The sequence below is a fragment of the Periplaneta americana genome, chromosome 6 (genome assembly GCF_040183065.1).
Source record: "Periplaneta americana isolate PAMFEO1 chromosome 6, P.americana_PAMFEO1_priV1, whole genome shotgun sequence".
NCBI lineage: Eukaryota > Metazoa > Arthropoda > Insecta > Blattodea > Blattidae > Periplaneta > Periplaneta americana.
Window position 1 is genome coordinate 124,033,147 of NC_091122.1, and position 288,358 is coordinate 124,321,504.

At 35.8% G+C, this 288,358-nt stretch overlaps 1 long non-coding RNA gene across 5 annotated transcripts; it reads right to left on the bottom strand.

Annotated features, from left to right (window-relative positions):
• Positions 1–58,537: 58,537 nt before the first annotated feature.
• LOC138701702 (uncharacterized) lies at positions 58,538–229,148 on the bottom strand. 5 transcript variants are annotated; one of them, XR_011332673.1, is made up of 8 exons: positions 229,030–229,148; positions 170,584–170,737; positions 96,344–96,420; positions 93,450–93,550; positions 90,181–90,270; positions 68,786–68,928; positions 68,312–68,475; positions 58,538–63,341 (listed from the first exon to the last, which is right to left on the bottom strand). It is a non-coding gene; the product is annotated as an uncharacterized lncRNA (long non-coding RNA). The 5 variants fall into 5 exon arrangements; XR_011332671.1 differs by lacking the exon at positions 93,450–93,550; XR_011332674.1 differs by lacking the exons at positions 90,181–90,270; positions 93,450–93,550.
• Positions 229,149–288,358: the final 59,210 nt, after the last annotated feature.

The following is a 288,358-nucleotide window of genomic DNA, read 5'->3' on the forward strand; positions in this document are numbered from 1 at the left end:
ACGCATTTCACTGACACTTTAGGACACATTTCACTGACACTATAGAACACATTTCATTGACGCTATAAATTATCACTGATCGGAACTATTCACTGCACTATAAAACCATAACTCCACTGACTCACCTCGCTTCACTGATACAACAGTTCAAATAAGTCAAATAATTACACCCTTATGCATACTGTACTTATAAACAGAACTACATTTAAACTAAACATTTCTAGTCTAAGGCCCTCTTACACGCTATTTTTAAATAATTTACAATTCAAACCAAGGAAGTAATTCGTCAGGCTAAATAAATACATGTCACCTTAAAAAATTAAATGTTAAATGTCACCTTAATTTTAATTTGCACTTGATACACAACTTTTTAAATTATTCTTGAAACTCCTTAAGGAAGGACAGCCCTCAAAGACCGCTGCAGGTAGGTCATTCCAATCATTTATAGTTCTATTTAAAAATGAGAATTTACCTACATCCGTTTTCTGTTTCCTACATTTGATTTTAAAATCATGATTGTTCCTACCATAGTACGTTGGCTTTTCTAACCGAGCCGTTATGTCTACCCATGCTTTCTGACCTAGATGTGCTCTATACAATGATGTTATTCTAGTTTTCCAAAGTTTCCCATTTAATTTCTTTTATCGTATCGTTTCCATCTTCTCTTTTACCTTTAACAAATTTAGCTGCCCTATAATGGATTCTTTCTAAGGAATTTATCTGATATATTCTATAGGGATCCCAACATGTAGTTCCGTATTCCATTAACGGTCGCACTAACGTTAGATATGCTATTTCCCTCGATTTGGGGCTAGCCTTTCTCAAGATTCTCATAATAAAGTGAAGTGCCCTCCATGCTTTACCCGTAACATTATCAACATGCTCTCCCCAAGAAAGTTTGGAGTTTAAATACACTCCTAGGTATTTACAACATTGTACTTGCGGAATTACAACACCACTGAATTCGTAATTAAGACTAGTTTCCTCTCGGGTTTTACAAAATGTTATAGATTTACTTTTAGAACCATTTATTTTCATCCTATGCATTATCGCCCAGTTATAAATTTTATTCAAGTCTGTTTGAATAGCATCTACATCTGAATTATTTCTATTCTTTCTATAGATAATGCAGTCATCTGCAAATAGCCTCACATTTGATGTAATATTCTGGCATAGGTCATTTACGTATATTATAAAGACTAATGGACCCAGAACGCTGCCCTGTGGCACCCCTGAACTTATATTTCCAATTTCCGATATTTCATGACCTACTCTAACTTTCTGGGTTCTACCTTTTAAGAATTCTTGGATCCATAGCACCACTCTTTTATCTATTCCTAGCCTACTTAACTTATCTATTAATATGTCACGTGGCACAAAATCAAATGCTTTCGAAAAATCAATCATAAGTGCATCGATTCTTCCGCCTCTATCTACCTCTTCAGCTAGATCCTGAACCAGCGACGTAATTTGACTATCACATGAGAAGCCTTCCCTAAAACCATGCTGGCGGTAGTAAAACCAGTCTTTCGCACTTTCTACTGTTATTTTATGTTATTTCAGTTAATCCGGACTTCCATTAAACCGGTCAACATTATTCCCCCAATTAGTCCGGTTTAACGAGGTTTTACTTATCTATTACAATTTCAAACAGTTCATTGGCCTCATATTGATATTTGAATCGTTTCGACTATAAATATTGCATTGTTGTTTCGAGACTAGGCATCATGGATCAATTATGAAGTAATCAACGAGATGGCTCTGCCTTGTTTAATTTAAATTCGGATTATATGAAGCCGGAAATGAAAAGAAATATCAACATTTCATTTTAAATACCAAACATTCTTGCGATGCCAACCATGCGTATAACAACAATCACGAACAACATAAAGAATTATAAGAATTCGATGAATTCCCTGTTGCTTTTTCAGTCATTATGTATAAATTTCCCGGATTGTTTGTTTTTATCCATCTATAACTCAAATCTGTTTTCAAATATTACCCCTGCATTCTATCCATATGCTTCAGCCATTACATTCTGCGCAATTGAATTCTTGAAATTACGTCTTGCAGTCCTTATACATTTCTTTCTTCTGTGGGCCATTATATTCTATTCTGGCACCAATCGAATGCATAAGTAAATAAATAAACTGGAAATATTATGTGAATGAACCTAAGAACTGTGTTGACGAAACACAAGCCTGAATCCATCACGGACAAGGACATTACGACTATCTATACGTTACACGGACAAGTTGTCAACATATTTATCAGTCTTCCTGTTACGATAAGTTTCCTATCTTGAATGAACACATATGCCACTTCGTTTATTTAATAAAATAAACATCTTCAGCGGTACATGTAAGGAATTTCCCAACTCACGAAATGTGGAGACAAAGTTATGCTATATGAAGAAAACACAAATTTTGAAGTAAAATTTTCAGCTTGCTTAGCAATAAAGAGTGAATTTTATATAATCTAAAGTAGGCCTATTTGTCTGTAAGTTTCTCTACTCTCTTTTTTCTGTGTATCAGTCAATCTGAACTTGCTTTCACTGTGTTTCGGTGAATCTATACTTTTTTTTTGTCTGTGTAACAGTCAATCTGAACTTGCTTTCACCGTGTGTCCGTCAATCTGTACTTTCTTTGTGTATCAGTCAATCTGAACTTGCTTTTACTGTGAATCAGTCAATTTGTACTCTCTTTTTTTCTGTTTATCAGTCAATCTGAACTTGCTTTCACTCTATATCAGTCAATCTGTACTCACTTTGTCAATGTGTCAGTTAATCTGGTTTCACTGTGAGTCGGTCAATCTATACTTTCTTTGCCTGTGTATCAACCAGTCTGTACTTGCTTTCACTGTGTGTCGGTCAATATGTACTTTCTTTGCCTGAGTGTCAGTCAATCTATACTCTCTTTATAACTTTACTCTCTTTGTCTGTGTGTCAGTCAACCTGAACTTGCATTCACTCAGTGTCAGTCAATCTGAACTTGCATTCACTAAGTGTTAATCAATCTGAACTTGCATTCACTAAGTGTCAGTCAATCTGAACTTGCATTCACTAAGTGTTAATCAATCTGAACTTGCATTCACTAAGTGTCAGTCAATCTGAACTTGCATTCACTAAGTGTCAGTCAATCTGAACTTGCATTCACTAAGTGTGAGTCAATCTGAACTTGCATTCACTAAGTGTCAATCAATCTGAACTTGCATTCACTGTGTGCCAGTCAATCTGAACTTGCATTCACTAAGTGTTAATCAATCTGAACTTGCATTCACTAAGTGTCAGTCAATCTGAACTTGCATTCACTAAGTGTCAGTCAATCTGAACTTGCATTCACTAAGTGTCAATCAATCTGAACTTGCATTCACTAAGTGTCAGTCAATCTGAACTTACATTCACTAAGTGTCAGTCAATCTGAACTTGCATTCACTAAGTGTCAGTCAATCTGAACTTGCATTCACTGTCAGTCAATCTGAACTTGCATTCACTAAGTGTCAGTCAATCTGAACTTGCATTCACTAAGTGTCAGTCAATCTGAACTTGCATTCACTATGTGTCAGTCAACCTGAACTTACATTCACTAAGTGTCAGTCAATCTGAACTTGCATTCACTATGTGTCAGTCAATCTGTACTCTCTTTGTCTGTATGTTAGTTAATCTGAACTTGCTTTGATTGTGTGTCAGTCAATCTGTACTTTATTTGTCCGTGTGTCAATCAATGTAAACTTGTTTTGACTGTGTGTCTGTCAATCTGTGAATCTGAATTTTCTTTGTGACACAGTAATGTATTTTTATTTGATTTTCATTGTTATTGTTTTAGGCAAACTTTTTCATTGGAAGTCAAACATAGATCGACTAATTTGTATCAGATAAACTAAACTGTCTTTCTCATCAGCAATAGAAATATGTAGAAATACTGTAGTCATACAGCTTCTACAAAACGGCAATATCGTGTCTTATAATAATAATAATAATAATAATAATAATAATAATAATAATAATAATGATGATGATGATGATGATGATGATGATGAAATGGTGATGATAATATTAGTAGTAATGGTGGTGGTGGTGGTGGTGGTGGTGGTGGTGGTGGTGGTGGTGGTAGTAGTAGTGGTGGTGGTACTGGTACTGCTGATGATGGTAGTGGTAGTGGTACTAGTAGTGGTGGTGGTAGCAGTAGTGGTGGTGGTAGCAGTAGTGGTAGTAGTAGTAGTAGCAGCAGCAGCAGCAGGAGTAGCAGTTGCAGCAAACGTCTCTTACTTTTCAACTGCAGTTTTCAATTAGCTAAAATTCGTCAGTAGAATACCAATATTTTTAAACCTACCGGTAATATATTTTTATTACTTTTACTGTACGTTATCTGCCTTTATTGTTTCCTTACACATTCATGACATGGAGCTAAGTATTTGAACAAGTTGTGAATAGTTTTCATAGGCACCCGTTGTTCTTTAACTGTAGGACTGAGATAATTTACAATTTAGAAGACAGACTGCCTGTCAGTCATAAATCATTGTTTTCCGAGAGGATCCTCGTCTCCATGGTTACGCCTGTTGAAGTTTTAGAGACAACAGCAACTTGGGAACAGAGAAAAGTTTTTAATAAAACAGGGCTTACCATTCCTCCAGTCCCCGTTTCCAAGGATACGAAGTTACAACATCAGTCTGTTCTGTTTCCCTTTCATTATAGGGACACCATGCTAGAGTCCAACGCTCTGCGATTTCAAGATACAATTTCTGATTAACAGAGAAGGTTTTGGGACGTGTGTGGGGGAAGGAATATAAATCTCTCATTATTTCACTAATTCTCATAACCCAGTCGTTTGCGGTTTCTCACTTATATATCCATCTGTTGTTTATTTATTTATTTATTCATTTGTTTGCAAAATTATTCTTGTTTGTATGCAATAAATTATTTTTTTCATATATCTACCCATTTGTTCATGCTTGTGTGTTTTATTAATTAATTTAAGTATTAAATTCACTGATTTTATGTTTTTATTTTACCATGTAGACCTATCAGTGTCCGCCGGTTAAATTGAATGAATTAATAGTTAATGAATGAAATGAATGGAATGAATGAATAATGAATGAATGAAGATAAAAATCAGAGAATCAAATCAAGAATGGAATAAGTTTGTTTGAATGAATGAATATATTGATACATTTATTATTCATAGTGTTCTGTCCTAATAAAATACAGGAAATGCCATTTATTCCTACTAAGTTCGATACATGCATGTACATGTCAAGACCCCCTGGGCAATGGCTACATTTTGTGTACAGGACAACGTCGATTAGTGTAACCACCGGTTAAAATTGTCACCTAATCTCTAGTCAAGCATTTTTACGGTGCATCGACCTCGGTTAGGACTTAAATACGAGGTTAACCATAATAATCTCTAACCGGCCATATTCGAGTAGTTAAAGAAGGTAACCAGTGATTAGTAGAGCAAGTAAAACAAAATGACGGCCAGAACCACAGCTTTATTTCGAAGACGATTATTATTGTACAGTACTTGAATTACTTGGATAGAGGTTATGATGAGCGTGAAGTTTCTTTAGTGGAAAGAGATAATTCTTACGAGGAATTAGGTGACAAAATTTCAGGAGGGATTTCGTTTATCAAAATCTACAGTTTCATTTCTGCTGCAACAAATGGGCCACTTGAAATAACACAGAAACAGTCGTATTTATCCTATGGATCGGCTGCTTATTTCACAATTCTATGCAACTGTTATTTTCTGTATTTTAAGAGGGAAAGCTCGAATATCCCTTGATCTGTGTCATTGGCTGAACAAAGTGAGGTTATGGATAGATCTTAGGAAAATGCACAGTTCCCTGGTGTAAATGGGATCCTGGATCTTACACACATTCCTAATCTTCTGCATCCTTTTCCTTTATGGATATTCCATCCTTTTTATATAATATATTTAAATATAGTAATTAACCTTACACTGGGATATAATCATTTTTTCATTCAATTTTCCGTTCTGTACGATTTTAACCTAACCACTGAAAAACAAAGAAATGCAACTCGCAAATATAATAGCGCCCAAAGGCAAACAAATGCAACACGAAAATGTAGAACACGTTCATTTCGATGTAGAGCGGAGTAATCGCAGTCGTTTTTAGACGTTGACTATCTCTGCAGAGGTATGGATGCTTTCCTTCAGTCATTTTGTAGAAACAGTGTACCATCATAGACTTTACTCTGGTTAAATGAGGTGTCAGCTAACCACGTTTAAGTAATCGGTGATTATTTTCAATGGTGCACAGAAATTACATTTTAACCACGGTTACTGTTTAACCGTCGTTTCATAATATATTATTAGTGCGTTGTTAACCGAGGTTGATGCACTTCGCCATAAGGCATGTAAAGGAAAAAAAGCGAGTTCCTGATGCTTTAAAATTGGGACCTATCAACTAAGGGAGACAACTCTGACAGAAAACATCCAGGATTGCTGAAGATTGGCGTTGGGTTGAGAACCCAACCTGTAAAGAATATTATTACAAATTCTGAAGGAGAACTAAATAGGGTGGCCCGGGTTCGATTCCCAGTCAGGGCATGTTACCTGGTTGAGGTTTTTCCGGGGGTTTCCCTCAACCCATTACGAGCAAATGCTGGGTAACTATCGGTGCTGGACCCCGGACTCATTTCACCGGTATTAACACGTTCATCTCATTCAGACGCTAAATAACCTAAGCTGTTGATAAAGCGTCGTAAAATAACCTATTAAAAAAACTAAATTGGGAAGAATGGGGAAAACTTCAGAAGCCCAAGGCCACAGAGGGTTATCGTGCCGATGATTATGATGATGATGATGATGATGATGGTGATGAGTTCTGTACAAAGGCAGGTCTTTCACTGCCAACTCAGCATCCTCTAATCTTCCCTATTTATCACTTTTCTCTTAGTCTTCACATATAATCCATGTATCTTAATGTTGTATATCATCTTCTTCTAGCCCGAACCTTTCTTCCCTACAATATTCCTTCCAGTGTATCCTTCGGTAGGCTGTTCCTTCTCAGTCAGTGACACAGCCAATTTCTTTTTCTGATCAGTTTCAGCATTATTCTTTTTTCATCCACTTTTTTTAGAATAGCTTCGTTTCTTCTTCTGTCTGTCCATTTCATGAGCTTGGTAGTAAGAAAAATAGAAAAGAATACATGAAATTTTGTTTGTTATTAGGTCCTTTATCAATTCTCCAAAACTTCCCCGTATTAGTTAACACTCTTATTTACGGCACGTAAAAGAACTCTAATACAGAGGGTTGCAGACAAAATCTATCATTTCTCGCTTACGATGCATCGTTGAATCTGCAGTTGAAAACATCCTTCAGTAATATTATACTACTACTACTACTGCTACTACTACTACTACTACTACTACTACTGCTACTACTACTACTACTACTACTACTACCGCTACCGCTACCACCACCACCACCACCACCACCACCACTTTTCTGTGGTAGATGAAAACGATGTTGGACAATTTTGGAGCGAGTCACGTTCTCTCTATCATTCCATTGTTTCTTCATAGTTCATATCAATGTTTATCATAAGTGTTGAAAGCAGTGGAAAACTACCGTCCTATGTCATCTTTCCAATAGACCGATTACAGAGGTTCGTCCTAGGGTTACCATGAGAAGAAATTCTACAGGAGGACATGGATCTAAAATAAGAGGACATTGCTGAAAAAAGGAGGACTTTTTAAAAATTGGTATGAACAAAATTAAAGATAAAAACAATGGCTCACTTTAGCCAGTTTTCTCAGTAGTTGCTGGATCAGTATTACATCTGTACCCTACTTATCGGTGGAGCCCACTTTGTGCACAAGAGCCTGAAGAGACAAACTTATATCTTGTAACAAGTAACTTTGGAACTGTTCACAGGACATGTCGTTGAAATTATATTTCAACATGATGATACCTCTGACTGTCTCCGTTAGCAAGTGATTTCGTTCTTTTGTTCATTGAGCAGATATTAGGGAAAATACTCTCTCAGCACTTCCATTGTGACTTGGGATAAATAAATAAAATAAACATATTTTTAAGAGTTCTGAGAAAGTTTCAGTCCTCGCAGAACTACTGGAATTGAAGAATTTGCACCATTTGTTATCTAAACTTAAGTCTTTGTCAAAATTAACTTGATTGGCATATCTTTGTACACTGCAGAATAAAATTGATAAAATAGCTTAGAATCATGAATAGTGACATTTTTAGAGTGTAAGAATTCAATGCATGTCAATAAGTCATCAAATTTAATGTTATTTTATGTGCTCCAGCTTCAACCATTGAAGGCAGCTAAATTCTTTCATAGGTTTTCATAATATCGCACATTATTCAATATTCATACTAATTCTAGTTGAAATGCGAAATGTCTGACATTTCAAATTTCTTTAAAATGCCTGCAGGACAGGATAAAACGGTTAAAAAAAAAGAACATGTCTTCCTTTTGCCGGACAGATAACCCTGGTTCGTCCACGCTTATTAGATACGATAGTAGGCATGGGATGGAAATCCCTGCAATTAGTACTATTATCCGAGCTGAGAAATGGCACAGACTGATAATGCATCTTCAGATTTTAGTTTGAAAATGAAGGGGTGCCATTGGAAATTTCACAGTGAGGAGGGGGAGGTGTGGGGGTGAAACCTAAACTGCAATTAACACTGGTTTTAAACTTCCCCTCAATACCGAAATTGACGTGTTTTTGTTTCAATTAATTTTAATTGAAGTAAATAGTTATTTAGACTAGGAAGTTTTGTAATACAGCCCTGTTTATGAACTTTATTCCATTAGTAATTATTTTACGTATTTTATTCGTATATTCACATATAATTTATTTATTCACTTACGAATTTACTTATTTCTGCATCATTCACTCATATTATCCACTGTGTGTCGAAGAGTAGGAATTAATCCCTCTCTCTTTCTCTCTCGTACAGAGTGTGTTTGCTCCTTGTCTTGTTTTCATCATCTGTTGCCACAGGGGATGACCTTGACATCACGCTGAACTCCTAACCAGTGAACATCACATCAAGAATTGTAACGTAATCGCTAAGGACATTAAACCGACCAACATATGTTGATGGGGATGATGATGATGATGATGATGATGATGATGATGATAATGATGATGATTTTTTATTTTTATTTTAGTCGGTTTTTTCACGGCGCTGTTCCAGTTACGAATTTATTTAGCGTCAGTGGAATTGTCGATAGGCCCATAGGTTTACTCTACTACATGAATATATCTACGCAGAACTACGTCTGGGTGCGATCACCTGTCGATAGACGCATAGGTTTACTATGCCACATGTATATCTTTACGTAGAACTACGTGTGGGTGCGATCACCTGTCGACAGGCGCATAGGTTTACTATGCTACATGTATATCTTTACGTAGAACTACGTGTGGGTGCGATCACCTGTCGATAGGCGCATAGGTTTACTATGCCACATGTATATCTTTACGTAGAACTACGTGTGGGTGCGATCACCTGTCGATAGGTGCATAGGTTTGCTATACTACATGCATATCTTTACGTAGAACTACGTCTGGGTGCGATCACCTGTACATAGACGCATAGGTTTACTATGCCACATGTATATCTTTACGTACAACTACGTGTGGGTGCGATCACCTGTCGATAGGCGCATAGTTTTACTATACTACATGCATTTATTTACGTAGAACTACGTGTGGGTGCGATCACCTGTCGATAGGTGCATAGGTTTGCTATACTACATGCATATCTTTACGTAGAACTACGTCTGGGTGCGATCATCTGTCCATTGGCGCATATTTTTGCTATACTACATGCATATCTTTACGTAAAACTACGTGTGGGTGCGATCACCTGTTCATAGGCGCATAGTTTTACTATACTTCAGGCATATCTTTACGTAGAACTACGTCTGTGTGCGATCACCTGTTCATAGACGCATAGTTTTACTATACTGCATGCATATCTTTACGTAGAACTACGTCTGTGTGCGATCACCTGTTCATAGACGCATAGTTTTACTATATGACATGCACATCTTTACGTAGAACTACGTGTGGGTGCGATCACGTGTCGATAGGTGCATAGGTTTGCTATACTACATGTATATCTTTACGTAGAACTACGTCTGGGTGCGATCATCTGTCCATTGGCGCATAGTTTTACTATACTACATGCATATCTTTACGTAAAACTACGTCTGGGTGCGATCTCCTGTTCATAGGCGCATAGTTTTACTATACTTCAGGCATATCTTTACGTAGAACTACGTCTGTGTGCGATCACCTGTTCATAGACGCATAGTTTTACTATACTGCATGCATATCTTTACCTAGAACTACGTCTGTGTGCGATCACCTGTTCATAGACGCATAGTTTTATTATACTGCATGCATATCTTTACGTAGAACTACGTCTGGGTGCGATCACCTGTTCATAGACGCATAGTTTTACTATACGACATGCACATCTTTACGTAGAACTACGTCTGGGTGCGATCACCTATTCATAGGCGCATAGTTTTACTACACTACATGCATATCTTTACGTAGAACTACGTCTGGGTGCGATCACCTGTTCATAGGCGCATAGTTTTACTATACTACATGCATATCTTTACGTAGAACTACGTCTGGGTGCGATCACCTGTTCATAGGCGCATAGTTTTACTATACTACATGCATATCTTTACGTAGAACTACGTCTGGGTGCGATCACCTGTTCATAGGCGCATAGTTGTATTATACTACATGCATATCTTTACGTAGAACTACGTCTGGGTGCGATCACCTGTTCATAGGCGCATAGTTGTATTATACTACATGCATATCTTTACGTAGAACTACGTCTGGGTGCGATCACCTGTTCATAGGCGCATAGTTGTATTATACTACATGCATATCTTTGTGTAGAACTACGTCTGGGTGCGATCACCTGTTCATAGGCGCATAGTTGTATTATACTACATGCATATCTTTGTGTAGAACTACGTGTGGGTGCTATCACCTGTCGATGGGCGCATAGCGTTACTATACTGCATGCGTATCTTTACGTAGAGTGTACGTATGGGTATGATCATCTATCGACAGTAGCATCTCTTGACTACGCTGACATAATTTTACCATACTTAGAACTATATCTTCTTCTTCTTCTTCTTCTTCTTCTTCTTCTTCTTCTTCTGCGTCATGAAATTAGGCCTTTTGACCTGTTTTCACATCAAGCGAAATTTAATGAGTCCTCCCATCTAGTGATTGGGCGTCCAACACTTCTACGTCCTCTTGGTTTGTATTGTAGTAACTGTTGGGGAATTCTGTCTGTAGGCATTCTTCGAACGTGCTCATACCAGCCATTTCTCATGCTTTCGATTCTATTTGTTAAATTAAAAATATTTAAGTCTTTTCTAATATCTTCATTTCGTTTCCTGTCTAATATTGTCACACCTGCTATTGAACGCAAGAACTTCATTTCTGCAGTTTCTATTTTTCTTCTGTCTGCACGATTAAGAGTCCAGTTCTCACTTGCATATGTTAAGGTAGGTACCGCCATCACTTTATAACATTTTAATTGTGTACTCTGTAGTGTTTTATTTTTCAGTGTTCTTTTTATAGTGCCGCACATTCTGTAGAATTTATTTAATTTAATATTAATATCTTCTTTCTGGCAGTATGATACGTTGCATCCCAAATAATTAAAATTGTTCACCTGTTCTATTATGTTGTCATTAATGCTGATTTTACATCTCATATGATCTTTTCCGTTGAATGCCATTACTTTCGATTTGCGTTCAGAGATTGTCATATTGAATTTCTTTGCTATTTCATTTAGTTTGTAAACTGCTAATTGTAAATCATTTTCAGAGTCGCTAAAAAATGTCTGATCGTCTGCGAACAGTATAGTGTTTAAAAATGTATTGTTAATTTTAAAATCCGTACTTAGTACTGATTGCCATTGTACAATTACTTCGTCAATGTATATGCTAAATAGTGCAGGAGATAACGGGCAGCCCTGTCTGACTCCTTGATTGATTTCTAATATATTGTCGCTTATTGGATCTCCTTTGTCAATAATTATGTTTGATTTAAAATATAAGCTTTGTACAACTTTGATTATATGTTCTGGGAATCCTTTATCATACATTATTTTCCAGAGTTTATTTCTTGACAATCTATCGAATGCTTTTTCGTAATCGATGAAAAGTATGCAAGTTGGTAAGTTGAACTCTCTTCTCTTCTGGATAAGTTGTTCTATTGTAAATATGGCATCTGAGCATGATCTTCCTTTTCGAAAGCCACATTGTTCTTCTCTTAGCATATGCTCGTTGATTATATTTAGTCGTCTAGTGATAATCTTAGCATATATCTTGTAAGCTATACTTAGTAAGCAAATTCCTCTGTAACTTGTACACTCGTGTCTATTTCCTTTCTTAAATATAGGGCATATAAGTCCTTTTTTCCATTCATCCGGAATTATGCACATTCTCCAACATACATTTATTATATCTAAGAATCTCTCTTTAACTTCTTTTGGAGCATATTTTAGAAGTTCAATATTTAAACAATCTATGCCTGGAGTTTTCTTATTTTTGAATGTTGTAAGAGCGTTCTCTAATTCTTCTATTTCAATAAGGTCTACATTCGCCAGTTCCTTTAATGTGGGGTCAGTGTTTACTTCGGACGTATTTGTCCATAAAGTTTCATAGTATTTAAGCCATTCTTTTCCTGTTATGTTATTTATTTTAGCCGTATCTTTTTCAGTTGAGTTTAGGTGTTTCAGAATTTTATAGGCTATATCCTGTGATCCATGGCAATCATATTCTATGTTTGAGATATAGTTATCCCAGCTAAGCCTTTTTAATTTCCTCACTTTTTTTTTAGCAATGGCGCTTCTGTATTTATATGCTTAGAACTATATGTGGGTGCAATCACCTGTCGACACTGGCATAGCTTTACTATGCTGAATATCTTTAAGTATAACTACGTGTGAGTGCGAGCACAAGCGCACATCTTTACTACGTTTCATATCTTTACCTAAAACTGCTGAGAATGGTGCAAGGCATGAAACAAAGAGAATACAGGGAGAACAGGGAGCTATAAAGATAACGGGAAGACAAAGAGATCAACAGGGAGATAAGAATGCCAGTGGGAAAACAAGGTGAACATGGGGAATGCATAAAAATAGGAGTATAAGGAGAACAAGGCAAAGACGAGGAGAAGAAGGTAACATAATTCGCATGCTAATGAAGACAGTCAGAGGTATCATCATGGTGAAATATAATTTCAAGGACATGTCCTGTGAACAGTTCCATAGTTATTTGTTACAAGATAGAAGTTTGTCTCTTCAGGCTCTTGTGCACAAAGTGGGCTCCACCGATAAGTAGGGTACAGATGTAATACTGATCCAGCAAGTAGTGAGAAAACTAAGTTGAGCCATTGTTTTTATCTTTAATTTTGTTCATAACAATTTTTAAAAAGTTATCCTTTTTTCAGTAATGTCTTCTTATTTTAGATCCCATGTCTTCCTATAGAATTTCTTCTCATGGGAACCCTAACAATGACTATATTGATAATAATGAGGTACCTGGGGTGCGCCCGCCACTTTATACTCGCACATGCACCTCCCCGCTTCACTGCAGTGTTTATTGATCCACGCTTGTCTAACTCCTTGATCCATCCTCTCTTGCGTACTGTTCCGTTTCAAGTCTTCCTGGTGTCTCCATGACAATCGCAATGTAGGTTTCTTCCCCATCCCCTATAAGGAACTCGATTACTCTTTAAATTTTTACCTTACCGTTTTCCTTATTATTTATTTACTCTAGTCCTTTTACTGTTCGTGTTTATTTTCAACATATTTGTGGACGATCCTGATTGTAGTTTGTAGTTCTTCGATTTCACATTAGACATGAGTTAGCACAAATGTCAGGTTCCTACTTTGACACAATATAGGATTCCTTATTCAAAGCACACAATCATTCGTGATTACGCGAAATTTAAACTCTCAACTTGACACTAGTTGAATACAAGTACAAACTTTCGTGTTGTACATGACCTTCTCTTACATATAACATTGTGAATATACAAAAATTCTGGCCCAAGAAGGATGTCACATGTAGGGTAAAGGTTGGTAATATTGCGATAGTTCTTTTTGAGAATTTATTACAATTTTGTTGAGAGAGAGGAAGATCAGTTTTTTTTGCGTCAACGTATTAAGGAAATGTTCGTGGAGAAGTTGCTACACAAAACCGGCCCTTCCCTCGCTCAGTAAAATTGTAATACAGTGAATTCTCAAAAATAACTATCACAATTTTACTCGTATCACAATTTACCAACCTTTACCCTATATTCATGATCTAGGAGGATTTTGAGCACATGTGCATCCCTAAGTGATGTTCAAATACATATTTATTCCTTAAGAGAAGTTCAAACACAAATTAAGGGCTAAAGAGGCGTTCAAATACATATACATGCTCTAGGAGGAATTCAAAGACATATGCATGCCCTAGGAGGAGTTTAAATATATATGCATGCCCTGGGAGGAATTCAAAGACATATGCATGTCCTAGGAGGAGTTTACATACATATGCATGCCCTAGGAGGAGTTTAAATACATATGCATGCCCTACGAGGAGTTTAAATATATAAGCATGCCCTAAGAGAAGTTCAAATACATATGCATGCCCAGGAGGAATTCAAAGACATATGCATGCCCAGGAGGAATTCAAAGACATATGCATGCCCAGGAGGAATTCAAAGACATATGCATGCCCAGGAGGAATTCAAAGACATATGCATGCCCTAGGAGGAATTCAAAGACATATGCATGCCCTAAGAGAAGTTTAAGTACATATGCATGCCTTAGGAGGAATTAAAAGATATATGCATGCCCTAGGTGGAGTTTAAATACATACCGTAGCTCAGCCGGCAGACTCGCTAGCCTTTTGATTCGGAGTTGCGCTCGGGCTTGGGTTAGATCCCCGTTTGGTTTGATTACCTGGTTGGGAATTTTTTCCAGGTTTTCCCCATCCATAAGGCAAATGCCAAGTAATCTATGGCGAATACTCGGCCTTACCTCAATTTATCTCGTCAAAAATTGTAATCATTTAAAATTTTGACTTGTGTTACTCTTGAAGCTTCAATGCTAATGTAAGATCTATGGAATAGGGTAATTCCGGGTTAGATGGCCATAGTTTTTTAAATCACTTAGAACAGGGTAACCGATTGGAAAAGAAATCCGAAACAAATCAAATACGTTCCTTCTAAGTTATATTTCTCCACTACACTGCCTCAAGGCGCATAGAATTCACTGATGTAATAAAAAAATACGTTTGAAATATAATAGGCCACTGGCCATCTCACCCAACATATATGGGTGAGACGGCCATAGGATATAGGGATAGATGGCCACCATTATTTTTAAGTAAATTCATAACAATTTTTTGTAAAACAATTAGGTTATATGCACTGGACACATAAATATAGTGTCTAAGTGCATCATTATGATTGTTTGAAATTTTTCAACAACTTTATTTTTTGTTCTTTTCCTCTTTTAGTGAATTTTCCTTAAAACAACACAGAAATAAATTGAAACGCTTATGAACACATTATAATAAGAATCCGAGGCACGACAGCCCATGAAGGATCATGATCGACCAGCCAGCTGCTGGCCTCACGTCCACATGTCGAAGCAGAGGTGGACGATCATCCAACCAAATGGCGGTATCGTGTGATTAGCCCGATGATCCCCCCAGCCGTTACAGCAGGCTTTCTTAACCGGATTTCGCTACCTATTGTAGTTACCCAAGTGCATCACGATGCTGGGTGGGCACCGGTACCATACACTGGCTCAAATTTCATGAGATAATTTCTTCCCCCATGAGGACTCGAACCAGCGCGAATTCCGTAACGCGAGTCCTAGGCAGGATGTCTTAGGCCACGACGCGGAACCTTATGAACATGTTAATGAAACAAAATCCTGAAAGGTCAAAGTAACAGTATCTTTTCCAGTTGGTTTCCGGGATAGGAAGTGTTGTCTCACAAGCAAACATTCTGATGGGAGCAGATAAAAAAGTTATTTTTTTTCTTCCGCCATATTAATAATGTCAAAAGAAGTGCTTATACAAATTTTTGCCACTCGACCGTAATTACCAGGCCAGCCAGAAAGTGATTTTCCCTGGGGCCGTTTACAGAAAAAACACAATTATTGAAACAGATACAGCAATTGTTGCGCTAATTGTCAACGTATCTCCCACTGGAATTGAGACATTTGTCATACCATGGGATCAATTTTTGTACCATTGTGTCGTAGAAGTCAGCTTCCTGGGATCGAAACCAGCGTTGGACAGCCGCCTGCACCTCTCTACCGATCCCATGATGTGACAGATGTCTCATTCCGGTGTGGAATGTGTTGAAAAAAATAGCTCAACAATTGCTGTGTCTGTGCCAATTAATTTTTTGAATTAAATTGTGTTTTCTTTCTGTTAACGACCCCTGGCGAACTTTTTTTACGGCCCTCGTAATTGCGGTCAAGTGGCCAAAATTTTTATAAGCACTTCTTTTGATATTATTAACATGGTGAAAAAAATATAACTTTTTTATCTGCTCCCATCAGAATGCTTGCTTGTCAGCCAGTCAGAGAATATTGACAAGTTCTTCAGCAAAAATGTAAGCGAGACTATAGACATCGATCCCTGTAAGGGAAAATCCATGTTCCTGCATATTTAATATGACGAACAATCCTACATCCATTGTCATTGCCTATGTGTCACTTGGTCCCATTGCACCCTTTGTAGAATTGTCTGTTTTAACTCTATTTTCTAGGGCTTTTATTGGAATATGAAATGTAATGAAGGCTTGACGTACAGAATTGCCATATTTAATGACTTCAAAAGCACGGTGTAAGTCATCTTCATTCCAAAGACGCGGTTGCTGCCGGGCTTTGCTTTATATTTTATCGGAATCTAGAAATAACGATACTTTTAACATAATAATATTCCTCAATTGTAGGCCATCTATCCCGGAAAAATGCTGGCCATCTCTCCTTTTTTACGGGAGAGATGGCCATACCGCGTAATAAAAACTGGCAACAGTGAAGAGAAGAAATACAGTTAAGATAGAATGTTTAAAGATGCCTTACCTCTTTAATAAAGTTTCCAGCAAATTTCCTCACAAAATGCAGTATTTTTCTATTGTTATTTCAGAAGGTGAAAAATTATTGCTTGCTCACAGACTCACGAACGGCTACAAAACGCGGAAATAATAACCTTACGTTTTCGCAGGTGCAACAATCACTTCGTTTAATTAACATCTGGCGGCAAACCGATTTTCATTGGAAACAGATGATTAGAATAAAAATAAGAGCGGTTGGTCGTCTCACCCGCATGGCTATCTCCCCCGGAATTACCCTACAATAAATGAAATGAAATGCATGTCCTAGGAGGAATTGAAAGATATATACGTTCCCTAGGAGGAATTCAATTACATATGCATGTCCTAGGACGAATTCAAATACTGTATATATATATATATATATATATATATATATATATATATATATATATATATATATATATATATGAATGCCCTAGGAGCAATTGAAATACATATGCATGCATATACTTCGAAATTTTATTGCTAAGGAGGCATTGAGAATATTTTTAGTTTTGGTACATCATTAATACAATATGGTATAATAAATTGGGGTGGAGTAGTATCATCTGTATTTAATCCATTAATTTTATTACACACAAGATTAATAAAAATTTATCTGACAAAAAATATGGATTACCCAACAAATATAATTTATACAGATTTTAATGTATTGCCTATTGAAATTTATAAATATAGTTTACTAACTTACTACCACAGAAATCAAATAAAACATAAATCTAATCGACATGAATATCGTACTCGAAGACAAAAGTCTACTTTCCCATTAATTGAGCCTAAATGTCATACAAGTGCAGCTCTTAAACATGGTGCTAGTTTCGGCCCAAGACATTATAATAAAATTGCAAACCATTTTCCAAATTTGAAAATTTTAAAATTGAAACTTTTAAAAAAGAAATTTGTAAAATTATCCATGATATATTATATTAACAAATGTATTTTTTTACCTTTTATTTCTGTCGACTATATTCATGTTTTTATTGAATATTACTGGCTTCTGTCGGATTGTCAATTTATATTAAATGTGTATTTTTCTCTCTTTTTCTCTTTCTTTTTTATTCTTGCTCTTGTGTTGTATTTATTGGTTTGAATTAAGTTACTTACTGTATTTAGTAAACTGTCCTTGTAAATTTTATGTTATATTATTGACTAAGACCACACCGTACACGAGCCTAGCTCTTACGGTAGTGGCTAGAAACATTTTTGTTTTTATAAATGTAATTTGTACTCGCTAGCTAGTTAAATAAATAAATAAAAATAAATATGCATGCCCTAGGAGAAGTTTAAATACATATGCATGCCCTAGGAGGAATTCAAATACATATGCACGACCCAGGAGGAATTTAAAGACATATGCATGCTCTAAGACAGCGATGTCAAACAGGGACTAAACGGAGCGGAGCGCTCCACTAGACTGGTTGCGTGCTCCGGTGTTTCCACAGACATAAGCAAGTTCAAGCTCCGATCTAGCTCCACAACCGGTATTGAAGCTTAAAACTCTGACACTACTGCTCTAAGAGGAGTTTAAATACATATGCATGTCCTAGAATAGTTTAAATACATATGCATGCACTAGGAAGAGTTCAAATATATATGCATGCCCTAGGAGGAATTCAAAGACATGCATGCCCTCGGAGGAATTAAAAATAATTCATGTCCTAGAAAAAACTGAAAACACGTATGTCCTAGGAGGAGTTCAAACACACATACATGCTTTAGAAGCTTAGAATGAGTTCAAACAAAATTCATGCCCTAAGAGAAGTTGAAACACGTGCATGTTATAGGAGGAGGGTAAAACATATACATGCCCTACGATTTCAAACACATATTATGCCCTAGGAGAAGTTCAAACTTATATTCATGCCCTAAGAAACACAATTCATGCCCTACTAAGTGTTCAGAAACGTGTGCATGGTGTAGGAGCGGTTCAAATACATAGGCATGCTCTAGGAGAAAGTTAAACAGTTTTCATGTCATAGAAATTGTTCAATTACACATGCATATAACCACGGGAGGAGTTCAAACATGTGCATATCTTGGAGGAGCTCAAAAACAATTCTTACACTGGGAAGAATTGAAACACATACGCGTGTTTTAGGAAGAATTCAAACACAATTCATGATCTAGGAGTATTTGAAACACAATTCATAATATAGTAGTTGAAAAAGATATGCATTCCGTGATAGGAGTTCAAACATAATTCGTAACCTGGGAAGAATTCAAACACAACTCATGCCCTGGGAGTTCAAACACAAAAATGCTTCTCTAAGAGGAGTTCAGATACAGTCCAGACGGAGTTACATCCATGCTCTAGGAGAAATATAAGCACAAATTCATGCCTCAAAAGAGTTTAAGCAAACATCCATGTCTTAGGAAGAGTTCAAGCGCATACCTATTCATATCTTACGAGGGTTTCAGCATACATGCCGGCCATTGGAGGAATTAAGCACACATTCATATCTTAGGAGAAATCCAAACACAATCCATGATCTAGATGGAGTTTAAGTATACATACGATGTCTAGGAGAAACTTATGTACCTACTTCTCTCTCTTAGGAGGAGTTCAAATACATGAGAGTGCTAACTAGCGTTGAAGCGTCGTCTTTACCGTTTAGCTCGCTATTAAGCGTACTAAGGATCAGCTTTCCACGTCCGCACTGTTTTACAGTAATGTGATGTACTAAATCTTCAATAATGATTTTCAGTGTTTACTGTGTGCCGTATCTTGTCGACATCCAGTTTCATTAGAAATCAAAGGTAATGCTTTAAACTTAATAAAATCGTATCTCAACGACAGAATTCAAATAACGAAAATTGACTATTATTAAGTGAACCTTCAATTATTAATATAGGTGTTCCACAAAGGACAGTTCTAGGCCCTATTATATTTTTAATATATACAGTATTAATGACTTATTAAAAATTGACTTACAACAATACTATGGTGTTCATTATTCATATGCAGATGACAGAATTTTACTTTTTGGTGAAAAAAACCTGATATGATGCATATAATGATTCAAATAATGGACTTAAATTAATAAAAAAAATGGTTTGACATAAATTATCTTTCTATCAACAAAATTAAAACCATAATTATTCCATTCTCATTATCTGAAAAATGTAATAAACCTCCTACATCTATATTAAGTATTAATTTACATAACTCTAATTGTTGCCTTATACAGTGTAAATGTCCGATTATTAAGGAGTCCTCTGAAGTTAAGTATTTAGCCATAATTTTCGACAATAATTTAAAATGGAATCAACACATCAATTACCTTTGTAATAAATTACGTAAAATAATATATCATTTTGTTTTATTGAGGAATTGCTTGTCAATAAGTTCATTACGCACAATATACTTAACTTTATTTCAATAAGTAATTATGTATAGAATTATAGGATGAGGTAGCTTATTTATTATTATTATTATTATTATTATTATTATTATTATTATTATTATTTTTAATCCACTTTATTTATAAACAGAAGAAAATAATTAAAATTTTCTTAATAAACCTATTGATTTTCCATCTCAAAAATTGTTTTTAGACTTTAATGTTCTTAAAATAAGACAAATTTATTATATTGTATTAATAAAATTCATACATAAAAATCGAAATAATTTTGAATAGTATTCTCATAGTTATGAAACAAAAGGTATGAAATCTTTAAGATTGTTTGAACCAAAATGCAACACTGGTACAGTATTTAATCATAGTAGTAATTTAGGCTCAAGAATATTTAACAAATTTATATTTAAATATCCTAATCTTGTCAATTCTAATAGTTATAGTATTAAATTAAAAAAATATGTAGGAATTTCATAAAAATTGAAAAATTGTAAATTTAAATTTATATATTTTTATTGCGTACTAGACATAAGACAAATTGTATTACCGGTATATACTTCTTAATTTAAATTCAGGAATCCGCCCCTGAGCACGAGTTCTGCTCTTTCAGGGGCGAGCTAAAGTTTTATCTGTTTGTAATATATTTTATGTTACAATTATTAGCAAAATAAATAAATAAATAAATAAATAAATAAATAAATAAATAAATAAATTTTACTCTTGTCTCTATAAAGCTTATACAACAATTGAGATATAAAACGTTTGTCGGGAGAGTTTTCACAAAAAATCATGCTCTTTTGTTTGTACATTTTCAATATTTCTTGTAGGCTACCTGTATTTTTTAACTATAAGACCAAGACAATGGTCATCGTAAGAAAACTAAAGAAGAAGAACTTGCGAATTCGAAATGAGGCAGTGGAACAAGAGAACAGCTTGTGTGTGTTATAAAGTAGTAACATGAGTTGCTGCTAGGAAGTCAAAAGAAGAATATCAATGACAAAGAAAGCTTTTAATAGAAAAAGTAACATCATCTGCGGATGTCTGGAAAAATAACTATGGAAAGAGAATAGTGAAGTCTTTGTATGGAATGTGGCACTGTATGGGGCACAAACCTGGACATTACGACGAAATGAAGAGAAACGAATAGAAGCATTTGAAATGTGGATATGGAGAAGAATGGAGCGTGTGAACTGGACAGATAGAATAATGATAATGATAATAATAATAATAATAATAATAATAATAATAATAATGGCTTTATTTAACCTGGCAGAGCTAAGGCCGTAAGGCCTTCTCTTACACTCAACCAGGATTAAAACTTGCTTACACAGTTGAAGATAAAACAGGATCGGAATTAAGTAATTACATACTGATACAATTTAGGTACATAATGAGATCAAAAGAGCTAGTTACATAAAAATAAGAAATTAAGTTGCGTTGGAAAGAGTGGGTGAAGAAAGAATGATGCTGAAACTGATCAGAAAGGGAAAAAGGAATTGGCTGAGTCATTGGCTGAGAAGAAACTGCCTACTAAATGATGCACAGGAAGGAATGGTGAACGGGAGAAGAGTTCGGGGCAGAATAAGATATCAGATGATAGACGACATTAAGGTGTGTGGATCATATGCGGAGACTATGAGGAAGGCAGAAATTAGGAAAGATTGGAGAAAGCTGGGTTTGCAGTGAAATATCTGCTCATGGACAGAACGCGTATGTATGTATGTATGTATGATTGTTTGTTTTTTTGTTGAAGTATTTTACGTAGTGTGCTGTGACGTCATCCACATCGGTGTGAAATTGTATGAGATTTTCTCCGTGACGTAAGTTTTTGTGTTTGTTTGAGAGCTGTATTGATTACTTTCAATACTTCTTAGGAAAATATTAATGTAATTACTTCCTCGTATCTGAGTAGGAATACTTAAGTAGTATCTAGAATCCTGCTCGTAGTTCTTCCTCAATCTTATTAATATTTGTTCATATCTTCCTTGATCTTGAGGACAGCAGTGCGTGAATTCGCTCATTTGTATTTCCTCCTAGCTGCAGTGACACAGTATGTAAAATGCTCTAGCACACACTGAAATTTATTTCGAATAGGCTACGCTATTGGAATCACATTTAGTTACAACATAGTCTGCAGATCATACAGAAATTCCCTATCAGAACAACAGCCAGTCAGTGTAGCTGTAGAACATTTAACCCTTAAATTGACAATGTATCCTGTAGGATACAACAGGTTAATAGATTTTATGCTATAATTTTAATAGAACAATAGAAAAAAATTAGTAGGAAAATTAAAATTTCACAATACTATAATATCCTACAACATATAAAATTATGGACATTGATATAGTTGTTTAATTTACGGTCCAACAAGGTTTAATAAACTGGTGTGAGAAATGAAGCTTTGCCAAATTGAGGGTTAAGGAAATATTTGCACACACTCCTTTACCTCGCTCGGTATAAAATTGAAGTTATAATGCAAGAACTAGGTAACTTGATTTTTCATATTTTGTGACATCGCCTATTTACTTATTTATTGCACTAAGGAATATATCTCGTTTTCTTTTACCTATTTGTTATATTGGAAAATAGATGTCGCTGGTATCGTTCGATCAGTTACCTAGATCCTGGATTACATTTTGTGCGATTTTTGCTATGCTATAGAAGAGGTAACTAAAAAACGCAAATTTAGAGTTACCTAGTTCTTGCATTCAGGCGACGATATGAACATTAAGTATAAAATATTGCTAATAACTTCTTAAATTTTAATTTAAAACAAATTTTATACAAAAGCTGTTGAAGGTAAACCATATACTATGATACCAGTTTCGAAAAAAGTTATTCAGGCATACAGTATGAGACGGTAAACTTTATCTTTTTAAATGGCAATTAAAATTTACATATTCCGAATCTCCATTAAATTTTACGTATGAATGTGTAGAAATTTTACTCATTCACCCTTTTCATGCCTTTTAGCTATTTATTAAACTTGTTTCGTGCACTTCAAACTTGAGACAAAAAACTACAGTTTGTAAATTCATGTGGAGTAGTCCATAAAACTATACAAAATACCGGGCTAAGTCATTAAGACTGTTTAGATTTTGCGGTGTACGATATCAGTAGGAAACAAATAAACCCGAACCTTGTAAGTTCGGCGATGATCAATTTGCACTGAAATCAACATGGTTGTAAAGAATGATCGTGGGTTTGTTATTGTAGGCTACTTAATTTATTCTTTTAAACTACTGTACTTATTGTTTATTTAAATGCGTATCTTAGAATAGTAATATGCATTACAAGAGCGGTATGTTGAAGTTTTCATGTTCGAGGAAAAGTTTGAAAAAGCGAAACGTAGTTGAGCTTTTTTAATTTCCGAGAATTGAAAGAAAACATACCGCTCGTGTATCGTACATTATTTTGTGGGAAGATCGTTTATTACATACCTGAAAGAGGAATTTCTAATTAGTTGCAATGAAATCTCCATCTTGGTTTCTGTTCAATGACGGCAAATTTGCAAAACAAGAATATCTATCTTCAACATTGTTGCTTTAAAATGTTTTCTGTGTTTACTATACTCCAGCAGGCCGTGATATACGTCTGTCTTTTTTTCCCCCCCAGTCTATGATGAGTCTGGAATCTTGTTGATTTTTAATCACGGCTTCCTTAATGTTACTTGCATCACGAATGCAGTAATTTTAGTGGAGTTGTAGAGTTTACTTAATTTTTGCAAATATTTAAAAACAATAATTAACAGTACAATTTAGGTGAAATTGCAGTGATAAGTTTCCAATTTATAATTATTACTATATTGAACGTCTCTAAAAATAATATGTTAAAAGCCTAAAGCAGTAAAATCAATATGTCACTTAAGCGGTAAGAAGAGGGAAATTGTTATGCGTGTTAGGTTGGGAATACTGAATGTGGAATTTTAGACTTTCCGCGGATTGGTTTTGTGCGGAAACCAAGCAAATACGCACGATCTCGCACAAATGTTTTTATATTATTATAGCTGTAAATCAGTATAAATAAATAGCATTTGTACTGTTAATTCACTTTGGGTAAATTCACTCGTAGCTGTACTATTCCTAAATTTATTATCTTTGACTACTACACGTTTACTAAGTCATACCACTTTTGACAAATACAATGGTACAAAAGGACGTTTTTCAACCAGTCATGGCTGTTTATCGCTACAATTTTATCTCTTCCCTAGCATTTGTTTGTTTTTATCACTTCCTTAGCATTTTTTTTTGTTTGCCAACATTTAAAACAGCAAATTCTTCACGGTACTATAAAACATGCTTTGCGATCCCACTTGCTCTTAATTTGGTTTCTTTCTTTTCATTCTAGATATTATGCTTCAGGATTGAATTTTAGATTGTTAAACACATTACATACAAATTGAAGTAATACCACTTACCCTTACGCCCTCACTTAGTACAGTGAGTAAATTCATCACTAACGGTGTCTTTATATTCTTCAGCATGAGACACAAAGTAATGCCGCTTTAAATTATATTTTCTGCACCTGACATGTTTTTACAAATAAGACACCGTAGGCTACATTTCCCAACTTTGATTCTTAAAAAAAATAGAATAACAATTTCCAGGTCATTGTTAAACTCGGTTCTAGGTTTCCGCTTGCGACATCCATAGAGATACGTAGTATAGTGAGGATCACGTAAGAGTAATTCCTGAAAGGTTAATTTGACTGTCTCTTCAGTGTTGCCAACTAATACCAGATATCACCAAAGAGGTTAGAATCACAATGCTATTTGAAATAATAATAATAATAATAATAATAATAATAATAATAATAATAATAATAATAATAATAACAATGTCTTACTTATTAACCACACCTCATCTTTATGTTGCGAGACGTTTCTTAAATGGTTCAATATAATTTATTTATGAAATATTATATTTTCTTCCTGGACTTCTCGCATATTATGTTGGTAATTAGGATTAGTATGATCTAATATTACAATTAATTTTGTCAGACAACATGAATTTTATTGCTTTGACTAAAGAGCTTACGATTCATGAGACTTAACCTACAAATGCATTTACTTACTCGCATTTTCATCAGTTTGCTTTACTGTAAACCGAAATCATTGCTGCCAACATAACAGAAAATTACTGCCAGTTGTAATATTTGTCAGTACCCGAAATTCGAAACGAAGTTGGTAAAAGAAAATTCAACCTGAGAGCTAGAAAATCACTATAATCCACTGGCATATTTAGTAATAGTGGAAAAATGGTTAGGTTTCACTCTTAGGGTATTAAGTAAGCTGATCCAGACTAGGCATAGTTCACCTCAGATCTGTACGAAACGAACTGCCTACTTCCCCCTTCTCCGCTACCCTAGAGAGGGGTAGTAGTCCTGCCCGCAAGGGAACAAAAATGATTTCATTTGCCCGTACGGGTAAAACGCTCATACGGGAAGCTAATTGTCAGCCCTGATCTAAACTATCCACACAGTGGAATTTATTGCAAAGCAGTTGGAATACAACTTACTTATGGCTATTAAGGAACACGGAGGTTCATTTCCGCCCTCACATAAGCCCGCCATCGGTCCCTATCCTGAGCAATAGTTGAAATACAGAGTGCGAATACATATGAACGATCCATTTTTTGGAAAAAGAACATTTATTTCAGTCTTTATATCACTGTATGGTACACCATTGTATACAATGTATCATGAACATAGGCTAAACCACCTCAGAAATGTTTATGCACTGCTCCCAATCACCTCAGAACAGATATCAGTACAGTTCCACATGCCCTCCTGCAATGTTTATGCACTTCTCCCAACGTATAATCGTGGAACGAAACACGTACGCAACATACGCGGAGTGATAAGGTCCACAGCATCACTCCTTTGTCTCAGGTCCTGGAGATCACGCACTCTTGTGCAGTAAACCTCATTCTTAATGTACCCCCAGGCAAAGAAATCTAGGGGTGCGAGGTCAGGGGATCGTGGAGCCCACAAACGTGGTGATCCGCGCCCGATCCACCGACCCGGAAATATGTCGTCAAGGTACGAACGTACGATTAATGAAAAATGTGGTGGGGCACCATCCTGCTGATACAGGATTGTAACGGTAATTCCATCCTCCTCCAACTGAGGCTGCAGGAATTTCTGTAACATGTCTAGGTACGTCACACCCGTTACAGTTGACTCAGCAAAAAAGAAGGGTCCGTAACAGTTGTTCTAGGTTAACCCCAACCAAACATTAACACAGGGGTATTTCTTTTCCATTGCATGGTAACGTTGGGCTGTTCACCAGTTCACAAACATGAAATCTAGCCTCGTCGCTAAACAAAATGTTTCCCATGAGATTGTGATTGTTGACAGCTTCAATAAGGTCCATGCACATTGCTTGGCTGCATGCATGATCTTTGTCATCAAGTTTATGGACCACTTGGATGTGGTAGGCGCGTTTTTAAGGGAAAACAGTAGAATTTTCCAAACTGTGCTACGAGGAATATCCAGTTCCCTGCTCAGACGATGTGTCGATGCCTATGGGCTCCTGGTGATCGCATTGTTCACGCGTCCTACGGTTCATCAACACGTGGTTTCCTTGGATGTTGTTCATCACTCACTGCTCCTGTGCGATTAAATTTGTTCAGCAGGACATGCGTCTAAATTTCTCTTGTGTGTCTTTGTAACTTAACCCACGTAAGCGTGAGCGAACAATGGCTGTTCTCTCTTCAGTACTGAACCTCATCGTCTACAGATTATGAATCTGAAGGCAAAAAATATGTTTATTAATTTTTTCCCAAAGATGGATCGTTCATATATGCGCACACTGTACAACATAAAAGATAATTTAAAACGATAATATTGCAGTGATGGGCGGCTATAATTGTTTGAAGTAGTCATAGTCGTACACCTCATCATCATCATCATCATCATCATCATCCTCTGTGTAGAAATAAATTGCCCAGAAGGAAGGTGGATTGTTCAATCTCTAGTTACTTGTTACATGGACCATTTTCTGCTTTATTATAGATTTAAATACTGTTTACTTCATTTTTTTTAGTTGGTTATTTAACGACGCAGTATCAACTACTAGGTTATTTAGCGTCGATGAGACTGGTGACAGCGAGATGGTATTTCGCGACATGAGGCCGAGGATTCGCCATAGATTACCTGGCATCCACCTTACGGTTGGGGAAAACCTCGGAAAAAACCCAACCAGGTAATCATCCCAAGCGAGGAACTTTAGTATTAATTGAGAATTGTGCAGTGAAATAAATTTTTTAACGCAAAATTAAAGTCAACCGGAAAAGACATAAGATATAAAAAAGGAGTAGAATGTTTTGACTTGCAGAATACAACCAATGCACGAGTAGTTACGGTACTTGAGTATGTAGCAACCGACTGTATAATGTTCGTTAACGAAATCACATGACTGTGCGCAGAAGCATCGTGAACTGATCTGCCATCGTACCTGACGGTCACTGTAACAAGGAGTGAAATTCTTATATGTTGTTCAGTGGCGGCTCGTAGTCAAATGTCCAGGGTAGGCAAAATTTACAGAACATTTTTATGTAATTCCCGCGATTCAATGACAGCTCGCTTTCATCATCCCCCCCGAAAATTTAACTCTTGCTTACATAACAATACTGTTACATCAATGAGCCGTCTCATAATTTGTCGGTTTTTTCTAGTTTATTGTAATACTGTTGTCTTGCAACCCTTGTTGTTCAGACAACATTTCCGAAATTGGATTCAAATTCTTTTCAAGTCTCTTTAGACTTACCGAGTTACAAATATGATCTGATTCCAAGTACCTTCTTTAGATTACAATAACAAACGTGACCACCTACAGCTTAGCTTTAACTTCACTTCCTGTTAGCCATTTATGTGTTTCATACCATACTTACTTACTTACAAATGGCTTTTAAAGAATCCGCAGGTTCATTGCCGCCCTCACGTAAGCCCGCCATCGGTCCCTACATTGTGCAAGATTAATCCAGTCTCTATCATCATATCCCACCTCCCTAAAATCCATTTTAATATATCCTCCCATCTACATCTCGACCTCCCCAAATGTATTTTTTCCTCCGGCCTCCCAACTAACACACTATATGCATTTCTGGATTCGCCCATACGTGCTGCATGCCCTGCCCATTTCAAACGTCTGGATTTAATGTTCCTAATTATGTCAGGTGAAGAATACAATGCGTGCAGTTCTGCGTTATGTAACTTTCTCCATTCTCCTGTAACTTCATCCCTCTTAGCCCCAAATATTTTCCTAAGAACCTTATTCTCAAACACCCTTAACCTATGTTCCTCTCTCAAAGTGAGAGTCCAAGTTTCACTATCATACAGAACAACCGGTAATATAACTGTTTTATAAATTCTAAATTTCAGATTTTTTGACAGCCGACTGGATGACAAAAGCTTCTCAATCGAATAATAACAGGCATTTCCCATATTTATTCTGTGTTTAATTTCCTCCCGAGTATCATTTATATATGTTACTGTTGCTCCAAGATATTTGAATTTTTCCACCTTATCGAAAGATAAACCTCCAATTTTTATATTTCCATTTCATAGTGTTTCATACCATGAAGGATTAAATTTTCTTACACCTTTAGCACTGACTTTATGAACAATAGAGCTTAATGCAAGAGTGGGTCGTCCATTGTCCAAAATACTTCTCTTTTCAATGTCATTACGACGCGAAAACGGACAACGTAACAGTTTACTTATTATATCAGTCATAATATAATATTATTGTTATCACTTACATTAACTATAAATCACCAAATATACGTAACATTAATATACAGTACGTACTTGCAAAAATCACATTTTCTAAAATACACTGTTAAAAAAAACATTTTTTAAAACACACTGTTTAAAAACTGTTATACTACTCGTAACAATCTACGTTCCAACTCGTGAAACTTTCAAACAGAAATTTCGCAAATCGTAGGTGTTCGATAATGCTCGTGGGTTCTCGTTAGGGCAGGCAGATTTCTAGCGCGCTGGCTTCAGCATAGAACGCATGCGCTAAGAAAGTATTTAGAATAGCGATCTATTTTAATGCTTACTCCAGGGCCAGCTTTGAAGTTACGTGGAAGGTCGGCTAACTTCGCTTCTGCCTACCTTCTGACAGTTCTGACGCATCGTGATCTGTCCAGTGTATTCTTGTCGCATAAATCGAACTGCCAGTAGTAAGCAACGTCCAACTAACCCTAAAAAATCCCATTCATAGTTAATTGAAGAATTTCTAAGCACCTAGACAAGAGTATATAATTATATAAGGTTTTCCAAATGTGTTGGGGTAGTTAATAAATATCCACTTTTAGGTTTTTCTAAATGTGTTGAGGTAGGCTTAGCCTACCCTGCCTGCCCTGAGGAGCCGCCTCTGATGTTGTTTCTTTTAGGAGAAAAAACCGACGGTTCCTACAGTTCAAAGAATTGTTCACTCCTTATATCATATGAAGTGCATACTTCCTTTGTTCACTGAGCGGAGAAAGAATTTAGTTCTAAGTTTGTGCCAACAACGTCTCTTGTCGTACTACTCGTAGATTCTTTTAAAAAGTTTGAAGACTGGCACAGAATGAGGGACGTAAAAACTTTCACTCTTGGCGAGAAACAAGCTTGTTTTAGCTAAAATCTTTCGGTCGACAGACGTGGCTACACGGTCCGTTAACTTGCGTGTTCAGTGACGCGAATATTCTTTATAAAGAGCAAATGGATCTGAATATTGTTTCATTTCATCTTGGTCTTTAAATAGTAGAAGAATATTACGAGTAAATGATACGTTTATTTATAATTTAAAACTCTAATTTTATTAGTGATACTCATGCACGAGTATATGGGCCTATAGATGATAAAGATGACAATGTTTTACAATAAAGTTAAAAGACACGTTACAATACAAAAGCTGAGTGTCTCGAAATTGACACACCTTCCTTCTTATTGTGCATTTTACGCGTTTTACAGCAATTTAGTTGCTTTGCCATGTTGCGAATATTAATTACTCTTTGTAGTTCATTTCACGGATCCATTATTTATGATCTGTCCCAGGAATCTGTGGAGTAACTTCGCGTATATGGGGGCGGAGTCTACCAGTGCCGGAGTGTATTGCGGGTAGCATCAGGTCGAGTCCGCTAAGGGGTAAGATGCTCGTGGTAGAAGGTAGAGTAGAGTTCACATAGAAATTATCCCTCCTGCAAGTGATTGCTCGCTTCGTTCAAGCATTGCCTTCCCCAGAGCAGTCATTGGCCCTGTTCTTCCCACATACTACTTGCGTAGAGGTCTTGTTTCGTCTTTTTACTCCACAGATTTCTGGAACGGACCATAGAAGACATAAATGGTATTTAATTGGAAAATCTCTGGAAAACTAACATTGAAAAGAATTATTCCTACATAGGCCTATAACTTTAACATCATGAAATAAAGATAGGCTAATTGCAGTAAGATCTTAAAAAATCTAAAGTTAACACGTGTTTGTTTATTATTATTATTATTATTATTATTATTATTATTATCATCATCATCATCATCATCATCATCATCATCGTTTACTCGAAGCAAGTAAAGCGATTGGTTTGGAAGTAAATCCCGAATGTCTCGTGACCAGAATATTGTACGAAGTGCAAATATAGAAATTGGAGATTTACCCTTCGAAGAGGAGGAAAAATTCAAATATCTTGGAGCAACAGTAACAAATATAAATGACATTCGACAGAAAATTAAACGCAGAATATATATGGGAAATGCCTGTCATGATTCGGTTGACAAGCTTTTGTCATCCAGTCTGCTGTCAAAAAATCTGAAAGTTAGAATTCATAAAACAGTTATATTACTGATGTTCTGTGTGGTTATGAAACTTGGACTCTTACTTTGAGAGAGGAACAGAGATTAAGGGGTTTGAGAATAAGGTTCTTAGGAAAATATTTGAGATAAAAAAGGAATGAGGTTACAGGAGAATGAAGTTACACAACGCAGAACTGCACGCATTGTACCTATTCTTCACCTGACATAATTAGGAACATTAAATTCAGACGTTTGAGATGGGCAGGGCATGTAGCACGTATGGGCGAATCCAGAAATACATATAGAGTGTCAGTTGGGAGGCCGGAGGGAAAGATACCTTTGGGGAGGTCGAGACGTAGATAGGAGGATAATATTAAAATGGATTTGAGGAGGTGGGATATGATGGTAGAGACTGGATTAATCTTTCTCAGAATAGGGACCGATGGCGGGCTTATGTGAGAGCGGCAATGAACCTGCGGGTTCCTTAAAAGCCATTTTAAGTAAGTATTATTATTATTATTATTATTATTATTATTATTATTATTATTATTATTATTATTATTACTTGTTCTTTGCGCTAGAATGTGACAGCAGTGAGGTGCCAGTGAATGACGAAGAAATGTTATAATTTTATTTCATATGAATAACGAGCTCGCTTCGCCTTTTCGGGGAAGTAAAGTTTAATAATAAATAATTGCATAATGTTAATTCCAGTGGATTTAAAAAATTTCATTGCATTCATATGGAAAATCGCGACCGAAATCCTGAACGTATACATGTCTATGGTGTAAAACTCCGTAAAGAAGTGTGTATTCCGTGAATCACGAATGTACCAAACCATCATAATGATACTCATGTTGACCTGTTTATGCTGTTTTAGTATGAGATTAATGAAGTAGACTAAGTTTTCACCCACTTTACGTAATTCGAGTGGAAGTTATAATCCGTGCTACAATGCCCCCACGACTTTGATAAACTCGTTAAGAGCGTTGAAAGTTCTGCCTCATTTGTGTTTCCTGTGGAAACATTTAAACATGAACTGAACCAAGACACATTCATATTTCCTGTAGGGAGAAGTGCTTTGGGTCACTGAACTTCAAACAGGACAGATAGTTTAGTTCACAATCCGCCTGAATACCTGAGCGAAGTTAGCTTTGCCTCTGTTTTACACCTTGGGGTACTGTGATCGTCTCTAAGCTAGCACAGTTTCTTAAACATCAGGGGCCGTATTCATAGACATTCTTAGCGCGGGCTTTCGGTGGATGATCAGCGAACTAAATTTTTTCGTGTTCATAAACCAGTGTCAGCAATATGATATGATATGAATCCTATTTAGCACGCTCGTAGCCCGGGCTAGCGAAATGTCTATGAATAGCACCCCAGAGGTCGTTTGGCGTCCATGAAGTTGCAAAGAATAAAATAATTATCTTATAAAATTAGGATAATTTCCACAATATAACTGTCTCGTTACCATTTACATACTTTAGTTTTCCATATCGAAGTAAAATCTCTCTTCGTTTTAAAAGTAGAAATTTAGACAATAATATTGCTTTTAATATTTTGATGCAATATTGATTAAACCTCAAAGGACCACCGTATTCATTATTTTATTGCTATTTAATAAGTCTATGTGTAAGAATTATTTTGGGAGAGAAAATTGAGATTGTGGAACATTGAAGCCTGTGCTAAAGTCACCCCGGAAATGCTATGAAAGTTCTTTCCACATTCTCAAATTTTCCTTCATATACAAAGATCTTTATGTAATCCAAAAAGAAAAAACTCAAGTGGTGTTAAATCTGGAGACCTGGCCGGCCATTATACTGGTCCACGCCGATCAATCCAATGTGCAGGGAACTGTTCGTCCAGTCTGCAACAACATATCTGTGGCTTAACCCACCAGAATGAAGAATGATATCAATTCATTCCTCTTTCGATAATGCCATCACGAAAATCGAGAAATCTGTTATAGGAAAGCTTCAAATAATCACAACAATGCATTGAAACTGTCACAGTTGAATCAAACAGCAAAGCAGGGAAAGTTAATTACCATAATTGCATAAAAATATATTTTCCAAAGCCTCCTTAGCACTGTACCATGCTACAAAATATCTGTATGCAGTAACTAATATTTATGTCATTATGACATTTATCTTTAAATAAATTGAAAACGATTAGAGATATCTCAAATCTGATTGTATCATTGTTTTTTTTCAGACAATTTCACATGATTTTGAGTACCGTACCTACATGACCCCCTTTCCATTTAAAATTTCAAAGTTGCTTCCAAAATGGCGGCTTTTGAGATAGCTGAGAGCTAGAATCGAATGTGTCACTGGTAGAACATTTGGTCTTACAAATACTGGTAACACCTACAATAATCGAAAATCAAGCATATGGAAGATAGGCCTACATATTTATATGTTTGCAGACTTTTGATTCAGCCTGTAGAACGGAATATAACGTAACTTATTTCTCAACATGGAAATAACACGATGAATAATGATGTATATGATGATGATGATGATAATAATAATAATAATAATAATAATAATAATAATAATAATCATAAGTGCCACTGCATAATATAATTATGTAGGGACCTTGGACACCACCAATTACTATATTGTTTGAAGTAGGAGAAGAATTAATTAAATTTAGCAGAGCGAAATGGTTGAAGAAGTCCTTTCAACTGTCTGAGTTGACGTTTTAGTATATTGTAGACCTACTTTTATTTGTTCATATTTAAATACGCTGTAACAACAATGCAAATTTTGTTGGTCTTCGAAATTCTACGTATGTTCAGTTCAGAAATGTTTGCAAAACAAATAACGTATTCATTCGCGAAAAATGAAGTAGTTATTATTTCGTAAAGTTTGCATTTTGCAGAGTTTTTCTGTGGAATTCATTAGCAAAATCACACAAAGTATTCAACATTGTACATTTTGATACACCTATTATCAGGTTTTTGAAAATTGATTATTCAGTACTACCTCAATTCGATAAGTGTATTAAAAATAACTTTTAACTTGGAAACGCAGTGAAGGAAAAAAAAAGGAACTTACGCAACAGCGCAACGTAATCCCTGACATCACAGCTTAATTCGTTACGACAGGACACAGAAACGGAATAAGGGTGGATTCCTGGACAGTCTAAGCTGCCATGTCGATGTAGGTAATGATTTTGAAGTTCTGCGAAGCCATGCAAGCTAATCTCGTGAAGGCTGCTTTTTGTGTCTCATTTTAATCTTCAGGATAATGCCCGTAAAATTAATTAATGGACAGAATTTTCATAATGAAATTTAAGGATACAGAACAAATTAACACTGCCAGTTTTCTAAATGTGACAAATAGATGTTTAATAAGAAGCCTTTGATAAAGTTAATAGAAATAGATTATGGAATATCATGAAACAGAAAAGTGTACCTCAACATTTAATAACTGTAACAAGAAGTTTATGCGTAGAAAGCAAGATATTGGTAGAAACTGGAACGAAAAATAGAACGGATATAACGGCAAGCATATGCCTAAATAGAGGTTTAAAACAGAGACATCCGCTTACGCCTTCTCTTTTTAATATCTATACTGACGATGCTATTTATAACTGTCAGACAAACTTAGAATAACATTTTAAAATAAAAAATAAATATTTAGATACATTATTTTTGCATATGATCAGGTTCTTATATCTGGCTCAGAAGATGATTTTCAGCAGGCTATATTCAACTAAGTAATATTTAAAAAAATTATGATCTTAATATATCAATAAAGAAAACTAAAGTTTTAGCTTTTAAAGGACCAGATATAGCTCGCGCAAGGAACGATTACTGAAAAACAATGGTAGCGTTGCTGTCTGTTTTGACGTATGTATGTAGGCACGCCAAGAAGGCGAGAGGTGCGAGCCGATGGAAGTACTGTCTCTTCCAAGAAGATGAACAGATGAGGACATCGCTGTGGAAATAAAAAACGTAGCAAGAGAAAAATTCGAAGCTAATTAAACGCGCAACATATGTTTACAAATTAAATAATAATACCGTGCGATACAAGACACGTATTCACATGCAATGGAACAAACTAAAGTCGTAATGCAGGCATGTCAAAACCCTGCACATTGTGCAGTCGCGCACATTGTGCAACTGTCTCTGTGCGATGTGCACTCTCTATTCCCCTACCTGGAGGGAGTGAATCGCTTTGGAGGGGAACGCGACAGGGCTATACAATACCTGCAGGAGCTTTTGTTTCAGTAACACAGTTTCAGTACGAGTGCCGATTTGGCTGTGTCTGTGAATGAGTTATGTATGATAAATAAAGTGAGGAGTTCACAGATAACGAAGAAGAGAAATTACGAATAATATAACATAATTGTTATAATGTTTTCCTCAGCCAACAATAATTATTTTGAAATGAAAGGCTTTCATCAGCCTATGTCGAGGTAATAGTGTTGTAAGGTGACAATTTAGATCAGATTAGTAAAGTTCTCAAAATATGATATTGCCAGCGCTTATTTCTTAATCAGTACTCTCACGGCAAAAGTACTTGACAATGGCATTGTTTTGGAGTCTGTACTAACACAGCCATCAAAGGTTAGACGACTTACGACTTTCATTTCATAAACTGGTAAGTGATGAGAATATAGTGAGGAATACATGTGAGGCTCTTGAAATCGTAAGGAAGGAAGAAAACAACTATTTGCAAGGCGGAAAAATTTTCTGGAAAAAATATATAATGGCAAATTTTCCACCTCACGTTACAATATTAATTCAATATACTGATATTAATAAATCTTTAAATCTGACATAAATAGAATATCGTCGCTTCACAGATTGTGAACTACACTTTTAATTTCTTTGAGTAACGCTCCCAACTTTTCGATACTTGCTCTCAACGTTTTCAAATAAACTATATGTGAATTTAAATTCTAAACTTAATTTATTTGTTAATATTAATATTAATATTAATATTAATTTATATTGACATACAGCAAAGAAATAATTTCAGTGTAAAAACTTCACAATGTCCTACTGCATGTAATTAATTGGGAGTATAATATTTTCTTCAACATTTGTGCACCAATGGTCACAGTAAATAATAATGCTTGACCAACAATGAAAGAGTAGGGTCTATTACTTTAAAATAATTAGTACATACTACGTAAAACGAAATATTTGTTCGTTTCTTGTTGTTTCGAAATTACCGCAATTTTTTTCTTCAAATATGTACTATATAAAAATCATATTAATAAATTATGCTTTACAAACCACTACTTTGTGAAGTATAACTGAGTAAGCCTAAAGTTTCTTGTGTTACAATTGTCAAATATAGACACTGATAATAACTGTGTTTTTTCGTTCTGCTAACTATGTTTATAATGTCCAAATGTCTATTTAATCCAACCCTAGGAGCGCAGAATTTATTATTGTACATCCCTCCAGCTAAGAACGGGTAAGAGCAACGCTTGATTGATGCAACCTGCACAGACTGGCGATCCGCGCACATAACTGCACATTTAGAGTCTGATTTCTGACATGCCTGTCGTAATGTAACTATCACAACGCAAGACTGATTCTATCGATGTCGTTTCTCTTCCGACTGTACTCTTGAATATCATTCAAGCTATCTCGTGACCTTCCCTGTCGCCCGCTCTTCCTTCTCGCATTGTTTGATTCGTATTCCTTCCGTCGGTATTCCGTGCTTGCGAGACCTATACCTTACAATACAAATTATTTTAGATGGGAAACTTATTGAACAAGTGAATAGCTTTAAATATACAGACTGTGATATTTCTTATTTTAAGAAAGAAGACCTCTTTAATAATGAAGGATGAAGGGTGGGTGGAGCGGAGAAAACTCCCCTTCAAAACAGTCCCCTTGGGCAGCTATACACTGATCCCAGCGCGTATGCCAGTTTTGGAATGCCTCCTGAAAGTAGCGTTCTTGAAGCCTGTCAAGCACCTTCTGCAATTCGTGTTGGATCTCCTCCAGCGTGCCAAAACGGCGACCCTTTAGCTTCAATTTCATCTTCTAAAACAAAAAAAGTCGAAGGGGGCCAAATCTTGTGAATACGGGCGTGAGGAACGACGATCATCTTGTTACGGGTGCAAAACTGGGATGTTGCGAGAGCTTTGTGAGCTGGTACATTGTCGTCATGGAACATCCATTCTCTGTCCAGAGTTGTGGTCGTTCATGTTCAAAATAGACGTGAGGATCATTTGAACTTCTCCAAATGATATGTTGACTATGTCAGCAGTTTCTCTGATAGTGATGCATCGATCATCATGCACAATTTGTCAATTTTTTCCGACATTTTCTGCATTGTTGCACATGTGTGGTTGACCTGGCCTTTCGTTGTCCTCCAGCGATGTTCTGCCATTTCTGAAATGCGAATGCCCTCAAAATACCTCGACCGACTCACAGCTTCATTCCCGTAGGTTTTCTTCAAAATTCCATGGGTTTCGTTTGCCAATTTCCCGAAGAATTTGTTGTTGGCTGTCTGCTCCAGTTTCGAGTCCATCGTGATTTCGCAAATGCCTATATCATTAATTTTTTTTCGGTATTAAAATGTATCTATTATTGATTTATGTGAATTAATTTAAGTAAAACTAATAGAATATTCTAACTTCTTTCTTATGCTTTTCTCGTTCCACTATTACTCCATTATTATATTAATACCTCAACTCACGTTACCGTTTACAAATATTTTAATACGTATTAAGCCTATCCTATAAGAAAGTAAGAATAGTACTGAGGTGTTGCCCAAATATTTCACTCAATAAAAAGTAAAATGTTGGAAGCGTGGTTCTGGAAGGGTTTTGGCTGGGCATGACGTTACATAACGAACTAGTGATGTCACAGCTGGGTTAAGCCAGGATTATGTAGAGACAGAATGCCAGAGGTGAGAGCAAGCGTTCCCTCCGAGGTCCGCACCAAATCTCTTCCATAATAGATTCTCATTCCCATGCCGGAAGATAGCGGAGTCGAGGGAGGAATTATATTGCATGCAGGGGGACTGCATGTTTCCAACCGCATTTCTTTAACCCCTTCATTGGCAGAATATAGCCAGGTACATTAACCAAGATTATTTGAACTAATTGCCCAGTTTTATAGCAAAAGAGAAGAGAGTTGGTCCAGTCGTAGCTCAGCTCATGCTCTCATAAAGAGGAGCCTTGGTTCGATTTGGTCATGTGAGATATCTAATACTCGAAACTACTATCGGGGGAGTTCTTTTTCGGTACTTAATCTGACTGTTACATTCCGCAATTGTTGAAATATTTGAGCATTTGAGATTCCCTTGGTTTTAAATTAAAAATAATTCGTAAAATCCGTTTCTACCTGACAAAAACCCTCTGAATACTGCTTGCATTGCCCCAGGGTACTCTATTATAAGACAATACAGACTGAGCATTTACAAAATATATATTAAACAAATTTGTACGATTAAGAATTCTTTTTCAGTACTTAATCTGACTGTTAAATTCCGCAATTGTTTGAATATTGTTGGTTTTTTTTTTGTACTATCAAGAGTTCTTTTTCGGTACTTAATCTGACTGTTAAATTCCGCATTTGTTAGAATATTAATATGTAATGAATAAAGAAGTACTGGTCAAAAATCGTAAAATTTCTAAAAATGTCTCATAAGAGATTCCCTTGGTTTTAAATTAAAAATAATTCGTAAAATCCGTTTCTGCCTGCTAAGAACACTCTGAATACTGCTTGCATTGCCCCAGAGTATTATAGGCCCTATTATAAGACAATACATATTGAGAATTGCAAAATATATATTAAACAAGTTTGTACGATCAAGAGTTCTTTTTCGGTACTTAATCTGACTGTTAAATTCCGCATTGTTGGAATATTGTTGGTTTTTTGTACGATCAGGAATTCTTTTTCGGTACTTAATCTGACTGTTAAATTCCGCAATTGTTGGAATATTGTTGGTTCTTTGTACGATCAGGAGTTCTTTTTCGGTACTTAATCTGACTGTTAAATTCCGCAATTGTTGGAATATTGTTGGTTTTTTGTACGATCAGGAGTTCTTTTTCGGTACTTAATCTGACTGTTAAATTCCGCAATTGTTGGAATATTGTTGGTTTTTTGTACGATCAGGAGTTCTTTTTCGGTACTTAATCTGACTGTTAAATTCCGCAATTGTTGGAATATTGTTGGTTTTTTGTACGATCAGGAGTTATTTTTCGGTACTTAATCTGACTGTTAAATTCCGCAATTGTTGGAATATTGTTGGTTCTTTGTACGATCAGGAGTTATTTTTCGGTACTTAATCTGACTGTTAAATTCCGCAATTGTTGGTTGGAATATTGTTGGTTATTTGTACGATCAAGAGTTCTTTTTCGGTACTTAATCTGACTGTTAAATTCCGCAATTGTTGGAATATTGTTGGTTTTTTGTACGATCAGGAGTTCTTTTTCGGTACTTAATCTGACTGTTAAATTCCGCAATTGTTAGAATATTACCACCGATATTGGGGTTCTACTCTTCTTCTGTAGGCAATAGCTTTTAACGACGCTGTTTGAACTACGCGATTATCTAGCGTCGGTGAAATCGGTGATAGTGAAGTGGTATTTGGCGAGAGTATTCTTCCTGGTTTACCTGATATTCGTCTATTTCGCCCTATGCTTGCGGGAATAGTTTGAAAAAAAAAGTGAATACTTATTGTTGTTTGAAAAGTTTATATTGTTCGTGATTCTTGTTGTGAGCATGGTTGGGATTGTAAGGATGTTTGGGATTAAAATTTTGATATTTTCTTTATTTTCTATCTTCACATTCCCTGCATTTAAATTTAATAAGGCGAAGTCTTCTCGTTAATTACTTCAAAATTGCTTCCTGTTTCCACGGGGCTCAGTGTCAAAACAAGAATGTAATGTTGTTGATAGTCGAAACTAGAGATGAACATCGATCGAGAAAGCAAGACTAACAACGCCCGCTAAGCCGAAAACCCGCACGACAATGTTGTATACGTCGCGTCGTTGACGTAAAGACTGCTTGTGAGTGTTTTGAGACGTCGAGATTGATCACTCCAGCAGTCCCGAACGTCAAGCAGCCTTGAATCGCCACAGTTGTTTATACCTGACTGAACTTTTATCTACTTTGGCAACTGTTATATATGTATAAACATTCAAGTAGCCTATTTGAAATATCATCTCTACCATTCAGTGTATAATAATCCGTTCCCCAGTCTTTATTTAATTACTAGATCCTTATTAAAAGCTAGGAATTTTCTTTTCATACATTTGAGATCAAGTGTACAATCTCAAGTACAAAAATATTAACGTTATGTTTTATGTTTCTTAGAAATGCAAATTTATTTGAGAATATCTTTTCTTCCTATTTATATAACCATAGGTAATATAATATAATAGAACCAGAACATTTTGATAACTAAGGTAATGTTCTGTTTTGTATTTTTGTCTCATTGAAACATTTATAATGTCATTTATTTCAATGATGTATGTTATTCAAAGATACGAAATCTTTCCACGCCGACCAAATGCTATTTCGAGAATGATGAGCGAGACTCGAAGCGCACGAGAATGACGAAACGAGACTCGAAAGACAAATGCAGCGAACACAGCGAGCGAGAGCGGCGGTTAGTTTTGTTCATCTCTAGTCGAAACGATTCACACAACAGTATGACTACAATGATATTTTGAAACGTAATAAACAATATTACTACAGTTAAGTCTTTTACTTAGGCTTACTCTAATAAATTAATGTTTCCTATCCTTACATTCCCCGCATTTATTAATCACTCCATTTGTGTACGAATAATAATTTTTTTATTGAATTAAAAATTAAGTTCAATATTTCGTTAAGCTTTTACGTTTACTTAAAAAAATGAATTCATTATGATGTCACATTCATTTGTTTTCGTTTACGTTTTTTCATAGTTGTCTGGCTTCGAAACTGTTATGTTTTAAACACATAATAATTTCAGTCTTCAAAGGCCTATCGTAATTAATGGCATTACCTTATTAACAGAAAGTTATTTAATCACCTTACCTAATGGAAAATTAATATGTTGTAGCTGTACAGTTTTTGTACCTATCTGTTATGATTTATCTCTATGCTCGTATTTTTTTTTATTTTTTTGCTTCAGATATTTATTTATTTTATTTATTTATATATATATTTATTTACTTACCTATTTATTTATAGTTGACATATTTTTATATTTAATTTACACAGTATTGATAAGCAATATTAAAATATTACACGAAATGTTGAAAAGTGTAACCATATTTCTGGAATGTCAAGCCCATGAACGTTTTATGTTAAAAATTCAGCCTCAGTCGTCCCAAGCGGAGTTCGAACCGATGTCCGAGCTCAACCTCGTACCAGGAAGCAACTCCGTTCACTCCGACACTACGCCCGAAGAATTGCAGATCTCTTCGAACCCTAAAATTTTGCTGGAAAAGTTGTTGATTAGAGACAGAATTTTGTACATACGTTACGAAAAGTTGTTTGTGAAATAAAGTCATTTAATTTTAGGTCCCGTCCTACTTAGAAAAATAACAAAAAGAATAGAAAGGTTTGAAGTATGATTTTATTAAGAAATTCTCAGTAAGAATTTCTTGTGCATCATTCTTTAGGACGTTTGACTTGCAGAAACTGAAAACATGAAACAAAAGTCTACTAATTTAGCAGAAATCTCTTCATCCAGACAGATGCCATGCCAGAAGTTCCTTTCTTAGTATGATGGCTGCATACGTAACACATACTTTTGTGAAAATTTCGAATACGATTTTGTAGCGTTGGAAAACATTCCCTTTATATTTCAATTAACGAGAAAGTTAAAAAAGGAATAAAGGAAATGAACGTCAACAATGAACCACACATCCCTTTCTCCTCCCACCTCTTTCACAAGTATGTTAATTTTAGAACTCACCTGCACACGCGTGATGACTGTTGTTTGTTTCTTTAACTAGCCGTGACGTCACAATCACTTCCTGCAGTTGCCATGGCAGCTTCTGAATGGAATCCAAGCCGAAATCTCACAGTTCTTATTTATTTCTGTCCTAGGAAATGACGTTGGAGGTTACAGGAGACTCCAAATATACGAAACATTCTCCGAACTAGTTCGAATTATAGATATAAGAACGTTCTTGAAAGTTTTATCACTCCTTTTATATAAGCGTTCACCAACACATACGAATTAAATGACATGCAGAAGCGGATGTTTAAAAATGGAACACACTGTCTAAATTAACATATCAAATGTGTGTCTATTTGCATTGAATGGTGAACTAGCAGAAATGTTTCGAATTATTTTAGTTGGAAATGTAAGGCTTTTGTGCCTTGTAGGTACAGAAAATATTTTGTGCGAGATCGTGCATATTTGCTAGGTTTCCGCCCAAAACCAATCCGCGGAAAGTCTAAAATTACACATTCAGTATTCCCAACCTAACACACATAACAATTTCCCTCTTCTTACCGCTTAAGTGGCATATTCATTTTACTGCTTTAGGCTTTTAACATATTACTTTTAGAGACGTTCAATATAGTAATAATTATAAATTGGAAACTTACCACTCCAATTTCACCTAAATTGCACTGTTGATTATTGTTTTTAAATATTTGCAAATATTAAGTAAACTCTACAACTCCACTAAAGTTACTGCATTCGTGATGCAAGTAACATTAAGGAAGCCGTGATAAAAAATCAACAAGATTCCAGACTCATCATAGACTGGGGGGGAAAAAAAGACAGACGTATATCACGGCCTGCTGGATTATAGTAAACACAGAAAACATTTTAAAGCAACAATGTTGAAGATAGATATTTTTGTTTTGCAAATTTGCCGTCATTGAACAGAAACCAAGATGGAGATTTCATTGCAACTAATTAGAAATTCCTCTTTCAGGTATGTAATAAACGATCTTCCCACAAAATAATGTACGATACACGTGCGGTATGTTTTCTTTCAATTCTCGGAAATTAAAAAAGCTCAACTACGTTTCGCTTTTTCAAACTTTTCCTCGAACATCAAAACTTCAACATACCGCTCTTGTAACGCATATTACTATTATGTAGGAGAACCACTATTCTTTTTCTTATTTTGTAAGAACACCTATGAGGAATTTTAAGCTACATAAACTATTAAACTGCTATTTGTATACTTTCCTATGTCGTTGCTTACATATTTTCGCAAAATATTTTGAGTTAATTTATTAAAAATCCACTTTTTTTCTCTCTCTGTACGGAGGAGGGGCCCGAAGCCTTGCATCGCAGCCTGAGGCTTATTGTGCTTGCCACTCCTGTTCTTGTGAATGATTGGGTAGCCGAACGGCCACGCTCTTGTACAAGTACAGCACGCTGCACCGTGAACATAACCCGGGCTATTGTATGGAGGATGTTGATATGTGAATTAATGGCGAAATGAGTCCGAGATCCAACGCCGAAAACATAGGCGTAGTTATGGGGGAGAGCATGGGGGGGGGCACTGCCCCCCCCCCAAACTTGTCTCAACTCTTTTTTTTTCTATTAATGTTAGAAAATATTGAAGTCAAAAGATCTTTTTTGCTTTTGTTTCTGATTAAGTTTCTGTGCTTAAATTGACGAATTAATGTCTTTAGATCATGTGTCTGGACTATAATATTTATTTTAAATTTCTGAATGTACTGTATAAGAATTTCTGTACCTCATTTGAAGAATGGAAACATAGTGTTTCTTTTGTAACAGCCTGTACTCATGTGTTAGATGTCTGCAGGTGTTCAGGCAGCGGCTTGGAGAAATATGAATAGCAATGCACAACAATACAGAAAAATAAAAGTGATCCCAGTATAATGTGTAAACTTAAAGACGAGATTGAATAAAATAATTAGAGTTTTCATTTCATAATATATCTTCAGGAAGGAAACTTCATATAAAAATGTTTCTGTTAGCACTGTTACGTAGTTTTATTGATGTATACATGTGTTTCTGTACGAGAAAGAAAAAGAGGAGACTATCGGTGCTGGACTCTGAACTCATTTCACCGGCATTAACACCTTCATCTCATTCAGATGCTAATAAATTAAGGATGTTGATAAAGCGTCGTAAAATAACCTACTAAAAAAAAGAGGGAGATTGTTTTAAGTTATACTCTATTATAATTTGTAGTAGACCTACAGTTCAAGACCTATAGACTACAATTCGGTCCGAAACATCGCGGATATGGATGTAACACTGTAAGAAACATGCTGCATGTCATTAAAGTACACCTACTCATTAAAGTTCAGGTGTTTTCAGCCAATGACAACTCAGCTTACAGGTGTTCAGCCAATAACGAGTCAGCTTTGTACCGTTATAACACCGCAAGTATCGATTATTCTCGGATATATAATCGAAAGAGAATTAGCGAAAAGTCACGAAGGCAATACTGTCGCAGAAGGTTATGTTCTGTTACTATAATAATTAACGTTAATTGTAAATAATATTCAAATAAATTCAATTTGTCATCTTGTTTTTAATGTCGAATTCAATAATCAGAGTTATACCAACTTTAACGGGATTACACAAGGTCAATGACATTATTGTTCCTCGGAAAAAATCAATACTTTCGCGTCTGCGCACATCTCACAATTCACGACCTAGAACAAAGTCACTTCCGATCTTGTCAGATACAAATAAAATGTATCTGAATAATTTCAAGTTAGAAATATGGTTGAGCATAAAAAGTCGTATGAAACTCGCCTATAATGATAATTAAGAAGCTGGTATGAAAATTATGAAACTCGCTTGCGCTCGTTTCATAAACATCCATACTCGCTTCTTAATTACTATCATTATAGGCTCGTTGCATAATGTACTATTAGTAAATGATCATATGAGCCGTTCAGAGCAAAAGTGGTGTAAGTCAGAATTGGGCAATGAGGTTTAAAGTAAAAATTCTGTAAAATACAGCGCAGAGTAGCAATTAATATGTCCTTCTTGCTATCCACTGACTACTAATAGTTTAAATAAACTGAATATTAATTGCTGCTTTGCGCTGTATTTTACAGAATGTTTACTTTAACTCTCAATACCAATTTTTGACTTACACCACTTCTGCTTTGAACGCCTCATAATCCGATATACTGTACCACGATCAAGCTGTAACGGGGGAAGAAGGTAAATGATGTTCCCCATAATCCCGTTCTATGAGGATTCTATGGTTTCGCTTCCCCCCCCCCCCACAAAGGAAACGGCCGAAAATTACTCAGAAATTCTGCTTCAATTGGTTGAGGGAAAACCCCGAAAACTCCCAACTAGGTAATTTGTCCCAACTAGGATTTGAACCCGGACCCGCTCGTTTCATACGCAGACGTGCTGACCATTACTTCACAACGGTGGACCAAAATAATCCCCTTACTCTAAAATGGAAGATTCGTAAAGCATTGCTAAAAAAATTCTATTATTGCTTTTACATTGCAGCAGTGTTGTCAACCCTAGGGATTTATCTCTAGTTCTAGGGAATTTGAGTGCCATTTAGGGATGTAGGGATAATTTATCCTAAATTCATTGTTTCTAGAATATTTTTTTCATTTTCTCTCTAAAACTAAATCTTTTCTTTCAATTAATCTTCTATTTTAATTTTATATATTGAAAGTCTGAGTTAATTATTTTCTTAGAATTATAATTTAATTCTTAACAAGAATAGAATTGCGGCTTTCCATTTTTATCATATTTCTCGTTGCTATAAGAGTAGAACAACGTCACATTTCCACAATTTCTTAATTCGCAACTTTTTCTTGTAGAAAGGTGATTGGATAAGTATAAGAGTGTATTATTTTGTTAAGTGGGATCTTCCCCTTTTCTCTACTGAACGGGGAAACTGTATTGGTGGAGTTTATTACTACTCAGACTGTCAGGCGAAGCGGTTTGATATTACAGTGAAGTGATTTTGTGATTTATGACTTAAGTAAAAAAAAATGTAGATTTTTGTAAATGAGTAGGTCTACTGGGAATCTGCTAACAATTATATTAATCTTCTCTCTAAAACTAAAGCAAGTAAACCTTTATATGAAAAGTGTTCTTTGTATGAGAAGATGTTAAAGTTTCATCATTCTAAAAAGGGAGATTAGAGGTACTCATAAAATGAAAACTTGCAAGTTTCCCTCGATTGATAGTACTTTACGAGGGCTAATGAGTGCAAAAATATATCATTAAGCGCTTATATTGGCCAATTAATTGAGTTCTATTTGTTATTAAAAGTTATGTTACTACTATTCTACTATTCAATCTTAAGTTGGAATTATATTATGAAATTAGGGATTTTTATTGGAATCTAAGGATAAAATATGAGGCATTTTAGGGATTTTTAGTCTAAACAGGTTCGCAAAACTGCATTGCAGCCTGCCTAATTACTTCGAAAATCGCTGTTGGTCTGCGAACCATATTTTTAGTAACATGTAACATTGCTATATTCGAAATTCTGTTTTATTGCATTTTAGCGCTGAAATATGGCACTATATGATATTTTTAGATTTGAAGTTTTCTTTTCTTTTCAAGATACGGGATTATAATCCGCAAGACGACCATTCTTTATTAAATGCCAAGATAAAAGTTGAATAAGCTTTTATTTCTTCCTATACACTAGGTTGCATAGAAACTTGAAAGATATCCTTGACACCAAAACACAGTTTACCTTGGGATGTACACCGAGTTTAAAAAAGCACAACTAGGAAGCCGTTCCAAAGAACGCTGAATAAACATTGCTGAAGTAGGCAGGACTAACTTTTTAAAATTCAAGTAACATTATAATTTTCTTCTATAGTAAGATACACATTTTTAATTCACGTATAAATACTATATTGCGAATTTCGCGGAAAAAAATAAAACGTGTGTGTCACAGTTTCATTTACAGTAACTATACTTTCAGGAACAGAAAGAGGTTAAGATTCACTAAAAATAGCTACACATTGACCTATTTCCTTCATATCGTCTGTACTCTATAAACATTTAATGTGCCGCAGGAAGTGTACTGTACAACATTTATTTTCCAGATCTACTTAAACCGAGTGATGAACGGCATTTAAGTATAATTGATATCATTAAATTACGTAGTAAGGTATTACTCCTTGAAAATGTGTCAGAATGTTTAGGAAGACCGATATAATAAAAGCACTTGGAAGTAATACTGTAGATTATTTTATTGTTAGTAACTGTGTCAGGCAAGTTCAGAAAACCAACATCACGCAAGCGTTATGTCCATCAATATGGAGTGTGTTTTGTTATTCTTTTTTTATTATTATTTCGGTCGTGCTCCGCACCGTTCGCCTCTCGCAGAACAACTGACAGACGGCGTCGGCCGGCGAGAGGTCTGTCGCTTCGTCGTGCAGTGATGAAGCGAGTTTGCAACTCTCGTACTACGAGTATAGTGTTACATTCATGCTTTTCTGCATTCTATTGTTTCTGTTTCAACAGTGACCATAGCCAACTCTGATTCCGTCGTCACATTTGGAAGTCTAGGTTGTATTTTTAAAACTGTGCATTTACTTTTTTAAGCTTATCGTATTATATGAACTACATTTTTTTATTGCATATTGCAATTTTATTGTAATACAGTAAAAGCACGCCTGAAAATGCAATTTGCTTATGGAATAGCGATATATCGATAATCGTTCGATATATCGATATATTTTCTGCGATATATATCGTTTATCGAAATTAGATTTGCAATATATTGCAATATCAATATATCGGTATTTAATTTATTTCCTCCATCACTAGTTGAATGATCGTTCATCTCTGCCGAGACATATGGACGTGAGGCCAGAAGTCGGCTTTGGCCCTTCATGGGCTTTCGCGCCATGGATTAGAATATTTTTACTACATCCGCAATTCTCATGAAGGTGAATCTTCCTTTTGGTATTGCCAGTATATAGAATTAAAAAGAAACACTGAAAATACCTTAGTTTTGTAGTATGGAGTAGTAGAAACTCGATGTGATCACAGGGAGAGCTGTGGTCCCATCCAACCCGCCCTAAATAGGTTCCTTACTTATATAGGAAAATCGTCCTGCTTGAATGAAGAAGGCGGCCATATTTCGTCGTTGTGATGTAATTTGAGGTGGAGTGAGAGAATGATTGCAGTGTCGCCAACTGTAGTAACCATTCATATAATCTTACTCACCTAATCTAACCAAACCTAACCTAACGTAACTTAACGTACTACACACCTATTGTAACATTCCTCACGTTTAGCAAACCTGTTGTAACATTCCTCACATTAGTTTCATTTCGTTTGCCGATATTAGCATCCCTGCTACACCTATAGCCTATCGTCTGCTGGAAGTCAGAGTCATCTAGTGGCAGTGAAGTGAAAGTATGCGACTCTGTTAATTACGTTTCCTAACTTGATTCTGTGTTATCTGCAAGAATTATTGTGTCAATGTAGTGATAATTGCATATATATTGTACAATAAAAATTGAAATGTGTCGCGGCTGTGATAAAAGTGTTCTAAATTGATTTCCAGCGCCACAATCCCAGTGATAAACGTGTGAATATTCGTTAGGAGCCCGTTGGAAGTGGCCGTAGGAAAATGCAGATTGACCCTCATGATTATAATTAGATATAGTGCCGCTCTTGGCCTAATCTACAGTCACCGTACTTTCTAATTCTCTGCTCTCCGCTAATGGAGTACCTAATGGCCCTAACTACTCTTGCTAACATCTTTTTAAATACTGTTAATTTTGTTTCGTCTTTTTCTGTCGAGGTTATCGTCTCTGTCGTGCGAGAGAAGACACAGTAATTGATTTGCAAACATACTATTTTGAATTCCTGGAAAATAATTATAATTTTTTAATGTATTCTGTATACCATAATACGATGTATTTGCAGAGCGTATTCTTTTGTTAATTTCTTCTATAAATCGTCTTTTGTGTTACACTTCCCAAGACAAAACATTCGATCCAAAATAGTTTCTCTTTATATTGCTCGTCCTTTCTCCTAAAGTAGAATTCATTCTTTCAGAAAACGATCTTTTGTTTGAGTGGTGAGTGAAAGCTTCTCAACTCTGTTGCAGAAGAGAATGGGAGGAGGGGTTGAATGAAAGAAATATGGAGAGACACAGAGAGAGAGAGAGAGAGAGAGAGAGAGACAGACCAATAATGCCATAGCCGTCGTTGGTACTTGTACACACACCGAGTCGGCTGTGTGGTTTCTTCTACTGCAGTATACAGCAAGCAAATGGTTTAGCTTTCCCAGAATTCCAAACGAGTTTTCCATCAAGAAGTTCCTTGGAAACCACCACCACCACTACCATCAGAACCTCCTCCTCCTCCCCCCGCCGTCGCATCCTCGTCTTCATCGTATCGCAAGCGCACTGGTCTGTTATTGCCCTTCTCTGCCCCCTCCGCGCGCTCCGTCTTTGTCTGTGATTCTCTCTATAGCTGGGAGCAACACTGGACCAACGATTTCTACTCCGGGCTCGTTGATAACAATGAGGGTCACCTGCACAAACAACGCATCCACAGGCGATGCGGTGTTCTCCTGTCGTTCGTTGTAATGATAATGAGCACAGTCGTGGTTCTTTCTGGTGAAGTTTTCTCTTCAAAAGGGGCCACAGTTCGAGGCCTCAAAGACTCGAAGGCAAGGTTCTCAAATTGTGGTACGCGGAAGTTTGGTAGGTTGAACGCCTTTGAATTTGTAAAAATAAACAATAGCTTCATTTAGAAGTGTGCCACAAGTACTTGCTAGTAGTATGCAATTAGACCAACTGTCAGTTTCTCAGTATTTCTAGTGTTGGTGACAGTAACGACGATTTTTTTTCGGCTTCTGCGTTTTCATTATCCTTAAAAACTGACAGTGGAACCTTGGATCCGAAGACGTAAATTTTTTTTCCGCTTCTGCATTTTCATTATCCTCAAAAACTGACAGTGGAACCTTGAATCCGAAGACGTAAATTCTATTAAAATAGCTGCTTCTTAGGAGTAATGATTAGAGAACGACGTCTGGACACCAAAACATTGCCTGGAGGCGACTTCATTATTATAATTCATAGCAATAATTGTACAAATACTTACTTACTTACTTACTTACTTACTTACTTACTTACTTACTTACTTACTTACTTACTGGCTTTTAAGGAACCCGAAGGTTCATTACCGCCCTCACATAAGCCCGCCATTGGTCCCTATCCTGAGCAAGATTAATCCAGTCTCTATCATCATAATCCACCTCCCTCAAATTCATTTTAATATTATCTTCCCATCTACGTCTCGGCCTCCCCAAAGGTCTTTTTCCCTCCGGCCTCCCAACTAAAACTCTATATGCATTTCTGGATTCGCCCATACGTGCTACATGCTCTGCTCATCTCAAACATCTGGATTTAATGTTCTGAATTATGTACAAATATCTATAATAATTGCAATTGTCCTAAATTACGTCCATCAACCCTCGTGAAATATTTAGGTAGGCCTACTGTATCTTCATCGATAAAAAATTAAAATGGAATTTTCATATTAACTATTTATGTCTTAAATTACGTAAAACTCTGAACAAATTTGTTCAACTGCGTCGCTTTATGCAAGTAAAACTATTGAGAACAATATATTTAGCCCTAGTTCAGTCTATAATACAATATGGAATTATAGGATGGGGTGGATTATCACAGGGTACCATTCGGCCATTAATATTACTACTTTAAAGGAATTATTAAAATATGTTTAAGAACAAAACTTGATCATCCAACTCATCTCATATATAAAGAATTTAATGTTTTCAATGTCAAGCAAATTTATATGTATACTATTTTAAATAACTACCATAAATATCAAGCTAAATTCATATCATCCGATCATGGCCACATCACAAGAAGATACAATATTTCCCTCCCCCTCATTGAACCAAAATGTAAGACTGAAGCAGGTCTAAGGCACAGTTCTAATTACGGTCCAAGATTGTATAATGATTTTATAAAGAAGAATCCTAAACTAAAATTATTAAACAATACATTATTCAAAAAACAAGTGCTTGAACTGTTTTTAAAATTATAATCAAGTAAATTCTTATCCTTTATTTTTTTGTCACTTTAACAATGTTGTATTGTTAACTTAGTATGTTAATCTATAGGCTATGTACAGTTTGATTGTTTGTTTTCTTATTCTTTTTAAATTGTATGTGTAATTACAGTTAACAGTTTAATCATAATTGTGATTATTATTGTGAATTTTATTAGTAACAACAATGTAATTTATTCGTCACAACAATAATTCCTTTCTACAATTCACCTTAAACGCTCTCGTCAACAATTGGATCTTCACTCAACACAGTATTCGTTATAGCACTCCACCAACGACAATGACAATTTACTTGGACTATTACGCACAACAATGAACTGTTAATCTTAACTAATATTTACAAAGCACTATTTACAAATCAGAACTACCAGTTCTCAGTTCACAGTTCTTCTATCTCAGTCACTCGAGTTCACAGTATCTCGAACCACAGACCTTCAGAGACAGTTCACTGTACTCGAACTCGGGTCCCTCCAACTGCGGTCCACTGCACTCGAACTCAGGTCCCTCCAACTGCGGTCCACTGCACTCGAACTCAGGCCTTCGGATGCTGACGCAGATGCGTCGAGTCGAACTCCGGTTTGCTTGACTGGCTTGCTTGCTCTGGCTTACTCACAGACTGAATAACTGAAAAACTGCTGTCGTTCCTTCGCGTCCGTAATTTATAACCACAGCGACGTAGCCTCGAAAGTTCCACGCGTCTCTAGAGATGGCACTCCAGAAAAATCCAGAGCCCTCTCCTCTCTACCAGCACCAGATGCGCGCGCACTCTCTCTCCACTCTCTCGCCGCGTTGGCCCTTTCCCCTCTCCGCCGCGCGCCATCCCAAAGTGCTCCGCGCGATCTTCTCTCTTGCGGGACGCTGGTCGTGAGTTCGAATCTCACGTCGCTGTCACATTATTTTTTGTTTCTTCTAACCAGTTTTCATTATTGGTCACACCCGATCTCAAGTATCTTGCTTTTTTCGGGTGTGACCCAGTTACAATTATTGTATTTATACAAGAACTAGTGGCTTGTGCAGCAAATGCTGCTGCAAACTAAGTTCGTTGGACGTTCAAATAAAAATTTTTCAGATTTATTTCCAATGAAGAATACTTGTCTTTTTGATAGTTATTTGCTTCCATAATAATGAAACATACTCCCTCTGAATGGATTTTTTTAGGCCAAATGCTTTTTCTTGAACCTATCCATTTGAGTTTCAACGCGAAAACGCAAGTATCAATGTCAGGACGATAGCAGTAGCTGTTTCAGGTCATTGTGGATTGTAGGCGAAAGTTAAAAAAGTGTCAGGTTTGCTAAGCTTCCGAACAATAGCATTTTCGTATAGCTGCTGCATGTAGAACTTGAAATGTACAGCGTAAAATCATTTTATCCTACTAAGAGATCCTGCTGAAATTATATGGAGACTACAAAATTTTCTAGACCTCTTATTTTATCAGTAAGTAATACCTTTTGATCTTTCCTTAGGAACTGTAATTTTTGCGCTCTCTCGAGCCAATACTGAAGACAATGACATATATCAATATTTACACTACACCGCCATTAAGTATATGAAAATGACCCAACCCCACTGGGTTAATAAGTATAAACATATTTGATTTTTAATAACAATATTATTATCTTACTTAAGTTTTGTAGTTATATATAGCAGCCACTCAGTAATAGAAATGAACATCTAAATTAAGATATTCTCTACATTTACTTACATAACCACAAAACGTTTCACTTTCATGTCATCAATATAGCATCAATATTATGTACAATTAATGAAAAAATAGATGCTTCATGATATTAACTATAATAATATTTAATTTCTAATGGTAACAATGTCATCAAACCACCTGAAGTTTCGTAGATTTGAATATCCAATAGACAGCTGTACTCAGAAAATTATACACTGCAGAATCAGTTTTTAATAACAAATTGAATTGAGCTCTAAATATGTAGGCAATCCTACAGGTCATGGCCTTCGTGTAATAGCCTATTGTTTGTTGTAGTGTGTGTTTTGTTCTGAAATTCAATCAAGTCGGCCGTGATTGAATAAAATAATTCTCAAAACTGACAACAGATCGATTTTGGAAAATAGGAAAATTATGTACGAAAATTTACATTTCACTGAAAACTACTACTTTTCCGAAAAACTTTGGATGCCAGGCATGACAATTAGGGGGTCACTCATTAAAATCCGTTCAGCCGTTTTCCCGTAATTTCCATTACCAGTTCAAATTATATATATATATAGATTTGTAATATGTATTTGAATATGAGATTGGTAATCAATTTCGAATTTTGAAGAATATTCATATACGAGTATTACAATAGTTTTGCAAAACCTTTGTTAATGTATGTAATTTTTGCTTGCAGTAATAATAACGATAATAATCTCTGTACAAGCTTCTGGTTTTAAAGTATGTGCTTTCGTCAGTGACATGGGTCCTCAAAACCAGAAACTACGGAAAGACATAGAAATTAATGTGTCAGACACACATTTCAAATGATGTGACATCTGGGCGTATAATCTGAGGTTTGTGTGATATATCGCACGCGCTGAAACTAATGAGGAACCATTTGCTATACACTGGATCTGTTTCGGAAACTGGAGATAGTGTTAGGCCAGCAGTACATTGGAAGATTTAAAACATACGGGCGGAGTTAACAATGGCAGTTAAGTCCAAGTTTTAAGGTAAATATAATTATGAAAAAAGTGAATTGATTGAAATGTTAGCCGGTTATCTTTCGTACCGAGTGAAGAAGAAATATCTCTGTATATGTATATACTGCAAACAAACTCTTCTATAGTGAAGAAAAAAAACTGTGAAAGTAAGAAATCCGATTGGTGAACGTGTATTTCACGGAGAAATATTCGTCCTTCTGTTGATTGGCTTAGTGTGGTTTACAAATTTGAAAAATGTTTTGAGGAGTAGCATGGAATTACATTGAATATATTCAAGAAAGTAGCGCCAACATATTATGCTAATATACTGAACGAAAAGATCCCTAGTAGGCCTATACAGCCTTCGTTATTGAATGATACTCCAGAACTCTATCATCATGAAAGCTTTCAACAAAAGCCGACAAGGGCAGAAAACTAAATCGTCTACAACTGGCCGTAAAACAGTGAAGAAAATTAAAAAAATCGCTCCTTACTCTGATTATGCAGTCAAGTTCTTTTCGTTTCTGGCCCAAAGAGATTGACTCTGGGTTTTCTTCACCTGCTACAATTCCTGACAAAAACTCTCCCTTGAGCTTCAAAACGTGCTAATAATTCAGAAGAAATGTTTTTTCTCCGAGACTTGTGTTCGACTGTGATACTTCGCGGAATCCATCTCGCACACACCTTTGAATATCCGATGTTGTTATGTTTTATTTAACGACGCTCGCAACTGCAGAGGTTATATCAGCGTCGCCGGATGTGCCGGAATTTTGTCCCGCAGGAGTTCTTTTACATGCCAGTAAATCTACTGACATGAGCCTGTTGCATTTAAGCACACTTAAATGCCATCGACCTGGCCCGGGATCGAACCCGCAATCTTGGGCATAGAAGGCCAGCGCTATACCAACTCGCCAACAGGTCGACTTGAATATCCGAGAGCATGGATAATTGCATCCACACTTCCTTTGCTGACTGAAAGCTTCAGCCTCAGGTGTCGATCCTCAACGAATCTCTTCCTAAAGCCTTCATTCTTTTTACCCAGCGACCAAAGGTACTCCTGTCAACTTCAGACCTTCCATAGACTTCACACAAACAATTGTGAATATTCATATTCGTCAAGTTTCTTCTTTCGCAACAAGGAATGCTGTTACAGCAAATTCCTTACTATAGGGGAGAGTTGGGTAGTATAGGACATCGGGTAATATCGGACAATGCGTTTCTTTCATCTAACATCAGATGGTAGAACCTGTATAACATGTAATTTCATTTTGTTGAGGTTTTGACCGATAAGCAGAGTACAAAAGGTTTTGGATTGAATGAGGCGGTATGATGCTTATCTTAAGTAGATAAGCATCAGACGGCCCCGTTCAATCCAAAACCTCTTGTATAACATGGTTAGGTTTCTGTATGCGACATAACAGAAACGTAACCATGTCATTTAGGTGGTAAATGAAAGAAACTCACTGTCCGATATTACCGATGTCCGATACTACCCAACTCTCCCCTAATAATACCGGACAGCTGTATACTAGCAGCATTGACGTGAGTGCGAAATGTCACGGAGCTGACATCTAGCGGAGAGGTGTGGTATTACGACCAGAAATACAATTATTAACATAGCTGGAATCGGACTATTGTTTACAACGTGAGGTACTAATGTGGAGTAATAATACGAGAAATTTAAGAAATGTTGAATATTATTTAATATAACATTAGGCTTACTATTTTATATCAAAGATGCGTATTGTCAGAAATATTGCATTTTTTTCTTTGCTTTAGTGAGACAAAATTAATTCTGTCATAAAGAATTAATTTACAATAACGCTTCATATACCCATTGCTGACAACTCCAAAGATAAAATTGGTAGTAATCTGTTGCTTATAATAATTAGTAAAGGTATGTGGACAACAATAAAACTTAATTTGATAAAAACTTAAAATTTCCAATGCATTTTAACTTTTCTTCATTTATTAGGTCTAAACAAAAAATTTGAAAGGCATGATGAGGGCCGATAAGCTAATACAATAACGATAGGAGTTTTGTCAGGATCCGTCTGTGCTTATCTATTTAATAAATAGGCCTATTATTAGTTTACAATATTTGTCACATTTATTTAGTTTTTAACGTTTTCGGCTTAATTAAGCCATATTCAGAAAAGTTTATGCCTATATACATGAAAGTAGTACATGTGTATGTGATACAAATAAATAAACCAATTAAAACAAATCTCTGTAGAAGTAAATGAATTAAAGCATTACTGTATTAAAAACAGGGCTATGTGAGCCATAATCAAAGTTATCGAAAGTTATTAAATACTAAAATTAAATTAAAACATGTGCGATGCAGTTTCAATTGAAACAGGTTGGTTCATCTGTAGTGATGTCCAGATCTGACTAAATATGGTGAATCAATATCATAAGTTCTGTGGAGACATCCCTGTAGACACTGAAGGTGGAGACAACTGTAAACTTTTCTGAAGATGGCTTAATTAAGCCGAAAACGTTAAAAACTAAATAAATGTGACAAATATTGTAAACTAATAATATTTGTTAAATAGATAAGCACAGACGGATCCTGACAAAACTCCTATTGTTATACTAAATAAAAAAGCTATTTTTTCTTGTTTTATCAACACAGAGGCGAAGGCATTAGGCCTATTAAAGAATGTTGTTGACTCACGTTTTATGATCCCTCGGAAATCGAAAGTACTATTTGAAGTAGTTTGTAATGCGGTAAATGTAGCGTTATAAACAGCACATATACACCCTGACACTTTAACACAGCAATAATTAATAAAACTATTTACTAGCGCAACAACAATCTACAGTGTAGTAGATTACAGCTTGCTTAGCGGGTTTCAGCACATCCTGCCGCCTAGATAGCAGCACCTGCGCCGTTCGCACTCAGAACTGCTAGCTGTCCGATATTATTATAGTAAGGTATTTGGTTACAGCACGTTGTTCGTAATGATTATCGCTGTTAGGTTCTATTTTGCATTGTTGCAGCAGCTGCGCTATCCCTCAGAACATGCTGAAACTTTGCGCACATACGTAAGAAACTTCAAAATAATTTTATTAGTACCGACAAATTTTGTATTCCTAATGTCACTGTTCTGGCCGAGAAAAAATCTGTGGGGTATTAATTTCTGGGCACGTAGCATAGGCCTGTACTTTTTCATTCCATTGTTCTGACGCTTTGCCAGTCGAATTAATTTATTTCCTTGTCAAATCTTTCAGGCGCCATATTGTTATTGTTTGAATCTAGCGCTTGTTTTCACTGCACACATGTTTGTTATACTTGATCGATAGCGAACATGAACTGCTGATCGATATTGTAGTATGATCCACAGTTATTATCGATGTAGAGGTTGATATCTAACATTTTGTTGCATATGATTGATATGTATCAAATGACTAATGTAGCCTATAAGTGGCATAGTTGCGTGGTAGCTGGTGACCCAGCAGCGGAACCCACTCCCCTCCCGACGGGAGAGGGGCTTTACACCTCAGACCGTTGACGAGACGAGAGGGGTGGTTTACACCTCAGACCGCTTGAGGGAGCGGGATGTGGGGTGGCTGTCGGGGTGGAATAGTAAACGGACTTGGAGGGATGGCGGGACTGGTCGTCAGAGTGTTAGCGGTGAAGTCGGTTCGACCCACATCCCAGGGGCGCACAAAAGACCTCAGGTCGCGGTGCACAGACATGTTCCCTTTCCAGCCTCACAGAGAGAGGAAAAAAAAGTGGTATAATTAATCTCGAAAATAGCAACACCGACACCAATGCCAAAATCATCATTATAATCATGATTGTAGAACAGTACTACCACCGTTACCGCTAACACAAACACTAGTGTTGTCTTCGTCTTTATCACCACCATCATTATTATCATGATCATGATTATCATCATCATCATCATCATCAACTTTAGAGACGATGGGATGAGAATTTCGGGAAACTCTACCAGCGATCATTTTGACAAATAAAATTTCACAACATAGGCCTAGGTTTGAGCTCTGATTCTTGACTGTCTATGAGAAAACCTTAGCTCTATGATCATTATTCGAGACACCTAAATAAGTTTTTAATGCATCGAAAGACTGGTGAGGCTGACGGAACCTCAACGGTCTCGAACTCTGTAATGTAAGTAGGTAGAGTTAAGACACTCGAACCCCTATACTCAAGTACTACTCGAATGTCCTACTAATGGAAGCACATTCACTTCATTTACTGTGATTGCAAACTAGAAGTTTGTACTCATGTCCATTAAAACAGTGTGCAATTAGACTTGACTACTTATTCGTGAATGTTGATACTCAAGTTGTAAAATATGCTGATGATTAGGCCTGAGAAATATATGCCGTTACACTACAAGTGCGCTTCATGCACCTCTGACTTTGAGTACGTCAACTGCAGTTATTTCATTCATTTGAACTTGTGCTTATTTATCATCATGGTAAGTTAATCCTCAGCATTTGAGTGGTTGAAAGCCACTCCATTGATTTCGAAACATAACTATCTGCTAAAGAAAAATTTAAAGATATAGCTTTCTTTGTTAAATAAAAATTGCACTATTTTAAAGACATTTTATTTTCCTTCTGTAGAAAATACACCTAATATAATATTGACAAGTATCAGCCTTCAATTTCACTATGTTAATATAATGGTGTATTACGTTTTTGTTTTACATAATTTTTAATTTAATATATTGTTGCAGTGAATAACAAACTACATTTTCAAATTTTCAAAGGAGAATGATTACTTGTTGCTAGAAAACACAGCCTTACATCTAGAAAAACTTCGTTCCACTTCTGCAGAAACAATAAGGACATATTTGAAATATTTTACATAAGCATTATCTATTTCAAAATCTGTATCATTATTAATATATAAAGTATGGTTTGGTTTATTATATATAATAGATCACAGACACATTACATACAACAATTTTACACAAAGATATATTATTATTTAAATACAATTTCTACGTTTTACCTATTAACATATTTGTTTTGTCTTGCACTAGCTTTCAGTTATTGAGCAAGACTCAACTCATTCTAGAATATTGGTACCATCAGTATTGGTTTACCTTCCTAAGATGTACTTCCCTCTTCACTCTGCAATGTGCAGCTAGCGTCTCTAAATCATCTCTAATTCTAGTTTCTTCCATACCTCTTTCCTTACAAAAATATTTATACAGTTCATACAAGCTCTCTCTCGTAGGTAAGCCTTCAGTCCTTAATTTTATTTCATAATATTCTTTTGACGTACCTTCAAAACTATTAAATTTAGAAATAAAAAAGATAGCCAAATAATTTCTAACTAAGTCAAATATGTTATTATCTGTGAGTCTAGACAAAGCGTACCTTCCAAAGTATCATTATTAATAAATTCCCTCATTTGAAATTAAGTCACAAATTTTACATACAGCTAAATATTCATAATGTTTATCCAATATTTGTTTCATCTTGTTTGTTATATTTTTTCCTATTTCGTGTTCCAACTATTCAGTTTCATTACAATACAATTGACTACATGTTATTTTCTGTCTGTAGAATATACACCTAATATAACATCGATAAATATCAGCCTTATTATTTCACTATGTTAATATGATAGTGTATTACGTTTTTCTTTCACATAATTTTTCGTTTCAAATATTGTTGCAGTGAATAACAAACCACATTTTAAAATTTTCCCATCCACCTGCTCCTTCAAGAACGCTGAGTTACTGGCGTACTCTCTCCTCTTATTCGACAAGGACCATACTCCCCTCGCAGGGATCCTCTCGTGAAATTTGGACAGACTATTCTCAAGCCTATCTTTACCTTTTGCAGACGATAGATGAAATCAGGGTAAAGTATAGTGTTTTGCTGGAATGGTAGAGGGAACAGGAGTACTCCGAGAAAAAACCTCTACAATCTCTGCTCTGTACATCACAAATTCCATTGCGAATAGATAGTGGATCGAATCGAGTCATTTGGATGGAAGATATAGCCCCGGTTAAGTTTAAGAACCGGTCGCAGAAGTCATCTTGACAAGATAAACAAGAAACTCAATCAATCAGATATGCGTAAAGCCAGTATGATTTGTAATGGCAGCCAGAGTAATTATCTCATGCCACCATGTCAATTATACTATCAACGCACTCATTAGAACCAGGTATCTAGCTTTGAAGCCGTTAGTCCTGTGAACTAGCAGTTTATTTCCTCCCTTAAACATTCACGTTTTACTATAAAGGAATTTTCAATATTCTAGGTTAGGCTATTTTGAGTTGAGCATGGGCAGAGCAGTCCAATTCAAAATGTACAGCAATAGAATACCTACACAATTAGTTCGCCGAGTTAGCTCTGTGGTAGCGCGTTTGCCCCGGGTTCGATTCCCGGTGGGACCAGAAAATTTCATGTAAAATTTCCACCTCGGGACTAGGAGAGATAGCGGTGCACAACTTCTAATCACTAAATTGTGAACCAATATGCCTGGGTTAAATACCAAATCTCTCTGCTGTGCATATGAAGAGAAAGCACATGTCACAGTTGATAGTGATTCGTTCGTCGGACGGGGACGTTAAGCCTGGCGGACCCTTGGTGCTATTCTACGGGAGTAGGCTACGTGGAGGCACCGGGTTTTCCCTTCTCTCTTCCTCATCTTCACCCATTCTCTACACTACAGTTACACTCACCCTAGTACACGACGTAACTCTTCACAGATACACATCATGCATAACGCATGAAATGGTGTGCAACTCGAAAATGGGTCACAGTCTTGCCATCTATCCGAAATATGCGGAACCCGAATCACACAAGTGAAGTGGGTAGGCATTAGATACACACACAGAATACATAATTATTAATATTATAATAAATAGGAGCAACTCAAAAGTCCGGAGAAACAAAGCTGCTTGGCTGGTTTCAGTGTCGAAGACGAAGCTTATTCCCGTAGTAGGCAACCACAAAGATGACGTGGATGTCAGTAATTTAGAAAAATAAGCCAAGAAAAAAACTATTTGGATGCTTATCCTAGTGATAAAATTGCAAGTCATGAATCGTCGACACAATCTCTCAATAAGGTAGAATGTTTCTGGAAACTGTAGGAGTGTAGGTTTTGTAATTGCTACTCACGTCAGAGCCGGGTGATGTTAATGCGCAGTGCTTGTAAGAAATGCGAACTATTAGGAAAATATTAATCTATGAAAGTGGAGACCAGGTATAACAGATGTGCTCAATGGCTACGGCCGACCACGCCCGCCTGACTGCAAGTGATACTTCCAAGTTCATACAGGGTGTTAAAATAAGTATCCAATATTTTGGGAAGTGATAGTATGCATCAAAACAAGGAAAAAATGTCTAATAACATGGGTCCTACAACACATACTTTCTGAGATCTGAACACTTGTATATAGGAGGTGCTCAATGTGACGTCCATTCATGGCAATGCATTTTTCTGCCCTACATTACAGCAGACTACCAGATAATCATACCGTAGTTGACACCCCTGGCATGAAATAATGATACGTCGCAAGATATACTAAAAACAAAAGTTTGGTTGTTGATATGAGCGGGGTTCAGCAGAGTTGGTGTTGTGAATTTTCGTAATCAGCATGTGTGGGCTGATGAAAATTCCCATGCAGTTGAAGAAACAAGGCATCAACACCGATTCTCAATCAACGTATGGGCAGGCGTTCTTGGCGATAGATTAAGGGCCATACGTGCTACCACAGAGATTAACTGGGGCTCGTTATCAGGACTTTCTTATTAACGTATTGCCTACCTTGCCATGTCGGCAAAGACTACAGATGCGGTTCATGTATGATGACACACCAGCACATTTTTCCGCAATGAGCGTGAACACTTGACGCTGACACTTCAGGATCACTGGATTGATCGGGGAGGCCCCACATTTTGGCCTGCTCGTTCCCCAAACCTAAATCCCCTAGATTTTTGGTTATCAATAACAACCAGGTCAATTTCAAAGAGTGCGTGATCCCTTATGTCGAAGGGCAGAGGAACTGTCATAAATAGACGTCACACTTAGCACCTCCTATGAACAAGTGTTCAGATCTCAGAAAGTATGTGTTGTAGGACCCATGTTTATTCGACATTTTTTTCTTATTTTGATGCATACTAGCACCTCCTAAAATATTGGATACTTTTTTAAACATCCTATATATGGGGACATTTGTATGTTGAAGGAGGAAATAGCCTACCATAGCTACAAATTCTGCCCCTGCAATACGACATATGAATATATTCAACATGTAACATCTGACTGCAAGATATTAACACCGTATGAATGACTGAAAAGACAGAATTCTGGAATCTTTATGGATAATGATCTTAACTGGAACACTCAAACCAATACATACAAGAAAATATTGTCGCTGCTGCACCATTTGAAGCACGTAAAAATTTTCTACCATTTACATTAAAAAAGAATCTTATACAGACACTCGTGATGCCCCATCTCGATTACTGTGATTCCTTGTTAACACACTTAAGTTCTAACTTAAATGAGAGATTGCAACGTGTTCATAATGCATGTATAATATTCGGAAATTTGACCATGTAACACTGTCTCTTGAGCTGCTCTCGTGGGCTCGTCTAAAGGAACGAAGAATCATACACGCTCTTTCACTTCTATACAAAATTTGACATAATTCTTCTCCCGCTTTCAGTTCCTAACTACTTCAAGAAATCAGCATCAGTCTCTCCTCTCTATCCTATTCCGCGTCACAGAACTTCCCTATACTCATCCTCCTATACTGTATCATTGCCTCGCCTCTGGAATTCGTTAGCCACGTTCGTTACCTAGTGACGTCAAGGATTGCCGGACACTGTCACAGTTTAAAAGTAAACTAAAAAAGTATGTTTTAGCTCACGAAATCCGTTTCTGAGAAGTTGCTAGATTTATGCCGAAGTTTTTATCTTTAATATTTCGGCAATAATTTTCTTTCTGTTGTCTTTGTGCCAGGATACTAGAACAGCTTATTCTCGGTTAATAACAGTGATGCTGAGTGTCATAGTTATTTTGTGCCTATATTTGTTCTATATGTTTTTACTTTTTGTTTTTTTTTTCTTTTTTATTGCATCATTTAATATGATAGACTAATTTTCATTATTTTCAGTTTCTACTTGTATGTTTAGTTGTTCTTTTTGTGTCATATTCATTCTCTCACTCTTTGTCTTTACTCTTTCGAATTCTGCACACCTCAACACCAAATTACCTTTCGTCTCGTTTCTCTTATCTATACTCTAACCACGACGTAAATACCAGATCACTTATCTGTGGCACGCTAAATATACCTCTTCATAGAACATCTTGTTATTCCTCATCTTTTACAATATCCACCTCGCGTCAATGGAATTCCTTGTCACAAAGTATTAGGGGCTGCAAGACAACAAACACCTTTAAGAACAGCTTAAAAGATAACCTTATTAGCATTTCACTCCAATCATACTGATTTAAAATATTACTGACTACACTGTTGCTTTTTTTCTTTAGACATCATCCTGATTGTGCTGCATTTTCAAAATTGTCTCATAATAATCTCTTTCTATTATCTAATATAATTTGAAATATATTAACATTCTATGTATTTTAGTTTAATTCTGCTACCCAGTTTATTTCAGTGTTTAATTAATAGTTCATAGTATTTTGTTGTTTAATTCGTAAATAACTCTTGTATACATGTAACTCTCATCTAAATCAAATTGTTGAATTCTTTGTAAGTTCATGCATATGTATATACACTTTTTGCTGGTTGTGTGGAAGAGAAGGCCTTACGGCCTTAACTCTGCCAGCTAAAATAAATCATTATTATTATTATTATTATTATTATTATTATTATTATTATTTTAGTAGATTAATTGCATCATGAAGTATAATTTTGCTTTTAGTTTCATTGCATTTCTGGTGGTGTGGAAGAGAAGGCCTGATGGCCTTAACCCTACCGGAGTAAGCAAATAAATAAATGGATGAATGAATGAATGAATGAATGAATGAATGAATGAATGAATGAATGAATACTTTGCAGAAATTATTCACGCCCTCAATATTAAACGTGGTCTGATATAAGTACGAATAGCATAGACTTCAAATTCTATAGTCACAAATTTTCAAATACTTTACTGACAAATTTTTACGTAGTACAGGCATTAAGATATACAGCAAAGAAACTACCGTAACAGAAAGAAAACCTACAGTTTAGCTTGAGGATTTGGAGCTGGTCGTGGTTTCTTATTCCGTTTGGGCTGACTACTTGGAAGGGATTTTCGAGGTTTTCTCCAACTATAAGGTGAATGTCAGGAAAAACGTGGCGAATTCTCTATTTTATTTCACAAAAATACCATTTCGCTATCACCAATTCCCCTAAGGCTAAATTTTCTCGCAGTTGATACAGAATCGTAAAATAACCGATTATAGAAGCAAATGCACACGAATATCCACCTCTAATTTAGAGAGGTACTTATGCTCTAATTCAAACCTTATATTAGGTCTGTATGTTTCGTGATCTAACAATAAGTTTCGTTTGTTCTTTTCCAGAATTCTTTGTTTGAGATTGTATCAAGCCAGCTGATTTAGGTCTTTTGTAATTTGTTCTTTATTTCCTGAATCACTTTCCAGATCTCATATCCATATACAAGGATATACAGTGTGATCCGCTCGAGAAGGCATAAAATAAAATCAACATAAATTATATCAGGAGTGACACAGAAGTTATTTCATTTTCATTTAATGTATTGTATTCCATAGATCTTACATTAGCATTGAAACATTAAGATGTGGAACAAGTCAAAATGTTAAAAGATTACAGTTTTTTGGCAAGATGAAGTGAGGTGAGGCCGAGGATTCGGCGTAGATTACCTGACATTTGCTTTATGGTTGAAAAAACCTCGGAAAAAACCCAACGGGGCACGACCCACGCCGCCTTTTATTGTACACAGTAAAGGGACTCTAGAACACACTTAACTTGAAACCACTTGCTTCTCTCCTATCGGTCACTAAGTTTCGCTCCATCTTTTATTACTATTTTACTTCTAAGTCAATCTCTTCCTTTAAAAGTCATTGTTTTTGTTTAACTGCTACAGATATTCAAACCGTATTGGGCTGTAATTAATTTCTGTTTGTGAACAGATTTTTGTAAACTGTCTTCTGAGTCTGCCACTATAGGGACATCATTTTATTTTTACATCAATTTTTATTGTACCTGAGTTTTTTAATGTACTTCATTCCCACCCCTTCTACTAACGAAGTCCAACCGTCTTCCACACAGAACCAAGGCCGCATATGCAGTCAAAGTCGCCTTACGATCATAGTAAACATTACTGAGTTAGTGAGTGTAGTACGTTCCAGAAAGACAGCTTTCAATATTGAATCATATTTTCGCACAGGTACTGTCGTCCGTTTACCTACGTCACATCCCGGTTTCCCCCACCCACTTATGCTCGCTCCTCTGTAAAGGCTAGTGGCTGGGCTGTCTTAGCTCTTTTCTGAGAACATTAATTTCTTTAGGAATTGGACGTCTGTGTAATATTATACAACTGCTTAAAATGACTTAAATAAAATGACCTCGTTAAGTAATTAACTGTCACGTGATTTCCCCCCTTTCTACCATCTTCGACATAACCTCTTGGACGGAAAGTAAATAGCATGTCTGAGTAATTCTATCTTTTCGGATCGGGCAGAAGTGAAGATTGAATTTACAGTACGTAAGGTACTCTTTTATAGAGTATGTACAGAATTATTTCAACATGAGTTACTGGCTCCGTCTAGAAGATCGTAAGAAAATCCACTGTCTTTCCCTTCTCTTTCACATATTGCATTTCTCCACTCCTGTCTATCTTGCGTCTCGTTTTCAAAATTTATCCACCCATCATAACCTAGACACACGATCACAACACTCCTCAATATTATCCATTCCCTCCCACCGAACATCCTCATATTCATCTTCTTTCACTGTGGCTGTTCCTCGACTTTGGAATTCCCTACCGAGTAATGTCAGGGACTGTCAGACATCAAATCAGTTTAAGAATAGGTTAACGAGATATTTTTCTAACAATTATTGTCAACAATAATAGCTGTTTCAGGTTTCTCAATGTTTAATGGTTATATATATCACAGATAAATATCTAAATTATCTCATTATTATTATTATTATTATTATTATTATTACTATTATTATTATTACCATTATTATTATTATTATTATTATCATAACTATTTCTTATCAGTGTTTATTATTGTCACACTAACATTAGTTATCCAATTTTCATTATTTACTTTCATGTTGTTTTATGATCTAGATGTTAATGTAATAACTATGTAAGCAAAAGTATTTAATTAGAATTAGAGTCTGGCTGGGCGGAAGAAAAGGCCTACTGGCCTTAGCTCTGCCAGATTAAATAAATAAATAAATTATTATTATTATTATTATTAGTACGAAAGACGAAACTGGTAATTGGAATTAGGTACAGTAGTCTGTATTGCGATAATATGCACAAAAGAATGAAGCCTATATCGAAATGAACGGCCACCATTTTCAAAAATGTGTTTAAATATCCATATTATGATTATTTTTCAATTTAACTTCATTCTCTATAGTGTACGCTAATGTGCTGTAGACAGTATAATATACACTGCATAATGAATACGTCCGAATGGATAGCTCAGTCCGTGAGTAAAAACACTTATTGTTAATACTGTACTGTATTTTGATTAAACAAAAATCTAATGAAAATTATCAAACTCAAAATCGCGATATTTCTTACTTTACGTAAATGGATGAACTACTTTTCTTCCCTCCTATACCTAGTAAAGTGATTTGTCTGTGTATTACGCCAGTATCATAGAACTCCAGTCATGGAAGGGAGTAGCAAACGGATTTTCCGGTTCTCAACCGTTGATCCAAAGGTATAGCCAGGTTAATATTAGAAATGTTAGTAAAAATAAAATGATGTCCTTTTATAACTTGATCATCTGCAAAAAGAATTTTCTGAATTTCATTCTTTTCTGAGATCTTTATTCCTTTTATATAGTTTTCTTACTTCCATTTTGATATGATTTCATTGACAAATATGTTAAATAATATAGGAGACAAGGGACATCCTTGTCTAACGCCTTTGTCGGTGATGATTATTATTGTTAATAATATAATAATAATAATAATAATAATAATAATAATAATAATTGCTATTACTGTTATTATCTCTCTCTTTTTTCCCTATATTATTTTATAAGTATTCTGTAATGTTATCTTTTGATCCTGTTTATTTACTCTAGTAGACTTTAACGTAATTTGCATTACTTAATGTCATTGTTTATACTTGCATTTGCAGGCCCTATGGTTTTATTCCTGTTAGAATAAATAAATAAGCAAATAAATAAATTCATATGGCGTAAAATAGAAGTCTTAAGAGTTACTATGTGGATAGTGTACAGAGGAAGTATGTCATTGACATGGCACGGATCTTTTATTTTCTCATACGACGCGCCACGACACTTATTCCACTCTTGCGCTGAGCCGTGCGCCGTCTCTGTCTCCACACAGCTGCACCCAATAGCGCCGTCTCTGTCGTGGAGGGTTCGACCCGCCCGCCTGCCAGAGCTATTCCCGGACGCCCCTTCCTCCCCTTGCCATGTAATATCCACCAAGACCCTAATCTGGGACTTCGCGGAAGGTGGTGGCGTTCGTGTGTAGACACAGTAATGTTTTGGAGGCCGACGCTCTGTCCGGGGGGCATCTCCCCTCATCATGATCATAGCGTAACGTGGACATTAAATTCAGGAAAAAGATGCTACGAGATAGCAGGAACCTGTAATACTTTATAGGCCAAATACTTCTCAAGGGCTATGACCGGTGATGGCAAATCTTTTGGGCAAAATTTTCCTTTTCCTTCACCGAAATTAGCCACCGGCGTGGCTCAGTCGGTTAAGGCGCTTGCCTGCCGGTCTGAAGTTGCGTTCGGGCGCGGGTTCGATCCCCGCTTGGGCTGATTACCTGGTTGGGGTTTTTCCGAGGTTTTCCCCAACCGTAAGGCGAATGCCAGGTAATCTATGGCGAATTCTCGGCCTCATCTCGCCAAATATTATCTCGCTATCACCAATCTCATCGACGCTAAATAACCTAGTAGTTGATACAACGTCGTTAAATAACCAACTAAAAAAATCACCGACATTTATCTATTCAAGCTCGAATTTCACTCAATTTAAATTGGCCCCGACCTTATACAGTTCTCTTATTGTGAAACGTTTATGCTCGAGTCAAATGGATAAAACGTTACAAAAATTTCAACTTCCGATTCACTTGCTTACGTTACACGTTCTCACGTCACTTGCTTATCAACAGAACAGACTCTTACATTATGCAAATCTAGCTTTCAGATGAAGCTCCTTCGTTGCTCGGATTCTTGTCGCTGCCGATCACTTACAACATCAACATGGAGTATTTCAACGTATGAGAGACGCATTATCACGTCGTTGTACATCATGTATTGAAGCAGGAGGCCGCACGTTTGAACAATACCTGTAAACAAAATGTCACCAAAACCATTTTAAATGGTTACCACACTTACGATCTTATTAGTCTATACTTGTTTTTTTTTTTTTTTTTTTTTTTTTTTTAAGATGGAACATGACACTTACTCCAAAAGCAACTGAATGTCACATAGCGTGGTAGGCCTGTTGCTATGGTAACAACGGTTGAGTTGCCAAACTTACCGTTCCCATGTGATGAGTGCTTAATAGTTCTCTTGGCGACATTTATTGTGCACACAATGTTAGCATTGGTACGTTTCATGTTTGCTTTTCTGTCGATTTTTGTGTTGTTTTCTTACCTTCACGTCAATTGTCAATGAATGTTTTAACGTCAGCCATCTTAACATCAATTGCTAGCTTCCATCAGCTGGCAGCATGATAGTCCATACTGGCAACATAGCACTGTAGTTCCAAGCTCGGCCGCTTAACTGTCATGTCCCATCTTTAAAAAAAACAGGTAGGCCTATAATAAAACGTGTATAGTTTTTATGCGAGACATGTAGAATTGAGATAGAAAACGTTACTAATAAACCATGCATAAGCGATGGATGTATACTGTAAGCAGTCTGTATCTATACAATGGGGAATTGCTTTGCAGTAGTTATATACACGATACCCCTTGTTTAAGCGTTGTATATAGAGAAAAAATGGCCGCCCCTCTAACAGCTGTACGTATCGACTGTCATTTTATGATGGTGGTTGCCTGGTAACCACAGAAGAACAAATAAAAGAGCACACAATAATTAGAATAATATTGCTGTAGCTTGTACTCTTTGACCAAAATATAGTGTGGTAATCAACGAGCTAGAAGTAAGAATATAGAGTGGCGATCGCGCCGCCATCTTTGAAACTTTTGAACCTACATCCGCCATGTATTAACTGGTCAACAAGTGGGCGTGATTCCTATAGGATAATACGGAAAATAACTGCATAGAATATGTTGCAGCTTGTAAATCTTATTTTATATCGCATTAACCCATATATTCCAATTTACTAACATTTCTTTATTTTAACAGCTGTCAGAAAACCATGCAGCAACAGTTTATCCCATACATCTTACGTTAACATCGAAACTTAAAGATGTGGATACAAGTGGGCGTGATTCCTATAGGATGAGGCTGAAAGGATTGTATATAACGTGTTGCATCTTGTGAATTTTATTTTATATTGCAACAACTCGTATATCCCATTTTTACCAGTGGGAAGGAAACCCACGCAACATTTATTCTATACATCTTACATTGACATTGAAACTTTAAGATGTGGAACAAGTACAGAAGTGGGCGTAGTTCCTATAAGATGAGACGGAAAGGGTAGTGCAGGATAGTTGTATCTTGTGAATCTTATTTTATATCGCAATAACTTGTATATCCCATTTTTACTAACACTTCTTTATTTTTAATAGTCGTCAGTAAACTCGTGCAGCAACATTTTATTCCATACATCTTAGCTAACTGGAGTTGACATGTTTTCTTCTTTTCGAATGCAATGAATCGTCGATAGAGTGAAACGTAAGTAATGAGCATATTCAAATGTCTAAATACACATTATTTTTTGTGCGAGATCGTGCGTATTTGCTTGTTTTCCGCACAGAACCAATACGCGGTAAGTGTGAAATACCACATTCAGTATTCCCAACGTAACACACATAACAATTTCCCTCTTCTTACCGCTTAAGCGCCACATTCATTTTACTGCTTTAGGCTTTTAACATATTATTTTTAGACACGTTTAACATAGTAATAATTATAAATTGGAAACTTACCACTGCAATTTCACCTAAATTGCAATGTTAATTATTATTTTTAAATATTTGCAAAAATTAAGTAAAGTCTACTACTTCACGAAACTTATTGCATTCCTGATACAAGTAACATTAAGGAAGCCGTGAAAAAATCAACAAGATTCCAGATGCCGATGTTATTACTGCAATATGTTATTTAAATAATATTGTTAAAATATTAAAATTAAAAATAAATCATTACATAACCTTACCGTTTGTTTTAAGTTCGCATTTATAGACTGGGAAAAAAAAAAAGACAGACGTATATCACGGCCTGCTGGAGTATAGTAAACACAGAAAACATTTAATAGCAACAATGTTGAAGAAAGATATTTTAGTTTTCCGAAGTTGCCGTCATTGAACAGAAACCAACATGGAGATTTCATTGCAACGAATTAGAAACTCGGCTTTCAGGTATGTAATAAACGATCTTCTCACAAAATAATGTACGATACACGAGCGGTATGTTTGTTTTCATGTTCTCGGAAATTAAAAAAGCTCAACTACGTTTCGCTTTTTCAATCTTTTCCTCGACCATGAAAACGTCAACATACCGCTCTTGTAACGTATATTACTATTTTGTAAATTAGTCATTTTGACACTATGAAAATGCAGGCGAGATCGAACACGCTTTCAGTGGAAGACACGTAGGCTAAGCTTCAGTTTCGTTGGACGGACATAGGCTACTTGAAGTCTTATTCATGCCAGTATGTTATACAGACCTGAATTCTGGTGGTGGTGGTCTACTGAATTTTCCTCTGACGCAGAAGAGAAAGTTTCTTCGGTGGAGGCCTAGAAGTATCTTTTCTTTTTAAATGAGATGGAAAATCGAATATGGTTGGTATTACAATGGGCAACAAACGTCCCCTCTCGTTTACAAAATACATGTATCTAGAATCGAAATGTGCGGAACACAAAACACTATGTATTGTGGGAAACCATTTCTCTCTCTTCATTTGTGAAACCAACTGCTTAGGTAACAAATCATTTTTCAGTGGGAATCTGTAAAAACAATGAACACGTTACAGGATCTTTCTATCAATAACTGTTATTTTATGTATAGTAATACCAAATTATGACAGACTACTTACTTTAAATGTGACATATTCTTTGTTTTATCACTTCGGTTGCTACAGTTATAACCAGAGCACACTAGAGGCATATTAATTACGAGATTTAAAAATCTCCGCGTGCTTATACTGTTCTCCAACCAGGAGATCAACCGTGAAAGGAATTTGCTTACTATTGCGTCATCTATTGGAGCGAAGTAGATAGATAATATTACCGTTATAACGTCAGTTTAAAAACCATGCGCTCTCCTGCATATGTTATTTCCTGTATGGAGAGATTAAAAGACCAGGAGATTAACAGTGATCTAATTTTGTAACTAGGGTAGTATCAATATGTGTGTGTATCAATGTTATTGTTTGTGCTGTGAGAGCTAACCAATACAGATACGAGTACCCACGTGTGTGACCTTAAGACATCTTATGACATCAACATTCATTCACAGCATTACCCCGCTTCGTCTCAGTCCCCAAAGACTTTCTCGTGGTTGGAGTACAGTACGTATCCTTCTGCTAAAGCGAGCTAACCAGTTAAAACATGGCGACCGGTAGTTCAAGCTAGTACCACTAAGAGCGCTGATACATACGTGAACGCCACTCTATATTCTTATTTCTAGCTCGTTGGTGGCAATCGATCAGACCCAGTCGTACTATCGATACTTAACACAGCACACTAGAGCACTCTACCGGATGCAATAGAAAATTTCATATATTCTATTATCTTTCGTAACAAAGTAATGACGGAACTATGACGTAGCTGTATAACAGTTATACTGTTACACACGACGTATGCAGTGATTATTAGTAAGGAATTTACACACGACTTATAAACGAGCTACTTATTGTATAAGACAGTTAAAGGTCTGTATATAGAGTTTTTATTAGTAAGACCGTTAGAATGTCTGCGTTCGAAGGAAACGACTGACGTAACTATTGGTTATATAACAAAAAATCTTTGTTTTGGGCTCCTCTACCATCCCTAGAAGTTTGAGTATGGAGATTTCCGACACTCTGTAGATCACAAATATGGTCCTGATCTCATCTTCTTGCCCAAATCTCGCCTGCTTCCGGGTCGATACTGAAAAGCGAAGATGGGGAGGCGATCTGGATACATTAGGTTGATGTGCTTTCATTTTCCTAATTTCTTTGAGATTTTGGTCCAACTCAAGATATGCACAAGTGGTTGTACTTATCTGTCAAGTGACGAAAATAATGAAGTTACCGCGTAAAACAAAGCAAATTGCGAGACACTTGTGTGCATACTCGAGTAATAGCACCAGAGTGCTTATTTCACACCAATTCGTTTCACAAAGAAGTCATTATTATCACAAATTAGCCACAGATTAAGAAATCACAAGGAAGAAAATTTCGTTTACCGCTCCAAAGAGCTTCATTACTCTTTATGAATTGTGAGAAACGAGTACACGGTGGCGACTGTTCTAGTTCAATCTGCAGCGTTTAATGGGCGGGAAATGGAGGTAAATTTCACCCGTTTTACAACTTCCCTGACGTATCTCACGGGTAATAAAATTTTCTTACATTATTGCACGTGCAGTTATTACCGCCATTACAAGAGGCACTTCCATTCACATTTCCTGGAACATGAAGTATTTCCAATCTCTGACCTCTCATTTTCGTGATATAATGTAATAACTAATTTTCTGCATTAATGTCGATTTTACGGTTTGAAACTTTAAGCCCGGAAATGTAATGCCCCTGTGCAGTCTGCTTATCGAGGTACCAGCGAGAAGTTATGTTGTAAAATGAGAAACAGTTTAGGTCAAGGACCTGCTACGTGAAGGAGAAGAGCAAGAATTGCAATATGCAGAAGACGTGAGAAAGGAGATTAAGGTGGCAAAGAGGATTATGCAGTAGAAGCGAGTGAAGACGCTAGATAATTTATGTAGAACATGAAGACTAGGTAGAAGAAGAAAATATGGTCGGAAACGAAAATTAAATTAGGCTATAAAGGAGAATAAGTGTGTGGGTGAAGAGATTGGTAGTAAAATGGAACATAGCAAGCATGATATAGAATATCATTTAGGAAAAGAATGATAAGAAGAGTATTTGATATACCTAGAAAGGAAGTAGAGTAGAATTTTTACGAAATGAAGAAGAAGAGAAGAAATAATTAGTATGCAAGATGAAAAGTCGGAAGAAATTCTATGATAAGAGTTAAAAGAAAGATTGGTGTTAGAAGATGTAAATGAAGAATTAGTAAATGATGAAAAGAAGAAAATAAAGGAGAATAAAATGAGAAGACGTAGAAGAAGAAAAAGAAGAAATATCTTGCAAGATTCCTTGTATCTGTTGCATAATCATTTATATCCTACTTAGAGTTTTTAAGTATTTTATATCCTTCAAATCTTATAACCTAGATATTATGTTTTTTTTTTCTTTAGAGTAGAAGTTTTTCAGTTATATTTTTCTGAACGATTTATAGTCATCTGGGATGTCAGATAGACAATTTTAATTAATAAAGTGTTTCTGTCCATGAGAAAATGTATAAGAAGAATAAGTACGAGATATTGTAGAGGAGGAATTAATGAGGAAATGTAGGACAAAAATAAGTATGACAAGATGTAAAATAGGAATTAATGGGAAATTGTAACAGAAAAAGAATTAGTTAGAAAATGTGGAGGAATAAGTATTTTGTATTTATTGTTACTTACTACGAGCGAAGTACGAAATTAATACATATCTTAAGCATAATGCACATCCGTCTGAGGAAGCTGGTGGTCGAGGGCAATTCCTGTAAATAACAGTTTTGTACTAAAATACGATATAATAAAAATTCAATAAAATTACAAAAAGGTATGACAAGATATAGGAAAAAAATATACGCGAGAAGATCTAAAGGAAGAAGAATAAGTATGAGAAGACGTAGAAAAAGAATTAATATGAGATTATGTAGGAGAGAGATAATTATAAGAATATGTGGAAGAGAAAAAAGTATAATAAAATGTAAAGGGATGATTACAAGTATGAGAAGACGTAGAAGAGAAATTAATATTAGACTATGAAGAACAAGAATAAGTATAATAAGATGTGAAGGAATACGAATACGTATGAGAAGACGCAGAAAAAGAATTAATATGAGAATGAATATGAGAAGATGTGAAGGAATGAGAAGACGCAAAAGAAGAATTAATATGAGATCATGAAGAACAAGAATAAGTATGAGAAGATGTGAAGGAATGAGAATACGTATGAGAAGACGCAGAAGAAAAAATAATATGAGAATGAGTATGAGAAGATGTGAAGAAATGAGAAGAAGCAAAAGAAGAATTAATATGAGAATAAGTATGAGAAGATGTGAAGGAATGACAATACGTATGAGAAGACGCAGAAGAAGAGTTAATATGAGAATGAGTATGAGGAGATGTGAAGAAATGAGAAGACGCAAAAGAAGAATTAAGATGAGAATAAGTATGAGAAGATGTGAAGGAATGAGAATACGTATGAGAAGACGCAGAAGAAGAATTAATATGAGAATGAGTATGAGAAGATGTGAAGGAATGAGAAGACGCAAAAGAAGAATTAATGAGACTATGAAGAACAAGAATAAGTATGAGAAAATGTGAAGGGATGAGAATACGTATGAGAAGACACAGAAGAAGAATTAATATGAGAAGATGTGAAAGAATGAGAAGACGCAAAAGAAGAATTAATATGAGAATAAGTATGAGAAGATGTGAAGGAATGAGAAGACGCAAAAGAAGAATTAATATGAGACTATGAAGAACAAGAATAAATGTGAGAAGATGTGAAGGAATGGGAATACGTATAAGAAGACTCAGAAGAAGAATTAATGTGAGAATGATCATGAGAAGATATGAAGCAATAACAATACATATGAGAAGACGCAGAAAAGGAATTGATGTAAGAATATGTAGAAGAGGAGAAGATATGAAAAGATGTAGAAAAAGAATTAATGAGAAAATGTAGGAGGACAATTCATTAGAAAATGTAGATGGAGAAGAAGTTTAGCATAAGAAGATGTTGAAGTAGAATACGTACTAGAATATGTAAAGAAGAAGAATAAGAGAAGACGTAAGAGAAGAATTAATGTGAAGGAAGTGTAAGAATATGTAGAAGAGGACTAGGTATGAGAATATGTGAAGGAAGAAGAATTATTATGATAGTTGTAGAAGAAGAATAAATTAATTAGATTGTATAAAATAATACATATGGAGGACGTAATGGAAAAGAAATAATTAACAGAATATCAATAAGAATTAATATGATACTAAGTAGAAGAAGAATAAGTATAAGATGTAGAAGAGAATTGAGTATGAGATGTAGAAGAAATATAAGATTGAGATATAGAAGAAGAATAAGTATAAGATGATGTATAAGGGGAAGTATGAGAAGATATAAAAGAAGACCAATTAATGAGATTATGTAGAGGAATAAGTATGAGAAAAAATAAATGAAGAAGAATAGGTATAATATGATAGGCCTATATAAAAAGACTAAGACAATGAATAAGAAGAATAAGTATGAGAAGATGAATAATAATAAATATGAGATGATGCAGAAGAAGCATGCGTGTGAGGAGATTTAAAAAAAGGTTATTGAAAGATGCAGAAGAAGAACTGTAAGAGGATGTAGAAGAGGAATAAATATGAGAATATGTAGAAGAATAAATATGAGGTGTAGAAGAAAAGAAACAGATTTAGTATGAGAAGATGTTGGAGAAGGAGAATAAGTATGAGATTTAATAGGAGAAGAATAATTTAATATAAAGAATGTAATATAGAAGAATAAGAAAAATAATTAGTGCACGATGCAGAAAAATGAGAATTAGTACGGGAAGGCGTGAAATAAGAATTAATGAAAAGATGTAGAAGAAATAGAACTAGTATGACAAGATATAGAGTCAGGGTGCGAATTAAGATTTATGTTGGGGGGGGGGGTAGAATTCTAGCTAGAGAATATCATACCGGTACATAAAATTATTATTATCCCCATTCTATACGGCTTAACGCTTGATCGCACTGAGTTGCTTGTCTTGCATCCTGTTTATAATAATAATTACAGTATATCCATGAGCAGGAGGCTTAAGATAAAATGTGTAATTCCTAAGTTACTGATTGTTGTCAGCTTGCCGGTGATGATATTATTCTCTTTGCTTACTTTATACTGTACTTTATAAAGTATGCTCGAACTACAACGATTATATTTTATAAGGGGGATAGAAGTTATCCTTGGCAGGGATGTTAATGTGAATTTATGAGAGGAGGATAACTTTCCAATAGGGGGGAAATCCCCCCCCCCTTTAGTTCGCACTCTGTGTAGAGCAAGAAGTAATACGAGAAGATGTAATAGAAAGTGATTTGCAAAAGATTAGAGAGAAGAGTTGAAGAATGTGATTCCAAAATCCGTTCAGTACATAAAAGGAGTGGGCTAGTGTTTTTTATCCACAGGTATACGGACTGAGAAAGTTTTCAAGTGACATTCACAATAACGCAAACTTTTATACAGGGATTGGCGTTGTTTCAGAAGAAAAGAAGCTTAAAATATAATGGTAGAGGTTTGAAAAATTATATGTACAAATTATAAAAATGGCCAAATAGACTGAGCGAGTTCTGGGATTTCGTGCTTCAATTAGTCTGAGAATATGTAGGTCTAGTAAAATAACAAATGAAGTAGAACTAGTATGAGATGTAGAGGAAGAAGATGAATAAGATCAAGATAAAAATGAGGATGTGAAAGAAGACGAGAAATAAGAATCACAAAGAAAAGATATGATAGAATACGACTTTGAAATGAAATAAAACTGTACTTTATACTTTGAGAATGAGGTTTTCTATTTGGAGCGGGGCCCAGCGGCTGAAACTGCTCTCTGCTGGTATGTGCAGGAAGCTTAACATCGATTTCAGTTCTGTGAATGGGGGATTTCGATTGCGCGCGTTTCATTCCTTTCGTATCGTTTTGTTCTCCGAAACGAGATGTGAATTGCATTCTGCTTTCAGTTACGTATATCTATTTTTACTGATGGAGACGTTTCTACCCGCGTATATCTATATTTTCTACGTACCAATGCTTAGATCGCAGTGAAAAAACAAAATTGTTTCAATAGTATTAAACTGTAAAATTGATAGGGTACCTATTTATATTTCGTCCTTCCGTGAAGTGTACAGTAAGTGTTCAGTACTGAAAAGTCATTTAGAGAATTGTATGGAAATAAATGTTTTCACTATCCCTCACGCTATAAGAAACTATTTTTGACATGCCGACATCTGTCAGACAGCCTTGTATTAAATACTTGACGGATATACACAATTCCATTCCTTCTCCTTCGTATTTGTACTGTATTTTTAATGTCCTTACCACTTATGCTCTTTCTTCTACACCTCTTCACCTTCGTCTTTGGATTAAACGCTTTATACTCTTAATATCCTTTCCACTTTTGTTCTTACTTCTATTCAATTCCGCCTCTTCTTCTTTGTGTTTGGCTTAAACTCTTTCACTCATAATCTGCTCATTCTTACTCTTTCTTCTACTGATTTCCATGCCTTCTTCGTCTTTAGACTAAATTGTCTCTACATTTTTTCTTTCTCATTTTTATCCTGCCTTCTCTTCCTTTCATTCTCTGTGTTATATCTGCATTCTTTTCCTTAACCTTCCTCTTTGCATTTAATTCTTTCTGCTCTTTATTTTCTCTTTATTTTACAATTCTTTTAATATTCCTCTTCCTACTTATTATTGTCTTTTGCATGTTAATATCATGGCCGTTTTACTTTATTTTATCCTCATGCTTGCTGTTTGTTTATCTTCTCCTCTTTTTATCATTCTATTTCCTATATCTTTAACATCCTTTTCACCCTTTCCTATGGATCGAACACTTTGTTCTCTTTAACTTCTACTTTCTCTTTCCTCGCTTCCGTTAGGGTACGTACACGTTGGAGCGACGATAAACGATAAAAGAAGCAGCGATGCTATATCAGAGAGAACTGAAGCATGCATTGTCATTGAGGTGTGCATATTGGAGTAACGATAAAAGCGACGAAAAAGCAAAGTTCCATTTTTTTCGCTCTTGTCGTTCAAATGATCTCTGATTAAGATAATATTAATCTGTATAATGACCGGTGGCTATCAATATATCCGAATATTAATCTATTTATTATTATTTCGGCTTATTAAATTAATTATTGTAGATATTGACAAATTGATCAGTTGTATATTTATTCGTCTTATGTCATGTGATCACAAGAACCAATCAAAACATAACGAATTCATACTATCTTTGCGACGAGAAACGGGTTTAATTTTGTACGTATTTAAGTTATATTAACCTTGAACTTGGCAGCTGATACTTTCTATATACCTTCTCTCATTAAGTGGATGCATAGAATATCTTCTACTGATAAATCAAAATGTTCGCTTCCCGCGTCCTCGTTGCTCCGATATGAACACTTGATTCTTTGATAATACCGAAGCGTCGCTAGATCATTTCTCTTATCGTTTATCGTTGCTCCAACGTGTACGTGCCCTTAGAAGCAACCTCTCTACACCCGTGCGTCTCTCATTTAACTGCCCAGATGAGTTTCGCGGACAATACTTCAACGTCGACTCAACACTTTGGATGAAGCTGTACGGTCCGTTACGGCCATGCGGATAAGATGGCGTTCATCCCGTGCTGTGGTCACATGACGTGGTCCAGTGCCCCCTCGTCTCTGCGTACGACCCTCTTCTATCCACTGGTTCTACACACGCATCACTGTCGTAGCAGCATGCCCTGTACGAGCCGAAATGTCACGGTATGACTAACCTGCTTCCCGGAGACTAACCATTCTGCCCCTTTCGAATTGACTCACGTGCTGATATTGCGCCCTTCCACGTCGACGAGGCACAACTGCATTATCTTTCATGTTTCCACTTTGTTTGGAAGCTCTGTACTGACTGAGCAAGGCATAACACTGACCTTGCTGGTGACACAAGAGACGTCACTGTTGGGCCTATGTGTACGCCATCTCTCTGAAAATGTAATCAATTATTGGTGGTACACTGTTCTACACATCTCCCGAGTTTGGAATCGTTCGGGCCATTCTTTCTGGGTGTTGCAATTTTCACAAACAGTAGAGCATTTTTATTTCCATTATCTCTTTCTTCAATTTCTGTTTTCCTTGTTCTTCCTTCGCCGTTCTCTTTGCTTAGAACCCTTTTTTTTCTATTGTTCATTTTTATAAATGATCACGAAGGGAAAATGAAATGGGTCACTGGCTGAGAAGAAACTGCCTACTGAAGGCTGCACTGGAAGGAATGCTGAAAGGGAGAAAAGTTCCTGGCAGAAGAAGATATTAGATAATATAATTAAGGTATACGAATCATATGCGGAGACTAAGAGGAAGACAGAAAATAGGAAATATTGGAGAATGCTGGATTTGCAGTGAAAGACCTGCCCTTGGGCAGAAAACCATGAATGAATGAAAATAAATATTAATTCTTCTTTTTCATTTTCTTTCTGTTTTATTTTCTGTTTACCATTTCTGTTTAATTCCTTTGTCCTTTCCTCATTATTTTTGCATTCACTTTTTATACGCGCTAAAATTACTTTCTTTTCTCCGTCTCAGATTTCCTTCCTTTCCAATTGCCACCCACCAATGTCTCTTTTCTCAGTTCAACTTCCTGTTCTATCGATCTCCTTCGTCTCTCCATTCAACTTATTCATCCGATTGTCCTTCATTTTCTCCTTATTTTTTTACTTGGATATTCAAGACGCTGTAGCAACTACTAGGTTATTTAGCGTCGATGGCAATGGTATATGGAGAGATGAGGCCGAGAATTCGCCATAGATTACCTGATATTCGCCTTACGGTTGGGAAAAACCTTGGAAAAAACCCAACCAGGTAATGGGTTCAGTTCCGCGCCGTGGCGTCGTGGTCTAAGGCATCCTGCCTAGGCCTCGAGTTACGGAATGCGCGCTGGTTCGAATCCTCATGGGGGAAGAAATGTTCTCATAAAATTTCGGCCAGTGTATGGGACCGGTTCCCACCCAGATCGTGATGCACTTGGGAAGCTACGATAGGTAGCGAAAATCCGGTTTCACAAACCAGCTATAACGGTTGGGGGGATTATCGTGTTAACCACACGATACCTCCATACTGGTTGGATGATCGTCCACCTCTGCTTCGGCATGTGGACTTGAGGCCAGCAGCCGGCTGGTCGGTCTTGGCCCTTTATGGGCTGTAGCGTCAAGGATTTTTTTATGTAATGAGTTCAAGCTGGAATTGAACCCGCGCCCGAGCGCAACTCCGGATCGCCAGACAAGCACCTTAGCCGACTGAGCTACCCCGGTGGCTTTCTCTCTTTCCATCTCTCCTCGCCTCTCTCTGTTTCTCTCCACATCGATAACGTTTACTCTTTCATGTTCTCTTTTTCTTTTTGTCTTGTTTCTCACCTCCTATTTCTTTCATCCAATTTTTTCTTCCTTTCTTCCAATTTTTGTCTTCCCTCCTCTTCTTTTTCTCTACTCATTAGCATTACTTCCTTTCCTAAGGCCACCTCTTTCTCTTCAACATCCCTTTCTCTTCCACTCTTGTACCACTTTCATGCTTCTTTGTCCTATTTGTCTTCCAAATGAAGGTATGCTAAGAGTTAGCTAGCTGTTCAGTAGGTCGACATCTTCTCTCGAGTCGCTCTCCTTGCCTGTCCTTGGAAGAGATGGAAAGCTTTTATGGCTCGTTGCAGAATCGGACTAGCGCCCCAGGGGGTTACCTGGATGCTTAGAAATCTATAGAGAATTTGATACATAGTCACAGCGATGGAGTGAATGGAAACAATCCAATCTCCTTTCACTTATATTGTATGTGATTTAATCACTTCTTTCTATCCGAATTTCAGCAATGTAATTGCCATGCAGGGAAAGTTAAGACCCCTTTGTAGAGTAGCCTTTAAAATTACATTCACTTTAATAATTCTGTAGTATATTGCGATACAAGTGTGGTAAGAGCGTTATTAAAGAATAGAGATAAGGTTTTTAAAAAATGAGACGAAGTCGAGATTTTATATTCCCGAGATTCCCTATCGCATTTACCACGTATATTTCATAATATGTTTTTGACGATCGTGCGTTTTTTGTTACTTTTCGTTAGTGTTGCCATGACACGGAACTTCAAACTCCCACATGACTGCCTGCAACTGTATATCGTAACAAAGAAAAGCAATATTGTTATGACATTTTCCCGCACGCCTTGCATTTTATTGTTCACCTGACATAATTAGGAACATTAAATCCAGACGTTTGTGTTTGGCAGGACATGTAGCACGTATGAGCGAATTCAGAAATGCATAATGTAGTATTAGTTGGGAGGCTGGAGGAAATAAGACCTTTGGGGAGATCGAGACGTAGATGGAAGGATAATATTAAAATAAGTTTGAGGGAGATGAGATGTGATGGTAGGGACTGAATTAATCTTTCGCATGATAAGGACCGATGGCGGGCTTATGTGAGGGCGGCAATGAACCTCCGGATTACTTAAAAGACATAAGTAAGTAAGTATTGTTATTATCATATTTCTTCTCTCCTCCTTTCATTCTACTCCTGTTATTATTTTCATACTCCTCTCCTACTTTTCGTACCACTCCTATCATACTTTTTATAGTACTCTCCTACTTTTCATGCTACTCCTGTTGTATTTCATATTTCTTCTCTCCTCCTTTCATTCTACTCCTGTTATTATTTTCATACTCCTCTCCTACTTTTGGTACTACTCCTATCATACTTTTTATAGTACTCTCCTACTTTTCATGCTACTCCTGTTGTATTTCATATTTCTTCTCTCCTCCTTTCATTCCACTCCTGTTATTATTTTCATACTCCTCTCCTACTTTTCGTACTACTCCTATCATACTTTTTATAGTACTCTCCTACTTTTCATGCTACTCCTGTTGTATTTCATATTTCTTCTCTCCTCCTTTCATTCTACTCCTGTTATTATTTTCATACTCCTCTCCTACTTTTCGTACTACTCCTATCATACTTTTTATAGTACTCTCCTACTTTTCATGCTACTCCTGTTGTATTTCATATTTCTTCTCTCCTCCTTTCATTCTACTCCTGTTATTATTTTCATACTCCTCTCCTACTTTTCGTACTACTCCTATCATACTTTTTATAGTACTCTCCTACTTTTCATGCTACTCCTGTTGTATTTCATATTTCTTCTCTCCTCCTTTCATTCTACTCCTGTTATTATTTTCATACTCCTCTCCTACTTTTCGTACTACTCCTATCATACTTTTTATAGTACTCTCCTACTTTTCATGCTACTCCTGTTGTATTTCATATTTCTTCTCTCCTCCTTTCATTCTACTCCTGTTATTATTTTCATACTCCTCTCCTACTTTTCGTACTACTCCTATCATACTTTTTATAGTACTCTCCTACTTTTCATGCTACTCCTGTTGTATTTCATATTTCTTCTCTCCTCCTTTCATACCACTCCTGTTATTCTTTTCATATTTCCACTCTCCTACTTGTATACTATTCCTGTTATTCTCTTCATATTTCTCCTCTCTTTTCATATTACTTCTGTTATTATTTGAATACTTCTCCCTTCTCCATTTCATACTACCCATGTTTAATATTTTCATATTTCTTCTCTATTCCTTTCATACTACTTCTGCTATTCTTTTCATATTTCTCGTCTCCTCCTTTCATATAACTCCTATAATTATTGAAGACCTTCCTCGAATAAGCTTGTAACCAACAAACCAATAATACACGTTTCGCGAAAAAAGAATGTAATTTCAGGGGCATATTTCGTATTGTTATAAATAAATGCTTCAAAATTACTTTTTCCTCCGAAGTCACGTGTTTCATTAATTTGATGTTACGCCCTTTTTCGGGGGAGGTCTTCAATTATTTTCATATTTCTCTTCTCGTCCCTTTACTAATACTGTGGTTATTTATCTTCATATTTCTCCTCTCGTTTTCTCATTACTTCTGTTATTGTTTTCATACTTCTGCACCCCTTAATTTCATACTACTTGTGTTATAATTTTCATACATTTATCTCCTCTTTTCATACTTTACACTACTGCTGTTATTATTTTAATATTTCACGCCGCGTCGTTTTCATTGTACTCCTGTCATTATTCTCATACTTCTCCTTTAATACTATCCTTGTTATTATTTTCAGATCCTTTTCTTGCTACTCCTGTTATTCTTTTTAAATACGTCCTCTTCTTTCATACTACTCTTATTATTATTATTATTATTATTATTATTATTATTATTATTTTCATATTTCTCCTCTCCTGCTTTTCATAATATTCGTATTATTCTTTTTTATACTTGTGCTCTCTTCCTTTTCATATTACTCCTGTTATTTTTTCTTAATTCTCTCCTTTCCTACTACCCATGTTGTTATTGTCATAATTCTGCTCTCTTCCTTTTCATACTATTCTTGTTATTATTTTCATATTTCTCTTCTCCTTCTTTTCATAATATTCGTATTATACTTTTTATACTTCTGCTCTCCCCCTTGTCATACTACTGTTTTTTTTTACATTTCTCCTCTCCTTTCATACTACTCTTGTTATTATTTTCATATTTCTCTTCTCCTTCTTTTCATAATATTCGTATTATTCTTTTTATACTTCTGCTCTCCTCCTTTTCATACTACTCCTGTTGTTTTTACATTTCTCCTCTCCTTTCATACTACTATTGTTATTATTTTCATATTTCTCTTCTCCTTCTTTTCATAATATTCGTACTATACTTTTTATACTTCTGCTCTCCTGCTTTTCATACTACTCCTGTTGTTTTTACATTTCTCCTCTCCTTTCATACTACTCTTGTTATTATTTTCATATTTCTCTTCTCCTTCTTTTCATAATATTCGTACTATTCTTTTTATACTTCTGCTCTCCTCCTTTTCATACTACTCCTGTTGTTTTTACATTTCTCCTCTCCTTTCATACTACTATTGTTATTATTTTCATATTTCTCTTCTCCTTCTTTTCATAATATTCGTACTATTCTTTTTATACTTCTGCTCTCCTGCTTTTCATACTACTCCTGTTGTTTTTACATTTCTCCTCTCCTTTCATACTACTATTGTTATTATTTTCATATTTCTCTTCTCCTTCTTTTCATAATATTCGTACTATTCTTTTTATACTTCTGCTCTCCTGCTTTTCATACTACTCCTGTTGTTTTTACATTTCTCCTCTCCTTTCATACTACTCTTGTCATTATTTTCATATTTCTCTTCTCCTTCTTTTCCTAATATTTGTACTATTCTTTTTATACTTCTGCTCTCCTGCTTTTCATACTACTCCTGTTGTTTTTACATTTCTCCTCTCCTTTCATACTACTCTTGTTATTATTTTCATATTTCTCTTCTCCTTCTTTTCATAATATTCGTACTATTCTTTTTATACTTCTGCTCTCCTGCTTTTCATACTACTCCTGTTGTTTTTACATTTCTCCTCTCCTTTCATACTACTCCTGTTATTATTTTCATATTTCTCTTCTCCTTTTTTTCATAATATTCGTACTATTCTTTTTATACTTCTGCTCTCCTCCTTTTCATACTACTCCTGTTGTTTTTACATTTCTCCTCTCCTTTCATACTACTCTTGTCATTATTTTCATATTTCTCTTCTCCTTCTTTTCATAATATTCGTACTATTCTTTTTATACTTCTGCTCTCCTGCTTTTCATACTACTCCTGTTGTTTTTACATTTCTCCTCTCCTTTCATACTACTCTTGTCATTATTTTCATATTTCTCTTCTCCTTCTTTTCCTAATATTTGTACTATTCTTTTTATACTTCTGCTCTCCTGCTTTTCATACTACTCCTGTTGTTTTTACATTTCTCCTCTCCTTTCATACTACTCTTGTTATTATTTTCATATTTCTCTTCTCCTTCTTTTCATAATATTCGTACTATTCTTTTTATACTTCTGCTCTCTTCCTTTTCATACTACTCCTGTTGTTTTTACATTTCTCCTCTCCTTTCATACTACTCTTGTTATTATTTTCATATTTCTCTTCCCCTTCTTTTCATAATATTCGTATTATTCTTTTTATACTTCTGCTCTCCTGCTTTTCATACTACTCCTGTTGTTTTTACTTTTCTCCTCTCCTTTCATACTACTCTTGTTATTATTTTCATACTTCTCTTCTCCTGCTCTTCATAATATTCGTATTATTCTTTTTTTTACTCCTGCTCTCTTGCTTTTCATACTGCTCATGTTATTTTTATACTAATATCTTTTCATATTTATCCTGTTATTATTTTTATATTTCTAATCTCCTGCTTTTCATACTCTCCTGTTATTATTGTCATATTTCTGTTCTCCTACTTTCTTACTACTCCTGTTATTGTTTTCATGTTTTTGCTCTCGATGTTATACGTCTGTTATTCTTCGCGTAATTCTTCTCTCCTCCTTTCAAATGACTCTCATTATTATTTTATTTTATCCTCTCCTCCTTTTGATACCAGTCCTGTTTATCTTTCCATAATAATTATCTTATCCTTTTCATATAACCTTGGTTCCCTTTTAATACTTAGCTCTGTTCTCTTCACCCTTTCAGTCTTCTCTTTTTCGTTTTTTCTTACACCTCTTCTTTTTTTCATACCTGAATTGCGTACCCTAGAATATTTATCCTCTCCTCCTTTTTATTCTTCCTCTGAACTTTTCATTTCATCTCTTTTCGTTTAGACAGTTCTCTTTCCTTCATTTTCTTTTCTCTCTCCTCATATTCTTATTTCTTCGTTCTTCCTGCTTAACTCAATTTCTCTTCCCATTTTCTTCACTTCTCATTGCCCTGAGTTTTTCTTATTTATTTTTCCTCTCTAATCGTGTTTCTTATTTGTCGTTCTTATATAGGCCTATATTGTACTTCACTTTTATTCTCCTGTTTACAGTACTTTTTTCCCCTTGCCCTTCATTTTCCCTTGTTTACCTATTTCTCCTTTGCTTCGACATCACTGCTGCGCCCCTATACTTTTATCTTTCTTTTCATCCTTTTTCTTTTTCCCTTGTTTATTTCTCCTTACTTTTCTTCTTCACTTCTCTACTCTCCTCTTATTTCTCTGTTGTATTTCTTTATTAAGTATTATCGTTCTGTCACTAGTCATTTTATACTTCTTCTTGCTCCTGCCAGTGATCGAGTTCCCGTACCTTTACTTATAAACGTTCTGAGTTTCGACATGAACACATTATTACTAGAGATGAACAACGATCGAGAAAGCAAGATTAACAGCGCCCGCAAAGCCGAAAACCCGCAAGACAATGTTGTATACGTTGCATTATTGACGTAAAGACTGCTTGTGAGTTTTTCGAGACGCCGAGATTGATCACTCCCGAAGTCAAGCAGCCTTGAATCGCCACAGTTGTTTATACCTGACTGAACTTTTATCTACTTTGGCAACTGTTATATATATATAACCATGTATAAACAATCAAGTAGGTTATTTGAAACATCATCTCTACCTTTCAGTGTATAATAATCAGGGAAAGGAAGTTCATGCTCTAAAAACGTGAAGAATATGTATGCATTTATGCCGTAAAAATAGATAAATAGGCCTATGCTACAAAATATGCATTATCAGTTTGAGATTATTTTAACAGAATAATAAGGTATAGGTAACTTAAGTTTAGTCTATGAATTTTGAAGTGTTTGCCTCATTGCTGAATGCTCCATTTATGCTGTTGCAGTTCACAACTAAGCAGTGATATATGTTTTCTGATGTCATTCTTCGCCTGTTGTCCCTCAGCATAGCTTGTAGCGCGAAAAACTTCGTTCTACGTCACAAGAAGTAAGAGGGGCTTGCACAAAAGCTGTGAGCTGTTCTGTAGAAAATTTTATTGGTTTTTGGGGTGTTTTTCCTTCGAAAATATCTTGAATTTCTTTAAGTTGGTAATAGCTAGGGTTTTTGGAAAGAATATTTGCTGTTTTCTCGTTCACTTTATCTCCTACATTTCCTGGAACTTGGATATTGTTATATCAAAATGTGCTAAAGAATGAAGTAAAGGAATACCAATTGCTAACTTGAGAGGCTCCCTATGAGGGCGTCATCGTTACGTTCAAAATTCATAAACATAAATTAGTCGTGTTTACGAGGTTACACACTTTTAAAAATGAGGGAAAGACGAATAAACATACATAATATGCAGTTTCCCTGCAAAAATGTTAAAATATGACGCTTTTATAAATAAAGGCAAAATATGCACTTTTATGCACAATAAAAGTAATATCATTGTATTCAGAAATTTGTGATTCATGTAGATAATCTTTCAGCATATTCACACAACGATATAGAACAAATATGCAAATGCATGAACTTCCTTTCCCTAATAATAATCCGTTCCCCAATCTTTATTTAATTACTAGGCCCTTATTAAAAGGCTAGGAATTTTCTTTTCATGTATTTGTGTTCAAGTGTGCAATCTCAAATAAAAAGATATTAACATTGTTTTATGTTTCTTAGGAATGCAAATTTATTTCAGAATTGTTTTTTTTTATATTTATATAACCATAGGTAATATAATAGACTATAATAGAACTAGAACATTTTGATAACTAAGATACTGTTCTGTTTTGCCTTTTTGTCTCATTTAAACATTTATAATGTTATTTATTTCAATGATCTGTGTTATTCAAAGTTACGAAATCTTTCCACGCCGACCAAATGCTATTTCGAGAATGATAAGCGAGACTCGAAGCGCATGAGAATGACGAGACGAGACTCGAAAGACAAATGCAACGAACTGCAGCGAGAGCTGCAGTTAGTTTTGTTCATCTCTAATTATTACTGTCGAATTGTGTTGAGTGGTACAGTACCTTCTCGATTCCACACAAAGCGATAGAATCGGTTTTAAGAAAGTCTTCTCAACAGGATGTACAAACCTGTATGTAAATCGTGACAAGTTTAAATTTATGTCGATAAGAGTCTCTCGTTTTAACGACGAAAATGCATTAACACGTTTATGTCCCTCTAGGTGAGCGTAACTATGGCAACATATCTCTGCTGCCAACTCTTAACGACGTAGTATTCACTTGTTAAGGGTTTTAAATTAAACTCCGGGTCTTTGGACCCAACTGATACAAGATGGAGATAAAACGATGAAGGAATTTGTATCATGATTTTTCCGCGAATACAGGCTGGCAATCGGGCATCGAACTAGAAGCGATCACCTCCAGCACTTGGCACAGAACATAGGGATTTTCTAGGAACTCATGAGGAAATGTGAACCGACCGCGTAGGTCGAGAGACGGCTGAGCTCCCTGGATGGTTTTCCTGCTCGTTTGGAATTCCATTAATACCAATCAGTAACTCAAAATTGACGTATGAGTGTAATTAAATGACACTTACTGTATCATATGTATTACGAATTACAATAATTTCAGTGAAGTTTTTGTCATTAACTACTACAACACTCTTACAGACCATTTTATTTGGCCATTGGAGGGAGGCGGACAACCGAAGGGGAAGTGAAGGAACTGTCTGACTTATTAACGGATTTTCATTTTCCTTACGTCAAACACTTAAATATAATTTTATACAGTATAAGGTTAGAAACTAATGTTTAGTACGTGTAACGAAGAAAGAAGTGAATAAGAAAACATAGGACACATTATCACAACCTAAAATTAACTGACAAAGTTTCAAAATCAGGAATTGTGTCACTTACTGCCAGTCGTAGTTGATCACGAAGGTATTGTCTGCCAGTCGTGATCTAAATTTGGTTTTTACTATTTTCATTGCTGAAAATAATTTTTCACAAACGTAAGTTGTAGCGAACATGGTTTCAACAGAGCAAGCGAAAGAACGAAGCTTCGGATATATATATATATATTTTTTTTTTGGCAAGAGTTTGAAAAGTTCAACATTTGTCAAGTCCTTACATGTAGCTTTCATTTAACATCACATTGTAAATTTGTGAGTTTCAATTGAAGATCTAACCGCATTATTCGTACATCTGCCGAAAAAGGATCGACGTACAGAGGTGATAATAATAATAATAATAATAATAATAATAATAATAATAATAATAATAATAATAATTAACCTTTTAATGTTTTGTGAGTAACATGTAGTATAATGGCGTTTTATGTTATACAGCCGTTTTCCTCGTAATACTTGTGAACAAATCATACATTTAATATTCTCACAATATTGACAGCAAAAAAAAAAAAAAAAAATGCGTCCTCCCATCCTACTTGAAACTTTCGTTTTTGTACAGGTACATGGTTTCGAGAGAGACATTGCGACGATACGCCACTCGCAGGTCAGAGACAAATACAAATGGAACGGAGTTTGACTTGAGTGAGTGAGAGGGTGGGGGTTGGAGGAGGTAGGAAGCAAGAGAAATGCATAGCTATCACTGCGAGCCGCAATGTGCTCGCGAGTCACATTTTCGCCACGGCTGGTCTAAATCCCTAACCACAATCCCAACCCAACCCTCAACTATACCAGTAAACTTGCAACAGAGTTAAAATAGGGAAAATAAATATGATGATGATGATGATGATGATGATGATGATGATGATGATGATGATGATGATGGTGACGACGACGACGATCATGATGAAATGGATAACATGAATGATAGTAATTTTAATCTGTTCAAACTGCTAGTTGATGACTGGATGAATTAACTAATTAATGAATGTCGTAAATGAATACGAAGAATGAATGGATAAATGAATGACTACGATAAGTCATTTTAATATCCCGAAGACAGGAAGACGATGGCACGTGTCATAAATTTGAACACGTCGTAACCTTATCAGTATAGAAAGATCTATCACTTAGTAATATCAATTCAGAGATCCCTGACACAAATTCTGTGGGGCACGGCCCTTTAGATACACACAGATGGGCGTAGTCCTATGACTTGAAGCCTGATTTGAAGGTTCCTTGAACTCCCTCCGTCAATCAGAGCCATTCTTCATTCAAACTGTTCCTGGAACACAGGACATAGCGTTATCAACTTTCTAAAACGAGAAGAAAATGCTCACATTCGATTTCTAAGAAATATCCGTCTTACTTTAATATTCTACCTATAGTCACATCTTCTCTAAAATTACATTTAAAATAACCATTATCAACATGTTTACTACCCCAGAATCAAGAACATTAATACCAAAACCATCATTATTCATCATTAAAACAACCACCACCATCACACCACTTCTACCATATCTTGACATCACTACTAAGATACCAACTACCACTACTACCATGTCTGAATGATAGCGTCAACGAATTTATAAATATGTGGATGTGCAGAGCAGTGGCGACTCGTGATATTTTTTGTATGTAGGATATGACATTGACAACTGATGAGCAAGACAGAAACTAATATTAATAATGATATAATATTAGTAGTAATAATAATAATAATAACAATAATAATAATAATAATAATAATAATAATAATAATAATAGAGCATGCAAAATCAATACAAGTAGGCCTATGTTAGTCTTTGACTCACTATTCTGGAACTGGCAATTTATTAGTAGTGAAGTTCGATTCTCCTCCGCTTTTTAGTTGCGAATATAGCTCCCAAGCCATTGTATTGCCCGATATTTACCGATGTTCCCTCGTACGTTTGCACAATTAATTTCTTGCTACAGTTAAATTCTTCTAAATGATCAAATACAACTTCAGATATTCTTTCGGCTGTCCTGTCATCTGAAAGTCCTGTTAATTCTTGTGTTTTATTATTAATAATGATATAGTAGTAGTAGTAGTAGTAGTGGTAGTGGTAGTGGTAGTGGTAGTGGTAGTGGTAGTGGTAGTAGTAGTGGTAATAATAATAGTAATAATAATAATAGAGCATGCAAAATCAATAGAAGTAGGCCTATGTTAGTCTTTGACTCACCATACTGGAACTGGCAATTTATTAGTAGTGAAGTTCGATTCACCTCTCCTTTTTAGTTGCGAAGATGGCTCCTAAGCCATTGTACTGCCCGATATTTACCGATGCTCCGTCGTACGTTTGCGCAATTAATTTCTTCCTACAGTTAAATTCTTCCAAATGATAAAATACAACTTTAGATATTCTTTCGGCTGTCCTGTCATCTGAAATTCCTGTTAATTCTTGTATTTATTATAGCTCATTTTATTTATTTTTATGTAATTTTGTTTTTCATTCATTTTATTTTTTATTTTATATCATTTTAAATTATTTATTATTTCGTTTATTCTATTCTTTTAAAATGGCCAATGACTGCATTTAAGGAGGCTATAAGGATACTTGAAAATTCTTATTGTAGTCTCTGACAGGGTCTCCACCACCCAGAAAGAAGGGTCGTAGTATTAGGATACGCGGTCATATCCTCAAACGCGGCTAAACTCAAGCCGTATTCCGCCTTCCGCACCCTCCCCTGATTTGAATTGAATTGAAAGAGGAGAATTGGGAGGACAAATTTAAAAGGTACGCAAAATGCGTCCTTGCAAGGGGTTCGGGGCTGTAAGAAACTAAATATGTGAGCTCCAAGCCTGTTGGCCACTTGTCTCACTCCGGGTTACGCTGCTCCACTGAAGAAGCTCTAGAAAATTTTGAAGGGGAAAAACCGAAAATGGACGTAACCTCTTAGGTACTACATACGCGAGGGGACGGAAATGTGATCAAAGTGATCACGGAAGGGACGGGACGAGGAAGAAATGGCTGGTGTAAATCTGCACATTGAAAGGAACTGTGTCATTTCGCAGTGCAGAAGGAGTTGAGAAGACTCGTTTGTTTGCCGTTAGGATGGCAGGTGTAATCTTGCACATTGAAAGGGGCTTTGCCATTTCGCAGTGCAAGTGGAGTCGAGAAGACTCTGTCGTCTGTTGTTCGATGACAAGGCAGGTGAAGACCGTCAGAAGAAACGCCGTGAATTCTGAATCTGCAAATTGAAAGGTTCCCTGTCCTTTCGCATTGCGACTAGATGAGTGGCCTCACACATGTAACAGGCAATTTTGTAGATTCTGAACTAGGGCATTACGTCGTTTGTTAGAAAAGGGGGAATTTATGGGGAATATCTGGGTCTCCTAAGATATATAAAAGTGGTAGTTTTGCATTAATTTTTTTGGCTGAGATGCTAGTATTTTATGGGCCAAGTACCATTTACTAAAACCGTAGAAAACAAAGGTTAAAATTAAGTTATTACCATAATTCAATGGAAACATGTAGTAAGTAATATAAAGTATGCACATTAAAACTAAGTTATATATCACTATTCATTAAACTATGCTTTCTCCGTTTTTAATAAATTGGCGCTTGGTCCACTATGGCTCTGAATCCTTCAATTATAAATGTCGTTAGATAAATAACGTGAATTCTTGTATTGCAAATCTCGGAAGACGGATGAGATTCTGCATGAGCCATCAAGTCATATCGGCATCGGCCCAGTTTCAAGAAGGCAAGCCTCTTACTGACAACTGGATGATGACGGACATACTGTACGTAGCCCTGACGCAGAAATAGCTTGCGTATGTACGAGGAAATGAATGTATCGAGTCGAGACGTGGGCGTTATTCAAGGAAAAGAGCTATTTTTAGAATTGACTGCAATATCTCTTTCAGTTTCTTCTCGCTATGTGTACAAAAGATAGTAATCATAAAAAAAAGGAACCGATTTCGACATTTCCACTGAAATACTTCACAGTCCAGATGTGTGGAAACTAAATCAAACAAATAAAAATGGGGACATATGGAAAGGTTATTGAAAGTATTTCGAAATTCATATTTTTAGGAAATGTGGCTACATGGTCACGCAAGTGGTCCAAGTTCGAGTCCCGCTCAATTCTGGGATTTAAGGAATGTTCCTACACCGCCAATAATCAACGAGTGCAATAGATGATCAACAGCTAGTGTCAGTGATTTAGAATTAAACCGTAGTTCAACATCTAAAGATTTTAAAAGACATCTAAGTGCTCATAATAGTGCATTATGCAACGAGCCATTATGCAATGGTAGTAATTAAGACGCAAGTATGATTGTTTATGAAACGAGCGCAAGCGAGTTTCATAATTTTCATACGAGCGTCTTAATTACCATTATAGGCAAGTTTCATACGACTTTTTATGCTCGACCATATTTCTAACTTGAAATTATTTAAAATGAGGTCTTCTTATGGTTATGTGTGAACTGACCTGAATTGTGAGATGTGCGCAGACGCGAAAGATTGATTTTTTCCGAGGCCGAATGTCATTGTCCTTGGCAGAGAATAAGATGAAGATTACTCTGATATAACCTGGAAATTGATTTAGAATTGAAAAACAAGATGACAAATTGAATTTATTTGAATATTATTTATAATTAACGCTAATTATTATAGTAACAGAACATAACCTTCTGCGACAGTATTGGATTTCCAGCTTCCGTGACTTTTCGCTAATTGTCTTTCGATTGCATATCCGAGAATAATCGATATAACGGTACAAAGCTGACTTGTCATTGGCTGAACACCTGAACTTTAATGAGTAGGTGTACTTTAATGACATGCATTAAAGGACTGCTACCAGGTGTATAATTACTACATTTCGGCATGGTCGAGCATAACATATTTTAAAAGCAATTTATTATAAATTAATTATACAGAGTGGAAAGTAACTTTTACAATCCTTCTGGGATATTATATCTCGAATTATGACAAACAAGAAAATCTAATAATATTTTGTTCCCAGAAGGGCGGTTTTCGAAAAAAATGGTCTTTTGTAACTTGAAATTATGATTAAGTTTTTCATGAAACTGCTCAAAATTGGATTTTATCTCATGTAGGATGAGAGAGTAAGCTATGTATGTGTATGGAAAATGACACAGATTTCGAATAAATCGCGTTAATAGTCGTGTATACATTGCATGGGAACAGGGCTGTGATACGCTGGCAACACTGTTTCTTACGTACGCAAACCATGTGGCCGAGTTAGGTGTACGGAGCGGACGATACGCTTACATTCACTTCGTCATTAGTTGTAGGCTACGTGCAGTTCGTAGCCGTTGAAACATAACGAGATGCCACAGTTTTATAATCGTGAGTATCTGGACATGTTATTAATTTATGGCGAAACTGGTTACAATGCCGCTGCAGCTGTTCGCTTATACCGTGACAGATAACTGGATCAGGAGTGTGAAAGTTGTAGACACGCAACTGATGGACACTTTGAACAATACCTTTAAAAGGCACTGTAGAGAATGGTGTATAAAATTTAACAGTGTACCTCACATTAATGTGTATCATTTTCATTTAGTTTCAAAGTTGTTTATTTCTTCCAAACATTGTATTGTAGTTGAGTTGGAGTGACATCAACTGTCTGATCCTCAATGTAAAATAGTACTGTATTTAAAGGATTCATTTTTTGTGCGTAATTTTTCATTCTACTGTATTATTGATGAAATTGCCTTAAAATGTAACGGAAACTACGTGTTTCTTCGTACTAAATTTAGTGCTGAAACGATACAATAACGAACGTTTCATCATAGATAACGAATAACATAGTTCATGTAATTAACATGTTACGATTACATAAATTTTGATTTGATGCATTCTCAACAGATGTTTTTGTTTACAAAACGGTATGTGTGTACACCCTCTCAAAACCCCTGCCAAGTAGATAATTGGAGCGGTATTCAGTATGCTGGGGTGCAAAGATCTCTGGCACTTTATTTTTATTGTTTTAAGAGAATTTTTTATTTACTGGTTTTATATTTATACTTTGTAATGAATTTCTATATTATTTGTTGGTAATTCGATTTTTTTATTAATATAAGATATTATATTATTATATATACATTATATATAAATTAATTATATTCGTCTCTCGAAATATCAGAAAAACAATTGGTCGTATGAAAAAATATTATTTGACAAAACGTTCCCAAATGACATGATCTGTTATGTGTGTGAAGGATTGTAAAAGGTTACCTTCCACTCTGTATATGCGTTACCATATGATGAAGGATGGATAGAACAGAGAAAACGGTGCAGGAGAGAATTTTTCTCTGTTCTATCCATCCTTCATCATATGGTAACGCAGAATGCCTGCACGGAAATATCATATGTACTTCTGTACATCATAATAATATGATATGCGTAAGTAATCACTTAGTGATTCAAAATGGCGCCCATTCCGTCGGATCCCGGCCACTTAGTCACTCGTAATGAGTGCACCTCTGTACATTGTGCGTTGGACATTGTGCCACTGTCACATATTTTGTGACAAGGTACATGAGGGTAGGCCACCAAAGGAAAACTGAAAGGTAGAACTTAAACTGAGGGGATTCGATCCGGCATCGAAACTGGAATCCGGTGTGGCTTAGTGGATAAAGCGTCAGTACGTAGAGCTGAAAACCCGGGTTCGAGTCCCGATACCGGAGAGAATTTTTCTCTGTTCTATTTATCTTTCACCATTAACGGATTTTGTCTATGTCGCCAGAATTTTGAATCATTCTGTATAACGTGACAGTTGATAATGTTCGTTAATTGAGCTCACTATCAGCTCGTTTCTGAATATCATCCCATGTTGTGAAGGAAGACTTTAGTAAAGTATCGCCAGTCTGCAATATATCCTGTCTTCACACATGTCCCTGGCGTCTCATATTTTTCTCTTAGCGATGTTTATCAATTACGTCATGACAGTGCAGGCTTTATTTCATTTCCGCTTCAGAGATTCTCATACTTCCGTGAGAGGAGAAATCCTTTTCAGACTTCTTTCCTCAATAACATCTGCATGTAAAATGTTCTTTCTCTTGCTTGATGTCTCCGAGTTGAATTTCATTTCCTGGTACTGTGCATACACTTTTCAAATGCTTTGAAATATCCTTTTTGTATTTGTGATTGCAACGACTCACGTACAATATTTCCTTTTACCGTATTGGTATGCGTATACACAGAGTTGAAGTGAGATAGCTGTGCAGATTGAAGGGGGCAATAGAATACATTAAAGTAAATAAAAACCTATTATTCGTTTTGTAATTAAGTGCAAGATTAATTAGAAAATTAGGCTGAAAATCTGCATTGCTTGACAGCAGCGCATCGCCGACTCACCTAAGGATACACACACGAACTCGGTCTGAATAGCAGCATTCCGTCTTTTAGTCACTGTAGTAGGGTTTCCAGACTCCCTAAAGGCAGGAAATAAAAATACATGTTAATATTTTTATTTAATTTTCAAGAAAAACTGCAAAGGGATAAATCATTTCTTATCAGTTTCTCTAATGATGAGAGTGAAAATCAGAATATACGGATAGTAGTTATGGGAAATTTCGACGGGCTTTTCAGAACAAGCGATGCGTGTTGCTTAGTGCCGGTGTGGTTTGTTGCACGTTAACTCTCGGCCACATACGGCACTGCGCACAACAGATCTTCTGCAGGTGTTTTTTTTATTTTTAGTAGGTTATTTTACGACGCTTTATCAACAGCTTAGGTTATTTAGCGTCTGAATGAGGTGAAGGTGATAATGCCGGTGAAATGAGTCCGGGGTCCAGCACCGAAAGTTACCCAGCATTTGCTCTTCTTGGGTTGAGGGAAAACCCCGGAAAAACCTCAACCAGGTAACTTGCCCCGACCGGGAATCGAACCCGGGCCACCTGGTTTCACGGCCAGACGCGCTGACCGTTACTCCACAGGTGTGGACTGCAGGGGTTCTAGTGGGAGTTGTTTCATCGTCCACCCTACAGCCCGGATCTCGCTCCCAGAGATTATCATCTTTTCTTACACCCCAAGAAATTCCTGCCCGGTCAGCATTTTCACAGTGACAGATGCCTGTCACACATTGATTCCGATCGCAGGCGGTAGACTTCTACGACACAGGAATACAAAAGTTCATCCCACGGTATGACCAATGTCTGAAATTCGGTGGGAAATATGTTGAAAAATAACTCAACAATTGCTTTATTTTTTCCAATAAATCTAGGGTTACCATGAGAAGAAATTCTATAGGAGAACATGGGATCTAAAATAAAGGAGGAATTTTTAAAAATTGGTATGAACAAAATTAAAGATAAAAACAATGGCTTACCTTAGTTAGTTTTCTCATTAGTTGCTGGATCAGTATTACATCTGTACCCTACTTATCGGTGGAGCCCACTTTGTGCACAAGAGCCTGAAGAGACAAACTTATAATCTTGTAACAAATAACTATGGAACTGTTCACAGGACATGTCCTTGAAATTATATTTCACCATGATGATACCTCTGACCGTCTCCGTTAGCATACGATTTCGTTCTTTTGTCCAATGAGCAGCTATTAGGGAATATACTCTCTCAGCACTTCCATTGTGACTTGGGATAGAAAAATAGAAGTGATATATTTTTAAGAGTTCTGAGAAAGGTTCAGTGCTCGCATCTTTGTCAAAGTTAACTCGATTGGCATGTATTTGTACATTGCAGAATAAAATTGATAAAATAACTTAGAATCATGAATAGTGATGTTTTTAAAGTGTAAGAATTCAATGCATGTAAATAGGTCATCATATTTTATGTTTTTTAATGTGCTCCAGCTTCAACCATTGAAAGTAGTTAAATTCTTTCATAGGTTTTCACCGTTCGTTTAGATATTCTATGCATAATATCGCACATTATTCAATATTCATATTAATTCTATTTGAAATGCGAAATGCCGGACATTTCAATTTTTTTAAATGCTTGCCGGACAGGATAAAATTATTAAAAAAGAGGACATGTCCTCCTTTTGCCGGACGGATGGTAACCCTAAATAAATCTTTCCATAAAATTGTGTCTTCTTTCTATAAACGGCCCCAAGGAAACTTACTTTTTGGAGACGACTCGTATTATCACTTGTCACATGAAGAAAAATGTTGAAAAAATATCTAAGGTGCATAACTTTACTATACTGCATGTATTTACGTATGCAAGAGAAATATAAGGAGAACAAGTGAATACGTAATGGCGTGTAAGAGGGATAACTTTACTCTAATTTCTTACACATCTTTGAAGTAAAGCTACATCAATTGTAACAAGAGATAATATAACATAAATATCTAGGCGCAGATGCTACTTGCAACACATAATGATAATGTTCCAGTGTGCGATTTAGTAAATAACAAGTAACCTTCAATTTATGGACTGTCCACGAAAACAGATTACGAGAACAATATCCATGTTTTTTTTTTTAATTGCAGATAAATCTTGGTTCCCAACCTACTATTGAATAAAGTTATGTGATATATTATTTGTGAATAAGCAGTCGCGGACAGCCGGTAAGCGATGGTCCTCCAGCTTGGATGTCAGGCCTCGGAATGGAACTCATTCTTTGGCGCGACTACAGCAGAGGAATAAGTTTATGAGATTTGGTACTTGGAATGTTACGATTCTACATTGAACAGCAGAGGTAAAATTAGTAGCAAAAAAAAAAAAAAAACAGCTACATATAGAATAAACTTTGTGGGAATACAGGAAGTTAGGTTAGATGGGAATGGCATATCGCCAATGGAAGATTACTTATTGTATTATGGAGAAGAAAACAATAATCACCAATTAGAAACATAATTCTTTATTAATAAAAGAATATAATCAGCAGTAAAAAAGATCGAATTTATCAGTGACAGGTTATCGTATTTAGTACTTAAAGAGCAGATGTGCGATATCATAGTTATAAATGCACACGCCCCTACAAAAGAGGAAGATGGTCATGTATGGGTGAATCCAGAAATGCTTTACAGAGTGTTAGATGGAAGACCTAAGGAAAAAAGATCTTTGGGGAGGACGAGACGTAGATAGGAGGATAATTTTAAAATGGATTTGAGGTAGATGAGATATGACCTTCCTGAATTCATTAAAGCTATAACAATTATGTATGCTGATGACACTACATTCTTATGTTCTAGCTCTGCTCTGAATTCTGTAAGCAACGATATTCTATCACAGATGGCTCTATGGTTTGAGTCTAATAGTTTTTTGCTTAATCAAGAAAAGACTACAAACATGACGTTTAGCCTAAATCATGTAATAAAAAAGAACAACATACAAAACTATACCAAATTTCTAGAACTTTTTATAGATTCCAGTTTAACATGGGAAAAACATATCGAATATATATGCACAAAGTTATCAAGAGTTATATATTTATTAAATAAATGAGCGACTTACGTTTTTTAAAATTATTTAAGATGTGCCTACTTTTAGTTCTTTCAGTCTATAATTCAGTATGCCTTAATTTTCTGGGGAAATGGTACCAAAATTGGGAGTGTCTTGGTTTTGCAAAAGAAAACCATTAGAATTCTATGTCAATCAAACTATCTTGAAAATTGTCGACCACTTTTCAAACAATCACAGATATTAACTATCGTAAATATACGATCTAGTCCTTTACACTCGACAAAATATAGACAGTTACTCATTAGTAGCCAATATAAATGATCATGAAATTAGAAATAGTGAACAAATTAATATTCCATACTGTAGATTACATAAAACTAGTACACATTTTTCTGTCATGGGAATGAGCTTATATAATAAGTTTTCCAGTCAATATTATAAATTACCAACCAATAGTTTCAGAACTAGATTTTATAATTGGCTTTTAATTAATCCTTTCTACTCTGTAGATGAGTTTCTTAACATAAATTGATACGAAATTGTTTTTTAGTAAATAAAGTTATTTACATTTAGTTACAAATAATACATTAAGAGTGAAGTGTTTTCATTAAATTTTAGAGTTTCAAAATGCTTTGTGCTTTCATTCTAATTAAACTTTACTATTTTCAATTGTATGTGTATTTTCAAATGTATGTTTCCCCCCCCCCTTCTATATTTGTGACGAAGTCTATCACTGTAGGTTTAATGGCTTATTGAATTTAATTGAAATAATGCTAGGGACTGGACTAATCTTGCTCAGAATAGGAAGCGATGGCGGGCTTATGTGAGGACGCCAATGAACCTCTGGGTTCTTTAAATGTCATTTGTAAGTAAATGTATTTTATATATATATATTTTTTATTAAATATTACTGTAAAAATATATATTTGTAGTAATATAAGTTACCATATACAATACCTTTACAACACTCACACATTTATTAAATAACTTCACTGAGTTTGACATTCTGAGTTACATATGGTAACCTATGCTAACAAACAAGATACGCAGTAGTTCATACAAGAAAACTTGTTTACATTTGTGGCAAATAAGCCTACTATGTTTATGCATAAGTATGATAGAGCGTATTTCTCAAAACGACTACTGGTACTTTCACTAGAGACAAACTGACAAAGAAATCACAGACAAGTGACAATTTGAGTCAATTATGTTTCCTACAATCTTTTGACAAGCTTTGTCTTAAACACTTCGGTGGGTGAACGTGTTTGTGACATGATGCCTTACCAGTATGCAGGAGATTGGATTCTCTTCACAACAAACCACGTTGTACTGTTTTCCTGATTTTTTTTAGACATAAACGCATTCTACTAAATCGGCGGAGCAGTGTACTGCCATTGGACGAAATATCCTCGCACCTTTTGACAAGCTTACCAGTTGACTATCAATTTGTGGGCGACAAGTTTGACAAATGATATGACAACTCTCAATTTAGCATTGCGTCATAAAATCATAGAAGAAAAGGAGATTTATTTTGTGGCATTTTCACAAAAAAAAAAAAAAGATAACAAAAGATGAATAAACTCAAAAATGAAAAGAAATTCTCTGTATTGTATTGTATTTATTAACATTCCATGGTATTCGTACATTGCTTCACAGCTAGAATATGGAACAAGCCAAAAAACTTAATACTACTATAAAGTCTTAATTTATAGTCACAGTCTAATTGAAATATATACAGAAGAGGTTTACAATATAGTCTACTAGAGTCGACGGCAATTCGGAAGGCGGTAGTCTGCTAGCGTTTGTGTCGAGAGAGACAGATAGAGAGAGCAAGGCAGCGTACAACATTGCCACATCGTACTTCACGCGCACGTGCAATACAAATAGCGCAGGAGAGAATTTAAATTATCAAACGACAATAATGACCTCAGCCGTTGATTACTGTAAGCATGACACCAAACAAACCCTCTTTCCTTCACTAACAATATTTTTTGCACGGTTCTCAATCCCACATCAGATGCTTCTGCAGTCGTTTCTTGCGCGTTGGCAACGTTGCAGCCAGCATCAAGATGGCCGACAGCGTTCTGCTCGTTATCGTTTTTAAAATAATTATACATCTTAAACACTATTTTCCGCACCTGCCTGTGCAATATTTGTCTTTTTACAGTCTCTTTTTTCATTTATTTATCTTACACACACAGTAAATGTTAGTTTTACTTATTCAGTGTATTGAAACACTCATACTTGAACAAACGAACTCGGGAAGTACTTCTTATAGACTGATTCCGATTGGTTCTATTGTACAAGTTTGTGACGTCACATACCAGAAATGCTACGGCGCATATAGCAGCTGATCGCCTTCCGAAATGCCGTCTAGTTCTAGTACTTACAACATAAAGTTTTGGTATCAATTTCATGAAGCGTTGTTGAATGTCATGAATTCACCTACAGAATAGAAGAGCGTGAGAAATGATGTACTTCTTTAATTTGACCCTAAGTAATCTTATGTTTTGAGTTTCATTTTTTTATATCGATAGGGAGCCTATTAAAAATTTTACTGCCATATAAGCACTCCTTTTTGATAGGACGATAGACTTGCCGAAATTTATTTATTAACAAACCATGGCACGTTGGGTGATTATTATTATTATTATTATTATTATTATTATTATTATTATTATTATTATTATTATTATTATTATTATTATTCACCTCCAGTTACAGTTAAAAGCTGTTCGAGGTTTATTTATTTATTTTTTTTTACTGCTATAAAACGTATCTTCATTCCATAGTCTTAAACGTATTTGTACACTCCTGGTGACATAGACATCACTCTCGCGTTCCTGACTTTATCACATTACTTTCCTTCGGAATATGGACTTTGCAAAAAAACAAGTATTTTCTATTTATAAATTTACAACGTGTCTCCTGTATTTAGAAATATATCGGGCCATAAATGAAAGTATTTTAAAATAGCTTTTACCTTCAGTATCTCGTCCTGGTGAGTCATAAACCATTAATATTATCCAGACTTCCTCCAGCCACATTTAAACAAACGTAGAATTACACCTGAGTTGATTCAAGCTTAGGTTCTTCCCATTTCCGCTTCTATTTATACTCGTTGCGTCACTTTATAAACGTCGTAAGAACATCACTGTGCAGAAGGAATTTTATTATTCTTCGAAATGAAAAAATCACCGAGTTATCATAGAAAGATAATAACTATGAAGACGAGCTCTGTTGTTTGTTTCGATTTCCAAACCATTATGTTAACCCACTAAGATCATTAGAACGACTACTAAAATTATTTTTTCTTTCTCATTGTGAGAAGTATACAGTGTGTTTCATAAGTTCCGCATATTGCTTTTTACATTTAAACGGATAATTGTTTTCGAAAAACTCTCGGACACGTAAAATTTTGTATTTTGAAGGGAACTTTCTTACACACAGGGCTGGGCAAAATACTGACATTCAAGTATTTGAAATACAAATACAAAATACTTCAAAAAATTGTATTTGAAATACAAGTACAAAATACTTTTAAAAATTAACCAAAATACATTTGTATTTCAAATACTCAAAATACATTTGTATTTGAAATACTCGATACAATATATACGCCTAAAGAAATAAGAATAGCCTATTACTGAAAATCTAAAATATTATATTAACATTAAAAGCATTTTACCTCGAAATTTGATATAAACACTGTAACTGAACATTCTTCCTTTTCCCAGTCAGAAATGAAATTATGCTACATATGAATAAATTGCTGCTCCCTTAAAAAAAAAAAAACAGTGTCTCAAGAAGTTTATCAGATAAGGATCCCCTTGCTTGTGAATGAATAAATCCTGCAAAACAGAACAGTCTTTCTACAGGTGCAGAGGTACACAAACTTGTATTATACTTTATAAAAGCTTGTTTCACTGTTGGGTAATTCTCTAGAGTGGACAGGGTTGTCCCTTTGGCATTGAAGATGAGACGGCTCTCTGACACTGCCTCACCAAATGGTAAGAAGAGGACACAGAATATGTGTGTGAAACCAGCTGAGCAGTTCTCGTTACACCTGTTTATATCATGTTTGAATTGCAATATTTGAGAGACTGAGTCATGAAGAGAATTCCATCGAGTTCGGCAAGGAAACTTTGATGAATATTTCAAGACATATGATATAATTTCTGAGGATTTGGGACTCCTAGACGCATTCCATAATGCTGACCATTTAGCAAGTGTTGGGTGATGGATCCTTGATGTTGTTGGAGATTTCGTTATGGCATTAAGAGAATCAGTTGTGGCAAGAAAACTAGCAGATCTGAAATGGATAGGCAAATAACACAAAAGTTCATTCGTCAAATCCAAATCCAAAACTTGAAGGACAAGAAGAAAAAAAAGTATTTTAAGTAGGCCTATTTGAAATACAAAATACATCAATTTTATATATTTAAATACAAAGCACTTTCGAAAATCCTTACAAATTACAAAATACAAAATACAAATGTATTTCAAATACTTATTTCAAATACTGCCCAGCCAGCTTACACAAAGGAAACATTTTTATGGACATTGTTATGAGAGTTGTGATGTCATCAGAAACTTTTTAAAATGACATCATATATTTTTATTTTTCTCATCTTCTGAAAGATTTTCTTTTTTCTTTTTTTTTTTCCGTATCGCTTGGCCACGTACTGGGGGTTCTGTAAGAAGGGAGAGCTACTGCGTAGCAACAGACACCATCGTGCCCGTACAGAAATTGCCAACCTGCTAAGAAACAGAGGATGGGAAGTACATGAGGAGATTCATTGCGTGTCTGAAGATGATTCTCATAGAAGAGTCGATATAATTGCCATCAATAGAAGAACCCAGAAAGCGATGGTCTTAGACCCTACGATTTGCTTTGAACGAGACACAAATCAAGCACTGCAGATTAATGATGACAAGCGAGCTAAATATGTACCTTGTCTTCCACACCTCAGTGAAAAATATGGCATTTCGCTTTACAACTGGGATGTTGCAGGCTTACTATTTGGAGCGAGGGGTTGTTTACCAAAATTTACATGTAATATTCTTAAATCCTTTAAAATTCCCTTTTATGAGGTTCAGAAGATTGTAATGGAAATTCTGAAGGCCTCTCTTCAAATTTTACACTATCATCTATATATTAACACGTAAATTTTTGTTTTAATGTACAAATCTAATCCATATTTTGCCCGTTTCATTTCCCTTTATCTTTTATGTTTGTTAATTCCGGATCCCAGCGGTCAACCTCACTTGAGGACGGATGATTTTAAATCTTAGTAGTTGTTTTTAGACTAAACGTTGCTATGGTAACCAAATTAATAGTTGGGTTTCTTGATGTTTTGGAAGAAATTTACTTGTTGGAATTAATAGAAAATAAAGATGTTCTTAAGTGAAAATGAGAGAATTTAGTTTTTAATGGTGATTGGAGAAATACCACCAACATTAATTGAAAAAGAAAATGTGTTGCGGCTTTATCATTTCCTGATAGTAAATGTGAAACATTTTGAACATTTAATTAATTGAACATTTGCTGTGTTGACTCAGAGAAATTAATTTATTCGTTTTAGAGAAATTACTAACAATTTATTTTATTCTCAATTATGAGTGCCACATATTTTTAAGTAGGTTATTTTACGACGATTTATCAATATCTTAGGTTATTTGCCGTCTGAATGAGATGAAGGTGATAATACCGGTGAAATGAGTCCGGGGTCCAACACCGAAAGTTACCCAGCATTTGCTCATATTGGGTTGAGGGAAAACCCCTGAAAATATATCAACCAGGTAACTTGCCCCGACCAGGAATCGAATCCGAGCCACCTGGTTTCGCGGCCAGACGCGCTAACCGGTACTCCACAGGTGTGGACGCCACATATTGAAGCTATACAATTCAATTTGTGACAAAATTGTGTTACGAGATGTGTATTGTTTGTAAATTCAACAAGTTCTACTAACCTCAAATTCAATTAAAAGACTAGGATCTTCGGTTGACATACATGAAGACTCTCTTTCAGATGGTATATAGAAAAATACAGGGCGCCATTTAAAAATGTTTGTGGTGACATCGCAACTCGTACAGCAGTGATATTAAAAATGGTTTGTTTCTGTGAAAAAGTGTCTTTATTTGTAAGGTTTGACGTGTTCGAAAAGATTATCCGTTTAAATGTAAAAGACAATATGATGAACTTATGAAACACACCTTAGATAGAAAATATTATGCTAAGAAAAGTCGATTCCGAGATCTTCACAGAAATATAAGTTATCACTGTCATCAGCATCCATGGCATTGAAAAATGCCGTTTTCGGCATCCCCTCAGTCTGTCCGCATGTCTTCTTATACAGGGTCTTTGGAAAGTAACGCATCATTGCATTAAACATGAATGAGCTTATTTCTTACAAAAATCACAGATATGTCAAATCTTATCTTTACAGAGAAATATTTTTAGGGAAACAAAATATTTTTGTGACTATTGTTGTGACAGTTATGACGTCATAGACGTCATAGAGAATATTTTTAAATTACACTCTGTAGTTTTTTAACGTTATCTGAAAGATTTTTTTCAGTCGTCATGCAATACTTCATTTATTTTATACAGGAGCACTGTGGTTGTGGTTACTATGGTGGAATGTGTTGGTGTAATGATAGAGGGAAATGGGAGTACCCCGAGAAAAACCCTCTGCTACGTCTGTTTGTCCACCACAAATTCCATCGCGACCTGGCCAGGGGATCGAGTGTTTAAAGTGACGGCCGCCAACTTCGTTACATAGAATGCAACGACGAACCATATTTTTTTCCCTTACTCTCCGGAAGAATTCCACTCTCCCTCTTATGGTATCGAACTCTGTAAATATACGCACAGTAAGCTAATTTATTGTTCCTACCGGTGTTGCATACACAATAGCTTTCTTGTACCCACATAGGAAAAAGTCAGGAGTGAGGACAGGAGAGCGCTCAGGACAAGGGACTGGGCATCCTCTTTCAATTACTCTCTGCCTGAAGATATAACTGTGAGATATGCCCGGCTGGTACCACAGTCTAGTATCTAGTATATACAGTCACGAAGCTTGAGTTGTGAGGGTACTAGGAACAATAGACTGTGCCAGTACTATTTCGCATTGTTTGTGATGAGGCGATAGTAGCGATCCTAATGGTTAGCAACTATCTATGGATGCATATTCCCTACGTATTGAGCTTCGTGACTGTATATAGACTACTAGACTGTGCTGATATCACATACTAGCTCGGAATTGCAAGGGAACGTACGAACGTCACTTTGAACAATTATTGGAAATGTGAAAGTCATTAAAGTTCTTCAAACCACTTTGATGTTTTATTTAGCCTACTGAATGCATTTTATGCCTAGAAAGTTCGCCATCACAAGAACAGGCAAAGTAACATCTCACAGTGCTGTAGATACTACAATTCTCATTTACTTTAATGGGTTCCTTGGTGAAAAATCTTTATCATAGCACCCTATACATCCCTCTAAAGCTTGGAATAGTAATATACGTTACAAGAGCGGTATGTCGACGTTTTCATGGTCGAGGAAAAGATTGAAAAAGCGAAACGTAGTTGAGCTTTTTTAATTTCCTAGAACATGAGAACAAACATACCGCTCGTGTATCGTACATTATTTTGTGCGAAGATCGTTTATTACATACCTGAAAGACGAATTTCTAATTAGTTGCAATGAAATCTCCATATTGGTTTCTGTTTAATGACGGCAACTTCGGAAAACCAAAATATCTTTCTTCAACATTGTTGCTATTAAATGTTTTCTGTGTTTACTATACTCCAGCAGGCCGTGATATACGTCTGTCTTTTTTTTCCCCCAGTCTATAAATACGAACTTAAAACAAACGGTAAGGTTATGTAATGATTTATTTTTCATTTTAATATTTTAACAATATTATTTATATAACATATTGCAGTAATAACATTGGCATCTGGAATCTTGTTGATTTTTTCACGGCTTCCTTAATGTTACTTGTATCAGGAATGCAATAAGTTTCGTGGAGTAGTAGACTTTACTTAATTTTTGCAAATATTTAAAAACAATAATTAACATTGCAATTTAGGTGAAATTGCAGTGGTAAGTTTCCAATTTATAATTATTACTATGTTAAACGTCTCTAAAAATAATATGTTAAAAGCCTAAAGCAGTAAAATGAATGTGGCGCTTAAGCGGTAAGAAGAGGGACATTGTTATGTGTGTTACGTTGGGAATACTGAATGTGGTATTTCACACTTACCGCGTATTGGTTCTGTGCGGAAAACAAGCAAATACGCACGATCTCGTACAAAAGTTATTCAGATTGAGGAACTGGGAATTCTGAATTACTAACGCATGCGCAAATGATTTAATCTGAAATTATGGTTAAAATGCTTCGAGACTAGGCAGGTTAAAAGAAAAAAATAGTCTATCGTGAGTCATTTGAAAGGTGATAACGATATATTTTACGAAGAATTAAGTTCAGAAGATGAATATAATTTTAACATGAAAAGAAACTCCAAATGCCGTGAAAGAAGAGTTAACGAAACGTTCCAACTACGTAAAATCCCGACACAGTATACAGCTGGCGCATGCGCCGAAAGAAGTTCGGTATTTGTTCGGAACGAGTTCTGAATTTTAAAGGCATGTTGGGTCCGATAAGTATAGTATAAGTATCAAATATATGTAAGTTTATTACAGTCGAATTACTTATCAATAGTACACACCATTTCATGTAATATAATAATGGTTCATTGTGTGTACTATTGATAAGTAATTCGACTGTAATAAACTTACATATATTTGAGTTCTGAATTGTTTGCTAGAACAAACTTATAGGTAACTGACTTCTGAAGTCAAATGAAATATATTGGAAAACATGGACATAATATTATAATACATGGTACGGACTGTAAATAATTTATTCTCGATTAATAAACTAATTAATAATAAGTATTATTAGCACAGATGAGAAAAAATCTGAGCATTATGGTACAAAAGTGTAGTTAATGTGATCGGTGTAGTATTTCCCATGATTCAATGAGTAGCCAATATGGCGTGTGGTATAAGAATTGTAGTGATGTGATTGAGAGAATTAAGATTCAGAAGTGTGGTTACGCTGAGTGCTTATATAATAAGATATTAGTGAGTTATTGCGCGTAAGTTATTATTTGCAATATACATAAGTTATATTCAATTTATCCTCCTCCGAGCAAAGATAATACTTCATTACTGTTTACAGAAGAACGCGTTGAACCACTACTGTGCGGAATGTTACTTGTCCATGTCACTTTTCAAATGACGTCATAGAAACCTGTTTTCAGACGGTCACCAGTTTGTACACAAAGTCTACATTAATTGAGGTTTGCATCATAGGATCCCACTCTTTGTTTCGTCTCAACCAATGTTCTTCTTTACTACGTAAAATAACTTAAAACTTTCCGCAGGTTAGCTGTGACTTCAACGTAAATAAATGCCATCAAAGTAAAATGATCTCATACCATATTTCTGTCGAGTGTTCCGTAATAGATGACTGTAGATACTGGGAACTAATTACCTAAGATTGCAATTTAACTCTTCAGATGTTGCCGCTACTCACGTTTTTAGGAATAAGAACAATTCAGTCAAATGACTTCATGGTTTACATTCATTCATTGTGATGCTGAAATGAATAATTTATTGTTAAATTGTTCTACTATAGGTTGCAGAATCACGCAGTTCTTACCGTATACAAACAAGCATTAGAAAATATAAATGTGTCTGAGATTTCATAAACGTGAAATATTTAGATAGATTCGTGACTGTAGTGTAAGACAATTTTTTTATTTTCTTTAAACATTTACAGTAAAACCTGAGTTGTACATAATTGAAAGGGAATGATTTAAATTACGTAGGCCTACAACTCAACTACGTATGAATAAGGTTTGATTATAAGATAATGTTCCAATGACTAGGAATCGGTTTAATAGAATATAAAGCAAATAGCTGGGAGAATTTACGAATTATTATTTTTAATGTAATAATTATATGTTATTACAAAACCTTCTGCAATTTCAGTTTTTGGTTCGCTGGGATTTAGCTCAACTTCTTTTATAAACATAATTTTGTCTTTTAGCAAGCACCTCTTCTTTTTTACTGCTCACATGATTGCTATATAGACAGAAACTGAGTAACCTGCAGCTGTTTTTTTGCTGTATGAGTGCCGTAACCTTGAAATCACTCATATAAAACAGCAGCGGTCTTCACTGTCACATGTTATATGTTTCCCATATCTCGTAGCTGACATTGAGAATTTTGGGGAAGTGATTAAAATGTACCGGTGTTCAAACTTATAAGACAAATCTTGTGAAGTTAAAATGAAACTTCATTATTACATATCAACGCGAAAAAAAAAAACATGCAATTGTAACTCGATTTAAAAAAAATAAATACTACTTACAAAAGCGATTTGGGTACAAATCAGTTACGTAAAGCTCATAATTAATTTATATTTAATTAACTGTAATTTTACTAGAACCTGAATATAGTTACTTACAAACAATAACTACATATAACTGGATTACGTAGGCCTATAACCCAGGTTCTAGTGTAAGTTATATAATATTAGGTTGTGGGATATTTGTAGGAGAATGTATTTTAAATATCCGTAATATTATGTTATTGACATCTGGATTCAGATTTATTTTCTGTCTGTATGTATGTTTGAACTATCGAATAATGCGAAAGTCCCATTCTACCATTACCACTTAATCTATACATACATAGGCTATAAAAATGTAAGAATTATGGTTGATGGATGTGAACATGATTTTCTTTTGAGATAACTTCCTGAAAAGCTAAATAATTCTGAAGAAGAACCTTTGTCGTCATGTTACAATGGTTATCTAATTAACTAGCGAACGTCTAAAATTTTGTAAGCTCAACATAAAGTAACAGTGGATTTTTTAAATCTCATTACATGACTGTAATTTATCTGTATTTTGTTGGGTTAATATTTTATTAAGTTTATATTATATTTAATTTTAATGAAAAGATGAATATTAAGTTCAGCAATACCACAGTCTAGTAGGCCTATATACAGTAACGAAGCTCAATACGTAGGGAATATGCATCCATAGATAGTTACTAACCACTAGGATCTCTACTATCGCTTCATCACATACAATGTGAAACAGTACCGGCACAGTCTATTGTTCCTAGTACCCTCATCAACTCAAGCTTCGCGACTGTGTATACTAGACTGTGGTAATATTAATAATATAATACCCCGTTGTAGATTATTTATTGATACTATGTTACAAATGTACATATTACGTTAATGCGGGAACTATGCCAGATTAATTTATATTTTCGTTACTGAGCAACTTGAGCCTTTTCCCCTCGTATAAGATGGACTTTCATTTATTATTGACAACTATACCTTTGTTAAGTAGGCTATAAGACGACTGTGGCTAATGAGAAAGAGAGGCTACGGAGCGAATCGAAGTCACATGCTTATCTTGATCTAGTCATGACTATCGTGACATTCGCCAAATATGAATAGATGCTCAAAGTTCTAACAAACAAAAGAATTGCTATATTAAACTCATGTTAAACGTATATTAATATAAAAAAATTGTTCAATGTTGGTCATGTTGGGTGCTATTCATAGACATTTCGCTAGCCCGCGCTACGAGCGTGCTAAACTAGCCCCGGCTATCGACTGATTACTTGTACAGGATCCATATCATATCATATCATATCATATGATATCATATCATATCATATCATATCATATCATATCATATCATATCATATCAATCATATCATATCATATCATATCATATCATATCGCTAAGACTGGTTTATGAATACGAAAAACGTTAGTTCGCTGATCATCCACCGGAAGCCCGCGCTAAGAATGTCTATGAATGTGGCCCGTTATACCTAAGAATGTGATGTTGCGCTGTAGTCTGTCTTTCTCGTTAGCCACGATGACGACACTGTCTTCTGCTACATATTCAGACAGCAATACTATTTATTGCGGAAGCCCTGTTACCTTATCCCTGCATTATGTCACTGATTCCTGTTACACATAAAATGTGACTTTTTTTTTTTTTTTTCGTTTCTACGTCCAATAGACATAGTCATATCAGAAGGGTCATCTAAGTACTTAATAAATAATGTATTAGTATAAGAGGTAATGAAATTGTAGGCAACACATCGACACTAGTTTTTTTTTTGCATATATATATTTAATACACGCTTGAACATCTATGGTCATAGCTCGTATTTGGATATGTGGGTATACCAGTAGGCCGTTTTTACTATTGTTGAGTACCCGTTTCTATTGTGCGTTGTATATGGCTTGTGTTCATGTTACTGATTTCGATTTTGATTAATGTTTATGATAATGGTGGTTGAGACGGTGTTAAATAAGCTTGCTCACATGGCACCACTGAAATTTAAATTAGAGGAAAGGATTTTCAATGGTAGAGACTTACCTGAAAAAGAGTGACTACGGAAAGGTAAAAAGACGATTTGCAAGAAAATTTTCTAATGTTACCGTTCCACATAGCAACAGCAGCAAAGGACCACATCTTAATCTAAATCTAAGCACTTCTCTAACACAATCGGACGAATAACATGCAATTTAACGTAAACACAACCACTGGTAGGGAGAGACTGAATTGGACTGCGGAGCGTGTGCGAGACGGTTTACCGCGTGTTTCATGGCCTTCGTGCCAGTCGCCCGCCGCCCTGTCGATCTACATTATGTAAGCAAATGCTGTATATTGACGTTGTTTGTCTTAAATGAATATTTTAATGTATTTTTAATATTTAATAGTATATACTGTGCATTTTCGTCATTCGATTTATTTTTTTTTATTTTTTTAGTAGTTTATTTTACGACGCTTTATCAACATATTAGGTTATTTAGCGTCTGAATGAGTTGAAGGTGATAATGCCGGTGAAATGAGGCCAGGGTCCAGCACCGAAAGTTACCCAGCATTTGCTCATATTGGGTTGAGGGAAAACCCCTGAAACAACCTCAACAAGGTAACTTGCCCCGACCAGGAATCGAACCCGGACCACCTGGTTTCGCGGCCAGACGCGCTAACCGTCACTCCACAGATGTGGACGATTTTTTAAAATAATTTCGAGGGAAAAATTGTTCCGGAGCCGGGTATCGAACCCGGGACCTTTGGTTTAACGTACCAACGCTCTACCACTGAGCTACCCGGGAACTCTAACCGACACCGATCCAATTTTTCCCTCTATATCCATATATATCCATATATATATATATTTTTTTTTTTTTTTCCCTCTTCGAAATTAATTTCGTCGGGTGTTGGAAGGTAACCCTGGGTTAGGGAAATTGCGATCAATGTAAAGACATTTTAAATGTAAGCTCTAATTCATTGAACAACAAGAATTTTGCTCCGATTTAAAACAATGTGTCTCTTATGATATGGTGTGCGCTGGATCGGTGTCGGTTAGAGTTTCCGGGTAGCTCAGTGGTAGAGCGTTGGTACGTTAAACCAAAGGTCCCGGGTTCGATACCCGGCTCCGGAACAATTTTTCCCTCGAAATTATTCAAATCAACTTTACCGGGAGTTATACCTGAAATCTTGATTTGCGATTTTTTTTTTTACTTTTTCCTTCTGAAAACTCATATGGTGAAAACTTAATTAATTTTTTTTTTAATTATCATTACTTAAAGAACAGACAAAGAAACTGAATTGATTTGATAGTAATTGGTGATTCCAGCTATCTACGAATATTCATAAAGCTTAGTGGCTAAAAAGAGAATTTGTCTCCATAGAGACCTCGATCAGCTGATTCATTTCACTTTCACTCTGTTTTCATTAGTGTTGAATTGATGTAGTAATAAGTGATGAGTGAAATAAATTTAAAATATCTGAAGTTGAATGAAATCGCAAGTATTTGCAGGGAAAATAGATAAGTGAAGGATATGATAAGTTTGATACCGATGGTGCTGTTTTGTGTATATAAAAAAACACAAAGTTGTGGAGAACAAGATGCTGGAAAATATTTTTGCACATTTTTCATTAATGCTGAAAAGCACTACCCAGTACCCAACTAGAATCTTCAAGTATTCCGTTGAAGAATTCTTGGAGTTAGTACCAGGAAGGCAAGGCAAGGAAGTTGCTGCGAAATTAATTTCGTCGGGTGTTGGAAGGTAACCCTGGGTTAGGGAAATTGCGATCAATGTAAATACATTTTAAATGTAAGCTCTAATTCATTGAACAACAAGAATTTTGCTCCGATTTAAAACAATGTGTCTCTTATGATATGGTGTGCGCTGAATCCGAAAATGCATCTCTTTTCTTCGTATCACGTAAGATTTTAAAGATTATAGTTTGATTTCACTTTTCGATAAGCGTCCCCCAGAAAACATCTGGCTTGGGTTGGGGGTTGTAAACCAAAACAAAAGTTAATGCATTTTATGACTTAATGACCAATTTCTTATGGTTGTTAGCATGTTCTTTTGTATTTCTAATAAATAAACAGATATTGGTCTCATCTATTCAGTAAATTTCATAACAGTTCGAAATGGGGTCTACGCAATGAACAAACAAGGGTGTGGTTTTCAGTATTTAAAAGAAAAGTTTACCAGTTTGAGTGAAGGCAAATTAAAAGAGGGCATTTTCATCGGTCCACAAATTCATAAAGTTATGGCTGATTCTTTGTTTGAGGAAAAACTTTTCGTTACAGAAAAAATGGCATGGCGCGCTTTCAAAGTTGTTTGCTCAAATTTCCTTGGAAATTCTAGGGCAGACAACTACATCGAACTTCTGGAAATCATGTGAAGTGCATATGAGAAAATAGAGCGTAATATGTCTCTCATAATAGACTTTTCATTTCTCGTTAAGATTTCTTTCCTCCTAACTTGGAGCGGTAAGCGGCGGGCAAAGGGAAAGATTTCATCAAGAAATATCTGAAATGGAAAGGCGATATAAAGGAAGATCATCATCCAGCGTACTTGTAGACTATTGTTGGTTCCTTGTAAAAGACAGTCTCGGCTCTAGTTATAAACGGAAATCATACAGAAAATTCTTTTAAATGGTACGTTCAAATTCAGAGGTTTTTCTCATTATACGCATGAAATATTTTATTGCTGCTGTGTTTTTTTGTGTTTTAAACTATGAAACGTAATTTTTGTATCCAGTAGGCCTATACATTTTTCAAGTATTATGAGGCATTTTGAATCCCTAGTGTGTTGTAATTTTATCAGTGGCAGTGAAAAAAAAATAATTTTTTCATAAAAGAATTCAATTCACTTTCCCTCGAAAATGGTACGTGATGGGACAATTTGGATTTTTAAATTCAGATTTAGGGCACACATATTAGTAATATTCACCTATTTTTATTTCGGAGCGAGACAGAAAGTAAACATTTGTTGTTCAGTGTGTCAGTTCATACAGAAATGCTCCAGTCACTCGTGAATTATTGAAAGAACCTTCTCAGCATATAAATTGGCATTTACTGGCAAACGGCCGCACTTCACAAAGTAAACTCTAGAAAAGACATTAATTGTATACTGATACAACAACAGTTCAAAACTTCACTCGTATTAACTAAATAACATTAATCTAATAACTTTAATATAACGATATTATTATATAATATTTTTATTTTTAATGCATATTTTTTAATTTTCAATGCATATTTCAACAAATTTAAGCGGATAAATCCCTATATATTTTCTCCATATTTTTAGTGCACAAATATTCAAATGGCCATAAGTGTTCATTGACATTTTATTGAATCACTTCAACTAGTTCAACATACACTTCTTTCCTAGTGTTGGAAGTCTAGGAAACGATATGGCTATCAACTGAGGAGGGTACTTGGAAATGGGATGGGTTACAACTTAAGTTATACGCAGGTGCCGAACTTCATATCTGCAGCTCGTGGCACACATTCCTGGGCGTACTAGGCCAATGTCCTGTATGATCTCACCCCTTTACCGGGATGGACAGCCATGCCGGCCGGCGATCCCACAGCAGAGGCATCTCGCGGCACATATTTGAAACACACTCACTGGTGAATACGAAATTTCATGAAGTTTTTCTTGAAAATGAATTTTGTAAACGACAGAGGCTATAAATAGTGAATTATAAATACTTACAGACCTCTACAACGACATTCGCGAAATGCGCATGACATAAAACCGCAGTCATTGGAGAAAATCTGCTTTACAGCAGTTTCTTCTCTGTATTATTGTTCTTTAGTCAACTGTCCGAAGACAGGTCTGAACCACACACACATGCCACGACTTAAGAGGCAACTAGGCCAGGAGATAATGGGGTAGGGTGGACAGTTCCTTTCCTCCCCTCCATTGCATACATCGCCGATTAGCTACATATTACACTAATCAGACTTCAGATGCATACCAAAAATTGTTTTTCCTCTGACACATCTTTTTCGTATGCAATCACGAATTTGATATGATGCATGTTTCGTTCTTGAAAGAGGCTCTACTTTTAAGGGGACGTCCGATGCTCTACTATCTACATCAGGCCTGCACAAGGTTTGCGCTCTCTGAGCCGGCTCACAGCTCATGAGCGGAATGCAGGTATTAGCTGCGCTCTGTATAAGGGTGGACTGGAAGAAGGGGTGGATCTCGTACAAAATATACTCAAAAGGAAGTACTATTACGAGTGCTTACGAAATGAATTCCCGTTCAGTGTTTGCAAAACTATCTTGGACTATTATTAATTAATAAAGAAATATTTATTTTACAGAAATAATAGAAATTCTATAGCTACTTAAATGTACAATATCATTTTGTTATATTTTTATTTATCAGTACATCAAAACGAGGTTTTATGCTGTTGGCAGCTGAAAAGAACAGTAGCCTACTGATCGTAATGAAACATCAGTTACAGATGTTCGATGTCTGCCTTTATTAAAGTTGATTATAGAAATTAATATAAATTACACAATTAATATAAATGTTGAACCAAACATAGCAATCATTTTCACAGCCAGCCTGTGTAGTCGTGGATATTATTGCTAATGTTTAGTCTTGTAAAACTCAACCAGGCTAATAGTATTATTCAAACGATCTTTAGCCCTTAGGTCACATTGAAGATCAATAAGTTCGAGCTGTAAATCGTTAAATGTTATGTTCCGTCTTTTAGATTCCTCAATACTATGCTGTAGCAGTAGGTAAGCAACGTGAAACAGTTACTGAGAATAGGCCTACACACTGCACTCCATTAGATAATTGAGTGGTCGTTTCCCTCTTCTCTACCTATAGCAAGTCTATATCATTATGACGTATATTCCTCTCCGTTTCGGCGAGCGGTAAACACAGCTCTCCCGCTCCGAAGAAGCGCGCGCACTCGTTGAGCGCTGGTTGTGCAGGCCTGATCTACATAATCTCTGACTGAATAACCCGAACTATGGCGCGCAGGCCATATCCTTATTCATATAGTTAATACACAATCTAGTATATACAGACACGAAGCTTGAATTGTGAGGTTGCTAGGAACAATAGACTGTGCCGGTACTATTTTGCATTGTCTGTAATGAGGCGATGTTAGCGATCCTAGTGGTTAGCAACTATCTATGGATACATATTTACTACGTATTGAGCTTCGTGACTGTATAGCCTATACTAGACTGTGGTTAATACGTACAATTAAAATTATCGGTAGTATACTAGGTTGTGGGCGATATGCTACACAAAGGTGTTCCCTTAGAAATAATAGTTGTTGTTTAGTCAACTGTGGGCTACCCATATCCAACCTTGCCAGAGTGAATGAACATACTCGCGAAGCAAGTGAAATGAGTCTATTGACTTCTTCTTCTTCTTCTTCTTCTTCTTCTTCTCTCTCTTTCTCTTTCACCTTGTCTCTTTCTCCTCCCCTCTCTTCCGTCATATGAAACAGCAACAAAATATTTTGTATAGTCTAGGCCAGCGGTGACCAAAACTGAAACTGCAGTGATTACATGCGACAGACAGCCTATGAAGTAAGGAGACGGAGGAAAGGTACTTGGCATGAAAACTACAACCAGTGGTGGTTCCTGTACTAACATCTTGATCAATCCCGCGGATAAAAATCTCAAGCTTTGCTGTATCAGTAATTTCCCTGCTGTAGTCAACAGCCAGTAAATAATAATCGATTTTTTTGCTTCTTTTTTAACCGTCCTCTTGAATATAATCAGGAATTTTCTAAATTCTTCTCTGGATACATGGTCCAGAAATTCGTAGTTTTTCAAAATTAAAAACTTTTTATGGACAAGTTATTTAAGCTATTTTAATCATTACTCTTTTGAGAAATTCTGTTCTATTAAAAGGCTTTAGAGCACGAGATATTTCAAACCCCATTAGGTAGCTGAATTCCTTATATTTATTTACGCCATCTTTCTCTTCCTGGCTATGATTTAAGACATGTCAATTCCTGGCGTTTAACAGTTCGTTGGCACATAATATTGAATCAGTTATTATTATTAAATGAATAACTAATAAATAGTTACCCTCATGTAAAGATTAAGAAGATTAAAATTGAGATAAAACCTAATACTGTAATTTTATACTTCTAGGGAGAAGATCTAAAAACGTCACTATTCATGCACGTACAGAAGAATTATAGAAACACATACTTAGTGGTCAGTAGTAGTAGTAGTAGTAGTAGTAGCAGTAATAATAATAATAATAATAATAATAATAATAATAATAATAATAATAATAATAATAATAATGCATTATTCAGCGTGGCAATTAATGTTTCTATATACTCCTAATTGAACCGTTGAGCAAAGTAAACATATTACATTTTGTCCGACAGAACAACAAAAAAATTCTCCTTTTCATTCTTTACGAAACCAGGTTTTACTCCTTGTAGAGTCAGAGTTTGTAGAGCGACATGATAACGCCACTGCTTGTCTTCAGTACGTGAATGAAACACACAGCAATGTAGTATAGGAAACTCCTCGTATCCGTTTCAATGTCTGTGATTACACGATATAATCACGACACCCTCTTTGGTCACCGCTGCTCGGCCTACCTATATGTTATTTTTCTGTTCGCTATGTGACTTCTGATATGATAGGAACTATATAGGCTACGAGCCGAAAACTGAAATAAATCTTGTCGGCCCACTTGATTCTAGAAACGCGACGGCAGTCACAACTTAATACTGTAATTTATGTAACTGCTACGCGCTCAAATTTCTGTGAAGTTTGCGAAGTTGTGCGGTAGTTCAGTTAGCTAAATTCTGTGGAAGTGAGAGATGTCTTGTAGGCTTCGTGGGTAAGGAGGAGGCAGAATTGGAAACGTTTCCTCGTAGGGAAATGACTACAGCAGCGCCGTTGTGCAAGCCAAGCATACGATTCAGTGGGCCGTGAATTTGTCACGTGCTTACGTAGAAAGCTGACCCTACGAGAACATTGCGATTCCGTTGCCATGACGATACAGTTAGAGCAATCTGAATTGCAACCAAGCGTTGCCAATTTTCATTCCCTCGCGTGCTCTCTTTGTTAGGGTTGGTAGTTCTTTACATAATGGCGTTTTGAAACTAGAGAGAGCTGACGACTTCGCAACAAACGGTACAATAGTTCGATTACAGGCAGATCGTTTCAGAGTTAAGGCTAGTCCACAATAAACCGGGAACGAAAACGACATCGGAAACGGGAAGGAAAATATTGTTAAAATAAATGTATTTAAATGGAAGCATTCACAATTAACGAGAAGCTTGCCGGAGCCTGGGAACGGGAACATCAAAGTTAATTGTGAATGCTCACATTTAAATACATTATTATTTTAACAATATTTTCGTTCTCGTTCTCGTTGTGTTTCCATTTCCGGTTTATTGTGAACCAGCCTTTATGGTGTTAAGATTACCAGACTTCCCGTTTTTCGAGGACTGTTCCCTAATTTTGCCTATTGCCCTTGGACAAAATTCGTTCCCAAAATGTGCCCGGATTTAATAATTCGTCCCTAGATATTCCCGGATATTCTGTGTTAATTATTGATATGGTTTAATTATCCTTGCACATTGCTATAGTGAGAGTCACGTAAAAACAGTTCCTAAACAGCAAATATTGCCGTCTTGTCAGTGTTGCCAACTGTTACAAGATATCACCATATGAAGTAAAATCACGATCCTACGTTCTGAATGACTTATTTACTTACTAGGCCTATACTTTACCTTTAAGTTGAAAGGTTATTCTAAATAATTCAATAATTTGTAACATATTTTCGTAGGCAAACTATACGAGAAAGTGATCAACATGTTAGGTATTTTGTCTGGCAATATGGAATTCATTGGTTTGACTAGACAATTGATTCACGAAACCTAACCTAAAAATGTGGGCCTATTTTGTTTGACCATATGAAATTATTAGGACTAACTCCGAAACCCGAATATCACCATGAAATATATGCTTAAGAATACTTACTCCTAATAATTTTGCTATCCTAGTTATAATTGCTGTCTCAGTGAACATATTATTTTCGTTCGGTTAAATCTGAAAGAGCAGAACGCCAGTAGGGAAAGTTATCCCCACTCTTACATCACGCTTTACGCTGACTTGGTGGAGTCGCTGCCATGCTTTTTCCTCTTTTTTGACAATATTGCAATAAAAATCTAATCACGAAATAAATTCATTAAAATGTGAAATAGTATTTCTATCGATCACCCAACTGCATTATCACACCCAAGTATGTTATATTTATTAACACTTAGGCCTACCTGACTATAGTCTTGAATTGTAACCACAACGCAACACATAAAATAACAATTTTAAATTTACAATTTTTTTAACAATGTTGTATTGTTACTGTCCGATTTTCAGAATAGCCTGGCATACTGTAAAATTGGCAGATGAAGAAAACAACATTCAGATATTATAACAATTAATTACTGGGATTCACATTACGCAAATATCTTACACGCCATGTTCAACTTCTCCAAGTGCAATTAGTGAACTTCACCCATTAAGAGACGTACCTTATGGCTCACCTTCTACTTGTCATACCTATATCATAGTGCAACCAAGTAATTATTTGATACTTAAAAAACTGGTTTATTCTATTTGACATAGTCACCACAGAAAGCTTTTACTTATTCACAAAGTTTAACAATCAACTATGTATACTATATTATTAAGGGATAATGTTTTAATTAACTGTTTTTAAGTTTTTACTTAGTATCTTAGGTCAAAATCATTTTAACCGATAATGGGTATATAGCTATAAGCTTTTTATGCACACATATAATGGTTATGTCAACATTACGTGTATCCATTTTGGCAGTGTTAACATGCAGTATCTTTTCTAACATCTGAAGATGGCACACACTAGTGCCGAAAACGTTCATGTAATAAATTTATAAATTATAATACTTTATATAATACAGATAAGCATTGACGGCCCATTCAAATTTTATTATATTGTAACTTGCTTATCGGAAAATCCCGTAACAAAATGATAAAACGTTAAAGCTTTTGACGCGACTTAGTACACACGTCTCATCTTCTTCGTGGCTGCATTACTTTATCTGAGTGCGTGCAATATTTAATTTACCATATCTAACAGCGACTGGGTCTTAACATTACAACTATAGACAATGTTGCTTAAGTGCGAATGGCTCGTGGTGTTCTGGGTGGTTAAAAAACCGCGAGCTCCATGAACGTGTTCAGTACGACGGACGTTTCGAACGACAAATATCCATTCCCTAGGCAATATTCAAACCAATAGCTAGTCCTCTACACAGCATTAATGATAGGGTTTAATAATAATAATAATAATAATAATAATAATAATAATAATAATAATACTAATAATAATAATACTTACTTGCTTTTAAGGACCCCGGAGGTTCATTGCCGCCCTCACATAAGCCTGCCATTGGTCCCATCCTGTGCAAGATGAATCCATTCTCTATCATCATATCCCACCTCCCTCAAATCCATTTTAATATTATCTTCCCATCTACATCTCGGCCTCCCTAAAGGTCTTTTTCTCTCCGGCCTCCCAAATAACACTCTATATGCATTTCTGGAGTCGCCCATATGTGCTACATGCCCTGCCCATCTCAAACGTCTGGATTTAATGTTCCTAATTATGTCAGGTGAAGAATACAATGCGTGCAGTTCTGTGTTGTGTAACTTTCTCCATTCTCCTGTAACTTCATCCCTCTTAGCCCCAAATATTTTTCTAAGCACCTTCTTCTCAAACACCCTTAATCTCTGTTCCTCTCTCAATGTGAGAGTCTAAGTTCCACAACCATACAGAACAACCGGTAATATAATTGTTTTATAAATTCTAACTTTCAGATTTTTCGACAGCAGACTGGATGATAAAAGTTTCTCAACCGAATAATAACAGGCATTTCCCATATTTATTCTGTGTTTAATTTCCTCCCGAGTATCATTTATATTTGTTACTGTTGCTCCCAGATATTTTAACTTCTCCACCTCTTCAAAAGATAAATTTCCAATTTTTATATTTCCAGTTCGTACAGTATTCTCGTCACGAGACATAATCATATACTTTGTCTTTTCGGAATTTACTTCCAAACCTATCTCTTTACTTGCTTCCAGTAAAATTCCCGTGCTTTCCCTAATCGTTTGTGGATTTTCTCCTAACATATTCACGTCATCCGCATAGACAAACAGCTGATGTAACCCGTTCAATTCCAAATCCTCTCTGTTAATAATAATAATAATAATAATAATAATAATAGTAATAATAATAATAATAATAATAATAATAATAATAATAATAATAATTCTTTATTTATACTAGCAGAGTTAAGGCCATAGGGCCTTCTCTTACACTCTACCAGGTCATAAAGTATACAAGCAGTTGAAATTTAACAGAAAGTTAAAGAACAGAATACTATCGTTTAACGTTTGCGTGTATCACTACATGCACATATTAATGTAACTTGATAATTCTCAAATACTGTAACATGTTTCGTTACTTTGCACACGAGATTTATTTCCATTCGTGTTATGTCTATATTTCCCTGTAGTGCATGAGGACGTAATTTTCGAGATATATCTTTCGAAGAAGACAACGGTTTATGTTCTGTAAAGTTTCCAGTGGCTGTTCTCTGAATAGAAAGGAGATACATAGAAGAGAATCGCGGAAAAGTGTCAGCAGTGAAATACGACCCTACATAAATGTACAACAAAGTTTCCAGAATACATACATAGTACCATCCCTTCACAATGGCTGGAAGGTACAACGGATACAAACATGAAAAAGTGAAGTTCCCCAGTCACTCAAATATATCATTTTTTTTTCACAAGAACCAAAATGTTGTTTTGCATTAGCATAATATCGTCTGTAGACCGTCTTTTATTATCCATTTCCATAGAACTTAGACTTAGTCTACTTATAGAGCTTTCATTACGTACACAAAGAAATAGCTTCGGAAAATTTATGAAGGTTTGAACATGGTAATGTCTTTCGAAGGTAGAAACGAAGGAAAAACTGCATTTTAAAAGAAAGTCACAAATTCGTGCAAAAAGCTTGAGTTGAGAAAAGGTGCCTTTTACAATTTTGAGACTGTACTTTATAATATGTAAGATGTATCTTAACACTTGGTTTCACTCCGATTCTTCCATATATTGAGGGCCGGGTATTTATGGAGATCGCGAAAATCACGACTTAATAGATATACAATAGATTTTTACTAACCTTTACGAATTAAGTGATTGTGATTAATAATATGCGAATAAAACAATCGCGAGAAATCGCGAAATAGATTTCTAGTAGCGAAATACTACTGTTGCGTCGTTTTATAGCGAATTTCATATTCTGAGTTTTTCTTTTCGGATTTTTTTTTCACTTGAATTTATTATATATCCAAGTATGCTACATTCCATGGTATTCCAGGTGTTCTGATTACATTAGTGAACTCAAAAGACGGAGAATTCAACATTTCACTAATAATTTGAACGTGTTAATTTGAGGGCTGCAAGTTTTTTTTTCGTTTTTAATGAATGTGTGTTAAATACAGTCTCAGTCCAGCAAATATTGTCTATTGGCCATACCGCACCTTTACCAGAATCCGACGAACCTTTAACGTTAATTATTTGGAAAGTAATATTCATACGAGTTAATACTTCAATTCCAAAATAATTGTATTTTCCAAAATTTTGCATTAATCTCCACCAAGGGTACAAATCAATCTCCAACAATCTCCGCCGACACCAATATTAAAAAACACAATTATAAAATTAATCTCTATAAACACCTGCCCTTGCATATACGTATGTTAAATTCACTGTTGGCAATCATTCCACTGCGAGAGGTTTGTAGTAAAAGCTTCGTAGCGACGTGCGATGGTCTCGCCCACAGGCAGCGGCACTTGCAATCTTGAGAAGGGGGTATCGATTCCCTACGACTCAGTAACAGGACGGGGGCTAGCCCCAACCGCGAAATAATACACCGCGCTATGTTCGTGTTCTGTGAATGCGCTGCATTGTTGAGTTTAGTTTAATTAAAAGTGCATGCATATGTGTTACAGTACATACTAATTTTGTGTAAAATGGCTCATATTGAGAGAACATTGAGAATTAGAGAAGTAGAATTAAAAGAGAAACCGTTTTCAATTTAGGCGTATGAAACAAAATAAGCTTACAAAGATAGGAGATCTACACTGTATTTACATATTAAAATAGCGGATGGAAGAAGACAAAATAGGAAATTTCAATTGCCATGGTATAAGAAATATCTTTGGCTAACTGGGTGCTCTGAGACAATTAACTTATTTGGTTATAGCTACTCTATGTTTGGGGGTGAAAATGAGTGGTCATTTTCTTATGGGATCTTTGTCACAAAAAATGTAATTAGAAAAGCCAAGAAACATCTGTTGTAAAAAAAGATATAGGCTAATAATAATCCGTGGCGCTACAACTGTTGAAGGGCCCAGATCGACTAGCCGGCTGTTGGCCTCACGTTCACATGCCGAAGCAGAGGTGGACGATCATCCAACCATAATGGAGGTATCGTGTGGTTAGCCCGATGATCTCCCAGCCGTTATAGCTGGCTTTCGCAACCGGATTTCGCTACCTATCGTAGTTCCCCAAGTGCATCACGATGCTGGGCGGGCAATGGTCCGATACACTGACCGAAATTTCATGAGAAAATTTCTTCTCCCATAGGACTGGAACCAGCGCGCAATCCGTAACGTGAGTTCTAGACAGGATGCCTTAGACCACAACGCCACGGCGCGGGACTATAAATATATAAGGTAAGCAGATTTTTTCAGCCTACCCAAGTATTTACACCTCAGCTTCGCCACTGGAAACGTTATTGCTGAAACTCTTATTTTAGTAGCGAAAAATCTCTATTTAAATCTGCCTCTTCCGCAAGAGACTTTATGTCGTGCCATTATCAAGGAAACAATGTTCTTCTGCTATAATAAGTGACATCTGCGTCGCGTTACACCAGATTAATTTGCCGTACTATTAAGAAATGAAACTGGAAAGGCATGAAGAAGGTGCATTTGGTGCGCATTCTGGCGGCAGAATGTGACTCTGACATGGTTCTAGAAAACTTTTATTTTTTATGGGAGTTCTGAAAATTGCTCCACGCCAACTGGCTTCTTGAAATTAGACCCAGGGTGGAAGTTCAGGTCTTTATCATAAAGTCGCACGGCATCCAGACTTTTATAGGTCCCGTGTGATAAATATATAGCCCCTACTTTTGACGTAAGATCATAATTCCCTTTATGGAGGAGTTATCATAAGTTCTCTTGAAGTTGAGACTTAAGCTGTGGAAGGACTGTTACGTCACACTGAAGATTGTGTCTGCACTAGTTACCACAAAGATTTATAATTCCCATATTCTGATTTTTAGCCTTTTTTGTTTTTTACAACATAACATAAATGTAAATTGCTATATCGAGCTTTTCACGTCTGGAGAAGAGCATTGCTCTCATAGGACTCATCTTTCAAGTGTTCATGCTCGTTTTATACGACTGTCCTTTTATTAGTATGGGGGAACTTTATTTTGGAATAATATAACTATATAACATGCAAATATCATATACTAACATAACATAATATAATTATAAATATAGGTGTTATATCTATCTCTGTTACTATAACAGTGAGTCCATTAATCTTAGAGTTATCAGATACTCTTGAGTGAAAAACAGAACACCTGGTTCATGAAGCAGGAGAAAAAAATTTGTAGATGTCATATTACTTAGGGCTTCTTATGTTCAAAAGACAAATTTAAGCTGAAAAATTAATATTACAAGCGAAATAGCGGAAACGGCGGTTTTTCTTTCTTCTTGTGCTGCCATCTGTTGTTTCGGTCAACAATTATCAATTACGCATTTCCTGAAATTCTTTGAGCTGTTCTTTCTAATGATACCGGCATGAATTTCGTAAAACACATAGCGACAGAATTATAGCAGTTTATAACCCCGGAATGTTTCTGCGGACACACTGTATAGGGCCATTCCATGTCAAATCAACACAAAAAAGTGGACTTTTCAACCCGACCACTTCAGATTTTCATTAAATTTGGTGGGATGGTAAAGAACCTTATGTTAATTAATTATGTAAAGTTTTAGAATGCACGATATCCATACAGCAATTCTGTCAATACGAGAAAAAATGTAAAAATGTCGCATAATATGTCAAAAAAAAAAATCATAACTTCTCTTCTAATTGAGGTAGAACCTTAAACTTGGGCTTATTTTAAAGCTAAGGGCTCATACTTTTCAATAAAAGTAGGTTTGCATCAAAGTAATGAATTCTTTATTGAACGGTCAAGTGAAACACATTTTAACATTGAATATCTATAAATGCGGGACACAAATTATTTCGCGAAAAATGTATGTTATAGTGGTAAGAGCATTCTCCCCTTGGTGTAAGTTTGATTTTGGAAACGTTTCAGGAATATCAGTAAAAAAATATATCAATGTATTGGTTTGTAGCACTTAAACCCATCTTACACCAACACTGCATGCGCGCGAGTTCGTACTTGTCTTATCTGCGTCGCCGATCAGCCAGGCCGTCATGAGTGGCAGTTTATACAGTCTTCAATTTATACAAACTTGCGATCTGTTTCAAGTGCAGTGTGGTTAGTTTTTGTAGTATGTGGTAGTTTTGTGCGATGTAATGGAGTCGCGTTTTTAGTTATAGGCCTATGTTTGCTGCAATCCCTTCGAGAAATCAGGGCATTGTAATTAGACGAAAACTTTAAGAAGTGTTATATCGTGGATACTTAATGTATTTCCTGATTTAAAACAAGAACAAAATGTGTGCGCTATGTGTCGCAAAGGAATAAAAATATAATATGATGCTATTACGCAGAATGACACTAGTAATGAAGAATACGTCTATTCTACAGCAAATGTAAGTTCATTAAATACAAGTCTTTTTGACCAAGGTGTGTGCCTTATTAAACAGAAAAGGCTACAACAAGAGACAGAAATTTGAAAATATTGTAAAAGATAAAATCTTCGATATTAAAGACTCCGAGGAACCAGGACCTTCCTGATTCTGAAATGTTGTCTCAGTTGCAGGAAGATTTTCAAAATTCAGGTAAAAGTGAGAAAATCACCATTTTAACACTACTACCTAAAAGCTGGAGCGTAAATAATATAAAAAAGAGTTTCTTTCAGCTTTCGAATACATAATTCGGAAAGCCAAAGTCCTGGCAAAGGGAAAGGGAATTTTGTGTTCAGCAAATCCGAAACCTGGAAAATCCTTGCTCGCGGCTGTTGCCGGTAAAATTAAAGAATTCTGTTGTTGTAACGAGATAAGCAGAATGATGCCTGGTAAGAAATATTTGTTGTGATTAAAGAATCAGGGAGTAAATCACATGAGCAGAAATTAATTATAAGCAGTGTTTAAAAATTCTAACCCTGAAATGAAGGTAATATTTTCCAAAATTTTCAGCTCTTAGACCAAGAAATTGTATTCTAGCTGGAGTTAGTGGAACTATACTGTCTGTGTTTGTGTCCTTATCAGAATGTAAAACTTATGCCGGAAGCAATTTATTAAAGTTTCAGGTCTACGTGGATTTCTAGAAAATTTTTCTTCATACCTTCCAACTTATCAACATTTCTTGGCTACTATGGTGTGCAATCCTCCTCATATAAATTGCTTGTTCAGGAAATGTACAGAATGTCCTGAACCATTCAAAATAAGAGAGGGTTTAGAGAAATGTTTCGAATAAAACTTCAGTGAATCAGTGACCTACAAGCAGTGGATGACGACTGACCGATCAGCGCTTGAGACCATAATGAATCCCATAGACAAATTTTTCGACTGTCTCTTGGAGAAACTTGGTGATTTACTGACTCACTCATTTATATCATCTGAACAAAGTAAGTTTCTACGTGATATGAAATCATTTCTACAACCATGCCAGCTTGTCGTGTTATGCGACTTCGCTGAAAACTATTATTTCGTAATCCAAGATGAAAGTCAGTTATATCACAGGACTAATGTGCAGACAACCATTCATACTTTCGTAGTATATTATAACGAATCGTCATCCGATACAGTCTCTATTAAAAATCTGGTAATAATTTCACACTGCCCGAAATATGACACTACAGCTGTACAGTTGTTTCAAAAATATCTAATGGAGTCATTAAAAGAAACATCTGTAATTCACCACAAAAATTATGTATTTCTCCGAAGAATTCTCTGCTCAGTATAAAAATAGGAAAAAAATTCCTGAACCTCACATTACATGAAGAAGATTTTGGATTTCCAACAGAATTGCATTATTTTTGCATAGGCCTATCGCATGGTAAAAGAGCATGCGGCGTTGTAGATGGGACACTTAAAAGGTTTGCGGCTTGTGCTAGTTTCCAGAGACCATCCGATAAACAAATAACTACACCTAGGGAATTGCACGACTGGACAAGGGGTCATCTCCCAAACATTAATACCGTTTATGTGATTGAAAAATGCTATACTGAAGAGGAAAAAATGCTTGCCTTCGATTTGCAAAATCCACCGCAGTGTCTGGAACACAAGTCCTGCTGTTTAGGATTGGTATTATACTTGCTAAGCAGTTTTAAAATGCAGCTGAAACAACGCAGCATCCTGTCTGGAAAGATGAGCAGGCTATTTCATCTCAGCAATGAAAGGTAAGCATTTCTTACATAATTTCAGGTTTAACAAAATCCATGTGACAATTTATTTGAGGTAATAATTAAAAAAATCGAATTAAGTATTACAAGTTAAATTACATAGCGACAATCAAGAATATGATCAAATATAATTAAATACAACGAATGTGTGGGACATAATTATCGCGACTTATACGGTTAGCTTACGCTTGGAGTGACATAATAATTTTTATCTTTGTAACCTATGATGATTCCAAGTTGAAACTTATCAGTTCATTATATCACTAATTGAGGCGTACTATATATTTTTTTCCTTAAAATAGAACCCCCGCATTTTTAAATATGAATATATGAAACTTGTTTCACCATGTTTTTTTAGTGTAATTGAATATATGCAGAAAACAATATAAGCAATAAAAACTATCATATATTAAGAACGTATCACCCAATTTTTGTAAATTTATCTGGAGACGTTGTTGAGATATATAATTTTAATTGAAGCGGCGTGCTTACAAAAACGTGATTTTTCTTCATGTTTGAAACGCCACTGACAGAAAACGAAAAGCACAGGGCATATGAAACTCGGCAGTTTTAGTTAGCTCGGCAGGTAAAACAAACCCTCAAATTTTGAAAGAAATCGGAGTTGGTCGGGTTGAGCGCCTTGTTGATTTGATATGGAATGACCCTATGTTAAGATACAAGTTGGAAAGTGCATTTTACAAAATCGAGAAAGAGTTTTACACTTTTTTTTTTATGCTCGACCATGCCGAAATGTAGTAATTATACACCTGGTAGCAGCCCTTTAATGGACTTCATTAAAGTACACCTATTCATTAAAGTTCAGGTGTTCCACCAATCAGAAAACACCATTGTAGCAATATGAAAGCACAAGTATCGATTATTCTCGGATATGCAATCGAAAGACAACTAGCGAAACGTAACGGAGGCTGGAAATCCAGTACTGTCGCAGAAGGTTATGTTCTGTTACTATAATAATTAGCGTTAATTGTAAATAATATTCAAATAAATTCAATTTGTCATCTCGTTTTTCAATGTGTAAATCAATTTCAAGGTTACATCAAGATTAATGTTCATTTTACTCTCTAGATTATATCAAGGTCAATGTGGACATCTGTTCCTCGGAAAAAATCAATACTTTCGCGTCTGCGCACATCTCACAACTTACGAGCTATGCACAAGGTCACTTCCGCTCTTCAGTCACATAAGAATATAATGAATACTTCTGAATAACTTCAAGTTAGGAATATAGTCGAGCATAAAAAGTCGTATGAAACTTGACTATAATGGTAATTAAGACACTCGTATGAAAATTATGAAACTCGCTTGCGCTTGTTTCATAAATATACTCGCGACTTAATTACTACCATTATAGGCTCGTTGCATAATGTACTATTTTAAATAATGACCTTTGTTTTCTTTACATTTACTCTTAATTTCCATTCATTGCAATATTCTTCTGTAGCATTTAGTGATTTTTGTAATCCCATTACTGTTATCGCACTACATATCAAATAATCAGTATACAATAATCCCGGTACATTTACGTTACTAATTACTGGTACATGCGCATTACTTTTGCTAATGATCTCTGATTATAGACTATACGAAATTATAAATCTTCATTGTACGTATATCATTGCTAATACTCGTATCACTACGGAGAACGGTATTAATTGCTACTATGTTGCTATTATTATTGTAACTACTCCTAGTATTGCTGCTACAATAATCACCACCACCACCACCACATACTATCCCCACCACGTACCACTACCACAACCACCACCACGTACTACCACAATCACCACATACCACCACACCACCACCATGTACCACCACCACCACCTCCAACATCCATCACCACCACGTACCACCACCACCATGTACCACCTTCACCACCACCACAACGTACTATCCCCACCACGTACCACTACCACAACCACCACCACGTACCATCACCACGTACTACCACAACCACCACGTACCACCACCACAATCACCACCACCATGTACCACCACCATCCAACACCACGTACCACCACCACCACCATGTACCACCTCCACCACCACCACAACGTACTATCTCCACCACGTACCACTACCACAACCACCACCACGTACCAACACCACTTACTACGACAACCACCACGTACCACCACCACAATCACCACCGCCATGTACCACCACCATCCACCACCACCATGTACCATCACCACCATGTACCATCCCACCACCACCACAACGTACTATCCCCACCACGTACCACTACCACAACCACCACTACGTACCATCACTACCATGTACCACCTCCACCACCACCACAACGTACTATCCCCACCACGTACCACTACCGCAACCACCACCACGTACTACCACAACCACCACGTACCACCACCACAATCACCACCACCATGTACCAACACCACCACCATCCACCACCACCACGTACCACCACCACCATGTACCACCTCCACCACCACCACAACGTACTATCCCCACCACGTACCACTACCACAACCACCACCACGTACCATCACCACGTACTACCACAACCACCACGTACCACCACCACAATTACCACCACTACCACCACGTAACACCACCACAAGCTAGCTACATTATCGGCTTCTTCGGACTCCCGCAATAAATTGGTCATTCATTGCCTTTTAGCCCATCCTGCATTAACATAAGTACATTTGCGGTTAAATAAGGGCATGAATGCGTAATAAATAAAATATAAAACACTTATCTACATAAAGTCTGTCGTGTCGAACAGCTGACAGCTTCAATAATTGGAACAGTATACTCAACTACAGCACACCCGGTGTGACAGGTTCCTAATCCCCGACACGAGAGTTTTACTTCCGTCCGGTTGTTTGTGACGTCACGAATTTCATTTCTGGAATAGTAAACACGGCTCACAGCTGCTGTCTGGAGGAGATGTTACTGACCCTTCATCCACATAGCAACCTGTGCTTCGCGATACCGAGTGTATTCATACATAATAAAAATGAGCAGAAATATTCTGTCTGAAGGCTTTGTTGCGAGATATAGTAGGTATCCACATTGCCTCTGCTGTGGCTGGCACACGGCGATCCAGGTTCGAGCCCTGCTCCGACCTGGAATTTTTCGTTAAAAATTCAGTGATATTAGTGGCGGAGAAGGTCTTAATTGGGGTTTTACTCGCGGTTTGACTATGATGGACTTTAATATGATTCTGGTATATCTATATTGACGTGTATTGGAAAGAGAGGAGGCTGTTCAGTAACCTTTATATCGTCGTTGTTCCTGCAATAACTCCTATGTGACATGTTTATCGATTTTCAGGTTTTTGCTCTATTAAATAACTTAAATAGTGATACCGCACATAATAAAATCTCCTTTATGTAATTATATTTCTTTCTTTCGAAAATGTAAGAATTCACAATCTCCTACCTATTACTGCCATAGAAGAATAAATGTGTTTTTTCTTCCTACTGAAAAAAGTTATATTTTGGACATAGGAGTTATTGCAGGAACAACGACGATATGAAACAATGAGTGGAAAGTCTGGATAGGAGAAGAAATGTCAGAAGAAAGTGAAATAGGGAGAGGAGTACGACAAGGATGCCCTTTATCACCTCCCTGTTCAATATCTACTTGGAGGATTTAGTGAAGAACTGTTTTCAGAACATGGGGGGAGGGGGAATGATAGTAGGAGGAAGAAGAATAAAGTGCATAAGATTTGCTGATGATACGGCGTTGTTAACAGAAGAGAGATATGATACTAAAGCATATGCTATGTAGGTACTAAAGCTAAATGACGGCTGTGAGCAGTATGGAATGAAGATAAATGCCAAGACGAAGACCATGGTCAGAGGAAGGAAAGTAAAGAAGGTAAACTTGTGAATTTTAAATGAGGCAATAGAGCAAGTGAACAGCTTCAAATACTTGGGGTGTACTATAAGCAGTAGGCTAATATAAGCTGCTGCCAGGAAGTCAAAAGGAGAATATAAAAGACAAGGAAGCTTTTAATAGAAGAAGGAGCATCTTCTGCGGACCTATGGAGAAATAACTAAGAAAGAGACTAGTGAAGTGCTTTGTGTGAAGTGTAGCATTGTATGGGGCAGAAACATGGACATTACGATGAAGTGGTCGCCCTCGGTAGTGCAGTTGGTATAGCGTTGGCCTTCTATGCTCGAGGTTGCGGGTTCGATCCCGGCCGAGGTCGATGGCATTTAAGTGTGTTTAAATGCGACAGGCTTATGTCAGTAGATTTACTGGCATGTAAAAGAACTCCTGCGTGACAAAATTCCGGCACACCGGCGACGCTGATATAACCTCTGCACTTGTGAACGTCGTTAAATAAACCATAATTTAAACGACGAAGTGAAGAGAAACGACTAGAAGCATTTGAAATGTGGACATGGAGAAGGATGGAACGTGTGAAATGGACAGACAGAATAAGAAACGAAGCTTTGTTGGAAAGAGTGGGTGAAGAAAGAATGATGCTGAAACTGATCAGAAAGAGGAAAAGGAATTGCCTGGTTCACTGGTTGAGAGAAACTGCCTTCTGAAGGATGCACTGGAAGGAATGGTGAATAGGAGAAGAGTTCGGGGCAGAAGAAGATATCAGATGATAGACGACATTAAAAGATATATGGACCATATGAGGAGACAAAGAGGAAGGCACAAAATAGGAAAGATTGGCGGAAGCTGGGTTTATAGTGACCTGCCCTTGAGCAGAACACTATGAATGAATGAATTCATTCCATTGTCATATCCAAAACACTTTCTCATCTGTGGTTGGTGAAGTGCGGAGTAGGTTAGTGTAGAGGCAAGCCTTAGTACAGTCAACTGGTGTGGTAGAGAATGTGCCTAACCGTTATCTATTAGTCCCCCTTCAGGGGAAGGCACAGACTGAGACTCTTCGCACGCGGGCCGCTCTGATGGGCCCAATATATTACCCGGGATGGAATGGTCTGCATTACCTAAGCCCCCCCCCTCCGCGCTATAGAGCCCCTTCCTCGCCGCCTCCGAACTCTCCTACAGTAACCGGGGGTTAGTATAATAGTTCACTATGAGGACTCTAAGAGTAGAGGCTCATCCTGTTCTCAAAAAAAAAAAAAAAAAAAAAAAAAAAAAAAAAAAAAAAAAAAAAAAAAAAAAAAACTTAATTGCGTAGTTAAATACATTTGTAGGAATAGGTTCCACAAAGATGTAGATAGGAATATTAAAATCAGTGAATTAAACCAGTTGAGGAGTAAATATTCAAAAGAGACTTCGTCCTTCAAATAGAATTTTAGAGTATGAACAAAAAACGCATTTTATTATCTTCTAAATGTTGCAATATTGTGTACGACTACTTAATAATTATTAATATAATTTTGTTCAGAATATAGTAAAACTAACTATTCAAATCAATTTAAATTGTCATTGTAGAAATTTAATACAAATGTTTGGATAGAGTTGCTTTTTTGATTGAACGGGTTGGACATTGTTGGTATTTGTTTGTCACAATGAATGTGGTAGTACCTTTTGATTTGAGATACACGCCAAAAGTTTATTGCAGTCATTCTATGAAGCAGTTGGCCTAAGTCAAAGACGACTTACAAAAAGTAACAAACAAAATTTCATCTCAAGAAAACATCCAACTGTATTAAGCAAAAATGCCTTCATAGGCCTTTTTTTAAACGTGGAAATCAAAATCGTTTTCTAAACATCACACATTGGATTTCCCTCTACATCTGGGACATTAGAAACAAGTACATTGCTGAAGAGTTTTCGGACTACTACAGATATGCCTCGTTGTGCTAATTCTCACCAAACAGTTTGACCAGAATTTTCTTCACACATTCTGTCTTCTCAACTTCTATGTTAAACTTCTATGTTGTGCACCTACAATTAGTTAAAATAGAAATAGCCAGAGTGTTTTTTGTGGTTCCTGTTATTTTGTATTATTTACACGCGTATAGGAGACTGTTACACAAATATTATTTTCTCTATACAACACGTAAGTGTCGATAGAAAGTTTTGTTAAAATGTACAGAGATCCTTAAAGTTCCCTTGATGATACAGACTACCAGTCTGTGTAGTTATATTCAGTAAATATATTTTGCATGACGAGAATAAAAAATATACATTTTTAATGCCAAATAACACCGACTTTTTTTTTCCGAAGTAACACTGAAATTAACAATTTTATATCGAAATTTAAGCTTTTATTCATCACAAAATAGGATCCCAACTTCTTATTATTCTTTCACCCATTACTTGCTTCCCTTTGAGCTCCTTTCTTCCATTCCTCCATCCTTTATATTGCTATTATTTGTTTATTTAATTATCCTTTTCCTTTCTTTTATTTCTTTCTTTCCTACCCTTTTTCTTTCTTTCTTTCTTCTTTCTTTCTTTCTTCTTTCTTTCTTTCTTTCTTTCTCTTTATTTCTTTCTTTCTTTCCTACCCTTTCTTTTTCTTTCTTTCCTAACCTTTCTTTCTTCTTTTTCTTTCTTTCTTACCCTTTCTTTCTTTTTCTTTCTTTCTTTCCTACCCTTTCTTTCTTTTCTATTCTTTCTTTCTTTCTTTCCTACCCTTTCTTTCTTTTCTATTCTTTCTTTCTTTCTTTCTTTCCTACCCTTTCTTTATTTTTCTTTCTTTCTCTCTCTCTCTCTTTCTTTCCTACCCTTTCTTTCTTTCTTTCCCTTTCTTTCTTTTTCTTTATTTCTTTCTTTCTTTCCTACCCTTTTTTTCTTTTTCTTTCCTATCCTTTTTTTCTTTCTTTCCTACTCTTTCTTTCTTTCTTTCTTTCTTTCCTTTCTTTCTCTTTCTTTCTTTCCTACCCTTTCTTTCTTTCTTTCTTTTCTACTCTTTCTTTTTCTTTCTTTCTTTCCCTTCCTTTCTTTCTTTTTCTTTCTTTCTTTTGTACCCTTTCTTTCTCTCTTTCTTTCTTTCCTACCCTTTCTTTCTTTCTTTCTTTTTCTTTGTTTTCTTTCTTTCCTACCCTTTCTTTCTTTCTTTCGCTCTTTCCTACCTACCCTTTCTTTTTTTCTTTCTTTATTACTTTCTTTCTTTCCCTTTCTTTTTCTTTCTTTCTATCTTCCCTTCCTACCCTTTCTTTCTTTCTCTTTCTTTCTTTCTTTCTTTCTTTCCTACCCTTTCTTTTTTTCTTTCTTTATTACTTTCTTTCTTTCCCTTTCTTTTTCTTTCTTTCTATCTTCCCTTCCTACCCTTTCTTTCTTTCTTTCTTTCTTTCTTTCTTTCCTACCCTTTCTTTCTTTCTTTCTTTATTACTTTCTTTCTTTCCCTTTCTTTTTCTTTCTCTCTATCTTCCCTTCCTACCCTTTCTTTCTTTCTCTTTCTTTCTTTCTTTCTTTCTTTCTTTCCTACCCTTTCTTTTTTTCTTTCTTTATTACTTTCTTTCTTTCCCTTTCTTTTTCTTTCTTTCTATCTTCCCTTCCTACCCTTTCTTTCTTTCTTTCTTTCTTTCTTTCTTTCTTTCCTACCCTTTCTTTCTTTCTTTCTTTCTTTCTTTCTTTCTTTCTTTCTTTCTTTCTTTCTTTCTTTCCTACCATTTCTCTTCCATATCTTCATTCTGCGCTTTTCAGTTCCTAGGCCTCAGTACTCTCCAAAGCGCAATCTCTTCTATACTCTACCTCTCTCACGCAAACTGTGACTTGACTGACTGATCTACAAAGCTTGCATTGCGTGCTGCATTGTGAGAGTTCCGTTACTGATCCTTAACGCAGGCATGAGCGCAGCTTACCCCTACCCTACACACTGTTAAGTAACACACCCACGATACGCCGAGTGAAGTAGGACGCCCAAACTTCGCTCCCGTAATGTATTTCATCTTCTAGGAATTCTTAAATATATTGTACTGGTATCCAATGTGGAATATGATGTACTATATTGTCTGTTATACAGCATGATCCGTTTGAGAATACATAAAATAAAATCGCTATAAAATTTTATGAAAAAGTTATTTTAGTTCCCGTGGCTAATGAGAAAGACAGGCTTCGGCACGAATCGGAGTCACGTGATTATCATGGTCTAGTCATGGCCATCTTGACAATCGCCTAATATAAATACATGTTCAAAGTTCTCAAAAACAAAGGAATTGCTATATTGAACTCATGTTAAACGTGCATTTATATATAAACTTGTTCAATGTTGGCCATGTTATGACTACGAATGTGACGTCGCACCGTAGCCTGTCTTTCTCGTTAGCCACGTTTAGTTCCAGCATGACGTTAAAACATAAGAATTTTGCATCATTGTTTTTACGAACAAAAGAAGTCGTATTATCACTTAGCAACTACTGAATAAACAAAATGCCCTTTACTGCAAGGCAACTAGCCAATTGTGTGTAGTGGTTTATAAAATGTGTAAGAGTAACATCAGTTAAACGTCATTTTAAGGTTAGATCAGAGGTAAAATTTTGAAAGAAAAACATTTTTTGCTCAAATAGTTATTTTGATTTTTTTTGCGTAATTTGATATATAATTTATTAATTATTGTAAGTGCTTTTAATTACATAATACCTTTATGTGTCAAACGACATTTTTTTTTATAATTCCGCACTACTCCATACAAATATAAATAAGAAAATAACTCTGAAAACTGTTTAGTAAAAAAACAGTAGTTTGTCTTGTTTGTAGCTGGTTGTTTCATAAATTGGCGGCATTGTTGAAGACTAACTTTGTTTGAGAATTTTCAAAACAAGTTTAGATTTCTTTTTTTTCTTTTTTAATGCAGGTTTTTCTACTGTTTAATTTGTCACTCATTTTCTCGGAAGTTAAAAATTCAGAACATATGTGTACAGTTACCCTTAAAAGGAATGAGACGACTCTTGGTCGTCGGAAGTTAAAGTTCTACAGCGCGGTTCACTCGATATCGACGTAACAATAAGTACCATGACATATACAACAAGAATTGTTACAAGGACCACAACAAGCACAAGGACCAGAATAAGGAGCACGAAGAAGATAGCCATTTAAGGCCACGATTTCACAACATAGCTCGAGTCACAAAATATCATTGCATCTCTGTACCGAATGGCAAATGCCTGCTATGGGATCTACATTCTGGACTGCTGCTGTCACTGTCTGGTGTCGGTAGCTCATATAGTAGCTTGTCGGTTCCACTATACAGGATGTTTCAAAAATACGGGGCATAATTTCAGGTATGTATTTCCCACATGTAGACAATCAAAATAGTTCATTACAACATGTGTCCGGAAATGCTTCATTTCCGAGTTATGGCCTTCACAACATTGAAATTCACCGGAACTTAACATTAAATATTTTGCAAAAGATACTGCAATTGGTTACTTAACAGATGCATTTAATAATTAGTATTAATATATGTAATTAGTCAATAACTGCAACAGTGCTTTTTCATTCAATCATAACATGAATAAAATTGAATGCACATTAAATTAAACACTATTGGAAACACGTAGATAAAATAGTTAAAATCAACTGAAGGGGTGAGAATGAAATAATCCAAAGCCACACTTCTAACAAAAATTGTTTTGTGCGAGTGGATTTCTTACACATATGGGAAAGCTACTAATAAAATATTGTAATAATTACTCAGCAAATTACATAGCCTAAGGACTCTAAACCTTTGTAAAAATTTGTCAGTGTGGCTTAGGAATATTCTTTAATTTCATTTTAATTGTTAATTATTTTAATATAGCCTATATATATGCATTTACAATATATATATGTGTGTGTGTGTGTGTGTGTGTGTGTGTGTGTGTGTGTGTGTATATAAATGCATTCATTAGATTAACGTTTATAATATTATAACTTGTAATTTTGTATTGTCTGTGATCATTAACACTTAATCTGAGGACTTTGTAAAACTCTATTTCAACGTTACTTAGCTCTTTCAACGTTATTTAGACAAAAAAAAATCGTTGATGTAGACTAAGAATCGAACTCGCTCTCTTCTACACAACATGCAGAAGTCTTAGCGTCAGAGCTATTGAAACGACACAAAAGCTTTCCTTTCTGTGCGGAGTGTCGATCTAGTCATGAAGATCCATTGTAGATTTAACTACACGATTTACGTATATATTTATCTTTTATTTACGTAATATTATCACATTCTTTGCAGTTTCTGAAGTGAATTTCGGAACGATGCTAGTAACAAACCAAACAGCCTGAATTTAAGTAACTCAATATTCGTTATCTTGTGTATCAGTGCTCTGGTCTCCGTTCATGCGCAGTGTCTTACATCTGAAACTTAGAAATATTCAATCGTCTCATTCTTTTCCAGGGAAACTGTACCTTTTTCTCAGAAACTATGAGAGCTGAAAGCGTGACATTTTTACAGCTTATGTGCAGTGTTATATATATATATATATATATATATATATATATATATATATATATATATATATATATAGCTGAGTTCTAGTTTCAGGTTATTTGGATAAAAACTTTTTTGTGCATGAATATTAAAGTAATAATCATTTTTCTCAAAAAGTAGTCTGTTACGAAGACAATCATAACTTACTATTTTCACAAACTACACTTACTAAACAAGAACTCAGTACTTTTAAGATAATAAAGAATCAGCAGTAAAATTATCATATACAGAGCGATCCATATAAACCTTTACAATTTTAATGACTTACTGTATAATTTCCCTCTAGAAGCTGGTATAAACTTGAAATTGAGTTTAACGATCTCAGTGGCTCTGGAAGAATCTATATTGGTACTCTACTGTCATTTTTGCTTCACAGTACATTTCATTATCACCATATTGTCATTTAAATGTCTGCTAAATATTTGTATGGTCTACAAGAAACTTTAAGCAAAAATAAAAAAAAAAAAACTTTGAAAATGTTTGTCTGTTTGAATTTCTCGAAATCCAATAGAATATGGAATGCATTGATGTCACCGTCGACCAATTCACGTGAACGGGAAACAATGAACGGTCGCTTCCTAGTAAACGGTATTCAAGTCGGTTTTGTAACCACTTCCATATAAATAAGTTCTGAGTCATTGTTTTGACTCGAGGAATTTTGTTTGTCACATTTACAGAATAATATCGTGCTGGGGATGACTTGTTTTCGCAAACTAATGCTGCTGCAGTTTTATTACAGTGCAAACTTACATAAACTGACTTCACCGTGCAAGCAGGGGTGGACAAATAATTTTAATCTAACCCTGATATTAATTTTTTTTAAATGTGTGTTAGTTATAGGCTATTAACTATTAAAACAATAAAACATAGAATAAAATGGAAGGAACGGCAGTAAATATCGTCAGAATATATTTCCAGTAGCTTATGTAGCGAAGGGATGGAGATTGGAGAAACCTGGGACGCCCGAAATCAAAATAATGGCAACAATCTTTTGAAGCAGGAAGAAGCACAAATGAAAAATAGTTGTATGAAGATGATGTTCAGAAATTTATATTTTTCCTTTTATTACTTTCCAGTTCTTTGTTTACATAAAATTACACCGATATCTGATTTTTTTCATACCTCTATTTCAGAGGTACCTGAGCTTTTGAATGTACTTCTCTCCCACCCCTTCTACTAATGAAGTTCAACCGTCCTCCACACAGATCCAGGACCGCATATACAGTCATAGTAGCCTTACGGTCATAGTAAACAGTACATTCCAAAAATATGTTCGCGTTTTCCAGTGACTAAAGAGCTTTCAATATTGAATCATTTTCGCACAGGTACTGTCGTCCATTTGCCTACGTCGTATTCCGGTTTCTCCCACCAGCTTTTATTCGCCAGCTAGTGGCTGGGCTGTCTTAGCTCCTTTCTCAGAACATTAATTTCTGTTAGGAATTGGACGTCTACGTAATATTATACAACTGTTTAAAATAACTTAAATAAAAGGGCCTTGTTAATTAACTGTCACGTGATTTCCTCCATTTCTACGACCCTACGACATAACCACTTGGACGGACAGTAGATAGCATGTCTGAGTAATTTTATGTTTCGGATCTGGCAGAAGTGAAGATTGAACTTACAGTACGTAAGGTACTCTTTTATAGAGTAGGTACAGAATTATTTTAACATGAGTTACTAGTACGAAGGACGAAAGTGGTAATTGAAATTAGGTACAATAGTCTATAGTGCGATAATATGCACAAAAGAACTGAAGCCTGTATCGAAGTCAACGGCCACCATTTTGAAAAATGTGTTTAAATATCCATATTATGATTATTTTTCAATTTAACTTCATTCTCTATATTGTACGCTAATGTGCTGTAGACAGTATAATATACACTGCATAATGAATACGTCCGAATGGATAGCTCAGTTCGTGAGTAAAAACACTTATTGTTAATACAGTACTGTATTTTGATTAAACAAAATCCTAATGAAAATTATCAAACTCAAAATTGCGATATTTCCTAGTTTACGTAAACGGATGAACTACTTTTATTCCCTCCTACACCTAGTAAAGTGATTTTGTTTGTATTTTACGTCAGTATCATCGAACTCCAGTCGTGGAAGGGGGTAGCAAACGGTGTTGAACCATAGGTATAGGCAAGTTGATATTAAAAATTTTAGTAAAAATAAAATGATGTCCCTGTATTATGTTGTATTGTATCAGGAGTTCTTAACATTTTTTTGGTCAAAACCTAACATGAACTACAGAGGCACTCATCTTACGCGGACCATGGGTCAACGAGTATTTGACGTGCTAATGTAATAATATCGTGTAAATAAGTGCAGGCATTTATTATTATTATTATTATTATTATTATTATTATTATTATTATTATTATTATTATTATTATTATTATTATATAGAGGCTGTATGTATTTGTTTATTTAACGACACTGTATCTACTACGAGGTTATTTAGCGTCGATGGATTTGGTGATAGCGAGATGGTATTTGGCGAGCTGAGGCCGAGGATTCGCTATATATTACTTGATATTTGCCTTACGGTTGGGGAAAACCTTGGAAAAACCTAATCAGGTAATCAGGTCGAGCGGGAATCGAACCCGCGCCCGAGCGCAACTCCGGATACAGGCTGTACCTTAAAATATGTGTCAGACGAGGATGTCCAAGAAATAAATATAGCCACATTTCAACATATCTGCGGGACCATGAGAAGAACTGGAGGTAATAAAACTAGGGAAGATACCCAAATCAAATTGTATAAAATTATGGCAATCCCAACGTTATTATATAGAGCAGAGGCGTGGACTATGAAGAAATTTCACATAAGTACAGAAAATACCTTTTTTTGGAAAATAAATTTTTAAGCGCAATAGAGGCTACAGATTTTTAAAACATACATGACATAGAAACTAAACGTAAAAATCAAACATAGAAAGCAATGGACAAAGCATGTATTACGAATGAACAACACAGGTTACTATGGGGAATTGTACACTATTCACTTAATGGCAGGAGACATTTTGGGAAGACCATTGGAAAGATGGACGTACCAATAAATTATAGATACAAGTTTGGACTCGGAACTGATCCAGAAGAAATCAGTCACATGATGATGATGATGATGATGATGATGATGATGATGATGATGATGATGATGATGATGATGTGGAGACAGACATAATCATGTTTTTATTGTTGTTCGTAAGAACGTAATTCTGAAAATAAAGATTTTTAACATTAAATGAAGTACTTAAATTAATATATATAGCCTATATATTTCTTAAATTCTTCTTTCCGGAAAGGTACGGCGACCATTCCGAAAGCCATTTTCCTTTGAAAACTAATGTCTTCTATTCTTCTGCAATGTATTCTAGTTTTCTATAGTATAATTTCATCAATTCTCCTTTAATTTATCTTCTTCTCTTCTGTATTTCTGTATGTTTTTTGTTCTTCATTAAATGTTTGTATAATTTTATGCAACACAGTAATACTATTCTTCTCCTTTCACTTACGTTGTATTCTTACGTTATTCATTCTGTTATGCTCTTCTGAAATTCAATGTTACGTTCTGCCTTCATTTCCATTCTTCTGTAATCAGTTCTATGAACAAAACTATCTGCCTCTTTCGCTCGCTGTGTTCGTTGCATTTGTCTTTCGAGTCTCGTCTCGTCATTCTCGAAATAGCATTTGGTCGGCGTGGAAAGATTTCGTAACTTTGAACAACATACATCATTGAAATAAGTAACAGTATAAATGTTTAAATGAGACAAAAAGACAAAACAGAACAGTATCAAAATGTTCTGGTTCTATTATATGATATTACTTATGGTGTTATATAAATAGAAAAAGAACAATTCTCAAATAAATTTGCATTTCTAAGAAACATAAAACATAAGTTAATATCTTTTTACTTGAGATTGCACACTTGATCTCAAACATTTGAAAAGAAAATTCCTAGCCTTTTAATAAGGGTCTAGTAATTAAATAAAGACTGGGGAACGAATTATTATACACTGAAAGGTAGAGATGATGTTTTAAATAGGCTACTTGATTGTTTATACATATATAACAGTTGCCAAAGTAGATAAAAGTTCAGTCAGGTATAAACAACTGTGGAGATTCAAGGCTGCTTGACGTTCGGGACTTCGGTAGTGATCAGTCTCGACGTCTCGAAACACTCACAAGCAGTCTTTACGTCAACGACGCGAAGTATAGAACACTGTCGTGCGGGTTTTCGGCTTTGCGGGCGCTGTTAGTCTTGCTTTCTCGATCGTTGTTCATCTCTAGCTCTGTCCTATTCTTTATTACACTTTTTTTCTCATAAATTTGTATTAGGCTGATGTGTTGTTCTATCATGATATAATCATCGATTTATTATGTTCATAGTGTTTATTTTGCTCTAGTGTAACCATATACGCTACATTATATTAAGTCGCAGTTTGTTTCCTGATGCTACGCTATATTGTCATATTCTGTCCTAGCTGTACCTCAGTTAACTTTTCACAAAAAAGAAAAAAAACTAGGGTCTACTGAGGACACATTCTTTGTGTTTTGTAGTAGAAAACTGCTTTGTTCGGGTTGATTCTAAGCACATTAAAATCATACTCATTTCAGTATGGTTACCTTATCATCATATCATCACGTCATCGTCACTCAATAGTAACCTTTGTTGCTTGAAAATTATATTTTATAATCGCAAGCTCATGATATTGTCTTTCATAAGTGCAGATACAATTCGAAGTCATGCATACGTGAGTGGTATTCCCCTCTCGTTGCTGGGATACCACATCCGCGTTGAGGCGAGGTTACTGGTAATGCAGAAGGTTTATTTCCTTACCGCGAAAATGTAGGCTTGTATGGGATCCTCTCTCATTCTTCCTACATGTCAGGACTGCCTATCAATGCTGCCACCTTTTATTCGAAAAAGAAATACAGTACCAATTCGTTACCTGCTAGCATCAGGGACTGTCGAAATAAAATTGAATTCAAACGCAAACTTACTAGGCAATTGGTCAGTAATTGAGACTCGTTCAGACATGGTTTCTTGTAAATAGTTCTCTTAATCTATCACAAAATATTTCAATATCCGGTAATTTCATCACTATAGAATTTTGTTATTGAAGGTTTAATTTGTAATTCAGTAAATACAAAAATATTCTTTGTTATTAACTTCTATGATAAAATGTCTAGCTTTCATTAATCAGGTAATCTTGTCGTACTTAAATTTTTATTGTAATTGTAATTGTAAATTTAATATTAATTGTAATTTTATTGTTCATATTATAGTTGTAATCCCCTGGTAGAGGGGCAGAGAAGGCCTGACGGCCTTATCTCTACCAGGTTAAATAAATAAATACTAACAAAATACTAAAATATTTATTGACAACAGCTATTAACATCTGTCTATATGTAATGACGACCCTCATATTTCTATATATATGGCGCCATCATCACATTTATTTCCATTTACATTACTATCATTTTAACACTTCATTTGTATTTCTCCTATTACATTCATATCCTCTTACAGTTTCTCAGCTTTAACTCCTACTATACCCCTTAACGCTTAACCTCTAAACCTTATCTACACTCTACTCTCTCATCTTTGTTCTAATATTATTCCATACTTTCTCCTCTATTTGTCATTTGCTATCAAATTTATTTCTATTTCTTATTAATCTTGTCTGGACATGGCGGATTTGATGTATTCAGTTCAAATTCGTCATTCCCATATAAAATACAAAGTAAGTATAACGTAATAGTTTCACCTGTACTAGCCTATGAACTACTTCTTAAATTTCCAGCTCTGCTAATAACAGTATAGCACTATTTCATATTGTATATCTACCATAATATACTATACAACACAATACAACACGAATGCATTATTGATAATAATAATAATAATAATAATAATAATAATAATAATAATAATAATAATAATGTCACAAGAGGCCTGAGATTTGCCGAGAAATCCACGAGCGAAGCGAGTGGATTTATTTGGGAAATATCAGCCCGCGAATGACATTTATTAAGATTATTTCGCAAAAAAATAAAAATGTAAATAATATATCCCTAAAATTAGTCCACAACATGTTAATAATTGTATATTTATGAATAGTTAACCTAATCAGACATTGTGAAGTCGAAATAGATGAATAACGATTACTGCAATAAAGAAATTGAATGTTATTTAGTAATGCCAATTGAGAAAAGCGAAATACAGGTTTAAAATGTTAATTACATCCTAGATCATATATACCCGCATTGCTCGGCGTTATAGGTTTTGACAGTAACAACTTTTGTCAGGTTTACTATGCTGCCATCTAGTTGTTATATAAGGAGTCACGTCATAACTCCCATTTGAATTGCATTAGCTACTGTACTGTCATATCGTGTTCGTTTACGGCGGACGGGTGGCGATCCTAGCGGTTGTTCTCTTCAAAGTGCAACCGATTTTAACACAGGAATGAGCAATCTATATGTGATCTGGGATTACATGTACTGCGCTTTTCTCTTGTTATTATAACAGAAGTACGTTTTCATTATCTGCTGAAATCATAATTTAATTTAAACATAATCCCGGTCGGGGCAAGTTATCTGGTTGAGGTTTTTTCCGGGGTTTTCCCTCAACCCAATGCGAGCAAATGCTGGGTAACTTTCGGTGCTGAACCCCGGACTCATTTTACCGGCATTATCACCTTCATATCATTCAGACGCTAAATAATCTAGATGTTGATACAGCGTCGTAAAATAACCCAATAAAATAAAATTTAAACATTTTATAGTATAATTACAAATAACCTAATTAATACATTAATTAAATGAACAATTGTTACGAAGGAGTGTCATTTTCTTTAGATAAAATGGACATGGATTAGAAGATGTAGATGTGGAAATAGGATTTCACAATGGATTTAGTACAATGGATTCATGCTCATCGATTTACGTGGAAACAGATGGCGACACTGACTAAACAAAAGAATGACCATGCGATAAATTGATAGTGATAAATCGAGCTGCAGAAATTATTGCGATGTATGACTGTGATTGGTTGGAATTCAAAATTTCATTACACTTCATTGGCCGAAAATGGAATGACGGAATGACGTCATGTAAACGAAATAGTCATAGTAAACTCACTTCACTATATTTACTATTCCTAAATGTTTTGCTATTATTATTCTGTTTCATCTTTTCACTTGTTTACTAAACTGTTAACAAATTACTAATCTGATAACTCCTTTACTAATAGCTTTTGTAGAGTGAAGAATTCTCTCACATTATAATCTCTCTTCACGTAGTTCTTTTATCTTTTCTTCCCATTTAATTTTGACTCTGAAAGAAATTTACCTAAGTTATTAAGCTTGTTAGTGTTTAACGGCTCACTTAGTTTGTGAAGGTTATTTTCTCGTTTATCTTCAAAATTTTATTATCTATTCCGCTAATTCTGAGGCCAGTGGTCGCTGTGCATTTTAATAGTATATGTATTGCGTCTTCCAAACAGCTGCATAGGGGACAAATATTCTTACCCACATTACCTCTTCTAATCTTCAGTCTCCACCAGGCTAATCCTACTCTCACTTCTCTTGTGTTTAATCTAACATTCTCTTCCTGTTCCCAGAAAGTTTTCATTTCTCTATAATACCTTTACAATTCAAGTTCGTTATATTACTAAAAAACCTCCTGTCTTGAGATTTCGTATTCTCTATCTTTCATAGTTTTACCAATAATCTTGACATTTAACCAATTTAGACCAAATATGTTTACTTCTGATTGTAATTCTTTTAACCAGTTCGATTTTAGATCAGTTTTATTTAGAAATGTAATACATTTTTTCAAAGATCGATGTACTATCCCTTAGTATAATGTTGCCTAAATATTTTATTTTCCTTTCCAGGATTATTCCTAGGGTGACCAGACGTCCTCTTTTGTCCGGACATGTCCTCCTTTTTAGGGCTTTGTCCGGGGTCCGGGCAGATTTAAAAAAAATCAAGAAATGCCCTCCTTTTTGTAACTTGTATGTCTGATATTTTGAAATTATCTGATTTGACGCCTTTTTCAAGTAATTTTCCTGTAGGTGGCAGTAGCATCGACAGAATATACTCTTTGCCAACGAACATAACTCTCTTTGCATACAAAATAATATTGAATTCACATTTTCTTCGGTCTTTTTACGTATTTTGATAATAATTATAGTTCCCTTGACTTTCATAATATGTAGTTAACTGTAAAATCATTTTATATTATTACGTTTTATCATAAGTATACTGTAATAAAATAGATATTGACATAATTTTAAGTATGATATAGGCCTAAGCCTAAATCTAAATACGGTAGATATTTTCTGTACTCTTTAATGATTACAGGTCCCTTGACTTTTATATGTAGCTAACTGTAAAAGCATTATTATTAAATTTTATCATAATTACTTTTGTAATACTAAATATAATATAAGCCTAAATCTGTACTGTAAATATTTTGTAAGAAAATAGATATTGACGTAATTTATAGTATACATATTTTCTGTCCTCTTTTTTTTAGCAATGTCCTCCTTTTTCAAGCTTTGTGTTCTCTTTTATATTGATGGGAATCTGGTCACCCTAATTATTCCTAGACTACTATCAACCCCCATCTCCAGTCTCGCTGCCGAATTTGACGCGTTCCATGGTACACCTAGAAATTTTTTGCACGGTTTAGCTCTTGACTACTTATATTTATGTTCATACTAGTAATACAGGTAGTAGTGGAAGCAGAAGTGGTGGTGGTGGTGGTGGTGGTGGTGGTGGTGGTGGTGGTGGTGGTGCTGGAAGAAGTAGTAGTAATGTAGGTAGTAGTCTATAGTAAAAGTAGTAGTTCTATAGTACCGGTAGTTAAATCAGTTGACGATTGTTAGCAATAAATTAGATCTCAGAGTATACTTTGAAATTTATGGTAGAGAAAGAATTTCTTGGAGTGAGTACTTTGTTCCCTGTCTTTTCTAGTTTTATCATCTCTTCTGAATAATGTCTTCAGTTGAAAAGTTGGTCTACCAACGCGGTGTGAAAGTTAGCGATTGTGGCTCGTGCTGGGACTCACGTTTGTTGATTACCTGATTGGTTTTTCTCCGAGGGTTTCGCCAACTGTACTGCGAATATCAGGTAATGTGTGGCTGATTTTTGGACTCGTCACGCTGTCAGAACTTCCATCGAAGCTAGATGATGGCGCAATGACACATTACAAAATAAATACTTCTGACTCGGAGTCATTCAAATTCTTGTACATTCCTTGTTATATTACCACAGTCTAGTACATACAGTCACGAAACTCAATATGTAGTAAATATGCATCCATAGATACTGTTCTGCAACCAGGAGATTAACCGTGAAAGGAATGTGCTTACTATTGCATCATCTATTGGAGCGAAGTAGATAGATAATATTACCGTTATAACGTCAGTTTAAAAACCATGCGCTCTCCTGCATATGTTATTTCCTGTATGAAGGGATTAAAAGACCAGGAGATAACCGTGATCTAATTTTGTAACTAGGGTAGTATAAATATGTGTGTATCAGTGTTATCGTTTGTGCTTTGAGAGTTAGCCAATGGAGATGCGTGTACCCACGTGTATGACTTTATGATATCTTATGACATCAACATTCATTCACAGCATAACCCCGCTGCGTCTCATTCCCCTGAGACTTTCTCCTGGTTGGAGTACAGTAGTTGCTAACCACTAGGATCGCTAATATCGCCTCATTACAGACAATGCCAAATAGTACCGGCACAGTTTATTGTTCCTAGCACCCTCACAACTCAAGCTTCGTGACTGTGTATACTAGACTGTGATATTACTATGGCTGAGCGGAAAACGTTTTACTGAAATATTATTAGTTTTCCGTGCTATTGGTAACATTGCTGTGGGTCCTGTCACCAGAGATCACGGAAGCCCTCCACGCCCTTTCCCACGCCACTGTGTGACTGACTCTATTGCCTCGTCGGCGCCTTTTAATGAATTCCACAAAATTATGCCGTCGTAGGTTTTTATGTGGTTTTCCTTCCGGTTTACCAGTGTTTCATTTTCCAGAATTTTCATGTTGACGACAATTCCAATGCCACGTACAACGCCAGCCTTTGATACTTCCTTGTCAACTGCGTTGTATCAGCGATAAATATTTGTTTATTTTGTGGTTTGCTTGTTACCCGGTTTTGATTTTGTGAAAGGTTCTGTGAAACGTAAAATTGCTGTTATAATTCTCCCGAGATATTAAACTGTCATTAATTAAAATGTTGTGAACAAAGAGAAGTTAGTCTATCAACGGATTCCATGTTGATTGGCTGATATTTATACAGGATGAATGGGGAATAGGTGATAAAACATTAGTTACATATTCTATTAATGTAAACAAAAAGCAGAACATAAATAATGGTCCTAAAATCCTTACATAGGTTCCGGCGGAGGTACGGTCGATTATGAATACAGTGAAACCTCTCATTTACGGACATCGAAGGGACGTAACAATCTGTCTGCATCTGGGAGGTGTCCTTTATTGGGAGGGAGGCTCTCCAATTATCTATAATATGCATTGTTTATCCCTTCACGCTTTAAATGAAATATATTACTGTAGTTTAATTCTAAATACAGTAAGTTATACTACAGTAAATTCTTTGCAACTTTGAACTACAGTAGATAAGACCGAAAAAGGAAAATACAGTACTGTGCCTTCCAATTTTATTCTAGGTCTACAGTTATAAAATACTGTAATTTACAGTTTTGAACTTAACCTTCACGTTCAGGTGCCATGTCTGTCGAAACATAACAACTGATTGAAGTGAAGAGAATAATCCTACTAACCCTATCATGTGTTGAATACAGTTTCACGATCGCGGAAACTTGGACCCATCAGCTAGGTTAAATTTTATAACTTTGTTTATCCACTCGCTTCCAGCTAACAAGGAGTAGCCGGCTGGACTAGTGGTAGCCTACGAGGCCTTTATTGTCTTCTTTCATGTTCAGGAATTTCTGTACCAAATTTTCCTTCTTTGTAACACATAAGGTCTTGAAGTCCAAGTTCTGTCCGCAGTCAGGAGGTAAAGCGAGCTTTAGGACTGTGAAACTGTCCGTGTCCGTGTCTGAGAGTGTCCGTAAACGAGAGTTAAATTTATCATTATGTCTATATTATTTCAGTTGGGACATAAAATCTGTCCGTATATGAGGAGTGTCCGTATCTTGGGGGTGTCCTTTTGAGAGGTTTCACTGTAGGCCTACTAGGTTATTGGCTAAAGAATTTATATTTTCAAATTAATAATAATAATAATAATAATAATAATAATAATAATAATAATGGTTTTATTTTACTTGGCAGAGTTAAGGCCATAGGACCTTTTCGGACACTCAACCAGAAGTAAAAACTACGGTACAAAGAACATTACAAATGTAGTACAAATGTAATACTATACAAAACATTGAAAGAGATAATCAGAAATATCATAATACAATGGGAACAATACGTCAATAGAAATGAGACACACACACATAACACACAGAAAGAAAGAAAAAAGCATAATAAAATGTAAATGTTGAGTCAAAATGCGTGAGACATATAGATCTACAATGTACAAAGTGAGCATAAGTCCCGTTATATGCGTCGCCAGGTTCGGCATGACATTCGCCTCAGCCTTGGTGTAATCTGTTGGAAAGCGCGTCGCATGGCGCCCTTCAATTCATCAATGGCGTCGTACCGTTCCTGTGCAACAGTGCTCTTGTTGAAACCCCACAGCGCATTGTCACAGATTTCCATAATGCTGGATTGGCTGTGACTCACCCATCTTACCAGCTCCTCTCGACTGACCACTTCGCAGCCCTGACCTTACATGTGACAATGCAGAAAAATGCGCTACCATCTGCTCTACGTCGGTGGCTCTGTCTTCTAATTGTGACAAGCTCAAGTATTTATGAGAACTGAAGGACACATTGAACACCATCATCATCATCATCATCATCATCATCATCATCCTTCATGCTTCAGACAACATTTTTTCCTTTAGCAGTTTCCATTCGGTATCTTGGACTGTCCATTGTTTCTTGGTCGCCTGAAGTTTCTTCTCCTTATTGGTTTACCTATAGTTAGGCCTATACAGAACTTTTCGTAATATGTGGAGAGAGAGAGAAAGAGAGAGAGAGAGAGTCAAAGAAATGAGAGAATAAACAAAAGAATACACACTTGTCTTATTAAAAAAAAACTCGGTTGTTATTGGATTGGAAGGAATGATCGGCAGAAAGTGTGCAGCACATGCACAAACTCCTGTCTTAAAAAGTTGCTGCGGTATCAATCGGAGGAAACCGGAACAACCGCTCCGGAGACTACCTAATCATGCGCAACAGTAGTCTCGTGATAAGACGAAGTGCCTTAGTGTGTATTAATTTTAGTTTATTCGAGATTTTATTATGTGTAATTAATGCTTCAGAGCAGTATGTCATGACAGATTGCATGCAGCACTTATACATACATACATACATACATACATACATACATACATACATACATACATACTTTTTTTACTTACTTACATACGTCCACACCTGTGGAGTAACGGCTAGCGCGTCTGGCCGCGAAACCAGGTGGCCCGGGTTCGATTACAGGTCGGGGCAAGTTACCTGGTTGAAGTTTTTTCTGAGGTTTTCCCTCAATCCAATATGAGCAAATACTGGGTAACTATTGGTGCTGGACCGGCATTATTACCATTTCATTCAGATGCTAAATAACCTGAGATGTTGATACAGCATCGTAAAATAACCTACTAAAATACAACAAACATACATACATACATAATACATACATACATACATACATACATACATACATACATACATACATACATACATACATACATACATACATACATACATACATACATACATACATACATACATACATACATACATTTCAGGCAAACTGGGAATTCCAATGAAAAAGCCTTTTTCAGAAATATTTCTTTATTATTAGTGTAAGACATACATAAGACTCAAAATTTACGTAAATATTCTAATATTTTATTTTCAAAGGGAAAATATTTTACAAGTTTTATGGGCATTGAATTTAATTATGATTTATTCAACAGCGCTCGCAACTGCCCTGGTTATATCAGCGTCGCCGGTGTGCCGGAATTTTGTCCCGAAGGAGTTCTTTTACATGACAGTAAATCTACTGACTTGAGCCTGTCGCATTTAAGCACACTTAAATGCCATCGACCTGAGCCGGAATCGAACCACAACCTCGAGCACAAAAAACCAGCACTATATCGACTACGCTACCCAGGCAGACTATGGGCATTGAATCTAAGTTGTCTAGGAGATGGGTACTTTTTGTTTGCTGCACTTACTCATAGAGAGACGTATGTTTTTCAAGGAGCTACTCGTATAGTTGAAGAAATATTTTGACAGCCTGCACTGTTAATTTCATAGCTCCAGGATCAAGGAACTTTTTACTCTGTACTTATTCTTTCTGTCAAATATTTTAAGTAGATTGAGTTAATAACAATTAGCAACCTTACAGTTCAAGTGAATATTTTGACTTAGAAATGTCATAGTTGTTTTGAAACTGGAAAAATGAAGAAAATTAACTCATCTGTAGCATCCGTGACATGAAAGAGACAGCTATAAAATATTTACAGATTATGTTTTTGTGAACTAATTGGATGCCATGAGATTTGCATAGCGTTCACATGGACACTATGGGAATGAATCTCTTTTTCCTTGGCAGAGAATTGAGTTTTACACTTTTTGTTAATAAGGTGTAAATTGAGATCACAAATCTCGGTAACATCCGTGACGGAACCTCTTCTTTATTTTCTGTAATAATAATAATAATAATAATAATAATAATAATAATAATAATAATAATAATAATAATAATAATTAAAAAAAAAATTTATTCAAACAATTTTTTTTCTGTAAAATGATACCGATCTTCAAAATTTATTCTAATAATAAAATTTGACAAAAAAAATTTCATTTTAAATATGTAGAGTGTGAAAATAGTAAAAATGTAACATCCGTGTCAACTAGAATGGCAGATGCGTAATTGAAACACTCATAGCATGATCTATAATCTGCAAGAGTATTGCGATTTCAACTTCGTTTCGCTTTTCTGGGAACAACGCCAATGCAGCTCTTGAGCGCACGCAATCATCTATTTTTTTTTTTTTTGCAAACTCACATAGTCCACTTTAAACATGTATCTGTATTCCGTAGATACTTATTTTTGTATTTGATTATTTAACGACGCTATATCAATTACGATGTTATTTAAGATTATTAATTCTTTAAGATTCTTTGAACCAAAATGCAACACTGCTACAGTATTTAACCATAGTAGTAATTTAGGCCCAAGAATATACAACAAATTTATATTTAAATATCATAATATTGTCAATTCTAATAGTTCTAGTTTTAAATTAAAAAAGTTATGTATGGATTTTATAAAAATTGAAAAATTGTCAATTTAAATTTATATATTCTTATTGCGTAGTAGATATAAGACAAATTGTATTGTATACTTCCTAATTTCAATTCAGGAATTCGCCCCTGAGCACGAGGACTACTCTTTCAGGGGCGAGCTAAAGTTTTTCTGTTTATTTATTGGAGCAACAGTAACAAATATAAATGACACTCGGGAGGAAATTAAACGCAGAATAAATATGGGAAATGCCTGTTATTATTCGGTTGAAGAGCTTTTGTCATGTAGTCTGCTGTCAAAAAATCTGAAAGTTAGAATTTATAAAACAGTTATATTACCGGTTGTTCTGTATGGCTGTGAAACTTAGACTCTCACTTTGAGAAAGGAACAGAGATTAAGGATGTTTGAGAATAAGGTTCTCAGGAAAATATTTGGGGCTAAGAGGGATGAAGTTACAGGAGAATGGAGAAAGTTACAGAACGCAGAACTGCACGCTTTGTATTTTTCACCTGATATAATTAGGAACATTAAATCCAGACGTTTGAGATGGGCAGGGCATGTAGCACGTATGGGCGAATCCAGAAATGCATATAGAGTGTTAGTTGGGAGGCCGGAGGGAAAAAGATCTTTAGGGAGGCCGAAACGTAGATGGGAAGATAGTATTAAAATGGATTTGAGGGAGGTGGGATATGATGGTAGAGACTGGATTAATCTTACTCAGGATAGGGACAAATGGCGGGCTTATGTGAGGGCGGCAATGAACCTCCGGGTTCCTTAAAAGCCAGTAAGTAAGTAAGTATATTTTGTTACAATTATTAGCAAAATAAATAAACAAATAAATAAATTTTGCGTCGATGGGATTGGCGATAGCGAGATACTGTAGTATTTGACGAGATGAGGCTGAGGATTCGCCATAGATTACTTGGCATTCGCCTTAAGGTTGGAGAAAAAATTGGAAAGACCAATCGGGTAATCAGCCCAAGCGGGTATCGAACCCACACTAGACCGCAACTCCGGATCGACAGGCAAGCGCCTTAGCCAACTGAGCTACGCCGGTGGCTTTAGGTATGTATTATAGCCACTGTTAAGAGTTTTCTCTTATTTTATTAATTTATTTTCTACAAAATTAGGCATCCATGTAGGCATAACACAAATTTGCATTGGTTCTTATTGATAACTCCCTCTCTCTTCTTCTCTTTCTCTCTGGCTGCGATCGGACGGTTCATCCTGATTAAAATAATGAAACACACACGTATTTGTAGGAGTCTGCATACGTTATAATTGAAAGCATTTGCGACATTCAGCTTTCTTCGAATTAACGGACTGTTTGAAGATGTGAAATGCGGCTATGTACTGTAATGGACAGGCATTTGCCGACAGCAGAGCCATCTGCAAGGGGGGCATTGAACCGACCAATCAACCATTAACGAAACATGAGAATCGGATACTAGTTCCACGAAGCGCCCGTGGCGCCGCCACTGTTGTCATCACCTCCATTTGATGGACCACAGCATCAACTATCGTGTGCAGTCGACCTTGAGAAGTTCGTACTCTGCAGTCGACCGGTTCAAGGCAGCCGTGCAGACAGAGAAATAAATGTCTATTGTGCTCATTCATCCGGTTCGCAGCTCGACTGTAGAGCTAGTTGATTTCCAAATTTCGATTAATGCTCACATTTATAATCTCATACCGGGGTCGGTAACCATGTAGAACGTCTAAACGGGGAAAAAAATAATCTTCTCCAAGGCAACAAAAATCGAGTTGCTAACTATGATTAATAATATCGTACGTAATAATTTCACGAGAGGTTGCATTCATCCAAAGTTAATGGAAACCTAGCATATATAGGCCCGGTTGCAGAAATGCAAATCAAATCACTAGGCCTGAGAAATGTCGTTATACTACGAATGCGCTTCGTGCGCCTCTAACTCTGAGTACGTCTCAGAGTCGGGGTGAGTTAACGCGGTATCTTTCGTTCGTTTGAACTCACGCTTATCATTACGGTAACACTTTTATGTCTTTTAGGTTAGGCTATATTATATAATGTGTTTTATTGTGCCATTTTCATTTTAATATGTGTGTTCTTTTAGAGAGTAGTTGGATATAATCATAGGTGGGGGGGGGGACCTACAAAGGAGGACTTGTTTTGGGTACTAAGCACGTACGGTCAGAAGACCCGTGCATTGGATTTTAGAGAAAATTATGATAATATAAAATCTGTATGTAAAATATTTATCTATCTATCTATCTATCTATCTATCTATCTATCTATCTATCTATCTATCTATCTATCTATCTATCTATCTATCTATCTATCTATCTATCTATCTATCTATCTATCTATCTATCTATCTATCTATCTATCTATCTATCTATCTATCTATCTATCTACCTATCTACCTATCTACCTATCTACCTACCTACCTACCTACCTACCTACCTACCACTCTAAGTTACTACTCAGGATTTGGGTGGTTGAAAGCCACTCCTTTGACTTCGAAACACACCTATCTGCTATAGAAAAATTTAAAGACATAATTTTCTTTGTTAAAGAAAAGTTGCACTATTTTAAAGACATTTTATTTTCTGTGTGTAGAAAATACACATAATGTAACATTGACAAGAATCAGCCTTATTATTTCACTATGTTAATATGATGGCGTATTACGTTTTTGTTTTATATAATTTTTCATTTCATATATTGTTGCAGTGAATAACAAACCACATTTTCAAATTTTGAAAAGAGAATGATTGCCTGTTGTTAGAAAGCACAGCCTTACATCTAGAAAAACTTCGTTCCACTTCTGCAGAAACAATGAGGACATATTTGAAATTTTTTACATAAGCATTATCTATCTCAAAACCTGTATCATTATTATAAATTTCGTCATTTGAAATTGTCACAAATTTTACATGGAGCTAAATATCCATAATGTTTATCCAGTATTTTTTTAAGCGTCTTTGCTACATTTTTTCCTATTTCGTGTTCCAACTATTCGGTTCGTCACAATATCATTCACTACATGCTATTTTATGTCTGTAGAAAATACACCTAATATAACATTGACAAGTATCAGTCTTATTATTTCACTACGTTAATATGATGGTGTATTATGTTTTTTTTACATAATTTGTCATTTCATATATTGTTGCTGTGAATAACAAACCAAATTTTCAAAGGAGAATGATTGCCTGTTGCTAGAATACACAGCCTTATATTTAGAGAAACTTCGTTCCACTTCTGCAGAAATAATGGGAGAATAGTTGAAATATTTTACACAAGCATTATTTATCTCAAAATCTGTATCATTATTACAAATTTCCTCATTTGAAATTGTCACAAATTTCGACCTCGGCATCTTGCTATTATTCTTTTCTACAGGACGTTGAATGTTGCCTGTTACGAATAGCAGTATTCTGTCGTAATGTAACCGATCAACTAAAGTTCACTGCTGAACGAAACACACTGAAATCCCCCACCCAACGCAATTACGTACCGGTACCTAAGTCAGAGGCGCATGAAGCGCAATGTAACGGCATACAATTCTTAGCCCTACTGATCACTAATTAGTTAATGTCTCATTTATTTCATTGTTCATTGCGTTGCACGAAAGTGAATCTCCAATCAACTTGCCTCGATTTACTACTGTAATTGCTGATTTGAGAAGGAAATGAATTTGGCATCAGTGCTAAATTAGTGCTCTTTAAGAGGGGAGAAACGAATGCGTCGACTAGGCGCTGATCAAGAAAAAAAATTAATGTTTTGCCGTTTTATTGTTCCTTGTAGAAATAGAACAGACGGATTCCATCTGTATAGACTATAGAATAAAATAAAAGAAATAAACAATTAAAAACGTGATGGCCCAAATTTTTTTGATAATGAAAAGAGCCCTCTTATTAAACATCGTAGAGCGCTTTATGTATAGTATGTATGTATGCATGCATGTATGTATGTATGTGTATATGTATGTATGTACGTACGTACGTATGTATATACGTATGTATGTATTCACCTGATAGATTTCCGATCAAATACTGATTCTTCTTTCTGCAATGAAAATAGAACTAGTGGCCAATCACACCCTCCTTGATCGTCGATCATTTTTCTGCAACCGGGCCTTAATGAAACTATTTTGCGAATATACAACTATTTTTAACAAAATAATCTGCCATCAATGAGGATGACCATAAAGATCCAAAATAAAAGCACTACATAATAATTTAGAAAGATAAAAAGATTAAATACAGGAATTGTTTAGTAAAACATCCAGAGAAATGCAAACCCAATAGAATCATCAATGGCCAAAATATAAATGGTAATGTAATACTCGTATTTGGATTGAATCCTTAAGAATATCCAATACAATTTTTTGAATTTCAAAAAATCGGAGACCGAGTGCTTTGAAAATATTCCATGTGAATGTAGAAAGTGTGGCACGCGCACCAAACAAAAGACCAGAAACACTCCACTGACTAGTGGGAAGGTTATATTTGTCACTTAGGTATGGGATGCAGGACTCATAAATGGATTTTTCTCCTCATCAATGTGTTGTGCCTGCAGGGCATCCTTCTCAAACCGGATTCTAGGATCAAGAACTATTCTCTTAGATTGAGTTCTGTGGATGGCTGCAATATCTGCTCTTCTGTTCGAATCTTAAGGATGAAACGCAGTGGATTGCCTCGTATACCTCCCATCCGCGACGCTTGAGGACGTCAGCAATACCGGTCCTGGTCTTATGGTGTCGATTGTTGCGCAGCAGCTCCGTTTTTCTTCAGAATCCCAACACGTGAAAATCTATAATTAATAGAACGAAGATAATAACGCATACTATTATTATAAGGTATTTGATTTACTTAAACCGTGTCATATTCCGTTCTCTGTCACGGCCTAATGCATTCGCTAAAAAAAAAAAAAGCCTAAATGTTATTTAGAAATATGACCAGAGCCATCTGATGTTAACCGAAGTACGTCCGCATTAATGACAGAAACAACAGAATAATAGAAATATTCATTTTTGTAATAAGCACGGTGAAATTTAAAAAGAATTTAATTTAATGCACAATTATTATTGAAGTGACATTCAGTAAAAGTGCATTTATTGAGAATACTTGATGCTGCGCAAATTTATGTTGATTGAATATACATTATCATCCTCCCTTTCATAGTCTAGATCTAGACCCTAGGTCTGTTTCAGCCTCACACTTTTCCGCCACCTTTTTCTAGGCCTTCCTAAGCCGGGACGTCCTTATGGCCCGAGGAATTACGATCTGGAAAACATAATCTTCATTCAAGATGGCGCACAGCCTCATACCTACACCCTTGCAAAACAATTACTAATTATATGAATCTTTGGCGATAGTGTCATCGATAGGCACTTTCTGACAATATAGCCTCCACGATCTCCAGATCTCAATCCGATCGACTTTTGGTTGAGGGATTACTTTAAAGAAAGAGTTTTCTTGGCACATTTTAATAATTCTACAGTAGCTGAAAGATGCTGTCTCGCTATCTCGTAGGGAATTGGGAATATTCTAAGATGTCTGCAGAATGCTGTGCATGGTGTCGCAGGAAGAATGGAGCTTCTTGAACGAAAGAACAGCGGGCACATTCCCAATGTTTTGTAAAAACCAAATTGTTTGCTCAACATTGATGTTTTTTATACCTGAAATATTATAATAATCATAACACTTTAAATTTGAAATGACTTTCGAATTACGTATATTCTGAAAGGATAATTATGTGGCTGATACAATAATTGTGTTTATATCCTACCTTGATAAGTGTCTCATTTCTGCTCCTCAGGGACGATAAGGTCTATTTGAAAATTTTTGTAGGCCTCACATATTAAAGATATACAACTCTCTTGACTTTAGGTCAATACGACACCTTCTTTCCACATTACGGTAATGCGGGAAACATTGACAACAGATTTAACGCGGATTTGTCGAGATTTCAACCACAGATTTAAATTTCACACGGAGTTAAAGCAGTGCCGTAACATCTGTATATATAACGACCAGGAGATTACTTAGTTATCTAATGTAACATTTCTAACTAAAGACATAATTTATTTAACAAAATATATGGAAATTATGTTGCCTGACGTCACAGATGCTTTTGATTGTTCGGCCAGTAAGCCAGATGAGAGAGGAGAAAACCCTCACATTATTAGTAGCGGATGTTAATATTGTAATGTATCATATGCATTTTAATTATCTTAATTCACAAATTATGCTGAAATAACTCATTTCTTGTCACAGGCTTCTTGCCTCTGGAAAAGTTCATGTATGCACTCACTCTAATTCATCTGGAATTATTTATTGAAGTTCACTGCAAAAAAAATGAAGTCTTAGGAAATATGATAGTTTGATTGTAGATATTGTTCTTTAGTTTGTCTCAAACAAAGAAATCATCATCATCATCATCATCATCATCATCATCGCATCGACGATCTTGTTGGTCATACTTTGTTTACGAAATAATCTGTCAATAATAATAATAATAATAATAATAATAATAATATTATTATTATTATTATTATTATTATTATTATGAAGTGCGGGAGTTTCAGTTCTAAACATTGTTCTTCAATTACCCGAACGTAGAAATGATTATGGATCTTTTCGACGATCTTGTTCGTCACACTTGATTACTAATTAATCCATCAGTTATTCTTATTATATAGGGCGGGATTTTGATTTCTAAATATTGTTCTTCAATTTACCCCAACGTAGAAATCATTATTGTCACATTCGAATGTCCTTCTACTAACACTTACTACGAATTATCTGTCAATTCTCATTATAAAGTACGGGAGTTTTAATTCTGATCACTGTTCTTCAATTATCCGAGTGTAAATATGATTATCGTTATTTTCGACGATCTTGTTGGTCACACTTGATCACTAAATAATTTCTCAGTTCTTATTACGGTATAAAATAAGGGAATATGATTTCTAAACAGGTGTTTCAATTTATTCGAACGTAGAACTCAACTAATCACGAAAAAATAATCTTTTGAATCTTAAATGGCTCACCATTGTGAATTTCTGATTTCAAATAAATATCTATTAATTTATATTTATATTTAAAATATAAATTCACTCGTAGATATTCAATATGTACTTACTAATCCCTTCTAACAGTGACAAGAAATAGCTGTATACACACAGAAACACGGCATGCCCAAAATCAATTCTTGGATGTGTTGGATTCTGAAAATGTGTATTTTTGCGAAAACATGGAAATCGAGGTTTTGCGGCATCGTAATATTTTTTTCTTTACTCTTGAAACGAGAAAGTAAAATCATTGTTCCTTGTAATAGAACGTTGTTACTAATATCTTGAATAAATAAATAAATAAATAAATAAATAAATAAATAAATAAATAAATAAATAAATAAATAAATAAATAAATAAATAAATGTGAGTGAGTGAGTGAATAAACCCACTACATCTGAATACCGACATCAAATTCTGCATATAGAAGATGGGAGAAAACGAAACGAAGGCCGCTGAGACAGGACAAAAGATCGCCAAGGAGCGGTGATTGACCCTGGGGTTTCCCCGAGATCTAAGAATCCCTCATTGAACCCGTCAAAGATCGCTGCTTGATCTGAATGCATACAAGATTCCCTCTATGTTGAACATAATAATAATAATAATAATAATAATAATAGTAATAATAATAATAATAATAATAATGCACTGGCGTATCTCAGTTGGCCAAGGCGCTTCTCTTATGTAATCTATAACTTTTATAGCAAACTTTGAAATAATATTTCCGTAACGTCGAAGCACTTGGAATTTACCTGTTTGTGTATTTTTATAGAAATTCTATTTTAAAATATTCAAGTTTTCGAAATGGAATATCATCACGAACAAACGCATGGCATAAATGTTTAAAACATTTCCGTTTGATCACTAGAAAAAATTACAGAATACTTGATCAATTAAATATGTATTTTCGTCTAATGACTTATCCAAATTTTACAAAACAAATATTATAATACTGTATGTAATAATTTGTTGTTGTATTCTATGTTATAAGCGGACGTTTTCGTCAATTGGCATTTTAAGGCATAATTTACAATATCTAAATGTTTATACATATTGAATATTTTGTTACAATAATGTTTAGCAAATACTTATGAATAATTAGCAATCAAAACAAAAAAAAATATTTGAAGTGAAACATATTAAAACATTGGTTACATTTGGTTATTGTACTAGTCTTAAATAATAAAACAATAAAATACATAGTTATAGGTTAAAATTATAAAATATCTACAATTATTGTAGACAATAAATTGTGACATTTTTTACACAAATAATTTGTCTCATAAATAGCAAATGTTAAGCACTTTATTCTTCTTCCTCCTATTATCACCCCTCCCATGTTCTGATCTGAAAAGTATATTTGCATATCTAAAATATTAAATCTAAATATTTCCATTCATAAGTTTAATCTAACAAATCTTGTCGGCTACATATGCGCGTTGTCTCCTGATCAGACACATTGATCTGCGACGCATCTGTGTAATGGCCTTCTATATTAACATATTACCATCAATTTGCCATTACTGGCAATTTACTAATTTGATTGGTGTGATTACACTGATCTGCTTCTACACTCCCTCTGACAAAATAGTGCAATTAACAGCACTGTTATGCGTGTGACTATGCTGTTCTATTGGTCTCCGATCCAGTCCCGGTAAGAGCTTCTTGAATAAGTGTAGTTAATCTTGTGGCTGGGAATCGAGCACTGTTCTTGCGAGGAGGTAGTCTTTACTCATTAATAAGGACGTAAGAAGACGGAGCGAGTGGAAAAGGAAATTTGGACGGTGGATGACGCGAAGGTAAAGAAAACAATGAATACAATTAAACAAAGAAAACGAGGAAAAATTGGAAGCAAAAAGAAGAGCTGTAAGGAGATTCTGAAAAATGGAAAGGATAAAATGAGGAAAACTGTGAAAGGAAGAAATCGAGAGGTGAAAAGAAAGTTAATTAAATAAGATAAATCCATGAAGGTGAGGAGGAGAAGGATGAAAATAAAAAGTTTGAATATAAAATTGAAAACAAATGGCATGTTATAGAATCTAATAGGTATGAAAAGATAAAGAACAAGAAGAGGAAAAAATAAGAGAGTGAAAGGAGAAAGAAAGGGTGGGAGAAAAGAGTAAAAGAAGATTAAGAAGAAATGAAGTTAAAAATGATTAGGATGTAAAAGAAAGATATGATAAAATGAAGACGGAAAGAACATTAAGAAAATGAAGGAGAAAATAGGTAGTCCTAGAGAAGGAAAAAATGAGATGAGTGAGCAAAAGAAAGAATGATGTGATGAGCAGGAAAATAGAGAATGAGATCAAGAACGGAGAAAAATAAAAAGAGGTGAGGAGGAAAGAAAGAAAGAAAGAGAGAAAGAAAGAAAGAAAAAAAGAAAGAAAGAAGTGGTGAGGGAGAGAAATAAGGACTAAAGAAATGAGGGAGGGAAGTTAGTACTGAGGTGATGAGGAAGAATTTTGACTGAGGAGATTAGGGAGGGTATTAAGGATGAAGAGATGAAGGGAAATATTGATTGAGGAAATTAAGGAGGAAAGTAAGGACGAGGAGATAAGCGAGGGAAATAAGGACTGAGGAGATGAGAGAGGGAAATAAGGACTGAGGAGATGAGTAAAGGAAATAATGAATGAGGATGTGAGGAAAGGATATAATGATCGAGGAGATTAAGGAGGGAAATAATGACAAGGAGATGAGGGAGTAAAATAATGTCTGAGATGAGGGGGGAAATAAGAACTGAGGAGATAAAGAATGAAATAAGGACTGAGTAGATGGAGGAAATGACTGAGGAGACGAGGGAAGGAAATAATGATTGAGGAGATTAAGGAGGGAAGTAAGGACGAGACGATGAGGGAGAAAAATAAGGACTGAGACGAGGGGAAAATAAAGACTCGAGTGATAAGGGACAGAAATAAGGACTGAGGATATGAGGGAAGGAAATAAGGACTGCGGAGATGAGAGAGGCAAATAAGGACTAAGGAGATGAGGGAGGGAAATAATGATTGAGGAGATGAGGAAAGGAAATAAGTACTGAGAAGATGAGGGAGGGAAATAAGGACTGAGGAGATGAGGGAGGGAAATAATGATTGAGGAGATGAGGGAAGGAAATAAGGACTGAGGAGATGAGGGAAGGAAATAAGGACTGAGGAGATGAGGGAAGGAAATAAGGACTGAGGAGATGAGGGAAGGAAATAAGGACTGAGGAGATGAGGGAAGGAAATAAGGACTGAGGAGATGAGGGAAGGAAATAAGGACTGAGGAGATGAGGGAAGGAAATAAAGACTGAGGAGATGAGGGGAGGAAATAAGGACTGGGGAAATGAGGACGGGAAATATGGACTGAGGAGATGAGGGAGGGAAATAAGGACTGAGGAGATGAGGGCGGAAAATATGGACTGAGAAAATGAGGGAAGGAAATTATGATTGAGGAGATTAAGGAATTAAGTTCGAGGAGTTGAGTGAGGAAAATGACTAGGAGATAGGGAAGGAAATAAGGACTGAGGAGATGAGGGAGGGAAATGTGGTCTGAGGAGATGAGGGAAGGAAATAAGCACTGTGGACGTGAGTAAGGGAAATAAGGTCTGAGGATGTGAAGGAAGGAGATAATGATTGAGGAGATTAAGGAAGGAAATGACTGAGATGAGGGGAGAATTAAGGACTAAGTAGATGAAGGAGGAAAAGAGAGAATAAGGAGCTAAGGGATTGAAAGAGAGGATGGTCAAGAAATTGGGGAGGGAAAGAAAGATTGAGGAGTTGAGGAGGGAGAAAAAGAGAGAATGAAGGAACGATGAGGGAGGGAAAGAGAATGAGGGGATAATGAGGGAGAGAAAGAGAAGTTGGACAGGTGAAGGTTTGAAACAACGAATAAGGGGAACGGACAGATGAAGGATTGAAATAGTGATCAGAAGTTGGAGGAAAAAGAGAAAGAGGTGATAACGGGGAAGGAAAAGGGGGAATGGGGTGGTGAGGGAGGAAAGTAGAGATTGAGAGAAGAATGAGAGAGGTAGCAAGAATAATATTAAGAAAATGAATGAAAGAAGAATGTTTGAGTAAATATTTTCAACAGTTAGTCGTGGGTTTATTCTTTAACTTTGAGCAAATTAGAAAATTTTAAAGTCTTATTAACCTGCTACAATAAAATGTATGAGATCCTTATTATCACGGATATCGTCTTTGAGAAAACGGGAGTCGAACCCTTCACTGCTTGCTGTTACGTCCATAACTGAGCTTGAACATCCAGCAAAGGGTGATTTACGCGTGCTTCGCCCCCGCCATCGAAGTGTGAACTCTAATTACGTCCCTAAAACTATGCAAACAACGTTGAATTGTTCGGCAGTCTCATTTCCTACGGTACCGGAAACTTCAAAGAGCCTCGGGAAACATTCTGGCCACAGTCCTTCATTGAGCCGCGATAGAAAAACAGGTGCATTCCCTAAATCGCTCTAGCTCGTTTTGTTGCATACCTCGAAGGGGTATTCACTGACCACACTATGCTGACGTCAATGGCAACTGTGCAAAACAGGATCATGTCCAATTACACAAAGACTGGAGCTAAACTGTAATACATTTATTTAACTTGGTTATGTTATCATCGAAATGGCTAAAGCAATGAAGAGTGTCACTAAAAAAAATAAATAATTAAATACAGTGAATAAAATTCGAAGAAGAAATACATTAACAATGTTACGTACATCATTAAGCGTATAATTCAATTTGCAATTTTATATAGGCCTATAGTACTACAACTTTATACAATTCTTTACGTCGTTCTTTTTTATTTTTAAAAATAAAAATACTGTTGGCCAACAGGATTGTAGAAATGGGTAGTAAAATACGGAGTAAAAGACTATAGTACAAGTGTAGGTAATTAAAATACATACAGTACTCACAATGTTATTAAGATTTTGGATTAAGAAATCTGTAATTTTTTCTGCTCCATTTTGTAAAATCTTGCATCTGTAAATCATTCTCCATTCGTTCTTAAGGGGAGATATACTGTACATGTTTAAGTACTTGTAAGCGCTAACAATTGGTGAAATTGAATACTTTTTTCCTCTGGAATGAATAAATTTGTAACCTTAAAATTTCATATGCTCAATAAACACCATTCCTGAAATTGTATACTATTTTCAGATTTAGTATAACTATTATCGTTAAGCGTAATTAGCCTACCAATAGATCTACAAAATCACAGCTGCATTTTGTGCATTCAAATGCCGTTTCCCTGATAATTTCCACAAACATCAATATTTCTGAGTGATTATATTTCCTATTTATTTTTTGAATGTCGTATGAACAATATGACCTAGAATATATTAAATATCTTCACTAGCAATATTTACTTCAATTTATATTTTAAAGTTGCGTTTTTTAAATTTTATTAGGTCAAAAATATTTTTTAATAAGATATAATTATTAAACAAGTATTTCTAGGTAGGTTTGTTCATAAGTATAAAATACAAATCCACGCAAATTTTCAACTGATAAGTTATTAGGGGAAAGCGTGTGAATAAACAGAAGTTACCGGAGTCATTTTGTATTTCTAATAACCCGTAACGGTAATAGTTTCACTAAATATGAAAATACTGTACAATTGAAAAATTAGTGTATATTTAGCATATATAATTTGAAGGTGACAGATTAATTCATTGCTGAGAAAAAAATACCGAATTTGACAAATGTTTCAGTACTTCGGGTACTTAAAGATGAATTCCCCCCTTAATCAAACCAAATTCACGACCAGCTTTTCTTTAACGACTCTTGATTTGTTTCATAACATTAATTTAGTTTTTAACACATCAAAATTTTCCTCTGCATCTTGGTCCAGTGTGCTGTATGTAGCAATCTGCTTGGTTGGGTTGGGTTGGTTTATTGGTGGCTGGGCTGATTTGATCGATGTGCTGGTTGGGTTGGGTTGATTTATTGGGTTGTTGAGTTGGTTTGTTTGGTTTGTTGGTTGGGTTGGTTTGGTTTACTGGTTGAGTTAGGTTGATTTGCTGGAGAGTTTGGGTTGGTGTGTTGATTGGTTTGTTCGTCTGATTTAGCTTTTGATTGATTTGTTGGGGTGCAGGTTTGATGTTTGTTGTTGGCTGGTTTGATGCTTGGTTAGCTCGTTGATTTGGATGTTGGCTTGTTGGGTAGATTATTGGTTTGGTTTTCGGGTGGTTTGTTGGTTTGGTTATTATTTGGATGTTGTCTTGTTAGGTTGATTTTTGGTTTGGTTGTCGGGTGGTTTGTTGGTTGTTATTTGGTTATTGGCTTGTTGGATTGATTGTTGGTTTGGTTGTCTGGTGGTTTGTTGGTTTGTTTGTTATTTGGTTTGTTGGTTTGGCTCTGGTTGGTTTGTTGGTTTAGTTGTTGGTTGGTTTGTTTATTGATTGGTTTGGTGGTTTTGTTGTTACTCCGTTTTTTGATTTAGTTGTTGCTTCGTTTGTTGATTCCGTTATTACTTGTCTCACTTGTATTTTTCGATATGGAATATTAATGCAGAACTGCAGTCAGTTGATTTTTATCAGACTTTGCCATCTGTATTAAATTACTCTACTTGTCTTTTCTCTTGTAAAAAGTTTCAGTTACGAACTGAACACAAATTATATAAGATATTTTCAAGGTCCCGTCGTACATCTGGTTCTATTCAGAGCTCGGGGAATTACAGGCAAGCAGGATGACTTGTCAGAATGATCACGAGTATATCATTAATGTCTTTGAACAAAGTGGCGACCATTATCTGAGTCACTTCATTTTTTAAATGCGACTGACTCCATAGAATGGATTATTTTCTTTCGAGGATTCAGAAATGAATCTTAGAGTACTTAATTCAATTTAGGTAGTAGGTTTTCACGGCGATTGAGTTGAAAATAAATGATTGGGCTTTCCACCGCGTGCTGTCCAACGTTTCGGAGCAATTTACAGATTCTGTCATTAGCCTTAACGTATTACCACAGTCTAGTATTATAGTTACGAAGCTTGAGTTATTGAGGTTGCTAGGAACAATAGACTGTGCAGGTACTATTTCGCATTGCCTGTAATGAGGCGATAGTAGCGATCCTAGTTGTTTTTACAACTATCTGTGGACGCATATTTATTACATATTGAGCTTCGTGACTGTATATGGTAGACTGTGGTATTACCATACGTGAAGAGGTGAATAAACTTCGATGGTCTAGTGCATACTGTCCTAGCTGTTGGACCAGAGGTTCGCGAGTTCAATCCCGTAGTGGGCAATTGACTTCTAAAGGCCGATGACATCCTTCAACTGTCAACCTATATACGTGTTAGGTAAAATAGGCAACGGGAGCTAAAATAGACAAAAAAAATGACAAAATAAAAATTGGGCCTATCGTCCGCAAATATGTGGAAACGTATTTATCTCTAATAGGTCTTTCATACATACACTCAGTTTAAAAAAGGCATTTTGCCTAACATCCGGGCTCTAGAAATAAGGAAGCTTTCATCGCCCACACGTTCCTCATAAAATCCGTCGGTAGACTTTGGAACCGTCCTGTATACAATGTGAATCTTAATCGCATGCATTAAATAGTGTTGATATGGCATTCTATGGTTGGAACTAAACAAACATATTGTGCAACTATTTGATCACATGCGCTTCCGTGCAGAGGTAAGATAGCATCACATGATACAGAGCGCGGCGGTGTTTACTGGATAAGCATTCATTCTTTCTGCAAGTCAGCTGGCGTGTATTGTGCATTACACAAGCAAACAGACATTGTCATCAGTTATGCAGTAGAAGATACAACAATAATACAAGTGGCAGTTGATGTTTTCCTCCTTTAAAGAAATGATATTGACATTCAGAGAACAGAGATTAAACTAAAGTGTGTGATGTACTCTCGAAGATAAGACGTATAAGGCCAGTAATGAAACACCATTGTAACGAAGTAAGGGAACTGTGCCTAATATCGCACCCCATTTTATAAAATCGAAATTTATAATAAATAACCATATAAAATTATAATTACACCGTATTATTTTTTTCTGGGATTAATACCATGTGATCTAAATAGCATGAATTTGTTCAATGCCTACTTTAACTGTCGTTCGTGGAGAAAAACAAAATAAGCAACATTTGGCGATGTCAAAAAACAGTGTTCCTAATATCGCACCCTGACAAAACTTTATTAAAAGCACAATAATTATGACACACAATGCATTTTGGAAACAGACACAATAAAAAAAAATTGGTTACACAAGATTGATAACATTGTCCTCTTTAGTGATTAAGTAAGATCATGGGGTTTGACAGGAAGTATATGGTAGGGTTATGCAGGGTGCGAATTAAGATTTCTGATGGAGGGGGGGATAGAATCCTAAACAGAGAATACCATAAATAAAATTATCATTATCCTCATTTGATACGGCTTAACGCTTGGTCGCACTGAGTTGCTTGTCTTGCATCTTGATAATAATAATAATAATAATAATAATAATAATAATAATAATAATAATAATAATAATAATATCCATGAGCGGCTAAAGATAAGATGTGTAATTTCTAAGTTATTGATTTTTGTCAGCTTTCCGGTGATAATACATCAATATTAGTTTCTTTGCTTACTTTATACTTTACTTTATAAAGTATACTTGTATTAAAACAATTATATTTTATAAGCGGGGATAGAAGTTATCTCTGGCAGGGATGTTAATATGAATTTATTAGAGGAGGATAACGTACCAAACCGGAGGGAAATCCCCTCCCATCCCCCCCGTTAATTCGCACCCGGGGTTATGTGGTCAGATTCACGCCTGGCTGGAAAAATATCATATTACTCATTGGACAGGAGGCTAAAGTGGGCAGAGGCATTCTATAGGCAGATCACAATGCTCATGCCGGGATTTCAATACCAGTCCTCAAGCGTGGAAGTCAGTGCCTAATAATTAGTTAACATCACAACTCATAAGCTAGTGTATATATTTTAAAAGGAAAATAGTTGAACAATATTTTCTAAGCAAGACTTTTAATTTTTAAAGAGCAAAAGATTTTCAGCATTTTAGCGGATTTTGGTCACATGCTAACATTTTGAAGAACAAGTTTTGTCTTTGTTTCTGGCTGTATAAACAGAATGTGCTATTTTTATTCCATGAATTGCGTTTTTTGAACCCATCTCTAACACAAAACGCAATAATAGCATAAAAAGTAGCATTCGAAAATTGTGCGTCCAATATCGCACTAGGGCGGATTAAGGAACACTCCTAGAGGCGGAATTGGGAACACCACGTAAAAGAAACATGTCCGATTAAAGCATTCAAAGAATGGCTGACAACGTGCATTTCCAATTTAGAAATGCAACTAGACATAATATCACATGTCTTTATGAAGTCCACGAAACGAGTTTAATAAATAGTTAAAATACATGAAATAGGTGAAAGGGTTTAATTTCTACATATTCATACGTACAATTTAATGGAGATTCGGAATATGTAAATATTAATATAGGGTGCCATTTAAAAAACAAATTTCACTGTCACATTCTGTATATTGAATAACCAAGTTTTTTGGAACATTGGTTTCATATTGTATGGTTTACCTCCAACAGCTTTTGTATAAAACTTTTTTTGTAAAACTAAAATTAAAAAAGTTATTAACAAAATTGCTTACTTATTTTTTACTTTGTATAATAATATTTTACGTAATTTTACAGATTTAAACCGCCTATTATGGCTAAACCGTTAAAGATGGATAGGATATATTGTGAGTGAAGTGTGGTAATAAATGCGACTTTTCAAGAATCCCATCCGTTTTGATCAATCTCTTACGGTTTAGGAATTAGAACCATTTTTGTTTGGCTTACGCAGCTACTACGTGAATACAAATTACTATTTTATTCCTCTTCAGGTGCAGACGAATTCAACTGCTGCTTCTTAAGATGGTCTCCTGTGTCATATATAAAGATGACACACCTAAGAGATGGTGGAATAGAGCAACGTGGAAACTTCTCAGGACTCTGGTGAGTGTCAGAACTCAAAGCAAAACATAGGGTTTATCAAATTGCGCTGAGAAAAACTGTAACCTTCTATTGTGAAATATTACATGTACCTTTCTTTTCTTAATCGTAGGCTTACCTTTTCCGTGATGAGAGGCGTATCTATAATTTTCACATTTATTATCTTTATTGGCTTTCGCTTATTTTTCAATGGCCATTTGCTTCGTTATGTGAGAGAGAAATTCCTATAAATTGTTCGTGATGCATGTCGTTTAGGAATAGGTGTGTTTATATAACGGGAAGTTCCAATTTCACTTACCTTCCGGAGGAAAATTTTTAATGTTACACGAAACGTCTCCGCTCACGGCCGGGTCCCAGCCCTTAACTTTCGGTTTCAACCATTGTATTGCTGATATGATAAATATAAAAATCCGGGTACATCTTCGCTGTGTCGAGACAGATATTGGAGAAAACTGAAAGTATAAGGGCACAGTACAACAGTTATTTGTAGATTTCAAAAAGCCATACTCGTATGACTCGGTTAAGAGAGAAGGTTTATATAATATTCTTATTGAATTTTGTATTCCCAAGAAACTAGTTCGATTAATTAAAATGTGTCTCAGTGAAATTTACAGCAGAGTCCGTATAGGCCAGTTTCTATCTGATAGTTTAATAATAATAATAATAATAATAATAATAATAATAATAATAATAATAATAATAATAATATCGCCTCACCACACAAAAGACATGTTCAGAACTAATAAAAATAATACAATTATTTTTATTAAAAATTAATTTTTCATCAAAGTGGATAAAACATTTTATATCCGAATTCACACTTTCTGAAGTTGAAATTACGATAGGAAAGATTAAAAATTACAAGTCGCCAGATATCGATCAAATTCCAGCAGAATTAATACAAGAGGGTGGAAGCGCATTATCTAGCGAAATTTACAAGCTTGTACTTATTATTTGGGAAAAGTAAATTGTACCAGAACAATGGAAGGAATCCATAAATGTACCTTTCTTTAAAAAAAAAAAAAAAAAAGGAACAAGACTAACTGTAGTAACTTTCGAGGAATATCACTTTTGTTGATGTACAAAATTTTGTCCAATATTGTTTTGAGAAGATTAACTCCATTTGTAGATGAAATTATTGGGGATCATCAGTGTGGTTTTAGGCGTAATAGATCAACTATTGATCAGATTTTTTGTATTCGACAGATATTCGAGGAAAATGGGAGTATAAGGGTGCAATACATCAGTTATTCATAGATTTCGAAAAGGCATATGACTCGATTAAGAGAGAAGTTTTATATAATATTCTTATTGAATTTGGTATTCCCAAGAAACTAGTTCGATTAATTAAAATGTGTCTCAGTGAAACGTACAGCAGAGTCCGTATAAGCCAGTTTCTGTCAGATGCTTCTCCAATTCACTGCGGCTAAAGCAAGGAGATGCATTATCACCTTTACTTTTTAACTTTTCTCCAGGCGTTTGCAACCTTTCTTGGCAAAGGGTTAAAGTCGATTGGTTTGCGGGCCATATGGTTTAATTTTTTAAAATAATATTTGATCATTTTCATGTATGTCCAAATTCAACATTATGAAGATGAACATATCTAAGATTAATAGGCTGTAATATTTTTGTTTAATTGAAATTGTTATATTACATTTGAAATATGAAGAAAATTAATATTTTGCCTGGCAATGCAAGATTTGGCACTGCTCTCACGAACGTGGCTCCCAATATCTGGTTTAATTGATGTTGCAGCAACTCGAAGTGAACTCTCCAGATGACTGTTAGTGATTCCCGTTCTCGTTGCGCACTTAACATGTTTCACCCTGAAGAACACTTGCTCGCATATGTGTATGCTACCGAAAAGTGACTGTAACGGAGTGTATGTCTATTAATGCCCGGATATTTTTCCCTGGGAAAATAGTTGCGATAGAATTCTAGTAACGGGATATTGCAAAACGTATTCCTTAGGTCTGACACATGTTGAAAATCAACGCGTTCCATTTGCAGATCCTCGGAGACCTCGTCTATGTTAATAGTGAAAGGAGAAGAAAACAGACTGAAACTTGCAACATTCTCCTTGAAGTCTTGAAATCTAGCAGAGAATTCGTTTCTTAGTTCTGATATAATATCTCCATAATTTTGAGAATTTTGATCATTACACTTTTGTAGAGCTGAAAAATACATAACGTTTTTGTTCTTTATTTATGATTCTCATACTCGCAATTTAGTTTCGAAAGTCTTCACATGATCAAACATAGTAGTGATCAATTGATCTTTACCTTGGAGATGTGAATTAAGTTCGTTCAGTTGCGTTGTGATATCTACCAGCTTCAAAATTTTACCACAGCTGTGCCATCTTATTTCAGTGTAATAAACAGTGTCTTCTAATTCTGAATCGGGAATGTTTAAGAAATTCTGAAATTCTCTATGCCGCAAACCTTGCGAAGGAATGAAATTCACTGGTGACACCCCCTCCCCCCATTAAATCAATGGCTTTAGTGGTACCTTTAAAGGGGACAAGAGCAGCTAATTCGTCTGTAATATTGAAATCTTCATCAACCCCCTTAAGAAAATTGCTAACTGGGTAGTATCGCTAGCATCACAACTCTCATCGAGTGCTAGAGAATAGAACTCGAAATTTGTGGCTCAGGATTTTAAAGTTCCCACTATATTGGTCGCTAATTCGTCGATACGGCGAGCTACAGTCTGTCACAATAAGCTTAATTGAGCAAACTCCGTTCTGTCAGGACATATAATGTCAGCAATATTCTGAAGGCATTCTTTAACAAACTCGCCATCTGAGAATGGTTTAGGTTTCTTTGCAATAATTTCTGATATCTCGAAGCTCGCTCTGACCAGAGGTTCGGACTGAGTGGACATGCTCTTAAAAAATAACTGTTGTCCCGAAAGTTTACTTTTATGTTCAGATACTTTGTCTCTGCGAAATTGGCAATGACATTTATCGTACGAAGACGCATGTTTGGTGTCGTAATGTCGCTTTATTTTCTTTGACTTCTTTCCTCTGAGCTGGGGTCTTCTAAGTTTGGCGAGTTCTATACAGCTATTCATATGTACTTGTTTATAATATTTATTATGATGCTCAGAAATTGTCCTGGGTGGTTAAACCTGTAATAGTGGAATTCACTGTATTTCTTTATCTAATTTATAATGTCGCAATCTGAATATTTAATATCAGGTGGTTTTATGTAAGTGAATAAATTAGGGCTATTTATCACTAATGTAATATCTTTATTGTCGTTAGGCTCTATACAAGCAATAGATAGTGTCAAATTTACAAACTTAAGTACTACATAACAATGTACAATACTGTATATTTTTAATCTCCATGTTTAAAAATTCGTCAGTAGGAAAGAATACATTAACCAACCATTTATACAATAATGTTTTAAATGATTTAAAATTAAAATTTTTAATATCATAAAAACATATAATACTACAGTGCGTTCGTAGCTCGGCCGGATCTGATTGGCGCGTCAGCGGTAGCTACAGCGCTACTCTGGCGGCAGGCGCGCCAATCTTCACCCAGTCCAAGACCGCGGAACGGTCCGTCCGAGCTAGGAACGTACTGCATATTAAAAAAAATCATAATTTTAAATTATTGTTTTTCAATTATGAAAACTCTTCAGTTGAATATAAACGATTTAAAAGTAGCCATTTATGAATTCTTGATTTAAAAGCAACAGTATTTAATAATTTTTAAGTTTTCCCCAATCGTAAGGCGAATGTCAGGTAATCTATTGCGAATCCTGTGTCTCATCTCGCCAAATACCATATCACTATCATCAATCCCATCGACGCTAAATAACCTAGTAGTTGATACAGTGTTGTTAAATAACCAAGTAAAAAAATAATTTTAAGTTACTAAGAAGTTTATTGTAGATAATTTTGGGCCAACATATAAGTGACTATTTTGAGTTTTATTCAACCTGAAATGAAAGATGAACTTTATTCCTAGATCTTATTTCTTAAACTAAAATGATCTGAGGAATTATGTATTAAAATTAAAACATCCAAAATATATAAATTATACACTGTTAAAATACCTAAATCGACAAACAATAGTCTACAAGAAGCTCGATCATTGCAGTATTTTAAAATTCGAATTACATTTTTTGTAATAATAAAATTTCCTTCATTCTCTTACTTACATCCCAAACAGTAATTCCATATTTAATAATTGATTCAAAATAGGCGAAGTATGCACTTTTCATATACTGAAATGGAATGGAATTGTTTAAATTTCTAATTAAATAGATGATAAATACCATACCGTAACCGTCTTAACAAGCAATGAAAATGATTTCCCCAAGAAAGACAATCATCAACATGTATTACAAGAAATTGAACATGTGATCTTACATTCAAAAATAACTAATCAGGAAGAGGTTTCAAATTAAAACTCATAGAGTTAGTTTTTTCTTAATTTAAGAAAAGACAGCTGGCTCTGATCATTCCGAGGCGTTGTTCATTATATTATCAACGTCCTGTTTTAAACTGTCTATATTACTCTCAACATATTTATAGCTTTATTCCTTATAAAATTATTAGTTTTATCTTGGGCATTTCAGTAAGGATTGGAATTCTGTCGCCCCCTGCCGATCTTGAGTCCGCGAATTTCATCCGCGAGGGCAAGCTTTCTCTACACAGGTATAGTGGTAATGTACTAATACTCCTTGTGGCACGTAAGCAAACATTTGCAGTTGTTGAGGTATGCGGTCCGTTGTTTGCATAGAGCAACAGCTTCCTGAATTGCGGGGTTGTCAGATTGCCGTGTGTATGTGTGTGTGTTGCAATACACAGACAGGCAAAGGGATTGTCAAAGGGTATTGATCGAACTAAAACCAAATACTCAACTACGGTTCCAGGAATTCTGCTCTTTGTCCCAAAGACGAAAATTTGATTAAACCCTTCCACTGCATGGAATTACTGAATTATATCCTCTCTCACACACCAGTTCCCTTTTCAAAGCCCTTTTACGGTTGCTGAACTTGACTGCATATTCTCTTGATGGTATTATCAAAATGCTGGATCTGCAATGTTCGTTTCGGCTTCGTTACAAGGACCATTCATTCCCTCTCACCCCCATTTTTAAAAGGCGTTAGTTCAAAGGAATAAGTGAAGTTCTAGACTAAGTTACATTGCCTGTGATCATGGTACGGAATTAGAAGTGCCTGATTTATGTTTGAAAATCGACAGCCGTACATGTAGGCCTTCTTCATATCAGTGAGCAGTAATTTTGTATTTTACGCCTCAAAGAGCACTTCATTTGCAAACTTGCAATACCTTTAAATAATATTACAGCTCGATTCAGCGTTAATGGCCCCTGTCCTTGGTTGTTTGACTAGTGAGCGAGCTGTGTGTTGCGTCATAAGAAAGAAATTTAATCACAAATGTGCGTAGGAGGGGAAGAGGGAAGAGGTAGAATGAAAATAATATCTATGCTCGAAGCTGAGGGACACTCATGTCAAGAAAATATAAGTCATCATCACATTGTTCAGTCAACAGGCGTAGTGGTTGGTAACGGGACGTGTGGAAGAATATTATGTTTCAAGACGGAGTGTACCGCGACGTGATAAGAAGGAAGTGTTAGGTGTCATGACTGCGCAGCCTGACCTGTGTGACCTAGTCCGCCTATTTACTTTTTGCAAGGGTCAAAATACCTGAATCAAGCGTCTTTATTTATTTATTATGGTGTAGTTAAGGCCATCAGGCCTTCTCTTCCACAACACCAGGAATACAAATACAATAATAGAAATAAACAGAAAAAAAATACACTATGTATGTATGTATGTATGTATGTATGTATGTATGTATGTATGTATGTATGTATGTATGTATTTATTTAGTTTTTAGAAGGTTATTTTACGACGCTTAATCAACAGCTTAGGTTATTTAGCGTCTGAATGAGATGAAGGTGATAATGCCTGTGAAATGAGTCCGGGGGCCAACACCGAAAGTTACCCAGCATATATTGGGTTGAGGGAAAACCCCAGAAAAAACCTAAACCAGGTAACTTGCCCCGACTGGGAATCGAACCCGGGCCAACTGGTTTCGCGGCTAGACGCGCTAATCGTTACTCCACATGTGTGGACTTGTATATATGTATGTATGTATGTATGTATGTATGTATGTATGTATGTATGTATGCTAGCATTCTTTTGATTTTTGCACACTCACTTGTATAATTTAACTTGTGTGTTCGAGGAACATAATTTCATCAGCACAAAAAATTACTTATCCCCCTTTACCCGAGCACCACAGAATTTATATATCATAGCTTTTATTATGTCTGTGTTTGATTTTAAAAATGTGCAGTAATTTGTTTTATAGCTCAGTTCAAACATGACATCTTAACGTAGAAATGTATGGTTTTAGTAAAAGAGATTAATAGAGTAATGCATTAGATTTCGCTTCAAATCTTACAGCTGAACGTAGAACCACAGTCTAGTATAAACAGTCACGAAGCTCAATACGTAGTAAATATGCATCCATAGATAGTTGCTAACCACTAGGATCGCGACTATCGTCTCATTACAGACAATGCGAAATAGTACCTGCACAGTCTATTGTTCCTAGTACCCTCACAACTCAAGCTTCGTGACTGTATTTACTAGACTGTGGTAGAACTTTGGTATTGGCAAAACAGTGTGTATTGGAATTCAGTTTATGCATACATGATAGATGAACGTAGGAATGTGTTTAACAATGTAATATCACAGTCTAGTACATACCTGCACAAACAGCGCTCAACGAGCGCGCGCGCTCCTTCGGAGCGGGAGAGCAGTGTTTATCGCTCGCCGAAATGGAGAGGAAGATACGTCAGAATGACATAGACTTGCTATAGGTAGAGGAGAGGGAAACGACCACTCAGTTATTTAGCGGAGTGCAATGTGTAGGCCTATTCTCAGTAACTGTTTCACGTTGCTTACCTACTGCTACAGTACAGTATGGAGGAATCTAAAAGACGGAACATAACATTTAACATTTAACTATTTACAGCTCGAATTTATTTATCTTCAATGTGACCTAAGGACTAAAGATCGTTTGAATAATACTACTAGCCTGGTTGAGTTTTACAAGACTAAACATTAGCAATAATATCCACGACTACACAGGCTGGCTGTGAAAATGATTGCTATGTTTGGCTCAACATCTATATTTGTGAGAAACTATTTTCTATAATCAACTTTAATAAAGGCAGACATCGAACATCTGTAACTGATGTTTCATTATGATCAGTAGGCTACTGTTCCTTTCAGCTGCCAACAGCATAAAATCTCGTTTTGATGTACTGATAAATAAAAATATAACAAAATGATATTGTACATTTAAGTAGCTATAGAATTTCTATTACTTCTGTAAAATAAATATTTCTTTATTAATTAATAATAGTCCAAGATAGTTTTACAAACACTGAACGGGAATTCATTTCATAAGCACTCGTAATAGTACTTCCTTTTGTGTATATTTTGTACGAGATCACCCCTTCTTCCAGTCCACCCTTATACAGAGCGCAGCTAATATCTGCATTCCGTTCATGAGCTGTGAGCCGGCTCGGAGAGCGCAAACCTTGTGCAGGCCTGGTCTAGTATATATACAGTCACGAAGCTTGAGTTGTGAGGGTGCTAGGAACAATAGACTGTGCAGGTACTATTTCGCATTGTCTGTAATGAGGCGATATTAGCGATCCTAGTGGTTAGCAACTATCTATGGATGCATATTTACTACGTATTGAGCTTCGTGATGGTATATACTAGACTGTGGTAATATTACGATGCATTAGACTTCGACTTATAATAATAATAATAATAATAATTGAGCGTAGAAACAGATTTTATTTGATAAAACAGACGAGCAATCGTAACGAGTCCATTAAGTATACAGATAATGTCTTGGGTTTTAGCTGTCGTAAAGGTGTCTGTTACACAACCCACTAGCAATATAAAACATTTTCTCTCTATTCTTTTGTCACAGGCAGGCAGTCGAAGCGCTTAACACAGCTTCCAGTTCCGAGAAATAATAATTAGTTCTCTGCCTGTTCTCTCCGTCTCTATTCGCCTCGTTACAGTGTGCTGCATTGAAGACAGAACCAACTAACCTACCTTGCAATAGGGACAGGACATTGCATTGCTCATGTCGTTATGAATTAGTCAACATGGATCTTTGAATAATTTTAGTAACAGTTGATACATTTGATATTTCAAGCTAGTTTCCCTACCCAAAAGTACATAAAATAGTCTCTTCCAAAATAATCAAACTGTCTTTAACATTTTTTAAAATGTTAATAATAATATACGTCTGTAATTAGCAGTAATATAAATGAAGAATGTGCTAGATAACACATAAATTACCTAATATCCAAACTTTTCGTTCTGGAAAGGAATTTTACAATATTACATTCGTTAGGATCAAATTTCTGCACATTTAAAAGACAAAACTAAAATTAATTCAATAATTTATTATCATAGTACTCTGCTCTCTTAAATTTTCTGAGCATATTGGGATTTAAATCAATGGCTTTCCCAAAACACGCTATGAAATGTTTCACATGAAACAATTTTAATCTCGAAAAGGAAGCAGAAACAAGGAAAATTGTATTTAACTTTTTTTTGTTAGAAATATCTCAAAGAATAACTTTCTGAAATTAATGACATTACTTATGATTCATCCCGTGTTACAGTACATAGTAATTTTTTAAATAAAAAAATATCATCTTCTGCGGACCTCTGGAGAAAGAACTAAGGAAGAGGCTAGTGAAGTGCTTTGTGTGGAGTGTAGCATTATTTGAAACGGTGAGTTCAAAAACTCCCTAAGTCACTTTTTTGTGTTTTTTATTTAAATCGCATTAGTTTAGACATATTTCATCCAGTTATGGTAAGAAATGCCCAAATCCACGCTCCTAACAGATATTTCGGCACTCTTGAAATATTCAGTGATTTCAATATTATTCCAATCCAGGACATGGTAGGTTCAAGAAAGTGGAACAAATAAAGGGTTCAGAGCCATAGTGGGCCAAACGCCATTTATAAAAACGGAGAGAGCAAGGGTTCAATTTAAGTGAATACCGTAGTGTAATGAAGATTGTCATATTATTTAGCTTTAATGTACATACTTTATATTACTTGCTATATGTTTCATTATATTATGGTAATCACTCAATTTTAACTCTTGTTTTCTCCCTTTGTAATAAATGGCGCTTGGCCCAACATGGCTCTGGACCCTTCAAATGTTCCAAGTTCGGGGACAATCTTTCCTACCTCGTGACCAGCATTTTGCGGTCATTGAAAAAATGAAAAGAAATGTTGAGTCCATGGAAATGTATCAAGGATGAATTAAGTTAGTTGAAAAGAAATTCCATGTTTGTATATAGTAAATGGCAATGAAATAATTGATTTTCGGAATTAATTTAAAATATTTTTTAAGGGCAGTGTCACCAAAAATAAGGAAAAGTTTAGTGTAACAAAATACAAGCGATTCAGGTTCAGGAGGGACTATGTTAATACCACAATTGAATGGTATCATGCCACAATATTTCAGGGTATTGAAACCTAATACAAAACCTGTACCTCCCTCCAAGAATGCATACGAAGGTCAGATTCCTGTAAATGAAAAGAAATTGAATAATATGAAATATTTGATGAAATTCTTACATAATGATGCTGTAAATTACATTCAGGTACTTGTTGGTGCTAGTGGTAATGTTAATGAGGTTGGAGATTATGACCATGAATAGGTCAGTTTATAGGCTTCATATTTCTGTGTAATTTTCTACCCTTGATACACTAATTAACCACTGTTCAATGCGTGTCCTTTAAAAAAAAAAGTGAGTGATTTCAAATGTATCCCAAGTGCACAACCTTCAAATGTCGTTTAATAAGGCCTTAATGCACAAACTAATACAAAAACTTATTGAGCAATTGATATATCATTGTAAAATATGATACTTGAAAAATTAAGTTTGTTTTAAAAAATACAGATTTATAGGCTACAGTTTTCTCATCTCCTGAAAATTTTACTTCTCTCGACTTGGGGAGAGTTTTTGAACTCATCGTTTCATATGGGAATCCTTCACTCTCTCTGTCCATTTTAATTGCATCGATATTACATTGTCACCTTATGCCAGTGCATATGATCATTGTATTCGTAAAGAAGTTAAATAAGATGATGATAATAATAATAATGATAATAATAATAATAATAATAATAATAATAATAATAATAATAATAATAATAATAATTAGGGAAAGGAAGTTCATGGATTTGCATATTTATTCTCTATCGTTGTGTGAATATGCTGAAAGATTATCTACATGAATCACAAATTTCTGAATACAATTATATTACTTTTATTGTGTATAAAAGTGCATATTTTGCCTTTATTTATAAAAGCATCATATTTTAACATTTATGCAGGCAAACTGCATATTATGTACGTTTATTTGTCTTTCCCTCATTTTTAAAAGTGTGTAACCTCGTAAACACGACTAATTTATGTTTATGAATTTTGAACGTAACGATGACGCCCTCGTAGGGAGCCTCTCAAGTTAGCAATTTGTATTTTTTTACTGCAGTCTTTAGCAGATTTCGATAGAACAATATCCAGTTTAACATCAGTTCCAGGAAATGTAGGAGATAAAGTGAACGAGAAAACAGCAAATATTCTTTCCAAAAACCTTGGCTATTATCAATTTAAAGAAATTCAAGATATTCTTGAAGAAGAAACAACCCAAAAGCAGCAAAATTTTCTATAGAACAGCTCACAGCTTTTATGCAAGCCCCTCTCACTTCTTGTGACGCAGAACGAAGTTTTTCCCGTTACAAAGCTATGCTGAGTGACAACAGGCGAAGAATGACAACAGAAAACATACAGTACGTCACTGCTTTGCTGTGAACTGTAACAGCGTAAATGGAGCATTCAGCAATGAGGCAAGCACTTCAAAATCCATAGACTAAACTTAAGTTACCTATATCTTATTATTCTGTTAAAATAATCTCAGACTGATAATGCATATTTTGTAGCATATTTATCTATTTTTACGGCATAAATGCATACATATTCTTCACGTTTTTAGGGAATGAACTTCCTTTCCCTGATGATGATGATAATAATAATAATAATAATAATAATAATAATAATAATAATAATAATAATAATAATAATAATATCATCAATCAGAAACTTTATACCCTTTCTGCCCACGCTTACACGACATAGACAAAGGAGCGTGGAGAGTGAGAGAGCGGTTCTGGTTGTGATAGAATTTATTCAGCCATGTTCTTGAGCCTCAATCTTGTTTATTACTCACGCTGTAGTCTTCAAGTTCTTAGAAACAGAGATGACTGATTGTGGGGTGCGTTGGAAAGGCTTCAGATGGAATATTGAACGAACCCCATTGTTTGCTTCTTTGTATTCTCGGTTCAATGCTCTCGGCCTTAAAATTTTGTTTTCATATTGCATATCGTCTTGTCGTATATTTCACTGTGGTTAGAAGTGGAAACGTTGCCAACTTTATTACAAGAAACAGAGCAATAGCGAGAATTCCCAGCGTTGGTTCTGTGCAATCCAAAATACGAGTACTGCCGCAGCGATTCCTTTTTATTCTCCTACCATAATATGAGAGTATGATGTTGTCAGCGTTGTTACGGCAATAATATCAGCATTTTCTACAGTAATCTCACTAGAGGTTTTGATTTTCTCGACATCTCCTTCTACAATTAGAGATAAAATGTTTTTTCTGATAGACATAGACAATTGAAGACATCTGCGATTGGAACATAAACAGATTTATCTAGACTATTACACCTTTACTAAGTCACACTACTTTTGACCCATAAAACGTTACGGAACTACATGTTTCAACCAATTATAGGTGATTATCCCACAATTTTTATCATCTCCCTAGCATTTGCTTTTTATCTTTTTATTGATTCTTTCGCTTCGTCATTCACTTACTTGCTCATTCGTTTGTTCAACCGTTTATTCACGTTTTCGGTTGTCTACTTTTAGTCATTAGTTCGTTTCGTTGTTAACTAATAATTATTTCATTCGTTCGATAGTTCATTCATTAGCCTTCGGTAGTTCATATTGCTGTTTACTCCTTTGTTCATTAATTCGCTTTGCTATGCGCTCTTTAGTTCATTCCTTTCTTTTGTTATTTACCCTTTAGTTAATTACTTTTGTTGTTAATTGTTAGTTCATTCGTTCGTTTTGTTATTTACTCTTTAGTTATTAGTGTTGTTGTTTATTGTTCATTCGTTCGTTTTGTTATTTACTTTTTAGTTAACTAGTTTTGTTGTTCATTGTTAGTTCGTTCGTTTTGTTATTTACTATTTAGTTAATTAGTGTTGTTGTTCATTGTTAATTCATTCGTTCGTTTTGTTATTTACTCTTTAGTTAATTAGTTTTGTTGTTCATTATTAGTTCATTCGTTCGTTTTGTTATTTACTCTTTAGTTCAGTAGTTTTGTTCTTCATTGTTAGTTCATTCGTTCGTTTTGTTGTTTACTCGTTTTTAATTCGTTCGTTTTGTTGTTCACTCTTCAGTTCATTTGTTCCTTTTGTTCTTCACTCTTCAGTTCATTTGTTCGTTTTGTTATTTGCTCTTTATTTCATTCGTTTGCTGTTTACTCTTTAGTTCATTCGTTTCGTTCTTTACTCTTTAGTTCGTTCATTCGTATTATCGTTTACATTTCATTATTTTGTTTTGTTGTTCACTCTTTAGCTCGTTAGTTCGTTTTGTTGTTCACTCTTTAGTTCGTTTTGTTGTTCACTCTTCAGTTCGTTTTGTTGTTCACTCTTCAGTTCGTTTTGTTGTTCACTCTTTAGTTCGTTTTGTTGTTCACTCTTTAGTTCGTTTTGTTATTCACTCTTTAGTTCGTTTTGTTGTTCACTCTTTAGTTCCTTTTGTTGTCCATTCTTTAGTTCTTTACTTCGTTTTGTTGTTCACTGTTCAGTTCATTAGTTCATTTTGTTATTTGTTTTTCATTTGTTCGTTTACTCTTTAGTTCGTTCATTCCTTTTGTTATTTACTCGCCTTTCATTTTTTCTCCTTTTTGTATATTAGCTTTTCATTATTTTGTTTTGTTGTTTATTCGTTATTTTTGCTATTTATTCTTTAGTTTTTTTCTTTTGTTTCCTTTGTTTTCTCGTTTTTAATTCGTTCGATTTGTTGTTCACTCTTCAGTTCATCTGTTCGTTTTGTTATTTGCTCTTTATTTCATTGGTTTTGCTGTTTACTCTTTAGTTCGTTCATTGGAATTATCGTTTATAATTAGTTTATTATTTTGGTTTGTTGTTCACTCTTTAGTTCGTTTTGTTGTCCATTCTTCAATTTATTAATTCATTTTGTTGTTTATTTTTCATTCGTTCGTTTTGCTGTTTACTCTTTAGTTCATTCGTTCTGCTGTTTGCTCTTTAGTTAGTTCATTCGTATTACGTTTACATTTAGTTCATTATTTTGTTTTGTTGTTCACTCTTTAATTCGTTCGATTTGTTGTTCACTCTTCAGTTAATTTGTTCGTTTTGTTATTTGCTCTTTATTTCATTCGTTTTGCTGTTTACTCTTTAGTTCGTTCATTGGAATTATCGTTTATAATTAGTTTATTATTTTGGTTTGTTGTTCACTCTTTAGTTCGTTAGTTCGTTTTGTTGTCCATTCTTCAATTTATTAATTCATTTTGTTGTTTATTTTTCATTCGTTCGTTTTGCTGTTTACTCTTTAGTTCATTCGTTCTGCTGTTTGCTCTTTAGTTCGTTCATTCGTATTACCGCTTACATTTAGTTCATTATTTTGTTTTGTTGTTCACTCTTTAATTAGTTCGTTTTGTTGTTCACTCTTCAGTTAGTTAGTTCGTTTTGTTCTTCACTCTTCAGTAAGTTAGTTTGTTTTGTTGTCCATTCTTCAATTTATTAATTCATTTTGTTGTTTATTTTTCATTCGTTCGTTTTGCTGTTTACTCTTTAGTTCATTCATTCTGCTGTTTGCTCTTTAGTTCGTTCATTCGTATTACCGTTTACATTTAGTTCATTATTTTGTTTTGTTGTTCACTCTTTAATTAGTTCGTTTTGTTGTTCACTCTTCAGTTCATTAGTTCATTTTGTTGTTTGTTTTTCATTCGTTCGTTTCGTTGTTTACTCGTCTTTCATTTTTATCTTTGTTGTATACTCGCTTTTGATTCCTTGGTTTTGTTGTTTATTCGTATTTATTCATTCTTTTCGTTGTTTTTCTTAAGTTTTTCCTTTTGTTTCCTTGTTTTTCATTCGTTCGTTTTGTTGTCCATTCTTCAGTTCATTCGTTCGGAGTTCATTCCTTAAATCATCTCGTTACTTTTTTGTTCACTTATTTGTTCCTTAGTTCGTTTTGTTTTTGTCTTATTAGTTCATTAATTTGGTTGTTCGTTTTGTTGTTCATTTATTGATTCGTTTGTTTGTTCGGTCGTTTGCTTAATTGTTCACTCATTAGTTCATTCATTCGTTCGTTTAGTCGCTATGTTGTTAATTAGTTAGTCTATTCATTTGGCCGTTCGTTTTACTTTTCACTCATCAGTTCATTTGTTTTTTTCGTGGTTAAATTATTAGTTTGTTAGTACATTTATTTAATTGATTTATCAATTAGTTTATTCATTCGTTAATTCTTTCTTCATTATGTTAACCTCTGAAGTACTGTTTGCAGTCGGTAACTTGAAGGACAGCGGAGGAATGACGTAGAATACCGTGATAAGGTAACTTCGTTAGTAAATTCGGTAACGGGAATTTGATTTTTTTCCTTGCGGCAGTCTTTCTGTTGCTTTTTTTGTCTGGAGTGCTGAAAATGCATATAAATATCAGGAAACAACCATAGTACGTACTAACTATTATAACAAATTGCCTGCACTACAATTTTAATGCTATATTAATGCACAGGAATGTATTAACTTCAGTTGTTAATAGTAATTAAATTGACATTATTTGATTCTTGTACAATTGCTCGACAATTAGAAAGTGCTGTAAGCTACTGATGAATGGCCACTACACACGTCACCGCTACGCTGCGGTGCGTTCCGTGCATAACAAGTGCGAGCATCTCTCTTTGTATTAAACGTGTGACTCACATCACTGAGTGAGAGCGTACCCATTCTGCAACCGACTTCATTCATTCGGTCTATCACTCATTCATTCTTTTTTTTCCCGTATGTCGTCCGTTCATTGATTTCATTGTTCATTCATTTATTCTCTCACATGTGTTTATTCATTCGTTCATCCATTTAATTCATTTTTGACATATTTAAATATTGTTCTGCAGTACTGTCGTCCATTCATGCTCTCTTCTAATTATTAATATACAGAGTGGAAGGTAAGGTAGTACATTAATTGTAGGATGTGATTCCTTGAAACAACGAACCAAAAAGTATAATACCATTTTGCTCGTTTTTGCGACGGTTTTGAAGAAATAAAACTTTTATGCCGACATTTCGATCACGTATTTTACGAATACTGTTTAAAATACGGTTTAATTTCTTGTATAACAACGAAGAGAACGTTTATTATGTTCACATTGCAGCAGTATTTTAATTAGAAAATTCACAAATTTCGAATTAATCGATTGAAGAAACATTGGAAACATTGATTGTCGGGTCAAGTACAGAAGGTCTAAAAATCTGGCATCGCTGTCCGGACGGCAGACAGTTTGCCTAGTACTCGCAACTGATTAGCTGTTGTGATGTTTACATTGCATTATTGTGCAGTTGGACGTACAGCGATACAGTTTAGTTTATTTCAAAACTACGAGATGCCAGAGTTCATAAATCGTGAGTACTTAGACATGATCCAGACCGCGGAAGAAATTCGGAACAGTGAAGAACTACTGGCCAGAGTTCGTCATAATTTGAATAGAAGATGTGAAAGCTGCACACACGCTGATGGTGGACATTTTGAACAGTACCTGTAAGATGTGAGTGGAATGCGGTTTACAGAGTTTATTTCATTATTATTCTTTATTTCATTATTAACGCCCAGAATGAGTGATTCGTAAAACAACAAACTGTAATGTTAATTACATCTTGTTCACAAAGTTACATCAGTTTTATTTTTTCATTATTGTAACTGAAACTTCAATCCTAAGTGTTTTCACTAATTTGGACATAATTTCCTGATTTTCACGATATTTCTTGTTATTGCTGTACGTATTTCTTGCTTACATTACAATTATTACGCCATACTTTATATTGAATTGTTAGTGTATTGCATTGTAAGTTGATAATTCTGCATTCATTGTTGAACTGCGCCTGGACACGAGCTACTTTGTTCTTTCGGGTTATTCATTTACATTTTCTGACATTAAATTACATAAACTAAACAAATAACAGTTACGTCCCTATCCGGAGTTTACGTAGGTCATTTTTGTGCGAAGATTTATCCCCAGATTAGCTCGAAAAGTATTGCACCGAAGCTCAGTACATTTGTTTGCTGCCGTCCTCCCCTCACCTGCTGCAAGATACACGGTGAAAGGTAGTTGAACTTAACCCATCCCCTTCAAGTCGCTGACCGCATGGGTTGTGGGGTATTACTTATGCGTCGTTGAGACATGTTGCAATTGCCGTCAGCGCTTTCTAAACACTTGTAATTATCTCACTATCCGTAAGTCCAGTATTTTATTTTTATTTGACAAAACTTACTCTAAATAATGAGTTCTATGGCTCCTGTCAATTAATGTACTACCTTATCGTCCACCCTATATTTTGTTGACTTCCTTTTTCACTCGTTAATATAGGCCTACAGCTTCATTTATTCGTTTATTCAGTAAGCAGTTAATTTATTAGTTTGCGGTTTATTCTTTATTTGCCCATTTATCTGTTCCTTCATTTTTTTTCGTTTTCCAGTTCATTTTTTCGTTCGATATTTGTTCACTAATTATTAATCTTGTACATGTTTGTTCATTATCTAATTACTTAATTTATTAATTGTTTATTTAGTTACTTGTTAATTTACATGTACGCAAAAATGAGGACAAATGAAAAAAAAAAAAGAATAAAGTTAGGGGAAGAAACAGAAAAAATGAAAATAATATGACAATAAAAAGAAGGTAGAAGAAATGAATTGGTAGAGTAAGAGTATTGAAAAAGAAAGAGAAATTGGTAGGGAACTGAGTGTAAAAAAGAAAAAGAAACAATAGAAGAAGAAAAGCGAGATGTGTAATTAAAGGTGAATAAAAATAAAATAAGGAAAATAAATTGAAAGAGAACAGGATAACAAACAGGGAGAGAGAAGAAAGAAGAGAAACGTGGAAAAGGAGAAGTGATAGAGAAAATATGAGAAGAGAAATAAAATAGCGGAATAAGAAAGAACAAGAAATAGAAGTATTTAAGAAAAACAAGTTACGTACCGTAACAAAGAATAACAATTTACAATTAATTATTGTAATGAATTAATTAATGAATAAATTAATGTTATATGAATGAAGAGGCAATTAATTGAAGAAAATAGCAACGACAATGAATTGCTGTGCATGGGTGGAGACGTCTGGAATCAAGTCCAGTAAGAGAGGGATCGTGAGTCACGAGTTTGCTCTGAGATGTAATCTGCCGGGACATCCTCCCACCCAACTCCAGTCCAGTCGGTGGGCTTGGAATTCCGCATGGCGAGACAACAATGAAGTAGCCTATATATAGATTATTCCTATTTTTATTTTGTACATCTTCCGTGTGTTATGATGATGAAGATGATGATGATGACGACATATGTTTGCCACCAACTTGTTACCAAGTAGTTGTGGCCCTCATATTTCTGTATTCGGTGCTACCGCAACACCTGTTTTTACACTATTCTTACTTTATATTGTAGCATTTTCTCCCAAGTTTTATACATGAAATTGATAATCTCTTACCTTAGAATTAATATTATTGTTTTATCTTCTCTACATTATTATAGAACATGTTTATATCTAACACAGTCAACAGATATACTCATTTATTATTTTCATTCAACTTTACTCATCCATTGTACTCAGGACCCTTGTCACTTTAATCGTCTATCATCTCATTATTTAAGCTCATATCTCAGAATTAGTATTGCTGTCTAGCTTTATACTGTATGAATATGAACATGTAAAGTCTGAAATTCCATAAGGGCAACGGCATCCTAAAGTAGTGTAGGGTGAACTGAAGGTAGTATTAGTAGTAGTATTTATTTATTTAACCTGGTAGAGATAAGGCCGTCAGGCCTTCTCTGCCCCTCTACCAGGGGATTACAACTATAATATGAACAATAAAATTACAATTAATATTAAATTTACAATTACAATTACAATAAAAATTAAAGTACGACAAGATTACCTGATTAATAAAAGCTAGACATTTTATTATAGGAGTTAAGAACAAAGAATATTTTTATATTTACTGAATTACAAATTAAACCTAGAATAACAAAATTCTATAGTGATGGAATTACCGGATATTGAAATATTTTGTGATATATTAAGAAAACTATTTACAAGAAACCATGTCTGAACGAGTCTCAATTACTGACCAATTGCCTAGTAAGTTTGCGTTTGAATTGAGTTTTATTTCGACAGTCCCTAATGCTAGCAGGTAACGAATACCAGAGTCTTGGCAGGACTATTGTGAAAGAGGATGAATATGAGGAGGTGCGATGGGATGGTATTGTTAGTATTGTTTCATGGCGAGAGCGTGTGTTCAGATTGTGGTGGGAAGAAAGGTAAGTGAAGCGAGAAGACAGGTACGAAGGAATAGAAGAGTTCAAGATTTCGAAGAGAAGGAGAAGTGAATGTAAATTTCTTATCTTATCTAGTTTAAGCCAACCTATTGTTTCCAGGGATGGAATAATATGATCATATTTACGAACATTGCTTACAAAACGTACACACAAATTATGAGCACGTTGAAGTTTCGTTTTGTTGTCGCTGGAAAGATCAGTCAGTAAAATGTCAGCATAGTCAAAATAGGGAAATACAAGCGTCTGCACAAGGGACTTTTTTAAGCAAGAGGGAAGATGAACATTTATCCTTTTTAGCACATGGATAATAGAATATATTTTTCTGCAGGTTTCTGTGAAGGTCTACTACACTTGGGGATTCAATCCAAGAGAGCTTACATTATACACTTACAATCTAAACACACAAATAAACTATACAAACTGAACATAAATCTATACAAACTGAACAAATAATTTATACAAACTAAACACACAAACAAACTATCCAAACTAAACATACAAAAAACTATACAAATTAAACACACAAACTAATCAAACTAAACACACACAAAATTATACAAACTAAACACATAAATAAAATTATACCAACTAAACACACAAACTATTCAAACTAAACGTACAAAAAACTATACAAACTAAACACATAAATTATACCAACTAAACACAAATTATGCCAACTAAACACAAATTATAGCAACTAAACACAAATTATAGCAACTAAACACAAATTATATCAACTAAATACAAATTATACCAACTAAACACATAAATTATTCCAACTAAACACATAGGCCTAAATTATACCAACTAAACACCAATTAAACACACAGACTATACGAACTAAACACATAAATTATACCAACTAAAGACATAAATTATACCAACTAAGCACATAAATTATACCAACTAAACACACACAAAAGGATTTGTATAAACAGTGCACAACTATACACAGTTTACATAGTGTTCGTAATTTCTTCCAGTCTTTTCCATGCCTGCCTGTCCCTCGCTGTTCTCGTCCACTGCGCTACAGTCTCTCTCAGGAAAGTGTCCGACCATTTTCTCCTTGGACGTCTTCTGCTCCTTTTCCCAATGCGTGGGTCCCACATGGTCGAAGCATAGGTGTACCAGCTGCAGTCCATCCTGATCACGTGTCCACCCCATTTCCATTTGAGACGCTACGCCAGCATCAATGCAACCTGCATACCACCCCTTCTTTTGATGTCTGCGTTCCTTATTCTGTCTTGCAGTTCCTGCTGTAGGATTTTCCTTTCCATTTTTCTCTGGCACACACGAAGCAGGTTTTTCTGTAACTATTCATTATTTTCCAACAAGAGTACTTCATCTAATAGCATCCCTACACTATCAACTCTACATATTTAATTTTGACGTGAATACGTCTTTAAAATCAGACCGATAAATGGGGTATCAGGCGGAAACTACGATGGAACGATGTAACCAGTGGCGTAGCGTGGCTTCCAAAGCAGGAGGACCAACCAGAATTAATAATTTCATTCTTAAAATTCATTAATGATAATCTAATTTTACATCAATAATCAAGAACCATAGATGTTTGAATTAGTAAAAGGAGGACTAATACTCTGCTAACATTAGGTCTTTTCGTTTATATTGCAGTGTATCAATTTTAAACGTTTCATTTAAAAGTTATATACCTTTGTTTTCAATTCTTGTCATAAATATTAATCGAAATGCATAAATGAGTTTTCTTATAATGAAATAGCTGGTAGTTACATATTAGGTTCTTTAATGAAATATAATCAATGGTAAATGTTTAATATTTCCATTATTTCCCTTTAAAGTTCGCGTATAGCCTATATCATGCTGAGGACAAAAGCATTGTGTTCTCACAGTACTTATTTGTCACTTAAAAAACTGAATGCAGAGAACTTAAAATATGCGATAGTCACTTGTCCAGCAGAATGTGACCATGGAAACCGGGACGTATAAAAAGTTCGTCTGGATACGCTTTGCCTAGTCGCGTTTACTTGATGTTCATTTGTTCTCTGTATTTAATTCAGCCCTTGGATGCACGTCTGGAGATGTTCCGGGAATTCTGGCGGGTTGGAACTATAGGAAACATGTCTGGGACACATGGAGATTGTGGGTAGTCCTGCGGTGTATACCATGTTAGGATTAGTTTGTTATAAGCTTGTTACACGAGGTAAATGCAAACCGAGTTCTGAGTAAAACATCTAGTCTATTTTCTTCAAAATATTTTTCCATATCCTGCAGTCTTCTTGACGTCTTGTTACCACCTTCGAAGTTATAAAAGTTAATGCAAAGACATGTTCCAAACCATACTTAATGATGACCGTTATGATGATGGTAATAATAATAATAATAATAATAATAATAATAATGACAGTTCACAGCTGTGAGCAATATGGGATGAAGATAAATGTAAATAAGACGAAGACCATGGTCGTAGGAAGAAAAATAAAACAGTAAACTTGTGAATTCTAAATGAGGCAGTAGAGCAAGTGGACAGCTTCAAATACCTGGGGTGTACTATAAGCAACAACAAGAGCTCCTGCCAGGAAGTCAAAAGGATGATTATTTTTATGCATTAGAGACGAAGGGGACAAGCTTTATAATCAGTTTTAAAATAGTATATAACTTGTGAGTTAAGACGACGGAAAATTGGCGAAAAAAAATAGGCCTATATTATTTCAAAATATGCAGCATCCTTCAAAATAATGTAAAAGATGTATTATATGCAAAAATATTTATTATTGACCGAAATATAAAAAATATATATGACTTAAAATTTCGGAATAATGGCCCCTTTGCTGTGAATCGCCGACAATTTAGCTTTTCATATAGCTACATATACTTATGGCTTTTAGGGAACCCGAAGGTTCATTGCCGCCCTCACATAAGACCCGCCATCGGTCCCTAATCTGAGCAAGAGTAATCTACTCTTTACCATCATATCCTACCTCCCTCAAATCCATTTTTTTATTATCCTCCCATCTACGTCTTGGCCTTCCCAAAGGTCTTTTTTGGAGGGAAAAAGACCTCTCAACTAACACACTATATGCATTTCTGGATTCGCCATACGTGCTACACGCTCTGCCCATCTCAAACGTCTGGATTTAATGTTCTTAATTATGTCAGGTGAAGAATACAATGCGTGCAGTTCTGGGTTGTGTAACTTTCTCCATTCTCCTGTAACTTCATCCCTCTTAGCTCCAAATTTGTTCTTAAGCACCTTATTCTCAAAGTGAGTGTCCAAGTTTCACAACCATACAGAACAACCGGTAATATAACTATTTTATTTATTCTAACTTTCGGCTCTTTTGAGAGCAGACTGGATGACAAAAGTTTCTCAACCGAATAATAACAGACATTTCTCTTATTTATTTTGCGTCTAATTTCCTTCCAAATGTCATTTATATTTGTTACTGTTGCTCCAAGATATTTGAATTTTTCCACCTCTTCGAAAAATAAATATCCAATTTTTATATTTCCATTCCGTACTATATTCTGATCACGGAACATAATCATATACTTTGTTTTTTCGGGATTTACTTCCAAATCTATCTCTTTACTTGCTTCAAGTAAAATTCTAGTGTTTTCCCTAATCGTTTGAGGATTTTCCCCTAACATATTTACGTCATCCGCATAGACAAGCAGCTGATGTAACCCATTCAATTCCAAACCCTCTCTGTTATCCTGGACTTTCCTAATGGCATATTGTAGAGCAGAGTTAAAAAGTAAATGTGATAGTGCATCTCCTTGCTTTAGCCCGCAGTGAATTTAAAAAGCATCCGACAGAGACTGGCCTATACGGACTCTGCTGTATGTTTCACTAGACATATTTTAATTAATTGAACTAGTTTCTTGGGTAGGGTGACCAGATTCACAACGATAAGAAAGAGGACACAAAGCTTAAAAAAGGATGACATTGTCAAAAAAAAAAAAAAAAGGAAAGAGAATATGCACTTAGATTTAAGCTTGGACCTAGGCCTATATATTGTATTTTAAATTACGTCAATATCTGTTTTATTACAAAATATTTACAGTATCTTACTTAAAAGTATGTTAATATCTATTTTATTACAAAATAATTATGATAAAAATGATAGTGATTTTACAGTTAGTTACATATGAAAGTCAAGGGAACTATAATATTAATGAGGACGGAAAATATCTATTTACATTTAGGCTTAGGCCTGTATTGTACTTAAAATGATGTCAATATCTATTTTATTACAGCATACTTATGATAAAACATAATAATATAAAATTATTTTACAGTTAGCTGTTATGAAAGCAACGACCATAACAAATAGGAGCAAAGAGAGTTATGAAGTTGGCAAAGAGTATATTCTGTCGATGCTGCTGCTACCTACTGGCAAATTACTTGAAAAAGACGTCAAATCTATAATTTCAAAATATCAGGCCTATAAGTTACGAAAAGGAGGACATTTCTTGATTTTTTAAAAATCCACCCGGAGCCCTGACTAAGGCCTAAAAAGGAGGACATGTCCGGACAAAAGAGGACGTCTGGTCACCCTATTCTTGGAGATACCTACATATATAAGATGAAATGTATTTATTCACACTGCAAATGGGTATATACTCGATGGCAGTGGTAACTAATTACACTCAATATTCCCAATTAATAATAAACACAATTAATACAAGATACAATAATAAAAAATACAATTAATAATAATAATAATAATAATAATAATAATAATAATAATAATAATAATAATAATAACAGGGAGCATCCTAAATTAAATGAAGCACGATCACTTAAGATAACATTTAAAGTAAACCTAATTTGTATCTTAACCCTAAGTTCGAACTAAAACCCACGAGTATGATATGTTCATAGATGAAAAGTGCCTTTCAGCACTACACTCATTTCGCTGACAACTCACTCACTGCACTGGAACTACGACACATTTCACTGATTCTATCCTGATTTCACTAACACTTCAAAAACATTTCACTGTTCAAATTACTTTGTACTGCCACTATAAACTATAAAGCTTCACTGACAGAAACACACTTCACAGATACAACACACTTCACTCTTCACTGACACAACATACTTCACTCTTCGCTGATACAACACACTTCTTCACTGATACAACACTTCACTAACAAAATATCAATTACACCCTTTAAATAGTGTGTATAATATAATAACGTCTATTAGTAAAGTCCTTAAGCCTATTTTTAAATACATTTTTGGTTGTTGGTAAAGCCTTTAGTAAGTCTGCAGGTAAAGCATTCCAGTCCCTAATAGTACGATTGAGAAAAGAAAACATTCCATTGTCCTTCCTCTGTCTTCTTTCCCTCAGTTTATATGAATGATTAGTGATTTGATTTTCTAGTGACTATCTGGCTGACTATTATATGACTATCTGACTGGCGACTGATTGATTTACTGACATTGACTAGTTGACTGGCTGAGTGCTGCGGAAGTAATACGTGTCTTCTTCTGAATATACTCGTACTTGAATTAGACTGGACTTCTGAGATCGGAATACAGTATGAATGCTAAGTTGCCAAGTAAAACTACCTCACAACTACTGGATTTCCTTATCGCTATACGTATCGCAGAATGTACCACATCAAACTTTAGCGTGTATTTATTCATCTGTGTAGTAACAATGCCTTTCTTTGAATCAGAATTGTTGCTTCCACTTTAGTCATCAACAAGCTATGCTGCACAAAAGAAGCAATGAAGGGCTTCGAAGTCCGTTCGTCGTATTAAATATTAATCAAGAGGCCTCGAAATCTGGTGCAGTATTCATGAAACATAGGCAACCTGCTCTGCTTCTTTCTTGGAAGCCGTCGACAGAAATCCCAGAGGACTGGAGCACGGAGAGCTTGCATAGAGACGAGGAAAACTTTCCGCACAGTTTGTCCGATGTGATGGTTATGGCTTCGTTTAACGACGCTTTTTAGTTTTATTGCTGAACCTAGTTAGAATTATTGTGATAACGTCAGAAGAATTAATAAAGGATTCCGACATGGTTACCCACAATATTTAATGTTAACATCAATGAAATAGTCCGTGATCTATACAGAGTACGATATTAGGTAACAATAACATAACTCTGCGTAAATACGAATATGCAGAGTCCTCCATATCCAGGGTGATAAAAATTAACGTTTTCAACGTTTCAGGGATAATAGAGGAAGTAAAAACAAATATCTTTTGTAAGTGACAAAACTTTGGCAGATGCGCCATTTATTGTGTACGTAAGTGTTAGTATAATCCATAAAGAACAATACCAATTGTCGTTTTAGAGGTGGTGTTCAAACTGCCGTCCATTGAAGGCATTGCACAACTGGTACCTTTGTACTACGGAGTGTGTTCAGTGCTCAAAAAGGCCAACATTGTCTCGAATAACATGTGAAGCTTCAACAACGCGAGCAACTAAGTCTTCTGCCGTATCGATCGATGTCTCATACACAAAAGTTTCACGTCTCCCCACAAAAACAAATCCAGTGGGGTTAGATCCGGTGATCGAGGTGGCTACGGTACCGGCCCGCCCCTGCCAACCCAACGATCGGGGAATGTAGCATTTAGGTGGTTCCTGATACGACGATCAAAGTGTGGAGGGGCACCGTCATGCTGAAACCATATTCGTTCTCTGATGTTCAATGGGATATTTTCTAAAAGTTCTGGTAGGACGTCGCGTAGAAAAACAAAATAATTACCACCATGGAGACTGTTAGGCAACAGACAAGGCCCTACAAGATGGTCGTGCACAAACAGAACCAACCAGTGTGTGTTGTGACGGAAGACAAGCCATCTATCCTTCAGGCCATCTAGCGGCAAAACGGCGCATCTGCTAAAGTTCTACCACTTAAAACAGATGTTTGTTTTTATCCTCCTCTATCATCCCTGAAAACGTTGTAAACGTTATTTTTTAACACCCTGTATGAAGCTTCCCTCACATCGCATGCTTTACGGCATTTTCTGTTGTACGCCTCGCACAGTTACCGCGAAATCGACCGCCGTTTCTACGGTAGTAACTTCAGTTCCTAAAATCTGTTAAGCGGAGAAAATGTTTATAAATAGCTTAAAAAATATATAAAAGCTTCTTACTTATACCACAAAAGATGTTCAAAGTGTACTTCTTCTGCTTCAATACATTTTTGATGTCTCAGAAGGATGTTCTGAAATACTCGACTAATCTAATCTCTTTTTGCAAAATGTTCGAAATGAATTGTGGGATGTTGTCTTCCACTTTTTGCAAACTGTAACTTAAAACGAGAAAATTTCGCTATAATATACTTTACACTATTATCAAACAGCTAGAAAAACACAATAGCTGCACTATACTAAGCACGAATGAGTAATCCCTCCAGTGTCCTCAAGTAAGTAGAAGAAACTCAATAACTTGCACTACGCTACGTACGAATTAGTAATCTCTTCAGTACTGTCGAAACGTTTGGAAAACAAATAGTTTAAACTACATTACACATCATCCGTTCTCGGACAGTTTTCCCAAATCATTTTTCCCAATCTGACAGTCCCAGTTATGCATTATCTCAATAACCATTTCTCTCAAAATATTTCTATCAAGGGCAATTTTTCCAATCTAATATTCCCAATGTTAAATTATTCATTTTTTTCCAAGTTTACATATTTGTAGTGAGTATCCACGGTAATGCTATTTAGGTGTAGTGTAATACGAAATTCCAGTATAATTTTGGCACATTATAATTTCACCTGCAGGAGTAAAGAAATTGCTACTTGACGGACACATACAATATACTATAGAAGAAACACAAAAAATGACAAAAGATGACTGTTATTGCTCTCGAAGACAGGAATGCAGAGCTACTACAATTACACAAGGGGTTGGAGAACAAATTACCGTACTGAAAGAAAATATTCATTCTCATGCTCCAAAGCAAGAAAAGGTCAATGCAGAATTGGTGGCTCAACGATTGAAAAGAATTGCTACTGAACACCCAGAAATACCTCCTGTATAAATTCTTCATACAGAACTTCTATTATTTTTATTCTATTTTTTGACGGTGAAGATTGGTATAATCCCTATGCCCATAATATTGCAGATGTATGAATAATTATGGTAGAGTGTGTTTTAGTGTCTATAAGCAGTAAGTGGCTAAAATTTAAATTCAATGTGTGATCTAATAAGTGAATAGAGTGTACCTAATCACAGCCATGTAGTGAATTTATAAAACAATTATGTTTAAATTCAAAAATTATTTTAAGGTGAAATATTTGTTCTAGAGTAACCATTCTTTTTGTATTTTAAAGCTTGAAGTGTACACACATAACTAAAAAATTAAAAAGCTCTGACAAAATAATATTATACAGGCTGTCCCAAATTGAATCACTATTTCTCAGCAACGAGAAGAGACAAATACGATTTTTTGCGGTTTTGTATTCCTTAAGGCAGTTCATGTTCAAAATGGCTCCCTTCCGCCACAGTACACTTCCAACAACGATGTACAACAGAGCGGCATACCAACTGGATTATTGTTAATGGAATATGATTATAGGTATGTTCAATCTGAACTCTCATTTTCTCCAGTGTTTGTGGTTTTGTGGCGTACACTGTATCCTTTAGAAGTCTCCATAGGTAGAAGTGTGGAGGGGGAGATCGAGGCGGGAACTCCGCAGCACTTCCTATTCGTCCTATCCATCTCTGATTGAGTGTGGATCGAGACAATTCCTCACATTGGCATGAAAGTGAGCTGGAACCCCGTCTTGTTGAAAGTAAAAGCAATTTTCATTCTCAAAGAGTGGTTTCCAACATTTGCAGGTATTTCTCACCCGTGACAGTCCCTTCGAAGAAGTACGGCCCAGTTATTCCTCTGGAAGACAGACCACACCATACTGTTACTCCTGGAAAATTGACGGCATTTCCTTGAAAGATGTGTGATTTTTCGTTAGCCCAGTATACAAAATTGTGCCGTTTAATTGTGGCATTAAGTTTAAATGTGGCTTTATCTCACCAAGAAATTAAGTCATGAAAATCTTTCCTTTCATCACACAAGTTCAAGAACGACTCATAAAATTCCGGTCGCCTATCTGGGTCGTCGTCATTAGTGCGTGGACAAGTCTCGGAATGTAAGGCATTCATTTTTGAGCTCGCAAAATTCGATGAACACTGGATTTGCTGATACCAATCTCACGAGAACATTGCCTTGCATCTTCTGCGGACCTTTGGAAAAAGAACTAAGAGAGAGACAAGTGCAATGCTTCTTGTGGAGTGTGACACTGTGTGGTGCAGAAACCTGGACATTACGACAAAGTGAAGAGAAATGACTAGAAGCATTTGAAATGTGGAAATGGAAGAGAATGGAGCGTGTGAAATGGACAAAGTAATGAAACTGTATTGGCAAGAGTGGGTGAAGAAAAGATGCTCAAACTGATCAGGAAGGGACTGGGTCACTGGCTAATGAAACTGTCTACTGAAAGATGCATTGGAAGGAATGGTGTAGAGGAGACAGACAAGTTCGGGACAGAAGAAGATCGTATGCGGAGACTAGGAGGAAGGCGGAAAATGTCGGAGAATGTTGCGTTTGCAGTGAAAGGCTGTCATTGGGCAGAACACTATGAATGAATGAAACATTTATCGTCTTCGAACAGCTTTCATCCCACTAACGTATGAACGAATTACAAGCATGATATCACAGTCTAGTATATACAGTCACGAAGCTCAATACGTAGGAAATATGCATCCATAGATAGTTGATAACCACTAGGATCGCTACTATCGCCTCATTACAGACAATGCGAAATAGTACCTGCACAGTCTATTGTTCCTAGTACCCTCATCAACTACAGCTTCGTGACTGTATATACTAGACTGTGATTATACTCTGTAGACACCTAGGGCCATGTTTTTCTGACATGAACACAAAATGACGCTAGGGTTCTAGGCAAGACTCCATTTTTACATGGGCGACGGTTAACAAACGTTTGTATTTCATGTGAAATTTGAATCAATGAAGCAGCGTTTTGTACAGTACAAAGACCGAAGTAAGTATAATAAAATTTATAGAAAATATACTGTTATTTGTATCGGGAAAATTTTTATACATGTGTGCTTGTCATGTATTTAGTCTACAGATTGAAGTCATTATTTTTATATTTCCCAGAAGTTGAGGGTCTTTCTGTTCTCTTTCCATAGGGAAAGGTTTTTATTAAAAAATTATGCCTTTGTAAGTTGTTAGAATATTTTCTGCTTTCCTTTTTCTGCTACTCTTAAAAATATACGTATATCTCATTAAAAGCACAGTCAATCGTCTTTTAGTTTCTGATATTTTTTATCTTGAAATTAAAAAGACAGAAAATTATAAAGAAGCCCTTTGAAAAGCTTTTTGATTTAATAATACATTCTCAGAATAACTTGTTCAATTTTTTTTCCCTTCCTGATAGAAGTTGTGAGTTTTCTTCTCCTTCACATCTCCCTTACTTTAAAATGTTTCTCTTTTTCATTATTACACGCAAACTGTGTACGAGATTCAATATTTCTGTAGAATTCTGTCTTTTATGTAAACAGTCTCAAGTTCTTGAAAACGTTTTCTAGTTGGTTATAAGGAACAGAAAACTTGTTGGTTCAGGGAATAGGGGACATCGCGCATTTTTCCGCGTCTCGACTTGAAATGCACAGCTATGTCAGAGGATTTCACACGGAAAGAAACAAAGATCTATTATTCAGATAGCAGACAGGTATTAACGTTTCTCCACGCTTTTGTAACAAAATTTACTGCATTTATGGTTATGTGTGGAAACCTGGGATGAAGTTTAGATGTTTTATTACAGTTTCCTCTAATACCTCTCTCCTCCTCCCTTGCCCTTCCCCTTCCTTCTCACCCCTTGTTTCTTTTTCCTGGAACTGAAGCAATATAAAGGTACAATACAGGAGCGAACGTGTGATATTTGATTATGTGTTACAGGAAACAGAGCTTACTTTTTTTTTTTTCAGTTTCATTTAGTTTATGCAGTGGAGAGTTGGCAACAAAGTTTCGGAATAACCTGATAAAATAATGTAATTATCGTTTGCATTGCTTTGCAAAGGGTAGAAAGGCTTCAGTTTTTGTTTTATTTCAACTCTTTTTATTAACATGACTTATGATTAGTACACAGGTTGCCACAGGGATAGGGGTAGCGTAATATTAATTTGAAATAATAATAATAATAATAATAATAATAATAATAATAATAATAATGCTTTATTTATTCTGGCCGTAAGGTCTTCTCTTGTCCATGCTATGGAGTAACGATTAGCGAGTCTGCCCGTGTAACGAATGGACCCGGATTCAAATGGTTGGCGATCATAAGCGCCAATTTTTGGGGAGATAGGTGACATAAGCGCCAATGGAAGGAACCCCAGAAGTATTACATATGCGCCAATCACTGTATAACAAAAGCGCCAACACCAAAATGTGTTGTCAAGCATTATTGACATCAATTCCACAAACGCTTCCTCTACTTCATTATGAGGAAGGGCTAACAGTCCAAAGCAATATTTCAACCATTTGCCGTTTTCTGTGTTTTCTCAGATAAAGTCTCATAATACCACTACACCTTGTCCATATTGTGGCAAATTGTATGTGAGATTAAGTACACATATTACAAAATCTCATCCCGAGAAGCATAGGGAACGTATTTTTGATCGACATCGGTCTTCTGAAGACCAATCTAGCTCTCCAGATCAATCCACCACTATGATAATTGACAAATCTTTAATCCGAAATACTGAAGCAGTACGTCTGGATCAAGTTCGGCAAGAAATTCAGTTATTTTCTAAAAAATTTGAAGCTCTGTTGGAAAAGGATCCATGTTCTGGTGAGTTCAATACAATTTATAATGATTTTGTGGAAGCCCTTACAGAAATGAATCATAAACTGCCTGGTCCTAAGCATCCTTCTGCCCGTTTTTATGAAATGAGAAAACAAAACAAAAACATTTTTACCACTAATGATAGGCGCTATCATGATAGCAGTAATCCTCAAAAACAGTCAAAAAGAGACAGGAAAAAAAGAAACGAAAAATATAAATATGAACTTTTGCAATATCAATATTTTAATGAACGCAAACGGTGTGTTCGATCAGTATTGAATAATAACAATACCAATAATAACGAACGCTGTCGGATACCAATACAAGATTTAAAAAATGCTATGGAGAACAAATGGGGAATTCCAAATAATTGTACACTTGACAATTATGTCACATTTCATTCTAGTCTACCTAATGATGAGTTACAACAGGAGTTTAAAATTTCTATAGAAGTTATTCAGAAATGTCTGAACAAGATGAGGACTGATTCAGCTCCTGGACCCGATAAGGTTCTAATTCGGACTTTGAAATTAACTGAATGCTCTCCAATAATATCTCTTATATTGGAAATAATGCTAAAATGGAAAATTGTTCCAGATAAAATGCGTGAAGCAAAAACTATATTAATTTACAAGGGCAAGGGGAAGAAGAATGATTCCAATAACTGGAGGCCAATCTCTATTTGTTCAGTAATTCGAAGATGATTGAAAGAGTTCTTGATTCTACACTGCGGCAATTTGTTAACTTGAATGAAAACCATAGGGGATTTGTATCGCAACCAGGAACATTTATTAATTCTTCGTTAGTTAATGGGTGCCTCAAGAAAGCTAAGAAGGAGAAGGAGGATGTCTCAATAGTTATGTTGGATGTGCGACAGGCCTTTGGTTCTATTGGATTAGAACACGTAACTAATTGTCTGAAATCCCTACCTATTCCAGTATCTTTACGAGAATTAGTTCAATTTTTAGTAGTGGGGAACTTTACTCGGATTCACAGTTCCAATCAGATATCTGATCCAATTGTATTGCAGAAAGGAGTTTTCCAAGGATCACCTTTATCCCCATTAATTTTTAATATGTCAATAGATGTTATTCTAAAAGAACTTACGGAGAAACAAGACAGTGATAAATTTGGTTTTGAGGTTTCTGAGAATTTAGACAATCTAACAATGGCTGCCTTTGCTGATGATTTAGTAGTCATAGGGAAAGATATGTCAGCTGCTCAGGACCTAGTATTAATGGTGAAGGAGCTTTTAGAAGGCATTGGATTACACATTAATCCAAATAAATCAACTTCCATTAATATTGTAAAAGGAAAGTTATGTGAAGAGGATGTGATTCTTTATGAAGATTGCTCCATAAGAGGGATCAAACAAGATGAAACTATAAGATATTTGGGTGTATCATTCAATGAGGAAATAACATTTGATCGGGAGGCATTTATGTTAAGTCTGAAAAATGATTTGGAAAATTTAGTATCCATCTCCATGCTCCGTCCAGATCAAAAGCTCAACATTGTTAACCAGTATATATGGCCTAAATTGATCTACCCATTACAAATGGCTCCTATCCATCAGTTACCAGGAACATTCTTAGAAGATATTGACAAGTTAATCCGTAGTTCTGTTAAACAAATGCTTATGTTGTCATCTGATACACCTACTAGTATGTTATATGCAAGCAAAAACTACAGAGGTTTGGGACTAGTCAGAGCATCATGGGAAGCGTTCTTGCAACACTGCAACATCTGCACCATTTTAATATTAAATGAAAATCTTTATGTAAATAGTATGCGACCTTTGATGTCTGAACTTAATTCTTCCTGTCAACATCTAAGTCTCCCTTGTCCAGTTGAACTTCGTAAATCTGTGACTAGGAAATTAAGAGAGGAATTAAGAAATGCAGAATTCGAATCATGGAAAATAATGCCTGGAAGAGGCAGAGGTGTAGAATTGTACAGCCAAGTACCTAAAGCCAACGCCTGGATTTTTAATAAGTCTGGACTATCTACATCTGAATGGGTAACCTGCCTCAAAATGAATGCCAATCTAGCAGCAGTTAGAGGAGTACCTGGTCGCTCTTTGGACGGATCCCGGTGCAGACATGGCTGCCCGGAGACTGAAACCCTTGCCCACGTCCAAGGTCAGTGTAACAGAGGTTTACTCCTCCGAAATTCCAGACACCATCATGTTCGATCCTTATTTGCAACTGTTTTAAGAAAAAAGTCTTGGATAGTAGAAGAGGAAGTTTTTTGCCTTGCTGCTAATGGCTCCTCTAGACGTATTGACATCATAGCGTATTCCCAGACTACCAAGAAAGGATATATAATTGATCCTACCATAAGGATTGGAACGGGGAGTAGCCAGCCGGAGGATGTCAATAAATAAAAGATCAAACATTTATCTGCCAACAGTTGATTACTTCAAAGAAAAATACCAGCTTGAAGACATTGAAGTGATTGGTCTTCTTATTGGAGCTCGTGGTGTGATTCCGAAGTTCTTTGAAAGCTTCAGGAAGACTTTTGAACTACCACAGACACTTACTGCTGACATCATAACTTCAGTTTTGAAACGCTCTTGCCAAATTCTGAGTCATCATATTCACTCTGTTTAATTTTTTTCTATTCACTTTATATTCATATATGTTTATTTTAATTTTCTTTCTACAAAATTTATGTAAACATTTAATATTGTAAAATTCATGTAGGAGAATATACTGAGTCCTTCTGGGCTACCTCCAATGGGAGGCAGTTATTATCTTATCTTGTCTAATCATCTTTTAGACCTAAATGGTGAACTTCACGAAGGAAAGCCTGTCCTAAAATGAAAACTGCAACATCTTATTTCAGTTTCGGGTAAAGTCTAAGAAATTCTACATGTGCAGATTTTTCGAAGTCAAGTATCACTGTTACAGGTGAAAAGTGCAAACTAAACGTATTGCATGTTCTACATCGCTTCATAGCACTGCGCCGACTTACAGGGAAGGGAGCAAAATACTAACTGAAAGTAGACACCATTTCTTATTCCGTGCACCGTGTACAATTGGGGGGGGGGGACTTGAGACATATATAGAAAGTTCCATTAGCTAAAATATTGTCTTCGTCAAAGCATAAAAATTGTAATAAAGTCTGTTTCAAATCTTTAGGAGCAACAGAGAGTGAATTCCTCCTTTTTCTATATGTAGCCATTCGAACATTCAAAATGGCTGTCGAGATCAATGAAGTGTTTTCTACTGCACATAACTCCCGTCGTATTATTTTGCTGGATTTCTCATGTAACCGCTCCTTTGTTTTACACTTACAACATAATTCGTAAAACATGACTGTCCAATATGTCCGCGGTAGATGTTTCGTCTGAATGGTTTCCAGATTCACTTAAAATAAAATTCTACTTGAACAAGCTTTAAAAGTACACCTCCATGATATTTCTCCACAGCTCATCGCTCGCATTTTTCTATACTTAAAATCATCATGTACTGTATAACGAACACCTTTATCAGTGGTAGTCACAGTGAAGTTCATTTCCGCACAAGACTGATACACTGAGATACAACTGAGCACATTCAATAAACCGTTAATCAGTGTTACCAAAGTATTATAATACACCGATGGTGTGATTTTGTAGCATTGCCAATGGCGTTTTCGTTATGTGGTTATTTAGCGCTTTTGTAACCAATTAAGACAATGCCTGGCGCAAATGTAATCCAGTGGTTCAAATTATGGTTGGGACAAGTTACCTGGTTCAGGTTTTTCTGGGGATTTCCCTCGACCCATTAAGAGTAAATGCTTGGGTAACTTTCGGCGCTGGATTCTGCACTCATTTCGCCGGCATTATCACTTTCATCTCACTCAGACGCTAGATAACCATAGCAACTGATAAAGTGTCGTAAATTAAATTAAAACGGACTTCTCTTCCATTCAACCAGAGGATGAAAAACAAATACTGTACATAATAATACGATGTTATTACAAAAAAATATAGCTATGTAGGACCTATATACGTAAGACGAAAACGAAGCAGCAAAATATGCATAAGCTAGAAGAATATCGAACTTAAGTACCTTCCTACTACTAGAATTAGGTGAGAATGTGAATGATAAATTAAAGTCATGAATTACCCTTCCATGAAAGTAAGATTTTTCGCTTTGGACTTGGAATTTTCTTTCTATTCTTAGATTACTAAAAAGATTTCCGGAGCAAGTGAAGGGAAATAATGCAAGATAAATGAGACCCTATGCATTTGATCTAAGTGATTTAGAGTTTGGATAAAAGCACAAAAATTGTAAGTGACAATAGAATGAGGAAAGAAAACAGAAGGAACAAACCAAGGTGTTAAACAGGGATGTCACTTGTCGCCAGCCTTATTTAAATGTACATTAAAGAACTACACCGTTGTAGCTAAGGGGTTAGCGAGTCTAACTCCGAACCCAGCGGGCCCGGGTTCGATCTCCGGTCGGGACGAGTTGCCTGGGTGAGGTTTTTCGGGTTTTTCCCTCACTCCTATGGATGAATATCGATAACTTTATCAGGCGATTGAAACCCCACTCATCTTCGCCACTTCCTTTCCTCCCCCATCATCCTTTCCTTATCCCGTTACTTCTTCTGGTTTTCAGATCGCTCTACCGGCGGCCCTCCGAAGCTGCTGGCTCTCTCGACCGGCCTCCGTGGATTGTATTCAAGTGATGATGGATAGCTTCTGCAACGGAACCTGGGGCAGACCTTCTCGGGGGAGGACTTCTCCCTCAGACCTATAAGGGAACCTTGGAGGGGTTGCCGAAACAGGAGTGGTACATGGACTCTGTTGGCTGTAGGAACCGGTCGTTAAGGGGGTCAAGTGATTAAGTCGGTGCGCATAGAGGATCGGTGAGCACGCAACTCATCCCATATCGGGGGGTGCACAATAGACCTCAGGTCGTAGTGCGTGGGATGTTCCCTCCCTTCCTCCCTCCCTCCTTCCTAACAAGGAAAAAGAACTACTATGAGTAGTGGAAAAATGGTTTGAAATAAATAATTTTATTAAACAAGCATCGAGTGGAACTATCTTATTTGCAGACGACCAGGTGATTTTTGAAGTAACAGAAGACGGGCTTCAAAAAGCAATCAGAAACTTCAAAAAAGTAATGGAGACATTTAATTTGAAGATTAAACTGCTAAAACAAAATCAGTGGCATTTAAGGGAAAAATCACAAACAATGTAAGATAAGTTAGTTATAGTCAAAAACAATAAAATATTTGAACAAGTATCTAGTTTAAATTAGGTTTTAGTTTGTCATACTATGCTGAAGAAGATTTAAATGTAACGTTGAACAAATTTGGACAAATGAATGGGGTAATTAGAAGAACCTAAAAAGCAAGACAATGAAAACAACGAAAATGAAATTTTACAGTGCACATGACAACCTATGGATGTGAGAATTGGGCTTTGGAAATGACTGATAAACGGAAAATAGAATTCTCTGAAATGGGGTTCTTGAGATCGGTAACTGGATTGGATCTAGAGCATTTCGTAACCGGGAACTTCGTCACCGTTATAGTTTGTCATCTATATTTCGTCATTAGTTTTTTGTCATCAAATACATTTTGTCACTGAGAAGATTTTGTCACCGAAGATATTTCGTCATATACATTTTGTCATCATTTTTTTTTTAGATACTGAAGAGATTTCGTCACCAAAATAATACAGGAAATTAATTTAGGCTGTTTTTATTATGAACCATGACTGTATAGTTATTTTAATGCTGACTATTAACATGGATTTTGAAGTTGCATACATTCGTCCTGTTTTTATGGAGTTTCAAACAAAATTTCCACTAAAGTAGTGATGTATGGCACGTAAGTAACCAAATTCAAGTTCAAATTTTATTTATTTAATACATTACACTTGAACTACATTAGGCATTGCGGCCCGAAAGAGCAGAAGCTTGTGCTCGGGCGCAGTTCAGATCAGTTATACAAAACATTTTACAAAATTGAAGAGAGTTCATTGAGCACAGTAACATTAATATATAGTAAAATACATACAGAAAGTATATTAGCCTCTATCGACAATTCGTACAATTCTGTTATCTCAGGACGTGCATTTCTTCTTTTTTCTGGGTGGAGAGTGACCTGCTTCTAATTTCTCAATGTCCTGATATATCCTTGCAGCCTCCTCCTGTAGCAACTGAAGGGCATGGTAAAAGGAGAGATGTGCTTTGCCCATCAAAGTATTGAGACGTCTATGCCAAGCTTCAAAAGTATTTGTTGTTCTGGGCAGGTTTTCTCTGGACGAATGTAACAATTCCATGTATTTGGAAGGAACATGGGCTGCTGCCTACCTCTGCCACGTCTACGACCCATGACATACTTATCCTTAAAGTATAAAGTAAAATATGGTTTTAGGCATAATAGATCAACTACTGATCAGATATTTTGTATTCGACAGATAATGGGGCAAAAATGGGAGTATAAGGATACAGTGCATTAGTTATTCACAGATTTCAAAAAGGCATATGACTCAGTTAAGAGAGAAGTTTTATATGATATTCTTATTGAATTTGGTATTCCCAAGAAACTAGTTCGATTAATTAAAATGTGTCTCAGTGAAACGTACAGCAGAGTCCGTATAGGTCAGTTTCTGTCAGATGCGTTTCCAATTCACTGTGGACTAAAGCAAGGAGATGCACTATCACCTTTACTTTTTAACTTTGCTCTAGAGTATGCCATTAGGAAAGTTCAGGATAACAGAGAGGCTTTGGAATTGAACGGGTTACATCAGCTGCTTGTCTATGCGGATGACGTGAATATATTAGGAGAAAATCCACAAATGATTAGGGAAACACGGGAATTTTACTGGAAGCAAGTAAGGAGATAGGTTTGGAAGTAAATCCCGAAAAGACGAAGTATATAATTATGTCTCGTGAGGAGAATACTGTACGAAATGGAAATATAAAAATTGGAAATTTATCCTTTGAACAGGTGGAAAAATTCAAATACCTGGGAGCAACAGTAACAAATATAAATGATACTCGGAAGGATATTAAACACAGAATAAATATGGGAAATGCCTATTATTATTCGGTTGAGAAGCTTTCATCATCCAGTCTGCTGTCAAAAAATCTGAAAGTTAGAATTTATAAAACAGTTATATTACCCGTTTGTTCTTTGTGGTTGTGAAACTTGGACTATTACTTTGAGAGAGGAACATGGGTTAAGGGTGATTGAGATTAAAGTGCTTAGGAAAATATTTGGGGCTAAGAGGGATGAAGTTACAGGAGAATGGAGAAAGTTACACAACGCAGAACTGCACGCATTGTATTCTTCACGTAACATAATTAGGAAAATAAAAATCCAGACGTTTGAGATGGGCAGGGCATGTAGCACGTATGGGCGAATCCAGAAATGTATATAGAGTGTTAGTTGGGAGGCCGGATGGAAAAAGACCTTTGGGGGAGGTCGAGACGTAGATGGGAGGATAATATTAGAATGGATTTGAGGGAGGTGGGATATGATGATAGGGACTGGATTGATCTTGATCAGGATAGGGACCTATGGCGGGCTTATGTGAGGGTGGCAATGAAGCTCAGGGTTCTTTAAAAGCCAGTAAGTAAGTATTCGAAGATTGGAATTAGCTCATCCCTAACATTTTTTGGATAATATTGAAGGCGTGAACTACATCATTCTCTGGTACAAAGGTCAATGCAACCAAAGAATGAAACTGGCTTCTTATTTCGGTGTTTTCTTCTTCAAGATATTCTCCTGATATATATCATTTTACATAGGTATCATCAAGGGAAGTGACAAGAAGGGGGGGATTGTGGTGGGCGAATAGTGATGAGTAGACTTCGTGGAATTGCCACGAGAATCGTAAGGTTTACTACGCACGCGGTATAGACTGTATGAGAAAGGGACGCGCAACGGATGGAGTATGCCTCTGATGTAAACACTGAGCGGTATACTGCGGTTACAATAAAACCTGTATCCTGCATTCAAGAAATATATTGAATGATCAGTGAAGTAGGAAACGTCTAAACATGTGATTACACAATTATTTTGTAGTGAGATATATTAACTCTTAAAATTTAATGTAATATATTCACATCATCCTTGAATATGTGCATTGCAGTGAAGAGTTGCGTACATTTTGAGCGACTGCAAAGTAACCTCCTCCGATGGTCACTTAAACAGTTTTTATATTGGGAAAATGTACGTTCAACAACACACGATGTAATACGTACATATTTGAAGAACGGAAAGTTACTACTTTTTAGTACACCAACTTCAGATGTCTTGTCGTGACCAGATAGTACATCATTCATAATATGAAGTTGTGAATAGGCAGAATTTTTAGCAATAATGTTTCTCAATTTACATTTCACTTTTTCTGAAATTAGTGAAATGTTATTTTGGATAACGGTTTGTGATACTTTATCCAATATATTAAGGGCTTCTGAGATTTGTAGATTAGACGATTCTAACAGGGTGATACTTTTGGGCACGATTTTAAAATTAGAATCAATAAACAGAATATCTTTCAATAGCTGTTCAGAAAGCAATGATTTTACAGCTGCAACAGCGGAACTGTCTGTGCTATCTAATGCATCAGTTACCTCCATTATTTTTCCGTAATATTCTGAATAATAATTAACAGCATCCAACCACGTTTTCCAACGGGTCAAGACTGGCTGCGGGGGTAAGGATATTCCAGGGGCAATTGTTTGGAACAGCAACACTCTCATTTAGTATGTTTGGTTGAATTCTTGTCTGCACTGAACAAATGTTAAGCTTTGACTATTCCAACCACAGTAATGCAAAAACAAGTGCTTACATAGGTATACATTAGCTATAGCTGCTCTATCTATTTGGACAGGTCACAACTCTTAACATGAACTGCTTGTACTACGAGACCGGGCGGTCGCTCTCTTCCTCTATACTACCGTACATCGGAAACCTGATTGCATGCTGCGTGTGGCAATTCAACGAAGTCTAGTGATGAGGAAATTAAATTGGTGACAAAATATGGTGTTGACAAAAGTGATTTGATGGCGAAATATATTGGTGACAAAAGTGAATCGGTGACAAAATGTAATATGTGACGAAATCATCGCATGGCGAAAAATCGGTGACGAAAATTCCAGATCCCGCTGGATTTGCCACCTTTGATCAAACGAGAAGCATAGCTCAAATGCCGGTAATTTCTTCCCTTCAATTCTAAATCCCCTTCAAAGGAAGAGCGTTCCCGTACCTTTGTTTCTTTTTTCTTCCTTATATCCTCAGTGTCCTCCTACTACTATTTTATAATGATCCATTTACGGATGAAGAAAACTAATCTCCGTTACTTGCCGGTTTTGAACCTGAGACCTTCGGTTCAAAATCCAAGCGTGGTAACGATTACGCTATCCATCATCATGACAGAATAGGTCTTGGGTACAGTTATTATGCATGAGATTACAAAGAGCTTGCTGATGAAGTTTTTATGGCATAGTTTATTAATAGACGATATCGCATACCTTCACAACTCATATGATCAGTTGAATTGTTCTATGGTGGGAGTTATTTACCCCGTAAACATCTGAACATTAGCCTACGTCATTGTGTTTAATATTCCAGAACGGAGGATATTGATGGAGGCTATATGAAGATATATTTTCCAAGGCTGTCCTTCACACTACGCACCCTTCCTCTGCAGGTTCAGAAATTGCAACAGTAACAATTTCGATCCAGCTTGTCATTTCAAATGCCCGCCTCTTTAGGGTGACGGTACCAATGACTGGCAAGAGTAACTTCGCCGTATATTTACGTGAGAATTGATTGTAAGCTGAGTACATTTGTTGTAGTCCTCTGCTGTAGCAGAATGGTCTGTCCTTCAGCTGTCACGCAGGAGGCCTGGGTTCGATTTCCGGTCAGACCTGGGATATAGTGACACTTTTGGTGGACAAAGTTGCAGTTGGGTTTTTCTCGAAGTTCTCCAATTTTCCATATTAGGCATCTACATCATTCCGTCAACAGTTCCCTATTTCATCATAATTCCATAGCATTCTCCGAACACCGGCTGGCGACGCACGGAGGGGGTTGGTCAAGAGACGAGTGCAGTTGCCTGCTCGAAACCTTGGTACGCAACGAACCGTAGTGTAGTCAGCTGGTGTGGGTTTGGGAATGCTCCTATACCAGTTTATTTTTTCAAAAGATGGGACATTACAGTTAAGCGGTCGTGCTTAGAACTACAGCGCTGTGTTGCCAATATGGGCGAGCTACCAGATGACGTTGAAACATTCATTGACAATAAAAATTGATGCGAAGGTATAAAAAAAATACAAAAATCGACAGAGAATGAAACACAAAACGTACATAATATTACTGTGTGCACAGCAAATTGTGTCAAGGGAGCTATTAAGCACTCACCACTTGGGAACTGTACCTTTGGCAACTCAGCCGTTGTTGCCATAGCAACAGTCCTCCCACGCTATGTGATATTCGGCTATTTTTCCGATCGCAGCGCTAATGTCATGTCCCATCTTTAGAAAAAAAAAAGGTGTAGCTTGAGGATTAGTGCAATAGATCTTGAAAGGTCGCAGTGCTGGGTCATAGTGCCCTCTCCCACTTTTTAAATACCATGAAGCATTATTTATTCATGGTTAATGGGCATAACTTGAAATGTAAAATACTTAGTAAATGTAATAAAAGTACACAAGGTGTTAGAAAAATCCGGTTACGAACTTGATGTGATTTATTACAGAGAAATGCAGAAAGATTCTTATTATATACTTTAAGTGATTTATTACAAATAAATGTGTAACACACATATTCTACAACGGATTGCAGAGTTACAACCGCCTGATGTCATTACAGTAGCTAATCAAATGGAATTTCACTTATTTTTTATACACGCATGGATCCTTGGACACGGGTGTCCTCAGAAGTCTGTTACAGTACATGCCTTTTTAATGCATCTTCGCACGTCGTCCACATCCGACATTGGGATCACATACACTATCAACTTCAAGTGGTCCCACAAAATATAATCTATGAATTGAGGTCCGGCGACCTATGCGATAAGTCCACCGTGGTATATTCAATGAGCGAGAAAAATACTATCCAAGTTACTTGCACACAGACGTACAACAAGGATCAAATAAGTATTGATTTACTGTTATCGTCTCCGAATTAACACCAACATAACATGAGGCGTAACACAAAACTACACGCTAACATGATGTGATACACACAGATCCACGACATCATATACCGCAGGCGAATGCTGGGAAATGAGGCAGATTTGTTTGTATGATATTTTGACTGTAATATTTGGTGAGAAATCATCTCCTGAAGTTTGCAATAGCATGTTCTGACTTCCTGTATAATACTATAACTTACAGGTAAATAGGCCTACAGGATCCGGAAGAATGATCTCTTCGATTAGAAACATAAATAATAAGAGCAACATAGATCCTATTCAAACTTTTATTTTACTACCTTACGGAAAAATGTTTGCCATTTTGACATCACTTTGTTTTAAAGATAATATCGTGCAAATGCTTTCATTCACGAGCTTTACACTCCTCAAAGACTGACTGTACGTCCTTTTTTCTAAAAAAAAAGTATGACTATTATTCCAAATACACCCAACAGTAACACGCTCGCTGTGGAGAGATCGCTGATGAATTTCTCGAGGGTTTTCTGGGGACCAATATGGAATGTTTTTTTTGTTGACGCAGCTCGAAAAATGAAAATGAGCTTAGTCATTACTGAGTACAACAGCATCGCCTGGAACATTTTCCAAGAGGTTTCCCTCAACCCAAGATGAGCAAATGCTGTGTAACTTTCGGTGCTGGACCCCGGACTCATTTCACCGGCATTATCACCATCTCATTCAGACGCTAAATAACCTAAGATGTTGATAAAGCGTCGTAAAATAACCTACTAAAATAAAAAAAAAAACATTTTCCAATATGGTCTCGCAAGCATCTTGGCGGTTGAGTCAATCACGTTGCCGAAGTTCCTGAACCACCTTAACTTGTAAGGCTGGAACTTCAGATCTAGATGTAAGATTCGTCTGACACTCCGATCAGATATGTCCAGTACCGGAGCATGTTTAATGGCGTCTTGGAGATGTGGTAACAGTATGTCTCACAGCTGCGATATTCTCGGGAGCCCGAAAGTTGCGACATCACCGGACGACTTCTGTTTGAAAGTTGAATCTTTTGTCTGACATTTCTCACCCATAGCAATAGTGTTTTCTTATCAGAAATTCTTTTCTGTCGCTATACTCTAAAATGGGTACGAAATTTCCACAACGTTGCAATCACAGTTACCATTTTTTTTTTAATTCACGATGTTCACCCGATGGTAATTGAAAGGGCATGGCTTGTGCTGGTCAAAGTTATATGTCATCCAAGCTCAACCATTAAGAAACCTGCATGGCGGCCAATTCAAACCGGGTAGGTCATTCTGTCTCACCCTGTGTAATGTAGCATAATATAACTTTGTATTTTAATACAATTAATAGGGCCCAATATAATTTGGTCTTTCCTGAGTGCCCAACTTTCAGAGCCATATACATACAGTAGCGTGCAAATTAATCCGAACACGACATATTTTTACATTTTCTGTCATTGTTGGCCTCACAGCTGCTCATACCGCTTTAATTGACATCTGTAGTACGTGTACTGTAATTCCATTGTTGAAGGTCTGTCATTATTTTTTTTTATAATATGTGACATTTTGCCTGTCAGTTTGTACTTATAAGCATTTCAGTTGTGTTGAAGACTTAATACTGCAATCCTGTGTACATTCTGTTGTCTTCACAAATGGATACAACTCCACGAAAACGGTCTAAAATTATAACATTAGCAGAGCATTCTTCTATGACACAGAGGCAAATTGCTGCAGAATGTCACATCGGTTTGGCTACTGTTAATTCGATCATAAAACGATACAGGGAGACTGGATCCATCACACCCCAGAAAAAAGGAAACTGTGGCCGGAAAAGGAAGATTTCACCTGCAGATGATCGTTTAATTGTCAGGAAAAGTAAATTAAATCCTGGACTAACTGCTGTCGACTTAACCCGCGAGTTAATGGCTACCACTGGGGCGAATATTCACGTCACAACAGTGCGGCTAGGCTTTTGGAAGCTGGACGAAGGGCTCGTAAGCCTATTAAGAAGCAACTGCTAACCCCTGTTATGTGCAAAAAACGCTTAATGTGGGCAAAATTACATCAACACTGGACAGTGAATAACTGGAAGAATGTACTTTTTTTTTCGATGAGTCTCATTTCGAGGCCCACGGCCACCGTGTTTCTTACGTACGGAAAGGATCCGAAAAAGTAACAGCAGCTCATCTCCAACAAGCACCCAAATACCCCCCTAAAGTAATGTTTTGGGGTTGTTTTACACATGAAGGGCCTGGAGCATTAATACCTATCAAGGGAATGATGAATTCTGACAAATATATTCACTTATTGGAAACCAGAATCGTACCCCAGCTGCAAAAATCATTTCCGGATGGCAGTGGTGTGTTCAAACAAGACCTGGCACCATGCCATACGTCTCGAAAAACTGCAGAATTCTTCAACAAGAAGACTATTCAGGTACTCCCCTGGCCAGGAAACTCACCCGACATCAACCCCATTGAGAACTTGTGGTCAATTTGCAAAAGAAGAATGCAAAAAATGGATTGTTCTACAAAGGAGAAGATGATTTCTGCCCTCATTGGTGTATGGTTTCGCGATGAAGAAATGAAGAATATTTGTGGAAAATTAGTGGAATCCATGCCAAATCGTCTCAGAGCTGTTATTAGGAACAAGGAAGGCCACATAGATTACTGAGGTATGTCTTAGATCCTTTTTTTTTATCCCGTTTGAGTGTTTTTGCATAAGTAATTACGTTGTTCGGATTAATTTGCACGCTACTAAGAAGTGGTATGGCCATCAATGTATGAAATTTCATAATTGGTTCTCTTCTTCCTTTCTTAACTAAAGTTCGTTCCAATGTTCCACAAAATTGTCTAAATGTATTTATTTTTCTGTCGATGTCTTTATTTTCATTGTACTATACCTGGGATCCCAAATAATTAAAGCAGTTAACTTAACACTGTTTTCTATTACAATTTTTGCTCTTATCGTCTGTATACTTCTAAAGATCATTAGCTACTTTTGCTTTTTCTGTTGATATTTTCACCTGTTTTTCTTTATGGTTGTGAAACTTGGACTCTCACTTTGAGAGAGGAACAGAGATTAAGGGTGTTTGAGAATAAGGTTCTTAGGAAAATATTTGGGGCTAAGAAGGATGAAGTTACATGAGAAAGGAGAAAGTTACAAACACAGAACTGCACGCATTGTATTCTTCACCTGGTATAATTAGGAACTTTAAATCCAGACGTTTGAGATGGGCAGGGCATGTAGCACGTATGGGCGAATCCAGAAATGCATATAGAGTGTTAGTTGGGAGGCCAGATGGAAAAAGATCTTTGGGGAGGCCGAGACGTAGATGGGAAGATAATATTAAAATGGATTTGAGAGAGGTGGGATATGATGATAGAGAGTGGATTAATCTTGCTCAGGATAGGGATCAATGGCGGGCTTATGTGAGGGCGGTAATGAACCTCCGGGTTCTTTAAAAGCCAGTAAGTAAGTAAGTAAGCAAGTAAGTAACTTGCTCAGCACTGTTTTCTATTACAATTTTTGCACTTATCGTCTATATGTTTCTAAAGGCCATTAGCTACTCTTGCTTTTTCTGTTGATATTTTCACATTACAATTTTTAGCTGTTTGATTGAGCTTAAAAATTGCTTTATATAGTTCATTTTCAGATCCGGAAATAATTATCTGGTTATCTGCAAAAAAGTATAGTAGTAAAATCGATCCCCTTTATTATAAAGTTCGTCTGTAATTCTTGCAACCATTGTTTAACAGTTTCATCGATATATAAATTGAATAAAATTGGAGTTAAAGAACAGCCCTGTCTGAGGAAGAATACAGAGAAAGCAATTTATGAACTGGAGGAAAGAAAAATGCACAGGAAACGATGACAGCAATACATTCAGGAAGGAATGGAAGAAGATAAGATTGAAATACATCGGAGAACTGGGGTGTGTGGCAGTGTCAGCTACTATGCGTGCACCCAGTCTGAGAAATACGACGGCGAGAGAGAGAAAGCGAGAGTGAGGTAGGCTTCTCAGAATTGAAGCATCTGCGCTCTCGGCACAAGATAGACAATATGGCGGCTCGGTATGGAGATGACGCGAAAGGGTAAAGGTGTAAGAGAGGAACTTGCTATGTCTGCAAGCGAGGCTTATTACTTTGTGCATCCTAGATGGTGGCTTGTGAATGTCAGTGAATGTAGTGCTATACTGTGGAGCTGTGTTTGAAGTCGTCCCAGAATTAACATTTTTGTTTGATGATGCTACTAGCATTTTCTTGGAAGGAGGGCATTGCTGCTCTACTAATAATTTAGCGCCGTTTAGAGTTCTCACAATTTCTTGTCCATTTTTTCTTGTTGTGGTTGTTATTTTAATCATACTTACTTATGGCTTTTAAGGAACCCGGAGTAGGATGACCAGATTCACATCGATAAGAAAGATGACACAAAGCTTCAAAAAGGATGACACTGTTCGAAAAAAGAGGACAAAATATGCACTTAGATTTAGGCTTAGGCCTATATTATACTTTAAATTACGTTAATATCTATTTTATTACAAAATATTTACAGTACAGATTTAAGCTCGTGATACTGGTGACAGACTACAGTCACTAATCGCGATCGGGTTTGTAGTGTGTCACCGTCCTCATCGCGATCAGGAGCTAAATCCTGGTTCCAGAACTAGATAATCGCGCTGAGGCACGGCCCAGTGGACGAAAGAAACGTTTTAGTAATCTTTGGTTTCGAATCACTTTGATTTATATTACTTAGGAAGTCGTGATAGCTTCTGCTGTGGAATATTGTTACCCCTTCCATTGTATTATATGGAATAGAAACGAAAAATGAATGGCTAGAAAATGAATTTGGCTACTATTAGACGTGGTGGAGAAATTTAATGCAGATGTGAGAAAAGCAAAAAGGAATATATTAACAAATGACAGATGAATTATTCATATTATATATTATATATATATATATATATATATATATATATATATATATATATATATATATATATCATTAGAAGGCTGCTGAAAGATGTTTAATTTTTCAATAAATAATGGATTACAAACTGGAACTGATTTCTTTTTCAGATTTTCAATTTCAGTCTCCATTACGACGCTGTCGTTGAGGTTAGGGTTGATTTAAAAATATGTCTTATTACAAAATAATATACATTATTGGCATGATATAAATTTTATAGGTTATAAAATCTCTTTTCAAAATAGTATAAATAGTAATAATATAAATTGTATCAGTTTACATTGTAAAGCATATAACAATTTTAGCAAATAAATTCCCATATCAAGCTGCAAGAAACAACAAAAAAAAAAAAAAAAAGGAAAAAAACAATGAACAAACATCGAAAGAAAGTATGAACTTTAGGTGTTAACCAGGAGGGAAACAAACATATACGTATGTACATAGAGAAAATTGTTTCCTCTATGGTAATTCAGCTGTTGACCAGACGGGACCAAGCGTGACATAGTGTCACCACAGTCTACTATATACAGTCACGAAGCTTGAGTTTTGAGGGTGCTAAAAACAATAGACTGTGACGGTACTATTTTACATTGCCTGTAATGAGGCGATATTAGCGATCCTAGTGGTGAGCAACTATCTAATGTTTGCATATTTACTACGTATTGAGCTTCGCGACTGTATATACTAGACTGTGGTGTCACCACATTTTCGGTAATCGCGATCGGAGCTAATCGCGATTAGCGACTGTAGTCTGTCACCAGTATAACATAGGTACTATAGCGAGAAATATGTAATGCTTTTGTTGAGCTATGGAAAATACTTTCCTTTAGCACGGAGTAAAGCTCGAAATAAGGCATTGCTGACATTGGTTGGCTAGCGATTTTTTTATTCTATGTTTCCTGCTCCCACAGATAACCTAATTACCGCCTATAAAATTTATATTACGTGAATGAAATTGAACAATTAATAATAAGTCAGATGTTCAAATTTATGTAACTTTATTTCTATCAGTGCATATCAGATCCAAAGACCTTGTATAGTATTACATATAAGGTCTTTGATCAAACTCGATTTACTAGCTACCTCTCAACAACGACCATAACAAGGAGGAGCAAAGAGAGTTCTGATCGTTGGCTAAGAGTATATTCCGTCGATGCTGCTGTCACCTATAGGCAAGTTACTTGAAAAAGGCGTCAAATCAGATAATTTTAAAATATCAGGCATACAAGTTACGAAAAGAGAGGACAATTCTTGATTTTTTAAAACTCCGTCCGGACAAAGGCCTAAAAAGGAGGACATGTCCGGACAAAAGAGGATGTCTGGTCACCCCAACCCGGAGTTTCATTGCCGCTCTCACATAATCCCACCATCGGTCCCTATCCTGAACAACATTAATCCATTCTCTACAATCATATCTCACCTCCCTCAAATCCATTTTAATATTATCCTCCCATCTACGTCTCGGCCTCCCCAAAGATCTTTTTTCCCTCCGGCTTCCCAACTAACACTTTATATGCATTTCTGAATTCGCCCTATGTGCTACATGCCCTACTAATCACTAGTCATTGCTTTCTCCTTGTACAAATAGGTTCGTTGTTAGATATATTTGTTACATTGATCCACTGTTCCCTAATATCACGCATTCGTTACTTATTTTATCTCACTTGTTTTCTTTATTCTCTGATTTATTATCCTAGTTAGTCACCACCTCCATAATTTTATTGTATATGTCTCTCTTTACTTACTAATAATACTTATCACTGTACTTCGTTCCATAATGTTATAATTAGGGCTCGGAAGTTGATGAAATATCATCTTTTTTCTGGGACTCACAGACAATGCAGAATGCAATATAAGCTCGTTTCACTTCAACACGAAGCAATATAGCCTATTTTTATTTTGAATTTTCCGATCTTTTATTGTATATAGCTAATTTTTAAGGAAATATACTACTTTTTGTTGCATTTTTTGCCCTTTTCTGCTTTCAACGGACATTTTTTTTTCGTTGTGGTCGTAGTGCATATTCGGGAACCTACTGCAGATTGCTCACGCAATTTGATTGCGTCATGCAATAATTTTCCTTGTGGTTGCATCAACCTTGTCTCTTGATCACGTGTGTTAAGTGATTCCCCCTATTCAACGCAACAGAACAAATATTGTAGCCGCAGTGCCCGCAATCAGTAGCACATCACAAGTGAAGACGTATAAATGCCAAAAGTGAAGTAAAATAGACAAAGTTTTTTGCTACAGTTAGTGACAGAGTTTAGTGAAAATGTATTTTCTACAGATGTAATTAGGATAGACTATTTTATAAGTTGTTTGCAATTGAAGAAAGTGCAGATGCAGCCAAATATGTGGTGAAAGCGAACACGAGATTGTCATTTTACACAGAAATGGTTCACATAACATGCATGAGTGTACGAACTAAAAATTTGCAAAGAAAGTGTAGGGAAAATTGGACAATATGTTAGACAGAAAATGAAAAAGGTATTTAAAAACAACATTGGGTTCCAGTCAATGTGTAAAATCGAGAAAGTTCTGCAAAGTGAAAAATTTGACTTCAATGCTTATGATGAAGTTTTTTCACCAGGGGACCTTGATCATTTCAAGTATGCGCCCATGACGTCAGTTGAAGTAAAAAGGAGTTTTTATTATTATTATTTTTATTATTATTATTAATACTATTATTATTATTATTAATACTATTATTATTATTATTATTATTATTATTATTATTATTATTATTATTATTATTATTATTATTATTAAAATCTTGGTCTCTTTTTTAGTTTTAGTGTCATATTTTCAGAAATTTAAGGTCATTTTATAGGTCTTTTTCTGTGATTTTTAGGTCATCAATTCCCGAGATTATAATTATTGCTATTCAACTAATGCCACAGATCTCATTCCATGGTTATCTTGAAGTTGGGCGGTGGTAGAATGTTTCAGACCGTCCAACTTCAAGACAAGCGTACAGTGAGATCTCTACCATTAGTTGAATAGCAATTATGCTTCTCTCCTTCTCTGTTGGCAATGTTTACATCTCCTGTCAAACATTGTGGAACGACGTATAGTCATTGATTCACCATATAATTCTTTTAAATGGTCACTGACCACTTATTTTCAGTCATCTTTATTTGCACTTCACTCTCTCGTCTTCCTTGTATTATGATTTGCTAATCTAACTCCCCCATACTTTTCGCCTCCGTTACTCTTCCTCAGATATTTTTTCGTTACACTTGTAACGATCTCAAAATCCTTAACAGTCGCTGGATTGAATCTTCTATATTCTCCGTCCCTGCTGTATTATCTCCGCATTCGTTTTTTCGTCTCTTCGTCCTAATCCTTTTTCACTCGTAGGATCACTTTCATTTTCGCTTTCACTCCTAGCCCTTACCTCCTTTATAATATAATCTCTTAACATTTTGTAATCATAGTCATGTTTCTTGCCCACTTTTGAATAAGTAGGGCTTAATCTTATCACGATATTGATGACTAGAGCCCGGATGTTTAGGCGTTTATAACAGTTAAAATAGGCAGGCGAAAAAGGCAATAAAAACGTAAAAAAAGGCACAATAATCTTTGAAAAAGGCAGTATAAATTTTAAAAAAGCATAATATATTTTAGCAATAAATTTAAATTATATCAACATAACTCACATATTTACTTCGTAAGTGACACATGTTGACTTATAAAAGACTTTTTTTGGTCAAGTTTCGGTCCCCTACGGCCGCTTCCAACGGACTCCTAACGAATATTCACACGTTTATCACTGGGATTGTGGCGCTGGAAATCAATTTAGAACACATTTCAATTGTTATTGTACAATATAAATGCAATTATCACTACAATGACACAATAATTCTTGCAGATAACACAGAAATGACTTCGGAAACGTAAATAACAGACTCGCAGTTTCACTTCACTTCCACTAGATGACTCTTGAGTTCCAGCAGGGCGTAGCAGGAGTGCCAATATCGGCAAACGAAATGAAACTGTGAGGAATGTTACAACAGGTGTGCTAAACGTTAGGAATGTTACAATAGATGTGTAGCACGTTAGGTTAGGTTAGGTTAAATTAGGTTTTGTTAGGTGTGTAAGATAATATGAATGGATACCACAGTTGGCGACACTGCAACCATTCTCCCACTCCACCTCAAATAACGTCACAACGACGGAATATGGCCGCCTTCTTCCTTCAAGTACTACGATTTTCCTATATAAGTAAGGAACCTATTTAGGGCGGGTTGGGTGGGACCACAGCTCTCCCAGTGATCACATCGAGTTTCTACTACTCCACACTACAAAACTAAGGTATTTTCAGTGTTTGTTTTTAATTCCCAATACTGGCAATAGATGACTGAAGTTTCACCTTTTTTTTTTTCATGATTAACTATCTTTTCACAAACCTTACATAACAAAACTGTTTCATCGGTTGAAAACACATAGGCATGAAGTTTACTTTTCAATGGTTTAATGAATTTAGGCATTCTAGCTAACCGATCTTATACCTTCTGTCACCAGACAATAACTGACTGTTCCACACTAAAATTTCTTTGTCCTACAATAATAAACACGTGTAGCACAAAATTGTAGCAGTAAGATTTGAAAATATGAAAGCAAACAGTTGGAAATGTTACGTGACTACTTCTATGAGAACGAACTTAATATTTAAAATTATAAAGCTGATTGTTGGTATCGTGACATAACAATCTTATATTTGTAGCTATGGATTGTCGATCAATATTCATACTACACCAATACTATTAAAGCACGATTAATAGGAGATTAATCAGAGAAATAAATTACTTTTATTTACTATTGTTAGTAAAGTTAGTCATTGTTTCAAATATTTGAATTTAATACACATTACATTACAATTAATTAGAAAATTGCAAATAAACAAGAAATATTGCTTTAAAATGACAAAAAAACATTTATTAGTAAGAAACACCTTAAAAAGTCAAAATATGCTAAATAAAAATTGGCCCTATCACTTATACTCCAAATCACATTTATATCTATGCAAATAATGATTTACTTCCATCCAGTAAAAAAAGCATTTTGCCAAACATCTGAGCTCTACTATCAGGATTTTGTTAGGTACCGAATATGAAGTAACTTAAGCATATTGTTAAATGTATTTTTGTTTCACCCTGATTGTGTTATTTATTGTTGAATATTAACCCCACGATAACACGCAGGGTCCTTGCCCCCGACTCAGATATTCAATTTGAATGCCACACCCATCAAATCCTGGTCAAACGATGCTCTGGCACGAAATCGCACAGTGTAACATTGCACGGGTGAATAAACTGTAAGCCCATGCATACTGTGCTTTCATATCCAGCATTTCGTTTGATTTAACCAAATGAAGTGGAAGTTATTGATCGAGGAATATGTGCAATGTAAATCTGATATTCCGCGGGGACTTGCAACTATAGTTGGCCTTCGTTGTAACGACATCGGTTTACTATCCTTTGGTACCAATTAATTCCTCATAGATTTCTGTCTTGCTTAATACGACATAGGCCTACATAAATACATCTACTTCGTACCTATATATCATTGCTATTCTTCATTTTCAATGTGATTTTCAAACGACCAGTCTATTCTCAGATATCAATACACACTCTTGTCTTCAAGAAATAATATCTGCTTATCCAAGCAAGTTTCTTATCCCCGCCTTCATTTTTTTAGTCCGTACTGTCATATCGTACCTGCACACTAGAGACGAACAACGATCGAGAAAGCAAGACTAAGAGCGCCCGCAAAGCCCAAACCCCGTACGACAATGTTGTATACGTCGCGTCGTTAATGCAAAGACTGCTTGTGAGTGTTTCGAGATGTAGAGATTGATCACTCCCGAAGTCCAGAACGTCAAGCAGCCTTGAATCGCCACAGTTGTTTATATCTGACTGAACTTTTATCTACTTTGGCAACTGCTATATATGTATAAACAATCAAGTAGCCTATTTGAAACATCATCTCTACCTTTGTGTATAATAATACGTTCCCCAGTCTTTATTTAATTACTAGGCCCTTATTAAAAGGCTAGGAATTTTCTTTTCATATGTTTGAGATCAAGTGTATAATCTCAAGTAAAAATATATTAACGTTATGTTTTATGTTTCTTAGAAATGCAAATTTATTTGAAATTTGTTTTCTTTTTTCTATTTATAAAACCATAGGTATTATCATATAATAGAACCAGAACATTTTGATAACTAAGATACTGTTACGTTTTGTCTTTCTGTCTCATTTAAACATTCATAGTTGTTATTTATTTCAATGATGTAACTTATGATATTCAAAGTTACGAAATCTTTCCACGCCTACCAAATGTTATTTCGAGAATGATGAGCGAGACTCGAAGCGCACGAGAATGACTAAACGAGACTCGAAAGACAAATGCGACGAACACAGCGAGCGAGAGCGGCAGTTAGTTTTGGTCATCTCTACTGCACACAGTTAAATAATGCAGCTAGATTTTGTATGTCTTGATTATAACACGTTTGTTCAGATTTCTTATCAGGTCCTGCGCTTTTTTTTTTTTTTTTTTTTTTGCGGTTTCTCCCCACCAAGATACCAAAAAGAAAAGCCGAAAATAAGCGCAGGACCTCAATATAAATCTGAAGATGGCGGATATCAAGCCAAAACTACTCATTAACAAACGTAAAAATATCATAGTAGTTTCTGTTACAAGATTTTTTTACAAAGATTTTATTGCAAGCAAAAATTAAATACAATAACAATATTTTACAATATTATTGTAATACTCGTATATGAACATTCTCCAAAATTCGAAATTGATTACCAATCCCATAGTAAAATAGCCTACTTATTACAATTTATTGTATAAATAGAATGTAACTGGGTCACACCTGAAAAAAACAAAATGCTTGAGGTCGGGTGTGACTAGGAATGAAAACTGGATAAAAGAAAAAATGAATGAAATAATAGGCTAATAATAATAATAATAATAATAATAATAATAATAATAATAATAATAACCTAATAATAATAATCATCATCATTATCACAACTGTGATTAAACTGTTAAATGTAATTACACATAAAGTTTAAAAAGAATAAGAATAAAAACAAAAACAAACAAACAAACCGACGGTACCATAGCCTACAGTACACATAAGAATACAACATTGTTAAGGTGACGGAAAAAAAATAAATAAAAAATAAGAATTTACATGATTATAATTTTAAAAATAGTTCAAGCATTTGTTTTTTGAATAATGTATTGTTTAATAATTTCAGTTTAGGATTCCTCTTTATAAAATCATTATACAATCTTGGACCGTAATTAGAACTGTGCCTTAGACCTGCTTCAGTCTTACATTTTGATTCAACGAGGGGGAGCGAAATATTGTATCTTCTTGTGTTGTGGCCATGATCGGATGATATGAATTTAGCTTGATATTTATGATAGTGATTCAAAATAGTGCTTGATATTTAAAACATTAAATTCTTTATATATGAGATGAGTTGGATGATCAAGTTTTCTTCTTAAACATATTTTAATAATTCTTTTATGTAGTAACATTAATGGGCGAATGATACTGTGTGATAATCCACCCCATCCTATAATTCCATACTGTATTATAGACTGAACTAGGGCTAAAAATATTGTTCTCAATAGTTTTACTGGCATAAAGCGACGCAGTTGAGCAAATTTGTATAGAGTTTTACGTACAGTAATTTAGGACATAAGTAGCTAATATGAAAATTCCATTTTAAGTTTTGATTGATGAAGATACCTAAACATTACACGTGGGTTGATGGGCGTAGTTTAGGACAATAACACAGGAAAGTTGTTTATATAATAAATTTACCATATAATATCAGTTTCATTATTGCACAAGGAGAAAAGGACAGACGAAAATGGTCGGTTATTTTTGTACTTCTAATTGACGTTATTTAGTGTGTACCTGCAGCACGTTACTGCATTCACTGTAAACATTATTCATAAATTTAAATTTAGAATGTAGGCCTACCTTAATTTAAGTTAAATAATGTACTGTAAATGACAGAGTAAAAATATAGTCTTGGTCTAATCTATGGTAAAAATATATCATTCTCCACCTCCCTTGCCTGGCAGCGAATATTAGGTGTATCAGTCTAACGTGGGCCGCATGCGGGGAAGGAGAAGTTGAGAAAGAGAACAAGTAGGCTACAAGGATAATAGGGGAAATACAAAGAGAAAAAGGAGACAAGAACAACTAGGGATTGCCAAGAGAACAAGAATAAGACAAGGAGAACAATGGAAATACAAGGATAACAAGGGGAATAGGAGAAATAGAAAGAGAACAAGGAGATGAAAGCGATGAGGGGTTGGCAAAGAGAAAAAGAAAACAAGGAAGCAAGAGATTGAGAAAGAGAACAAGATGGAGGCAAAGGGAACAAAAGGTTGAAAAAGTGAATAAGAGAAAGACAAGGAGAAGGGGAAAACAAGGGAGAGACAAGGGAAATACAAAGCAGACAAGGTAAATATAAGGAGAACAAGGGGAATACAAAGCTGACAAGGTAAATATAAGGAGAACAAGGGGAATACAAAGCTGACAAGGTAAATATAAGGAGAACAAGGGGAACAAGAGAAATACAAAGGGGACAAGGAGTTGAAAGGGACGATTGGTTGGCAAAGAGAAGAAGACAAAGAGAAAAAGAGGCTGAGAAAGAGAACAAGGGAAGACAAAGGGAACAAGAAGTTGAGAAAGTCAACAAGAGGAAGACAAGTAGGAGAAGGAGAAAAAAAGACAAAGATGAGGGAAACGAGGGAAATTCAAAGGGAGCACAAGGACAAGGGAAATACAAGGAGAACAAGGGGAATACAAGGTGAACAGGGAGAATACAAGGTGAATAGAGGGAATACAAGAATAACTGGGGAATACAAGGAAAAGAGGGGGAAATGCAAAGAGAACAATGGGAAATCAAGGAGAACAATGCGAAAAAACGATCATGGGAAGACAAAGGGGACAAGGGGAGAACGAGAAGATCGAGAAGAATACAAGAACAAAGGGAATAGGATAACAAGGAGAATATGAGGAGGAGGAGAATAGATGAGAACAAGAGAAATACAATGAGAACAATGTGAATACAAGGAAAGCAAGTGCCGGTGATTTCCCAAGTTATCTAACTTCTCCGATATCTATAAGTAGTGAATACAAGGAAAGCAAGTGCCGGTGATTTCCCAAGTTATCTACCTTCTCCGATATCTATAAGTAGTGAATACAAGGAAAGCAAGTGCCGGTGATTTCCCAAGTTATCTAACTTCTCCGATATCTATAAGTAGTGAATACAAGGAAAGCAAGTGCCGGTGATTTCCCAAGTTATCTACCTTCTCCGATATCTATAAGTAGTGAATACAAGGAAAGCAAGTGCCGGTGATTTCCCAAGTTATCTACCTTCTCCGATATCTATAAGTAGTAAATACAAGGAAAGCAAGTGCCGGTGATTTCCCAAGTTATCTACCTTCTCCGATATCTGTAAGTAGTGAATACAAGGAAAGCAAGTGCCGGTGATTTCCCAAGTTATCTACATTCTCCGATATCTATAAGTAGTGAATACAAGGAAAGCAAGTGCCGGTGATTTCCCAAGTTATCTAACTTCTCCGATATCTATAAGTAGTGAATACAAGGAAAGCAAGTGCCGGTGATTTCCCAAGTTATCTAACTTCTCCGATATCTATAAGTAGTGAATACAAGGAAAGCAAGTGCCGGTGATTTCCCAAGTTACCTACCTTCTCCGATATCTATAAGTAGTGAAGAGAATCGTATATAGTTCTGCTTCAAAACCATAACAGTTCCCTGCTATAAATGCAACTCCCCCATCGCTGGCACCTGAACTCGGGTCCATGGTCGTTGTACCCCAGCGCAGCAAATGGAAATAGTATTAAGACTGCCATCATTCCGTGCTTAGTCTTAGGCGTTATCAAAAAAGTGAAACATGTTTCTTGGATTTTAGTTGGAAAATAAATGATAATGAGTACTGTAAATCAAAGAATAGTTCATAAACAAACATTTCGCGAGGCGTGTAATAAAGAAAAGAGACAAAAATTTCGTGAAAATAGCCCAAGCACAAATTAAATCTATTTCTTACAAATTAGAGTCCCTTCAGACGAGGCCACTTTTGCTAAATTTTTGTAGAAAATTTTTCAGTCTTCCAGTGAATATGGACGTAGAAGGAGATATTCTTTTGGCAAATTTGCTCATACGGAGAAAGAATAGATGTAAAAATAGAAGAAGAGTTTGAGTTCATCCATTAGTTTGGAAAGACAGAATCGAGGAATATTCCATACCTTGTTTGATGATTTACATCAGGACAATAAACATTTTAATTTAAAATTACGCAAATGAGAAACGATAGGGCATACAACATATTTTTATTTCCTTTTTAAGAATTCAAAATTAAATATAATACGCACCAAACATGAAACCTATCATAGCACATACAAGTAATTCAACCAATATACTAGACATAGGTGTCTCTAGGGTAATGGCGAAGTCAAAGGTGTAATTGAACGCAGATTCGAACCTGAGATAAGCTAATTTTTCATCTCTGAGTTAATATTTTATTTAGTACATTATTTTATATGCGTTATTTTAATTTAACGCGAAATAAAGGGGATTTTACTACATAAATAATATATCCGTAATTCGCACTAGTCCAGCAATTTAGTAGTCTATGGTTATATTATTATTACTTACTTACTTACAAATGGCTTTTAAGGAACCCGCAGGTTCATTGCCGCCCTCACATAAGCCCGCCATCGGTCCCTATCCTGTGCAAGATTAATCTAGTCTCTATCATCATATCCCATCTCCCTCAAATACATTTTAATATTATCCTTCCATCTACGTCTCCCTAAAGGTATTTTTCCCTCCGGCCTCCCAGCTAACACTTTATATGCACTTCTGGATTCGCCCATACGTTCTACATGCCCTGCTCATCTCAAACGTCAGGATTTAATGTTCCTAATTATGTCAGGTGAAGAATACAATACGTGTAGTTCTGCGTTGTGTAACTTTCTCCATTCTCCTGTAACTTCATCCCTCTTAGCCCCAAATATTTTCCTAAGCACCTTATTCTCAACACCCTTAACCTATGTTCCTCTCTCAAAGTGAGAGTCCAAGTTTCACAATCATAAAGAACAACCAGTAATATAACTGTTTTATAAATTCTAACTTTCACATTTTTGACAGCAGATTAGATGATAAAAGCTTCTCAACCGAATAATAACAGGCATTTCCCATATTTCTTCCCGAGTATCATTTATATTTGTTATTGTTGCTCCAAGATATCTGAATTTCTCCACCTCTTCGAAGGATAAATCACCAATTTTTATATTTCCATTTCGTACAATATTCCAGTCACGAGACATAATCATATACTTTGTATTTTTGGGATTTAATTCCAAACCTATCTCTTTACTTGCTTCAAGTAAAATTCCTGTGTTTTCCCTAATCGTTTGTGGATTTTCTCCTAACATATTCACGTCATCCGCATAGACAAGCAGCTGATGTAACCCGTGCAATTCCAAACCCTCTCTGTTATCCTGGACTTTCCTAATGGCATTCTCTAGAGCAAAGTTAAAAAGTAAAGGTGATAGTGCATCTCCTTGCTTTAGCCCGCAGTGAATTGGAAACGCATCCGACAGAAACTGACCTATAAGAACTCTGCTGTACGTTTCACTGAGACACATTTTAAATAATCGAACTAGTTTCTTGGGAATACCAAATTCAATAAGAATATCATATAAAACTTCTCTCTTAACCGAGTCATATGCCTTTTTGAAATCTATGAATAACTGATGCACTGTAGCTTTATACTCTTATTATTATTATTATTATTATTATTATTATTATTATTATTATTATTATTATTATTATTATTATTATTATTATTATTTCCGTCATTCTGTATTATTTTGTAGTGATACATTTCTTTAATTAAGCCTGTACACTATCATCACTGTATAGGGAATTGGTGGCCTAACCGTCGTCCGTTAGCAGCGCTACTGACGCGCCACTAAAAGTGGCCTCATCTAAAGGGACACTTAGTTGTGAAAATGTTTCTTACCTGGCGTCAAAATCGACGTTTAGTTTCCCGCCTGTGCTTGTAGAATAACAATTTTTTAAGATTGAAATGCTTCACATTTTGTGACATTATGCAGCATCACGTGTGAGCACACACATCAGTGACAAGTGCGATTTAAAGTTATGTAAGCTACTGGGAACTGAAAAATAAGTAAAACAATCAATAAACATCGGATTCTCCGTAGCACATTCATTCATAAAGCAGATGTTAATATGAGGCTGTATTATTGTGCCATTCACATCTGCAGTCAAGGTAACTGCATAAATTGGAAAGGTTCTGGGGCAGAGTGGTATAAGAAGTACTGCCATGATGCAACGTTACTCCTTTCGTGTTGTTCAGTAATATTTTGACGCAGAATACCTGTTTCCCCGCACAGAGTTAGGGCACCCGTTCCGGGAACCCTGATGAAACCAAAGATGGCAGAATTTAAAATGCTTAGGCCTAATGTGACAACAGTAGTAGCCATAACTGAATGTTAATGTTACTAGTAGTCCATAGGCCAATGTAACTTGTGTAACCACGCTCAATGATGCCACTTCCCTCGCTACCATATAAAATTAACCATACCTAGCGACCTCTCTCAGTAATATCTCGGCATGGGAAGCAGCTACAGACCTGTGTTACCAGTCGTTTGATTTGTGATACGACTTCTGTAATATTAAAATGATGATAAACACGTACGTTACACTTTGAGTGAATAATTATGAAAAATTTGTTATGAGCTGGGACAAGGGTTGGGCGAGTAAATTACCTGTAGGTATTTTACGTGTAATTTACATATAAATATGTAATGTAGAAAACTGTTTTATACACTGAGCAATAAAGTTAATGCAAGTTATCTTGAACCTTCTGAGCGGGGACAGAGGGGCAGAGGGAAGGAAGCGCGTAACGCGGGTGGAGCCAACTGAGTTGTTTGCGCATGCTCCGCAGCATAATCTCTTGTCAAGAAACATAGAGCTATTTCCTTCACTGCGTACCAGTAGTGTTACCATGGAGCAGCAACCACAGGGTAGTAATTATGGTGAAATCACACCACCGCGGAGAAAAAGTAACGCTGTTATCCATAGCCGAGAAAGAGAAATTATCGCAAATATAATAAAATTAAGCGTTGCGAGGAGGAAAAATTAAACAAATACTTGCTGGAACCTCTTGCTAAGGAATATGAGAGAGCGGCTAAATACTCTGGCAAAAGTATTAGTTCCGTGAAGAGAATTAAGAATAATATTGAATTACAACCGAATGAACCTCATACTACTCGGGAAAGAATAGTTATGTAATGTTTAGAAATTATTGCTATAATAGTTATGTACAATAGTGTGTGTACTGTGAACGACATAATGAATTACTATTGTAAGTTATTATTTTCTTATAGTTCTACTAAACATATTATTTCATTCCAGAATTAGGACTTGTGTAAAGTTGAAGTGTACGACTTCGATGAACACGTTATTCGGGATACAATCGAAGAATTCTATCGTGTTCAGAAAGTAGTACATAGTCTACGATTAAGAAGATAATTCCGAATGGATGATGCCATTGACGAAATAATTAATTTTGGAACAAGCGATGATGGCAGCAATGATAGGGATATGGATTGTGTATAATTGTAAATTAACGTAAATTCAAATAATAAGCCTGTAAAACATTGTTATAAGAGTATGTACATATTAACTGAAGGTGTAAGTCATGCAGGCCTATATAATGTACAGAAGTAGCTGTAGTAACTCCTCCATTGCCGGTCCCCAGCCCGGATGAGAGAGGAGTGTACACACGATTATATTTAAATACTTACTCATTACAGGTTAATTAAAGCTTGCTACGAAACTATGTTCTCCTCTCAAAACCGGAGTATCGAGAGAAGATGATGTCTGTATTGAACCAAGTTCTTTTACAGTAGAGAGCCGTAAGGTAAAAGAACCAACGTTTTCTGAAAAGAGTCACGTTACCCGAGGGAGGGGCATCCTTGCCGTGCCGTTACGTTGATGAGTACACGCCGTACCGAGCAGTTCCAAAGACAGACTTAGGGGATGTAAAGTTCAAGATAACTTGCAATGACAGTAACATTTATTGGTTTTGGCAATCTAAGCAACAATTACTTCATTCCTTTTAAGTCCTGATAAGAAAAATATGTTGCAGCAATATATATATATATATATATATATATATATATATATATATATATATATATAGTGATTTTGTACTGTAGTTTTTACATAGATTATAACATTTTTTGATACTTTCATTCATTCATTCACTCTAATATTTAGACAAATAGCAATGCTTTGCTTACTTTCAGTTTGTTTGTTGGAAAAACCCCATAACATCCTAACTAATTTATTGTTTGGGGGACTTATATATTATAAAACACAACTAATAGTGAATAAACCTAACATTAGCAACTAATATCACTTCTTAAATACATTTTGACAATTAAAATAAAACTAATTAAACTAAACAGTTTTTTATTGATTTCCCGATTTGTTTTTGTCACTTGTGGGGTTTTAAAAATAAACGATTCTAGTTATAAAGAGCTTTCTGTAATATAACAGTTTAAGGTGAATATTATGAATTGAACATAATAACTCATTAAATGTAATAATTTTTCAAATTTAATATGGTAAATGACTAATCATCAAAGAGTTGGGAAGCGTGGCTGAATATACTTTTTGTATGTCAGAACATTAATAAACTTATTTTTTCAATCTTCGCTTCCACTGGCATTACTATTTTTATTGGTCGTAGGTCATGTGTTCAGTTCTGTGTAGAAACCTTTGACTTCATTCGATATGAATTGCAAAATCTTCTGTGGAGTAACGGTCAGCGCGTCTGGCCGCGAAACCAGGTGGCCCGGGTTCGAATCCCGGTAGGGGCAAGTTATCTGGTGGAGGTTTTTTCCGGGGTTTTCCTTCAACCCAATACGAGCAAATGCTGGGTAACTTTCGGTGTTGGACCCCGGACTCATTTCACCGGTATTATCACCTTCATATCATTCAGACGCTAAATAACCTAGATGTTGATACAGCGTCGTAAAATAACCCAATAAAATAAAAACTCTTCTTGAGGTCTCCATTTGTTTAACATTAATTGGTAGTCTGGAGTTATGTGTTAGATTTGTTGGCAGTAAATTTGGCACTATATTTTAATCACAAGCTGAATAAAAAAAAGACTAAAAATAAAAGTTCTTGGAGGTTTTTTTGCGTATTTTACATTTATTACGTTAATTACGGATTATTTAAGCATATTTTACTGTAATGTAAATAACCTTTTTTACGCGTAAAGTCCCAAACCTGGCTGGGACTAATTTTATATTATTAATAATTATTAATATAATAATTATATTGCATGCCCTTCATTAATATGAATAACTTATCATAGACCCATACTCTCCATTTGTAAACCGAAACGAAAATAAAAATTCAAACCTACACAACTGTAGTTTCATTCTCGAAACTGGATGACGTATTCGATGTGTCGATGATACAGCCCAGGATTTTTTGACGCGAATACATCTATAAGTTTAATGCAGTACTAGGGTGCCATCTCAAAAGTCAACCGACACATTTTGAGGCCAGTTTTGTCATGCTTATAATTTCTAAACTACAAAACATATTCAGTCATCGGCAGACGAAGGAACAATGTATCTAACGCGACCTTGAGTTGGAGCGGATGACGTCATCCAGCGATACGCGGAAGGGGGGAATTTGAGACACGAATTGGCGGGTCGCGCGGCAGCCGAGACATTGCAACGCGAGAATTCGAAGCGATTGAACGTTCGCAGTGGTGCCAAACGATTCATAACGAGCAACAATTAGCAGTTGACAAGTTAAATATGAAAAATTCGCAAGTGGAGTTGAGTGAAAAGAGAAAATGTACAATGCCGAGGCATATGCAGTGCAATTCGGAGCGGGAGTATAAGCAGCGGATACTTTAGATTCAACATCCCAACCCGAGATGGCTGTCTCTGATAAAGCCTACCCCGATTTTTTATATGATATACAATTATTGTTGTTCATGTCATTAAGGAACTTGTAGAATAAATTTAATAATAGATTTAAACGCATGTAAAGTATACTTATCTTATATATTTGCTTTTACAATATATACGTAGCTATTTATAGGCCTACGTATATCTACCTGCCTACGTATCTATCCATTTACATTTGTATCGTCTGTTTATATATTACCTGTCTGCCTGTATGTGTCTACTACCTGTCTTGCTAACTTCTAATCACCTACCCACCTACGTATCTACACCTGTAACTATATGTATCAGTATTTATATAGACCTATGTGTATCTGTATCTGTAACTACCTTCTCATCCAACCATCCATCCATCTAAACCTGCAAAGGTTATCTCGAGTCATTGTAAAAATTATGACATCTTATATGTTTTTAAGTAGCCTAAGTTATTTTTCGTATGAAATAAATTATATAAAAAATGGTAGGTACATAATTTATCATTAAACAATTTGAATGTGAACTTTAAATTGAAATATTGAGAGAAGGAGAATGTATCTACTATGGAGAATCTAGACATACCTATAGGATAAGTGAAGGCATATCTTAATCCAACAATTTAAGTTCATTTAATACACAGGTCTCTGGAGTAAGACTAATTTGGCAATTTTGGCATCAGGAAGTAAGTAGGCTATGCTGTATTTCTGTCACACTTTCAGCCGAAAGGATGGAGATTTGATTTTTCACGCTTGTAACTCGACTTAGATTCCCGGTGAATCTAAGTGGAATTAGTGGTAGACAAGGATGATATTCGGTAGTAGGTTTTTAAGAGTTACTCACGTCCCGCCTACTGGCATTTCACCATTGCTCCACGAGTCATCATGCATTTCAATATAATTCGCTTTCCTTGGTGCACAGAAGACAACTTCCACAGCGGCTGAAAGAACTTGGGTGAATGACGGAAGTCAAATGCCCACTATATATATTTCGTATTCATTTCTTCAAGTTCCATTGACTAGGGAATGTTGAGTAAAAATAGGCCGAATATTGTACAGTAATTCCAGGCCAAAAGCCAGCACAAAGACGGCCGGAATCCCAGAAAATTTTATCTCTTTTGTGGAATGCTGAAAAATGGACTGAGGTGAAGACATCTAAATCGATGCTGCATAATCACAATTAGTTTTTTTAGCCGATCCGCATAATAAGAATGTAAAGAAATGTAACTTGTGCAACTGCGTGTTTGATCGCTTTTGCAGTAAATATAAACGTTATTTAAAGTTTTCTGGTCTACTACTGGCCCGTGTTTGGTTTTGTCATGGGAACAGTAAATACATCTTGTCTTCCTCCGCGCCAGATCGTCCATCCTCTTCAAACATTTCCTCACGGAGTCGCACAGTTCTAATATTTGTTCAAGATTTTAGAACGGTGTCGTCTAGAGAAATTTGAGACGATTGCGTTCAGCCCTGTAACAGCCGAGAGTTGTTACTTCAGTAAACTAAACTGGGGAAAGAATGTGTTTAACCCCTGCGTAAAAAAAATTGTACAGTGTAAGTTAAACATGCTTTTTCTATAAATATCAAGTAATAGCAAAGAAAGACATTTGAGAATTGTAAGGTGATTGTTAGTTTTTGGTTCATATTCCAAGTGGTGAAAAGTATTCGCTGTTTCTGAATCGCGTCTTCGTTTCAACTTGCAAAAACATTCCAGCGTTTCGTAAATCTATCTTATTGCATGTTATGAAAATAGTTTTCGTTCTTTAATACGAGTAACTAGTTACGATTTGATCTGAAGAAGTCTCCAATATTTCGGAACTACTACAGTATTTATCCCTGTAGAATTTTCGAAACTTCGGAAGTGCTTTTTGGTTTCAACTTCTATACTTCCGAATAAGAACTACTTAATTGTTCTAACATTTGAAGAAAATATCAATGTTTCGGAACTACCGTAGGCCTACCTTTGAATATCATTGTCTGAAGAATTATCCTAGCGTTTCAGAAAGGCTGGTTCCACATTCTGTAGCATTATTTTTTACTGATAGCATAGCTTTAAAGTTTTCAACTTACCTGTTTCACCTTCTAACGAGTTTGTACAACGTTTCGAACATACGGTTCTACGTTTTGAAGAATATCATAGCTTGATGAATGTATGAATTTATGGGGAGTTTCTCTTCCACCTTCTCAAGAGTTTTTCAACGTTTAAGACTTACTGGTTTTATGTTATGAAAATAACATAGCTTAAAGTTTTCATGTTATCTGACGTAGGCTACTTACTTTCTAAAGAGTTTTCCAAGTTTTCAGACATCGTACTTGAAAGTGGTTATCTATTCTATATTCTGAACAGTTTTCCAACTTTTCAGAAATACGTTCAAATCTTCAAAAATACTAGTTTCACATTCTAGATAAATTTTTCAACGTTTTAGAAATGTTTACTGTCTCAAATTCTGAAGAAATCTTTCAGTGCCTTAACTTAATTGTTCCATATTGTGAAATCGTTTCCATTGTTTCAGAAATACTTACCTGTGTTGCATTTTGTAGCCCTTTTCAACGTTTGAAAAACATTTACTGCTCCTACATTCTGAAGAAGTTCTTGAAATAATCACTGATTTCATATACTCAAGAACTTTCCTTCGTTTAACAAATACTTATTGGTTTCACATTCTGAAGAAGTTTAAAAAATATTATATAGGCCTATACCTATTCCAGCGTTTCGGAAATACTTAGCGCTTCCACATTACGAAGATTTCTCCCATATTGCAGAAAATTGTGAAGGAAAATTGAACGATTTAGAAATACTTACTGATCGTACATTTTGAAGAACTTTTCAACGTTTCTGAAATATTAATTTCATATCATGTAGAATATATTTCCAGAGTTAAAAGATACTAAATAGTTCCATATTTTGAAGAATCTTCGAAACTTCCACACTCCTGGTTCCACACTCTGAAAACGTTTATTCATCAACGTTTGTATATATCGTAATGGTCTCCGAGAATGAATAATTGGGTTTTATTTGATGACTGTGCTCGTCAAAAAGATGGCAGTACAATATTATGCGAATGGAACTGGTAAAACTGTAAACAAAAATAATTTGTACATTGTGGTAACAATGAATGTTATGGTGTTAAAGAGCTTCCTTGAGCGACAAAATTCTGGTACTAAGATCACGGAGTTCGAGAAAGAAGTTGTGTTTAGTTGTCCGGACTAATTGGGAGATAAGTTGACCGGTTTAACGAAAGTCCGGATTAACTGAAATAACCTAAAAGAACAGAAGAAATTGCATTAAAACTCCGTTTATAGCAACAAAACACTTTTATTATGGTGAATTTAAAGGGCATAGGCCTAACTACACTCTACAGTGCAGTAAAATGTGTAATCGATAGTAAGGCCCGTTACACACTTGAAGAGATCTCGCTAGCGAGAAATGTGTTGCGAGAAAGAGGCGAAGAGCCTTCCTTCACACACTTAGCGAGTTCTCGCTATCACAGATCACACCGCGCTATGATCATCTATACACTGCCTTCATGCAGAGAGTATTTTTCTGATTATAGTATCACTCGTTGGGGGAAAAATTACAGGTTATGTATTTACTTATATTGTCGTACTTAAAATAACTTGTAAGTATATTGTCGTACTTTACAAATTATGTACGAACGCTACTATGTTGAATCGGAATCTTCAGATGATGAGGAAATGGAGTTATATGAACATATTTTGTTAATGAAAAGAAAAAGTAGGTCTAAAATTAAAGCCAGAAATATCTGAAAATCACATTGTATCTCATGAAGATAAGGGCGAGTTTCGGTCACTGATTTCGATTTGGATGATGATACGTTTAGTCGATATTTCAGGTTAAATAGACCTCAGTTTTTTTGCCATTCATGATATGATGGAGGATTCTTTGCTATGTTCTGATTAAATTTATGTAAATTGTTAAGACATATACGTAAAAAGGTAACGGTATTCCCGTAACATGTCATCAAGGCACTTAGGGGGTATAGAGGTAGAGACCCATGCTTTCCATGACCTCGGCACTAGAATGAGGTGGTGTGGTCGGCACCACGCTCTGACCGCCTTCTACCCCCGGGACAGACCCGGTACTACATTTTATAGGAGGCTGAGTGAACCTCGGGGCCGTTCTGAAAGTTTAGCAACGAGAAAAAATCCTGTCACCACCTGGGATCAAACCCCGGACCGAAGACATATACGTAGATATATTATTTCAATTGTTATAATTAATAGACCTACTATTAAATCTCGTCAAAATAACATATAGCCCTATTTAGTGTCAGATCATCTGATATTTGTCTCCATATTTCTTCTTTAAGTTTCGTGTTTTTATAGTTTTCATCCCGTGTATCATATAAATAGGCCTATGGGTGACATAGTACAAGTTCGATAAGTTTCTGACTGCAATACAATTATCAACCAGCTTTCCTCATTGTCAATAAAAGAATACAATTCACCGCCACCTGTGATATTACTTCATCTTTTTCTAGATTCAATCGTCATAAAGAGTATAATTGTCAAACATCTTTGATAAATATGTCAAGAAAATTCGCTGAGCTACCGATTTCAGCGAGACTCTCGCTCGAGGTTTTCGCCTCGAACGAGAATCTCTTCCAGTGTGTGGACGTCCATTTGAATCCATGTTTTCAATCTTTGAATTTTCTCGCAACATATTTCTCACTAGCGAAATCTCTTCAAGTGTGTAACGGGCCAAATATTTGTTTGTAAGTATAGATTAATTACTTTAATACAAACTTGATGGATTTTCTTCATTTTAATACTATAGGTGCAATATTGTAATTATTGTAACTCCGTAGTTCTAATGTATAAAAGTAAGTCTTAAAACAAGGTGTTTTAATTTTTCCAAACTCATAGTTTTTTGTCAGTCCGGATTAAGCGAAGTCCGGCTTATCGGGGTCCGGATTAACGAGGTTTTACTTACCAGCACGACGGAGCATTATCTCACTATACGCATGCTGTACGTGAGCTTCTATACGATAGACTTGCAGATCGAACGAAAGGTCCAATTCTATGGCTCTTGAGATGCCCTCGTTATCTCGTTGACCTTTTTCTTGGGGGCATGTGAAAAAATCAGATATTTATGTGATCTCAGAGACAGAATTATTGAAGCAACTGCACGAATTAAGCAAGATATTTTTTATTTACTATGAACGGAACTTGAATTAGATGACGATGTGTGCCGAGCCGTTAATAGGGTATCGAAATTTACTGAAAAGACAACAAAATTGTTCGAGATTTTCATTTAAAAAAATTTCATACAGATATTCTTGTTTGTGCTATTTACGAATAACGATCGAAACTCCAGTATTAATTTCCCGGAGATCCTGTGTTTATGTGCGTGACTGCTGTGTTTGTTAATACAAACGCATGATTAACATTGTTGTTACTACAAAGCTAAGCATACTTTTCCTGCATTCCAAGTTATTTCCCCACAAACCAACGTGCATACAGAATATCCAACCACATTCCGCAGTACTTTATTATTGATTGATCCCACTGGAATGTTGTGGATATATCCAGCTGCTCAAAATTCTTGGTAAACGTTTCAATACCAAATCCGATAAAAATGGAAGCTAAACATGCATCAAGGCTAGCTAAATTAAAAGGAAATTCCTCACAAGTCGACAAATATTTATAACGAGCTTGTTTGGGTATCAAAACGGCCCTGTCTAGATGCCAAAAATAATTTATTATTTCTGTATTTTGAAATCGATTGTTTAAAACATCAAAATATTTTCTCATTACCTCATAAAGGAGAAAGTAAATGAAAGTCTTTCGAGAGTGGATGATGGACAAAATCAAGGAGATAAATTTCGTCATCATTATCATCACCCAACATCATTTAACAAGAATTACACTTTAATTTATTTCTTGGACGTCCCGAGCACCTTTTCCTTTTTGACTGTTAATTTAGGACTTCTTGATTGCCCGCGCGCTTTTCAGCCTCTGATGCACTATAGCTAACTGGATATTACGACAGTCTAATACAGTGACCGGCATGTTCCGTGCTCTGTGACGTCATACCACGGAGCCGCCACGCTCTTTGCTCTGCAATCTCTGCATACTGAGCACAGCGAGGAGATAAGGTTCGACTGAACAGTGGTGGTACGGCGCCTATGCAGTGACAGAGCGCGATCCATTCGTCTGAGGTAGTATGGGAACAGCACAATTACAATACATTTGTACGAAAACAAAACTGTACAACCGTGCTAATTCAATGTAACAAAATATTTTGGTTTGTAATCAAATTTAATATACTTATAATAATATGAAATTCATAATACAGCCAGCTGCAGAAGCGTTCGCATTATATAAATGAGGCTCCGAAACTGCTATAAATATACAAATATAGAAATAAATAATTTAAGCAGTACTACAACACTTTGTCTACTCGGAAACTTGAAAAAAGTTCAAGGGTTTTTAACAGACATTTTCCTACACGATATACAGATTGAACTATATAGGCCCTAACTTGGTGAGTAGTATGCAAAGTATATTTCAACTTTTGAAACACACCATCACTTTGTGTTACTACCTTACCCAAGTTAAATGCTTTGTCGAGATCAAACTGTGTTATGGAGTATGGAGGAATGGCGAAATGTTTGATTTGTGGCAAGCTGTTTCAGCATGTAAAGAAATTCAATATACTCGTACAATGCCATTATTCTCTATACCACACAAATGATTATGACAAATATGGGGGAGAATATCGACAAGTACTAGTGCAGCAATTGAAAGATAAATTGTTAAGTGAAGCTAGGGAACACACTGTCAGTGAATCAATGGTAAGGCTTAAGGCTTAAGATATAGGATTTCACTAGCCATTGCAAAGAACATGCGTTCTTTTAATGACGGGGAATTTGCCAAGAATGTTGCCATCATGACCGCAGAGTAGTTATTCCCTAGCAAAATACAGGAATGTGATTCCATCAATTTATCTCCAAGAACTGTCGTATCATTGCTGCACTGACGCCACTGCGCTGGTGCGTGATAACAGTAATACGACTCAACTGCTCGCTCTTCCAAGCTCTTGAGGCCTGACTGGCTCTTACGTCATAACTGCAGCATCTGCCGGCCACTAGTCTAGCATATACAGTCACGAAGCTTGAGTTGTGATGGTGCTAGGAACAATAGACTGTGCCGGTACTATTTCGCATTGTCTGTAATGAGGCGATATTAGCGATCCTAGTGGTTAGCAACTGTCTATAGATGTACATTTACTACGTATTGAGCTTCGTGACTATGTATACTAGACTGTGATATCACCATGAGTATCAAGTCGATGCAGATAATATAGATTTACTCTCAATCTCTTCGGCAGATGTAGGTTGTTTCTTTTCCTCTCCAGGTAGATCTCTTTCAAGTTGTTGGAATCGACAATGTACTTCGCTCTATTGCCAATTATATATGATCTGACTTCAGTTTATCTGGTCGGAATTTTCTCAACTACAATCTGTCTTCGGACAGTTGACTAAACGTTAAATAAATAAATAGATAAATAAATAAATAAATAAATAAATAAATAATTAAATCAATGAATGAATGAGTCAATCAATCAATGACTGAATCAATGAATGACTGAATCAATGAATGACTGAATCAATGAATGAATCAATCAATGAATGAATCAAGAGTGAATGAATGAATGAATCAATAAATCAATCAATCAATGTATAAATGAATAAATAAATAAATGAATAAATAAATAAATGAATAAATGAATAAATGAATGAATAAATAAATGAATAAATAGTAAAGAAGTAAATAAATGAATGAATCAATCAATCAATGAATCAGTGAATGAATGAATCAATGAATGAATAAATGAATAAATAAATGAATGAATGAATAAATGAATAAATAAATAAATGAATGAATAAATGAATGAATAAATAATAAATAAATAAATAATTAAATAAATTATTAAATAAATAAATAAATTATTAAATAAATAAATAAATTATTAAATAAATAAATAAATTATTAAATAAATAAATAAATTATTAAATAAATAAATATCTGGAAGTTATTTGAAGGTCAAAAACTCTATTCCTCATCCCTTACTGGCTTCAGATCGGGATCCCTCAATTCGTATTGCCTATTGAAAGTCAAACTCGTATCCTCGATAAGTATTGTAGCAAACAATTTACGATAAATTTATGGCTGTAGAATATGTATTCCTAATTTGTGTGAAAACTTTACGTTTCACAGCATTATAATATGCTCCCGGGATATAATTTCACACACACCAGAGCACAAATTTTGACAACCTCGAAGTTGGTAATGAAGCCAAATATCTTACAAACGCGCCGGGAAACAAGAGGCATTTAAAATACGAAAGCCAGAAAGGAAGCCACACAGAGGAGAATAGATTCATTGTGCTAGGAGCCTTGCGGGTGAATTTATGACACCGTTTGTTTCCTATGCGGATAGGGGGTTTAGTATTAAAACGAATTTCCTGGAAAGGAGAGTCAATAACCTGGCCTCCCGCAGTTTTAAGAGCGACGGAGCTACAATGTTGCGCTGGTTGTCTAATTACTTCTTACGAAGTCCAAATGAGATAACAATCCCCGCCAACGTTTATCTCAATTACAAACACCCCGAAGATAATTTTTTTGTAACGGAATGGCTACACGTTCCCATAAGATTAATTAAATATATAATAATAATAATAATAATAATAATAATAATAATAATAATAATAATAATAATAATGGTCTCGAACATAAAGGCACTTAAAACGTTACAAATAGAGCATTGTAGCCACTAAAACATCCAAAATAAGCATATAAACAGGAACTAAAAATTCGAAGTAATATTAGGCCCTAATATTATATCTATTCATTCATTCATTCATTCATTCATTCATTCATTCATTCATTCATTCATTCATTCATTCATTCATTCATTCATTCATTCATTTTCTGTCCAAGGGCAGATCTTTGACTGCAAATCCAGCATTCTACAATCTTCCCTATTTTCCGCCTTTGTCTTAGTCACCGAATACGATCCATTTCCCTTAATGTTATCATCTGATATCTTCTTCCAGTGCAACCTTCAGTAGACAGTTTCTTCTTACAAGCAAACATTCTCATGGGGGCAGATAAAAAAGTTGATATATTTATATTCTGGATAGCTCAGTCGGTAGAGCATTGGTGCGCTAAGCCAAAACGTCCCGGGATCGATACCAGGCCCCGGAACAATTTTTCCCTTGCAATTATTCAAGTTTGCTTCACAGGAAGCTAGCTATACCTGAAAACCAGATTTTACTGTAGACACGTTAACAGTTAACCACAATTAAAATTACGCAAAATTTGTGTGTACTCAAAATTTGGTTTCTGGCGTCTTGTCAGCTCATTTGAGGTGTGTGGATATAAAGGAAAAAATTGAGACAGTGTCGGGTGTAGTTCCTAGGTAGCTCAATCGGTAGAGCGTTGGTGCGCTAAGCCAACATGTCCCGGGATCGATACCCGGCCCCGGAACAATTTTTCTCTTGAAATTTTTTAAGTTTGCTTCACAGAGACCTATATCTGAAAGCCAGACTTGCACTCATCATTTTAACGATCTTGTTAAACTTTGACATAATACTTCCAGCTATGTTCAGGAATTTATTCAGATTCTTATAATAAATTGAGATTCCACCATTCTTAGGTATAACGGGCGGCTAGATCGTGGTGTTAACCACATCATTATCTTCTCTACTTTGCATCCTGCACCTTGCTCTCTCTCCTGTATACATCGGTAGCTTGTATTCACCAACGGGTTTCGATCCCACAAACGAGCACAGTTTCAAAGCGAGAGTACAGCTCGTTACACCTACTGTACACCATGCTGGTGGTCCCTTTACATCGTTTTCTCCTAGAAGACGAAAACGTAGTATGCTGGAACCGTGTTTAGCTTGTTACAGAAAATTAAGCACAAGACATTTGTGGAACTAATTTTCATATCCACCAGGACAAGTAGAAAGTCACCGGATGTTTAACATTATTTTTTAATTTAAAACTTCTCTGCAATACAGGAAGTGGTTGACAGGAAATTTGTTTTTCTTCTCCATCCGGTCACATTCTAGTGAAATGCTCTTTCAGAGACACTGATCGTCAGAAATTATTAGAGCAACTTTAATTACCGACGGATTCGATTCTTGGAATTGATTTTTCTCCTCTCTACTCGGCCGGAAAGGCTCTCATGAGACCACTAAGAATCCTATCCAATTGATTCTGGGAGGCAGGGAGTGGAGTGAAAAATTGTGGAAGGTTGAGAAGGGTAGAAAAGCTTTTCGTAGCTTTTGTTCAAAATGTTGAAACACAGAAAATATGCTGTGCACCATCATTTTAAGGAACTGTGTTTTAAAATATCGTTAAATTTTACAACTAAAGATCCTTTTTACTAGCCCAGTAAAATGATATTACAATTGCGGTGATTTTTAGTTGGTTATTTAACGACGCTGTATCAACTACTAGGTTATTTAGCGTCGATGAGATTGGTGATAGTGAGATGGTATTTGTCGAGATGAGGCCGAGGATTCGCCATAGATTACCTGGCATTCACCTTACGGTTGTGGAAAACCTCGGAAAAAAACCCAACCAGGTAATCAGCCAATTGGGGGTCGAACCTGCGCCCGAGCGCAACTTCAGACTGGCAGGCAAGCGCCTTAAGCGACTGAGCCACGCCGGTGGCTCAATTGTGATATATGAGAAATTTTGAGAAATAAATAAAGGGAAACCTATATACCCAATTTATTTCTTTCTCGCTTAAGGGGTTAGGTACAGTTTACGGCAGTAAAATTTTGGAAGTATTCAACATTTTTTTCCTCCATTACTGTATCTTGTACAATAATGAAAATTATTATGTGTAAAACACTGTCCTTCTGCTATATGAAACAAATATTTTTACGATTAAAAATTGTTTACTTTTTTTTTTTTTTTTTTTTTTTCAAATTTCAGTTCAGTGTGCAGTGATGAAGCGTTTCTCATATAACTCAAAAACTATTCAACATTCTGTGATGAAATTTCTTGTGTGTATTAATGCATGTCATATCTACAATATGATGCAAGATCACTTCTCTGCCTTTGATAGATTGTCTGATAAAGAATAAATTCATTAAAAATATGGTCAAATATCAGTATTTTCTTCTAACACAAAATAAAAATATATATTATTTATTAAGGAATGTAGTTGAAAGAGCATGATATTGTAAACACGAGTTTCAGCAATAAAATAAAAGAGAGAGAACATGAAAAGTTGACAAGTTTATGAGTTATGAGGGAAACGCTTCATCACTGCACAGTGAACTGCACATTTTGAATTCTGAAGGAAAAAAAACATAAACAATTTTTTTTAATCGTAAAAATATATTTTTCATATAGCAGAAGGACAGTGTTTTACACATACCAATTTTTATTATTGTACAGTAGTGGCAAAAAACCGGACCGACCCTTGTAGCTGATTTCAGAGCCTTGTTCACTCCAGAGCACGATAGACTGGTAACTATGACTTTCGTGGTTCGAATCCTGCCTGGGAAGGAAACTTTTTTTGTTTCTTATTCAAATTTATTCCCAATACTTTTCGATTGCTGCTAAAATTCATGTTCTGGGAATAATAAGTTAATTAAGTAGTAAAAAGTCACTGCAATCGAAAAGTATTGGGAATAAATTTGAATAAGGAACAAAAAAAAGTTTCCTTCCCAGGCAGGATTCGAACCACGAAAGTCTTAGTTACCAGTCTATCGTGCTGTGGAGTGAACAAGGCTCTGAAATCAGCTGCAAGGGAAGGTCAGGTTTTTTTGCTACTACTGTACAAGATAAAATAATGAAGGAAAAAAATGTTGAATATTTCCAAAAAAATTTACTGCTGTAAGCTGTACCTAACCCCTTAAATCCTGTGAAGGGCCGCCCTTAGCAATGTTCAACTTGGACTTACAGAATATGAGCCAACGAATCAGAGTCTTGTGTGAGGAAAACCGTGGAAGAATTTGCAAAGCTAACCGAACTTCTAATAAAATGGAAAGAGATAGGCCAAATTAAATCAACAATACAATTACAATAAACTCTGTTGTGTAATATTTTGCAACTTTGGTTCCTCCCTATCTTATGCCACCCTGTTGTGATGCAGGTTGCCTAACCATATCAGCCGTATTGCCCTGAAGAGGAGAGAGCTTTACCGGTATACTAATTTGTTTGTACACGTGTGACACTAGATTCAGCGGTGCGTACAAAACAGGTGATGTACCACACATAATGGCAGTAATCCTCCAGGTGATGATGATGCTGTTACATACCAGAAAATGCTTTTGACAGTGGTCACTTTAGCGTAAAACTACTTGGAAAGCCTCTACTAATGCAGGGGCTTTGCATGCTTTCACAGAAATACATGCAGGATGGGGATAATTAATATAATAGCTCATACTAATGCAACAGATCTCATTGAGACCCGGATCAAGTTATACAGAGTGTCTCAGTAACCCTCCTAACTTAGTATAATGGGACTAGCGCTTTAGAACTTGGTGACAGGATGGAGTAACGCTTATAACTTGAATAATAGACAATACAAAGATTTATTTTCAGTCAATTACTTTACTTTATATATGTGTAAGGTACAAGTCCTTATATTATATAATTTAATACTGTATTAACGTTTTCGTCGGTTATGCCGACATCATCAGATACAACTTTTTATGCTGCAATATCATCCCTAAATAAATACATGTGCCTCTATGATCAAAAATACAATATACATTAATAAACATAAAACATATTAAAATCAACATGGTTTGGGGACATCAATATTTCTTTTCTCATGTAAATGTATCCTTATTGTCAATTGGTTAAAAACACAAACGTGTAATTACAATATATATATATATATATATATATATATATATATATATATATATATATATATATATAATTGCAAGTCTTCACTATATAAAAATCTAAAACTGAAAAAATTCATGTAAAATACTATGTCAAAAGATGCTTACAATCATTAATCTATATTTATCTAATTTGCTTGCACCCATATTCTTATTACCCAGTTATTATACGCCTTTTCTGTGTCCGAAAGATGTATAGCCTATACGCCATAATGTATGTGTTGAGATTGTACCTTGAAATCTTAATGCATCAAAATTGTTATTGATATTTACAACAGATGAAATGTTTCTGTATTAGGTGGTCTTTTGATGTTAAATGACGACATGAACTTGAGCGTACACTATGACCGACGATAATCTTCAATCTAGGATAGAAGTGATAAAGTTAAGTAATTAAACTAAATAGAATCGAAATTTATTGTCAAAATACGTGTTTATTAAAGATAATTAGATCATAATATTGTGACTGAAATCATATTAAGAGAAATTCTAAATTGAATGGATATATTATTAGGTTAATTTAAGTAGATATATTTTTAGGTTGACAGCTTAATTTTAAATGAAGAGATATTAAAGGTATTGTAGAATAAATTCAATTTCGTATGGCGTGTTACGTGTGTAGAAACTTACATGGTTAGTTTGAGGAAGATATCCAAATTCAATAGATGATGTAGAGCAGCGTTGTCAGACAGAGCCTAAACGGAGCGGAGCGCTCCACTATAACTCGTTGCGTGCTCCGGTTCTTCCACAGACATAAGCAAGATCACGCTCCGACTGGACGTCTCTAGCATCACAACCGGTTTCGGAGCTTACAACTCTGACACTACTGATGTAGAGTGTTATTATGAACTAAATATCAGCATTCTAATTTTGGCTAAATAGGCCTAAATCTAAAATATTTGTTTATAATAACTCATAACACGTTGCGTTGAGAGAAATGAGTAAGAATGGACTAATATAGTAATTTAAGGTTGATAATAAGCTGAACTAATACTTGAAATTTATCGACCGCTATGGAGTAACGGTTAGCACGGCTGACCGGGAAACGAGCGGGCCCGGGTTCAAATTCTATTTGGAATTTTTTTTACTCGAGGTTTTCCCTCAACCAATTGAAGCAGAATTGGTGGGTAACTTTTGACGTTGGACCTCGGACTCATTTCGCCATCATTTATTCATATTTTATTACCATAGCCTAGTTTCAGTTCACGGTGCAGCGTGCTGTATTCGTATGTTCACAGAACACGAGTAGCAAACACAATAAGCCTGAGGCTGAGATGCAAGCATTCGGGCCCTTACTCTGTAAAATAAAAAAAGTACTTGAAACTTAGATAATATAAAAGGTGGTACAACATATTAATCATGTGATATTAATAATAATAATAATAATATAATAATAATAATTGATGGAGAATAATAAAATCTTTCAGATGCGATACAAAAAATTACAGGATTTCATTTAAAAATGTTTCCGATGACGTCACAACAATGATATCAAGAATGGTTTGTTTGTGTGAAAAAGTGTCTTTTAAAATATTGTAACTTTTATTAAACAATAACAATGTTACTTTCATTCACAATGGTAATGGCTTTCGATTTCTGAGTTTAATAACACACCCGTCAACAATGGGTATTTCACTCAACACTGCAACACAGTAGTCGTCATTGCACTTTCAAAGACGACAATGACTATCCACGTTTATTATTGAGAAGAACAACAATGTACTCCTAATTTCAACTAATGTTCACAAAACACTATTTACAAAACAAAACTGTCAGTTCTCAGTTCACAGTTCGTTCACCTTGGCTAGTTCTTCTAGCTCACTCACTCAAGTTCACGGTAGCCTATATCGAACCTAGGCCTTCCAGATACAATTTACTGCGCTTCGAACCGAAGACTTTCAAATACAGTTCACTGCACTTCGAACCCAAGACTTCCGGATACGCCGCACTCGCCTGGTCGCTCCACAGTTGCGGTCCTCCTCACATCGAACCCCGGTCTCGAAGGCTGGCTTCCTTGCTCGCTCACTGCTACTTCACAAACCGAGTGGCTGTTCTAAACTAGCTTGACAGACTCGAAGGCTGCTCGCTTTTATTTGTTAGATTACACTTACTTCGCGTAGCTTCTACAACAATCGGTTCGGGAACAATCTGTTTCCAGACGTTTTCCCTTACGTCCGTCGCAGTCGGTTTCCTTTCCTCTCTCTGCCGCGCCCAGCGTCTCGTAGTTTTCCCTCTCCTCTCCGCGCCACGCCCAGCGCCCCGTGGACCTCGAGCCTCGTCTTCCGCGCCTCCTTCCTTCCCGCGTGCCCTCCCTTCTGCCGGACGCGCGCTCAACTCCCGAGGCAACGAGAACCTTCCAGCACGGTTGCCACAATATACTGTTTAACGTGTCCGAGCGTTTTTCGAAAAAAAAAAAAAAAATTCCATTTAGCTGTAGCAGAAAAATATGCGTGACTTTTGAAACGCACTGTATAGGCCTATATATATTATTATATATGTATAAATACAGTGAATCTTTTTTTAAAATATTTCTCTTCTACTACTAGGGTCTATTCATATTTTATAATAGGCCTAATAGAATGCAAAATCAATTAACTCATCACATACATATCCATTACATGTTACAGAGTACATTCCACGCAGGCCTAGTATCATCTCAAATGGGCAAACATTTTAATTTTTAGTTCATTAAATATACAGATATTTATTATGATAAAAGAAAAAGGCGTCACCTTCACACGTCATGAAGGCGCATGGAAGGCATGAAAGGTAGACCTGCATGCTTTCATGATCCCGGCACTAGAATGAAGTGGTATAGTCAGCACCACGCTCCAACCGTTTTTACTCCGGAAAAGACCCAGTACTCAATTTGACAGGAGGCTGAGTGGACCCGAATTCGTTCTGGAAATATGGCGACGATAAAAAGTGCCCATCATATGCACCTCATAGTCCGTAGCCAGTTTTACCAACTGAGCTACACGTCCTCTATTTATTTTAATAAAGCATACAAAAAAAAAATAGGCCTAGATCACACTGGAACTCGCTTCAGGTTATACAGAGCTCATCTTGGAATCTCGTAACTTTACATTACTGAACTAATGCTTGGAACATGGAAATAAACACGTGACGATAAATATAATATTTATAGTAGCATAACAGAAACTCATTCAGACACGTATGCCGCTATATAGTGTCTCTCACGGAACCTTGCCAGTTCAGTGAGTGTGGGCAAGTTAATATTTTCCCTCTAAAACTATATTTTTCCAAGTTCAGTCAAGCGACAAAAAATATATATTATACTCCCACTTAGCGGAGAGCAAATATTACTGTTAGTACCAGAATTATCAGTAATTTAAAATGTTTTGAAGATACTTTTGTGAACATTTTCTTATAATAAGTGAGTTATTTGTATAGCAATCATAACTGTGTTTTGGTCAGCGCGTCTGGCCGCGAAACTAGATGGCCCGGGTTCGATTCCCGGTCGGGGCAAGTTACTTGGTTGAGGTTTTTTCCGGGGTTTTCCCTCAACCCAATATGAGCAAATGCTGGGTAACTTTCGGTGCTGGACCCCGGACTCATTTCACCGGCATTATCACCTTCATCTCATTCAGACGCTAAATAACCTAAGCAGTTGATAAAGCGTCGTAAAATAACCTACTAAAAAATAACTGTGTTTCCCCACGTTATAGTTGCAGTAGCGTCAGTAAAGTACAGTTTACACGTACAGACGAATTCGTGCAATCAAAAAATAATAATATTAGGCCTACTACTCACTTACTGGCTTTTAAGGAACCCGGAGGTTCATTGCCGCCCTCACATAAGACCGTAATTGGTCCCTATCCTGAGCAAGATTAATCCAATCTCCACCATCATATCCCACCTCCCTCAAATCCATTTTAATACTATATTCCCATCTACGTCTCGGCCTCCCCAAAGGTCTTTTTCCCTCCGGCCTCCCAATTAAAAAAAATAATATTATTACTATTCAAATTCAACAGATTCATTCAGATGTTTTTAGAAACCACATTTTTTTCTTGCCGTGGTCAAGAAACTGAGCAGGTTTGGGCAAACTAGCGTATGAAATGCGTGTAACGTGTACTACAAAGACAGCTGACAGTGCGAACAATAACCGGCTAGAGATCGATTGTAGAGACATCTAGAAGGACGTGCCGTCGCGTACAGAATACGTTTCTCGACAGATGACTCCGAAATAAAGTTAATTTTCGCGAATTGCATGTGTCAACTGTTTGTGCAAATGTATGTTTATGCAAGCGGTACCTAATACGGATAACCAACACGCGATTGCTGCATGCTCCTTCAGAACTTGATCTATCTCTGAACTCTACCCCACATTTATCGCTATAGCCTATGCATTTTTGTAGGACTACAACCAAACCAAACTAGGCTAGAACAGATTTAATATGGGTAATATTGCAAAGGTCCACCATGACTATGAATTATTGTAAAGTTGGCTGACAAATATCATATATCAAATACCAAATATGGGTAATAAGTGCTTAAAATAAAGCGCTTATGAGATGTTAATTTTTTATTGTAGCTTATTCTTGTATCAAAATGGCGGAATTTGAAACGTCATCTAGAGGGATTAATATGAAACCACTTATTTCAGTCTACCAAAAAATTAGTCGAAAATTTACTAAAGCGAAGGATCAAGAATTACATTAAGACGCATAGGCTATTGTTATTAAAAGTTACAGCAAAGAAATTGGCAGAGCGCTGGCTTGCGACGACCACAGACCCGAGTTCGATTCTCGGCGGTGCGTAGTTGTATTTGTGGTTGAAAAATCTCGGGTTTTGAAGGGTTTTTTTTTCGCGTTTATTCCTTTTCCCCTCATCTATCCGCCAACAATGTCCAAAATTCCACTTCCATTACAATTTTCGTCTCGAAAAATAGGCACCACTTTGTTTACGTGACGTCGAATCGATTATCCGCTATATAGACGCTTCCATTAATTGGAATATGATAGTGTGATGGAGTCTAGTCGACTCATTAATTTGCATAAGAGGCACCGGAGTATTTCAGGATCTCACCCCTGATAGGAGTATGACGACACATAATAGACCTGCGAGACCATTACAAAAGATATGGTGTACGGATTTGGTGGCTGGAGAGGAATTCGTAGTGTGGCAGATGGCGAGGCCGTCTTAGTCGGGTAACAATCGGCACGCAACTCACTCCATCGCAGGTGCACAAAAAACCCATTTGGGTTGAAGTGGTTAGGAATACTCCATGTCCTGCCCTATAGGCCTAATCGCCTCTATATCTCGTCCTGTACCAGCGCAATAGATGACGTTGAAATTCTCAAGTTATTACGCTGTGTTTGTTGGTTGACAATAGGGTTATGAGATTTTCTTATGGAACGGAAGAATAATAAATTTATTATAATGAATTTTATGAATATATATACAGAGTGTTTAAAAAGTATTCACTATTTTAGGAGGTGATATTATGCATCAAAACAAAAAAATAATGTCTAATTAAACATGGGTCCTACAACACATCCTTTCTGAGATCTGAACACTTGCTCATAGGAGGTGCTCAATGTTACGTCCATTCATGGCAATGCATTCCTTTGCCCTGCAATACAGCAGACTACCAGATAATCATACCGTAGTTGACACCCCTGACATGGAATAATGATACGTCGCAAGGAATACTGAAAGCAAAAGTCTGGTTGCGGATGTGAGCGGGGTTCAGCAGAGATGGTGTTGTGAATTTTCGTAATCAGCATGTGTGAGCTGATAAAAATCCCCATGCAGTTAAAGAAGGAAGGCATCAGCACTGATTCTCAACTTATTGGCAGGCGTTCTTCGTGATAGATTAATAGGACCATACGTGCTACCACAGAGATTAACTGCATGCTATCAGGACTTTGTTATTAACGTATTTAAAAAAAAGTTCAAAGAGTGCGTGATTCCTTATGCCGAATGGGAAGTGGAATGCACTGCCGTGAATGGACGTCACATTGAGAACGTCCAACGAACATGTGTTCAGATCTCAGAAAGTATGTGTTGTAGGACTCATGTTTATTAAACATTTTCTGTTTTGATGCATACTAGCACCTTCTAAAAGATTGGATACTTTTTTAAAACAGCCTGTATATATATATTTAAGAAAAATGTATAAAAACGAGAGTATCACAAGAATCTCTCCCGCGCCGTAGTGTCGTGATCTACGACATCATGCCCGAACTGTCGATACAGAATGAGTGCTAGTTCGAGTCCTCGTAGATAGGATACTTTCTCGTGAAATTTCGGCCAATGTATGGGACCGGTGCCCACTCAGCATCGCGATGAAATTCGGTTTTAAAAACCAACTAAAAGGCTATGGGAGATCATCGTTACTTCCTCCTTTGTTGGATGATCGTTGACCTGTGCTGAGGCGTGTGGATGTGAGATCAGCAGTCGGCCGTTAAACCCTGACCCTTCATTGGTTGTCGCGCCACGTATTACTTTACCCCAGGTATCTGCCCGAACTATTTCAACTTTGAACATGATGAAATGCGACCAACTAATCAGACTACCTGTGGAGCGATGGGAGCCGTATAAATTGTTCAAAACTGATGGAGCTTCAAATAAAATAAAATAAATGGTGAAAATGAAAGGAAAAAAGCAACAAATATAATAAATTCCGTTGTATAACCATTGATTTGACTCTATTCTTTGACAGCGTATTGCAATGCAAATCTCACTAATCCCCATAACTTATCATAAATTCACTAATGCTTTAAATTTACAAATCCGTGTATGATGGGATAACACAAAAATCCATATTTCAAATATGTATTACGTTATATAGTGTGTCTCATAAGTTCTCATAATTTTAGCTTAAAACTAGTCGGAATTGAACTAAGTTTGAATCATCCTCTTCGGTCTAATCATTGTCATTCTGGCTGGAGGCGATGGTTCAGTCCCCGCTCCAGTCGATGAATTTTTAAGGGCGGTTAAACCCTTAACACTACTTCCTCAAAGCGAAAAGTGAGTTACGGGCATGTAAAATAACCCTATCTATGGTATAAGAAGCTGAACTAAGCTTGTGGGCAGTCACCGGCGTAGCTGAGGCGGTAGCGCGTTTGCCTGCTCTTCCGGAATTGTGCTTGGACAGATTATTTCGTTGGGATTTTTCCGAGACTTTCCCCAACCGTAAGGTGAATGTCAGGTAATCTATGGCGAATCCTCGACCTCATCTCGCCAAATACCATCTCGCTATCACCAATTCCATCAAAGATAAATAACTCCGTAGTTGATACAGCGTCGTTAAATAACCAAATAAAAACTAAGTTGTCAGTCATTTCTGACCCGCTTTGAACGTCTAAACTGAATAATCTCCGCGGCTGAAAGGAATGGTGAACGGGAGAAGCGTTCGTTGCAGAAGAAAATATCAGATGATAGACGACATTAAGATATATGGATCTTATGCGGAGACAAAGATGAAGGCAGAAAATAGGAAAGATTGGAGAAAGCTGGGTTTGCAGTGAAAGACCTGCCCTTGGGTAGAAAACTATGAATGATTAAATGAAGTAGGAATTTTAAGAGGAATAAACATTTATTCGAATTATCCAATGTCGAATAGGGATATCTTATGGGAAGTTTTACCGTTAGATGGTAGGGGCGTTCCATGCGGCACAACATGTTGTAGGGCTATGTTATGTCATATGCTACAGTTCGTTACGTTCTTCAGTTTGTTGGTTTTCTGTGCGTGTCAAAATTATATTTTTATTATTTTGTATAGTCTAGTATAATTTAATTTCATTCAGTATTTTCTTACCTCATAATTCAATTTAATTTACAATAAATAAAAACGTAAATTTGTCTTAATACTGAGCGATTCCCCTTAAGAGATGGATGCAGAAATCTGTAGTATGCAGAATATACTGTAGATACGAGTAAATTGAATGTTTATGAAACTAAATGAGAACTTTGAGAACGAGGCGCACAAATAATAAAAAAATAGGAACTTTGTGGAAAGTGAATATTGCCTCTCTAATCATTAGCATTGTAAATACCGTACGCAAAAAATAGGATATGCAGTCACCAATGTGTTTTTTTAAATATATATATATATATGGAAGGGACTATCGGGCTTGAATTCCCCATATTTTTTCTCTAGTTGCAGAAAGATCAAATGCAATTTTTAATAGGATAATAAAATATGATCGAAGTAATATCACGATTGTTAGTGGGTTTTGTAGGTTAAGGGCATCAGTTTTGAATACGTAGGATAATTTTGAAAGTTTGAAATTAAAACATAATTTTTAATAGTTAGTCTACATTAAAGGCATTATTCACCAAATGGATTTTTTTTTTCCAGTCAAGATTCCCTTACTTTCTTATTTTATATATAGATTATATTATTTATAGGCCTATATATTTTTTCACTACGGATCGTCCTGGATAATAATCATCCCAGTTAATTGAGACTTTACTGTAGGCCTACTATCATCCGATTTTAAAATGCAGATTTAAACTTCGGAGACACAAGTATTGAATATAATCTAAGCTAACATAGCTTGCTGTCGATGTTCTAGGCCTATATGTTTTATTACAAATTTTCTTTGCCTTCTTCCAAATTAAACTGTAGCCAGCAATTCCTTACTTGAAGTAGTTCTTTTTGTGTAATAGCTAGCACTTTTTACGCGCAATTTAATTAGTTATATTTTTTAAGGTTGAAAGCATATATTCAGAATCTTTCGGGACCTGATGAAGGCGAAAAGCTTTTCCTGCTTTTCACATATAGGAACACAACAATTTTTCATTTTTAGTTGTTTTTAAGAGTATTTCATATACTAATACACTACGTAAATCCTCAATGTTTATGTACTGGAAAACAAATGCCCACGCAAAGCACATCCCTCAAAGTACAACGCGCACTATCTTTTCAGAATATTCCTATTAACGAATACCTATTGTAACAACTTTGCATTTCGAATGATCAAGGTACTAGCACAGTCTAGTATATACAGTCACGAAGCTTCAGTTGTGAGGGTGCTAGGAACAATAGACTGTGCCGGTACTATTTCGCATTGTCTGTAATGAGGCGATATTAGCGATTCTAGTGGTTAGCAACTATCTATGGATGCATATTTATTACGTATTGAGCTTCGTGACTATGTACTAGACCAGACGTCTCCAAAAGCATACTCGCGAGTAAGCCCCTGAACGGAACCGAAGCCAGTACGTAATGATCCCGCTCCGCCTCACCCCATCCCCACCTGTACTGTACTTAGTGTTTATGCGCAAACGAAGAGCAGTGGCGGACTGCCATTATCACTGTGCTGGTCGGCGTGTTCCACCGTTTCACAGTGTCTTCTAATCATGGACGTAGTACATTCAAGGATGAAAGGGAAGAGAAATATTTTGTGTTAGTGGGGAGAATGTGAAATGCGTAATTTCTTCGAAAATTCTTAAGGGTATGTTAAAATTCAACAAGCGGCGACAATACTCGACTCTTAACAAAGAATATCATACAATTACAGGCATGTTGGACATGTGAAAATAATTTATTTTGGGGCTATTTGTATAACTGTTGGTTATACATAATAATCAGTATATTACAATATGTTTGCACTAAGTTCCGCATGACGTCTTATAGTTTTTTGTTTAATTTTAGGTGAAATGCGTAGGCCTACAAATATTTTTATAAATATAAAACAAGAAAATACAAACACAAATCATACACGTGTTCTCAGTCTTAAACAAAAAAAGCTTCTTGCTAGCTATGTTCTAGCTTGGAATATTGGAAAAATCAATGAAGCCCTTTACAGAAGCATCATTTGTAAACTCGTGTATACAGAACGCTACTAAAATACTGTGTCCAGAACGAAGTCAAAGTTTAAGAAAATTAAATTGTTTCCAATTACAGTTCAGAGAAGGAATTTCAAGATTGTAAATGTAATTGAATCTGAAGTCGAAACCACAATTAACCAGTTTGTAGCTTACTCATTTGCATTGAACGAAAGCACAGATAGAAATGACGAAGCTCACCTAGCCATTTTCATCCGAGGAGTTAATGAACATTTTACTGTGTCTGAATGTCTTCTAGATGTAATTACAAAATATAACTGGAAAGGATCTTTTCCAGGCACTGAAAGTCACCATAGAACAGAAGAGGTTGAATTTGGAATGACTTGTGTCAATAGCAGCAGAAGGGGCTCAAGCTTCATAGTATGTCAAAATAATAATCAAACGTATATTTCTTATTCCTTTGATATTATTTGTAAACCTAAGCAGACCGTTGCCGCGATCCCCCACTGATCGCTCCCATCTGTTGAGGTACGTGTCTCTTTCCCTTCTCTAGTCCTACAGCACACTGTGTTCGGCGGGCAGCATCGAGAGCACGAATGTTGATACGCTTTTTAGAGACCTCTGTACTAGACTGTGGTACAAGGTTATGAGCGATTCGGCGTAGAGAAATGCTGGTATAGTTGCTACTCAATGTCACATCATAGTTGAAGCTGTAAGCAATCATTAGGGACAATAGCGACCAGAGAGAGCGAGGGCTTCTCTGGTAACATGTTACAATTCTTCTTGGGTGGTCTGGAAGCTAGCCAACACTGCTCAGCGCTTACGCCATTTCTGCTCTCACTGTCCTCGCCATTGTGTGCATTGCGGTTGCATACACTTCATTTCACGTGAAATAGATCGCACCGTTTCATGATGGTTGGCTCGGTGCACATTGCCGTGTCCAAGCAGTCACAATCAACGTTGTGTTTCTACTCGCGCTGACATATTTCCGTCCCGTGTGATTTAACTCAGAATGAAACAGCTGTTTGTGATTGCTGTAAACACGAATGTCAATCGGAAGGAGAAAATATCCGACGAAAAACACACTCATTCTGCGGAGAACTGGATTAAATTTTTGACGAACTCAAAATTTTTCTTGGACAAACAAGAACAGGGGAAGACACTCTCATACTCATAGGTAACTCCTGTTTTATTTTTAAATTCCCCATTATGTGCAAAGGTCTTGAGCTAAAAAGAAAGTGAAAACCTTTAAACCGAGAATATAATATATACAAAATTGTACAAAAACAAATATTCACATTGAAAATACACACAGTTACATTGTATTCATTTGTCAAAAATGTAGGCTACATTGTTATTATTATTATTATTATTATTATTATTATTATTATTATTATTATTATTACTACTACTACTACTACTACTACTACGACTACCAGTACTACTATTACTGATATCACCTAATATCGCGTTGTTACTAATCACTACTAAAACAATTTTTTAACATCTATAACAACTACTACATTTTACCACCATTACTGTCTACTACTACACTGCCACCACCACCACAGCTGATAACGAAGTCGCTCCAAATCAGGGGTGGTAAGAAAGGAACGATAACTGAAGTCGCTCCCGCGAAGCGTTCCATGCTAAGTTGAATGGACTGTTCTACAAGCCGCACCCACATACAGTATTTTTCAATTAATTGAAGTTTTAAAGAATATTCAAAGTGACACGCACCTTCTAATCAGATAAAAAAACGAAAAAGCAGAATAATAAAGTCCACGAAAAAGAGACGTCCATCTTGCATAAAATGATGGAATATAAAACACATTCATTAACAAGATGCGACTTTACCTTTTTAGATTTTACCATACCTTTTTTTGACGAAGTGACTCTGCACCATGTAAGTTTCTATATCAAACATTTTTAAGTTTGAATAAAATGGGAAGGAGAATGTTTATACGGCACTAGCCCATGTGGCAGTCCTAAGTCTGCATAAAATGAAAGAAAAATGTTTATACCTGGATGGGAGCGAGCCCATGTGATCATTGGGGATGGGCTCATGTATAAAAGAGGTACTTAGGACCGACTTCATGAAACCCCATCATCACTACTAGTAGACTACTATACCACTATTACTATTACCAATACTACCACTAAAACTACCACCACCACCACTACTACTACAACTACCACCACCATTACCATCTACCACTCCCATCACTTCTCTTACAACTCACTCTTTTTACCGTCGGTCAATTTCTTGATGGTTTTAAGCTGCTTGTACACATCGAATTTTTGTTTCAATTCAATATTTTACTTGTCAAAGATTCACCAGTATTGAAAAAGATTTACCGAAGACTGTTCACTTAGACTATTAATTAGGTTATTTTAACTGTTATTATTAATTGTAATTATTGTATATTCTAACTATTGTGTATGAACTATAACTATTGTGTGTAATTAAGTTACCACTGCCACCGGGTGTTTGCTCACTTGCAGTGCAAATAAATAGGTCTATATATTGCTAAAGATTTGACCAGATTTTGAAACACGCTTCAAGTTCATTTTAACCTATGTAACATATGCCTATGTACCAAACAATAGTCTAATATAAATATGTAGTTAAATCCTTTGGAGGATAACTATGCTATACAAGGCAATATTTGTATTACTTAACTCTACGGTACTATAAAACGAACAATATTACGATTGCGTATCATTTTATGGGAGAAGATGGGTGAAATTTTGGCCATTTTTGGTCAAAAATTTGTTCGTTTTTTTATTGCATAAAATTAATCTATAGACCCCAATGTATGAGTGTGCAAAGTTTCAGACCCCTTTGACTCTTGGAACTATAATTAATTACGCCATATTTAAGTCGATGCGCTCATTAAATGCCTAGCATGTAGGCCTATACTAATTTAAAAGTGATTTTTTTCAAGTTAAATTTTTTGCTCCTTTCTATATATTCAAAATGTAAAGGCTTCTACAATTTTCAAGCTATCAAGCTGAACATTTTTCTACATGTTCTATAAAGTGTGGTTAACAAATCTGAGTAGCCTATCAGGTTTTTGGTATGTTAACTACTTTTTTAATTAAAAAATAAGTTGTATAACAATAGGTACTAGAAAATTAAAAAAGTAACTTTTCACAAAATAATATATATTTTTTCTCTATTCTAAGAATATATTTATAAAATGTGGATGCTTAGTGGTTTTCTAGGTAATCAAAGATATTGCATTTTTTTTCTAGATGATATACTTAAAATTTGTACGAGATAGATTTTGAAAATATGCCCCAATTTTTTTTAGAAAAAGGACATAACTCAGAAAATATCTGGGTGACATGCAAAAAACATTGTAGCATGTATATATCATATGTGGAACACTTGTGCCAAAAATGAACCAACTAGTTTAAAAACTACGTAAGTTAGAAATTTCACCCATCTCCTCCCTTAAAACAAAATATTTACGATTATTAGTATTTGTCTAGGATATAGATTAGAATCTACTTCGTTAAAAAATACATGTATCGGTACTTAACTCGAGATATCTGTCGTGAAGTTTCCTCATGCGCATTACTTTTTTTTTTTATTTTATTTTAATGTGGTATTCCAAAGAACCGAAGGCGTCCAGGTACGGGTTTAATTCATATAATTGAATTAACTTGCTAATAACTCCTCTCGCCAAGGACACTGTGTGTTCTCGTTGAGTCACCAATCGAGAATTCGATTCATTTCTCACTAATTATTACCTTCACTACCTATTTCCATAATTACTATTGGTACCACATGCCGCCGATTTAGTAGAATGTGTTTCAGTCTAAAGAAAGCAGCAAAACAGTACAAAGTGGTCTGTTGTGACGAGAATCCAAGTCCCCACATACCGGTTAGGCATCATGTCACAAACACGTTCACGTCTGATTATTTCTGACAAAGTAAATGTGATGAAGTTAGTATGAAGTTTTTATCTTGGAGTGCGTTGTAGATAGATAAGTAAAATACCTAAGTCCTTTAACAACCTAGGGCTGCCAATAATAAGTTTATTGGTCAATCGAAAAATATAAATTGATAGTACAGAATGATGAAATGAAACAAACTAAACTAAGAGACTGACACGTCTCGTAATTTTGTCTGAATATCTGTGTGTCTCCCAGCTCTCATTGTAGAGTTTTATATGCCTCAGCGAGACTGACGTCATTGTGACCCTTGTAATGTGTAGACTTACACGTATAGAAGGTCACAGAATATTCTGGCATAGTCTAAGTCATGATGTGACTTTGTTTGGACTTTGACTATGAATAAGCACTCACTCCGTGCTTGTTCTTGAAGTTAGGCGTGGAAAAATGCTTCAGACCGCCCAACTTCAAGTCAAGCTTGGTATGAGACCTCTGTCATTGGTTGAGTAGCAATTATACTTCTCTCTTCCTCTGCCGGCAATGTTTACTTCTCATGTCAGACATTATGGTACGAAGTATAAGTAGGTAGACCTTGGCTTTCTCCTATATCGGCGGAGCAGTGTACTACTATTACCATAAACTACTACCATTCACCATTTACTACCATCACTACCTCCTAGTACCGCCACTACTACTGCCTTTTCATGCGACTTAGTTCACAGAGGTCGCCCAGATCAACACGAGCTATTTGCGCTTCAGCAACGTTGCCTAGTTGTAGTGCTAAGAACCAGTCGCTGTTAGTTATGGTAGTTCACATATTATAATTATATGCCCAGGTAAAATTCTGTAGCCACAAAGAAGATGAAATATATGAAGTAAGTCGCGTGAAAAGCATTATAGTGTTGAACGTATGGTGAATACCTACATAAAATTAAGAGAAAATTAATAAGAAACGTTAAATAAAAAAATTTATATTATTTACGTTTTCGCTTTAAACTCTTAGATCATGTAACATCGTCGATATGCTAATGTGACTGTAGTTTGCACAACGATATAGAAAAGCGAAGTATTTGGGGAAAAATCTGTTATCAAAAAACTATAACTCACAGACATTCACGCAAATAGACAAAATCGAATTTTAGGTCCGTTTGATGAGAAGTCGTCATCTGGGTCTTCCAGACAACAATGACTTGCCTGGAAGGCGTTGACGTGGGAACGCACATTAAGACGGAACGGGAACGCATGAGAACTTCAAAAGACGTCTTAACGAGGCTAATTGGGACGGGGTCTGGCCGGGGCGGGGGTTCGATGGAAAGCTGCAGCGAGTTAGGAGATAGTTAACTAAATCCTGCCTTTGTTAGGTTAATGATAGTAAAGTGAGACTAAATTACCTTTATGTATGCAACAGTCGGTAGATCTCTCTTCGATAAACTTCAGTCCTCACTCAAAGGCAGAGAATACAAATTCCAATACCGGGTGATTCAAATTTTAGGCACACGTTTTCTCTTTTAGTTGAGTGCTAATAGCTAGAGTCTTGCGTTTGGTTGTCTTAAGGGGTTAGGTATAGCTTACGGCAATAAAATTTTTGGAAATATTCAACATTTTTTCCTCCATTACTGTATCTTGTACAATAATGAAAATTGATATGTGTAAAACACTGTCCTTCTGCTATATGAAAAAAAATATTTTTACTGTGCAGTGATGAAGTGTTTCCCTCATAACTCATAAACTTGTTAACTTTTCCATGTTCTCTCTCTTTTATTTTATTGCTTAAACTCATGTTTACAATATCATACTCTTTCAACTACATTCCTCAATAAATAATATATATTTTAAATTTTGTATTAGAAGAAAATACTGGTATTTGACCTTTTTTAAATGAATTTATTTTTTATCAGTCAGTCTATCAAAGGTAGAAAAGTGATCTTGCATTATATTGTAGATATGACATGCATAGATACACACAAAATATTTAATCACAGAATATTGGATAGTTTTTTAGTTACGTGGGAAACGCTTCATCACTGCACAGTGAACTGAATTTTGAAAACAAAAATGTAAATAATTATTTTCATCGTAAAAATATATTTTTTTTTCATATAGCAGAAGGACAGTGTTTTACGCTTACTAATTTTCGTTATTGTACAAGATACAGTAATGGAGGAAAAAAGTGTTGAATATTTCCGAAATTTTACTGCTGTTAGCTGTACCTAACCCCTTAAGCCTTTAAGCTGCCCGCAGCATTGTGTATATGTATGGAGTGTAGATCAGCGGCACTCGACTTTACTACATAGTTCAGGTCTGTTGTTCAATGAACATGCGAAAACAAAACAAAGTTGGGCGGTTGGACATTAGTGCACTAATACAAGAATTTGGTAGCCAGCACTTCATTAGAAAAGAAGAACATTTACTTTATCAGAAAGAAGGAGACATTTTTCATTTAAACACTTAAAATGTTTACAATTATTCGTCGGATACTCGTGAAGCACACAGTCATGATTTGTTTTATTTTAAGTTTGTGCTGACATTTATGTTTTTTCATTTGTTAATTCCAACCCTTAATTAAGACTAAAGTACCGTAATGCGTTTTAATTATTGTAAAAGTCAGGGGTAGATAAATTCCGGACAGCATGTAGCCATGGCGACATAAATTTTTTATGTGGTGGCTGCACTGTTTGAGTTCATTTTTTTTTTCTAAGACTTGGATTTCTTTTATGTCACTGAGACTAATGCATAATGTTAACAAAAGAGGTTATATGAATAAAGTCTAGCGTGCTTCTTAGGTTAATATTCAAACAATTTTTGTTGCGTATCTCAAGATATTGTCACTACATAGCGTTAGTGGAGAGCGTGTGTTTGCATTGCATAGATATTATTATTTTATATATTTCAGTAAATGTATCATCTTAGCTCGGATGGTTTTCTCATTGCGTGTGTGGACAAGATGTGATGGCACCCGGAAATAAAGGGGCTGGCTCCTGCAAATTTTTAGTTTTGTCTAAACGTTGTAAAAATATTATATTTTATTGCTTATAAGCAGCCTTTAAATAAATACTTCGTTATTATAGTTTTTAAATCCAAGTGGTATTTTGTACACGAGTATTATTCCTGTTGTTCACAGACTTACAGACACGAATAGGTCTTTCTTTCTTTCTCCTTTTGTTTCTACTTTTTGTTTCTTTCTGCCTTTCTTTCTCTTTCTTCCATTTCACTTATTTGTTCACTTCTACTTTACTCCTTTCCTCCTCTCCGTTATTTTTTGCTTTTCTTTCTTTCCTTACTTTTTTCTGCTTTCCTTCATCATTTCTTATTATTTATTTTTCCCAATGTCTCTTTCAACTTGTCTTCCTTCCATTCGTTAACGCTATCTTCCCATATTTCTTTTGTTCTCAGCCTTTTTTCTTAATTTGTTCTTTCATTATTCTTCCCTTTCTACTTACGTTCTTTCCTCCAATCTTTTTTCTTCCCTTCCTACTAAGTTCTTTCTTTCATTCTTTTCTCTTGCTTTCCATCCTGCATTATTTCTTTTGTTTTTCGCTTTATTTTCTTTCATTCATTCCTTCTTTCTTCCTTCCTCCATTCGCTGCCCCTTTATCTACATTCTTTTTTGTCTTTCACCATTATTTATCTTTCCTTCTTTTCTGCGTTCTTCTTTTCTTTCTAAATTCTTCAATCATTATATCTTTCTTTCTTCATTTCATTTTCTTCTCCTCCATTGTTTCTGTTCTTCCTACGTTGTTTCCTTCTTTTCTTCCTTCATTATTTCTTTCTGTTCTCCTTTCACTGTTTCTTCCTTCACTTGTTTACTTCTTTTTCTTCCTTCATTATTCCTTTCTTTTCTTCTTTAATCGTTTGTTTTTCTTCCTTAATTGTTTCTTCCTTCATTGTTTCTATTCTTCCGTGATTGTTTCCTTCTTTTCCTCCTTCATTGTTTCTTCATTCTTTTCTCCATTGTTTCTTGTCTTCCTTCATTGCTTCTTCCTTTTCTTTCTTCGTTGATTCTTTCTTTTCTTCCTAAATCGTTTCTTCCTTTTCTTCCTTCATTGCTTCTTTTCTTCCTTCGTTGCTTCTTTTCTTCCTTCATTTTTTCTTTTCTTCCTTCATTTTTTCTTTTCTTCCTTCATTGTTTCTTTTCTTCCTTCACTGTTTCTTTTCTTCCTTCACTGTTTCTTTTCTTCCTTCATTGTTTCTTTTCTTCTTTCATTGTTTCTTTTCTTCCTTCATTGTTTATTTTCTTGCTTCATTGTTTCTTTCTTCCTTCATTGCTTTTTTTCTTCCTTCATTGCTTCTTTTCTTACTTCATTGCTTCTTTTCTTCCTTCATTGCTTTTTTTTCTTCCTTCATTGATTCTTTTCTTTGCTTCATTGATTCTTTTCTTCCTTCATTGTTTTTTTTCCTTTCTCAATCGTTTCTCCCTTTTCTTCCTTTATTGTTTTTCCTTCATTTTTTATCTTTTCTTCTGTAATTTATTTTTCTCCATTCCTTTTGTTCCTTCGTTCGTTCTTTCTTTTTATTTCTTTATTAGTTCTTTCTTTCCTTCCTTTATTCGTTCTTTTTTTCTTCCTTCATTCATTTATTTGTTCTTTCCTTTCTTACCCTTCTTGAACCATGCTCTTCTTTATTCTTTCTTTCTGTTTTTATTTGTCCTCTTTTCCCAAAAGCCGTTCTTGAATTTAATCAATTTTAAATTGTATCGTCTTTTTTATCTTTTTCCTTGATAATCCCTCGATTTATTTCTTTATCTTTTGTCTTACTTGCCTTCTGTCCTGTGTTTACCGCATCTTTCATTCTCTCTCCTCTGTTTCTTTTCTCTCCATTTTTCTATGTTGGCCGTACTATCAAACTACTTAACAGCAAGTCTTTGCTCTTCATTTGAACTAAAATTACAAGTTTTTGCATCGAAAATTACATCGACTTGTACAAAGTGTAGATTGCTGGGATTTTGCCATTCCTGTACTGTGACAAATGCAGGCCATAAACGAGAGACTGGAATGGGCACAGAGCTTATGTACATAATAACTACTAAAAACCTGTGTTCCTTCCTCTCTGGAAACGAATATTTACTGCAGAATTAGCATGGTGAGCGGTCTCTGTTTCTCTCTGCTCTAATTCAGAAACTCATTTGAGAGGGAAGAGATGCAAACCAACTTAATTACTGTACTGCAAGGGATTGTGAGTTTAATTAAAGCGAGGCAAGGTCCGTACAAGAAGAATCGCTTCCTGGAGACTGCTTGCTCGTCGTGTTGTTTCAGTGTATAGCTAATCTCACCCTGCAGGAGTACAGCTACAGGATGTTTTGCTGGACAGCCGTTCTACATCAAGTGAGGACCCAGTCGCAAATCTACCTAAGAGAATAAAAGTTTGATCTGTGTGTAACGCGTCCTGATAGAAATTGTGGCTCTGGGGCAGGGGATCAAGTCTTTTCGTACCCAAAAAACACGTACCACAGACACTTCGTCACACAAGGTGAGAACAAAAAGTTTTTGAAAAGACTCAATAAAAACAACAGAAAACTTCGATTTGTCTATTCCACACTCACCCTCGAAGTAGTCTTCTATTGAGATGATACACCTCTTCCAGCGCCGTTGCCACTGCTGGAAGTCTTCCTTTTTAATGCCCGGTCTCTGGAAAGACAATTACCTGTACAAACAGAGTTATCTATGATTTAACGTGCTTATATATTTAAAATGAGTTTCCGAAACAACAGTTATCGTAATCTTTACAGTTATCTGTGCTTCAACTGGTAACTATACCTCGGCCTGTAGTTACCTGGCTGTTAGTACTGATTCGAACAAATACCGACATGCGGCGCTACTGCATTACTGTTTCGTAAAATATAATAATTGATATTAAATAATAATATAGACCACAATAATTAATTTACTATATTATCTGTACAGTTTTAAAAATTTGGTGTTTTATTTACGTAACTTACGGTAAATGTTTTACTTTCTGTGTGTTTATAACGTTGCTTACGAGATTATACAAGCTGGCGCATAGCACGATCGAGAGTAGGTCTCTGTGAGTCATGACAATTTCTGCCGCTAGGTTCGCCTCGCTGCCCTAAGAAATGATTAATAGTACCATTACAAAGCATTGTGTATCGTGAAAATAGTTCGATTAATTGTGCATTACTGATTGAGTATGAATATTATAAATATGCCAAGCATATTACAGTGTTATTTGAAGTTTGTTCAGCTATCTTTATAGTTTGCTTTTTAAATTACATATTGTCTGTCTTAGTTTTCCAATAAGCTGATTTTGTTTCCGAATTGTCCTAGTAATTTTTTTACGTTGTAATGTAATGGCTTTGGGAATTCTTTTACTTTCAATTGAGCACTGTGTGGCTATAGTTTTTTTTATGTGCTGCATAGATTTCTTCAATTGAAACATTTGCTTCACTGAAAGCTGATGTACTATGTTCAACATTGGGTTTATTTTTCTTAGCAGGATGGATGTTATTCACCACTTCTGTTATCCTTCTTTTGTTGCGTCTACTTATGTTTGAAACATTTTGTTTATGTTTTGGAAAATCATCAAAGACGGATGGTACCACATTAGGAAGCAAACGTTTTAATGTTGTGCTAATGCTGAAATCAGCTTCTTTGAAATGTCTCCTGCAGACACGCGATTTCTTGTTTGGCGTCCAAAGAGTCCTTGGTTTGTCCCCTTCGCGAGAAATGGCTACACACCACTTCTTTCTTAGTCCTTCATCTTGTGGAAAACAATGAAACGAAAAATCACATTTTTTATTCTGGTTCGATTTGCACAATGGCACACAGCAGTGAACCATTTCAATCACACAAATTACAGGCTAACTTCCTAATTTAATAAATGCTAATTCAAAATATATTTACACGCACTAAAATACTACAGCGTTTACTATTACTATGCTCAATAGATTAATCAGTAGGCCTATGGAAATGTTTTCACCACTGCAAAAAAAATCGCGCAATAATTATACTTCTCAGTTATTGTGACGTTTGTATTTTTTTTTTTAAAGAGAGGGAAAAGTTAGGCCTTCTTGCAAATGCTTAATTATGAATTCAAGGAAATTAAAGATAATGCAGTATCTTAATTAGTTGCAATATCTTATTTAATAACAATATTAATAATATTAGGTGAAAAGGGTAGGCTATAGTGCGTATATGTAAGATGTCAAGTTAATTTATTTCCGGAAATGTTTGGTGTATGAACTGAAGTACAGAGCAGACAGTCCCTCAGTTTATATGTAATATGTTTTAATATCAAGAATGACAGCCTTTTATTGTAATATAATTGAGGAGTAGAAGTTTGGAAATTACGTCTATTGTCCATAAAATATTGTACGAAGCATTTAATAAGCTATGATGGGTCCTTTAAATGTCCCAAATGTCAATGTCATTTAAGTGTTCTGCTATGAATATTTAGGGCAGAACAGCGCTCCGAGCGGCGGAATTGGCATTACGAGGGAACCACTTCAGACTCGTTTTTCAAGCGCTATGCGCCAGCTTGTGTAATCTCGTAAGCAACGGTTTATAAAGACAATTTCGAAGATCTCAAGCGTAATTTTCGTCATCAACTTCAGATTGCATGTCGTCAGTCAAGGAATATTTTATTCTTGGGTGTTCTACCAATGCCAATGGCACTTCGGGCTCTGAAAAGTCCATTTCAATACGTGAAAGCATTCATGTGGACATATGGACGAATGTAAAATATTTTAACATGTTCTCAATATGGCTGCCATAGTCACATAGTCACTACGGTTGTAGTTTTGAAACAGAAGTTACATCTACAGGGACATCATTTTATTTTTACTTCAATTTTTATTGTACCTGAGTCTTTGAATGTACTTCACTCCCACCCCTTCTACTAAGGAAGTTCCAACTCCACACAGAACCAAGACCGCAGATAGTAAGCAGTACTGAGTTACTGAGTATAGTACGTTCCAGAAATACGTTTGCGTTTTCCAGTGACGAAAGAGCTTTCAATATTGAATCATATTTTCGCACAGGTACTGTCCGTTTGCCTACGTCGCATCCCGATTTCCCCCACCTGCTTCTGCTCGCCCCTCTGTAATAGCTGGGCTGTCTTAGCTCTTTTCTGAAAACATTAATTTCTCTTAGGAATTGGACGTTTACGTAATATTATACAGCTGTTTAATTTAACTTAAATAAAAGGGCCTCGTTAAGTAATTAACTGTCACGTGATTTCCTCCCTTTCTACAATCCTGCGGCATAACCACTTGGACGGACAGTAGATAGCATGTCTGAGTAATTTTATATTTTCGGGTCGAGCAGAAGTGAAGATTGAATTTACAGTACGTAGAGTAGGTACAGAATTATTTCAACATGAGTTACTAGTACGAAGGACGAAACTGGCAATTGCAATTAGATGCAATAGTCTGTAGTGCGATAATATGCACAAAAGAACTGAAGCCTGTATCGAAATGAACGGCCACCATTTTCAAAATTGTGTTTAAATATTCATATTATGATTATTTTTCAATTTAACTTCTTTCTCTATATTGTACGGTAATGTGCTGTAGACAGTATAATATATACTGCATAATGAATACGTTCGCATGGATAACTCACTTCGTGAGTAAAAACACTTATTGTTAATATACTGTACTTTGATTAAAGAAAAACCTAATAAAAATTATCAAACTCAAAATCGCGATATTTCCTAGTTTACGTAAATGGATGAACTACTTTTCTTCCTTCCTATACCTAGTAGAGTGATTTGTGTTTTACGCCAGTATCATCGAACTCCAGTCTTGGAGGGGGGAGCAAGCGGTGTTTCCGGTTCTCTAAAGATATAGACAGGTTAATATTAAAAATGTTAGTAAAAATAAAATGATGTCCCTGTAGCTCTCTCTCCACTAGTAACTTATTATTCACCTCGATGATCACGTCAAATACCAACAATTGGTGCTTTTTTAATCATATTACGATTGAGTTGGAAGTGCACATGTACACTATCTTTTATCACACGGTTCTTTAATTGAAAAGTCTTGCACCTACTAGAACAGAGCTCACTGTGTACCTAACAGCTATATTACTACTGAAGACTTCTGCAAACAAAAGTAACTATAAATAACTAAAAAAATCACTAACAAGATACTAGTGGAGACATCTATGGACGACAATAGATACTGAACTTGAAGTTACCTCAACTGTTAGTTACAAGCGCTGATAAATCTACATTTAACTTTCCGGAAACTCATGAAAGTTATCAGTGCAGTTAAATTTACAAGAGCAGCTAAGTAACTGAGAGTTAACTGATGTGTACCAGAAGCGGGGCATAAACGTCTCAAAGCCTTCTGCGATTCGAGCTGAAAGACAGTAAAATCCTCGAAGCAGTGCCCTCAGAGTTTCAATTAAAGTCGCGGGAACAGAAATAAGTCACCTGGAACCAGATCTCGAGAATAGCCGGGGTGAGGAAAAATAGACATCCTATTCTTTGCCAAAAACTGGCGAACAGAAATGGCTTTGTGCGCTGGCGCGTTGTCGATGCAGGAACCATTCACCAGTCCTCCATTTCTCCGGCCTTTTGCGTCGCACGCTCTTCCTCAATCTTTGTAGCACTTGCTTGTAAAACATTTGATTCATTCTTTGACTCCGTGCTACATATTCTTTGTGAACAATGCATTCTTTGTGAACAATGCCTTTAATGTTGAAAAAAGCAATCATCATTGACTTCATATCGAATCGAACTTTTCTAGCTTCTTGGGCGTGGACATGAATGACTCTTCAATTGCGAAGATTGTTGTTTCATTCCTGGATCGTACCAAAAATCCACGTTTCATCGCCTGTAACAGCCTTCTCCATAAGCCATAGGTCGTTATGAAGCTGTTCTTTAACATCTGTGCAGGCAATCACACGGTTTTGCTTTTGGTCATTTGAAAGGAGGCGAGGCACGAATTTTTCCGCAAGAATTTCGATGGATGTTGTGAATGCTTTATTCCCGGGCCGCGTCATTTCTCGGAAAAGTGATATTCGCTAGGCCGCCTATGTCACCTGATTTAATGTATGTGATTTCTTCCTATGGGGACACCTCAAAACGAAGGTGTTTGGGGGCAATCCACCAAAATCAAATCCAACCCTAAAACAAAGTACACGAGAAGAAGTCGCTGCGATACCTGTCAATATGCTGAGAGGGGTTATGCAACAGTTCGTGGACAGACTCGAAGAATGTGTGCGTTTCAATGGAGGTTACTTGGCTCACGTAATTTTTAAGAAATAATTTTTTTTCTTGTTGCATACCTAATGGTTATTTATGTATTTGTCATTTCTACTCGTTAAATTGATACAATAGTATAGATTTTCATTCTTTTTCTGCACCTTGAAATCTTTCCGTTTGGCTGGCCCACCTTGTATTATTGTTATTGTCATTATTATTATTATTATCATCATCATCATCATCATCATCATTATTATTATTATTATTATTATTATTATTATTAAAAATTGGAAATTTATCTTTTGAAGAGGTGGAAAAATTCAAATACCTGGGAGCAACAGTAACAAATATAAATGATACTCGGAAAGAAATTAAACACAGAATAAATATGGGAAATGCCTTTTATTATTCGGTTGAAAAGCTTTTATCATCCAGTCTGCTGTCAAAAAATCTGAAAGTTAGAATTTATAAAAGAGTTATATTACCGTTGTTCTTTATGGTAGTGAAACTTGGACTCTCACTTTGAGAGAGGAACATAGGTTAAGGGTGTTTGAGAATAAGGTGCTTGAGAAAATATTTGGGGCTAAGAGGGATAAAGTTACAGGAGAATGCAGAAAGTTACACAACACAGAACTGCACGCATTGTATTCTTCACCTGACATAATTAGGAACATTAAATCCAGACGTTTGAGATGGGCAGGGCATGTAGCACGTATAGGCGAATCCAGAAATCCATATAGAGTGTTAGTTGGGAGGCAGGAGGGAAATAGACCTTTGGGGAGGCCGAGACGTAGATGGGAGGATAATATTAAAATGGATTTGAGGGACGTGGGATATGACGATAGAGACTGGATTAATCTTGCTCAGGATAGGGACCAATGGCGGGTATATGTGAGGGCGGCAATGAACCTCTGGGTTCCTTAAAAGCCAGTAAGTAATTATTATTATTATTATTATTATTATTATTATTATTATTATTATTATTATTATTATTATTATTATTATTATTATTATAGGAGGCCAAGACTAACTGTAGTAACTTTCGAGGAATATCACTTTTGTTGACGTCGTACAAAATTTTGTCCAATATTCTTTTGAGAAGATTAACTCCATATGTAGATGAAATTATTGGGTATCACCAGTGTGGTTTTAGGCGTAAAAGATCGACTATTGATCAGATTTTTTGTATTCGACAGATATTGGAGAAAAATGGGAGTACAGTAAATCAGTTATTCATAGATTAAAAAAAGGATTTTATATAATATTATTCTTATTGAATTTGGTATTCCCAAGAAACTAGTTCGATTAATTACACTGTGTCTCAATGAAACTTACAGCATAGTTCGTATAGGCCAGTTTCTGTCTGATGCTTTTCCAATTCACTGCGGGCTAAAGCAAGGAGATAAACTATCACCTTCACTTTTTAACTTTGCTCCAGTATATCCCATTAGGAAAGTTCAGGATAACACAGAGGGTTTAGAATTGAACGGGTTACATCAGCTTATTATCTATGCGGATGACGTGAATATGTTAAGAGAAAATCCACAAACGATTAGGGGAAACACGGAAATTTTATTTGAAGCAAGTAAAGAAATAGGTTTGGAAGTAAATCCCGAAAAGACGAAGTAAGCTATATGATTATGTCTCGTGACCAGAACATAGTACGAAATGCAAATATAAAAATTGGAAATTTGTGCTTTGAAAAGGTGGAAAAATTCAAATATCTTGGAATAACAGTAACAAATATAAATGACACTCGGGAGGAAATTAAACGCAGAATCAATATGGGAAATGCCTGTTGTTATTCGGTTGAGAAGCTTGTGTCATCTAGTCTGCTGTCAAAAATCTTAAAGTTGTTGTTCTGTATGGTTGTGAAACTTGGACTCTCACTTTGAGAGAGGAACATAGGTTAAGGGTGTTTGAGAATAAGGTGCTTAGGAAAATATTTGGGGCTAAAAGGGATGAAGTTACAGGAGAATGGAGAAAGTGACACAACGCAGAACTGCATGCATTTTATTCTTCACCTGACATAATTAGGAACATTAAATCCAGACGTTTGAGATGGGCAAGGCATGTAGCACGTATGGGCGAATCCAGAAATGCATATAGAATGCTAGTTGGGAGGTCGGGGGGAAAAAGACCTTTGGAGAGGCCGAGATGTAGATGGGAGGATAATATTAAAATGGATTTGAGGGAGGTGGGATATGATGATAGAGACTGGATTAATCTTGCACAGGATAGGGACCGTTAGTGGGCTTATGTGAGGGTGGCAATGAACCTCTGGGTTCCTTAAAAGCCATTTGTAATTATTATTATTATTATGCTCATATCTTCATTCTATATTAATTTTTATTCACGTTGTTACATAACCTATTCCGATACTGTCTCGATGATTATTGATTTTTTATAGAATATAAATTTAGAGCCTCAGTTATGTAATCATTCTGCCTCTTTCGTCCCTTACACAACTTTTCCTTTATTCTCGGAAGAAAGTTCAGCAGACTGCGTTATATTTATATAGTCATCTTGTTCTCGTAATGATATCATAAAATTGGAGCACCAATTGCTCCATAAAATATTATTTTAGTAGCCATTCTTATGTTATTACCTAATGCTATGCAATGGACCGCAAATCGTTTCAAGTTCACTTGTCTCCCGCATATCGCTATCAGAGTCATAACTGTCATCGCATCTTGAGTATTATAAAACGTTATACTGGTTGTGTTATAAAATTACTCGATGCAAATTTCATTCTTAAGTCCTGTTTTCCTTCGTTAAGGGGACTTGTACGTAATCGTATGAGAAAACAATTGAAGACCTCCCCGGAATAACGATGTAATCAAAAATACTGTAATTCATGTTTCAGAGAAAGGAAAATAATTTCAGGGGAATATTTCATTAGGTGTATATTCACTGTCACAATCATTTGATTAAACAATGATACAAGTTTATTCAGCCATTTGAATGCAATGAGAAGACTGTTCAGTAATCTTTATATGAAACAACGAGTCAAAGTCAGGATATGAGGACAAATGTCAGAAGAAAGTGAAATTGGGGGAGGAGTACGATAAGGATATCCTCTATCACCTACTCTGTTCAATATCTATTTGGGAGATTTAGTAAAGAACATGGGAGGAGTGATAGTAGGAGGAAGAAGAAGAATAAAGTGCATAATATTTGCTGATGATATGGTGTTGTTAGCAGAAGAGGAAATGATGCTAAGGATGTGCTACTGGAGCTAAATGACAGCTGTGAGCAGTATGGGATGAAGATAAATGCAAATAAGACGAAGAGCATTGTCATAGGAAGAAAAATACAGAAGATAAACTAGAAAGTGGACAGCTTCAAATACTTTGGGGTATACTATAAGCAGTAACATGAGCTGCTGCCAGGAAGTCAAAAGGAGGATAGCAATGGCCAAGAAAGCTTTTAATAGAAAAAGGAGCATTTTCTGCGGACCTCTAGAAAAAGAACTAACGAAGAGACTAGTGAAGTGCTTTGTATGGAGTATAGCACTATATGGGGCAGAAACATGGACATTACGACGAAGTGAAGAGAAGCGAATAGAAGCATTTGAAATGTGGATATGGAGAAGAATGGAACGTCTGAAGTGGACGGACAGAATAAAAAGCTGTGTTGGAAAGAATGGGTGAAGAAAGAATGATGCTGAAACTGTTCAGTAAGAGGACAAGGAATTGGTTAGGCTGAGAAGAAACTGCCTACTGAAAGATGCACTGGAAGGAATGATGACCGGGAGAAGAGTTTGGGTAGAAGAAGATATCAGATGATGGACGACATTAAGATATATGGATCATATTTCATATGAGGAAACAAAGAGGAGAGCAGAGAATAGGAAAGACTGGACAAAGCTGGGTTTGCAGTGAAAGACCTACGTTTGGGCAGAACACTAAATGAATGAATGAATGAATGAATTTATTGTTGTAAATAAATGCTTCAAAATTACTTTTTAGACAATCGTTTCATAATGATGACTTGTCGATACTCATTTTAGTATCGAAAAGTCATTGATTTTCGCACCTATAAATTAGCATGCTTAAAAGTAAATTTCCATGCCTAAAAGTACTTTTAAGCACACTAATTAGAAATACTGAAAACATAAATTCCAGTTATTTATTTATTATAAATATTCACAACACAATTATTTCAATTGGAAATTACAACATGTAGAGATGTAATGCATGCATACATACATTATTAACTTCCGAATCACTCATTTTCCTAATTGTATTTGTCACTACTACATATCCGAAGGCCGTGAAAGCTATCTATTTCCATACTAATGTAATACTCTTTTGTTTTTAACAACAGAAGTTCGCGATTGTGAGAGAACGAATTAACAATTTTATTATTTTTAAAATATCATAAATTCATTAGGGATTCTCGAGCGACTATGTCGAAACTAGTATTTTAAGCACTCACCATGTTGTCTACCTCCCCTTCGGATCGGCGGACAAACTTCACTTCTAGTGCTTGAAATGTTATCATTTCGCAACTTGCTGCATAAATAATTATTTTCCACCTAAACTACATGCTTCAATAACTTCATGTTATATCCTTTTTCCGGGGAGATCTTCAATTATACAACAAATCTGCTAATATTTAAACTGCAGATGCACAAAAACTTGTAGCCAAACCTTGATGTTACATTGTTGTAATGGATAATTTAGGAATATGCCTAAGTAATTTAAGGTGTGAGGCATACCTTTAGGAGCATAGTATTTTCTTCATTCACTATTAGGGTTGCCACATTTTGAAGTCGAACTGTCTGAACATCTATGGATACATATTTTGTGGAGGTGGGGGATTTAGTAGCCGACTTGACCACGAATAAAATTTATCTTCAATTTATTTTTGCAGCTGCGATGTTCTGACTGTATAACTTATCTCTTATCATTAGTTGCTGCACCTTCAGAATATATTTTTCACTGACGACAATCCGATGCAACTCAATACAAATAGTTCACTCGCAACGCTTTTAATATGGTCTAGTCCGCTCACCTCTCTACGTGTTTTTCATTATTAAAAGCACGCGTTCGACCACATGATTGCTCACGAGAATATGTAGAATAAATTTCACTAACATACAGTTCCCCAAAAAAGAATGAGACGACTCTTATTCGTCAAAAGTTAAAGTTCTATAGCGCGGTTCACGCGATATCGACGTAGCCAGGAAGACATCTGGTCGTGCATGCATAGGCCCATTTTCATCCTGCTCCAAAGTACACACCAGTGCAAAATGTTATCAGTTGTCTATTTCTAGCATAGGCCTCTTTTTACGTCCTTGATCATTTACCTTTTATGAAAGTTTGAAATATACCGAGTAACCCGAAAATCATTCGCCAAAGTAGGAGAACAATATTAATTTTGATATGACAAATATAGACCCACGGCAAACACAGCAAGGAACGCTGTAAGAACCACAACAAAGACATCAAGGACCACGACAAGGCCAACGATCAGGACCACGATAACATATTATAAGAAACACGTCAAACACCACGACAAGGATTATGATAAATACCACGACATGGACCACGATAAGGATTACAAGGACCAGAACCACGAAAAGGACTATTAGAAAGACAATAAGGACCACGAGAATATACTACGACAAGAAACACGACAAACATCACGACAAGGATTGCGATAGATACCACGACATGGACCACGATAAGGATTACTACCAGGACCACGAAAAGGATATTAGAAAGACAATAAGAACAATGACCACGACAAGGATATCAACAATCTCCATAATAACCACGAAAAGGGCAAAGATATGAACGATAAGGACCACAATAAGGATCACGACATAAACCACGGTAAGGAAAACTATAAGGATTACAACATGGACCACGACAATAAGCACGCTAAGGACTACGAAAGAGACCACGATAAGAACCACGACATGAAACACAAGCTTCAAAATAAGAATCACAATAAGGACCTCAACATGGACCACGACAAGGATCATGTCAAGGACCACGATAAGGTTCTCGACAAGGTCGATGATAAGTATTACAACATTGACCACGACAAGGATCACGACAAGGACCACGATAAGGATCACGGCGTGAACCGCGACAAGCACCATGACAAGGATTAGTTCGCCTCTTCAGCTAGGGAAAGTGTGATGACAAAAGTCATCTTTTCACTTTTTTCACTTTTTTTCACTGATTAACTATTCAACTTCTTTACAATGTTAACTGTAAAATGGTACTGATCTTCTAAATTGATCCTAATAATAAAAGTGCACAAAAGTCGCTTCATTTTCAATGTGTAGAGTTTGCAAATAATAAAAATGTAACTTTCGTGACAACTGAAATGGCTGTATACGAAGAAGTTAAATAACACACAGTTTCAATTGAAACAAATATAATATTTAATAATTATTCTCTTACTGCTTTTATAATCTCGATTCATAATGTTGTGAAGAATGATTTTGCCCAGATTTTTTATTGTATTCAAGTAAACGAAGCAACATACGTATTTCGCCTTGTATTATGAAATGTTTCTATGTATCCTTTAAACTTACAATAATTTTTATGAAAAATGTTCAGCAGAATTAAGTTTTAAATGTATTCTATATTGTGAACACAAAATTCTGAAAGAAATGAAGTGTGTTGAGTAATCAACAGGTTTTGACAAATACATTTTAATTCTTCTTTTTTGAAGCGAAGATAGCGAAATAAGATTTGATTTAGAACTTCCTCCGCAACCAATTATACCATATTTAAGTATATACTCAAATATTGCTATTTCAATTAACAAAAAAAAAATTGTAGTTTTATTTACAATGGGTAATAACAACCAATACTGTAGCAAAGGGTAACGTCTTGGTTTCATTTAAGTAAAGTCATTTAACTAGCTCGTCTTTTATTTCTTAGGCGTTTATAAAAGTGTGGTATATTTTAATATTAAAAGTACAGTTCTCACATTTTTAATAGTACCATGCAATTTGGTAATATTCTAAATCTGAAATTCAGGGGGGAGGGGGAGTATTAAATGACGCCTTTGTATAATAAGTCAGGGAATAAAAGAAATAATTTCTGAAGATAGTATAACTAAAAATATATTGACTAATCCTCGATGGATGGATGGATGGATGGATGGATGGATGGATGGATGGATGGATGGATGGATGGGTGAATTTATATAGGGGAGAGTCGGGTAGTATCGGACATCGGGTAATATCGGACAGTGAGTTTCTTTCATCTACCACCAGATGATAATACGTGAAGGACATGGTTACGTTTCTGTGATGTCGCATACAGAAACGTAACCATGTCATTCAGGTACTACCATCTGGTGGTAGATGAAAGAAACGCACTGTCCGATATTACCCGATGTCCGATACTACCCAACTCCCCCCTACGTTTCTAAGTTTCTTTTTAGAATATTTGCTAAAATAAAATAGTATGTAAATAATTAAGTATTGCCATTGTAATGTCTGCTTTCACTGAATGAAACTGATAGATAAATGCCATTACGTAAATTAAAGTTTGGTACACGCAAATTCATTTCCCAGAAAGGAATTCTGCAGTACAGTGGGCTATCAGTGTGGCTATGCTTCTACGATTATAGAAATCGCTTTGGTTCTGAGAAGACATTTGTGATCTTTGACCTCTACCTCATTAGTACTGATGCAAAGGGATGGATGTCTTTTTGTCCTCCTTTTTTTTAACTACGACAAGAGAGACAGCCAAGATGGTCTCTTCCCACTATTCTAATATCGCAATCTTTCTACATCACCGTGTCATGGGTAACCAATCATATCGTTTTCTAATTTTCTCTGCGACTTTCAAAACGCTTCATGTCGATTATGTGGGCATTAAGGGCAGAAACAAAACTCACAAGTCACGAGTACAGTTGAATGAAATACAAAACTTTTAAGGTGTCCCTAATAATTCAGGCGCATTCACGTTCCAGTAATCATTTAATACATTATTTCACATAGTACAGCTCTGACTCTGTGACGTATCATTTTTGATTACTTTTCCATTTTCCATTAGCAAAATATTGTTGATTCATTTATCTTACTGTTTCTTTTACTTGCTTTTCCGTGATTGTTACTTTCCATCTATTGTGTTCATTTCCATTATGATCGTTATCTAATATATATATATATATATATATATAATATATATATATATAATATATATGTATATATATATATATATATATATATATATATATATATATATATATATATATATAACTCTACCTTTATTTGCGTGATTCTTACATTAAGATAGTTGATTGCGGTAGGATAATTGATTCCATCTGACTGTTGACTTCCACCTGATTGTTGACTAATGACTACCACCTGATTCTTGATGACTGCCACCTGATTGTTCACAATGCTCACTGAGAACTACCACCTACTTGTTGACTGATGACTGCCAACTATTTTCTGACTGTTGACTAACACTTGCTTCTTGACTACCACTTTAGTGTTGATTCGTGACCATCAATTGCTTCTTGGCTACCACCTGATTGTTTTTGATTGGTGACTACCACCTACTTGTTGACCATGACTGCCACCTACTTGTTGACCATGACTGCCACCTACTTGTTGACTGATGCCTACCACCTACTTGTTGACTGGTGACTACTACTACTTGTTGTCTGTGACTGCCACCTACTTTGTGACTGATGACTGCTACCTATTTTCTGACTGTTGACTACCACTTGCTCCTTGACTACCAATTTATTGTTGATTCTTGACTATCACTTGTTTCTTGGCTACTACCTGATTGTTTTTGATTGATGATTACTACCTGATTGTTGAATGGTGCCTACCATCTACTTGTTGACTGGTGACTACCATCTACTTGTTGACTGGTGACTACCACCTAAATGTTGACTGATGACTACCACCTACTTGTTGACTGTTGACTACCAACTGCTGAATTAACTACCAACTGACTGTTGACTACCACTTGCTTCTTGACTACCACCTGATTGTTGATTGATGATTATCACCTGACTTTAGACTACCAACTGACTGTCGGCTATCACGCGACTGTTGACTACCACTTACTTGACTATCACTTTATTATTGATTCTTGACTATCACTTGATTCTTAGTTACCACCTGATTATTGACTGATGATTAGCACCTGACTGTCGACTATCACGTGACTGTTGACTACCACTTTATTATTGATTCTTGACTATCACTTGATTCTTGGCTATCACCTGACCGTTGACTACCACCTAACTGTTGACTGTTGACCTCCACGTGACTCTTGACTATTGACTACAATCTGACTCTTGCCCGCTGACTAATACCTAATTAGATTGTTTCACTTTGTTTGATTTCCACTGTTTAGATTGACTTCAACCTGATCTAACTGTTGACTTCATAATTCGTTCCGCTTCGAAACAACGTTATTTATAGAGTTGAAATTGTTTATATTTTTCATGTATGGAGTTTTCCTTCTTTTTATTTATATATCTTTAGAAATTCCCCACTTTCCATTTGAGTTAAAACTTCCTCTAATTTGCTTGAATAATGAACTGGTATTATATTCACCATACATAAATTTGTTACAATTTAACGAATCTCCTATTCTGTTGCTCCACGCTTTTTAATTGGTTGTTACCACACATTGTTTCAGATCTCCCGTGCTTCGCAATAGTCCCAAGTTTTCACAATGGACGCAGATGGACATCCGAAATGGCATTGACGCTACAAAGACAGGTAGGAAATATATAAACAATAAACAAAGGTTATTTGATAATGTCTGTTGCAGCGGAAACAGTTCTAGGAAGTTTAGTTGATTCCGTCAGGGAACCAGAGTCAAAGGGGTAATTGAGGACAAAACTGGGTTGCGTGCAACTGAAAGGGTTTTGTTCCAAGGGGATGCGCTTGAAGGAAGAAGGGGAGGGAGTAGGGGGAAGGAAGATATAGGCTAAAAAGGATGCAGTAAAAACCGACACGGAAGAAGTTTCATAGAATCGTACACCATGAAAAAGCGTTGCTTGGCAACTAGCCTATTCATAAAACTGCTTCGTATTTTTTATAGCCTGCAGGCAAACGGGAAGTGTTGAAATCCAGTAGGTAGTAATGTGCACTCATTGTTCTCTAGATATAACAATTTTTTTCCCGCCGATCGGACGGTTTGGTCGCGCAGGATTTCGTATTGCCCAGGTAGAGTTTATGTGCTTCAACTCTAGCTATAGTCCGTGTCAGATTACTTCATACCCAAAGGGCCGGTATTATAAACGTCGTTTAAACTTTACGTTCAGTTTAAAATGAAGTTTTTCGTTCTGCTTCGTATTATAAACCTTAACTACCAGCTAATCTTGAGTTAACTTAAGTTTAACTTGATCGGCAGTTCTCTGCCGTTTAAACTGCAGTTCAAGGCTCAACAGTGCAAGATGGCGGTTCCCGCCGTGGATATTGCAGATGTTTTTCAAAAACTTATGAGTGACGGTATGTGAGTGATCAATATTACTGAACGACCACGGCGGCCAAGAATTTTTCGAAATAGAGTGTACCACTTTGAAATATACATAAATCTGCGATGGCAGACAGGGACTAAACGGAGCGGAGCGCTCCACTAGACTGATTGCGTGCTCCGGTGTTTCCACTGACATAAGCAAGTTCAAGCTCCGATCTAGTTCCACAACCGGTATTGGAGCTTACAACTCTGACACTGCTGACATAAATGAACATAAGTTTTAAAACAGATTGAGGTTTTCGAAGCAGATAGTCCTAACCTTCAGAATTAGGCTTATAGTCCTAACCTTGTTTCAAAAATTGAAATCGGATACAACATGCAACAGAAAAATGAGAAAGTGCAAAAATCTGTGTTTTAGGGTTTGAATTTAAAGATTATTTGAAAAGATAAATGATTTCTTTTTTATTTTTGAAAACATTCTGTTGAATCTCTGCATCAATTACTAGTTCCGCTGCGCTATTTTTCCTCTGGTAGTAGACATACTGAAAACGATGGAAGATTTCGGAGGTGTCCATAAATCTACTATAAACCTATTGCGCATTGTACTGTGTGGCCGACAGTCTCCTGGCAAGATTTACTAAGGGGCCTGATTTATAAGCACACTAATAATATTACCTAATTTTATAGACTCGTAAAAATAATTTTGTTTCACTGAATTATGTTTCATAAATATTCTAGACAATACAAAAAAATACGCACTCTAATATGATGATTTCAGTACTCAGTTGATTCTGTATGGAGTTACGTCGCCGATGATCATGCAAGGTTCAGCTTGGTTGCATTGTGTTTGGGAGTATAACGTTGGTAGCCAGCGTTAAGAAACTATTTGAGGTTAAGTCTGACAAGCATACTGAAGTACGCGATATAGGTCCTCTTTATGTTTTTTTTATACTCTCTCTGATATCGAAGAAGAAAGATGTTTCTTAATGAAGATTCTCCACGAGCATCGGCTATTTTAAATCAATAATATAATTAAACAGTTGCGATGTTCTTCTTTTCTTTCCTAGCAGTAATACCAATCGTATTCCACTGCGGTTTAACTTAACCGAGACTCTGTAATACGGCACGTTGAGTTAAACTCATGGTTAGATTTAACTTAGGTTTAACATAATCTTTAGATTAACCGTATTTATAAAACCGGGCCTAAGATTGAAACCTAACCATTTTTCCCCCATTACTACATATGCTAGTGGATTGTGATGATTTTCTAGTTTGCAGGTTGAATTTTCTTTTGCCAACTTTGTTTCGAATTTCGATACTGACAAATACTACAAATGGAAGTGATTTTGTAACTGGTATGTTGGCAGCTGAGACAAATATATACAATATTTATCGGTACTGGAGTTCCATGAAATTACAATTGTACTAGATTTCTGAGCCGGGTACTGGAAGCTAGTGAAATTTGAACATACTAATAATTAATTAATATCAGTATTAATATTAATACATATTAGTTACTTTGTGTGTTGCGTTGTGGTTATAATTCAAGACTATAGTGAGGTAAGTTTTCGGAGTTAGTACTAAAAATTTCATGTAGTCAAACAAAGTACATTTTAGGTTAGGTCTCGTGAGTCAATTGTTCAGTCAAACCAATGAATTTCGTATTCCCAGACAAAATACTTGACATGTTGATCCCTTTCCCGTATAGTTTTCTTACGAAAATATGTTACAAATTATTGAATTATTTAGAATAACCATCCAACATAAAGTACGGTAAGTAAATAAGTCATTTAGTAAGTAGGATCGTGTGATATCTGGTAACAGTTAGCAATATTGACAATACGTCAATATTTGCTGTTTAGGAACTATTCTTATGTGACCCTCACTATATTTGGGTTTGGGGTTATCAGCGGTGTATTGAAATTCTATTTCTTTAATGTTTTCGAACTATTGACTGATTTTATCCGGAGGACTATTTTAAATTGAAATTATTTACAGTTTAGTCATTTTGGCGGCTCTTTACTAAACAATCTCAATTCCTTCTCTTTTGGATCGCCTTAAACTTAGAGGAGGCGCCTTTCTGACCACCCTCAGGGAGAGAGCGAAAAGTGGAGAGTGTCGCAAAATATTTTTACTGGTAATCCATGACGCGATAGTCCATGAAGGCCAATGCTGTCCAGCCGACTGCTAGTCTCATGTCTACTAGAGTTGAGGTGTGACAGCATTTTGCTGTCACACCTCCGAACTGTGACAGCTCCGGAAAAATCGCTGTGATAGATAATAGCGATTTTGTCGCAGTGTGATTTTTGTGTTCTGCTTTTTCTTGGCGACTGCGGACATTCAAACGCCCTGGCATTCACAGAGTCATTCATTAAAGATGATGGCAGGCAATACATCCCACGTTCCAACGATAATGGCATCATCAGTCGTAATGCAGAAGTTTCTTGTTGCTGCAGTCCCAGATTGTCTGGTTTCTTCAAGTCTTCAATTCGTGGTCATTTTACAAAATTAAGGAATATAACTGTTCTTTGCAAGAGGAAAGTATATCGGAACAAAACCGGAACTCTTTGCAACAGGAAAGTATATCGGAACAAAACCAGAACTCTTTGCAAGAGGAAAATATATCGGAACAAAACCGGAACTCTTTGCAAGAGGAAAGTATATCGGAACAAAACCGGAACTCTTTGCAAGAGGAAAGTGTATCGGAACAAAACCGGAACTCTTTGCAAGAGGAAAGTATATCGGAACAAAACCGGAACTCTTTGCAAGAGGAAAGTGTATCGGAACAAAACCGGAACTCTTTGCAAGAGGAAAGTGTATCGGAACAAAACCGGAACTCTTTGCAAGAGGAAAGTGTATCGGAACAAAACCGGAACTCTTTGCAAGAGGAAAGTATATCGGAACAAAACCGGAACTCTTTGCAAGAGGAAAGTGTATCGGAACAAAACCGGAACTCTTTGCAAGAGGAAAGTATATCGGAATCAAACCGGAATGAATTGGAACATTACAATCATAGTTGACTAAACAACAAACAATAATAGTAGTAATAATAATAATAATAATAAATTTAATAATAATAATAATAATAATAATAATATCTTTATCTATGTACGATTTTCATATAGTAATTTTTTTATGGAATCGATGTTCATACTACTGCATGCCACCGAAGCTAAGTAACGACATATATTGATACAGCGTCGTTAAATGAGAGAAGCCTGAACAGGAACGACAGCGGTGTCGAAAATCTGTGGCTTGATGTATGCAATATGCACCGGTATATGCTTTCTTAACACTGTAACCGTAGTTAGTAGGAGAAAGTTCAGAAGATCGTAAACATAAAAGGGTTATTGAACGAGGTTCTTAAAACAATTTTATTTTCCAGCAAAAGCAAGAAAGCGTGTTTGCTTTTAATAGGAGGCGGAATGTGGATTTCCAAGCAACAGGTGAAAGCTTGGTAAATCACAAAGCAAGAGAGAGCCACACTGAGATGGGCCAAACGCTTTTTACTGGCATTCGATCAAGTCTAGCTGCGAGATTCGCATCCCAGTAAGTGATGCTACTACTACTACTACTACTACTACTACTACTACTACCACTACTACTACTACTACTACTACTACTACTACTACTACTACCACCACCACCACCACCACCGCCACCACCACTACTGCTGCTCTACTACTATTACTACTACTACTACTACTACTACTACTTCTAGGCCTACTGCTACGACTACTACTATTGCTACTACTACTACCATCACCTCCTCTACTACTAGTAGTACTCCTGCTGTTACTACTTTTGCTACTACTAGTACTGCTACTACTATTACTATTACTGCTACTACTATTACTATTACTGCTACTACTATTACTACTACTATCATCACCGCCTCTACTGCTCTACTAGTAGTACTAATGCTGCTACTACTACTGCTACTACTACTACTATTGCTGCTACTACTACTACTACTACTACTACTATTGCTACTACTACTGCTACTATCATCACCGCCTCTACTGCTCTACTACTAATAGTACTCCTGCTGCTACTACTTTTGCTACTACTACTACTATTGCTGTTACTACTACTACTATCATCACTGCCTCTCCTGCTCTACTAATAGTACTAATTCTGCTACTACTACTGCTACTACTACTACTATTGCTGCTACTACTACTGCTACTACTACTACTACTACTATCACCGCCTCTACTACTAGTACTACTACTACTGCTGCTGCTACTATTGCTACTACTACTGCTATTACTACTACTATCATCACCGCCTCTACTGCTCTACTAGTAGTACTAATGCTGCTACTACTACTCCTATTACTACTACTACTACTACTGGTACTACTATTGCTACTACTACTACTACTACTACTACTATCACCGCCTCTACTACTAGTACTACTACTGCTGCTGCTACTATTGCTACTACTACTACTACTATCACCGCCTCTACTACTAGTACTACTACTGCTGCTGCTACTATTGCTACTACTACTGCTATTACTACTACTATCATCACCGCCTCTACTGCTCTACTAGTAGTACTAATGCTGCTACTACTACTCCTATTACTACTACTACTACTGGTACTACTATTGCTACTACTACTACTACTACTACTACTACTACTATCACCGCCTCTACTACTAGTAGTACTAATGCTGCTGCTACTATTGCTACTACTACTACTACTACTACTATCACCGCCTCTACTACTAGTACTACTACTGCTGCTGCTACTATTGCTACTACTACTACTACTATCACCGCCTCTACTACTAGTAGTACTACTGCTGCTGCTACTATTGCTACTACTACTGCTGCTACTATTATTTCTATTGTTATTATGGTCACTAGAGCACAGCTGTTAACATTACTCCCGATAAAAAAGTACCAACCAAGAATATTTTAACCTTTTAACGACGCCGAGAGATTATATATAGCATCTGTGAAATTGGTTGTAGCAAAATAGTAGGCCTACTTGGCGAGATGGGATCGAGAATTCGCCATAGATTATAATTATGAGATTCACATTGCAGTTGGTGGGGGAGACGTCGTAGTTCAAATCTCGGAAGAGTCTAAGTAGAATTTGTGTTTGATAAATAAATGTTTAAGGATTAGGTTTTCTTAGTAGTACTACTTTATTTCCTGTATTCCATCATTTCTCCTTTGACTATTATTCGTAAAATGAAACGGACGTGAAAATTTGTATTGAAACTATGTAATGCCCGCGAATGTGACAACAAGTAATGCATGAGAGACATACAGTACACTTGGCCCATCGAACCTAGGAGTTTCTCTCTCACTCTTTGCATCTCTCTAATACTATACACACATACACAATATAATCATTTTTTCTTCTCATTCTTCTTTTTTCATCTTTTCCTTGTTGCCATCTTCTCCTTCTCGACATCCTTTCCTTCTGATCATCTCCTTTTTGTCATCTTTTCTTCATTTTTTTGTCTTACTTTTCTTGTCACTTTACCTTGTTGTCATCTTCTCCTTCTCGTCTCTTTTCCTTGTCACCTGTTTCTTTTTCTCCTTCTTGTAATCTTTTCCCTCTTCTTATCTTTTCTTTCTTGTCATCTTCTTTTTGTCATATTTTCCTCCTTTTTCTTTTCTTTCTCTTCTTGTCACTTTACCTTCTTCTTGTCATCTCCTTGTCGTCGTCTTTCCCTTCATCTCAGCGCTTTCTTCTCCTTCTTCTTGTCATCTTTTCCCTCTTCTCGTAATCTTGACCTTCTCGTCATTCCCATCTCCTTATCATCTTTTCCTCACTTTTCTTGTATTTTCCCTCATTCCCTCTTGTCGCCTTTTTCTCTACTTCTTGTCATCTTTTTCTCCTTTTTGTTGTCATCTTTCCCTCTTTCTTGTCACCCTTTCCTCTTCCTTGTTATCTTTTCCTATTTCTTGTCTTTTTCCTTCTCATCTTTTTCTCATTCTTCTTCTTGTGATCTTTTTCTTCTCCTCTTTATATATTCTTTCCTCTTGTCACCGTCTTCTTCTTCTTCTTGTGGTCTTCTTCTTGTCATATTTTCCCTCTTATCTTTTCCTTGTGATCTGGTTGTCATCTTTTCCCTCTTCTCGTCATCTTCTCCTTGTGATATTCTTCTTGTTATCTCTGCCTTCTTCTCATTCTCTACATCTTCTTGTAATTTTTTTCTTCTCGTTTTCTTAATTTTTTCGCCTTTTCTTCTTGTTCTTTTCTCCTTTTTTCCTAATATTTTTCTTCTTCCTCTTTTTCTCGTTAACTTTACCTTCTTTGTGTCTTTATTTTCTCCTTGTCATATTTCTCTTCTTTTCGTCTGCAGAATTTTTTTTAAAAATCCTTTCCTTATCCACTGTTATCCTTTTCATCTTTAATTTTTTCCTCTACTGCTTCTCCTTCTCACATTTTTCTCTATTTCTTTCCAGTTTGGTTTTAATAATTACCTCAGTCTATAGATTTAAAAGTTCATATTTTTATCAACAGTAATCTCACTAGAGGTTTTGATTTACCTGGAGAAAATCAGAACTCTAGTGGGATTTAATTGACTATTTTACGATTAGAAGAAAGTATATAGAGATTAGGAAAATAAAGTACTCTAATACAATAAAATATTAATTGACTTTCTGAAATTCTATTTCGCTAATATTATCTTCACCAAAACGTTTGAACGAAGTCGCCTTTTTCAGTTGACTGTTTGTGCTGTAAACAAATGACGATCGCAAAGCATGTTTTATAGTACCGTAAAGAATTTGCAGTTTTAAATGTTGTCAAACAAAGAAAACAATGGTAGGGAGAGGATAAAAACAGAAGGAAGTATATAAAGCTTAGAAGAAATCAAGTATCTATTAGAATAAAATAGATATTAATTGACTTATTAAAATTCTGTTTCACTAATGTTACCTTCACCAAAATGTTTGAACGGAGCTGCCATTTTCAGTCGACTATCTATGCGGGAAACAAATTAAGATCACAAAGCATGTTTTATAGTACCGTAAAGAATTTGCGTTAGAAATGTTGGCAAACAAAGAAACAAATGTTAGAATAGTGATAAAATCAAATAAATGCTAGGGAAGCGATAAAATTAAACAAATTCTAGGGAAGCGATGAAATTGTGCGATAAGCAGCCATGGTTGGTTGAAAGATATCCTTTCGTATCGTTTTATTGGTTAAAAGTAGTATGACGTAGTAAAAGTGTAATAGTCACCATAACATCTTTAATGATACTTCTGCAATTTCTTATTCATACTTTTGTTCTAGTTTTTGTTTAACTCCAGCTGTCGGGTAGATATTAAACTGACACCATTTGCCGAAGCGTAGCTATACCTGAATTTTCTGCTAAGATTTGTTCATACAGATTCAGTATTTTTTTTTTTTTTTTTTTAGAAGATGAAGACGTAATTATTTTGGGTGAAGTATTCCTAAAATGAAGGTACACCTGCCCCAAGTCTAGGACTATTAGACTAACAAGCACTTGGAAAGAGTTTCTTTTGAATTTCGTGTGAATTAGAGTGGTAACAAATAGAAAGCGTCTGCCTTTCAAATTACTTCTTCACTAAACATTTCAACACAAAAAAATTCTTTCAAAGCTCATTTCAACCTTCTATCATTTCCAGAAATAATTTGGGTTCCACCCTAACGTCGTTCTTAGAATAAGGGTAGCGGTATGAATTTACTGCCCCGTACATCGTGCATTTATACAGCTTCTACCACTTTTAAGAACGGTCATGGGGTGAGTACCCCAATTCTAGTATCCGTGCCCTGCCTTTATTAATGGAATCCGGCCGCCGATTTCACCCTTATTAAGGGTCTTTTCCTAAGACCTATCCTTACAGCAACCACACTTCTTAAAACTAGGAAACCTGTATAATGAATTTTAGGAAGCGGAAGAGTAGGGTCTTGTTAAAAAAACGCAAATGAAGAGGGTAGAGATGTGGTTAAAAAAAGGTCCAAACTTAGTTTCCTTTTACCTATGAGGCTAGTTTAGTGTTCGGGATGCCCAGACTTTGTTACCCGAGGTTTTTTTAATTGGTTATTTAACGACGCTATACCAACTACTAGGTTACTTAGCGTCGATGGAATTGGTTATAATGAGATGGTATTTGGCGAGATGAGGCCGAGGATTCGCAATAGATTAATTGACATTCACCTTACGATTGGGGAAAACCTCGGAAAAACCCAACCAAAT